The 288,358-nt window shown below is 40.8% G+C and overlaps 4 protein-coding genes across 13 annotated transcripts; 3 read left to right on the top strand and 1 right to left on the bottom strand.

Annotated features, from left to right (window-relative positions):
- The first annotated feature begins 76,347 nt into the window (after window positions 1–76,347).
- PRICKLE1 (prickle planar cell polarity protein 1) lies at window positions 76,348–141,645 on the top strand. Of its 6 annotated transcripts, none has more exons than XM_035544215.2 (11): window positions 76,355–76,573; window positions 100,163–100,312; window positions 100,471–100,586; window positions 102,722–102,850; window positions 131,835–132,014; window positions 134,238–134,351; window positions 135,169–135,306; window positions 135,802–136,005; window positions 136,559–136,745; window positions 136,888–137,751; window positions 139,377–141,645. In XM_035544215.2, the coding sequence occupies exons 5-11, from the start codon at window positions 131,883–131,885 to the stop codon at window positions 140,231–140,233; spliced, it is 2,496 nt and encodes an 831-aa protein (XP_035400108.1). In that variant the 5' UTR covers window positions 76,355–76,573; window positions 100,163–100,312; window positions 100,471–100,586; window positions 102,722–102,850; window positions 131,835–131,882; the 3' UTR covers window positions 140,234–141,645. The 6 variants fall into 6 exon arrangements, with proteins under 6 accessions (XP_035400109.1, XP_035400108.1, XP_035400112.1 ...); XM_035544219.2 differs by lacking the exon at window positions 100,471–100,586 and adding an exon at window positions 88,636–88,802; XM_035544218.2 differs by lacking the exon at window positions 100,471–100,586.
- A 957-nt stretch (window positions 141,646–142,602) lies between these two features.
- PPHLN1 (periphilin 1) lies at window positions 142,603–214,596 on the bottom strand. 4 transcript variants are annotated; one of them, XM_035544221.2, is made up of 11 exons: window positions 214,488–214,593; window positions 213,628–213,723; window positions 209,191–209,238; window positions 207,830–207,921; window positions 205,025–205,204; window positions 204,104–204,165; window positions 185,242–185,498; window positions 180,972–181,054; window positions 177,089–177,208; window positions 173,874–174,014; window positions 142,603–146,929 (listed from the first exon to the last, which is right to left on the bottom strand). In XM_035544221.2, coding segments are annotated over exons 3-11 (1,146 nt in total). In that variant the 5' UTR covers window positions 209,192–209,238; window positions 213,628–213,723; window positions 214,488–214,593; the 3' UTR covers window positions 142,603–146,719. The 4 variants fall into 4 exon arrangements, with proteins under 4 accessions (XP_035400114.1, XP_035400116.1, XP_035400115.1 ...); XM_035544223.2 differs by having other exon boundaries at window positions 185,284–185,498; XM_035544222.2 differs by lacking the exon at window positions 213,628–213,723 and having other exon boundaries at window positions 214,488–214,596.
- ZCRB1 (zinc finger CCHC-type and RNA binding motif containing 1) lies at window positions 214,583–225,172 on the top strand. 2 transcript variants are annotated; one of them, XM_035544226.1, is made up of 8 exons: window positions 214,583–214,715; window positions 218,809–218,896; window positions 219,064–219,092; window positions 221,713–221,824; window positions 221,905–222,012; window positions 222,866–222,975; window positions 223,079–223,154; window positions 224,503–225,172. In XM_035544226.1, the coding sequence occupies exons 2-8, from the start codon at window positions 218,813–218,815 to the stop codon at window positions 224,632–224,634; spliced, it is 651 nt and encodes a 216-aa protein (XP_035400119.1). In that variant the 5' UTR covers window positions 214,583–214,715; window positions 218,809–218,812; the 3' UTR covers window positions 224,635–225,172. The 2 variants fall into 2 exon arrangements, with proteins under 2 accessions (XP_035400119.1, XP_035400118.1); XM_035544225.2 differs by lacking the exon at window positions 214,583–214,715 and adding an exon at window positions 214,824–218,027.
- Window positions 225,173–257,922: 32,750 nt separating this feature from the next.
- On the top strand, window positions 257,923–286,070 carry YAF2 (YY1 associated factor 2). The gene is made up of 4 exons (XM_035543998.2): window positions 257,923–258,183; window positions 258,479–258,604; window positions 281,480–281,632; window positions 284,641–286,070. Exons 1-4 carry the CDS (start codon window positions 258,158–258,160, stop codon window positions 284,876–284,878), a joined length of 543 nt encoding a protein of 180 aa, XP_035399891.1. The 5' UTR covers window positions 257,923–258,157; the 3' UTR covers window positions 284,879–286,070.
- Window positions 286,071–288,358: the final 2,288 nt, after the last annotated feature.

Genomic DNA, 288,358 nt, shown 5'->3' with positions numbered 1-288,358 from the left:
ATTTTTCATCTGCAAACTAAGCTGAGCAACGCGATTCGGTGCTGCACATTGGTCTGCGTGTGGTCAGCAGTGGGAGGATGGGTTAATTTGGGTCATCAGCTAGTGAGATGTGCCTTGCTCATGCTGAAAACACAGCTCCGGGATGAAAAGTATGTTAGCATGTATGCCAGAAGAGAGAAGTCATTTATTGCCAATTATCCCCCGGTAGCACTGCTCTGCACATTGTACCAAGCTAAAGGTAAGACCTAGAATAAACAATTATGGGATTCTTCACAGAGATTTCACTGTGTCCAATTTCTGCAGATATCTGTGGCTATTCCTAAATTTCCATCCACATTCCAAACACATGCATTTGCAACACAGGAATATTTGTTTTTCACAACTGTGCTTTCATAGTACAGCAGGAGCCCTGGGCAGAGGAGCTATGAGGAACAGTATATGCCATAACCACAAAGGTACCTTTGATGAACTGGATCTCTTACGTTTGCACATTTATGATCAAAATTAGGGAAAGAAAAAAAAGGAAAGAAGGAAAGAAGGAAAGAAGGAAGGAAGGAAGGAAGGAAGGAAGGAAAGAGAAAGAGAAAGAAAAAGAAAGAAAGAAAGAAAGAAAGAAAGAAAGAAAGAAAGAAAGAAAGAAAAAGAAAGAAAGAAAGAAAAAGAAAGAAAGAAAAGGAAAGAAAGAAAAAAAAATAGTGTAACTAGAAAAATCTATACCTCCTGTGTAACATCGGTATCCATGGAGACACAGCACCAAAAGCTATTCTAGTGTTGTTTTACGACATCTTTGTTTGAAACAGCAGAGAAGAACAAGTACTAATACTGATTTAGGTGCTTTGAAATGCATGGATTAATGTATCACACCATCCACTGCACGTGGATGCATACAGCCACAAAGTCACCTTCCCCTCCTTTTCTGCGCTTGGGACTTTCTTCTGCGCTTATTTCTCATTTGTATTAGTATCAATAATTCTTAATATATCACCTTACAGTAATCAATGTTTAACATCAATCTCTTTCAGCATTTCAGCTATTGTTACACGCTGGAATGTGGACAACAGCATTTGGGTGGAATCTGGGTTTGCAGGAGCACAAAAACAGGTTTTTAGAGAGGGAGCAGGTAATGGAACACCAGGTAATTGTTTAAAAGATCACAGATTGCATATGTTTATTTGGGACAGAGCACTGCAACAAAGGATTTGCCTACCTAGCGTTGCCTTTCCATTTGTATTTCCTCTAATATCCTGATACCTTCAAGCTGTTAGTCATAAGAAGAGCTTTATTAAAGTTACTGAAGATATTAAAGGAAAAATAAAGAGTGACCTGGTAGAGATGGAGCTGGCAGAAGTTTGAGAAGCCTGCCTCTTGTTTTCCCTTTGAAATCTTGGCAGGCATGCAGAGTGCTCAAACCTGCTCCCACAGCCTGGTTGTCATTCCCCATCCCATGCTGGCTACCCTCATGATAAGCCAGGTATAGTCCGGAGATTTTTATGAGTTTCACAAAACGTGTTGCACAAGCTGGAGACAAAACATATACAGAATATATTAGCTCTTGTAGACAGTTCTGCAGACAGCAGCTCCCACAGACAACCACAAATGTTTACAGTAAATGCTATCGTCTGCTGATCAGGTATCCTGTTGAATCAAGACTGGAGGCCACGTCCCGAGGTGCCTCAGCTGTGCACAACTTTCTGCCTGGCACCAGCTTTGTGCCTGGCTTCTCCATAAACTGTTGATAAACAGCTGTTTTAATATTGGTATCTAATGTACTGGAAGTCTCCTGCTATCCCAGACAAAGCCATGTTTGAAAGCACCTTCACTTTTCTCAGAGACTGGGCATGCTTTTGATCCTTTATGTCAAATCACGCTCTAAAGAGGAATTGAAAATGTTCCTCCGATTCCATTGCTTTTGTAATTGGGCTTGATTGAGAAGGAATCTAAAAAGTGCATTTGCATTGTATCTATAAATCTAACTAGTTGGCATTTTCAGCCAGATTTGCCAGGGTGACAGCAATAGCTCCCCCTACCCTGACTGTCAGCGCTGAACTCAGTAGTCCTGCTTGTGTGGTCAGGTCGACCAAGTTCAGCACCCATTACAGAAACTGGTTGTCAGCTCCTTGTTTGTACAGCTGCTCAGGGTTTGTTCTCCAGCATTTTGGGGGTCGGGGGCCTTTTGCTGATGAGCTGTGAGTGTTAGCACCCTGTCTTCTTTGGGGGCGTGTATGGAAGGATGCTAGCTTCGCACTCCTGCAGATACACTTGCCCAATGGGCACTGCAGAGCTGCTTGCTGCACCACCGACATGGTTATAGGGATACCAGACAGTGAGAAGGGTCACCTCCAACTCGTGCACAAGACTAACTGGGAAACAGAGGTGCAGAAGAGCTTCTCCCAATGTTCAAATGATGTTTCTAGCAACACTGTCCCGTGTTCATTTGTACACTATATGGTCATACCTGTGTATACATGGAAGGGTACTTTAAAGCATACAGTTTAATAATATTCTTGGAATAAGTATCACTAAAACACATTAATTTATGGAAAACACAGTTTTCCATATGCTGCTGACTCCTCCACATTCTCACTTTTAAATTATGCATGTATATGGTTCTCACAGTCTTTTTTCTACTTTTAATTTGAGCTCTGCCCATGTTGATGTTGCTCCTGTTCTCTATTTCCCTTTCAGCACTCTCCTCTGGTATCCAGCTATAACACAAATCCTCATCTTCCCAAATGCTTTCAGACTACTTTGTGTTATGGGTAGCTTTTTGTGTTGTGCTGTTGTTGTTGTTGTTGATTTAGCTTTGATTTTTTATTTTTATTTTTTTTTTATTTATTTTTAACATGGTCATTAGGAAGCCTGAGGCCTCTCTTAGCTTCCTTGATAATAATTATGAAAAACCCTGAAGCTGGCTGAGATGGGCCCATTTCAGGCAGTAGAAAGAGAACTGCCTTTCCTCTTACTCGAAAACCTGGCATGTGTTGACCCTTTCTGCAGTTGTGTGCCAAAGCTAATGTCTCTTTAAAGAAGGAAAGGGAAGAGCTGATTCAGTGCAGCTTCTGAACAGAGTGGGCTGTATGTTCTCTGTGACTGTGGTGTTTGCATGCCCTTAGCAAGACACGCTAAATTCTCTCATGCAAGCACTCTCCCTGCAACACAAAAACTGTTTTCCTATGATACGCAGAACATTATTTTCAGTGTAATTCCTGAAATATATAGTCACCCATGCCTCAGAGTAAGAATAAGGAGTCTTTACATGACAAACCATTTGAGAAGAAAATTATTATAACTACGGTGACTAGGCTTTCTCCCACATGAAATACAAAATCAAGAATAAACAATCAAAAAACAATTGTTAAGGGAAAACCTCTTGGTATGGGTGAGCATCCAGATGAGATGACAGTCTTCTTTACCCATATTAGATAACACAATTCTATGCTAGCTGCAGCTGACTCACCAGCAGTATTCAGGACAGTGATTAAAAAAATACCTTGCAGTACTTTAGGATGATGATTTGCTAGGGACTGATATCATCATACTACATCATACTACCCCTAGGAATACTATGCTGGAGTATTGAGGTTTTCAGCTATATTTTCTGAGATCTTTTCTACCCATACAAAACTGTGTACACAAAGTAGAGTCTTGTATATTGGTCTGTGTGGAAACAGCTGTCAGATGCACGGAGTTGGAACACCTCACAGCCCAGTCCTTTGGGAACCCTGGGAGGCAGCAGGAAGTGAAGTAGACCAGGGAGCATCCCTGAAGCCCAGAAAAAGGCAGGTGGGAGGCAGCACAGCAGCATGGGGTCTCCTCTGTGCTGGTCACCAGACCTGGGGCCAACTGAAGATCTCCCAGCGAGAGAGGCCCCACACCTATGACGTGGGGATGTGATGGAAAAAGGGATGCATTACACACCACAACAGCCATGGTGAAGTGGTGTCAGCCATGACTGATTAGGAAAGGAACCGTGTCATTCCTTATCTTGAATAACTTCTCTTATCTCCTGTGTATTTTTTTAGCCCCAAAAGAAAACAGTGGAGGTTGGTAGATGGGCTGGAGCACAGTTGGCTATTCTGCTTCAAGCAGCTGCGACTTCTCTTGGTCTAATTTTAACTGAGTCACAGTATGTATTTGTAATTGAAACCAGTCATTTTACTTTTAGGAAATCCTATGCTGTCGGGACAAAACATCTGCTTTAATGACCCTCAAAATGGTCTTCAAGTCTACGTAAAACCACCTTTTCCTGTGCTTTTAGTTTTTTACTGTGTGCTCCCAGCAAAAAACACCATTTTCAAATCCACAATCTTGCTTAAAAATACCTCAGACGACACAGTATTTTAATTCATATGGCTATCCTTATTGCCAAATATTTTTCCCCAAATCCATGCCATGTCAGTAAAGGAATATGACTAATACATACAGGTTATCTCCAACATCTGTCACATGAAAAACGAATTGATGAACTCACCCATATTTTTGTGCTTTTCTAGTACACAAGCCAAGTTTCAGCTTTCAAACTAAGCAGAGATGTGCCAAATATCATGTAAGGCTGTTCAGTGCTATGTGTACAAAAAAATCTACACACCTTTTTCTCCCCTCCCTAGACTCTGTTCGTAAAGTTTAGTGATCAGCTTAGAAACTCAGTTCACTGAAACTCAAGTTTCTTACCTGAGGATACTGCCTGAGTTCTCAAAGTGGAGAAAAGGTTGCAGATGGCTATGCTGATGTTTTTAAAGCACCAGCGAGTGCTTTGGATGTTCTTGGAAGTAACATGACCCAAATCATCACCAGCTTTTGCCTACACAACAAAATTTCCAAAATCAATGCTTCATTTATTTTTTATAGCAAAATCTGCAAAATCTAAGAAGAAAACTAAAATATTCAATCTGAGACTTGCAAGTGTAGCTGGTTAGCATGTATCTTCTCCTGTCAATTTGCAACACAGGGTAAAAGATGGATGTTCACACACTCACCCCATGACAGCTTATGTCTTTAAAATTAGTCTTAACATTTTGGAATTATGACTTATATTTCAAATACTGAAATCATAAAGTGGGCTAGAAGAAGTCCTAGAAAAGTAGCAAAAGTATAAATGGACAAGCATTATATAATTAGATTTTCCCTTCAAAGTATTAACGTTAATTAAAGTCAATTAAAAATCATGATAAAGACATTTCACTGGCAAGGAAATTTTTATGGTGTTATATACTACATTTCTGGATTGAAGTGTTTTCAAAAGAAAGCTAACAGGATTTAAATTATGAACTTGTAGAGACAGCAAGGAGCTTAAAAAAAAGCAATGCATTGACTCATATTTTCTATTTGCACTTTTAATCACAGATTTCAGCAGACAGGCCCCTTGTAGTGACGGTGGTGTTACCCTGAGAAGGTCTTATTAGGAGTTAGAAAACCAGCAGTACTCAGTCAAAACAGTGCTGAAGTACCAAAATTGGGGGGAAAAAAAAGAAGAAAAAAAAAAAAAGTTTTACTTTGTTTGCCACAGAAAGGAAAGGTTAGAAAAGCCCCAAGGAAAATACATGTTTATTCATAAATCCAAATGATATGACCTGAAACAATTAGGTGGTAGTTTAAAAGAACTAACTTCAAGCCAAAGTGCTACAATGGTATTGCACTGCAGATTCATTAGTTGGCACTAAGCTTTGATTACTCGTGTTCAGGGACCAGCTTTAGTCAATTAAAAATGATGTATATCCCTTTGTTTGAATTACTGCTTGTTTTAGGGACAACCCATCCATCCGGAGAGTAACATCCATCTAGCTTTTGACAAGATTTCTTTTTTTTGGAAGTCCTATAATCTGATTGGCCTACATCAGGCGGGAAGGTTAAATAATTAAGTGTGTATTGATTAGTATAACCATGGCTACATTTGTTCACTCCGCTGTGCTATGGATGGGGGTGGGAAACCCCTCCTGTTATTTGCTTGGACATCTTTCACTCCCTGGGAGAGAGCTCTACCCTCCTCTACTACCTACTCATTGCTTGATAATTGAGATGGACAAGCAGCCACACACCACAATTGATTCTGAGTTTTTCAGCAGATGCTGGGAAGTTCAGATTAAAATGTCTATCCAAATGTTGCTGTTTTTCCACATGTTTATGTGAGGGGAAGAGAGGAGAGACTAGCAGGTCTGGATGTCATGGAACAGCCAGTGACACAAAAACAAATGGAGCATGAAATTAAGTTTTAGAACTTGTGCAGTGCTTTCTACCACAGTGATAGTCAGGTAATGTAATTCCCCAGGTTCAAAGTATCAAATGATTTCTATAACCCCACATACTTAATCTTGGAACTCAGTCAAGCAACCATTAAACTTGCCAAAAGAAGGTCCATGAGAATGTAGTTAGATTTGACAAAGCAGTCAGGAGTTTGAAGACATTTCAAACCTTGAAATATGGTGGTAATGTCTGGTCCCCAAGCAAAGGAGCTTCATTCTTTCCACAGAGAGAGGAAACCTACTCACTGATCAGGGAAAACATCTGTTTAACACCATTGCAGGAGGAGCCTAAACAGGGTTTTTTGGAAAAGGAAAGGGCACTCCTTTCAAAGATCACACAGTGATTTCGAAATTCTGTTTTGCATAGGTAAGAATGAATATGGAATGTTTTGCTGTCTCTCATTTTTAAAGAACTTCATCTGTGAACTTTTTAGCTCCCATTTTTATGCTCTCGTCATTTTCCAGTCAGTAAGGATGGTTGTATGTCCCAAGTACAAAGCTGCTATGGTTTAAGTAGTCTTCCTAGAGAAGGTTCAACAAAACTGGAAATTTTCTGCTTTATTCATTTTAAGGCCAGATAAAAAGCCTACAGGAAAAGGTTCTAGCTATGTGAGCCAGTCACTTAGAAATCTTCCAATGTACACACAACTTTCACTGTCTTGTTCTTTCTTTAAAAAATAAAATATATATATAAGAAAACCTTTTTACTACTAATAACCAGAACCCTTTAATGCAACTTTATTAAATACATTTTGAGAGAAATGTGACAAATGCAAAAGCAAGAAGATATAATAGATGTGATTCAGGATAGCGTGTGGGTTTCTTGAAATAGTCAGCTTGTCTGTATGGAAGTTGCAGGCTTTATTTGTTCATTTCATTTAGACCATCTTTTCCTCAAATAGCTGAAATATTACTCCACCAGATAATAAATCAGTGCATTTCTCTTGATTCTCTTGTCTGGTTGATCACATTCTTAGTCTGGCATTTATTCCTGCAACTATAATGATTAAATATGTTCATTGCCCAGAATCACGAAACTGAAATTTCATCCTCGCTTGTCATTACTGAAAAATGTGGCAATTAGAAGTAGATTTTAAAAATAGTGAGCTTTTCTCTTCCTTCAATTTGCAAAGCATATCCAGCCAGTTTGGGGTGATGTAAAGTGATGCACAAATAACTTCTGCACTGGGTTCTCTCATATGCTGTGTTTACTGTCACCAAGGGATTAGGTTCCAAAAAAACACCAGTGAAATTTGTAGCATTTCAACAGCACATAGCATGCATGTCAGTGAAATGAAATGCCAGTGCATCCAGCAGTGACATGCCCCAGCTGAAAATGCCTTCTGTGATATGCATTTTGCTTCACTGAAAGCCATACCAAATGTTATAAAATGCAGGAACTGTTTTGTCACATTAAGAAGATCCATTTCCATTCAGGAGTGCTTTTGACACAGGACGTTATGAAAAAGCTAAACAAAACACATTAAGTTTTTTACTGTATGCAAGTAGCTAATTGTCACTGCTTTTGTTTCTTTCCTGCCTTATTTCACATACTAAATATATTTGTGCTTCACTGGGTCTCTGAATAGCTGTAATCCAGACATTGACCTGAAGAACTAAAATTTGCCAAGGAAGGTAATGAAATCACAAAATTATCCTAACTGTTAAAGTCTGCATTTACTCATGACTTAGTTGAAACAGGGGTTCAATGACATCTGTCTAAAAAGCTCCTTGCTAATACTAATAATTTGAGGAAGCAAATGAACCTCCTGAATGGTGTAAAATGCACTCACAAAATTTGCTCCCTTGATCAGGTGGTATCCATTTCACCTGTCTGGGTGCATGTTCACGTTTGCATTTCTGGCAGATCTTTCCACCATGTAATCTGAAGGGCCTGTCCATAAACCACATACAGACCTTAGAGCCCCTGTTCCTCAGAGCAGGAACCATAACTTTCTGAGGATCTGCAGTGCAGTGTCTTTGAGCACAAGACTTCAATTCAAAGGATGAGGCTTCTGAAATTAAGGGAAAAAAATCAGAAAAAAAGTAGTTAAGGAATAAAAAAGAATTTGCAGTGGTGCAGGATTTAGGAGTTCGTTGGGAAGCATGAAGCTTTGCATGCCAGGAAGTGCCGGCCAGCTCTCCATGGCACAGTGCGGCGGGGCTTTGGAGCAAGGATAAGCCAAGAGACAGGAAGGGCGGTATCTCCCAGAGGTACTTTTAAATAAGATCCTCAGGGCTGCAGATTTGTTACGGGAAGAAGGAGGTTTGGGTTGTATCCCATCCAAGTCTGTTGGTGGTGTAATCCCTCACTGTCAGTACGCGGGCTCCAGCCATTCCTTCCTGGAGGAGGTGGTGTTCGTAGAACAAGGGCTGGGATTCAATCCTCAGGCTGTAAATCACACCTGCGGGCAGCTCCCCGCACCAGCAAACCCTGCGAGATAGCAGGGCCCGGCCAGCCGCTGCCCCGGCCCGCCTTCGCGGGGTGAGCTGGGCTCAGCCACGGCCTGGGTGTAGGCCAAGCTCCCAGCTTCGGCAGGGAGAGCTGTGCTGGCGGCGGGGAGATGGCACAGGTGTGGGGGAGAGAAGATCCTGGCTCCGAACAATCCTAAGCACATGTGCAGTCAACGCAGGCTTGCTCTTTTGTGGCTATTTTCCTTCACTTGCTCAAAGGGAATGCATACCGCCACAACGCTGCTTCAGACAGGAATTCCCTCATTTCGCCTTATCTCCAAATGACACCAAGAAGGGCGTCAGAAGGAGTCAGTCTGACTTTTTCTAACGTGAAACATCTTGTTTTGATGACCTGCTCACATTCTCTGTGGCTGTGTGCCACCAGAAAAGTGTCCCGACCGCCGGGCCCGGCAGGCTTTACGGGCATTTCCAAATGAAGCCCCTGACACCCTTGCTGAGCACTGTTATCCTACAGCCTCAGAGGAACTTTGAAACAGAAGGGGATTAAACACATTCTTCAAGGTCACATAGCAAGTGCGTGACAAAGCTGGGAAAAGAACATAAATCGCTGCAGCTCACCATCCTTTGTCTCCATTAACTTCCGGCTTTTGTTGTTATTGCTATTAATACACACCAGCGTTATTACAGCGCATACAATGAGGAGCAGAGACCCTTGCTCCAGGCATTGCAAAAATGCAGATGGAAGGCGTGCCTCTGTCCTGAAGAGATTGAAATCCAAAAATAAGCCTTCCAGTCCCTCACGCTGCTGGGATGATTCTGTTCAACCTTGAAATTTTCACTGGCTGGTCACTCAGCATTTTAAAAATGCAGCTGTCTGTGTGAGAGAATCTGCATAGCCCTCCCACGCATGTGCAGCAGGCTACCAGGAGGGCGAGTGGCCCTAAATTTCACCTTTCCCTTTTTTCCTTGTGCATCTTGGGTTGAAAAGCATTCAAAGCAGATAGGAGTTCTGCTCATTTCCTGCAAGTGGAGCTGAGAGGGAAAGCTAGTGACGGCACTGCGCGACCTATGAGAAGCGCACACGGAGCTGAGCAGAACTGTGCTCAAAATTAAAATCGATAGAAACCCCTGTACCAGCCAAGCCTGATTTAACACCAATATTGCAGCATCTGGTGCTGCCAGGTTCAGTCCTGTCTGCCTTTACAGACTGGTCACAGTTTGCTCTTTGATTATGAAACAGCTTCCAGACGTCAGACAAGAGTGCGGTGTGCTGACTCGCTGCCAGGTATGTCATGCACAGGACAATAATGTCCAGGAAGTGCAAGAACCTGGATTTATTTTTAAACTTATTTTTATTTAACACTTCTTAAGAGCAATAAGAGTAAGTTTCTGTTTTTTCAATTCCTCCTTTTCCTGAGTTACAAACTAGGTGACCAGGCAATAAGTAACTCCAGGCACTGAATTTACAGGGAAATTGTTACACTTTTCAGGTGGTTAAAGTCATTAACTCATACCTTATTACAGCAGCTGAGGCGTGCAATAATCAGCCCCAAAAGTACTGCTCTTTAGGTCTCAATGCTCAATTAATTTTCTGGAATCCACATCAAGAAACAAAGAAATGAAACCACAATAAGAAGAACTAGGGGAAGAGTTATTGTGTTTCCTTCATTCTTTAATTTCAGTCTTGGTTTATCAGAATTATAAATACTTCAACAGAAACCCATGCAGGTCAAGCTTTGTTGCCAGAGCAAATTGTTCTTTCTGCAATTTCCGTTGAACCAAACAGGGTTAATTGCAGAGGGCAGCCATGCTGGTCAGACCAAAAGTCCATCTTCCCCACTATGAATTTCCAAAAGAGCGCAGCAGTGGATGCCTGGGGAAGAATAAAAGCATGGGGCGTGCAGAAAGGATACACCTCAGACTCCAGATTTCAGCATTAGTGCAAATCAGAGATAGTGTCTTTCTATCTAATGACCCTTTTTTATTCCAGGTCTATCACGTTGTCATCTATAGCATTCTGTGACATGAAGATCTATGAATCAACCTTGGGTGATATGAAGAGGTGATATGGACTTGGCAACTGCCAGTTTTCTTTGATGTCATGATGTCCTCATGACTCTCTCATCCACTGTGTATTATTGCGGCATAGCATATAAAAACCTTTCACTAATCATCCAGACTCCCAAAATAAAGGGTTTTCCTTTTTAAAAGGTAACAAATGCTGCTTTCAGTGTAAGGTTATTATAAACACTAATTAGGAAAAAAAAAAAAAAAGAAAAAAAAACACAACAAAATATGCATACAACAAAGAACAAAATGCACACGTATATTTTGCACAGGCCTACAGAAGAGTTTTTATGTCTGAAACACTCAAAGTGTCTGCCCTACAGCAAGCCTTTACCGGCATGCTACACTTCAAAGCAGCGCAAGGGTGCAAGTTTCTGGCCAGGGCTCAACCTCCTTTACCAGAACAGTTATGTGGGAATGTTTTCAGTGCAAGCTCAGGAAACAAATATGCATCTCTGTATTCATGATCCAAGTCTAGTACTCCTGAATTTTTCTGCTGCTTACAAGGCCAGAGCACACCATTCTGATTCTCTACTCTGATCACATGGCTAACTGTCTTAAAGAAGTACTTCTGTCATCAAGCCCACATTTTCTGCTGGAGATAAGAAATACTCATGCTAATTGGGAACTTAAGAACACTCTCTTGGGTGCCAAAAATCCATAGCTGAAAGAGACATCTACAATGTTCTGCTTTGTTTTCAAAAGAAAAAAAAAATAACTTAGAAGGAAAATATAATAATGAAAGTCACAAAATTATTAAAACAAACGGAAAGCCAAGAAAATTGACTGCATCAAATATCATGGTACAGTGGGAAGTGAATAAGGCAGGAAACAGGACACAAGATAAAATCTATAGCAAAAAAAAAAAAAAAAGATTAAGAACAAAATAAAATTTAAGCATAACTTAAATAAATGAAATCCTAACAATGGCTTTAGTGCAAGAGGGCAGAAGTACTTAATAACTATTCCTGGCCTTGTGGTTGGGAAAAGACAGATTTATATATATGATAAAATATTTTGCATACCAATTATAACCATCCCTAAAGAGTATGCTAAGCAGCAGATTCTGAATAAAGATTTCATATCAACAAAATCAGATAATTCCCATGTATTAATTTTAAAGAGCCAGACAAGAATCTCCTCGATATATGTCATCATTTCTAGTAAATTTTGGAGCACCTAGTAATTCCAGAGGATTATGTGAATGTTATCTTTGTGACATTACATTAAAAGGGCAAGCATACATCCTGAGTAATCATGCTTACAGCAGCCTGGTATCAAAAGCAACGGAAGAGCTACTGTCGGTTCCTATTAGTAACAACTTTTAAAAGGTAATAAAAGAAATGCCAATCAACATTCATTTATGCAAAATGCATGTTGCCAAGCTAACTTGGTATCATTTTCACAAGATTACAGGTTTGGGTCATTCTTTACACATTCATACACTGATTAATATCAGAGCTGGATGCAGAGAGGGCACAAGGACAGACACCTTCCCTGATGGAAGGTGGTGGCACTGAGGGAGGACACCAGGAGCAGGGACCAGGCACAGCATACTGAGGGGTCAGCGGCTCCTCAGAAATGTAGATTCATGAGGATGTGGAGGTTTTATTCCTGTAGAAGCCATTTAGAGGTAATTATTTAATTAAAAAGTTGATGAAAGAGTATGAGGCAGGAGAAAGGCCCACCTAGCCCTGCACCAAGTCCTAGAGTAGCCAAGGCTGGACACACACTTAAACACAGCTTTGTGAAGAGTGTGTGTACACAGTATGTAGGCTGTACCTGCAAACATGGTACCAGTTGCTCTGAGGTTTCCTTATTGCTTCTTTTTTATGGATTTTTTTTATGTCCTTTGGGTGATGACCACATGATAACGTAGTTCAATCAGGGTTATGCTCTTTTACTAATTTAGTCCAATGCATATTGTTTTACAGCTGATCTTTGCACATAGTTAACAAATACTGCATCAACCTATAAACTCTGCTTCTGACCAGCTGTGAGAACATGCTACGGTTTGTGTATCCCACAGTGAACAGAGAGGAAGACTAATGAGATCCAGTCCAAGCAGTTTCTGAAAAATTAATTTAGCAGCTACATTCCCAAATATACGTATATTAGCACCTATTTCATGCACTGTCTAGTGTTTATGTTGCACAATTGAAAACTTACTTTTTATTTTCTGCCCACTACCAGATGACCAGTTCCAGCAAATTAATGGCTTAATATGTTCTAAAACATTCCCTTGCTTTATTTATTCAATCCTCTGTTCATTGTTAGCTTTCTAATAAAATGCAGTCTTTCAAGTCCGATTTTATAATAAATTTAATTTCTCTAAATATTAAAAGCCTTTAAGGCTTGCAGTGAAGTAGCCCATGGATATACCTTCACCATTTCTCTTTTGTCATAAAGATTCATAATCTTTATGAAATAATGGCATTACGAGGGAAGAAAAATTAAACTTCAGATGACCAGTGCTTGTTATAAACAGGTGTGATTCAGAGAATACTTGAATTTTCTAGAGGGCTCTTAGTGAAGCAGTCATTTCTCTGCCTTTAGTCCCTGTATGCTTTTACATCCCTGCTGTAGAGTAACCAGGATTTTTGCCTGTTTAAGAAGTGCTGAAGGAATGTAAGTGTTGAGTCACCAAAGAGCATTTGTCAGGAGCACAGGTTGGAGGCTGAGATGCAATGCAATGGAGCCTCGGCTGTTGATATCAATGGAGGAAGCATTACCTTAAGAAAATAAAAGTCAATGAATCTATCAGCTGCTCCTGACACTCAGTTCCTCCCTCTGTTTCCTGCTCGCTCCCACTCCAGTGACCTCCAAATCCCCTTGTTTCCTATCGTGCTGACTTCTTTTTCAGCATCCTCATCACTGTTATCTTTAAGCGTTCTGTTGTTGGCCCTCCTTCCTTTTCTGCATGTTGTTTCCAAGAGACCATTTCTCAGTAAGAACCTAATAACCATTATGTGGAGTAGGAGGCAGCAAAGGGTGAATGATTATAAAATATTAATAAAAAAAGATTCATTAAAAACATGCGCGTTGGACTGATTCCTGCAAATCCCCGAAGGTGAGAATATCTTTGCAACAACAGAATGAACTTTGTGGGAGCAGCGTTTTAGGAAGGACTGAAGAAAGCTGTGTTTAAAAATGCAGATGGCTGAATTCATTTCTTCAGTTCTTTTGGAAGCTAAACCAGCTAATGAAACAATTCAGATTTTTGGCAGCTTTTATAGAATCAGATCCTATTCCACACATATTTTGAATGAGTAAAAACTGAAGTGGTTAAAATACTTCATATTTTAAAAACATATTTCCAAATTTTGCCTTTTTAAAGGGTAACATTTAGAATGTAGAAATAATTTAGAAATGAAATATCCAGTGAAATGCCCAGTGAATCCAAAACAAAGCTTCAACTGCACGCTGCCCAGCTACCAAAAGAAAATATGTCCAATATATGCCTGGCACTAACTATAAACCTGACTTTTGTTGCTGAATTATGAAAGTATTCTGCAAATTTAATAAAGGACACAATTTGAAATAGTTTCCTCTACTGCCATAGCAACTGATACCTGAAACTAATACAAATGGAAGAGATCAGCAGAACTGTTTAGTCCATTTCTTGTGAGCAGATGCTCTCAGACCTTCCCCCTTTACGATGACTGGATTGGGGTGGGGTGTTGCCCATCTTTATGCTTCTTTCATAAAGCAGAAGTACATGGCACTGGATGGAGGAAACGTGCTTACAAAGCCCAGAACAGTGCAGCAGGAATGTGAAGTGATGGCTGCTTTGCAGTATTCTGGTATGATGTAGCAAGGTAAAAATAGTGTTTTATTTACCTAGATGACTTTGAAATCAGTTAACAGAGGAGCCTATTCCAAGTTTGTTACAAACTCCCCAACATAAAAATGTACATGTACAACCCACTTCCATCCCTCCTCAGTGCCTGTGCAAGGAAACCAGTCTGTCCCCAGAGCTGGGTTGCAAGTATCCAATCCTCCGGCATCCTCTGTCCCCCCCAGACCCTGGGGAACAGCTTCACAGCGCGCCCAGGTTACAAATGTGGGCTCCAGGGCAGAGCGCGGCCCAGACGTGTTGGGCTGACAGGGAGAGCTTCCTTTCAGCAGCCCCCCTGCTAGAGCATCCAGACAAGTGTTGTGGCTGGGAAGTATGAAAAGAAAAGCTGTCTCCTAGGCGTATGAAAAGGTGACTCAAACTCTGCTTGACCTTTCCTATAAATGGAAAGATAAAGCTGTCAGCTGCTGAAATTGCAGCTACAGCAATGTGGTTGGTATGTGTTTTTTCAGTCTCATAGTACTTGTAAGTATTCAACAGAACCGATGCACTTTTTTTCTTTCCTTTTTTTTTTTTTCTTTTTTTTTCCACTTCTGTTTTGGTTAAGGGACAAAACTCACCCTAGATTTTAGCAGATATCACCATGGGAAATAAGATGTGCCACCCTGGAACTGGCTGGCAACCCTGCTAACATGGGTTCTGGTCTCTGAAAAGGGCAAATAGCAAACAACTGATGGAGAAAAGTGCAAGAACATTTTCTGTCCCACCAATCTTTAAATCTCTATAGAAATCATCACCGTTAAATTCTTCGTGTCCCATTTCTATCAATGGCTAACAGTGTGGTGCAGCTGTGTCCACAAATTCATCCCCTCTCATGTGAAAACGTGTGGCCTCCTCTCAGCTTTAAACTTTTTGCCGTCTCATCAGGAAGTTCCCTAATTGCCTTGCCCGGTGCGGTCAGCATTTCGCAGGCAGCAGTCACATTCGCTGTTGTCTCCTCTCCGAGCTAAACATAGAGCAAGAAAGACGCTTTGCAGCGGGCAGGCAGTGCGGAGGCACAGCGCTGCTGCAGGGGCTGCAGCTCCGTACCTGCCCACGGTGCCACAGGTGGCCTCTCCCCTGCTGCAGCGTCTCTTCGAGAGGACATTTCTCCGTAATGTTTCCTTGAGACCCTTTTTCTTAAAAAGACCTAGGTCTTCATATATATACATCAGCCAGAAAACAGCCAAGCAGGCCAGCAGAAAGTCTGCTAAACAGCCATCTCCACGCTCGGTGTGCACTGGCTGCAGGACCACAGCGACTTTGGGTTAGCAGTGAATGCTCCAGCACCGGGTGTCAGCTCACAGCTGAGGAAGGCATCTGATAAACTAGGTTTTTCCAAAATAAAAAGAGTTGCTGAGACTTCACCAACCTGTCTAAATTCTGATACCTAATTTTACCCTGTCTGAATGCTGGACTGTGTGATGTCGTGCTGTAGGCATATGGATCACTACATAGCTGTAAGTGAAAATCAGGGTCATGGAAATTAAAGCTTAAAGACTTTTTACAAGTTTTGTTTTGTTTTGTTTTGTTTTGTTTTTTTTAAAATCTTGGAGTTTAACTAGAACTCCAAAACTTTACCTCTGTGATCAATGGCATTGGTAAATTGACTTAAATCAGGGGAAAAAAAAAAAAAAACCTTCTTCTTCTTCTTCTTCTTCTTCTTCTTCTGATTCTTCTTCTGATTCTTCTTCTGATTCTTCTTCTTCTTCTGATTCTGACTCTGATTCTGACTCTGACTCTGACTCTGTCAATTTTCTTCTTTAAAAATAAGATAATTTTTAAAAGCAAGGTAATTTTCAGGCCAGTGACAATAGTAAGGAAGTGAAGCGAGTTCAGCTGGCTGGCACTCAATGCCAGCCGTTTGCTATGGATGCTGACTGACACCTGACACAGACCGGCATTGAGTATCAAATGTAACAGGGTTTAAAGCATTTGTGGACAAACCCAGGATTTTGAAGTCTAACTGTGTGAATTTGAACAGACATAAAATCATCCTTGAGAGAAGAGACAGTCAGAGGAAGTATATTTATTCACTTTTGCTCAGTTGTTTATTTTAAACTATTGTAGTGTATACAGCATAGTGACTCTAGATTTATTTTAAATCAGGTTTTCATAGAAAGGAGGTGAATCTCCATAAAAGTGTTTGTACATCACTTGTTCATCTCAGAAAAATATTTTTGTAGGTGGCTTTATAGAGGACCAACTTAACAAAACCACCAGCTCCTACTTCGGGGAAATGACTGTCACTATCACCTAAGGCAGTGACTGTCAGTCCTGTGAGCCACTAGCAACAATAAGCAAGTTTCCAGAATTTTTCATACTTCGGTCCACAACTTTATGCCCAGCTTGCTTCATGGTGTGGGATCTGTATGCTACTCACAATCCCTGTAGAAGTCCTTGTAGATTTTTTCTCTCTTCACTATGGGAAAAGTCTGAGGGACCGCTATGATGAGAATGCACTTAATGTAACTCTTGGTCCTTGTGGCTGTAACGTAGTGGCTGGGAACAACGAAGAGGAGCAATCAGCATGTGACCAGCCAGCTCTCCACAGTTTATTGTCAAATACTCCACAGACCACAGCCTGGCAACACTTCAACCCCCACAAAACCCCAGATTGACTGCTTTCCCAACAAGCCTCATTCCAGAGCACAGCAAGGAGCTATGAGCAATTCTAACTTACTTTACCCAAAGATATGGAGCCAAGCACAGGCCTACCTGCACTGTGGTGACAGCAGGTACATATTTGCCAGGAATACCCACACTTGTCCTTAGCCTGTCCCATGTTCCTCACAGAGGCTCAGGACATCATCTGGGGCTAGTGCAAGGAAGTTGGCTGTGGCGTGAGACCGCAGCTCCATCAAGGCCTGTGCCTTTAGCTGGTAGCATGAGCATATGAAGTGTGGGCTGTAAAAGAGTTTCCCTTGGCTAAGGAGTCTAGAAAGCTATCTGCAGAGAGCAAAATGGAGGAAACGTTAAGCTCTCATCCAATCTCTCCTTAAATTTGGGAGTTTCTGTTCATTAGCTGAAGACCTTGACACTGGCACACTCTACCTTTGCATTCCTATATAGAAGTTGGGTGGAAAGATGTTTCCTCTGTTTCTTGTAACACCAAAATTCTTTGTGCTGGGGTGTTCTTCTGTTGTCTGCGCAAAGCACAGGACACAACCACATGTTCATGTACATGATAAACTACTTCCATCTGACAAAAGCTGCTTTCTTATGAAGGTATTGAAGCACAAGACCTTGTATCTACTGTTGTTGGTATCTTTGAGTCTGCACCAGGAGACTGGGGCACCCCAGAATGTACCAGAATCTGTTTCCCAGATCCACATGTTGACCAGCAGAAAGGGACATTTGTGCAGTAAATGAAAGCAGGAGATCCAAAAACCCAAACCTGGAGGACATAGGCAGATGGGGGCAATTCTGGGACAGTAATACTCTACGTTACCCTCTTTTTATACTCCTTCCAAACACAGACTTTCAGCAACTCTCAGAGACAGTTGAGAGGACTAGGTGGACCTTTGGAGGGACATGATATGTCCAGTCCTATATACCCAGGAGGATGAGCCAGTGGCCATCCCCCTCCTGCTCCTTCTCGCTGAATTTCCCAGCAGGTCACTCTTCAGCTCGCCATGCTGTCTTGGAGGGACCCCATCTTTGGGAAGGAGAGGTGAGCCTGGTCTCCTTCCAGCAAGGAGCCGGCACACAGACAGGGACTCTGCAAGAGAGGGTCTGTGAGGCACGCCACAAAGAAGCCATAGCACAGACCCTGCCTGCGGGAGCCGTGCAACTGATGTCAATAAGAGAAAGATCAGACGCTAGTGCCTAAAATTACTTGCTTTAAGTTAATGTTAAACATATTGCCAAAGCATCTTACACAATTTCAATTATGCACTGAAAGAATCTGCATTGTGGAGTTCAAATTTAATTATATTGTCATTTACTCCGAGGAATGCTTGTGGTTTGAACAGTGTTTACATTTATTATCTTTTGGTTTACATTTTTTCCCAGATTAATAGATCATAAGATACCACTGCATCAAGATTTAGCGTTTAGACAAAATACTATTTTAGCATTATGTGGCAACTCTTTAAAAAACAAACAATTGTCAACCTCGTCCTGCTGAAGTACCTCTTTGTTCCAAATTCACGTCCCTCAAAGCCCCGGAATGTCCTTGTGGCAAGGACTGCCAAGTCCTTAAGCGAGTGCTGGGGTCAGTTTCCCTGCTGGTGCAACACTAATGACTCCATGAAGATGTGCCAAAAGGGATCTTGGCCATCCGTATAACCCTCCCAGGATGTTCGATTATATGACACAAGACCATGCTGAGAACATGGAGCGCCCCTTGAATGATCCACCCCAGCAAAGTGGCTTCATCAGCTGGGTAACGCCCAGAAATAAAGAACCTGAATGATATGTTAACAGCAGGAACATGGTCCCAAGTGCAGAACTCTTTAGTGTAAGCAGTAATTTTGATCACAAACCAACCATGTAATGACAGACTAACCGCAGGACTAGTGCACGTCTCACGGCAGCACGATTGCGCTCAGGGTGCTGATCATGCCTTCCCCGACTACCCAAGGTGCTTGCACTTGCTGACACTCGTACATATGTGCACAGCCTGCTCAGAAGAAGGGACAGCTAGCGGGGATTACATCTCCAGACAGGAGAGTCCTGCACTATCAAAGCAAGATTTTATTTACACAATATTATCTAAACAGTATCAATAACATTATTATAGTATAGAAAAAGTAGTGAACTGAAGGCATAATGTAAAAAAAAAATGCATAGTCACAACACTACATCTTACAGATGTATAAATATCATGAAAAGGAGGAAGAGAATTAAGCCATTTCTTCTATTCTTTCCTACCTCCTTTTCTTTGGGAAATACATTTGTCTGTGTTTCATTTCAGATTACCATGTAGGTAGGATGAAATCTCCTCAGGATATGGTCAGCCTACACAAACTCTAGACATCTCTTCAAGCAAATGTGTATCATTCGATGCAGTTTCAAGCAGAGAAAACAAATGCTGTGGGATCAGGGAAGATGTGTTGTCATGACATAATACACATACTATACTGGAGTAAGTTATATTATATAAAACAATGAAGAGAAATATGCATATATATTCATAGATCTGTGTGGATCTGTTCTTACCCCTTCTCAAACAACAAAAAACATATGTGAAATTTACTCGAGCTTTAATATAAACTGTGCTTTTGTGAGGACTGCAGAATCAGGTCACATGAGAAGTACTAATAATGTGAGATTTTGTCTATATTCCTCGGGTGAGTTACATAGTAGAACAATGTACAAAGGGCTGTCACCTGTACTAATACTTTACTAAAATATACATGATTTGATCAAATCTATATGCTTAAATCATATTTACTTTTTTTAGTTAAGTCAGATGTGTCCCATATGAATGATGAATGTGTGTGGAGACTATTAAATTCCTCGTTACAAATGCAGACCTCTCTGCAGTCAGTGAATCATTTGCAAATAAATTCTGATTTCATTCTAATGCATTCTGTACACACAAGGATCAACCAAATATTTTGTGACAAACTTTCAGCTGATGGGTGCTGCTCAGCATTCCCTGAGCACAGCGAGTAACCCACTGTGCAGTCCTCGCCTTGATTGGATGGGAGAGAAGACTATGTCAACAAGAAAACAAGGCATAGTGATTAATTCACTTCCCATCTGAATTTTAAGGCATTCAAAATCATTCATACTAAAATTGATGAGACTTTGAAGATTTATTCACACAGAGAAATTCATCTCAACTCGTCCGTGTAGAGACTGACTTAGCGAATCATAGACCAGTGACCAGCTCAATTCTTTCGTGAATCTGTTCATTCATCATTTGTTCCAGATTTCTCATTTGTTTTCTGTTTTTGACCAGTTCTAAAATGAGTATTCATATGTGTTTTTACAGACATATATATATATATATATGTACATAGGACAACAATACATTTCTTCCTGGTAGTACTCTTATAGTTAACAGTTTATCTTTTTCTGTTTTCTGTGCTCCTAAGCTCCCCAAAAGACTGGAGTGTCTAAGTTACAGACTGGTGGTCTGGCCCTGGGTGAAGCTGTTGTCCACTGAAAGCACTCTTCAGGACTTGGTGAAAGAGGAAAATAGCCCAAGTCCTCCACCAGCAGCAGGAGGGCAGGAAACACCATGGTGGCCACCTCCTTGGAAATCTGGTAAGGGGTGGGAAGCTTCGGTGACCAGGGCAAAAATCTTTTCAGATGCTTTGCCCCCCTAAGCTTTCCACGTAGCTCATGTTAAATAAACCTGGAGGAGAATGAATCAGATCAAATTTTAGCCATCCAAAATTTAGGCACCAGTTAGTCTGGTCAGCCAGATGGTGCTTTGCATCCAGAATTGAGATGGCCCTTGCACAGTGCAAGTCACCCCAGCAGTCCCAGAAGGGAACAAATCACCATCTGGAAATGTTTAGCTCCATCTATGGGGAGATGGCACTGTGGGGACAAGTGAGGCAAACAGCTTCCTGAGAAACTGAAGTCTTGTGTAGTTAAGCATAAGTCAGATGTCTCACCCTTTTGTCTGAACTTGGGAAAATAAACAATAAAATAAGGAAGTCATAAGAGACTCATGTTGTTGTTACTATTATTATTATACTCTGCTAAACCTCATACAAATGCTGGCTAAGGCATTTCTGTATCTACAATAATAACATGAACTGACATTGCTGGCTGCAGCTTTCTTCCTTTCATTTTGAGGAGGCTGCACATGGAAAACAAGTCACCGGGAGGGAGGGAAGCGTGAAAAATGTGTCTCTGTCTGCAACTGGAACCTTTCCCTTATTAATTCTCAAAGGACTTAAGGCAGAATCTCATGGAGGTTTGAAATCTGACAAAGCTTAAGAAAAAAAGAAACAAGTCCTAAAACTTTTAAGGTAATAAATCATAGACCTCAGATTGCCCATTTCTTAGAATGTCAGTTAAGATGAAAGAGCCTGAGAAGGACTAAAATACTTTATCTTCTTTAATTATCCTTCTTCCAAGTCATCAGTCCTGTTTCTTTTTATTTTACCTACAGAAGACTTTTATTTTATTTTATTTTTTCTCAGTGTAACTTACAGTTAATTTGCAGGGGGTCAAACTTTTCCATGGCTTTTTACAAAGAATGTAGAATAATCTCTGTGATAGACTGTCATGAAATAAATCCTAATGTATCATACTGAAAAATTATCTTGATTTTATCTTCTATTAGACCGGAGAAATATGCATCAGATCACACATCTATTATTCATATCAGTCAGACACAGTATCGTTCTATTACATATGTCCCTGAAATTATAGAAAGAGACCATTAAAGTTGCAAAGTATAGCATACAGATGTTGGAAAGTCTCAAAATTAAGGATGTATTAAGTACAATGCTATTGGGGCTTCACTGTACATGTCCGTACCAAATTTAATGTTCCTATACTGTGCACAGAACTACCTAGGTGCAGCCAACAAAAATGCCAGATGTAGCAACATTTCCTTTGGTGCTTACATGATAAAGTCAAGACTGAAGTCCGCATTGTGCGTAGATGGTTTTGTCCACTTGGGATCTAAAATTCTGAGTTTGCTCCAGGTAGAAGGTACCTCAGCACAGGGATAGTAGCTACCTAAGCACAGTGAAGGAGGAGTTTTTGTCACCACAAGTCATGTTTGCAAAAGATCTGAATAGGTGAAGCACTTGACCAGGAGGAAATATGTTCTTAATTAACTTTGAAATGGCATTTGAACTGGAAGGGTGTCACATTCCAGGAGACTCTGTTGACCACCGAGAGGGTCAGCTGAGTGTGAAGGGACAAGGTCACACCCTCATCTTTGGGAAAGCCCTTTGCAGTGGAAGCATGGAAGCACTGTGCCACCAAACAGACAAGAAGTAAGAAATACCGCAGGGCCCAGGTGCTTTGGGCAGGCTGGCAGACTGGTATTAGGTGGTATTTAGGTGGTATTTAGCAAACTCTCCCCTCATCTATCTGGATCACGGTGTGAGAAAGTAGAGAGTGCACTCGTGGCCAGACAAGTCAGTCTGTCCAACCTGCTGCAAGGCCTCCAGCAGCAGGACAGGAGCCATCAGCAGAGGCCTGAGGAGGATTCTGAGAAGAAGAAGTCATACAATACTTGTCCCAGCTCATTCTGTAATTGCTGATGTCTTTGTGTCTGATAGCCCCTGATGGCTTTTCCATCTGCAGACTCTCCCTCTTGAGACATCTTGTACAAAACTGAGAGGGGACGCTGATGGGCACTCATGTCCCCCCACGGCGACCTGCAGGCCCAGGGCAACTGAAGGCCAGCAGCAGCAGACAAGCCTCCCATGGTGCTCCCAGCAGCCAGGTGCCCAGGCTCCACTCCAGCCTGCCAGCGGTGCCGAAAATAGCTAGACTCAGCCTGGCCTCAGGGGGTTAATGTTCCTTTTATTGCTGAGGCAATAGCATAAAACATCTGAGCAACAGTTCCAGAATGTAATCCAACACATTGTTTTGTTTGCATCTTTTTAAAATAAAATTACTAGGGTAAAAAGGCCTTCTATGAGTTATGTTGGCTTTCATGTGTACTGGAAAAAGACTTTTGAAGCCATTCAGAATAAGAGTCTGCTGTGGAAGATACTGAGTTCACACAGTGAATGTAGCACAATCTTATGACCTGAGAGAGGACATCTTCAGAGAAGGCAATCCTGAGCATTCATTTTTTGATTAAGTTCCTTCGACCTGTGCAAGGGCATGGGCATTATGGATACAGTAGGGATGCTCCTTCAGCCTGCTTTCACCATCTCTCCTCAGCAACCATCTCCACAGGCCGCTGGTGCCAGAATTGATCTCCTGCATCACACCTCGGGGACCTCAAAGCAGACAGCGTGGCTACTCCAGCGTAGGTTGGATTTTCAAAAGACTTCAGCGCCTACGAGCAGGTCCAGGCTTTTAAATCTGCACAGCATCGACCAGCTCCCATGAAAGCTGAGAGCATTTAACGTTTCATCACTTCATTTAGCTGCCTACGTGGGAACTGGTAGGCGCTGAACTCTTTCTAAATGCCTGCCCTGTGAAACTAGCCTCCAAGCGCTTTACATCACAGTTGATGGTGTCAGTGCCTCCTTCTACATTTTGAGTAAGTCAGATCCTGACATAATACACTATAATGACTCCCTGTGCAGCTCTTTAAGGCTTTTATGTAAAGACACACTTAGACATCTTAATAGCTCTGAGTTGCTACTTTTACTACTCATAGATACCTTACACATAAGGGTTTATATATCAAGTCATGTCGGTATAACTGCTAGGCATACATATTCGCTTAAGCCTTGGAATTTTTCTTGGAAAATGTTTCAAAGCTTTTCGCCCTCCCCATAGAATAAATTCCATATACTTGATGGGGTGCTTTCTCCAGTATGCAAAAAGACCATTGCTACAAGAGTTAACCAATTATCTGCCCAAAAAACAACTGCAAAGATATGCCTTTCTGTGTACCCACTAATCTAAGTGTTTCTCAGTCCAGTTAATTAAAACAAGTCTGGATTTTAGTTTCAGGTTTTTAAATTAATCATTCTTTGTTTTCAACTTTGGAGAAGATTCTTCATCTAACCATTGAATTCTTGGAGAAAAAAGAGTTTATGTTTGGAGCTCTCCTGTAACCAGAGAAGCAAGCCTTCAAATTACATGTGAATTTTAGAGTACACATCTTTTACAAACCCACTACGTGGCTACATTTAACAATATAAAAGTATATCAGAATGAATGAACATTTAAAATTAATCATGTAAAGGACAGGGGAGATCTCTGGATTAGTCACAACAGCTTACAGGTGGTCCAGGGTATGCTTGTAAAATTTTATGCTGAGCAACTTTAATATTTTGTAGAAAAAAAAAATCTTTTTCAGTCTACTTCATCTCTGCACTGCCATGCCTTCCTTTCTCCAGAATGCCCCTAGAAAAGCCAGCAAGGGCTCAGGCATGGAGGTGGGCTCAGCCCCTTGGAGCAGAAACCCAGGTCAGCCCCTGGGCTGCTGAGGGACCGGCCGTGTGGGTACGTGTTCATCAGCAGGTGATCGCCTCTTCCATTGGTGTTTGCCAGCCTGGCAAACCAGCCCAAGCCCTCTGCTTTCATGTGTTCCTGAAGCTGTTTGAGAAGGTCTGTGTATTAATGTCTTTGGCTTTATTTTTGGCAAAGCAGACTCTCTGAACTCAACTCAGGATGAATAGTTTTTCCCCCGTAGCCTCTAGCGATATGTAAATAGGTGGAATCACCTCATACTTTTGAAAAATAATTTAAAAGTTAGAATACTGTCAAACTAAATCCACTTTTTCAGATCTGACATTTATTGTTCTTCCTGTTTATAAAAAGTAGGTCATGGTGTATGTTCATTTCAAAGAAGAAACTTTAAGTACACCTTTCAAGCACAAATTAATGTTTTCCAGTTCTATCTTTCTGTTGTGTTCAAAAAAGTTATTTTAAATAACAAATTTATCATGGAAGTAATGAAAAAAATCTATTAAAAGAGAAAGGCTATCGTAATTTACTGACAAATGCTTGTAAATTATCAGTTCCATTAAGGTTATAAACAAAGCGATAAACCTAGTAGCATTACTCAAGGAATAACTTTATTGGTTACAATTATAATTATTACACAATTCCCAAGCAGTACTGTGTCTTTGTGAGAAATGTGGAGCTACTGAAGCGATATTAACTCAAAAACTTTCCAGCGAACGAAGAATGAATAAGTGGAAAATAGTGTTTTTTTATAGAATAATTTATAGTATACATTGTGTCCTTTAGCATATGCCCGACTGAAAGCTATTCAAACAAGAAAGTAATCCAAGAGCAAAAGCTGTTTGCTATTAGAATTAAATCTTCCAGTCTCTTCTTCAGCTGTGATGGCAAGAGAGAAAAAGCAGCAGCAGGTTTGGTGTCCTCGGGTGTCTGCAGGAGCTCCCAGATGTGTGGAGCTGTATGCGGACCCCAGCGCTCCCCTCCAGCCAGCACAGCGGCACCGGGGCCGTAGGAAACACAATTTCCTCCTGATCATTATTTTTCCAATAATGAGCCAGATCAGAGAAAAGCCCTTAGTGGAGAGCAATGACGGGAACAACTTTGTTTCCCGCACAAAGCTTGTTACAATTTCGGTTTTCCCCTGGGGCCTAAGGAAGCGAAGCCGTGCTGATCGCTACCAGCAGCAGCGCTTCTTGCACTTGTCGCCTTCAGGAAAATAGGAGCTTATTCCATGCTCAGCGAGCCCTCTCGGCTAGATGCAAACAGTCTGGTGCACGGCAGCGACAGAACAAAGCGTCCGTACAACTCTTTGTTTACTGTGCTCTGAGGCTAGATATGCATGAGCTGGAAGTCACCGCACGTAAAGCAAGGAGTGACTGAAACAACTGATCAGCCCCGGCACACCTGTTGGTGGCCCTGCTGGAGCCAGTGCTCACCCGGGTGCTGGTCCAAAGTCTGCAGGAGGGTGCAGGGAAAATTGGCCAAGAGACACAAGGAGAAACGCACTACTGCTGCTGCCCACATCATCTGGGATATGTGGATGGAAAGTTTGCCCATACAACTCTGCAATATTAGAGCCTTTCTTTCTTGTGTGTGCTCTTCTATCTCATTTTCCTAATCACAAGGGGGAAAAAAAATCAGGTCATTCTTAATGTTAAAATGCTCTTTCTTCATTGCTCGAACTAAGAAAAGGAATGAAAGAAGATAGATATTGAAAAAAAACTGTTGCTGATGTAACATCATAGAGGAAAACAGTCAGGTTTCCACTCTGGTTGTTCATTTTGAGAAAGCTCTCCTGCATTACCATTTTTCAGCTCATGCTGAACACGCACCAGGATGAACAGGTCATCCTCCAACCCACTGGCTGCAGAGAGTACCGCTGTGTATACGACCTCAGACAACCACGGATTAAAATAAGTGCAAACAAAGCTGGTGTTCTAGACCCCTATTGTGTGGATCTGGCAGCAGAAACAAAGCAATAAAACTGTTAATAAATATTTACCTACAATACCTACTCAGTCATGGCTAAACCAGACCAAAACCCAATATTTTTTGGAAAGGGGGAAGAAACAGACACTTAATTTCTGCATCTCAGCTTCTCATGAGCACAGCCCTTTTGTAAACCTGGCAGGCTCACAGACCTTAAAGTTACAACTGCGTTACAAGAGAAAAATGTTTCAATTCACCCTCAGAAATATCTAATTGTGTGTCTTCTTTTGTCTCGGTCCATGGTAAGTACAAAGAGCATTAACACAAACATGCAAAATGGCTGGGACGTTGTTGACGAGGTGAGAACCCAGACGGCTTTTTCCTCCTGCCTGGAAGGATTTTGGTCATGAAGGTAAATTCATGGGAACTGCTGGAATGTAGATTAGAACCTAATCCAGCTGTAATTGCAGATTAGAGCATTTTCATCAAACACAGGGTGAACTGGCTCAGCCTTTGCTTAAGATCAGCTGCATATATTTACTTGCGGCTTTGCCTCTCCTGAGCTATGGAGTCATCCCTAATAATCACTCCCCAGAGGACCCAAGCCCCACTGGTCGAGGGGCTGTACACACAATAAAAAGACTGTCTCAAGGAGTTTAGTGTATCTAATGTACAATCAGAGAATCAGCTGAATGCCAGCTGTATTTACTTAGCTGTTTTTTCTATCCCAAATGTACACAATATGTCTAATTTCTTTAAAAATCAGTTGCATATTAGCTGAAAATTAGCTTAATAAATACAATTGGTAAAATATATTTAAAATACATTCATTCACTGATTTCTTACACTAGTTATTTAAAATAATAGCATATGATTAAAAATTGTTTTGGCTAAACCAAAATATCAGTTGTCCCAACCATTAAAATGTCCTGGCTGTGCTCCTAGGTGATGACAGTACTATATTTAGTCACTGAGTACCACCAGCTGTCTTGCTAACAGAAGTCTGGCATTTTCCTTAATTGAGAGATGCAGTATGTGTGAAATGATACCACTCACACTCACTCATGATAATACTAGCATGACCTAGTTGAAAGCTTTTGATTTTTTTGCTTCTTTGTTCAGAAGAATAACAGTTGGTTCAGTACAATGTTAAAAACTGAAACCTATCCAAGGGGTTTATAAGGAATTCTCGGCAGATTATGATCTAGAAGCCTCATTTTTCTGAGTCCCCCTGGCAGGGAAGGGAAGGTGAGGGGGAAGAAGTGGAAAAAGTAGCCTTCAGCATTTGACAATTACCTTTTCAGGCATATCTTGAAAGTTTTGGTGATTCTTTATTAATTTTTTTTGCCTAAATCAGCACTGGGCCAGAGAGAGCCCAAGATATTATTCTGGTGCACATTACTATTTCCTGGAAGTTTTCTACTTTAAAAGCAATGATAGAACTAGATGTGGATGATTTTTGTTGCTAAATAGTTCATCTGCCCCAAAATTAATTTTGTCGTGTCCAAAACTACATTTGTGAATCATGGTTTGGATTCCTAGAGTATGCATTTCAGGGAGGAGCCAATAATCCTTTTCACCACTCTCACCCCAAGGCTGTATTGCCTTTTAGTATTTAGGACAAACATCAGGTCAGAAATAAAACTAAGTGCACCATTTTCCAACAACATCTCCTAGGTGCTGGTGTCTGGGTGAACATTGCTCATTTATTTTCTTTTGTTGATGTAGTTCACTCATGTTCGCAAATAAACATTCACTGAAGCAGCAGCTAAAACTCTGAAGTTCCCCTTGTCAAATGACCTAATCACCACCTTAGAAAAAATTATTTTATTCTTCTTCCAATAAATATTTAAATTTTGTTTCCTAAGCAGTCCAGCCGTAAAAGAAGATGCCATGAAACCCATGCATCAGCATACCCTTCAGCTTACTTAATGCTGGTGATATTTTGAGTGGGGCTGCCCAGGGTTAAACTTCCTGCTGTGGACAAGACAAAGAGGGAATCCAACCCAAAGTTTCCCACATACAACATGAATGTCCAGCGCTGGGATTTAGGGCACAGGAGGGAGGAACAACCTTAATACCAGCTTCTCATGATTACCTCATTCCTCTTGTGAATCTGGCCCTTGAGGTTCTTTTTACAGTGTCCTAAAGTGAAACTGAATGATTCAAGGTGAATTAAATGTTGCAAGTGGTCCAGAACTGCCTTTTTTTTTCACTGAAAACATTGAAAAGACTTGGTGGGGGAAGCAGTCGACCTCAACACAGTCAAAAAATGGAAGAATGGTCAATGAACAGGAAATATCCTTATTCAATCTGCCTGCTCCCAAACAGCCAGCTGGAGCTGACATGTGCAGCCAGCCATCCTTACTGACAGTGCAATGGCTCGTGAATGGACGAAATAAATATTTAATATCATTCACAAGCACTGTAGGCATGTGAGGAGGCTGAGCCTGAGCCCAGAAGTCAGAGTTGTGAATTCAGTTCCCAGCTGGGCCACATGATTTCTGTGCATTCCAGGTGAGTCGTTTATGCCCTGGATGTGCAGATGCAAATTCTTGCATGTCTCTCTGCTTCTGTGGACTGGTTATACCAGCTGGGGGTCTAGGCCCTGGCACCTCCTGCCCCTCAGTGTAACAGGGGGGCTAATACTTCCCTAGATCTTGAGTAGCAGTACTACTGATAGTCACTAATGTCTCATGGGTGCCTACTGTGATGGACTCATAAAGACCCCAAAATACGGAACAATTAAAACAAATAACAAGGAAACAAAATAAACAGCAATTTGTTGAATGCTACATGGCAATTTCTTGTATACTATATAACATTAGCATCACAGGCTTTTAAAATCTTTAAGTACAGGGTGTCGTCCTCTTCTCATGCACTTGATGTCTCCTCCCCAAGGGAAGCTCCTGGTGTGTGTGGCAGATCAATAGTTCATATATTCCTTGTTTTGTGAAGTTACATTTTTTAAAAATGAGGTTGTGACTTTTTGCTTTAAAGGTTATAAAGAAGACAGCTGAACCCAGACTACTTAGGAACATAATGTAGCTGGTCAGAATTTCTCACCATGTATTAACTATGAAATGTACTTGAAAATTGAGAATTTAATTAAAAAGTCAGTGTTCTTACCTGACATAGCTGAAGAGTCACTGAGCATCACAGGAATGCAAATGAATTCTGGACTGCATTAGTATTGGCTAACAAGCCACAGCAGATTATAATTTCTCACCCAAAGGCAAAGAGCTGAATAGGAAATGCAGTTTTTCCTAGTCCAAGAAAAGATCATCAGATCTGTTTTTCTACTTTTGTGGTTCCATACTTGTATCTGCCATGGGGAAGAATCCAGAAGGGATGAGCAGGCATTGCTTAACTACCTTGGTTTTCATAAAAGTATGAAGCAGAAGTGTTTTGTTTTCCACTGCATTTCACAGCTTTTGCATGTTAAATGCCTTCAGATTCTTGCAGAAAGCTAAATCTGGTGTGCAAGCTGCAGCAGGTAAACAAGGTATATCTTAATGAACTGCCAAGTAATAACAGGAGGAAACTTTTTAACGTAGCTTTACTTTCATTACTCATTCTAAACACCATGACTGCTCCCACAGCCTTTATGCCCTGAAAAAAAAAAAAAGTTTGTCCCTGTGATTCCTGACGCTAAAAGGCATGGAGACAAAAACCTGACCCTAATTTCGTGCAGCTGAGTCACAAGTCTTTACAGAAATAGTTGGCTAATTATTTTTAATCATTTGTTATTTTTGTAAGAGAAAAAAAGATGTTTAAGCGCTACACCTAATTAGAGAACATATTTGGTTTGGAGAATATACCCAGCAGGGTGGCACCATGGAGATAAATCCAGCTGGTGACTGGTCATGAGTGGTGTTCCCCAGGGGTTGGTGTTGGGGCCCATCCTTGTTCATATCTTTATTGATGACTTGGTTGAGGGAATTGAGTGCACCCTCAGTATGTTTGCAGATGACACCAAGTGTTGATCTGTCAGAGGGTAGGAAGGCTCTGCAGAAGGACCTGGACAGGATGGGATGATGGTCAGAGGCCAATGAGATGAGGTTCAACATGGCTAAGTGCTGGGCCCTGCTCTTTGGCCACAACAACCCCATGCAGCACTACAAGCTTGGGGAAGAGTGGCTGGAAAGCTGTGCAGAGGAAAATGATCTGGGGGTGTTGGTTGACACTCACCTGAACATGAGACGGCAGTGTGTCCAGGTGGCCAAGAAGGCCAACAGCATCCTGTCATGTATCAAGAATAGTGTAGCCAGCAGGACCAGGGAGGCGATCGTGCCCCTGTACTCTGCTCTGGTGAGGCCACACCTCGAGTACTGTGTTCAGCATTGGGCCCCTCACTACAAGAAGGACATCGAGGCCCTGGAGCGTGGTCCAGGGAAGGGCTACAAAGCTGGTGAAGGGCCTGGAACACAAGTCCTGTGAGGAGCAGCTGAGGGAACTGGGGTAGTTTAGTCTGGAGAAGAGGAGACTCAGGGGAGGCCTCATTGCTCTCTACAGCTACCTGAAAGGAAGCTGTGGGAAGCTGGGGGTTGGCCTCTTCTCGCAGGTAACCAGTGATAGGACTAGAGGGAATGGCCTCAGGTTGCACCAGGGGAGGTTCAGGTTGGAAATTAGGAGATGTTTCTTCTCAGAAAGAGCAGTCAGGCATTGGAACGGGTTGCCCAGGGAGGTGGTGGAGTCACCGTCCCTGGGGGTGTTCAAGGAAAGGTTGGACATGGTGCTTGGGGACAAGGTTTAGTGGGTGACATTGGTGTCTGGGCAGCTCTTGGACCAGATGATCTTGGAGGTCTTTTCCAACCTTAATGATTCTATGATTTAGTAAGAACATCATCTCTTCTGCCAGTGGCATGTCAGGCTCAGGGCTTCTGGTTCTACCTGCTGTTCAAACACTATCTGAGAAATAGGTGCTGCCCAGAAGATTTTAGGATCTCAAAATAAGATGTGACAAGTTGTAGCAAGCAAGCAAAGAGGGCTTGAAGTGGGTAAGCAGGGAAAATGAAGGCGATATGGCAGTGTGGTTTTGCTTAGTGTGAGTTGGGCACGTGGTCTTTTAAGAAGAGAAGTGAGAGACCCTTATGATATCAGCAAGCAATTTGTGGTCGTAAGAGGTCTTGAAAACTGACCTGGAGGAATCCTTCTATTTATTCAGGCAACCAAGAATAAGTAGGATGTTCTCCAGAAAATAATTTTCACACAGAAATTGCAAGACTCCAGATTTCTGCGTTCACAAAACATGAGATGAATGACTTGATAAAAATCTTACCGAGTTACTCACAAAACCCAGCATTTACAAAATAACGGGTCAGCTCCAAGTTTTTTAACTCAAAGACCTTGTCTGGAAAACAAGCATACAAAAATAGGAGATACTATATCCATTATCTTGCTTTGCAATAAACCAGCGTCTGCAAGTTCCATTTGAAATTGCTTTGTTTCTTAGGGTTTCTAGCAGGGTCACTTGCAATGTCACAATATCCCTTCATATGTTTCGACATAATCTTTCTTCTTTCTAAATCAGCCACAAATTTCTCCTCTAAGCTTTCATTTTAAGCATAGTAAAATCACTGGCCTAACAGTAAAGGAAAATATGAGGTAACTGATATAAGTTCTCTGAGGTTGCAAATCATGTGAAACAACAGCTTTGCTATATGTAACCTTCTCTCATTCATCTCAATGTGATATTAACAATGGCATATTAATTAGGAGCATAACGCTACTTCATAAATCAAAATTTTAATCTATTTCACAGGTCACTTCTGTAAAATCATCACCAGCTGATGACTGCAGCAGCAGATGTTATGAAGAGATGCAACAGGCAGCTTGCTGCTGTCACTGTGGATTTCAAGCATTCTTTGCTAAAGTATAAATTACTGATCAGAAGGAGAATATTCTCCAGTTTTTACACTGAAGGACTCAGCTGCCCTCTATTCCCAAGAATCACATCCTCTTACATATCTTTGTGTCTCTCAGCCTCCTGGTTCTCCCAGGATTGTTTTCTCATGGCATATGCAGTACAAAGCTGAATGATACCAGACTGGCCAGCTGACCAACAACTAATTTAGCACTGATTATATTGTTCCACGTGATGGCATATTTTTCACTCCCATACAGTTAGTGTTGGCTAGCCCTGGGTTATTTGCTGACTAATGATGATCTATTTCTTAATATGTAATGTAAATGGACGCATTGTATTGTGCAGCAGTGAATAAATCAAGCTGACCTATATACATCAGAGCATCTGTATTATGGTCTCAACGCAGGAGCCAGATATCTAGTACTACATACAAATGGACCAAAGACTTTGTGGTGTGAGTTCATAGGGTTTTTTGGTTTTTTTGTTTGTTTGTATTTTCCCCCTACATTAAGGTCTTAATACTACTTAAAACAATAAGCATCTGATAGAATTTACTAAAGGTCCTTGTGGAGTTGGTGGGCTATCGTGCATTGCTTAGACAGTATAAATCCCACAAGGGTATGTCTGCAGGATCTGAAGTTGCTTAAGTACCTTTAAAGACCTGGAAACCTCAACACTGCAAGGTACATCTCTGAAGATGTGTATTTCATGAGATGCTTGTCATCAAATTCAAAGGGCCACAAGCTGCAAAAGGTGGAATCTGATGGCAGCAAGCTTTTGTGGGCAGGGAAGGAAGTGATCAGAGGGCAGTAGGGTGAAATAGCACCTAACTAGCTGCTAGTGCCTTCCTAGATTCAGAAGCCCGTTGTGAAAAGCCTCTGAGTAGGAAAAAGGGCAGGAGCAGGAAGAATGGAAGCAAAGAATTACTCTGTTTGGCAGATTCTTCCATCATGTCAGAAATTGGACAGCTGACTGTAATGAACAATGCCAGAAATTGCTTTGAGCCTGTGACTTTTCCAAACACAGTGACTGTGCAAAGAGACCTGCCTGCCATGCTTCTGTGGGATGTGCACTTAACAGGGACTCGGGTGAAGGGGGCATAAATACATCTGAACGACCAAGGCTGGCATGTATATTAGGGAAACCAAGGTCTGCGTAGCTTAGAGGCTTTGCCATCATCAATCTGAAGTTGCTAACCCTTCTCTAAACAAAACCGTGTTGTAGCTTTTACAAATGGGTTTCTCTCCTTTCCCATGCTCTGCCATGAGTGGAAAAAAGGATGGGAGTTAGTTCCAAGCTAAGCATTTTTTCTGGCTTAGCTCTTTCTTGACTAAGATGAGCACAAATGAGTAAGGAGATAAATCACATCACACAGCTGATTCTCAATAACTGAAGCAGAGGGCACATAAATAAATAGGTAAATAAATAAATAAATCTGAAAATACAGCAGGATCCATTTATAAAAATGTAGGCCTAATTTGCACAAAGTTCCTTCCTTACTTTTATATATAAATTGCAGTGGAATGTCTTAAATATTTTCCATGGCTATTTATCTTACATTATTTTCATGGATCTAACCTCTTTTCCCCTCTCTGAGCCATTGTGGCTGGAAAGCCCAGCTGGGATACAGCTGTGTACTGTCCAGCTCTGGTGAGCTATAAACGTTTTCCTTAGTGCTAATGTTGTGACATTGCCCACTGCTTTGGTTTCTTGAATGCTGGTGGTTAAAAGGCAGATCTGAAATCCTGGAAAATGTTCTTCTGAGTCGAACATTGCTCTCCTGCCTTTGTATCAGCAGTTTCTAATTAAACAGCACCATACCAGAGGAGCTGAAGATCGTTAAAGGTGCACTCAGGGTGTCCAAGAGTAGTAACACAAAGCAGGTGTTGTTCCTTCAGTGCCTTTCCAAAATGGACTGGTCAGTCCCCTCATTGATTAGTAATTGCACTAAATGTCTTATAAAGTCTGACCCTAACACTGCTAATACCTTCGGTCAGCCAAATAAATTCTTTCAAACTTTCACAGTGGAAAAAACCTTCTATTTTATGATTTTATAACCCTGTCATTAGAAATCTTTGAAACAGCATTCCACCCCCAGGTTGCGTTCTGTGGTTATGAACTTCATTTGATCACTGCCCCATCTATTTGACATTAACTACTACAATTTACAACTCCTCTGGCTTTCTACCTATTATTGTCGTACCTCTGCAAGTGCAAAAAACTGCTGCCCAGGGGAAGTCTGAAAGAATGCAATGTCTTGTTAAAACCTGAAAGGGCAAGGGGGATGGGGGGAAGAACCTCCTAGAAGAGAAAACCAAAGGTTTGATAATGAATAATGCTTCAGTCTCTGCTGTGAACACGGGTGACCTGGCATGTAGACCACAGCAAAGTAGTGAATAATTCACTGAGAGAGTCATAGACCTCCTGGTAGACCACAGCATTGCTTTGTCTCACAAATATGTTCTCCCACAGAACAGGGCTCGACAGGATGTTTCAGTCTACAAATGTTTAAACAAAAGGCGGGTCTGACAGGGTATGCAAGGGGAGTACAGTACATTCAAGGGAGCCAGTCTGCATGACTATTTTTCCATTAGCAGTTGATTGATAATTCTGTAGGCATTGCGCATGAGGGCAATGGGGAGAAGAATGGCTTCGACGGAGCTGAGGCACACAGCTCATGTCTGATTGCTAACCCACACAAGACACCAGTCCCACCGTCAGACAGGGACATTTATGCAGCCTTAATTGCTGGAGCTGAAACCACAGGAGCGTGGACAGTTCGAGCAGCAGCTGGGATCCAGGCTGATTTCCTGACCTTTGTGCTCATACAGGGAAAAACCTCCAAAACAGCCATTGGGGCTGGAACATGGTCCCAGTTTCCATGTGAGTTGGTTTGTGGGTTTCTCAGCCTGACAGACAAACCTGAAGCCAGGCTGTTTCTGTTTCAGCTTGCGAAGGGAAGAAGACTCTCAAGTCACCGAACACTACTCGGGCCCTGCCTCCTGCCTCTGAGCCCAGCACTGTGAAACCAGGCCTGGGCCATGCTGGGGAGGGGAGAAGAGTGCAAAACCCCCTAGATCCCAGTTCTGATACAGGTTTCAGTTGTGTTTATGAAGAAAGCTACCAGACACTTTTTGTTAACTTGAATATCATACTGTTTATAGAAGCTTTTTGTCATTTCTCTGTTGCTTTTCCATCTTTGTAGCCAGAAATATTTTGACGCTAATCTCATGGCCTATCTGAAGTTTAAATTGTTTGGTCTGATAGGGTTTCTGAGTAAGTCACTTCTATATCCAGATCCTTTCATGTTACCTTACTCACACTAAAAAATATCTTCTGATTACATTGTGGCTGTTTCCAGCATATAAAATAGCTAACGTCTAGCCTGTGCCTTTCTTTTCTAATCCCAGATGAGCTTAACTATTCTATAAATTACACAAGAACCAAGCAATTATTCCTCAGTTCTTCCTCCTGACTATGCTCCCTGTTGCACAGCTTCGATAGATCTTTTTCTAGCATAGCAGCCAGTGGTTTGTCCTCTCACATGGTGAAGGATAAATCTGAAGTGCCAGCTCCTGTGACAGGAAGAGGATGCTGAGATATAAGAATCTAGTTTGGGCCCATGTCCATTAGGCATGGGGCAAAGGACATGAGTTCTGCCCAAGACTTGGCAACAGCTGTGTCTGGCTCAGGAGACCACCAGCCAGAAGTAAGGCTTCAGATTGTCACCATGCTTCAGAAGTAGGCAGAATACAACTCCAGTGCATGGGAAGGGGAGGCAGGAACCAAGCATGTCCCCTTCCCTGACAGCACTTTTTCCTCAGCACCATGGGTACTGGGTGATGCTCTCTATGACTCAGTTCCAGTCAGAATCACACTGTAGAAAAAAAAAAAGAAAAAAAAAAAAAGAGGCCTTGCTATTGTGCTTCTGTGTCAAAAAACATTTCAGCTTTTTCACTTGCAGGGCATTGATCAGTAAGAGTGGGACAATTTGTTCTGAAAATGGCCCTTCCAGTAAATACAGGTTCTGCACAGCCTGCACTGCCTGAAATACTCACAGTAACCTAGTTTTACAACTAACCAGAGCATTATTTTAACTGTTTTCCAAATGGGTAGTGTTCTTGATTTTCACTGCATACTGCAAATCTAGCTAATAATTTCATTTAAAAAACGAAGCCATTTTGATTTAAGTGACTGCACAAAGGTGGCTACTCCACCTTTTTTATGGTGCTTTTAACTCAGATCAGACTGGTTCTTCTCAGACAGTAAAAACATAAATACTTTTTAATATCTGATATTTTTATTCCATATTCTTGGAATGATTTAGCCATCTTTTTGGTGGTTTAAAAGGGATTTTAGAAGCTACATGCAATATTTACAATCTTCTACTGTAATCTTATTATTTTTCCAACCATCGACATCACACGGTCTCCTGCAAATTGGCTCGTGGAACACCACTTTCTCAGTATCTTTTCTATTATTTCCATCTCTTACATACCCTCAAGCTGAGAGGAAACTTTGAAGGCACACAGTTAAAGAATCTTTGTTTATTATTTGGAAGAGCTTCGATGTATTTCCTTTGGCCAGATTTTATTCCTTACAACTGGAGAGCTAAATGTTCCTGTTCTCTGTAAATAACCTTTCAAATACAATTTTCTAACCCATAGTGGATAGTAGCAGATAACACTGCTATTGATATCAAATGAACCCTCATATTTTCCCAATCATTGGGTGCCTGGCAACTTCTACAATATTTTTTTTTTTTTCCTGAGAACAGACTTTCTTATTGTTCAGCTTCCAAAAGCAAGACTCACAGGCTGGATCCCGCTGCTCGCTGTCTCCTGTTTTCTTTCCTTCTCAAGGGGTCTGGTTTGGCTCCCAGCTCCCACTGAAATCCAGGGGAACCAGGAGCACTCTCGGAAGTCACTCAGGGCCCTCACAGGGCTGAGTCTGTAATTTCCAAGGACTACTTCAACAACCTGTACAAAGTAGAGATGTGATCCCATTTTAAGTGGAGAAGCTCAGAGAGTCATTGCACAACACCTCCTGCAAATGTTAATAGGTGTCCTACCACCTTCAACAGAGCCTGTTACCAAAGCGGTAAAACTCCAGCGGGTACTGCACTGAGCAATTTTAGATCTGCTTCTTTATCAAGGTGTTGCCCCTGCTGTGCAGACACCACTCTATTACTGATGTGTTAATGGGACTTCATCTACCGACAGTGTGGATCAGGTTGTTCCCATGGTGCATACCGAGAGGTGCTCTCCTTCTCCAGCTACCCTTCAGAAACTAGACTGACAGAATCTAACCCCCTGCCCTGCAAAAATAGCACGTTGTTCTGAAAGTCAAAATGCAAATAATTCATGAACTTAGTAAACATCTCTACGGGAAGAGAAAAATGGTAGGCAGTATTCGAGTCTGCTATTTTTACCCATGTGCCTAGCTGATTACATGTCATTCTTCTCACACAGAACTAAATATCTTAAATGCAAATAGCCAGAGGTTGTTGTACAATTTTTGCCCTTTCCACAGCTGTTCATTACAGAGCTCAATAGCAGCTGACAGCAGGTGAATATGTGGATGATAGGCCATGGATATATTCTGTTAACTAGAATGAATAAACCATTAAATGATCTTATTCCTTGATATGCCTGAATGCAAGCTGCATCTACAAGCAAAGCAACATTAAATTCTGTATAGTAAATCCCTCTTGTATTTTGCAGCACATCATTCATGCAAATTTTATGCTATAATCTTTTGAGCAATTATACCCTCCATTTATTTTTAATGATATAGAGTATCCTTTTGCTTTTAGTTCTAGACAATTGAAACAAGAGTGTATGAACCTGGAATATGAGACTACTTATATATGCCTCATTTTGAAACTGTATTTGGTGTTTTATATAACTTGTTTGAGCTGGGTAGCAAAGAATAACAGTGTACCTTCCTTTTTTGAGAATCAATATCTTTGAAATTCTATAATACACTAATTTAAATGTATGCCTGTATGACAAGGCAATTGTAGGAACTGAAAACCATTTGAAGAGTACCATTTCAAAGCCAATGTATATTGCACCTATGAAACATGTGCGTGTACAAAATTTACATAAAAATTGCAAATTTTAAGCAAAAGGAATGAAAAGATTAAAGAAATCATAAAATTAATCATAAAACATTATCTCCAAAAAATAACCACGATATATCTGACTACCGTATGATATAGGAATCTGAAAACCTGATTCTTGGAGTTGCCCTTCTTGAATTTACAACATACTATTTTCTACAGAAAGCACTACTTCAGATGTAGTTCTGGTCTCTCTATTCGCTCAAAAAGAGATGCATTTCCCAGCAGTTCCACATGTAGTGCCTCCAACACTTTCCGTGTCACACTGTCACACAAGCGTGACCTTCTGCCAGTCCAAAAGGTTTTTAGAATCAGATATTCATTCAGGTTGGAAAAGACTGTAAGGTCATCTAGTCCAACCTTTAACCTAGTACTAGTACAGTGTTTGACCTGGTCCATGCGAATGTGGGTTTTTGGAAGACCAAGCAGATCAGGGCATCCCTCTGTATGCCCTGGAGGAATTAAGAGGGAGAAGTGTAGGACTAAGGTGGGTTGGCAACTCCACCTGAGGTCTGGTGTCTCTGCACAACCAGTGCTCTACCTCCAGACGTGGAAGTCAGTGTGAATATATTGCCCTCCAATTCAGTAAAGCTCAGAGACAACAAGTTTTACTAAAGTGGCCAGAGAGCATTGAAAAGGTAACTATCCCTGCCTTGAGGGGCTGTTATGGCTTATTGCTCACTTTCCCTTCTCACCTTGTTTGTGCAGCTGAGGACTCCAAAACCTGAGGAGAAGCCCTGCCTCCCTTGTGGAGACCAGCGCAGTGCTGCTCGCTTTGGGAGCTGCAGGAGAAGACATCCGTCTTGGATTAGTAACGCCTGCCTCTGTGGAACTTGCATGAACATTGTGGAAAAGAGGATGAACTGCAAAAGTGAGCAATTCCAGTAGCACTGAAGGCCAACTGAGCAGAGGGTATCTGACATAATTAGGAGATTTCAAACTCCTTCCTTTCGTGCAGGCAGAAGTCAGCGTGAGTATTTTTCCCTCTTATTCAGTAAGGCTCAGATACAGTAAGTTTTACTAAAATCTGGGCCTATGAATCACAAGCTCTAGTAAACCAGAGATATCTTATCCCACCGGCCCACATGAAAGCTAGACTCCAAATCTCCATAGCCCGCTGCTATTATATTTTGTGTGGAATTAGGTTGCATTGTACAGCTGGCCTAATACTGTTTCTTTGCAGCCAACTGTGGACCAAAAAGCATGAGAGAGAGATTTAGTTAATTTTAATCCTTTGTTTTCTGCCAGCTTCTGGAAAGATACTGTGTGCTCTATATTTGGAGTTTTCTTTCTTTAGAAAATTCTTCTGTTACCAGCTTCCAGGGAGCCCTTTTTTTCCAGTCATACTGCTGCAGTTTGGCTTAGGCCATGATTTTGATCTCATGTGCTTCAAAGGACAGCTGTGCCATTTCTTTTTAACGATTGAAAGCCATGAAAAAGTGCTCGATGGTTATCTGTGGAATTGTCACAGGTTTAAAGGAGTGTTTTTTGCTATTAGCAGAATTAAAGAAGTCTGTCAGCAGAAGCATTTAAAATACAGTGATAACAAGATCTGAACATAAAGAGCATAAAGGAAAAGTAACTTGTAGGTTACGAAAACATAAACTAGATATGATTTATATATTAAAACAGACTTTAGTAATGTACAGAGAAGTTGCATTATAATGAAAAACAGGCACAAAACCGTCGAGCTATATACAATAGTATAGATTTGTGCATGTAAGGGCTATCATAAAAAATGAACGTTGAACTAAACCCAGTTAAACAGACCAGAAAACAAAGAGCAGCCCTGTCAGCATACCAAGTTTCAGTAAGATTAATCTGCGTTGCAAGTGTTGTTCCCAATGTATCTCTCTGCACTCATTCATCATCTCCCTCCATGAAGCCAACACGAGCTTGCGGCCTTTTGCTGCCTAAGGCAAACTGGTGTAGTGTGCTTGTGTGTAAATATAGATTATTTGTCCAGCCCCCCAGCCACCAGTCCCCACACAATAAATAGCCAGCAGGACATTTTTCTGTCCCCTCACTGGGAATATCCAGCCCTTTTCCTACTCTTGCACTCACCACAACTAACTCCAGCTGTTAAAAACCTGATCTTTTCGAATCCCATGAAAACCAGTGGGAAAAACTGGGTACTTCCACAGAAAGGAAGTATCTTAGAGAATTATATTGTAAAACTATGGAAGGGTCTATGTCAGCTACAGAGGAAGCCTATATATCTATCTCAATCTAGACACCAATTTTTATAGGGTTAACAGTAAGTTCGGGAGTTTTGTGCTTAGAAAGACACATCCAAGCCATATTACAGTCTGCCACGAGTAACCTCTGCAGCTGGCCAGAAGCTGTCCATAGCCTGAGCCTTTGGACAGGCATCTGAAAAAGACCACAGGTTCCTCTGCAAGTTGTTCTCTCTCTGGCACATGCTGGCTTAACCTAACTTGCTCCTTCTTTTTCATATGGTAACTAATAATGACACTTTTCCAAGTCCTTATACACAGCACTAGTCTCAGATTCCAGTTCTGCCATTAATTCCATGAATATTTCCCATATCCGCAGCAGAGACGAGGGTAAAGGATAAAAGACGAGGGATTTCTCAGATTCCCACATAGTAGCTGTGTTGCCATCTTCTTTCTCCCTTCCAGATCTCCTCTGCTGGCATCCCCGATGTTATCGCTTGCACAGAGTGGGGCTAATACACATCTCACAGGAATTTCCTGGGTGTTAATTAATAAATGTTCATAAAATGTGTGGAAACCTTCAGGCTGAAAAATGTATAAAAGCCGTCCTATAAATATTGTTCTTATTTTCCATATCGAGATACTATGCCTCCAGAGGCTGCCATGATTTTAAAGTAGGTCAAAATTTGTCTCTTAATAAGTTGAATTGGGAGCTCTGAAAATTTCCTCCAGACAGAATTTTGTATGGCGTAAATTAAGAAACGCAAGGCTCGCACCCGGCTCTTTGTTGCGGCACCCACACTGGGACTCTATATGTCCTAATCTTCCCAGCAACAGCTGAAATTATAAGCCACATGTTATATATTTTAAGCACACATCTGATTCATGCCACCTAACCAGGCAGAACATGGGCTGTTAAAACTCTCTCCACAGACTGAGTGGTATGGCACCAACCCCTAAAAGAAATAAGTGGCATTATGCTTTTCATTTCCATTCTGTAGGAACAGACACGACTGAGACACAGGGTGTTTCCTGAGGTTAATGATAACCTGAGGTTAATGGTTTCTGGCTGAACTTTAGGCCCTCGGCTCCCCCTAACCTGTCATTAATCCCCAGGAAATGCCTGAAACCAAGCGTATTATTTAAATCTGGCAGCAATTAATTTATCTCTGGACCTTACAGATGCTCATATTAAATTAAAAAGAGGATGATTTATGGAGAGCGCCAATAACGTCCAGATCTAGGCAAAGATAGATGTTATCCTTAATATTTAAAATTCAGGTTTCCTTTTTCACTGAGGCATTGCTATCAGCTGGATTAAAGATTCTTATTTAATTATTCTGGCAAATAGGACCTTTTCCCTAATTATTCCTTTTAAAAACACTTTGTCTAGCTTGTATATCCTGCCTGCTGCATTCAGATTTTATCTTTTTTCCTCTTCAGGAATGTTTCGTGAACATCGTTCACTGTTGCATCTGAATCAGAAAATAAAGATATTTTTAGCAACTTAGCTTAAAAAGAAGCAATTAGAACAAGCAGTGGCATGTGTTAAGAAATAAGAATTATCCTCTAGCTCAGCCATAGTGTACAAGTCTCAGACAAAATAACAGCTGTGATTTTATTTTCACATATTAAGAAGATAGGCCAAAATCATAGAATGAAGTTGTCAGTTTCCAGAGAGCCAGAAGGTGAAGCTCTACATCATTTTCAATTCACAGTTTCTCTCTGGCTTGTAGGCAAAGGCTGCCAGCAGTGAACACACTGTCTGCTCAGACTTCTGAAGCCTTACCAGAGCTATTAGTAATGTGGTTTGGCAATAGGTGCCGCTAAATCAGAGGCATGGCCATCAATACAGTTGGCTCCATAATTGCAAACAACAGCCATAAATCCATTCAAACTAATCCATGTACCAACTGAAATAAAATCCTTAATCTCTCCTCCTTTCTGTTTTTCAGCTTTCACTTTCAAGTCTTATCACAGCACAGTGCCATTAGCTTTAGAGATAAAATGGAGTCTTCCAGACTACTTAAAATCTGAATTTATGCTGTAAAACAGCTTAAGAAAAATATTCTGTACCTTCCAAGTTAAAGGTGAACTGCAAAGAGATGAAAGTCAGACTTGTGGATTTTTTCCTCCTTTGCAGAAAATACCTCAGGTAATATTTTTCATGATAAATGGTTACTGAAAAATCACACTTTATGCTTTAATATTTCTGTAAACTGATTAAACCAATTCCCTACAGAAAATAATAATAATAATAATAATGCCTGCATTACAATATGAGCTCTACTGATATGCAGTATTACTCCACTTTTTTTTTTTTTTTTTTTTTTGAGACTAACAGGATCAATCTCACGTGTATATGTGGTCACACATCTGGCTTTCTGCAGCATTAACACTCCCTTTCCTGAAATCAATATCTCCTGTATATTTTTTCCTTAAGAGCCTTTTCTCACATTCTGGCTCTGCTGTCCCTCAGCAGTTTCTGGTAACTCACCTATGGAGAAGATGTTGGGGTAGATGAAGTGCCCATGCAGCTCTGGTAGGACACCTCCTCACGGAGGTGGGTCTCAGCCTCAGCACCTCCCTCTCTGAGTCTGTTTCTACCCTTGATAACACCAGTCTGTACATGATGGGAGCACAGAGTACTGCTGTGAAAATTTCCTCCGAGAACTGGAAGACAGACGTTAGCCTTCTCCACTGACATGTGGCTCCTGCGTGTTTGAAGAAAATGATCTCTCAAGATTCAGTGCAGAAAGTGTTTAGAAGTGCTCTTATAACTTTTATTTTATTTTATTTTATTTTTTTCTTCAAGAAGCTTAGTCTCATGGAGTAGAATTTCAGTAGCTCTTTTGGCTACAATGTCTTGTCTCCTTCATTGTGAAAATATTGCCATATGTGTTCCAGCTCCAGGTGTTGCCCTGTTTAATAACTATTTAAAAGATACAATTTTCATGATCATTTGTGTAAATGAGTTACAGCAAAATGACTATAAAGTGCTAGCCAGGGAAGGTAAGGGTAGTGTCTGCTACAGTTGTACCTTTCTCTTTCCTGCACAGTCATGTACAGTGCATATTTCTTCCAGGATGCAATCAAGCAGCTAATGAGCTTCATCGGCGCCCTGGAACCTTCTGTTCCAGCTGATATAAGCAGCTTTAATTTTTTCTCTCAGAGCAGTCAAAATGTTTTAACCTTGACTGAATAGCTGAAGTGCCCACAAATTTTAATGAGGTAAAGAAAACATATTTCTAGTATTCCTGTAATCACCTAGGGTGCAGCTTATATCCTACATCGTTTAGGAGGGGCCTTGCCATCCACTTCACTAATCCTGGGTGTGAAAGACATGGTATGTGGTGTCATGCATGTTCTGTAGAGAGACCTATATGGCAAGAGTCAAATTCAATGTTGTTTACATGCTGCTTGGTAAATGAATACTGTTTCAAGAAAAAGAAGCCAAATATGAAGCTACTTCTACATTTCTTATGGTTTCCTAATTTTATGCCTTCTGGTATACCTAAATCCTTTAAATACGAGCTACTGAATCAGCATTTTGTATGCTCATATGTGATTAAAGCTGCTCAGAGGACAAGGTTCCATTTTGCTGTAAATTTCGAGGTTTCAGAATTTGTTTTCACTATTCAGAGGAATGAAAATAACCCCTTCAAACATTTTTGCAAATGGAAATTGTTATGAAACGTCTGTTTCTGGACCAAAAACTTGATCTTTTCAGCTCAAGTTCTTTTTCCTCTGGCCATAAGTGACAAGGGAACCCCAGGCAAAAACTTTCTCAAGAAATGTTTGTCAAAACTGATATGTTGATACAACATTTTGGCTTTGATGAAGTGGCATATTTCATTTCACTGAAAATATTCTGACCAGCTCCAGATGTGATTGACTTATTCAAACTAAGAAAATGATACACTGTGAGAGTCTGAATACACCAATAAAATAATAGAGTAATGCAATATTCTTTCAAATTGACAGCATTGGATCTGAATTATTCTCTTTGCCTATGGGATAAATTCATAAAATATAAACAAATTCTTAGAGTAGAAAGGATGTTTATATCCATCCAATATAATCTCCTGCATAATATTGGCCATTTACTTTACAGTCCTGAAGCCATAGGAAAGCAAGTTCTGAATCTGACTTTCTCCTCTGCTGAACATTTAGTGTACTTAGAACTTGTCTGAGAAAATTTTGAGTAACATATTCTTAAAGTTTTGTAATAAAAGAGAGTCTAAAACTTCCCCAGATGGTCATTCCTGTACCAGCAGGATATTCTTATCATTAAAAATATTTTCTTACTACCTAACCTACTTTCTCTCAATGAAGCCTCAGCTAATTAGTTTATGTTAAATTTTAAAGATCAATTAATCATTGCCATCTTTTGTAGATGGTTGCAGATTCAATTCAAATATAATTAAACTTTTCAATGTCCCCACTTGATATTCCTTTTTCTTCACTAAATAAAACATTTCTTTAAATGTTACCCACCTATGTGTATTTTCTAAATTTGTATTTTTGAAGAGAAGAGCAATGAGCTGATTTTATGGAATGATTTCTGAAACATATTTGTATTTTCCGATTAAACAAAAAACTGTCCTTAGAAGGACATTAAATTTTCAGATAAAGATTTTAACTGACTCTAATTCCTGACCAGAGTGCCAAATTAATTGTTTCAATATTTATATAACCATATATTCCAGTATTTAGGTAGCATCTTCTACATCAGGTTCCAGCTATCACACCAACTTTACTAAGGGTTCTTGAGCTCTGTTTAATTACAGGAAGGTAGTCAAATCATCCCCCACTTCACCAGCTCTGATTGTCATAGTGATGTCTGGTGTTAAGTGGAGGTCTGACCGTGTATGTCATGCAAGCCTTGGCACCACCACCAAATGAAGAAAATGCAAGATGGCTAACTTCTCGTGAACTTCACGCTTATCAGGGATTGGAAATCCCTGCCTGAACTAGAGCTTTAAGTATCAGCTGTGGAATTTCCTGAGCTATCTGACAAAGTGCAGGTATCACATCAATAGCTCCTGCCAAACCAGAGCAGTGATCCAAATGTCATTTCCTTCTTAGTGTGCTGAGAAGATTGGTATGTTATCAGCCCAAACTAGAATTAAAGCACAGAGACCCATAGCAGAAGTGCGAGTGTCAAAGCAATGTGCTCAAGTTTCTCTGTGAACAGAAAAGAGAGAACAAATAATCTAGCTTATTTGTTGTGTTGTTTTCAAAACCAGAAAAGACCAAGAATTGTTGCATTGATTTTGTCTCAAATCTATACACAGAAAACGTGGCTGGGCTTTTGTCTAGATAACAAGTCTCTATTACAGTTAATCAAAGAAGATGACTTCCATAATTAATTTGGGATGTTTGACCAATTAATATAATTGCAGTATCTGCTTGATTTAGAATTGAAACAATTCGAGTGGAGTTCAAGCACCAGTAGGAAATATGCCCAATTCCTAGTCATTTCTGTTGGGAATAGCTTGTCCAAGCCCACATAGATCAGAAAATCTGATTCTTACTGTTTTCTCTTCAAGAACACTCCTGGGGCCAATGGAAACATATGAGGTTTCATATTAGGACATTAAATTGCCATGCTTTGTCCTTTGATTTAATTAAAATCTTCTTAGTTATGCAGACTTCTGTGCTGCAAGCTGAAATGTAAATGAATGAGAAGATGAATAGTTTAATATAATATCTGCAGTGGAAAAGACAATTTTATATGTTTTCTTGCCTGAGAAGCTAAAATTTGATAATCTATCTCTAACTCCACACAAACATCACTTCTCAGTATTTAGAATAACTGCATTTTATAAAGCTAGAAAATCTAATTTATAGTTTCTGTGCTACAAATATTCCCTAAAAAAAAACTTCTCTTTTTCTGCTCACCAAATGTTCAAAATGCTATGAAGTTTAAGGGACTGAACAACATCATACAGATCTTTTTGATGTTTTCATATATGGCCTAAATAAGCACAAAAGCCAACTGATATTTTTCATAATTCAATATCCTCCTTTTTTATTCCTTTGGTGAATAGGAAAACAGTTAGTCCCATGGCTATAATCTACTTTTTAATATACCACTAATGATTTATTATAGTTGTCTCTCAGGAAGAAGAATAAGATTATTTTGCATTCTTCCTCTGCTGACTTCAGCAATATAATCAGACATTTTATTTTCACTGATACCACTAAGTTCTAAAATCTAAGAAAAACACGTGTATTCCTTGATACCACTGGAAACTAACATTCAACACAGATGTTTGTATTCTGCACTTTTGCATTCTCCATATGTATTCTGTTTTGAAAATCTCTGCTTAGTGTAGATGGTAACCTACTCAATTACTCTCAGAGCATTTTGCTCTTCTAGACATAACATCTGCAATTCAATTAAATGTTTCATCTATTTTCTTCATATCATTCCAGGATATAAACCTTGATTCTGTTAATCCAGTGTTGATGCTTGTTTCATTCTAAAAAGGACATTTTGCAATTCTTTAAAACAATGTGAGGCTTGAGAAGTGAAAAGAAAACAGAACATTTTGACTGAGGAAATGCTACTATGGGATTGGATCAGTAATTGCTTCATAATCACAGCTTTTCCCTGGCAGACAATTAGGGAAGATCATATATACTGGATTTCTCTGAGGGCACTGAAATGCTTAGTTTCTGTTCCAGTTTTGAGTAAAAGAAAAATTAACAGTTCTACAGATTACATTTCTGTGAACAGTTTCATTTTTTCATCTACTTTTTGTATAATTTTGTAGTAATTTCTGCAAGAGTAAGTCGTAGCTTTCAAACAGAAGGTTTACAGAAAGATCTCACATTAATAGAGCAACAGAGTAGAGCAGCCCAACACTAAACAACCTGCAAAAATAGCCAGTACTTCCACAGATACACTAAGAAATGCCTGCTTATCCCACATAAGTGCTTTTGCAGGCTGTTCTGCATTGCACTGGTTTTACACGACCTTGTCATTATGGTATCTGAACACACCCAGACATGAATTGACAGCGCTAATATCTGTCTCATTTCCTTCATTCTCTGTCCTCCCTTTCTCATAAAGACAGCACCGCACACAGTGCAGGATATTTACACTTCCTGATGTGTTCGCTTGATATGTTCAGTGCCTGTATGAGTCCAGTTACTCTGGACTGTCAATCTGCTGTGTCCAGGGAGGTCCCTTTGCAGCAGGAGGTGGTACCCAAATGTTGGACTGAGAGGTGCTGGAGACGTAACACTGCAGCTCATGGTGCCTCTACCTGTACAGCTGCCCGGGCCTGGACCTCTTCTCCAAGCTAACCTTGAACACGAAGTGGCTTAGTTACAAGTTCTGCACTCCAATATTGCATGTGTCCTTTGTCTGAAATAAGTGCTCCCTTCCCAGGCTTGCCTTTTTCCTTCTGCTCACTTCCTTCACGTTTTTAGCTTGCTGGACCAATGCGCTTTGTGTTAAACATACAAAGGACAAGGTATTCAACCAAACAGCTCACAGAGGAGACAACTTGTGACAATAGCATCGAGTGTTTATACCAAGGGATTATTATTTTATAATAGGGACTAGAACAAATTATTTTTTGTGAAAGAAAGTCTGCTTTCTCAAAAGCATAAAGTTTATATAATAGTCAGAAACTGGCCAGTTCAGCAGATTTTATACATATAAATGGTATATGTAATATTTTATGTATAAATGTTCCAAGTTTACTCCAGTGTAAAGCTTTCCTTTAAAGAGTAATTCTCACCCCATAATTCACTTTTATGATTTTCTTAGGGCTTTAAGTGTAAAAGCTCAATCTGGTTTTGTTTTATTCTTTAAAAAAAAAAAAAAAGGCACAGAGCAAGTTAATTTTTACATCGAATCTGCCAAAGGCACACTGTCAGATCTGAAGCTAAACATGTCACTTTTGCAAACACACGCACGCACACATACACACACGTGCACATGCAGATACACAACAGCTTTTTAAAGCTTAATGACAATAGAAATAGTTTCATGCAAGTGGAAGAAGGGAGGCCCTGACTGGAGCCGATGACTGCAGCAGGCTGTGCTCATTCTTGGGCTCCTCTCCAACCCTCCCTCAGGCCCTCCTGTTTCACATCTAGTGTAAAGATGTTTCTCTCCCCCAGACAGTTTCTCACAAATCCAAAACTTGGGCTTTCTGCCAAGTGCTGGATCTTAAGCTGAGTCCTTTGCCTGACCATGACCCTTTCCTTGTCCCGTCCCTTCCCTGGCTCTCAGAGGGCTGTAGCAGGGCAGGTTCCTTATTTGCTCTTTCTCTTCTTCTCCTGCCCCATACACACAGAGAAGTGCATTCAGTCAAACCACATGCACACTTTCTCAGATGTTTAAATGTGAACCTGAAATAGAGGACTTGATGAGGTAGAACAAGGAAATTGTTTGGACTGGAATGTTATCAGATCACAACACAAATTTAAGCCTTTCCTTAGATCCAACAAAGCCCAGGACTGCACTGCTTCCTTAGAACAGTAAGAATGACTAACAGAGGTGCCCACTTCTTCCACCTTCCACTTTCTTTGACAGCTGCCCAACATTCAAACATACTGTGAAACCAATCCCTTCTTTCCCCTCAATATAAGATTTTAGACAGAAATTGCTTCCAGTCTTTTCCATGATCTAAACTATACCTGCTCCCAGAACTGCAAAACCAAAGCTGTACGTGGTTGGCATTACCAGAACTGACTCTGCTAGGATCTCAAGCCCCAGTGCATTTTCTTCTCATGGAGACTGTTCTGTATTTGGGAGCTGCAGGGATAGCTCTTGCATTTGACTTTATATTTTAAAGTACGTGCATGAAAGTTGCATGAAAGTGCTTAAATCTCCTGTTCACGCCCTCAGGGGCTCCAGCACAAATAATGGAAGCAGCCACTGCCTGCCACCACTTTCAGAGTCACTGCAGTCTTCTTGCTATGATAACTTCACAGTGGCTATATTTAATGAAGTAACACTTAAGGGTCAGCTAGAAGTGTGGGCCCAAGGTTCATGGCACGGCACAAATACAGAATAACTTATAGGATTCCTGCAGCTCTTGAGCAGCTTACAGTTTCTGGTGTGAATGTTCCTCAGTTATTCTACCATCTTTCTTTACAATCCTGTTTATAGAGGTTGATCTAGTTGTGTTAATGTCATTTTTCCTATAGAAAGAGAAGCATTTCAGTCAAATGTGATATGCCAAACTCACCAAGGGCAGTCATCCACACTGACTATCAGAAATGAGAAATAAGCATTGGTCTTATGGGATTATAGAGGATTCCTCAAATCACTTAGATCCATGATTATCCATGATGCTCATATGTTGGTTTATTTTTCAAGTGAAAAAAAAAAAACCTGTTTCTCTTGAGGCAAAAGCCAGGTGCAATTCTGGTGACAGTGTACTGCAAGAACTGCTTCTCACTGTAGAGGCTGGTTACCAGCAAGTCACATAGTACCTGCTTGCATGTAGGCATGCAACTGATATCATCAACATCATTTTGTAAAAACACCAGACTTCAATATTGCCTTCACATTTCAGACACTACACTGAAAAATCACAAGTTAAAATGTGTATTTACGCATACACACATGCACATACACATACATATGTCTTATAGTCATAGAGGTGCTATCTGGGGCCTATATGCACTCAACAGATCTGCTATGGAAAAACTAGCCTGAAAAGAGAGTGAGGGAGATGGCTTTATCTATACTGTTTAAGCACGGCTTGCTACCACCTTGCACTGTTCTTACTGTCCTGGAAAAGACATCATTCCTTGGCACATTTGAACTGCTCATTTGGTAATTGCTGCATATCTGCTATATGAGGCATGTGATCATATAAAGACAAACATATACAGGGCACAGCAAAGGAAGTGAGCTAAGGTTGCATCAGCATCTTAATTTTGGCATTTCCTTGCTTATGTGTGACTTCAATTTTGATTCTGTATGCTATCTTGTTATGAGAATTCCCACACTCCTTTTAAAGATATTTCACAGCTGCAGCTCACAGAAATTTTGATCTGAAGTGCTCCAAAGTGGGTGCACACCTTCCCTACAACTTAATTGCTTCTGGATCCCAACCATAATGACTGGATAGTTTAATGTGTCACCATAACAACACCAGAACATTTTTGTTTAAGTACTTTTTCTCTACTCTTTTGTTAAAAGAACCATTAGCTGAGTCATAGATTTCACGCTTTTTTTTTTTCCTGAAACAAGCTTAATAAGACCAAGTAAGCCATTTCTATTTTTTTGTCCCTGGTAGATGACAGACCACAGGCCAAACCTTACTTTGGTCCCAAGGGGTAAGTCTATTGAAGAAAATACTTTAATGGTGTTATTATTGTATGATCAGCAGAAATGTGTACTCTTGACAAAATTTTGTTAGCTTTTGATTTAGCTGACACTTTTTAAAATTTCATTTCCATTCCAGGCAAATCTTGAATCAACATAAATAAATACATCTAAGCAACAGATTTCCTATATCCATACTTTCAGGGGGATTTCTTATTCTAGTGAGTACACCCACATAGATTTTCAGATGAGCTCTAAAATCTTGGTTCTTTTACAATTACTTTACTGGATTCAAATATGGGAAAACGCTTGATAACAAAACATTTAACTAAAATAACTCATATTATCTGAAGTAACAGTTGGATGCATTTCATCTCTGAACCAAGCATTATGACAAGTAACATTCCTACCTTGAAAAGTAATAAAATCTCATTTAAATTCCTTGATAACCAAGACTTATTGATGTAAAAAAATGTAAAGTGAATCATAAACTTTCATCACAAATTCCCTATAGAACCTTCTTGGTATAACTTAGTTTTGGGGGCTGCAGACACACATGGAGACTGAGCTTCTACTTGCTTCCATAATCCAGATACTGAGCTACACAAATAACATTGAAACACAGTGAGGAAAAAATCTCAAAGATACCTGATGCAATATAATTCAGAAGGCTTTCTGAGCTTTGTCAGATTCAAACATCCAGATTAAAGGGGGCAGTTCTGTCATAGTCTGGGAATATCCATACATGTCACAAGGCTGGGATGCAAGACAAAATGGTGGCCAATATCAAACAGAAGCAGATGTATGTCATGCCCTTGTGCATCACACCACTTCTGGGTGGCTGCATAACATGCATAATTTTTAGTTTTTATATTAGTGATGTCCCTAGTAATATAAAATGCAGCATAAAATCCTGAATGGTGAAATCTTAAAGAATTGCTTATACCTTTCAAAGCTCATTTACGTTAGTTCAAATATCCGGTGTAGATGTCGCTCAGTGAACTTTTTAAAGATGTTCTTTGGCATACTGGGTATGGTTAAGATGTAGATCAGCTCAACACAAATCCTCCTTTGGTCTCTCTACAGCTGACCACAGCTGAACACCTGTAGGAAAGATTACGTACAGATGTCTTCAAAGATTCAAACAAAAAAAGAGCTTTAAGGAAAACAAGGTGCTGTGAATTCAGGAAACTATATTTGGATCACTACAGTCGCCAGAGCACTGCAAAAGTCAGACTAATTTGTCATCCAGGAAGCCACAAAAGCTAGCTCTGTCAAATAAATGTGAACCACCACCATCCCCTATCCTGTTTCCTGGCTGGAAATAGCATTTGATTAAGGAGCTGAGAAGATAAATTAATTAAAAAATAATAAAATAGTTTGCAAGACTGTAGTAGTGTTCTATCCCAAAACTGACTATGTAGATCTAAAAATGATTTACACAGATAGGGATCATTCACTGCCATCTTCCAAGAAAGACATGCACTTTTAAACAGCATACCACAACATGTATATTCACAAGCATTTTCTAAAACAGACCACTTTGTTCATAACTCTTGATTTTGCTAGAAGAACAATTGGATCTCTAGAATATATTGCATTGTTTTGAAGCTGGACCTAGACACACTTTCAATCCTAACGTTAACTTGTGCACACAATGCTCATACATAGTACAGTGCCAGTACCATCCCTTTTATTTCCACATTTTGGTGTGATCGCATACTGACATTCAGAAGAACACTCAAAAGTCATTGTTAACAATATTTCTGCAATATTTACTTATCTAGCAGCAATTTGATTAAAAATAATTCATCCCAAACACGGTCTTGTTAAAGTAGTTAAAAATATAGAACAAGCTCATCTGGCTGAGACAGAGATTAAATTACCAGGGATTTATTGAAGCATGCTCAACCCATGTTTAGAAATGTTGGTGAGCTTTCCATGGAACTAATAGATTCTTATCTTTTCTATAAGAACTACAAAGGATGAAACAATGTAGAGGAAAAGTGATCTAATTTCAAAGAAGGATGCTGCAAATACAATTCTTTGAAGATATAACTACAAATTCCCGCTCTGTATCTGACTCCCTGTTCATATAATAATTTCTCATATTACAGAGGGTGATATGAAGCTTTCCATGCTAAACAATGTGAATGACTTCAGCAGTACAACAACGGAGCCATCCAAACTCATAAAATAAACAAAATAAAACAGATAGAGTTGATGAACTCCCTTCTTCCTCAGGAAACCCTTTTGAGGATATCATGTAAAGGCTTTCCATTACCAACAAATTTACCAGATGTGACTGCAGGACCCACTTTTACTGGTTTAGGCTAGTAACCTAAACAGAGACAGGCTGAAATGCCTGCACGTGGTTGTCCATTCTGTATAAGTGTTAGCAAGCTCCTTGTGAGCTCTGCCCATCACAGCTCACACCCTTCAAACCACACCTTGATGAGAGACCTGACAAAAAAATGCTCAGAATTGGCAGTACAGGGGGAAAGACCCTGTTTTGAGGGGACAAAAACATTATGGATTGACCTGTGCAGTTTTTTTTGCCCTCAGAGTGCTGAGGGCCAGTAACCCAACACCCTCAGAGGCCACGGTTCAGTTTATTCACTAGACCAAATATAAGATCAGAATCCCAGACCAGATGTCTTCCACGGACATGAAATCAGAATCTTGGTTTTCACTGATGGTGGTGGAGGTGGTGGTGTTAGTATGTGGAGAAGAACAAGGCATAACAGGAAAGTTTTTCTTATTATGCCCTATTCCCATAACCTTCTTCATATTTTCTTTAAATCCCAAGCATGCGTTCCTCTTCCTGAAGAAAAATGTATGCTCAATTTAAGGCCTAAAACTGAAATACTGCTTACTGTAATGCTTTCTTGTATCTTATTAACTTATGAACTCTTGGTGGATTGCCCAGCACTCAGAGCAGCTTTTTTGTTATTTTCCAAGCTACATCAAAGTGTTTGTCTCAAGGGCTCGAGTTTTTTTTGTTGGTGGTGGTGGTGGTTTTTTTTGTTTTTTTTTTTTTTGTTTTGTTTGTTTTTTGCAATTTCAGTAAGTGAAACCCTCAAGAATAATCTTCTAATGCTAGTCATGTGTGCTATAACTGCATTTCTCTCCTTATACTAAGCTTAGGAGTTCCTCTATACATAACACAGAAGGAGAACAATACTCTAACACTAGACACTAGTGAACTTCAGGGCACTGCAGCAGGTATGACACGGACTTTTCCTTTCAACAGCCCCAATCATTCCCACATACAGTAGAACTACATGTGAGGGGCATGTATAAATTCAAAGTTTTCTCCCTAGCTGGCAGCATTCATACCTGAAGATGAATCACAAGAAATATGGATTTCCCAGTTGCACGTGCTCTTAATGGTGGCCAGCCTTCCTTCATCTCCTATAAAGCCAATTTGTATGGCCAGCCCTGTGCCCTCAAACTGCATGAAGCCACAGCTACAGAATAAGCATACTGCTGACGGGATTTGGCAGGCTTTTAGAGAAGCACGTCTTAGACTCCAGCCTCTGCTTCAACTTGTCTTGGACAATACGTAGGTGATTACCATCCATGCGTTTTTTGAACTATACAGGACGAACTTCACTGAGTAATGGTCACTGTTCCACAGAGTCTCATGAACTTCTCCTGACACCTCAAGAAGCAGCCACAACAACGCTCAGTCAGAGGTGCATGAGCACCAGAAAACCCTTCTGCCTGGGCGTGGAGGAAGCAGGACCACTGCTGCACACCTCAGAGCAACAACGTTGTCTCTGCTCGGATTCAGCAGCTGCTCACACCCAGAGCAGGCATTTATTTTGCCACCGTATTTTTCCTCAGACCTTTCTGATAACAGATTTTGATTCTTTCCACCATTTATTCTTGTTCTGGATGGAAGCAAAGTTTCTTTTTGGTAACATTTTCAGGTGCTTCGCATGGCTACTGGTACAGTGAAGAATTCAAGTAGTGGCACATAATGACACCAGCAATTCTGAATATTTATTGCCTCAGCAGGGGACTGCAAATCAAACATAGCAAATCAGCAGCTCTCCTTTCAGCAAACAAATGTCCTGCCTTCATTTCCCAAGGGGTCAGAGCTTCTCAGTCTCTGGCGTATGCTTCTTAGAGAAGAAAAGTGCTTACATCTGTCATCCCCAGAGGTCTGTTTGGCTACAAGCAGTCCTCAAAAGCAGCCTGGGGTGGACCTAAGTCTACAGTGCGATTGCTTTATGTTGTTGTATGAGAAAAAGGAACCACAGTGACCTTCTAATACAGCACTTAGATTAAGGGCAGATTTGTACCAGCAATAAGCAATGTGGACACACATCTGGAAACACCAGCAGGACTTGATCCCTGATGGAGTGTGGTGGTTTTACCGTGCTAGGCAGCTGAACACCACAACCACTCTCTCACTCCCCCTCCTTAGATGAGGAGGGGAAGAAGTAAAGGAAAGAACTCACGGGTTGAGATAAGGATGATTTAATTAAAGGGAAGAAAAAAAAAATTATTAAGGAAAGGTTATTATTAATTAAACAATTTAACTAAGGGGAAAGAAAGGAAAGGGGGAAAGGGAGGGGGAAAGAGAAAACTAAACAAAACAAGTAAAGGCTATGTGGAAGTGCAGAGGAAAGAAATTACTCTCTACTTCCCACAAATGAGCGATGCTTGACCACGTCCTTGAAGCAGGGCCTCAACGCACATAGCCGGTGTTCGGGAGGAGGACAGACGTTTTCACAACGAGAGCCCACCCCTCCCCTCTTCCTCCTTTTTCCACCTTTTATTGCTGAGTGTGACATCATATGGTATGGAATATCCCTTTGGTTGGTTTAGGTCAGCTGCCCTGGTGATGTTTCTTTTCTCACATCTTTGCCCGCCCCTAGGGGGGTTAGAGGGAGTCCTGATGCTGTGCCAGCGCTGCTCAGCAGCAGACACAACACCGGTGTGATACCATTGCTGTTTTAGCTACAAGTGCAGAGCACAGCACTGTATGGGCTGCTGCAGGGAAAGTTAACATCCCAGCCCGACCCAGTACACGGAGATCCCACAAAACAGATACAGATACAGATGTATGCTTGAGAGGACTTTGGAGGGAACAATTTTATTATTTGTTGCTTTTTTGTTGTTGTGTTGTTGTTGTTGATTTGTTTGTTTCCTGTGGAGTAAGGGAGTGAGGTGATTAACCAGGATGTGTGCAGTGTGGATAAAGAGAAGACAATATCCCTGTGGGACGGGGAGAGGCCCATCCAGAGCATGCAGACACTGTCCTGTGCCGCCCGGACTGGCACAGGCAAACCTAGAGGTGCATTCCCAAACGCTTCCCTCATGTACCAGGAGACGTGCTGATGGCAGGAGGAGGCAGTTACCTCTTTTAGGTTTCTCCCCTGGGCTCCAGAGGTGCCATAGCACAAAGTCAGTCCTCCCAGCACCGGCATTGTGCGGGTCAGGGTACTCTGAGTCTCAGGCTGAGCTCTGCAACTTACAGTAAGCTCTTTTTGTGAGTGTTGGGTGATTTTATACTATGGGCATTGTGTTGTACTTCCCCTTTAGTACTGTGGCTTCAAAGAAACACAGTCATTCACTCACTTGGGGCCAAAGGCAGCCTCAAGTGACCCCAAAGTCAGGGGCAGGTAGCAAAGACAAGACCTAGTCCTGAGGCACGTTAATGCTGAGTTCTGTTGGGAGTTTTGTCTGAAGAGGGACGAGAGGATTTGGCCACAAAGAGTTTGTGGAAGCACGGCTCTCTCAGACAAGGTAACCTGTTGAACTCTTCCCAATTAGTAATCAGGCTCCTTTCATTCTTCTGAATTACAAATAGCAGCAAGAGAGGGAGCAAGAAATCCACACCGACACTTTACATCAATTAATTCCAACCGAACCTCAGAGTTTGTGTATTACTAAACCTGCTGTATAATTACAGCAAAACCTCTTGCAGTGCTTCGTGAGATATTTTAACCAATCACTTTGTTTCTACATTGGTGCTTTTTTTCTTTCAGGATTTTATCTGCCATTAAATACTTCATTATTTTTTTCTAAATCTCATAGTTCTTTGGGACTGATTATATATCTTCCATCAATAATGTTGCAGTAACATCAGTAGTAATACAGGATGCACTGTGACCCCACCCTCAAAACAGACAAACGCTGTGTGTACCTTTGACTTCAGTATAATTACTTCTGTGAGCATCTGCTCAGCAGTGGAAAGTGTTCACGATCCAGCATGTGATGGTTTGTTGGTCTATAGCACCAGCACTTAAGATTTCAGAGAAGTTTTGAAAAGATAGCATCTTATTACTTATTCTGTCATTGATTACAATCCTGATAATCTTGCAAATAAGCACAGGTAAAGGAAAATATTTCTATTACCTCCATTTTACTGATGGGGAAAGGTGGGCAGAGGGGCTGGAGAACCAGTTGTAGGCCTTGTTTCATGGGGGTTTTAGGAGCACTCGGTACTGTGGCTCATGGGCAATAAGGCAGATTGTCAGGAGACTGCTGTCTGCAGCTCCTGGATTCATGCCTTCTGAGGCCAGGATAAAATCCAGACCTAAACGGTTCCTATCTATTATTTGTGTATTTATGGGGTGTCAGTCGCTGAAGCACGGAGAGGCCAGACTAGCCGGAGGCCGCAGACTCGGCCTCCAAACAGAGTTCAGAGCCCAGGAATTCCTCCCTTCCATTCCCATGCTCTGTCCCCTCCTCTGCCTTACATGAAAATATCAACTAAGTTTGTTCCACTGCTATCTGTAGGACATTTTCATTTGATGTAATAGATGCAAGTATACTGTCATTGCTGCCACTAAATGTTTACCCATTTTGTCCATATTTCTACAGGAATGTTATGACACAAAAGAGCAGTGCTGCAATCGTATAAACCAGGAGACTTATCTCAGGACTGCCACAATAAGCCAATTGCATTCCATTTGTTTGGTGTGGACAAGAAGAAACAGGAGGAACCATAGGGACAGAAATTATATATTAACATTCATCCACATCTCTGCTGTGCTCAGCAAAGTGTTTTTTCTTTTTCTTAACTCATTCTCATGCTCCTTTATGTCCTGGTCAAAACAGTAAAAAATGTAGCATGAGAAAGGAGTGAAATAGTGGAAGAGGGGAACAGCTGTCTTTATTTTGTATTCTTTTGTTGCCCTAAGTGATTATCTTTTTCTCATAATAAAATCTTGTTGTGACCATTGGAGGTGACCTTTCATACAAATCTTGCAAACTACAGGGACCTCAGAACCTCAAATCAAAATCTGCTGAGGAATCTAGAAAAGTTAATTCCCTTATTCTCTCTTGCCTAATCCATGGTTAGAAACAAAGAAACCAGGCTGCCCCTAATTGAATGTATCTGACTGCATCTTGGTTAGTTATCAATGTCCCCTTTTCAGTTATGAGAAAGAAATAGGTATCTTTGCAAATGAAGGGCAGATAAACCTTACTCTAATTTTTATTTCTCTCCACTACTTATGAAGGGGTTTTGATGGCTACCATGGTGAGCTATTCCAAAGTCCTATGAGACAAATCCCAATCTGAGTCACAACAGTTTAATCAGCTTTATCCTTATTGTTTCTGGATTGCAAACAATTTAACACAAGGCATGAAGCGTACAGCCCTTTATTTTATTTGCTTGAAATACATATCATAGCTTATCATTTCCCTCTTCTTGGCCCTAAGGGACCAACTCAGTGGGTATCACTCAGCCACAATTTCTCCTCAGTGAGTCAGAAACAAGGGCCAAAGACTTGCAGAGCTCACTGAGCTCCTCTGTCTTCGTGTCTTTTAACTTTTCTCTCTATTCTTTGCTCTCACCTAAACTCTCATCACCATCTACAGCTTTTAGCAGCTGGTAGCCATGATAAAACAGGTCAGCTGCTGAAATTCTTCAGATAACTTTTGACAGTCAATTTGGATCAGCAGTCTACAGCAATAGTGCATTTCTGAAAGCCACACTCAGTTTATACCCCTGTGCAAATGGCTAATGTTCAAATATGTCAAACAGCTCAGGATTAACTGTACTGGAAAGTATGAATTTAATTTCCTCTGTTTAAGAATTAGAAGAGAAGCCTGTTTTCAAACTTCACAGTCGCAGAATAGTAATTTAATTTTACTTTAGGGTTGTTTTCTGAGGGGTGGGGGGTTGGTACCATGTAAGGCATCAATTCGACAACATTCTTAAGCACGTACAATTTTAAGCAAGAAAGCAGCCCTAATAAAGTAAAGAAATGAATATTGCACTATACTTCTGTAGGCGAGACCTAAAAGTCTGAAAACATCACTTGTATTTTTTCCCCACAGAAAAAAAATAAAAATAAAATGTCAAAACACTTATTTCTTTAAAACCTATTCATTCAGTGACTAATGGCTTGACTTTGGACTGTGGTATTGTCCTGATAAACTTTCTTTCCAATGTACTGCTTAGTTTACAGCAGAACAGGAAGAAAGCAAGCAAGTGAGAAAGATTGACACAGGGTTGTGTTTGAGGCCAGATTACCCAGAGGCACAAAGTGGCAGGCAGCCTTCCCCGGGACCCTGCTCCAGTGACATAGTATGTCTTTTCATTAGAGGAAAGCTGCTTTCAAAGACATCATAGCAAGTCCTGAAGGACACTCTGACTTTCAAAATGGGACCACAGACAGAGAGTTACTGTTTAACACTGAAATACTATTTATTAGATAAACATTACATTTAAATAGCAAGAAAACACATGAAACCTTTGCAAAAGCTAATGTACTTTCTTTGCTGCAGCTTTGTCTTTCATGTTACTTTTCTCGAAGAAAGAGTTTCATATCGGAGCAAAGGTGCAGAAAGAGCCCGTACTATAAACTGCAATTCACTTGGTCAGTGCTGTTCTGTACTCTCTGTGCTGACGTCACTGACTATAAGGTTTACTCCTCAATAGTCTTTTTTTTTTTTTTTTTTTTTTTTTTTCCACAGCCAAAATATGTTCTAATTGCTTCCGGAAGAAAGTAAAAATTTCTGTGTCTGTGACATCAGCCTGCTTCCACAGCAACGTGTGTCATCTTACGTGCAAGATTTTGGGCTAAATCCTGCTCTTAATTATACTTAATTAATGCTTGCATACTTTTGCAGAAATTTAAGAGATGAGACATATCTATTGCGAGACTATTATGGATACAGCTTTGCTGCTGTACTAATCACACTTCACTGGTTTCGACCAAGTTGCTCCTGATTTATATTAGTTTACCGGAGATCAGGTTCAAGCATGAAAATTATCAGGAAGTAATAGACCTTTATTCAACATACAAATATTTTTCTTCATTAATCAGGAAAGTCCAAGGAAAAAGTAAAGAAGAGACTTTATATTTGCTGATATGTGGGAACATTTGCCCAAGTACTAAATCCCCCTTTAAAGAAAAATAACATGTGCTAAAGCTTTAAAAGGAGTCCAAACAGAGGATTAATTGAGGAGATTGATTTCAGGTCTCTCCACCCAAGTTTAATAGGCTTTTTCCCAACTGGGTTTTGGGGAGTTTGGTCTTTTAAACAACTTTTTCTTAACAGCAGTAAGGAAAAATCTGGGAATTGATTTATTGTGAGGATTTTCCATTGTACTCAATGGGCATTCTGTACAGCCTTTTTATGCATACTTTCTAGCTGGTATGAATCTGTTAGGTTTTATACTTTGCATCTACTAGTGTCATATATCTTACTTAGACAGTAAATACGAAAGAGCTGGAGCCTATGTTAAAAAAAGGTAATTTCATGTCGATATTTTACTGCAACATATAGCTCTTATTTTCGGGTTACTTGGGACCATAAACTTGCCCATACACTACTGTGCTTTAGGAGTGCTGTGTACCAGCCGAGTAGCACCGAGCCAGATCAAATCTGAGAACCGAAAATCTTCCATAATGTATGTAGCATTCAGCCACAGACCGAATCCTGCTTTGGTTTTGGGTCATAAAGGTGCAAGTCCCTCATCAATCAAGTTCTTTTTGAAGTGATCTGATTCCAGGACATTAACTCTTAAGAGCCCCAGGAGGCAAAACAGAGAGGAAATGACTCCTTTTAGCAGAGGACGGTCTCGTAGCTGCCGACACAGAGCTGTGTGCCATGCCGCGGGAGCAGGACCTACATCTACTCGTGGTCGCATCACAGGTGGGGACAAGCAGTTGGAGGCAGATATTTCTCCGCGGCCCTCCAGCCTGCTGCTATTTAAAGCCCTGGCACGGAGCAGCACGATCCTGCTTTCCTGCGGCTTTGTTCGCAGGTTTGGTCCTGCTCTGTGTACGCTGGTGTAACTCGGAGCTAAATAAGACGCGCCAGGCCAGGTCCTTGGCTGCGTTTGCGGACCACACACCTAGAAAGCTTAGCCTTGCTCACATCAGCTAGCAACAGCTAGAGCTGGTCAAAAACCAGAAGGGGAATGCTCCTTGTCTTAACAGCGTAATTTTTAATTGCGAAAATGTTCTACCAGGCTTATTTAAGCCACAGGAGATCAAAACAGCAGGCAAGGGACCAGTTCCCCAAAAGAGTAACCCAGACACACCCCTTCCTCTCTAGAAACAGATATGCCCATACTATGGCCAGAATTTGCTGACTCTGTGATGCAAAGCACATGATCTGGCCCTTACACTACATTTTCTGTCAAAGCTGTACCTAGAATTTATGAAACTGGTGATTTTTTTTCCCCCCTCTGTTCTGTTTTAGATCAGGCTGAGAATTCATCTGAGCATTCAGAGATTTTTAATATCTTCTTTTTTGGCTAAACAGATATAATGTTTTATTATTTTCCCACATTGCAGGCTTTCCAAAATGTACTGCCTTTATAAGTATAAATGTAATAGGAGGGAGAGAAAATGGGTAATTATATATCCTATCTCTTCTTATCAAAGCTGGATGTTGGAAAAGAGGGAGAAATTGAAGAAAAATGAGAATAAAATTTATTGCAGACACTATTTCTCATTTTAGTGGCTGAATGTGTTCCAACTAAGCTTCCTTTCCCAAACCTTGTGATTTCAAGGACTGTGTATGCTACATCTTGTATGCAAGGATTTATTTTTTTTAAATGTAAAAAATAATGTTTCCAGTCTAACTCAAATACCAGGGAAAAAAAAGTGTGTTCAATGATATCTCCAAGAACTACAGCTGCATTATGATTGTGCACAGAATTTAAAATGCCTGGTCTGTCTACAGAAAAGAGCTAGGGAAAAAAAAAAAAAGGCAAGAAAAAAAAAAGACTATTCCAAAAGGAACTTGAAGGAAAGCACAATCAGTGAATATTCTCATTTACTCACCAAAAAAGTGTGATCTTTTCTCCAGGACGCATATTGGGGATCTCAAAGGAGCATCTGCCTGTCACATTACACATTGGAGCTTTGAATCAATATTTGCCTACTCCTGTCAACCTCAAGCACTCAAAAGCAATGACTCCTACCCCAGGCCAGGATGTGATGAGCTCCCAAATCCTTAGGTGTTTTTTTTGTTTGTTTGTTTTTTCTGGCTTGTCCATTTTTCTTTAGATAATTTAGATCAGATTTTTATATCATATCTTCCCTTGCCAGGTACTCACATGTTATTTACAGTGCTGCCAGATACAAAATATTGAGAACATCAAGAAACACTTCGGGAAGTTCTTTGCAAGGCCTCTGCTCAGGAGCCCCACCTGTGGTCAGCTCACAGCAGCAATGTCTGGGCAATCCGTCTCCCTCCGTGCCATGTCACTTTATCCCCACATCTACACCGAAACTTTGCAACCACCTCAGCCCAGAGTCTGAAAGCTAACACAGGCTCTCCGGCCGTGGAATCAGCTCAGGCCCTGGCCTCACATCTGTTTCCTGACCCAGCATCATCCCTCTTCATTCTGCAGTGTCGGAGGCTCCACGCCTGGTGGGGTTGATCCGTGGAGGGATCAGAAAGAGGGATGGAGGCTCTGGCAGATGCCTTCTTCCACCCCCTCCGTGGTATGTGATGAAAACAGCACTGAGGGAGCAGCAAAGCCCAAAATCAGTCTGAACTGCTGTTTTTTTTCCTGCTTCCCTCTGCATCTTCCTTCCTGTGGGATTAATATGGGGTTCTCCCTCTCTATCATGACTGCAGAAAATGTCTCCAGCTCCTGCATGACAGGGAAGGAGTCCTCAGGGCCACCCCTTGAGCCCTGCTGGATTTCTGGTGGCTCTTACTACCTAGCAGCCTTAAGATGTGGTCACAGTATTTCTTCCCACCCCTCCTGAGCAGCTACTGCTAGGCTGGCTTATTTGAGTGCCCCAGCGGTCGGTATGTGGTGTCTAAAGCTACTTCCCAGCCACTTCTTTTATCTCTTCAACTAGAAATTCCCTAGCACTCCCTTCCACAAAGTATCTCCTTTATCACTGTTTCTCATTACTTTTCATGAACAAACTGCACAGATATCTGTTGCGCTCACAGCTCAATACTCAAGTGGTAAAACCAGCTAACAAGTCACATGAGAGGCAAGCTTGAAATTTGGCCTCAGTTTCTGGGACAGATTATTGAAGTTCTTAGAAGCTGTGGTTTTACTGATCAGTTGTAACTGGCTGCTGGAGTTACCCCAGCACCACTGAGAAAATGAGGTAATAAATGAAAATAAAGTATTTTTCACCCCTGCATATAGGCATAGCATGTGGATCGAATTCCTTGGATGAAAAGTGCACAGCATGACATGAATGTTGTGGGTTAGGACAAACCCAGAGGTGTGTCCGAAAGATCATGTACCTCAGAGAAACTCACTTTGAGGTGAAAGTGAGCTTTAGGTTTGAAGTTAACATGAGACAGTCACCTTTCACATCACGCAACACGCTCAGCTCCTCTACATCTGTTTAATGCTAACCTGCTGGCTCTCTGATGTTACAGCATTACGTAGGTAAGGAGGAGGAGTCACCTATTTATGAGTATACATTCTACATAGTCAGCATTATAAAGCACAGTGAATACTTCCACATGACTGTGTTTTTTAAAACTAATTCCAGCCTATTGGGTAAAGAATGAAGATGGCACAGGTGGGAAGGAGCGTTGTGGTATGACAAATTACTCAGATGCAAAGCATCTTTATTGTTTCTGAGACAATGAAGAGGTAATGTGCCTGAAATGGCCCACTGCAACAAAAACACTCAGGTAACACAATAACCTTATCTGTAATAACCTGTATTATGTCAGGAAAAACACTGCATTATTCCAGGGGGGTTTAAAGCTGCATGGCATACATTTACATTGCCTGAGCTATCAATACTGGAACAACAACAAAAAAAATCAAATATTTTCCCACTCAAAAGGTGATCAATTCCCATATGAGGAAATTAGATATTAAAGCTATTTTCACAGCTAAAGAAGAATTGATCACAGACTAAACATCAGTGATAGTTCAGATGTAAAAAATTATAACTGCATTTTTTTACATGAAAAAGTATTTTCAAGAGTCTAAGTCAACAACATTTGAAGTTTGTGCTTTAAAAATTTTCTAAAAACTAAGCTGCAAACATCAAGCTAAATGCATTGGGGAAAAGAAGTTTTAAAGTGGAAAAAAACAGAAGTGATAAGAAAACTTTTAAAGAAACATTTCTTGGATGCTCCCAAAGGCCCACAATCACGAAAGAAGATTGGTTGAAAAGCCAATATAGCTTAAAAGGGCATGAAAAGCAGCTATAGAAGCATAAATTACGCATGCAGGAAAGGGAAAGCTAATTGCAAGTAATATAAGTCAGAAACAAACAAACCAACAAACAAACAAACAAAAAAGTGAAAAGACACCAGGAGAAAACAAAGCCCAGAAGATTTACAACAGTACGACACTTTTCAGATGGTTGCAGCTGCATCTTCCTTCATCCTTCTTAATTCCACTCCCATTGTTACCAGCATATTTGGCACAGGCACAGACTACCTCTGACTATGTCCAGCCATGGCAACTCTGACTCAAAGAAGAAATTGAGAGGCTGAAGGAGTCAGAGAAGAGCCCCAAGATTAAGTCAATACGGAAGCACATGAAACTTATTTAGTTAAATAAAGAGAAAATTAAAGGTAGTTTGACTGTCCAACAACCATTCGCATCAGTAACCAACGGAGGACTCATCAGCCTAGATGGTAAACTATAAACTAGTCCAATGGCTAAAAGATTAAACTAAATCATTTTAGGTTAGAAATAAGACAGTTTTTATCATGATGAAACCCAGTGTTTCAAACAGCCAATGGAGTGAATCACCCTGTCCGTTCTGCAGCATGGGGTGACTTCCAGGTTCAACTGCTTTTTCTCAAAAGATAGGGTAAAGTTCAAGTGTTAACTGAATTCAAGGAAGTCTGCTGTCTATATGATCTCACACATAGACTGTCCAATCACAATGGTCTGCCCTATCCTTTGGTATCTGGGAAATTATGAAAAGTATTCAGGCAGTGGAGGTCCTTGTGACATTCAAAGCAAAGAATGAGGAAGTCCTACATGAAATTAGGATGCAGGAGAGCAATCTAGAGAAGGCTGCCTTAACTTACAGGTAGAGAAAATGGAGAGAGAGGTTGCTGTGAAATAAGAGTAACAGTTAAGTAGTTCACTACTGCTGATTAGAGCAACAATAGGAAAAAACGGGATATTGTGAGGAACTCAGCAAGCTCTGGTTATTGTTTTATCTTGGAGGTTAATCTTTATGTATTTTCTTCAGTCATGGCCCTAGGGATGGTATTAGCATCCTTACATCCTTCCTTATTGCTGTAGTTGTCAAAGAAATTGTACCTAAGTTATTTACATCTTTTCACCTCTGGAAGTCCTATTAAAGGACTTTTCTATGACTAGGACCTTGCATGAGAGGCATGAAGACCCACACACATCTCAGGCATTCAGGAGCAGAGCCCTAAAGAGCAGAGGTCTCCACCATGGTAGTATATAACCAGGCATCCAACAGCGGCTTTCCAACACCTAAAAGGGGCCTACAGGAAAGCTGGGGAAGGACTCTTTGTCAGGGGGTGTAGTGACAGGACAAGGGGTAATGGCTTTAAACTAAAAGAGGGTAGATTTAGATTAGACATAAGGAAGAAATTCTTCGCTCAGGGGGTGGTGAGGCACAGGAAGAGGTTTGCTAGAGAAGCTGTGGATGCCCCATCCCTGGAAGGGTTGAAGGCCAGGTTGGATGGGGCTTTGAACAACCTGGTCTGGTGGGAGGTGTCCCTGCCCATGGCAGAGGTGTCAGAGCTAGATGATCTTTAAGGTCCCAAGAATATTTCAGAATGGGATTGATTTTGTCAATTGTTTCAAGTTCTATCTCAACTGTTTCATCTCTTCCTCCTCGAATAGCACACCCTCTTCTGCTCACCTTCCACCACACCTATCTGCTGCATTGAAGAATGGTCACTTTGCATGCTGACATTAATCCACCTTCTCAAAGGTACCTGTGCACAAGGTCAGCCTTTTCCATTTGAGCAAAATTCAAGAGGTTCAAGAAAGCAAGGCCAGCAAATCTGTAGTAGCGAACAAAGAAGCACAGTTCCTACGCTACTGCTCTCCAGGCAAAATTCTGCCTTCACAGTAGCACAGACAGCTCTCATTGACCTCAGCAGGAGCCGTGGGGGAGTATCTGAGGGCAGTGTGTCCCTTTGATTTTTACGTTGGATCAAGGAGAGAGAAACTTGTTATTCCAGGATTGCCAGATCCAAACTGAAGCAGCAGACATACCCAATACTTTATATACATTTTAGACACACTCTCTTATATATTGCCTTGCGCCCTTTATATCTTTTTTTTTTTCCTGTGATAGTAGCACAGCAATAACTCTGTGCCCCCTAAGGCAATCTCACAGAGGACTAAACTAGCAAAGCCCAGCACAAATGAAGCAAGCTAAATCCCTATTTCCACTCCTCCAGAACTAGATGCATAGCCTTACATTTTGTAAGTAGTCCTCTCAGAATTAAAAAAAAAAAAAAAAAAGTGCACATTTCTCTTCCATTCCATTTCTGTGAACAGTAAATCAGAATTCAGAGAGCTCATAATTTTTGCTGTTCCCTCATGAGGGGTTGAAAAAAACAGTTATGGACACAGCACAGCTGTCCTAATTTTTGTGTGGAATGAGGTCTGTTAAACAAGCTCCTGGGTCCCTGCAGGTAGCTCCTGACAACGACACACACAACAGCAGAGGTAGGATGTGGGTGGTATGTCGGTGGGGGGGACCTAACAAAATGTCACGGAATGAGGTAAAAATGAGAGTCCACTCCTCTTCTAATCAGCTGTCAGGTATATGGCTGAGCAATTTAATGAATGACAACCTGAAAAATCATCTGGATTTAATCACTTAAGTTATCCCTATGGCTCTCAGCAGCTCACTGTTAATTTTTTTTAAGATATCCCACAGTGATTATCTATTATTTATTTAATAGCTTCTAGTTTAAAGTGCTTGGCTAAATGACAGACCTAGGATAAAATAATTTCACCGAGTAGAGTAAGAACAAGGGAATAAGGGAGATCAAAGCTCTTCATTGTGGCAGCCAAGGCTGTACCACCTCTCAGAAAGGAGTGAGATGCACAAGGTTGGGAAGAGCCAGCACACGGTACTGAGTGACTGTGCTGCCCAGGGACAGGGGCAGCCCTCAGCAAAGGGAAAGGCCTTGATCCTTGTGCTTCAGGATGCTCACACAGCACAAATTAAATAGGCATCAGTGAAATAAGAAAGAGTGCTGGGAACACAGATAACCCCAGGTCTCCAGTTGTGCTGTCTCATACCTGTATTTCCTTATTCCTTCTTGATCCTGCTCCCTTTTTCACCTTCCCTGGTCACAGGAATAGTTACTTTCCTGCCCAGCACCCTTGCTCTGTTTCTCCAGCATGTTTTTTTAGGTTGTTCCTCTGCAAGGTAGGAGATACAGATTTAAACCCTTAAGTTATGGATGGAAGAGAAACAAGGGAGCTACATCTTGGGGCAGTGTCCTTGTGATCAGACCAACATTCAAAAGATGGAAATCACCTTCTCTGGGTTCAGCAATGTGGGTCTGGGCCTAAACAAATGTATGTCCATCTGCATACATCCCCTTTATTTTCTAAGCAAAGGCTGCCTTTAAGGAAGTACCAACAGCAGACGTATTTTCCAAAGAGAGTGATCTCTTCACTGTTTGTAATGTCTGCAGTGTCTTTGACCAAGTCTTAACTTCAAAACTATATAGATTAGAAAAGAAGATGCTTTCACTTAACAAATCCACTTCCTCTTTCTTTCCCCCCTTTTTATCTGTTTCCATTTTTTGTGTGTGTTTTAGCTACATTTGATAAACCATGAGTTAAGGGTCACTGAGATATTGCAGTTGTTTGACATAGATTTGACAAGTACTGACTACTCCTGACAAATTTCCCATTGATTACATTTGAAGATACAATTTGGCCACTGGAAGAAAGAATAGGGACTATGTAAGACATCTTTGGGGGTGAGCAAATTCCTCAGATCAGTTCAGTGAGAAGAATTAAAAGGGCCCCAACTAACATAAGCAAAATATTGTTTTCTAAGTATGAAGGAAATGTGCAGAAAGATCTTACTAAGTTCTGTAACTGTTGCACACAATTTTGCGTGCATTGACTCAGGTTCTTTGATGAGATTAAATGTGCACAGAATAAATCACGTTGCATTATAGGGAATCTCAAAATAATCTGAGTCAGTCAGTCCTGAGAAAGTTCCTTTCCCAACAGTTTAAAATGACCAAATAATTCAGTGTGAATTTGCCAAATTCTGTTTCACTGACTCCAGCGTTTAGATTTTCTGGAGATTCTGTTAGATCAGGTTTAACTGTATAAAATGCATTTAAAGAAATGTAAGGCATATTTAGCTGACAAATCAGAAGACTTGACATATTTTCATGTCAACCTTGACAGATAGATAGGCAGTGCCTGAGAAAATGACACCTACAGAGGAACAAGGATGCCTTTTTACATCCAGTACCTCAGCCTACTTAATCGTTGACACTTCACAGAGGCAATTAATATACAACGAGCCTTTCAGGATGGAGAACGAAAAACTACGAAAATTTGGCAACACTCCCCTCTAAGTAGACCTAGAGAGAAACTTGGTTCTAAAGGGAGGTGTCAGGCCTGGAGTAAATTTTGTTGTGACACTCCAGGGAAGAGAATAAACCTGAAAAATGGATCAGTGCTTAATTACAAGCTGTTTGGGTTGCATCTTCAGTGAAAATACTTGATATCTGAATCTGGCAAATACTGGGGGAAAAAAAGAACAAGCACTCAAATTTTGCAAACATTTCTGATTTTCAGAAATGCGGCTCACTCATTATCCCTTTTCCTTCTGTTGGATTTCTGGCTCTTTACCATCTCTAAAAAACATCCTTTGATATATTTACTTGCATGTTTTATGTTTCCATGAACTCCCATGCTACCAAGTTTTACAACTCAAATGTTTTCTGAAAATGCATTTCAAAGTCATTTTATATTGCTAAAGGAAGCAGAATTTTAAATTTGTCTGCACACACACTAGCAGCATAGCTCTTTTACCCAAATTGGCAACACAACCAATGTAGGGCGGTCTGCTACATGGAATGGAATTACATGGAATTTGAATAATGAACATCAAATACTGAAAGCAAGATATGAATATAAAACATGGAAAACAAATGTACTGTATGCTTTAAATAATACAAATCTGACCTTTTTTTTTTTTTAACCTTGTTTTTGGACTGCTTTTTAAGATCTATTTTCAAAATTTACTTTCAACAAATGTTGAAGACCATTCACTTGTTGACACTTTACGTAAAGACCCAATAAAATATATTTTGTCTAGCAGAGAGGAGACAGAAAAGAAATACTTCTAACAACATTACTATATCTGTCTAACATTAGAGGCCTAGCTAAAATGTCATTTAAATCTGAATCTCTTTCCCCTTATGATTAAACAAAAGAAAAGTTATTTAGGAAAAAATGGTGATGGAATACATTTTCTCTTCATGTGCTTGTATATTATTTGCAAACTTTGCATTTAACAGTTCTGAACTGATTGCTACAATACATGTTGTTGAGTCAAAAAGACCTTTGAAACTATGAGGCAATTCATACCTAAATCATAGCCCTAATCATAACTGAATGCATGTTCCCAGTACATGAATTTCAAATCTATCTAAATATTTGCACTCTGCATATTACCACACTCATCCTATCAGCATCAAAACAATGTCATGTGAGGCTATTATTCGTAAGTAATAGATGCATTCAGTTACATAGCTTGAATAGTGATTACGGCTAGAGAAGTTTCCATTCCTGGGGTTGAAAAATCCCCTTACTTGATCAATCCTTTTGAAATATTTTGTTTATTTGAAAAAGAAACACAACTTGCTGCATTAATGACCTTCCAGTTTACTTCTTCAGATGGAAGAGCATTTCATTCCTTTCATTTTTTAGCATGATAGTCAAAAACCACCGAACATTTCAAGACAGCACTCACACAGTTTGGGGATCAGGGTTCACTTTTGCCTGAGTCCAAATGACTGACAAATTAATTCATTAAAAGTGGTTTTGATGGAGATTAATGCCTATATTTTTATTGATTGATAGGGATGCTTGTTCTAGGTATATTACATTACAGAAGACAAAAGATTTTCCATTGATTAAAATGTCTAGTGGGTCAGGTCCTTTATTCGTGGGAGCAATAAATCAATTAATAAAGTCAAAACTCCAAAAAATTTGCAAAACCAAATCCTTACTTTAGTAGAAATTTTTTCCGTGCTAATTTTGAATCTAGATTCTGGATTCTACACTTAGTATGAAATAACACAATTAAGCTGAAGATAAATCTAGCATGGGGATTAAATATTTAAATTGTTTTTAGGAATGTTTTTTACTCTTTGTAACACACTGATGGGTTCGTCACATAATAATGGAGACTAAAAACTATAATCATAACAGCATCCTTGCCTCAGACAGAAGTAATGCATGGGGAGAAATAGAAAATATTTCAGGCAGCAAATGTCATCTGTGTCCCCACACATGAATAAACTCTAGCAGATTACACTTTTGTACAATCACTACTCAGTGCCTCAATCAGGCTACTCACATTTTAATTTCAATTTGATTTAATTGCAAGAATTGTAATTTCAAAAGAAATTATCAGTACAGAATCCAATAGTATTTTATCTTAATTGCAGCTTATTCTTCATGTCATCTATTCTTCTCTGAAGATGATGAATAATTGATTACATGATTTGCCACAATTATTTGATGAATAATCAATGGGATTCAATCAATTTGTTTAGCGATTTTACTTTGCAATTTACATTTAAGTAAAAGATTAAGATCTCCTGCGCAGTTAAATAACGAACTATGTTTAAATAACGTTAAAAGTGTAACACAGTGAAACAAAAGCTGATCGAGTTAGGGTTTGGTTTACAACGGTGTCATTATAGAGAAGGAAAACGACAAATGGTGTGGAGTATTATACTTCTGACACTCTGGCTTTTCAAAGTGGAGATTTTAGGTAAATCAAATTTAATGACAACATCACAGGTATTTAACAATAAAAAAATACTTGTTGCCTTCTATCAAATCTTTTCTATGTAGTGCTTATAAATATGGGTTGGTCATATGAAATGGCTCATGACCAAATGTCTCAGTGCATGTGGGATCAGACATATGCTCTCATAACTGTTTCATCTCTCAAAGTGGAGACAACAGAAGGTTGTTCAATCTTGGTATCTCCTGTGCAAACGAAAATGCCTCCAGGCAATGAAATGGCCACATTCCTGGGGAAAATGCTGTGAAAAAAAATCCATGGTAGCCTCATGAGAGTACAGGTAGGAGTCTAATGCCTAGTACTGGGAAACATTCTCAAAGGCCACTGGATTTCTCAGCCTTCATCTGGAACTAGAGAAATGCAGGGAGTTTTGGCATTATCTCTTGAACACAGTTAGATTCATCTGAGACCCCTCCAAAGGCAGAGTACAATCATGCACAGTTGGACTAGGAACAGAAATGTTCGGATGCCTTCCAAGAGCTGCTCCAAACATCACAGCAGCTAGCAGGGCTGACTCCAGCTCCGGTGGGAAGGAGAACAAGGCACAACAGCGGATCTCAGAAACACAACAGGGATTACTTACATGTATTGCAAACGAAATGTTGTTCTTTTCATCTCAGTCAAATTGCCCATTTTATCCTAGTCCAGAGGAGATAACTAGGCTAGAAGAACTGATGGAAAAGTCTGTGATCAAAGGCAGAGCATGAAGCCTTCAAATAAGAATGACATTTTAATCTGGGCAGGGAGGACAGAGTTAAACAACTATGGAGGATGCCTGGCAATGAAACCCATAAGGGACTTCTTTTAGCAGGCCATGCAAGGATTCAATAGACTTTTAAACAGAGCTCATGAAGGACCATGTAGTTGAAAAAGTTTTGGAGCCAAGGGATAAGGCCAAAACAAACAAAAAAGGCAAAAAAACAGCAGAGAGCTCTTATACAGAAATGAAGGACTATTGTAAAAATGAGCCAAAAAAGGAGATGGTGTAGCCTGAAACAAGACATGAACTGGAAAAGCTGAGAACGCACCCCCTCTCCCAAATGCAGGCCTGCATTCCAGCTTTGTCCTGACTCCCCACCAGGATGAAATTCCCTCCTTCTGCCCACGCTATACCCAGGCTTATGGGAGAAAAGAAATCCAACCGGGATGCCAAGATGGAGTCCTAGCACTCCTCCGCCTATCCCTGACTTGAATGGCTGGGGACAAGGTTTCCAACTAGCCTGCAAAGACCACCCAGCACTTGGAGTGGGTTTGATGGAGATTGTTGGGACTCCTGAGGACACAGAGGAGGAAAGTGGTGTGCCTGATAAGGCAGTGGGGAAAGCAAACCTATCAAGCACTGACATTCTGAAAACTCGCTATTAGCACTGCTTTGTAAGACTGTTTTTAAGCCAAATCTATACAGCTGATAAAGAACATATTGCTAGGTATAAGCCAAAGAAAAGAGTTGGTTTGATAAGAATCAGCATTTGAAGGCTTATGCCTAATTGCTTCAGGCAGACTACATGACTTGATTCTAGCTAAACTGGCCCAGAAGCATCCAATGCAGAAACAGAACAGGGTGTTCTCATTAACATTAATAATTGATGTGCTTCTATATAGCTTTTTGGACAAAAGGGCTGCACAAATATTGTCTGTGCCTTGCAAGTCCCATGTCATGCAAGACAGTTATATTCTCTGCGTGGAAACAGGGAGACCGAGGCATTCCTACTGCTACTTTGAAGTAAAAATAGGAAAAATGGCCATTGTACCTATTGTGGGCTCCCTTCCTAAAGGCACATGAAGAAATAAAATGTATAAAATCCAATGTACAGCCTTGCAGAAAGTGAGCAGCAGTTAAAGCATTGTTCTTCTCCAAAAGTCCCCAAATGAACCTAGAAGCTGACCTATGCTCACACCACTGCAAAAAGTTAAAAAAAATTAAACAATCCAATCTGACCTCACAAAAAATAAAATAAAACAACTAAACTAAACTAAACTAAAATAAAATAAAATAAAACCTCACCCCTAATCTGATGCTAATTTTGTTCTACATATAGAGTACAACCATCGTGTAGGCACCTGTGGGGTGGCCTAATGCCAGTATAAAACCACTATGCTTCACTCAAACTCTCCATCTCGAGGGATGGGTATTTCCTATTCCCCTGTACTTTAACTGCTTTAGTAACTAGACAGAATAGTCTGGCCTGTGTCATCTGTAGTGGCTGAATCCAACCTCTCTAGATCACAGGATCACATAACAATTAGAGTTGGAGAGGACATCTGAAGGCCATCTCGTCCAGCTGTCTCTTGCAGGCCAGGAGAGCCTCAAAGCTACATCAGTGCTAGATGGTATTTCTGCTACCTAGCTAAAGAGATATTCTTGTTCACCCACCTGCAGCTGCAGTTGTAATTTTCTACATGTGATTTACACAAAAACAGTTTTGTGTGACTTCTCAGCTATCAAAGGTCAGCTAGTCCTTTCAGATCTGAAAGCATGGGATACCTTAAGGGTAATAAGAAATACTAAAAGTAGTCACTGGAAGAGGCAAGACTGGAAAAGGAGGTCTTATGGATCGCTCTAGGCATTTCCTTCTGAGGTACCTGTGTGAATCTATACAGACACTTTTCCCTCTTAAAAATCACACAACTTTTCACACTTCACTTTTTAAGAAAAGCTTCTGCAACATAGGCTAAAAATTGCATTTTTTCACATGAAATTCATGATAGCTAAAGTCAGCACGACTTTCTAGAGAAAAAATCCTAAAGTTGGAACATATTTTAAGATATATTTTTCATATGTTAGATAAGTATTGCCCAGAGTTTCATGCAAGTCAGAGTTTCTATGTCAAGGTAACAAAACTGGGACTCAAGCCGCTTTTAAATTTGCTTATTGTCAACTTAGATGTCTTTTCTTGCATAAATATTTATGAAATATTCAACAAGAATTTAAGACAGACGAATAGCTATTTTAACCCAGGGCCTCTTTTCTGTGCAAGCTTTCCTTATAACCTCTCTCAACGCCCTGCAGTAGACCCCCGTCTTCAAATTATCTGGACTTCAAGTCAAAGAAAAGTGTCTCCAAGCAAAAAATGCAAACAGTACAGAAGGTAAGAATGCAACAACTCCAGGGGGAGCTGAACAGCTCCCACAGAAAGTGCAAAAAGTTGTTTGAGAATATCATATCCCTTTCCTCAGTACTTGTACTTCTGGGTTGCATTTTTCCCCATTGTTGGTAGGGCTATGAGTGTATTTTCTCCCCTGTAAAAACACAATATCCTGTAGGTCCAAGAGAACTGTTTCATCACAGCTACAGTTGGTAGCTTGGACATGCTTTATTTCTGTCCCTATAGTGAGAAACAGAGCAGGCTGTAACACTATTAAAGCAGTTATGCTGGATTTGCATTGCAGACAAGGCTGTAGAGTGGGTAAATTACATTACTGTAGCAAACTTCCCAGCCTACCCATATGGTTAAGTAGAAACTAAGGGTTTATAGCTTAATTAGAGGCATTTGTGAGTGAGGATCAGATAAACAGATATACAACTTAAAAGAGTGCATTGGCCATAAATTCTTTCATTCCAGATTCAGATCTGGTAATATATGACTGTAAATACCTCTGACAAGGTTATTTAAAAGCCAAGCAATCTTATTTCCTATACGTTTAGAGCTTGAAGTGGGAAGAAGTAAATGACGGAAATCATGTAGTGCTGCAAGCACAGTCTAAACATATTTAGATCTTAGTGATAAGTGCTACAGAAATGCTCGAAGAGGTGGCATGGAAGAGCACGGGACAAAGGACAAGCAGAAGCAGAGCAGCAGGAGTGTGCAAGCAGCCCTTTTGTCATCATTGCCGTCCTTTTCTTCTTATTCCTTTCAGAATGTATAATTTTCACTTTTCTACTTCATCCCTCATGTTTTCTCTTAAATTATAGGAGACATCAGAATTCAGCCTGATGGAAAAAGTGATGGAGACCTCTGCTAATGAGGTGTCACCTGTCTGTCCAAGAGTCTTTGCTTTCTCTCTGACAACATCCACGCAGACGCAGTCTGGAGGTGCTTATTTTCAGACTTGGTTAAGATTTAAAAGGAGATGTTCGACTGTGTGCTGGTGATGCTGCATCCAGACGGCGAGGAAACAGAGCAGAGAGGCAGGGTGAGAACTGCAGCTGAACCTTCCAAGGCGCTAAGTGGGTCTGACACTCTCGCCTGCAATAAACTTGTAGCCTAGGGTCGTAGGCTAAGGCAGCTTCCTGTGAGGGTTGCGTTTTTGTTTCTTTGGCTACAGAAGGACGGCTTTGACCAGATTGAATTCTAGATAATACACTTACTCTCCCAGCACAGGAAAACCAAATGTGCTTCAAGACACGAAGGGAAAACTGTCATTTCCTAACCCCGAATAATTTCTTGTGCAGAGTCGAGAGAGGCGCTGCCGGCCAGCAGCACGCTTCTCAGCCTTGGAGCGAACTCCAACTGCGGTTGTTTCACCGAGCGGGGAGAACCTGTGATCCCCCAGCACCCCCTCAGCTCACATTATCTCACAGGGGCGTTTATCTAAAACCCCACAGACACCATCGTTGGACGTCCCCTCTGCTACCCATCCTTCACGAGCGCGTTTCTCCTACGGGGCTTAGGGACTGCGGGACCACTGCAGAGCCAGGAGCGGGCTGCGGGTGACCGAGGCAAGCTCCGGCGGCCTGGACGGAGACTGGGCAGGGCAGGAAGGGACGGGAAGGAGCCCGAGACCCCAGCCCCAACCCCGATCCCCGGCGCCGGGCCCCGAACCCGCGCCCCCGAGTCCGCGCCCCCGGACCCGCCCCTCTCCCCGCCCCCTCCCCGTTCGCCCCGCCCCCTGCCTTTTCCCGACGGCGATTGGCGGGCGCGGCGGGCGGCAGCCAATGGGCGCGGCGGAAGGCGGCCGCCGCCGTCCCGGGCGCGGAGCGGCGGAGCCCCATTAGGGCGGGGAGCGGCCGCGGGCAGCGGGCACTTGCGGCGGGGGCGGCCGGCGGCGGAGCGGATCGGCTCGGCTCGGCTCGGCTCGGCTCGGCTCGGCTCGGCTCCGCTCCGCTCCTCACGGCAGGGCACGGCACGGCACGGCACGGCACGGTCCCACCGCGCTGCCTTCCCCGCTGTCAATGCGGGCGCCCCGGCGCCGCGGGAGGTAAGCACCGGGCGGCACCGGCACCGGCACCGGCAGCGGGGGGCGGTGGTTGCGGGGCGCCGAGGGTCCCGCCGGGACCGGCCCGGGGCTGGCAGCGGTCCGGGCTGACCCCGCTCCCGGGAGCGGACACCCGCGGGTCCCGTCCCTCTGCAGAGACACTCGATGGCTTCTTATTTTATTTTATTTTTTCCTTTATTTTTTCCTTTTTTTTCCTTTTTTTATTTTCCTTTTTTTTCTTTTTCCTTTTTCTTTTTTTTTCCATTTTCCTTTTATTTTTTTCTTTTCCTTTTTATCTTTTCTCCTTTTTATATATTTTTTTCCTTTTCCTTTTTATTCTTTCTCCTTTTCCTTTTTTTTTTTTTTTTTTTCCTTTTCTTTTTTTCCTTCCTCATTTAAGGAAAATTAATCTTCCCCCCCACCCCCCCCCACCGGGGTGCTGTGAGCTCAGTGTCCCCCCATATAATTTGTCTCCCCTCCGCTGCGGTTCATGGGGTGCGTGGGGCACCCCATAGATTACCGCCGGTAACCTACGCCTTGAAGCCTGTAAGGGCGTCAGGGGGAAGCGGCCCCACAAGTTGGCTGGTTGCGGTGCTGGGCAGCCTCCGAGCGGTGTGCCTTGCATGGCAGGCTGCGGGCCACCGCCGGGACGGGCTGCTTTGGCCCCGTGAGCTCTGGCGGAGCACCGGGACGTGCTGGTGGAAGGCGTTTGGCCCCTTGAGCTGTGGTGGAGCAGCGCAGGGGATGGCGTTGCTCGGATCAGGGCAGGCTTGGAAAGGGAGCGGAGGAGGAAGGCAGGGATGCTGGCTGCGGTGACAGATTCTCTTCTTCTGAGCCCTGACACCAGGACAGCTTATGGGGCTGGTTAACCAAAGGACACGGAGCTACCCCTTCTGGATAACAAAAGGGGCCGCAAAGAGCGAGCCCAGATCAGTCGTATAAAAACCTTACCGTCGGCCGGGCAAGGTGTGCGTGCGGGGACCTTACAGGGTTAATAGCTGAGCTATTAAGATTGGAGTCAGATGTGGGTAAAAGCAACAGGAGAGTCTGTTTTTTTCCCTAATATCCTGTACTATGATAACTCTAAAGAAGGTAACTGTTTGGAGAGAAAAAAAAAAAAAAAGAAATCTGTTTCAATTTAAGATTTATTAAGCAAGAAGAGCCTTACGTAAACACCAGAATCCTTTTCTTGTTTAGAAGGGCAAGAAATGGCCAGAAAATGTCAGCCAAACTTGAAAGTGGAAGAGCACAAACTATGCGTGGATTTTCATGCGTGTGTGCAAGAATGTTCCTGATGGCACTTCCCACCAGCTTCTTCTGCATCTTACAGGGATGGGGGCATTAACAGGGACTTGTGGAAAATGCCTTCTGTGCTTTATTTTTCTAGCAAACCAGTTCTTTCAAACGCTTAAGGCGTTTTGGGGTTCATGAGCAGAAGACAGCAAGTGTCCTCCAAAGGAGGAGAAACGGGGAGCTGGGTTTTACTTACATACATAAGTTGGGAATGTAAATTTGTATACACGACGGAGATCTGAAGAATGACTTGGCACACTAATGACCTGGCTTTTCAGAACTTCAAGAGTTTGGTCTGTCTCCCCCTATGGTTATAATAAGAGATTAAATGCACTTGGCATATTTAATTAATTAGCATATGAAAATCAGATGGCTTTGACTTTGTCATTGTTTTCCTGTGAAACTTTTCTATGCTAATGAACGTCTACATTTTACAGAGGAATTTAAATGGATTTGGTTTGTATTATGCCTCTGCAGATTGCTTTGACCCCTTCTAATGCCCCAGCCTCTGTATCCCTGCCAAAAAGCCCTTTCCCTGTGTAACGTGGCTCTTGCATAATATATTGTCAGCGGCTGCTGCGCGCAGCTTCGAACGGAACGGACCGAGAGCTGCACTTCGGTGTAAGGGCTCTGCCTGCTTGGGTGCTAAGCCTCCTCATTCCAGAGGTAACGAGATGCGATGATGGAGTCCCTCTAAAACAAACAAGCTGGGGTTTGTTTCCTTTCTGCCACTACGCTGTCCTCCAGCAAGGAGATCCCTGCTGGAGCTGAGGGGGGGGGGTATAAAAGAACACGCTCGGAGGCATCGCTTCTTATTTTTTGTCACGACAGTGATCCCTAAGTAATCCTGGGAAACTTGTTCAGTGATCTTGTGTTGCGTTAAGAATACTTGATGATGAGATGGGTGCGTAACGACCAAGTGGCTTGTATCAGTATTAATTTCCTCCCTTGTATCGAGGATTAAGCTTCAGTTTGGCCAGTGCTGTTTTCTGTTTATGCTTTTTTAAACAGAGATAAACTCGAGGTTAGCTCTGTCCGCTGGTATATGCTCCCTGTGAGCCCTGCATGCTTAGGTCCTGCTCCTGGAAGTGTTTACAGAAATGAGTAGCTTTTACTTGTAAGCTTGAATTGTTTGGATTAAGAGCTGTATAATGGGAAGAACCAGCATGGAGGGATATAATGCAGCAATTCCTCATCTTCCCCCTCCCACCTTATTGCTGAAGAGTGATGGGAAGAAACGTGTTTTACAAGTCATAGCACACTGAAGTTGTGACATTTCTGGCAAAAATGCCAAGACAGACTATCACATCACTTCACAATTTGCCAAAATTACATGTTTTTTACAGAACCAGAAACCTTGGCTGCTGCTGCATCACTATCAAAAGGATATTTCCGGTTACTGAAGCAAATTTCTCAAGTGATCTGCCATAATTCTTCGTGTTTTGTTTGTTTATATTGTGAACTGAATATGTGGTCCTTTTTTTTGAGAAACTAAGCAAATGATCCCCATGTGAGCTGACAATTCTCAAGCATATCCTTGTGTGAGGGGATTTTTTTTAGTGCACGAAATGAGTGAAGTGCTCAGGCACAGGAGGCATGAGCCAATACAAACACTTCCAGGATTTCTAAAATATCTGCAAATGGCAGCTTCTTGCTAGTTCACCTTTTCTTGGAGCTCTGCCTGGAAGGCTAACTTCTTGAAAGTTCTTAAATACAGCCATAAGATTGGTGAGCTGCTCTTCAAGACCATTGTGAACCTCTTGGGCTCGGAGTGTTTTTCTAGCTAGTAAACCCGTGGTAGACAGTCTCCCAGGCAGGCCTTTCATTTCCAGTGGATTACGCATCAACAAAAGCTGGAAGTGTGTTATTTCAGTTGTTCTGTACTGAAGTCATGTACTCCTGTCTAAGATTCGTGTTAGAAACATTGATTTATAGCACCCAATAGCTTGTGCTGTTCTGCCTTGTGTGCTTCTCTCCGTTCTCCTCCTCTCTGTGCCGCCCCCTCCTTTGCTCTCCAGTTCTACCAAGTTGGCTGATAAAAGTATTATGGAGCGGGATTACAGATCTATACCTGTAACAGTTTTATTTGCTTGCCCTTTTTTTTAATCAGAGCACAGATGCCACAGCTTGCAATTACGGTCTTTGACTTCAACAATTCTTTTTTTTTTTTTTTTTGAAATGTTTCCAGTTGCACAATATTGGCTTCGTGGAGCAGCCACATGCCAAAAAGCATTTCCAACTGCCTTCCAAATATTGAAATGTGATTGCTTTGCTTTTTTTAAAATAAATTTTGTTTCCTGTGATGTTTTTATAATCACTTTTTTTAGCTTGTTGCCGTCTAATTTTGCATCCACTGGCCCCAGTCTTAATATTATATGACCTCCGAAGTAGGTTTCTCTGATGGCGATGTGCCAAATCCTAAGTCTAATCTTTGTGTTAATGTAGCATATATGAAAGCTCTGGCTTCCCACAGGATTTGATCACTGATTTGTATAAGTGCAACCAATGTGATTAAAAATCTGCGTGTCAATACCATGATGTTTATAATAAAACCTACAGAAGTTTTTGAAATGGGATGATGTTAGTCCTTAAAAAAAGGAAAAAATTGAAGTGACTCTGTCTGGGTTTCTGAAAGCGTTTGAGTGTTCTCAAAAGAAAGTAACAGACACAGCTATGAATATAGCAACGTAGGCTTCAGGGCTGCACCACCATGCTGGGTGGTACAACTCTCCATCCATCCTCTCGTGTTGCAAGAAAGCTGCGTCTTCTCTCACTAGTCTTTACGCCTGCATTTTTCGTTTCAGTCACTTGAATAGTGCAATTGAATTTCTAAAGGTATTCTAGACAGATATTGCTATACCCCTCCTCGAAGCACACATCTCTTCGGTATTGCTCCCGCGAGGAATATAAACCTCCTTCGACACAAGCACTGCAATTGTTCAGCTCTACCCATTTTACCCTCCCATGATCTCTTCATTAATGGAGTACCTGTGTGACGGGGATAGTGCTGGCTCAGCAAGAGCCTGCCTAGCTGCAGAGGCACTCTTGCTCAACCAGCTGAGCACGCTGGCTAGTCAGACACTGCCCTCACCCATGGCCCATTTCTCTTGCAACACGAATGCACAGTAACCATGGTACAAGTTTAAAGCCTCCTTGCACTTTCAAGTGTGGATCAACTCATCTAACCGCAGCAAAAGCTGAGTGGTTTCAAAGTATGTTAAAAATTAGTGCCTGATTAGCGAAGGTGTTTTCTAAAGATCTCTTTTTTGTAATCCAGTGCTGTAGTTAATAAATCAGAAGTTTGTGTTTGTGTGCTTGCTTTACGATGAAAGTATTTTGACTTTATTTTGGCCTTTTTCCAGAAGTGTCATATCTTTGCAGGTTCCGTATTTCTGTAGAAAAATACAAGCTGAGTTAACAATTCAAAATGTGAATATTTATATAATTTTTAAATGAATTTTATGAAAGTGTTGAAGAATTGTCTGAACCTAGTGCATTTGCATCTCTCTATGCAGACTGCCGAATGAATTATGCTAGGTCTAGAACCTCACTGGTGAATTGCAGATGTCTTTTTTACAGAGGTATACATATGGCTTGCCGAGAGCTTTGAACTGCTTCCTCAAGCTTTGCTCATCAGAAAGATCACATGGATAAATTCCTTGTGAGTTTTTCCTGTCTTGTTTGCAGAGCATGGTGGGTCTGTGTGATAAATATTGAGTTCCCATTCATCCCAGTACCGAAATGAATGTTTTGTGCATATGGAATATGGGAGTAAGATACACAGAGGATATGTTTATATGTAACAAAATTAGTAATTGAAAATGAATGCAAAGGAACTTATAAGCCTGAACAGCTTGGCAGGCCAATAGCCAACAAATGTCTTTGAGTACTGCCAAACACACAAAATGCAGCCCAGGCTCTCATCTGTATGGAGGTCCTGGAAGCGTGCTTTGCTTCCAGCCTCGTGAGGACGTTACCCAGAACCTAGCTTTGCTGTCTTCTCAGCAGTTTGGTGTTGGTCTGGAGTTCCACAGGTGTCCGTTGTGGCATACCTCTTGCAGAAGAGCAGTGTGAGCTGCCTGAAGCAAGCAGTCATGTTGTGGCATTGACCAGCCTTGGGAGGGTACAGGGAAGGGAGGTGAGTACCAGAGTGAGGATGGGGAGCTTACCTCCACCTGAGGAGAGCACCCCTCTATAAGTGTGAGTCTCAGTTACTGCCACTGTAGTTAAATGTGAGCTGCCAAAAAGCTGTTGAAGTGCCTGCCCTGGCACTCTGCAAGTTGGGCACAATCTAGTTTGCTACTTGTGAGCCCAATAAATACCAAGCCTCACCCCAACCCTCCAGTCAATCTGCTTGGACAATCTTTGTGGGGGGTTTCAGGTGGTATGAAGCTGTAGTTCAGTGGTCCAGCCTATCAGCCAGTTTCTTTCTCAATTTATGATTTTCCTGTTTACGTAGAACTGATTTTCTTGTGCAAGACCAGCTCTTCTCTCTGTAAGAGTAGCTGCTGATGTATTGAACTTGAGTGTTGTAGGTATGCGATGGAACTGAAGTGACCTCAGTGACATGCAGTCATCAGTTTCGTTGCTGCATGTTTATTGCTTTTCAGATTTCTTTGCAAAATCTCCTCTGACACTCAAAGTTCTATTGTCTAGTTCTGAATCTGCCACCTTCTAGGCTGTAATTTCAGTGGGTTTATTTTCAGTGTCTCCCTGTCTTTCTTCTCTGGCACTATCTGTTTATAAACCTTTCTGATATATTAGTTGCTAAGCATGTCTTAATGTCTTGGAGTTGAGTGTAAAGAGCTACTAATATGATGGAGACTCTTTGACTGTGGTATAGTAGCACAGAAGTATATTTGCTTGCCTTATTTTAGGAATTGAGGTGATACCAGGCTGCTGTTCCTGTAAGGGTGTGGTGTTTTTGTTCTTTTCTTTGTACAACTCAGTGTTCAACATTTAAGTACTAACTCCAAAACATTTCAAGTTGTATATTCAAAAGCATAGGTGTTTGTTCTTGGGTCTCTTTCCACCTTCCCACAGCCTCTGGAAGTAGACTAATGCTTTGAAAGAACATCTCTCATGGAAACTAGCAGGCAGATCTTGAATTATGCGATAGGTAGAAGCCCTCCTTCTTCGTCCAGTTCTGTGCATTTACCTTCTTCCTGCTTTCTGTGTCATACTCAGTCAGTCAGGACTTAATGCCAAACTGGGAAGACAATCCAGACTTGCTTTTCAAAAGGAGACTTCAGGCATATCTTTTTACTGAAGTGCAGGGGAAAACTTAAGTATATGAGCTGTGACACTGGTTGTGCACATGAATGAGGGTGGGGAAAGAGCATCTCCAAGCTGGTAGTTACAGTCATACTCTGGCAGTGTTGGGCTCTGAGCTATGAATGACTTTAATTTACTATTAAGATGGCACCCCGATACAGCAATGAATTCAGCCTGTATTCCCTATGTAAATGCCCAAGGTATGTCCTATGCAGCGTTGCCTAGCTGTGCTGGCATGGTTCAAGCAGGGACCTAGTGTTGGGTTGAAAAAATACGGTGTTTTGGAGAGTTTCTTGTTTCATTTTGTTTGAGTGGGCTTTCCAAACCAGTATAACAGTTGTCTCAGTACATGGAGTTCCTCTTTCATGACCTTAGCAAGGATCTTTCTAATTGTGAGCTGCTACCTAAAGAAATGATGATAAAGCAGTAGCTTCAGTTGTGCCATAGGCTCCCAGTAGGTCCAAACCATGAAGTTGTTCTGCCATCTCTAAATCATTTAGTACTTCGTCAGGCCTGACTTCTAGTGGTAAGTGGTGCTGGTTGCTCTTTCTTACTACTGTAGTACTGGCTATCTGAAAGACTCTGAAGGGTTTGGGGAAGATTTTATTATGAGTTTGGGTGTGAGTAATTTAGGCACCATTTTCTAGTACTAGAAATCGTTCAGATCCCCTTCCCAGTTTCGGAGAATGGAAAGTCTATTCTTCACAAAGAAAATGGCCCTGTCCTTACTCTGTAGAATATCAGTAGGAAAATATAAATCAAAAATGTCTGTTAGAAAGCAAATGTAATACTTATTTCTAACAATTTATTTAAAAGCCAGCATAATGACTGGGTTTCTGACTTCTTAATGTCAATCCCAGGTCTTTTAAAAAAAAAAAAAAAAAAAAAAAAAAAGAAAGGGGGAGAGGTGTGGATAAACTGCAAGCTCACCACCACCACTACCCCCAGCTAGAGCCTCTTTGCCTGCCTTCACTTTGTGTACTCTATTGGTTTCACAGTTCATATACTTGTGTTTTTTTAAAATCTCCCCCTGTACTCTGGTGGGAAACATGTCTGCAGTTTCCTTTTAAACACACAAGGCTTGATTCTCCTCTCACAATGGCATAAATTGTGAAGAACTCCACTGAAATCAACGAATGTAAAGACATGTAAAATGGGGTGAGAGAAGAGTCCAGGCTCTGGTTTCTATTTTTAAGTGAGTCTGGGTAACCTAAAATTGTTCAATGTGCCACTGTGACTTTATTTTATACGTATCAGTTGCTATACTTGTTTCTCTTCATACATAATGTTTCATTTTCATATATAATACATTACAGCTAGTAATCAAATCATGATGCATGTTTCTTTGATTTAATACCTCAGTATTGGTACATCAACTTTGGTAGTTAATAATCAATATGCATGGTAAAGTACTTACCTTCCTAGGGTCAGACCCTACAAAATGTCTGGAGTGTAGCCGTATTTCTGTGCATGTCCCAAAGGAAAGACAGGATTGACTATGTCCATACATCTTTAATTTTCTTTGTGGTTTTATATTCTCATCTGTGAGTCTTGTTCCTTGTTATCCAGGTTCAAGATACTCATTCTACATACACAAAACCTTTTCAGCTGTTTTTCCTGTGCTTGTGAAGTGTTTGGCTCCATTCTTATGTTTTGTGCATACTCAAGAATTTATTTTAACTCCAGGTTTTCTCTGAACAGCTAAGTACTTGGCAATAAACCTGGAATATCCACACACAATTTCTGCCATTGCTTAAGTTTGGGTGGTTGTTAACATTTGTTTATTTTTTGGCAATGGGTTATGGTCCTTAATTGCCATCATTCAGTTATTTGACTACTGAGATTATACAGCAGTGCTGTAAAAACTGTTCATGCTAGCTATGATCTGTACATGTGTGGGTATCTTTGAAAACAGTCGCTGCATTCATTAACCAGTGCAACAGACTCCAACCTTGCCACTGTTTAGTTTTTGAAATTAATGCAGTATTCTCTACCTAACTGAAACGCTGCTTTGACTGCCTCTTTTTATGGTTTAAAAAATAACATGAAATAGTTGACTCCTATAACGCATTCTAACTTGGAGGAGATCTATTGGCTCATTTGATTTTTTTATTTTTTTTCTGTGTGAGTAGCAAATTGCTGATGGCCACAAGGAAGTCTCTTTAAACTTGAAGAATGGGGTAGACTTAGTATATCACTTAAACTTTCTCCAACATGATGTGAGTGAAATCCCTGTGGTGTTTAGCCTCTTCTACTGTTCAGTTCTTAAGCTTTCATCTCCAGCTTTAATCTGCACCTCCCTGTCCCCCAAGGGTGTTAAGCCCCAATAGCTTGCTTTCCTATTGTATGTGTTATATTGGTGAAGTATCAAGTAGAGAAAATACTTAAGCTGATGCTTCTCACCTTTGTTCTGGTAGAGCAGTCCTTGTTGTGGACGTTACTCAGTTGTAGACTGACATTCTTCTGAATGCGGAGTTGTGCTGGATGTCTTCCCAGTGGCAGGTCTTGTTCATTTCTAATCTGATGGCTTTGAGACTTATTTTGGCCTGCCATTTTTAAAGCATTTTTAAGCTCTTCTGAGACTCATTATGTGGAGACTGGAGCGCATGGCTGGAAGAGATGCTAGTTTTGGTAGAATTTTCAAAGTATGAGATGCAAAAGTTGTCTTTGAGTACAAGAGAAACAAAAGGGTACTGAGACTAGGAAGTGAGAGACTGTGGGAAAATTAGTTTCTCTAATGCAAACTGGGTATATACAGCATGCTTGAAGGAAAAAATGGAATTTGCCAAGCAATCTAAAGCACCTTACCAGTTTTGTGGATGAAGCAGCTTCCACTGAAAAGGTTTAGGAGTAAAAAAGCATCCTTCCAGCTTTGAATTGGTGTCAACCACTGCAACCAATAAAAAGACAGTATCATATAATAAGGTTGACTAAAGTCTCTGAAAAGACTTCATCAATCTGCTGTGTAGGGAAATGGGTGACAGAAGACTTGACCTCAGGAAATGAAGATGTATTTAGAAAGATGCAGAGCTTGAACTTGTTTGGAGAAGTTGTTTCCACAAATACCAAGCTGATGGTACAGTGATTCTGCTAGACAGAAGTCTGCTTTGGAAACAGCTCTAAACCTAAAGTAAACTTTAGAAAGCAGTCTTTCTAGTAAGTAATTCTACAGCCATTTGCTTGCAATCTTGGTTTGTATGTAGGTATCATTTAATTATAATATATATATATATATATATATATATATATATATATATGACCACTGGATAGGTTACGTACCTATCCCAGGCATCTTTTAAAAAGTAAAAAAGGAAAAAAAAAAAAAGTGTGGGATCAGGAGCACATGGCACTTGAGTCAGATTGCTGTTCATTTAGAGGTCCATGTGATGGTATGCAAAGAAGGGAAGTGTTTATTAAAATACAAAAGTGTTAGGACAAAGACATTCATGGGGGAGAGGAAGAGGAGGGCAAATCAACATTTAAAAAAATTCCAACAGACTTTAATTCTTTTTTGAGTCTGTGGTCTGTTAAGGAAGGAAAAAACAAAAATTAAAAGCTGGTGTACTGTGTAAGGGTACATATAAAGATACATTTCTTGACATCCTTCCAAAATTAGTGTTTAAAGACTATTTTGTAACCACGTCTAACAACATTCTAGTAGCCTTGGTTTTCTCTCCTGTGAATCAGTTCTGGCCTTCACGTACAAATTAGTTTGTTTTGTGGTACTGCATGGAATAAAATAGATATCAGAAGGACATACTGCAAAATAATTATTTCCAACTTTGACTGATGTATGCACGCAGCCTGGTGCAGGTATGAATTTCTCCCTTTAAAAAGTCAGAAGACATGTGAGCCTGTGCATGCCCACCAAACAGCCTTCTATTTAATTAAAAAAGTGGTCTTTAGGGCTATAGGTTAAAATAACTTTTTGGAATTTCAGCCTGGGGAGCAGCTCCAGGGCTGAAGTGTTACTGTAGCTGTTAAGCCAGTGCTGGAAAGTGAATTGCTGGCCCAGGGGGCAGAGTATGCCTGCCTGAGGACGTGTAGGTGAGTCCCAGAAGTCACTGCCATACAGTCTGGCTGGGAGAAGATCACAAGAGAACAGTCACCTTGAAACTGCCTAAGTGTCAAATGCAGAAGGAATGATAGTCCTGGACACTTTTTGTTTTAATACTGAGATACGGGCCTTGAGTTTTAACTATTTGGCTGTGCAAAGGAAACCAGACTTCTCTCTCGGTGCCCGCCTGGGATCTCTTGAAGCAGGTTATTCCAGGGAAGAGATCAGAGGCAGGGTGTGCCAGCAGGTGGATGATCAGCCCAGTGGAGTTGGCAGACACCGTGCACAGGCTCCAAGGTGGCAGAAGACACGCTCCTCGCTGGTCGGTGGGCTGGTGAGGCATGGGAGCTCGTAGCCTGCAGTGGTAGGACTTTGGCCACTATCAGCCTCCTGTGGAGACCTCTTGGTGTTGGTGGAAATACTTTGCGTGCTTTTATCTCCTCATCTGGGAGAGGTGTGAGGAAGTTGTGACTTCAAATGTGGTGTGATGGGAAGGCTAACAAATGTGATAAGTTATTGCTCTTTCCCCGGCTCTCTGCAACACGGAGCCCCGCAGGAAGCAGGAGCAGGATGGCCGGTGGCCGTGCCGCTTCAGGAGAAGCGGGTGGCCTTGCCGTGCCATCGGCCGAGGCTTGGAGGCAGAAGTAAGCGGCTGTCGCTGCAGAACGACGCCGGCTCCAGCCGCAGCGCAGTGCTGGGCCGGTGGGGGGCCGGGAGGAGCGGCGGGGAGGCCGCTAGGTGGCACCCGTGGGATGGCGCCGGGCTCCGGCCGGGGCTGCTGAGGGGAGGCGAGGGCGCGGCGGGCTGAGCGGGCCCCGGGGAGCTGCCGTGGGGAGCCCCCAGCCCTGCCCTTTAGGAAGGGAGCGAGGCTGCCTGTGCTTCTCTCAGTATGCTTCGTGACACTCGAGAATTAAATAAAGTGTACTTCCTTTCCCTCAAATTATTATAATCCTACTTGAAATGAGGCAAATAGGTGGATTTGAAGGGCAGAGAGCAGCCTGCCAATGCAAGAACCAGGGGGCTCGTTATCTTTTCCATTCCTCTGCTGCTTTTGTCTCTGTCAATCTGCTGCTGTCCCAAAATTGTATTGAAATCCAAAAGAAAAGGAAACATGCCTGAGGATCCTCGCCCATATGCTCAAAAATCTGTTTGTATGAACAGAACACCTTGGGGAGTGATACCTCATCTACCTCATCTCACTTTCCTGTCTGAAGTAGGTGGAGCAGATTTTTTTTTTTGGGGGGGGGAGCGGGGGGCGTTATGTGAAGAGTTTGAGAGTGTGAAATGAAATGAGACTTCAGTCTCAGCCTGTTCAGGCCTGAGAGAGGGCGAGGTAAGGGAGACCTAAGGCAGAAGCCAGTGCAGTGGTGGTCTGTGTGATGGACTGTGGCCCTCCATAGTGGGAGCATGAGCCTTTCCTCACCAAGCTTTCTTTCCCTAGAAAACCCTCTGACAAGCCTGTTGTGGTAGCTGCTCCGTGAGGATGTAAGTGGTTTACTCCCCGTCTGAGTGAATGAATGGAGACAATAGCCTGATAACAGCAGTTCCACAAACATGGGAGACAATGGAAGAAAACCAAACACTTTGAAGTCTGTCTCCAGGCCCCTGGTAAGCTGCCCCAACTAGTTTAACCAGGCCTGGGAGATGGGGAGGGAGGAAGAAATGGGCTTTGCTGAATACCCCAAGGAGCACTTCCTTATCATCCTCATTCCTAGAGAGCCTTTGTGCTGAAGTGAGCCTGTCCTGCAGATACAGGACTAAGATAGGCCTACCTGAAATGCATCTGGTGGGGTTAAGCATTCATGTGTCCCTGTGTACATAGAGTTAATGATAGATCATAAAGAGGGGGCTGTTTGGGGTCAGTAACTATTGGTCATTCTTTCCAAGGAAAGACAGGCAGGTGCTAAGTTCAGGTCTGAGTAATCCTGTTTGGCATACAAACTGTGGCTGTCATCGTTCCCTCTACAGGCCTTGAGAAGAAAAGGGGCACCGTAGGAGGTAATGGCAATTTTAGGTGAACTGCTCTGTCCACTGAAAGCATCTGTTTCCACTAGTTATATAGAGGAGGGATGCAACTCAAGTGGCAAACAAGAGAAAAGGTAACAGTCTGTACAGCCTATAACCAGAGGTTCTGTGCATATGTAGAGGAATCAAAGCTGCTGAAAGCTGAACCCTGAGCTCTGTCTGTAGTGAGCCTCCTTCAACATGAATTCCTCTTCCAACTGCAGAAGTATTACATGTGGACAGGATACTCAGAAATATTCAGAAAGTCTCATACAGAAAAGAAATTGGGAGGAGATGCTGACAGAACTTGAGCATTTGGCCAACTTCGCCAAAATATTGCTTAAAAATAAAGCAGTGATTTTCTTGGAATGGTAGGCATATGGTTTAAGAGTTTTTAGCTAAATCCTTGTGAGTGTTATCCTGTTCGTGTGAAAAGTGTTACTGGCTTTATAGCCTTTATGGTAGGGATGTAAGACAGAAGCACTAATAATGAATCACCTGAGTGGCAGGCATTGAAGCCATTATCAAATAGACTAGAAGGCATTTTTTCTGTCCTCTGCAAATACTGGTTAGTGCTACACCAAACAAAGACCTGTCCCCCATATGTGTACCCTTCTTCCCACAAGAAAAAGAAAACATTCTTTCAGGGTTTTTTTGTTCCTTGAATTCAATCTTGGGAAAGGAAACCCTCAGTAGTAAATAATTAGGTTAGGAGCTAGCAGGACGGACTTAAATGAAAGTGCCTCCTTCAGCGATTCCTCTCCCATCTTAATTGTACAATGGACTTTCTCAGTGTTGCTTCCTGGTATTCATCCAACCCTGAGTACCTGTAAACAATTAACATTCTCCCACATGGCACACAAACCCTTGGTCAGTGTTTAACAGGGTATTTGTGTGTGACAGCAGATTAACCTCTCCTTGAGGAATCCTTCTGTCCTCATTCTGCCTCTCTTCTGTGTCCTTTCCTCTCAGTTGTTTGTTGCTCATGTATTTGGTTTATATGCAGACTCTAAATACACTCGTGCTATGTGATGCTGCTGTCTCCTCTGTCCTGAGAAGAAGCTCTAATTCCATCAAAATGCTGTTTTTTCAATTGTCTATCTGTTGTAGTCCCTATCTAATCTGTTTGCACCTACATAATCAGTTTGTTGTAGTAATAAGCTGCTGATAGGAATGTGCTGTTCCACTCTTACTGGAAAAAATGAACTGTTTCCTGGGCGTTCTGTAAAGTTTCTCTTAGTGCTGTTGTCTTCACATACTAGATTTGAGCAAAGTACTTTACTACTAGCCTCTGAACTGGGGCTCTGCTCTATGGTGCTTTGTTTATGGCACAAGAGTGCCTACCGTGACCTTGTGCCATGAGAAGAGCTGGAGATGCCATGTAATGTGGCATGACTAGTGCTAATATCTCCTTTCCCAAATTATAAGATTGTATTTCTGCCCAGCCCTTCTGCATTTAAGACAGGGTGCAATATTTGCCTCGCAGATGTCTGAATGCTCTAATGTTGCACTCTTATGCAGTGGCTTGGAGACATTACAACTGTGTGTTTTTTAAAGCAAGAAAGACCTGTGATGCTCTACAGTTCAAAGAGCTCACTAATGTGTCACATGTACAAATGAGCTCAGTCTGAAAAGTACTTGTTAACCAGTGGTAAAAGTAACTCAGTAAAAAAAAAAAAACACCACCCCAATCCACCTCCAATAAAAAAAGTAAAAATGGACAACTCTTGTGTGCTTCTGGAGGAAAAAAGTTGTCTCTAAAATGACAGTTTTCTCTCCTGATTGCTCAGTGCTGGTGCTAGTCGTCTCATGCAATCAACAGGCATCAAAATTGCTGTAGAGAAGTGCTCAGTGCTGCATTAATGCTTTTAGAAAGGAGAACAAGCCTGAAATTTTTGAATGTGTAGTTGTACCTGAGATGTTGGTCCCTTGAACTTCAGCAGCAGTTGGAGCACTTCAGGAGTCAGTGGTGCATACTGCCTGTAATCATCTTAGTCTTGAGCTCGTCTTGGCCTGCTCAAGAAGGTGACTCCAAGGATCAAAGTTGCACACATACTACACCATAAGAGAGTAGATAACAAATTACTGGGAATAATTTTACCCAGTAATGTAAATGACTGACAAATAGACTGAAACCTGCAGAACAAGGGAGGAATAGGAATGGCTCTTACTTTTGAAGCAACTTTTGTAAAAGAAAAAAAGTTAATGGAAGACTGCAGTGTCTTAACAAATATACTTTGCATCTAAAAGTACAGTTAATTTTATTTGAAACTTAGTACTAAGATTTATATATTCTAAGTTTTGTACCGACTGTTTTGTCTGTCTGGCCATTTCATATTAATGACAAAACTAGAAGCAGATTGGACAGATAAGGTGGAACCCTGAAGCTGCTTCCTGTACATGATCTTTAGTGTTTTCTAAATTCTTTTCTTATCACCTTCTAATCATGTCTGGCAGCATAACACATGCCTTCAGGGGATGATAGTCTGTGGTCATGCGGGATTTTTGTTTTTAAGTCTTCTAGCATAAATTTTAGGAAGCTTATATTGATCAGGTAACATATGAGTTATCTCTGAGTGGATATGCACACCCACGGGTATTATGTATGAGTAGTGCAGGAGCCCAAAAAAATGATGATAAAGGCAACAGTCTGCAGTTGCTATTCCGTAGATCAATGTTTATGCTGTGACTGGAGCAAGCTAAGGTTCAGCAGGATTAATAGCTCAAGGAGAGCCTAGTGAGGTAAATACAGTTATCATCTCAGTGTTGCTTCAATCTTAAATTAAAAAAAAAAAATCAAAACAGAAAAGTGTAATTCTGCTCCTCTTTGCATGCATAGAGACCAGTGAGGCTTGTTCAGCTCAAAAAGGCTCTTTGCAGAGGCAGCTCTGGCATCTCTGCACTCCGAGTTGGAAACATGCCCGTGCAACTCTGACAGCACCAGCTGAGATTTGGTTCCTGTTGCCTGTCAGTCCTGTGATAAGTTGGTTTGAGTGGATAATTTCAAGATGTGGATCTAGTGATATTAGAAAATAAGCGGTCGTTTCAGTTTTCTTTATAGAACTTGTGTATGAATGTCACTATTGCACCTGAAGTGGGGGGAAAAGACAAAATGTCTTTCCTGGAAGCTATATCGGGAGTGAAATTAATATGGCTGATCAGTGGGAAATGCCTTTTCATTCTGTAGCATTCTGTAGAATACTCTTCATATTATGTGTTGGTTCTTGTCTGTTAACTTCATCGGATGTCCTTTTCCACTTTCTGAAACACTTTTCTTCAAGTTTAATACCTCTGGCTGTTCAGTCATTTCAAAAGGTAGGCAGCTCTCTCCCTTCACAGAAGTGTGTAATAAATGTCGGAGATGTTTTCCAGTGCACTTTGTCTTATCCATAAAACAAGGACAGGGTTTTCTTGTTTGTTCTGGAAGCTCAAGTAAGTTCACTGGAGGGCTCGCACTACACAACGGACTACTGATCACTGCTTTCCAGCAGCACCTCTGTTTCATAAAACCAGCCTAAAGTATCCACTGCCCTGTTCTGTGGGATGTGTATCTCAGGTGCCATTGGTGTCTCTTTTTTTTTTTTTTTTTAATAGGATTGAACCCATTTGAAGGACCTAATTTGTGAGCTGCTTCTTTAAAGCCAACAAATGGTGCATCAGGGCAACCTCTGGACCGAAAACTTTAGAGAAGCATTTAGTACTTCTGGGGAGCTTTTCCTATAACGTGAAGTTCCAACAGCACTGAAAAAGCAGTCTTGTTTTTTGTTGCACTCTGAAGTTCCTAACTCCTCTAAGCTGATGCTTCATGAGGGAAACTCTTGGGCAAATTCACCTTGTATAAAAATAATCACTTAAGCTTCCAAAGACATTGCCAGTTATAGCCCAAAGTTATCACTTGAGACCAAGTATATATTTTTAATCAAACATCTGTACCCTGGGAAAGGCGAAACGTAATTTTTTAAGAATTTATTGTATTGTTTTTCTTTGTGTTTATAACATGTATAATGCTTAAGCTGCACCTGTTCATCTGACCTGCCTTCAGTTTGTTCAATAAAATGATGCAGTACTATTGCTACGGAATACCTTCAACATTTGGAACAAGGTGACTTCTGGCAACTATTGACTACTTTGATACTTTTTAGCTGTGCTTCCAAAAAAAATAAGAGGGTATCAAAGACTTTAAATATAAGTCTGAATGTGCTTTTTTTTCTCCCCTATAAGTTTTTTCCTTATCAGTGGGTCTGTCAGGAAGGCATGGAGAAAAATTAAACTTCCTACATAACTCATCCCGCTTGCATCTGAAGTACTGCTTATGTTTTTTTCCTGTTGGTTGTTACCTTGCTCCAGGCTTGGGCCTACTCTTCTCCTACTCAAGGACTTGAGCTCACTGCTGGTTATGGAAATGTTGATTGTGGAAAAAAGCTTCTCATGGGAACACAGTAGTTTAACGTTCAGCAGTAAAGATGCAGGAGGCAAAAATCAACTAATTGAGAATCTGGAGATAAAGAAGACAAAGTAATTACCTTATCTACTTCTCAAACTGTTCCTTCATTTACTTGGACAGAAACAGGCTTACAGTTACCCAGTATGAAAAGCGTAATGAGATCGCAACACACCTTTGAGCAAAGTGGGGGTTGTACACTTTAAAGAGTAACTTAGCAAGAGCATTGTACTCATCAGCAAAGCTGTTGTAACTCAGTGAAGTATGAGCAGTTCTTATATGTATGTATCTCATAGCTGTTTTATTTAAATAGGCGAGAAAAAAGAAGCAAATGCAATTGACCTTAGGCTTGAAATATTAAAAATCCCAGTTAATGGAGGGCAGCAAGCGTGCTGGATGTGAGGAGTTTGATCACAACTGTAAAACATCAGTCTTCACATCCATCAATCATCAGAAAACTGAGTTTTGGACCCTTATACTACCACCCACATTCACTTGTGTCAGGTCAAGCCCTGATAAAAAAAGCCGTGTGAGAGTTGGCATAGTTACTGTGTTCGCCCCAGGAGAAGGAAACAACTTCAGGAGGTCGTTTGGCCTAACCATCTCTCAAAGCAGCATTGACTGCATTGACTGAATTCAGATCATCCTGAATCAATGCAACATCAGGACTTCTGCAGCAGATCCATTAGCTTAACTGATCTCTTTACATGTAGTATTTTCATATATTAAAGATACCTGTACTAGTTCTTGTGTTCCAACTGAAACAATTGAGATAATAAAAAAAAAATCCACTTTTTCCTTCCCTCGTATGCTCAGTGAGCCTTTGAGGGTACCATACCGCATCATGGTTGGTGACACTGTGTGTATATACACACTCTATGGCTTCCTTAGTTCTTGGACTCGTGATTGCTGAAGTAGCTGGCTGCATGTCTGTAAAAGGCACGTCACTGACAATGTCTTCCAAGAGCTGTGAGGAGGTAATTTACAATATATTAGGTTATAAGTATGATTTCTTTTGGAAATAGGTTCTAAAATATTAATTTGGAAGCCATAGTCATGAAATATAGGCAGCAATTATCCACTGAATTTGGTTTTATGTAGCTGTCGCATGCTATAAGTGCTAAACAATTGAGCTTTGTCATGCTGAAGAGCGATCATGGGACAGCAGCCCCCTGTGATCTGCGTGGCCAGCGAAACAAATCAGATTTGTTCTCAAAATGTTTACAAGAACAGGAAAGCCTTCAGAAAGAACCACTTAGGAATGCGAGTCTACATTCATTCCAGAGGAAGATACAAATAAAAGGGTAGAAGATTGTCATCTCCTAAATCTCCATGGTAGGAAATCAGGTTTGGAAACTGGTCGTTCAGAATAAATACAAATCCAGCACTTGCAGCTGAGCTCGGACCTCCACGTTTGGTCTGGTTTACATGCAGGACGTCTGCATTGTGCTCCCTTGCAAGCTATTAAGTCGCATGCTCGTGTCTTTCAAAGTTTCTGAGTGTGAGTTCCTTCCTGGTGATTTGGGAGTAACGGGGAAGTTTGATAACTCATAGTTGTGCTTTAATGAAAAAGTAAAACTCTGAAATTGAGGATACCCAAAGATGTCCACAGGAGTTCGGTGGAAGTTGGTTTGGGTGGGGATTATGATGAATTGTTCTTAAAATCCCATGGCTATTCTGGGCATCCGAGGACAGTTTGAGAACTGTTTGAAGCATTGGGGCATAACAGGCCCGTTGTTGGCAAGGGCTGACGGGGTTGGTAGGTAACGTGGCTGTGCAGGGAAAGCACAGGCTTCCCAGGAATTCTGCTGCTCTGCACCAGTGTGCAAATCCAAGCTCTGGAGCAAACCTGTTCTTTTTTTTTGTGTGTCCAGCATGCGAGTCTACCACCATTCAGTCAGATTGCATTGTTGTAGGTAAATAATTAAAACTTCTTTTTTTTTTTATAAGTGTTAATCTCTGCTGAATTCTTGATTGAACGTTCGGATACTTGGGCTGGATGTAGGTCATATTATACGTTAAAACTCGCGTGCCCTTTGCAACTCCAGATAGCTAAATCCTACCTATAGTAAACGTATCTTTATCTCTCCCCTCTTCCTTACCCCAATGTGCAACGGCAAAAGAAGAGACAGATCGAGTGTGTCAGTCTGAATGTGAAAGAAGAATGACTTGGCATAGATACGATGATAACACTTTGAGAACAGGAGAGAGAAAAGTGCTCGTGTAGGGCCTGCTTCAGTTGGCTTAGAGCGCTATTTAGATAAGCCCGGCTGTGGTCTGTCTTTTCCCTCGCGGTGGCGTTACTGCTTGTCTGACCTCATGGTGAACCAGCTTAAGGAATCAAATCAACAGGAAATTTTGCTTTTTATTTTTTTTTTTTTTTGGCAGAGTTTGCCTTCTGCCTGTTTAAATTCTTGAATGGTTGCACTATGAGATCAATCGAGTGCCAGTGCTGGCATGAGGAGGCTGCACAGTCAGCACAGAAGAAGAAAGACAGAATCCCCACAGCATCCCAAACATAAATGGGTTTAAGCTGTCCTTACACTATATCTCAAAGGTCCATGGTTATCCAGTTTTTGTTTGTCTTGCTTTGTCTCTTGCTGGGGGTACACCCTACTTCTCTCTTCTTCTCTCTCTTGGCTCCCTTGGGACCCTTTCCTGATAATGAAATGGTCCTCAGAGATGCTGTAGTGTGTTGAAATAGCTGTGGAGGCTGCTACCTGTGGTTACAGCTCTTGGCATTGATTGTTAGGGGTTAGAGCCCTCTGCCTTCCTTGCCTCCGTGAGCTCTGCCATGACCACTGGCCTCTGCCAAAGCTGTTAGAGTACCTTCGTCCCTTCTCTGAAGTCCTGTGTGTATTTGTAGATCTCTGTGCCTGGAGATGTAGGAATACTTCCTCTGTCTTGAGAGAACCTGGAGGTACATAGTGGGGAAACTTTTCTGGAGCTTCAAGATGGTGGCCAGGTAAAGAGTACTGAGGTAGGGCAAGGGGAAGCATATCCCTGAGTCTTTTAGGTCTGGGATGAGAGAAGTAACTTACAAAGCTGAACAAACTTTTTTTTTTTTTCCTGTAGACAAAATCTGAGAACTTTTTTCCCTAGTGCCTTTTTTAAGGTACAGTAATCAGTACAGTATAATTACCTCTAATTTAAAAAAAAAAATGTATGTAGTTAATAGCATGTTCAATTCCATTTCCATCTAATCTTCTGAGCCTTTTTCTAGGGCACTGTAATTTGTTTTTTGAAAGTGCCAGGAAAAGACCAGCGCTTGAGTTCCTCTTCCAAAGGAAGAGGGTTTAGATTCACGCGTCTCAGTAGCGTCACGAACGATCTTGATTCACCTAAAGATCAAAGAGGACAAGAACAAGAGATTTAGGAATGCTTTGCAATAATCATCAACTTCTAAAAACTGCTAGAGCTTGTTAGATATTGAACGCTAAAGTTGGTCCATCTGCAGTGCGACTGTGCTGCATGCTTTTGAAAACATCTTCTGCATGTTCTGTCATTAGCTTGATCATTGGATCTGTATCATTCCCACAAATGCAAAATCAAGTCTGTGCTCACAAAAAGCTTCTTGTATACATCACACGTAAGCAGAAAAACAAGAAAGCTTAACAAACTTGACTGCATTCTTACTGTGTCCCCATTACCATGCTCTTAAGGGGGATTTCAGAGGTCCCAGATTCGGGGGCTCGTAGAGGAGTGCGGTGCCAAATTGCACATTGCTTACTCACTCGGCTTAACTGGCTTTCAGTGTTGACAAAGATAACACTTCCCTTCCTGAAGGAACTCACAGGGTGTTAAAACTAAGTAACTGTCATTTAGAGGACGATGCTCTGACATGAATTTATATTGTTATAGATATCTCTGTTAAATGTTTTGTTAGCAGTTCAGCTTTGTGCTCTAATGGCTAAGTTATCAAACAATTGCTACAGCAACTTCAACGTATTTTTAAATGCTGTGAGCACAAGTGCATTTTAAAAATATTAACATATTCTTTCAGAGGGCAAACTTCTTGATTGGAGTATGTTACCGTGAGTCAGAAAAACTGGTGATAACAAACTTCTTAACTTTTTTAATTAAACAGAAATTAAAGGTGAGTTGTGGCTATGAAGTACTTGCCAAAATTTGTTACTTTATTATATCCTGCTCCTGGGGGAGGGAGGTCCTTATTACAGCTGTGTAATCAGCGGGCCACACCATGCTTTAGCAAAGAAGCCAGTAATAGGTGTAGAAATGGGTTCATTTGAAGTGATACCCATAGTTAAGTGAAGATGGACTGGTGCAGAAAGTCTGTATTGCCAGCAATCTGTGCTGTTCCCACTGTGTTTTAATTTACATACGTATTCTCATGACTGTAAATCTCTTTTTTTTTAAAAAAGCACCAGATTTATTCATGCAATTAAGAATGCAAAACAAGCCACACATCTTCACATGGCCAGTTGAACTGTTACGTGATCTCTTCGGCTACTATGTTGTTTGCTGGTCAGAAAGCCTGGATGTTTAGAAAAGATGAGTACACAAACACAGAGCAGGAAAGGACTGGAACAGAAAGCCAGATTGTCCAGCTGCAGTCAAAAAAAAAAAAAAAAGGCAAATTTCAGACTCAAGTTGCTGAGGTTTCTGCAGTGCTTGGTTGGTAATGCATTATCTCGCTGTATTCTTGACTTCGAGCAGCTATTGTGCTGAAGTGTGGGTCCCGGCTGTCGAAGGGTTTCCCACTTTCTGCCTGCAGGAATGTCTGGAGCTTGGAGAGGCCAGATTGTCTGGCTCTTTTCTCTTTTTTTTTTTTTTTTTTTTTTTAACCAACCTTGTTTCCAATCTGGTCTGAATGCAATCAGCTATCTGTAGATAGCAAGCAGTGACTGGCTATGAATAATGTCTGTGTTACTTGCGAGTGACATCTGTGACTTGCCAGACAGCCTACGTGAAATGCTTCCAATCATCTAGATGGTGCTCGTGCACGCACGCAGGAGGGGACCGCAGCCCTAGTGCAGGGCCGGGGCTCTGCTTCACTTCAGCAACCCCAGTCATGTGCTGCTCTAGCCCAAGATCCACAAATTGGGGTGTACGTGCACCGCTCCGAGATGGTGCCCAGGCTGGTGTGGGGCCACCAGCTGCTCCTGCGGCTAATGGTTGTGCCTGCTCCTGCCATCATGTGAATGGTGAGACTCAGGAAAATGAAAAGACTTTGGAAATCCTTTGTTTGAGCAGTTTGCAGAATGTTTCCTTTGCTGTAGGAGCTTGTGTATCAAGGTCAGCTTATAAGGATAGGGAAAGCTGAGTTTTCACTTCAAGGCTCAAACCCACAAATCTTTTAAAAGCGGTAACGTGGACGGTAGATCACCCAGCAGATCTCTAACGTGGCTGAAGAGAGTGTATTTTAAGAGACTTGTAAGCCTCATCTGTCCCTAAGAATGGAGCTGAAGGACAGTTGCTCCGTAACAGGTGAAAATATCGGAGCTAGGGTCTCTTAGACCCTCTGATCCCTCTGCAGTAAGGGGATACCAAACAGTCTGATTTGAAGGGCTGCAGTTGCTTACTGCTCGCTCACAATCTGGAGAAGATAATGATGGCAGATTGCTCTCACTGCCACGACAAGTTCTTCATTCCACTTTATTTCGTGATGCCGCTAGGCTTCAGCCTAGTGATTCTGGCGTGTTTCCCTGCATGCCCCTATGTGCCTACACGTGTTTGTGCTGTTGATGTTTACAGGTTGGTCAGTGTTTGCAACCCTTCAGAAGAGATGGAAATGCTTCTTTTAGGGCTGAGGGAAACTAACAAAGTTCTTTAGTGGAACAAAATCCACTATTTTTTCTGTAACGTCTCACATCTGTTAACAGTTCTGAGTCTTGACTGAAGTGGAAATCTTTAGAGAGATGCTCAGTTCAAAGGAGAAATTTGTCTGCCATGCCTGAGTTTTTCTTCAGGGTTGGCAGAAACAGGAAAATGACTCTCACGCAGGTGGTAGGTATGCTGTGCAGAGGAGCTGTTTTAGAAGAGTTCTAACAGCTGCTTCTGTCTAAGACACAATTCTTACAGCTTTGAAGCCTGCTGATGTATAGTGTTGAAAGCTGTGTAAGGGTACTGTTATTTCTATGATGTCTGTAAGCAAATCCAGAATGCAAAATATTTAGAAGCTTAAATAGAGTTAAACTCATCATGCTAACTTAGTCTTACAGACTGAAAAGAAGAAAAAAAAATCCCCAGAACGTAGCTATTACTTGTGTGGGGTTCTTTGCCAAATGTTCTTGACAGTTCAAGGTAACTGAGTTTAATTATGTTTGCGTTAATTAGGATTTCTGCTTAAGGAAATCAGCCAGGATTGGGGTGGGGATGAGATGCTTCATGGTACTGACCACATTTGCATGCAGTTTGTCCCCTGGACCATGGGTGCTCTTCTGAGACTTCTGTTAAGGACAAATGGATAAAGCTTGACTGCAGTGTCATCAGGATGGGTTTAGGGTTTGGGGCATTTCACCTCAGAGTTGTTAATTTCATGTTTACACTTCCAAAAACTTAGGAACAAATAGGATGCATCGTTCTCCACCATCCATGCTGTTACTGATTGTTTTGAGAGGCTGCAGTATTCACGTATGAAGACTTGTCTTTGTAACTGATCCTTGGAGCTGCACAGAGATGACTTTCTTTGCAATGGATTAATAACATTAAGGTGAATATTTACATTGAATAAGTTCTGTTTACTCTCTAGCCAGGAGATGGCTCTGTCTAGCCATTCCCAAAGGACATCAGCATTTCTGAAGCTGGAGATAACTGGTATTCTCAGGAGAAGTCTGTCTTAAACTCTGGTGTTTATTTCATGATTTTCAGGATACCCATAGGGAAAAGCTTGAACAGGAAGGGATCTGAACATAATTGGAGTAAAAAAAATGTATGTATATGGACCTGCTTTCCTGCAACTGAAGATCTGTTTGTGGAAAGCCAAGGTAAAGGCTTTACAGTAACTGGAACTTGGCTACAAAAGCTGGGTGAGCACTCATGCAGTGGTCGTACTGCCTGAAACACAGCCCTTGAACTGAAGCACAAGTAGCAAAAAAACATCAAGCATAGTTTTCTTATTTCTTTGCAAGTGCTGTTAAACCTGGTGGCTACTTCCACTGATCTTAGAATAGAATAATAAAAGTAGCTGTTGAGTGACTTCATATCACTGGGCCACAGATATTGCAGTCCATGCCAGTCTCAAGAAGCCAGAGAAAGAAGAGGACTACTGATCCACTCCAGCCGTACGCAGTGGCCCAGCAGTAGGCTATTTAACCCAAAAGGTAGAAATAATCTGCAGATTGGACAGACTAAACTGAGGCAAGATAAATACTTGGGAAGACCCATCTTCAAAGAGCAGTTGTTGACCACTGTACGTTTAATGTGCTGCCAGAAATGAAGGGAGCACTTGGAGTCCGAGTCTTAGGTACTGCAGAAAGCCTGCCTGGCTTGGGTTTGGCTCTTCCGCTGCCCTAATGGGAATGTCAAGTGACATCTGACAGACACGCCTGCCTCAATGCTTAAATCAGCATTACTGTTATACCTGGATCTTGTTTTTGTGAGAAACATTGAAAGAGCTCAGACTCTGCATGGGGATGCTGAAGAGAAACAAAACAATTAAGTGTTTGTGCTTAGGAGTGTTATCAGCGCTGTGGGATGCACAGGGTGAGGAGCTGAGGTTTGAACAAAGGATGTAGCATTTAACCAATGACTAACTAGAATGAACTTACGCATTCCTTAATTACAAGTAATCCATATATTGGACTTTACAGAAGTTACATTATTGAAGTTGTGCAAGCTATTGCACGAAGGAAGCATGTTGGGCATATGTAGCGTTTCCACAGGTAAGGGACTCAGCTGAAAGAAACAGATACAACCTGGCCATGAATTGTAATTTTTAAGTGTTGATTTTCACAGTTCTTACCCTATGGCACTCCTGTTCTGTGCCATCTAGATGTGCACAAGTGAATCCCTGCTGACTGTTAGGTCAGGTGAAGTAACTACCCTGTACCTTGGCTACTGTCACAGGTCAAAAAAAAATTAGTGTTTTTGTGAAGGGCAGTAGGTTATGAGAAGGCTTTTTTTCCTTTTTAAATCAATTGAAAAACATATAATTGGCTAGTATAAAACTATCTTTCTGTTCGTGTTGTCTTCTCTGTTGCATTGCAAAAAACTTACTTGATTTAGGCCCCCAGTGATAGCTTTACTGAGGGTTTACCAAAAATGTGTCTTTTAAGTTGAAGACTTCTGTCTAGTTGTATTCTATACTGATAATAAACTCTGCTAAGACTTTGCACAGATGAATGTTAGTGAGAAAGGACGAAACTTGTATTTCCAGCCCCTAAGACTTCAAATGGAGCCTTCTTTGGGATTCTAAGGTTCCGGGCACAAAAAATGTCACACAATATAATGTAGTTGAAACTGTTGCTGTAAGATCGTCTTAAAATGGCTACTACTTCTTTTGTTGTTCTTAATATTTGGTGATTTTTTTTATCAGTGTTTTAATGCTGAGAGGATCAACTTGCAACTTCTGAAGGAAAACCTGTGCATTTAAGCTCAGGGAATTGGCAACTTTCTATTGAGAAGGGAAAAAGCAAAATATAAACATTTTAAAGTTCCAATAAATGTGGCAGTGTGATGGGCAGCATCTATTGGGATAGGACTCAATTTAGGATTTTAGGAAGTTTGAAAGTTGCTTTGTTTCCAGTTCCACTTTATTTCCTGCTTCCTGTATAGACGAGATGATTTGCATTTTTTTTAATACTATGATGTCTTTGTGATCTAGCGATAAGAAACTCAAATTATGCAACACTTCTAGAAAACTCTGATTAGTAAATATGAATAAATTTGCATTGTTATTGTCCCAGCTTCTTAAAAGCTGGACTTTTCTGCAAGGATCCAAAATGGTTAGCTTTGTTTTGGTTGGGAGACACAAGAATTTAGTGTTTTTCTCCAGGGACTTTGTGGAACTGAGTAGCTTTTGGGCACACAAGACTGATTTGTTTGGATGCTCCATATTTCTGAGGGTTAACACATTTATATGATAACACTCAAATATTTCTGACTTCTTTTAAAATCATAGTGTCTGAAGAGTCTTCTGGCAATGTTTTGCAATGTGACAAGCTATGAAGATCTAATCAGCAGAGGGAGCTGTGTGGAAGAACAACACTTTCATCCTTTCTGTGGTCCAAGTTCTATGAGGCAAGACAAGGTGATTTAAAAAGCTTTTGAGAACTGCCTGAGCTGCCATAAAATACTGCTGGCTGTTTACTTCAGACACTGTTGTAAACTGATTTAAATACTTTAGGGAAGTACATTCCTATACAAATAGGTATAACTGCATTTATTTATTTATTTACAAATATTCATGAGGCTGATTGTAGGAAAGTAATTCTGAGATGCAGATCCCAACTTGGACTGTAGATACATTGGGGAAAAAGCTGCAAAGGTGAATGAAAAGCACCCGTTATTTTAAAATCCTTTGAGTCCCTGTATGGTTGCTCAGTACAGGGCAAAACCATGTCTTAAATTTTCAAGAGCTGGTTCGTCAGATCTCATCTACAACAGTACAACACGTCCTCACAAAGAAAAATAATTGTACTTTATTTTTTCCCCACCCTCTTTAATCCTTGTACTTTTGTGAGCTGTAAAGTAGGACAGTTTAACATCCTTATTACTGAGCATCTTAGAGAAGGGTGGGACAGGCAGGTGGGAAAGGAACATCTACAATCATGAAAAGATAAGTTATTCTGAACTCCTGGCACATCTAAGCATTACAGGATCTAGAAAGTAGACTTAATAAGCTTTTTGTGAATCTCTTTGATTTATTTCTTCTGAGTCTTCTAACTCCGTGAGAATTTATAAGTGTGGCTTTTAGTGTAGCACTGCATTAGTAAGCTCTTCACTTGAGATGCACAGCAGCTGGTTGTTAAACATGTAATTTTGCCAAATTTAGAACAAGAGATTTAAGAAAGAAGCTTTTTCTTGTAACTTGTACATATATATATAATTAGTAGCTTAGTACCATTTTAAACTTTTCCATCTGCATGATTGTTCTTTTGCATTACATAAGTCTTTGAGAACAGGTTTAATTACCTAATTAAGCCTAGGGTTATTATTTCCTGTGGAACATTTTAATTACAAATAAAATCTGAAACGAAATATCTACTGTTGAAGGAGAAGGTTTGTCCTAAGATTTTACAGCCATTTATGCTGGTGTAACTTAGTAAATGTTTCCATATGAAACCCTGAGGAGCAGGAACTCTTATTTACATATATCCATCCACAGGAGCACTCCCTCTAAAGGTAGCCTGCAGAAGACGTTTTTGAAGTTGCTCTGAAGACATCTTTGCTTCCTATCTTGAAGAAGTAGGTCTAAAAATGGATGTATTTGAGTGCTATATGTTCTTTAAATAGTCGTTTCTAGCCTTAGGGACAAAAGGTATTGGATTGGTTACCTCGATCTTGATGGACTGGTGGCCAGGTTCTCCCTAGCATATGTTTTTCAAGGTTTATGGAACAAGAAGTAGAATTCCTTCAAAATTTGCACTATAGAAATGTTAAAATGTATTAATTAGTTCCTTCATGACTAACTAAAAGGAAATCTTCCTTCTAAGTGATTAGGTTTTTCTTCATGATGAGAAGGTGTTAGAGTAAATACATGCTGATGCTTTCTTCAAGTTTGGGATTTTCAGGAAAGAGGGTGATCTTTCAAATGAAAAGCTGGAAGCAGTTTGGCCGAACCACTTTCTTGGCTCTTTAGCATTTAGACTTTTCAAGAGAGCAGTGCCACTCTTAAGTGGAAAGATGCTCTCTTCTCTACCTCTCACACCTCAAGAAAATCCAATTCAAACACATTTTTTCCCAACTATTTTTGTCAATAACAAAAAAGCAAATAATGTTGTGTTTATGACACAGTTATGAATTAATGCTTGTGCCATCACCTGAGCTTTCTGTTAGACAAGATCTGAAACTTCAGAGAGATGATTTGAAACTAAGAGAAGCTTTTTCAGAGAAAGACACCATAAACATCAAGTCCACAGGCTGCTTTTGTGAAGTAGAGGAAGCTGCGTTCTTATTTTCACAGTAGAAGAAAGTGAAACAGATGGACCAAGTGGTTTGGCAGAAGCAGAAAGTTTTTATTGTTGGAGAGGATTAGAGTTCAGGAATTTCGGTTTAGTGGCTCGCACACACCCTTCTGACTATTTACTTATTAATTTTTTTAATAAGGATGTGGTTTGAGATGTAGGATTTCTTGAGGGATTTTTAGGGAGGGAAGGGAGGTAGTCTTGCTTGACAATTTAATTCATATGTGCTTAATGATATGCACTGGAAATGCAGCACAAACAAGGCTCCAAAGATGAGCTCCAGAAATCTCTCTTCTGCTGGGGAGAGGGATATCTGCAGCGTGTTTGCCTTGGTGAGGAGAAATGTGGTCATGGGTACGTGCTCGTACTCAGGCTTTCCAGTGATTGGAAGTGTTCTGGTGGAAACAAAACAGATCTTCGTGCCGCTCGCCAGGATGAGCACAAGTCTGCATGCTCAGTGAGCCTGTGTCGGAGCCGGGGACGAGCGAGTTTAACCTTTTTGATCTTTGTTTGTGAAGCTTTATGAAGAAGAAGCTCTGCGGATGGTTCTCAGTGCAAGTGGAAGACTATTTTCTTCTTTGACAGTCCATGTTGGCTCAGAGCTCTGAAGTGCAGCAAACCAAGAGCTGTACCACCTGGCTGCTAGGTTAGCATTGTAAGAAACGTGGGCCACTTGAAACAAGCCGTGGCTCTACACAAACATTTTGGGTCTAGCCATAAAAGTATGTATAGATATAAAACACCACAATTTAAGGCTTGTTGAGCTTGGCAGGGATTTCAGGTTAACTCCTTTCAGGTCAAAATCATCTTGCACCCACGCAAACAATTAAGAAGAAAATTATCTGAAGTCTATTTGCATGAATTACTCTGGAAACAAATTTTACTCAATACAGAATGAATTATTCCACCATAAAATAGATGGAGGCACTTCTTAGAATAAACTACTTTGCATCTTTTAGCTGTCAGCTTGCTCTTTTAAACTATTATTACTTACTTGTCTCAGCCTGCCTGCTGTTGTGTCCTGAAGTGCTCTGGGATCATCTTGCCTGGATATAGTCTTGCCTATCTGTGTGTATATATTATACTGTGTGTGTGTGTGTACTTATATATAACATACGTGTATGTTTAGTGTATAAGTATAGCAAGAGCGTGCAGCTGAGTGTCTTTGTAGCTTGGTCTCTGTCCCCTCTGCTTCCCAGTGGTGGTGCTTCAAGGCCTTTCCCTCCCTGCACTTCTGAGTCTTGTTCCAGCAATAGTCACCAGGGTGCTGAGCTGTCTCCATTTTGGATCTATTAAAATGAAAGCAGGATTGCATCTGGGCCAGTATTGTGGTAAAGCTGCAAGAAATGAGATGGCCGTGGGTAGAGAAGTCATAAGGCCTACATGTGTCACTTTGAAAATAACCGTGGTTGTGGGGCAGCTCCTCCTTTTGCCAGGCAGGCTGCCAGGGACAGCGTTGCCATCCCAGTGTGGCCGAGAGCTGAAGCCCCATGAGGGCTCAAGCAGAAGGAAGTCTGATGCAAAACCCTGTGGCGGTGCCAGGCATCCCTGACCCCGGGCAGAGGAGCGAGCTGGCAGCGCTGGGCTGCATGTAAAGCAGGCTATGTTCTCCGTGGAGCAGCCCATCCTCTCTAACCATGGCATACCACGTTTTTCTGGCTTGCTGCTCTGCCTTTTGGGCCAAGGTGACTCTGCCCAGGAGTGTCTCTGCCATAGGAGCAGCCTCTGGAAATGCTGATGGTGTTACTGAGCCTGCGCCAGGAGCAGCTGGTGTCTCGTGGCGCACAGGGCCGGGGTCCTCCATCTTGGTGACACTGGCACGGCAGGGCACGGTGAGCAGCAGCGGGAGGTTGGCACGGGGCTGTTCCTCTGCCTCCTGCCCTCTGCTCAAGTGGAAAACACTTCAAGGGAGCAGAACAAAGAAAAGGTGGTTGTATTGCTTCAAGATGAACTCTTTAACGTGAAGGAAGAGGGGAGGGAAGGGGAAACAATCTCCAGCAGCCCACAGTGTGCGGTCAGAGCTCTCTTCCCAGTGCTCGTCACTCCATTGTAGTACACTCCGTAAGTAGTTCCAGAGATTTACATGGCTTAATGGAGGTTGCCTTCTGTTGCCTTTCCCTTCCCTTCCCTTCTCTGTGCAGCAGCCTTGTTTTGGCCTAGGGCTACAGGCCTCCCTGAGAAGCTTTCCTCCCGATTCCTGAGTCCCAGCTCAATCTGCTGCGTTGGTGTTGGCTTTTTCCCAACGCTGATGGTGCTGACTGTGCTGCTTATTTATCCCATTGGACATCATTAAAATAAGACTTCAGAATCATTTTTTAGGCTGTTTGGCAGATCAGGGCTCATGGTCTCACCAATATGCAAAGGTTTAACTGCAAGCAGTAACCCTTTCTTGTTTACTCTGATTTTTGTGAAGGACTGAAGTCCTGTTGGAAACTTAAACAGCTTTGCTCTTCTAATATATTTTTTTTTTCTTTGAGCGTCTGTTTCCAGATCTGGACTAGCTCTTCTGTCCACCTGGATCCCCCCTCCTGCTGCTGGGTACGGCAGCTGCTCAGCAGGATGGGGCTGGGGGTGGGGAAGGAGGTTGCTTGTTAGATCCCATCCATCCTTTAGCTGGCAGGAAGATGGTGATTGATCCCATCAGCTTTGACTTGGAGCATTTCTACACCCCAGATGTCTGTTCCCAACATTCCCAAATTGGCTGCACTTCCTTGGAAGCAGAAGTTATGGGGGAATGCGATAGAGACATCCAAGTTCAGCAGCACAAGAGCTATGCAAATGCGACTGTATCGTTGCTGGCCCAAGCTGAATATCCAGCTGCACTGCATCATGTGGGTTTATGAGCCTGAGTCTCCACTAGCTCATGAATCTCTGCTCTTGGTCTGTTGCTTGGTGTAGGCACGCACATCTTTGCAGATGCGTGTGTTCGGGGGTCCAGGCTCAGACAGCTGACGCTTCCTATATTTTACCGTTTCCAGCACTGATTCTAGAGCTGTGACTGGCCAAGAGCCCAGCAGCCATATCACAAAGGGCTTGTTGCCCGACGCCTTCAGTGACTGAATTTTGAGTCACATCTAAGTCTTGGACCCTCCAAACTTTCGGATGGACTAACCTGGTCTTTCACTTTGAAGCATTTTCCCATGAAAAAAAGTGGTCAACTGTGAACCTCAAAATGCAAACGAAAACTTTTGTCTTCTTAGCTCCATGAAATAAACTCTCCAGCAAGGCTTTTCTAAGGGAGATGTTGCTCATCACTTTCAAAGCACATGAGAAAACCCAAATGGATGATGATGGGGTACCTTAAGATAATGACATTAATGAAGCGATCAACTCTTCTAGATCTTTCTAGATTTTAGAAAACCTAATCCATCAGTTTTGGATAAACCCTTACATACAGACTCTTGCTTTATTCTGTTCCCAGGACTATCCTGGCTTGCTTATATTACACTGTAAAGCTAGGTGTGTGATATTTTTAATAAATACTTATTCCTGTATCTTGGTCCACTAAAGATATGTTTCAGGATAAGTTGCACCCTGCAGAATCTAATTTCAATGTTTTGTTTCTGTTTCCTCAAGTGAAGTTACAAGACGAGAGGCTGTGCTGCAGGTCAGGCAGTGTTGTCAAGGAGAGCCATCTAGATACGAACTGATGAGATCTTAACTCAGCTTTTCGAGGTAGAGCTGTTTTGTCAGTCAGATTCCTGTTTGTGTGTGTGGTGGAGGAGTGGCACTGAATTAACCGTTCTCCACGAGTTAAAAATGACACATGCATCTTATCCTGATGTCCTACAGCTTATTACTGGAAAACTTGCCCAAACCAGTGGACAATAGCTTGATGACTAAACGCCCTGTAAACGACTTGTTTTAAGCAGACTTGTGCAATGTATGTGGCAATTCATGGCTCAGGAGTGCACATAGTACTTACTAAACCTGAAGTATTAATAATAGCACAATGCTAGCTTTTCTTCGCGTAAAGCCTGCTAAACGTTGTTAGATCTTTGAGAATCATGGATCATAGTTCTGTGTGTTGGCTTAGATTTTTTTCTAGAGCAAGGAATTAATATGTTGCATGTAATCGCTAGCAGAGGGGAACACGTGGATGGACCCTGGCAACTACAGGAGGAACAAGCCCATCTTTTGGCACACTTCTGGTGCCTCCCATGGCAGAGTGCCATGGTGGCTGGCTGGGGAAGTATAGCTGATGTGGCTTGGTATAAAAAGTATTTCTATTTTGAAGTGTGCATGCCTAAAACAGGTTTACAGATGCACAGAGACCTGTTCAGGTTACCTCTGACACTCAAGTGCTGGGAGGGCTAAAGAATGGTGGCGGTATTGCCAGTATTCACCTGGCAGTACTGGCTGTCCCCTGAGTATTGCTATTTCGCGTCCTCATTTCAGGAGTGAAATGAGTTGTTGATAAATGTATGATAAAATGCACCTTCCTTTTCAGGAGGAAAATGAAAAGAGTTGCTGAAAAATGTAAAAATCTGTACAAAGATTCCTTGCTAATGCCATTATGACAAACTTTATTCCACCTGCTGGAAGGAAACTGCTATGCCAGAAGAAGCAAATTTCTGTTAACGGCATTCATGTCCTCGAAGTAATACAGCTTTCTGATCTAGACAAAGCCTGAAGTACTTGAAATAAGGTGTACAACAAAAAGGACAACAAAGCAAACGAAGGGAAATGAAACCACTGACCCTGATTTCAGAACTAGCTTCACATACTCTGATGTTTCTTCTTTTCTTAGAAACTATATCAATTTCCTACTAATCTATTTTTATAAGTCCTGTTACTTCTACAGGACAAGGCAGGCAGGTGACCTGCCTCTATGAAACGCAGAGGAGAAATCCCTGGCCTATCCGAAGTGTGCTGTAAGTAAAGTATGGCCAGAAAAAAGAACGTAGTCTTAACTTTTAAGGTTTCCTTAATCCGCTGTTTTTATTACGGGTTGCCAGCATAAACATTTAAAACATCTCTCTGATTCCTCTGATCCTGTTGTCTTTATTCTTCTAAGATGGCTTCTCCTAGGGACTGGAAGGCAGGTACTCATGTTTGTAAATACAAGATGGTCTAAGAGATCAGAGAACTGTGTGTTTTACTGCACTCCTGTGACTAATTGAAAGATAATGCAGTAGAAAGGAGGTGGGAGGGAGAGGACAAAAGAGAACAAGAGAGAATACACGTGTGCAAGTCAGAGCCACAAGCCATTTTCTTTGCTGCCAGGGGCATGGAAGGAGCGGGTATAGAAATGTAAGCTGAGGCAGAATAAAGCCCTCAGACAAAACTGTTTATAACCTGCAAGTTAGATCAACCTCAGCCTGTCAGCAGCGGAGATCAAGGTTTTATTTTGCCCTGGTAAGTTTTATTGAAGCTACAACGTGCCTTTGGTCATGGGCACCCACTGGGGAATGCCTGCCCGTTTTGCTGCCTGCTGGCTCGGCCGAGGGAACTGCAGCCTGCTGCAAGGTGCAGCACCTTGGCACGAGCTGCTCCTCCAGCTTTGCTGCTGGGATGGAGGGAGGCATGTGGGGCTCCATTCCTGGGATCCTGCTGTTGTGTGGTACTGCATCCCAGTGAGTCATTATAATAGCTTTCATTTGCGTCCCATACCCTTCTCAGCTGTGCTTGCATAAACTGTACAAGGGAGGTCTAAGTGAAAGCTTCCTTTACCCTGGTGAAGATTTAATTTGAGCAGAGTGAGTAGAAAAAAAAAATTAACAAAATCAGAGCAATCCTTCAGTGAAGATTGATACTAACGCCTAGTTCAAATTAAGCTGCTTTCTAGAATTAAATCTTAATTTAATCAAGCTCTATATGCGTTTTCAGCAGACGCTTTAGAGTAGATGGCCTTGATTTGCTCTGGGTCACATGTTTACTCCTATGCGTAAACTGTCGCCTGCTGATCAGACAGGAAATGTTTGGGGCTGAAAAGCTTCCTGTGGTGTCCTCATTCATGTGAAAATGAAGCTTCTTGCTGTTGCAGTCCTCCCTGGCACGTCTTGCTAGGGGCGTCCCAAGGGTTAGGAGTGAACAGGTCAAGGGAACTGCACTGCAGACGGTCAAAAGAGATTGCAGAGCTCTTTCCAAAGGCTCTGCTCCATCCAAGCAGATGGTTGGCCTGAAAAAATAAGGCTGGGACTCTGGGATGTTTCTCCAAAGAAAAGTGGGGAGGGAACTAAATGAAAAAGGAATTTTAAAAGATGAATGACATGCAAAGTTCTTGCTCTCGGGCAGGGGAGTTTTACTTAAAACGTATGGTTTACATGCAAGAAAAGGTCATGGATCAAATGCTGGAAAAGGTGTGAGGCTAGTCATCCTAGATCTAGGTAAAGGTACTTGTATCCAGCCCTAACACAGACCGACGGGTGTTGGATGACCAAGTATGCTCCTTAATGTGTATGATACGCATCAGATGCTCCTGTGATTTCTGGGGGGTGACCAGCCGGTCAGTGCTGGCCATGCCCGGTCTCCTCAGCTTCATTCCATGTAGGAAGATAGCGACAAAACCCTGTATCTTGTAAATCACCAGAGGGATTTACAGAAGACCGGCTCTCCTGCCTACACAGCCTGTGTAAAATGAGTCCAGTCGGGTCGTTAGACAGGTAGCTAATCAACAGATCTGCTCATCTGAATGCTCAATCCTGCAAATTCTCCTTGGTGGTGTTGCTGTCCCTGTGTTTTCTCCTGCTGGAAGGAGGGTGGCAGGCTGTGGGATAAGAGCACGTTCCCCTGGCTGCAGCTCCCTGTTCCAGCAGGTTAAGTCAAACCCACCATGTAGTAACCTCATTTCTTGGTCACATATGGGCTGCTTCTTATGTTTAAAGCACTGCTGATGTGAGCCACTTGTATTACACCTCTTGCAGCTGTTGTGGCTGTCGCTGCTGCCCCTGTATTTTGAACCCTTTCTGAAAAGTGGCCGTGGTGGCAGCAGCAGTGCAAAGCACGCCTGGGTGCAGGCTGGGGTTTGAACACAGCAGAGGTGAGTGGGGAGATGCTGCAGGCCTGTCGTACCTCTTGCAAATGTGCTTTTCAGCCCTGATTTTATGTGCGTGACATTAATTACACAAGTAGGCGTTAGGTATTTTTGCCAGGTCCGGCCCAAGCTGGTAGAGAAGACCAGAGAGAGCCCACGGAATAAACTTTGCCACCATCTCTGCAGTATTCAGCAGCTGTGCCTAGGAAAATGCGGAGGCCTGGTTGGGGAGCAGAGGCACGCGATGGGCTCGCTGCGCTTCCCGTGGCTTTATGCCCTGCTTTTCACTTCCCTCGTGAAGAATCCAACCTCTGCATGAAAAAGTCTGGTTGGGTAGCGCTGGCGTACAACACTGGGCAAAATCAAAGCATTTACAACATCTGTATCTTTGAAGTGGCTGCTTAATAGTGCCGTTGTCATGCCAGTTGGAGGCAACTTCTCTTTGCAAGTGAAAGGCTCAGCGGAGCTGGCTGATAAGCGCTGGTGCCCTGCTGTGAAATTGACCCTTTGAACTGGGAAGAATCGCTCCAGATAAGCAAGTAATGGAATTTTTATCGGGTCTCGCTTTTTATTGCAGCGTGCTTGGAGTTGCCAGCCTTTCTATGCGGCAAAAGTGTTTTCCCTCTAGTTTTTGTAGGGGTGTGGATAACGCAATTGTTGCATTTTAAAGATGCTGCTTGCAGGCTTGGAAGAAACAGCCCTGTCATGCCTACAAGAACAGAAAGGAAGCAATGCCAATATAACTTAAATAACAAACGTCTGTTGATTTAAGAGCTAAACTCCTGAAAGACTGAGCATCCTAACTCCCAAGGAAACAGAGGAGTTACAAGGATATTGGTAGTATTGTTCAAGGACAGATAAAAAGATAACAGTGAAAAAAATAAAAAATAAAAAAGCGTAGAAATATTTTACAAACTTCTGTTTTCATTTCACTGTAGAAATAAAGGTTCCCTTTGAATTATTTATGAGTTAAAACTCAGATACATTTGTCTCGAGAAATATAATGTCTGTCTCAACACCACGACAGTGTTTGCAAGCAGAATGCTGTTAAGCGCTGGGCTGCATCTGTGCCAGGGAGAATCTGCTTTCGCTTAAAGCAGGGATCAGGCTCTTCAAGGCTCTCCCTTCTAAGCCGTAAAATCGAGCCATTAGACTTTTTGTCTCCGATCCCAGCACCAAAAGAGCAAAGGAGAGGACTTCAGACTTGACCTGGCGTTGAGGCTCATTGTGTGCCTGTCCCGAGCCATTGATGTTTCCAGTCCCACCAGCCCAGGAAACTGAAACGTGGGTCCTAGGGAAAGGCTGCTGCTGTCCGGGGGAGTGTTTGAGTCGGCTTCGTGTGCTCGGGACCAGGGTGTGTTGGATTCAGCACGCGCAAGCTGTTTGGCAAAACAGCCTCTCGCTGGCAGACTGCATGTAAAGATACAGATGGTTTGAGTTCTTAGGCTTGAAACAATAACAGAAGATATGGCTCTATTAAAAACATTGAGCCGAACAGATCCATCTCGTGGACATCCTTTCACAGAATAAAGGGAAACACGAAGGGAGGGTATTGTGAAGCGACGTGGGAAGCTGTGGGGGGGCAAGCATTGCTCTGAGTAAAAATTCATCAAGTTCAGGCTGACATTCCTCCGTGTCAGGTTTCCCTGTTGGTCTCCCTAAGATACTGGTGGTGGTGGCGGAAAACCTTTCCCTCAAGTAGTTTTATCCCACTTAATTGCTTTTTAAAATGTGTCCCCTATTCCTTGCTAACAATATAGCACAACAGTGCTATATTAATGAATATGTAATGTAAAGAAGGGGGGTAGGGGCTGACATATGGCAAATACATGCTTTACTTCTGGTAAGCACATGATTTTGAAGATAAACAAAGCTGTTTCCTTATCCTCAGCATGTACTTATTTTGTTTTACTGATAATGTGAAAAAATTAACACTGTTTAACATGATTGAAAACAGCAGTATTTTATGAGATTAATGTCTGCGTGAATGACACTGAAAGTCTTTTTGCCTCTTTGCATTTACCCTAAACTAGAGTTCATCTATAAGAGTAAAATGTGTTTAAAAAATAAAATAAAATCGTCCTGACTCCAAAAAGCATTTTCAGATCTCTCCAAGTTACTTTTCTTTTCGGTCCTGTAACGATTTTTTTTATTTGCTTCTCAAATCTGTATGGCTAAATACTGTTTTTATTAAAAATCACATTTGTTTCTATCACAAAGTTTCCAAGTGATGGAAGACTTTGTTTTAATATTTTATAACAGAGGTTTTGTATTGCTGTTTGTAATAATGACTTCCAGCATTCAGGTTGGAATAAATCATATTTCAAATTTTTGTTTTATCAAGAAAATTTTGTAAGCCTGAAAACTGAGGGGTATAGGCCTAAAAAATGACGAAAGGCAACAGTTATTCTGCTATTACACGTTTTATAGGAGCTTAATAAAGTTAGTAGAAAACTTCTCCAAATCCTGAGACTTCATCTGTCTTTGCTGCTTTTCATTTTGTGACACGGTCACTGGTTCCCTGACCCTGAAACCAAAAGTCAGGCTGGCCCGGTCCGTGTTGCCTGGCCCTTGCCCATAGCAGCACTGTGCAGTGCACCCCACCGCACACACGCCTTTAGTAGAGACTCTATTACTTTTTAGTGTGCCTGCCCATGAAACAGGGTAGGTGACTGTCGGCTACTGCTTGAGCTTGTGCCTTGGCCCTGTTTTATTTACTAGCGCAAGGTCAGCTGTGATGTCCTTCCTATCAAAGGACAGCTGAGATACTCTAAATCCCCTTGACTGTAGTGGCTGGCTGTATTTGGCACTGCCCCCAAAGGATGGAGCCACAGCAGTGAACCTCACCGAAGGCTCACGGCAGCTGTCTTGCAGGTCTTCCCAGCCCGTGCTCCAACGTGAGTGTTCTCCAGCACCCCATGGGGGCTCAGTGCTGATGGCTCTCAGCACTGTCCCGTAGCAAAGATGTTTGGTGTGACCCCCACACTGCAGCTGGCCAGCAGGGCCATCCATCCTGGCTGCTCCTGGGGCTTCCTTTCTTTCAATGGTCTGCAGCAGGACAGGAGGTCCTAGGACACCATTCTGCGCAAATAAATGTGCAGTTAGATCATTACCCGTACACAGTACAAGAGAAGTTCATCTAGGGTGTCAAAGAAGAGCAAGGATGAGGAGGTGCTGCGTGTTGCCCTTTCTGAGGCTGAACTGGGATCTGTGATCTGTCCAGAAAAAAAGTTGAGTGCCACTGTCTTATGATACTGTTGTGGAGGCAAGGTTATCTCAAACTCTTTGCCAGTCGTGTTTTAGCAGAGATGTCTTTGTAACCTAGGATCATGGGAGAACAAAAATAAGAGAACATGCAATTTGGGAACCTTTTGTGTGTTTTTTTTCTCCTTTATCTATTACAATAGACAGGTGATGTATTCTGTGTATGTTGCTTCTTAGCTATTTCCACGGAGAGAGCTGTAGCTGTAAAATCCTTGGCCCCTTGTTATTACACTATGATGTTCTCCGACAAGGTGACTGTATTTTGACCAGCACAGAAAAAGAAGTGGGCTGTTTTATGCTTTGTCATTGTTCTTCTGATTAACGATGTCACTCTAATTTCTTCTAACGCCCCTCATGTAGGGATTATAGCCGTGTACTTTGAAACAGCTGTACAACTATGACGGTAATTAGATCAATTCCAGTGACCAAACTTGGCCCGCTCTCCCCAGAGAGATTCTGATGTTTTGCTTACATTGGAGCAAGTGAAAACTAGGCAGAGGAAAACATGGTATTTAGGTAGAAAAGTGGATGTGTCTTCTGGGCAAGAGATGTAGACCGTGAAATCTTCAGTGACCAAGTTCCAGTCACTCAAAACAAAATCAGCTACTCTCTATTCGTGTTTGGTGGATGCTGATTTATGGGTGAGTGGAGGCAGCAGTGCTTTCGGCATTCTTGCATTGTTGTCCCTTATCCTGAAATATGCTTTCTTGCAAAACTTCCAGAATTTCCCCATACATTTGAACACTGTAATATTAATGTCTCCACTGTTGTCATGGAAAGCTTTTCCTTGCCTCCATTTAATAGTGTCAAAGTAGTGAAATGTTGTTTGTAATACCATGACATGCTGCTTTACAGTGTTGTCAAAGTAGTCTTCAAATAAGTAATCAATCTTTGCAAGACAGGGTAGTGTCAACCCATCTTTCAGATGAGGAAAGCTGACAAAGAACTTAATGGTTCTGCTGGAGATTTGTTAGGAGTCACAGAAAAGTGATACTAAACCTTGATCCATACCATATTCTAGGGTTTAAATTTGAATTGTTCATTCCATTTTCATAGCTGCTGCATCCTTTATTAAATCTTCTTTATAGATCTAATAATGCAGAAGCTTCATTCTGTCTCAGATCAGAACTGAAAAGACAATGTGCAAGTGTCTTGCTGGAAAAAATGTGAATTGATGTGATTATTTGATAGTGGGTACACATGCTACTATACGGCTCTGCTTCAGGTAGTCAGCGTTGTCCCCCAGAAATAATGCCCACTGTTCAAGCGGTTCAGTCCTTGATGAGACGGACCATGTGCTTAATTATTGCCCTGCTGTTCGGAGCAGAGATTGGCTTTCTAAATGATGGGATTCGCTTTGGATTCTCATTAAATATTGTATGCCGTAGTGTAACACACGATATGCCCTGCAGAGTGTCATGTGCTATGATGCTAATCAACATTCAATACCAGAAGAGGAGAGCAGCTGCTCTGCAGTCAGCATGTCTGAACAGTCCTGCACCCAGCAGGGTATCACTTAATTCACGCTAATGGATGAAGAACTGGCCTCATAACACTTATGTAAATGAGGCTAATGATCAGGGAAAAAATGCAAACTAGTTTTCATTTATTCATGGAGATAGGTATAATTATATGCCATAACTGGATCCAAAAGCTCACTCTCCATTTGTTGACAGTACAAGATGTGAATGGCTCGTTGCACCGTTTGTCTCTTGTGAAGTTATTAACTTCACACAGAAGTTGAAGCATGTATGTTCTTAAGTTCTCATTGAGAGAGTTACAAGGCTTAATGGAGAAAAGCTACAGATAATTGCATCCCCTGAACTTGCCTCAGTCGTTTTTGCTGTGTGGTAACAGATCTCTATTGAAATCCACTGCTGGGGAGGATCAGCATATTGATTCAGATCCTTGACCTTTTTGTGTTAGCTCCGCTGTCTTCTGAAGATCAAAGAGAAGTCAAGAGGAGGCAATCTGTCCATTGTAGTTGTGGCAGCTGAGTAACAAGATTGTAATTAGGTACAAAGGTCTTATTTTAGTAGCTAAACAGTAGAGTACTAGCCACCATCTTCCGTTTCTCCCAGGCTTCTTCCTCTTCCTTGTTAGTGAAATCTGTTGTTCCACTTGTGTGTGTGCTGTCCCAGTGGCACAGCTGGTGCCACTTGATCTTTCATGCCTTGAGGGATCAGTCAGCTATGGTGGCATAGTCTAATGGTATCAAGCAAGATTTGGATCTAGCTGCACTTTTAACAAGTCGTCATCTATTTGGGTGCTTCAGACAATGCCAAGTACACACTTCTGAACCTACACTACAAGCTAGTTTAGACTATGCAGGTGTTTTCCACACAGTGATGTGTAATGAAGTAAATCCGGCCTTAGTAGATCTCATTTAGAAGAGGAAGCTGAGTAGCACTTGAGGCTCTGTGGTCTTGGCATAGGCTCTTGGTATTTTCCGTGGTTTAATGTGGTGCGAGCTATAATACATAAAATTCTATGAGAGTTGTTTTCACTCCCACTGAGCATGCATCTCTCTGGACCTTTGCATGGTAAGTCATGCCAAATTTTAGAGGTTATCTGATCAGCATGCTAAGAATTATTTGGGGAAGGACGTTCTGATCTGACTGTATAATGGCACCAAGTTTGTTTAGAAAGCAGTTGTAGTGCTTTCAAGATCAAGATTTCAACAAGGTGAAGATTCTTCTTTCAGTAACTGAATTCTTGTTAACGGAATTGTAGCTAGTTTAACTAGATTGTATTTTTAAAAGCCATGTATCGTTTTCTTTTTCTTTTTTTTTCTTTTTTTTTTTCCTCTTAATTTCCCCATTCTGTTTAACAAATTCCTTTAAGGTCATATTTCCAGGAATGGAGCTTCTCCCATTCTGGAAGTATGTATGGGATATCTGCTGATGTCAATGCTGGTGCATATGTGATAGCTGCCACTTGTCCAAACCTTCCAAGTAATTCTTGCCCAAATCTCCACCCCTGCTCTTTGTTGAAAAAAAGTGTTTCTTGCTTTAAAACTTACCTGGTGTGAATTTCAGAATACCTTCAGAAGACTAGAGCTCTTGTTATGATGTTGGAAGAAAAGTCCAGGATGGCTGTCAATAGATTGCATTTACAAAAACAATATAATTATCACTGACTCATTACGTTTGCATATCAGGGAAAGAGAATTATGAAGGAGTACCACTGAAGAGAAAGTAGATGATGACTGAGGAGGGAGGGATATATGTGAGTGTAACACAAAAATCCAAAGATTACATCAAGTTGGAGAGCTGTGTATGTGGTTGTTGTGAAACATTTATTCTCATCATTCCTCTGCTTACTAATTGTCTGGGAGTTAAACTTGTCTCAGCAATAATTGTTGTAGACAACAAAGCAAGTCAGGAGAATGGGCAGGTTTAACGCTACTAAATCGTCTAAAACTAAAACTAATGTTAACCATACTGACATATGCTCAAGACTTTTTATAGCCTTGGTATGTGACGGTTGCTATTGCTTAGACCTGTAAAAGCATTATGTCTTGACAGATCACCTGTCAGATGTATCTGAAACCATACAAAGCAGCTATGACATTCAGAGGTTTTACTTAATAAAACCTTGTTTACCACAACATAGTCTTTTGCCATTAATTTATATTGCTATCTCAAATGCTTGCTTTCAAAGCCTGTTTAAAAGATACCGAAGCATTATGTAGTGGAAAGGTTGCATATTTTCTGCTGTCTGATCCTGAAAATGGTTGAACTTTTTCCTTATAAGCTGCTGAATTGGAGAAATTAATCTTGAACTATCTTTGAGGAAATGTCTTGACACTTGAGCACCTCTGATGTTGGAACTCACAGCAGGGGTGAAATGCTTCAGTTCATAGTGATTGAGTGACACTTGTTCACTTCTGGTACTCTTTTATAGCTGGGCATTACTACTTCATGGCTGCGTGTCCAAAGGAATCCACCTTCCTAAGTAAGCTGGTAAGAAAGAAAAGCTGGGACATATTGGCAAGTCCAGGTGGGTGTAGCTTAAAGCTAGGTGGCTGCCAGCAAACTATGAGGTGTCAGGTAATGTCAAACAGTTGCTGTTTCAGCAGCTGACAGTACCGTAAGGACTTAAGAATAAATGGGTGCTTGTACAAAGGTCACTCGCATCAAGAGCTCCAGTTAAGTGTTCCTAAAACAATCTTCACTTGTACTGTATACCTCCTACATAAGGATTTTCATTACTGTGAATAATCTAAAAACTTTGATTCTGAAAAATATGCTTTATGTAGTCTTAAGATTCTGTACATTTCTATGAATACGGTTAAGGAAATATGTATTGGAGGCTCCAGACTTGTCTATATTAATGTTGTGTTGGTGATGAGGTGAAGCTTGATATTTAAGGGACTTAAGATAATTTTCCCTGTTGTAGTTATGATTAAATACCTTTCAGTTTGTGTAGAAAGTCTAATGACTGCTAGCCAAAAAAAACATAATTAAGTTTTATTTGAGTATTGGTTTAGCTGAGATCCTCATTGTTATCCTACTGAAAACCAGGTGTAACTCGCATCTTGAACAGATGTTGCCTGTCCAGCTTGGCCTTGGACTTCAAGCACAGTCAACATAAAGAGAAGGAAAGGAGTACTTTTATGTCTCTACCACCTGATCTAGCTATGTGGTTAAGGGGATACTTGGGAATACAAACTTCTCTCTTTCTAATGTCTTTCAACTGTGTCTCTGCTAGGTCTGTTGGGTTTAGTTTTTTGTTTTGTGGTTTTTGTTTGTTTGTTTGTTTTAACTGATCTAGTACTTCTTGGCTAATCTTTCTCCTCGGTTCATACCTTTGTGTCCATAATCCCAACGGCACTTGGCAGGCAACCGAGAGAAATGCTGGTGAAGCTATCTTCCCTGGCTGCTCTTTGATGTGGGTTTGATGTATCAGTGTAGTTATAATAGCTAGCTACTGCCCAGGAGTGGGACCATCCCTCTGTGCTTACCTGCCATCCCCTCCCCTGTGCTGACAATTGCACACAACTCCTCCTACAGTAAACCAGTTCTGGGAGGTAGACCAGCAAAGAAAAACTAATCGTACTTAGGGAAAGGAAAAAAAAAAAAAAGAAAGGATGTAACCTCCCAAATCATCATTCCTCATTCTGTTAAGTGGAAAGCTCATTTGAGTTTCCCAGAAAACAGGCTGAATCATAATCCTCCTAGGAAAAGAGAAAGCGAGCATAAACCCTGCATGCTTACCCTATATCTTACTTGGCCGTGCAAAGTTAGATTAATGTTAGTTAGATGAAGTTTGTACTAAGGGGAAAGCCCCTTTAATGTTGATTTTACCTGGCCAGGCCTGTAAACCGGGGCTGCTTTGGTGCCCATCTTAGGGCAATGGGTTACATTCCAGTAGTTCCACTGGGAAACAAGACATGGGGATTTTTATTTTTTTTTTAGCAAGGTGCCAGCTTATGGAGATTTGTAACACATTCAAGAAAGACATGGGAGTAAGGAGGAAAACCTTCATGGCCATCAAGCGTTCTTACGCACGAAGAAAAAGAAATCTTACAAAAATCAAGAAAGCTACATTAACAGAAGTGGCATAGAGCATGAACTGGCTGGGCAGAAGATCAATGAACCTTTGCTGGGGCAGAAGCCTGCCCAGCTTTGAGACTGAACTCTGTTTGCTGAGCAAGAAGTGAGAGGATTGTTCCCAGCCTTACCCGGCTGTAATAATTGTTTACCAGTTGATCTTTCTGTGCAAAAAATAACTGAAACACTTATCTTCCTTTGGTGATGCCTTTTAGTAGACTTGAGTGGCCTTCGGTCTTGACAGCCCATATCTCTGGCAGTCTCTTTTTCTCTCTTGCAACTGCTATGCCAAAAGCGAATAAAGGTGTCACGCATCTCCTTATCCATCAGACATATTTTATGTTCTCCTTACATCACTGTGCCTTGAGGTCAGCCTGTGAGGTTCATTCAATAAAATAAACTAATAGTTAATCAATCATTGTTCTGTCCCGTGTGTTTATGGTGCACTGTGCTTTGTATGGGTTTCAGAAAACGGCAGCATAGCACTCTGCTGGCTGCCTGTCTCAGTGACTGCTAGATTTCCCTCCCTCCCCAGTTTTAAGCAACTGAAGGTTAGCACAAATCTTTGCAAACCTCACCTTCGCCTTTAAATTGGGTTTTGTTTTCCCTGGATATAGTGCTGCAGAAGTGGTAGTCAACTTCCATGTCAAACTTTGCCTTCACTTAGGAAAAAAACAGGTGATTGAGAGTAAGTCTGGCTTCAAGGTAGGCTGCTGAAAAGCACAGCCAGCGATGGGGTAGGCCATGTGCAGCTGGAGCACCTGTTCATCCACAAAACTGCTCGATGAGGGTCCAAAGTTCTTTTTTAAATACTGGTTTGTTTCTTTACATGGATGCCCTGCTCCTGGGGTGAGTTGCCCTTGAGTAGAAGAGCCCTGCGGAGCTTCCACCATTTCCTTTTTAAATCTAAATAAATTCCAAAACCAATTTAGGTGAATCGTGATGGGTTCTTTGGCGGCAAGGCCTGAGAACAGAACCTGACACAGATAAGAGTGACATCATTCAACAACCACATAGGCTTTGGCATAATAGATGGCTTAAAAATACCTCAATAAGCAAACAGCGCATTAACACTGGCTACGCAACGCCTTCCACGTTGCATAATGGTGTTTGTGCTGGTGTGTTATTAAAAAGCCAGGCAACCATTCCACCCTGCGTCAGCTCCGCTACAGGCAAAGCGTCGCAGGCACAAGTTGTTGCAACTCTCTCCGTCGTGCCTTGCGCAGCCTGGGAAGCGGGCAGTGATTAACCGAGGGCGTTGATGCGGCCGAGATAGCCCGGCTGGTACCGCAGGAGGGTGGCGCCTCTAGGCCCCATCGGCCTGCGGCTGCGGCACTGCTGTGGGCCAGGCCTGGAGAGCCACCGGGCCAGGCGCTTGCCCACACCGCGTGCGACTGCGAGCTGTGCAGAGTCAATGAGGATCGGGTCAGATTACTGTCTTCGGAGGAGCCTGTGGGGTTAAGAGTTTCCAGGGACCGCAACAGACCTGTTTGTTGGTTCAGGAGCAAGTCCTAGCCCGATCCAACAAGGAAGGGCATCTTAATGAACCTTGTAATTCTTTGCTGCTGAAGCAAGGTGGAATCGGGGCTTTAAAATGTATTCTGGTCCCCAACTCTAGGAGAAATAAGAAGGGAAATAAGCCAAGAGGCACGCTCCCACAGCCCATAGGCCAACATCAGCTGGCTGCTGGTCCCCACCAGGCTCAGCAGGTGGAGATGCACATGAGCGTGCTGGGCTTTCTGCCTGGTTTGGTGAGCACAAGTTGTTTGGCTCGTGATTTGTTGTGTGATGCTAATATTTCCATCAGGTATTTTCACTTTCTGGAGTTGTGCTGGGCTTTGTCCCTGTGTTGTCAATGACAAGGCAGGCAGGGGACAGGCTGCTAAGATCACAGTGAGGGCAGCAAAGAGTGGAAAGTAAGCACCGCAACTCAGCCACAAACCTATGTGGGGCAAAAATCACCTTTTCCTCATTTTTCCACTGGTTGCATTTCACATGCGAGCTTCATTTAAATCCCCATCCCTCCTCCTCTCTGTTGCACATCATCACTTGTCTACCTGTCTTTTACAGAGCTGGTTTTCTCTGTGTTTTTTAATTTCACTTAAAAATCAGCAAGGACTCAGATCCTAGAGACATCAGAACTCATGTGGTGCCACCTCCATGCCCTTTCTTTGTGGCATCAGAAAGAAAAACATGGGATGAAAGGAAGAGGGGGGCCTCAGCATAGCAGTAAGTGTGCTGGTCTGCCATTTGTAACTCGTCTCCTGAGAAGTGGGTGGTGAGGAGCAGCTCATGCTGCTCCCTCTCCCCCTCCTCCCTGTGGTTCCTCAGCCCCCTCCCAGTCCTGATGTGGTGGACGTCCCCAAGCCCACATTGGATCCACTGTGGAGGGCATGTGAGGCAGGCAGAAGGAAGCAGGGCTGGACGTGGAGAGCACATGGAGGTTGCACCTGTGGCTGTAGGCGAAGAGTGGCACAAAGAGGTGTGAACGTGCTCTGTAGGCCTATTACGGTCCTTCAAAGCTCTGGCTTTGCTTTAAAGGCGTCCCGTGCATCAGGTGACTATATATAGCGGTAAAATTGTGCAAACTGTTCCTACATATGAAGGTGTACCTCCACGCTCTTAACCTGGAGGAGGCCTAAGGCCAGGTTTGACAAGGTGCTTAAGTGTCTGGAGCTGCTGATGGATGTCTATGGGGCTTTCAGAACACATCAAGGTGAACATAGTTAAATTTCGTTTGTGTTTTTGACACGTAGAGTGGTCTTTAAGGGGTCGGACCTATGTTTTCCTTGTGCTAGCATTGGCTGCAGAACGGAAACAAACCATCATTTTTTCACTGGGCAGGGGTTTTTTTGCCTAGGGCAGCTTAGACTTCCACGGGACTGCATCCCTCACCCTGACCTCTTTGCTCCCTCAGGGTATAGACCTGGGGCCACCGAAGGTGCAAAGCATCTGAGTGCCCATAGAGCTCCCAGTGCTACAGCCTGAAGTCAGGGTCATACATGCTCTGGGCATCTTTCCTAAAAGTCCTTGAGGGTACATACGTACTGGAGCACACCAGGCCTGGGCTTTGATTTGTGAACAAACCTTTGGAGAGTAGTCGTAATTCCTGTTCTGTGGACTCTTCCCATGCTGTCAGAAATATGCAAAATCCTTCTTGGCTTGTTTTGTTTCAAAACATGAAACCTGGTTTATTTTGAATAGTTTTCTCATTGAGTTCTCTGAAATAATTATTACTGACAGATTTCTTTTTTTTTTTTTTTTTGTTCTAGCTTCCATTCACCTTACTGCATACTTTCACCTTTCATAGCTGACTCACTTTTTTTTTTTTTTTAATGGACAGATGAGGTGATGCTTAATTAGAAGTCTTGGAGTGAAGGTGGTGATCATTAAAGGGTGATGATGTAGTGGGTGAACTCCTCTGTTTATCCATAGAAATAATCAGGTTTGAGCGATGGGTGTTAATGCCACCGTCCTACCCGGAGAAACTGCCTCTAAAGCACAAGAGGTTAATTCATTCCCTGCTCCTTGGTCTCTCTTCTGTGACTGCCAACAAAGGTAGCAATTACTGGTGTTATCTCAAGGGATGTTCTGTGATGTGGATAATTGCGAACTGTGAAACCCCACTGATACTCTGAGCAAATTTCATACAGGCCAGAGAACATGCATGGCCTGGTCAGTAGTAAAAGAAAGTTGTTACCCAGACTAAATTTGTGCTAAGACCTTGGGGCAAAAGGTTCCATATCCATTACAGATCCCCTCAACTATCCGGTTGTTTGAAGAATTAGCTCTACCCAGACGGATCCAGGAATGTGGAACGTGCCTTAAAGGGCAGGGAGGTTTGTGATCATCTCTTTTTTTTTTTCTTTTTTCTTCTTTTATTTTTTTAGGTAACTTCTGTAGCATAGTTTATGCTTGGGATGAAAAGTATGTATGCTGCTGTATTTGTTGTGTAAAAGTAAAAAGTCATAGCAACGCATTTGTTCTGTGGAAAGAGCCTGAATCAAAAGAGATAGCCAAGAAATGACTTGCACAATTTGCAAATGCCCAGGGGGAGTTACGATAGTTGATTCTTTAGCCTAACATTCAAGGGTACAATTACGATCCAGTGCTTGAGCACTGAAATGCAGCAATGTGGGATTAGAAAAAAACAAAACAAAACAAAACCGCCCCAAACCAAGTTGAAAGTGATTGACTACTTGAAACAATTTAACAAAGGGCTGCAGTGGATTTAACAGGAGTTGTACTGGGTTTTTCTTTACTGGTACTTTTAAATCAAAATCAAACGTTTCATTCATGCAGACAGTAATTTTAGGAAAATCTCATGACCACATTGTACATGATTTCAGACTAGAAGATCACAATAGTTGATTTTGGCCTGATAATCTTTAAATGCATCGCCCAGAACAATTTAGTAGTTTCTGTGCTCGAGCCAGAAAAACCTGGGAAAAAGAGCAGCGCAGGCAGCTATCTGTGCATGCCCTCAAGCTCTTTGGTCTCAGTGTGTCAGCAAGACTGGGGACAGTCTGGTTGCCCAGAAAGTGGCTTCAGTAGGCTTTAGGTTTAGGAAACTCTGCAATCTTTTCTGTAGCCACTGAGCTGCACAAATCCCAGATGAGATTCTCCTTCTCGCAGCGTGCTGTGCAGCCAGAGTGAGTCCTTGCTCTAAGGAGGACTACTGAGCAAAGGTCAGGCACCCCTGAAAAAGGAGAAGACAATATATGCAAATTGTTGTTGGTTAATTCAGTCGTCTAGCAGGGAAGAGTAAACATTATTCCTGACACTTCCATTTTTGATTAATGATGAATGGAATTGGCAGATGTTCAGCTGGCCACCAGATGGGGGCTGTTCAGTCCAACAAACAGAGTAGAGACAGTCTGGGTTTTGTAAAGCCAGCACTGACAACAGTTCTGACAAAATCTCTAGTTCATCCAAGCAATGTGCCAACTTTGACCTTAAAACAACTTAGCCGTTTAAGAATCGAGGTGGTACAACCAGTGAGACTGCTTATGGCAGGGAAATGGGGTGTGGAGGGGCTGTAGGTGGTTTGTTTGGTAGAGTTTCAGCAGCTTTTGCCACTGCAGGAGCCACAGCCTGTGTCTTTGATTTGGTGGGGTTGGACCTGTGTGGGACCTCATTCACCTGTTCGCTTGTCAGCCCTGAGGAGGAAGTAACATTAGGAAGACGTCGAGGGCAGTGAAGAGCATTTGCCCAGTGCTGGGGCTGGTGAAGTCTGCCATAAAGATTTTGGAAGCCACCCCAGGCCTCTGGCTGTGGCAGTGGCAGTGGTGGTGACAGGGGATGGTGGGTGGTGTCCCCTCCGTAGGGACACGGGCCGGGGTGGCGGGGCTCTGGCAGCCACAACCTGCGTGCTCAGCCCCGCGTCCCTCGTGGGTGCACCAGGAGCAGGGCTGCTGCTTGGGGCCTTGTCTTGCCGCCATTTCAGCACCGAGGAGCCCTCTTTGGCTACACGTGGCGTTTGAAGGCCTGGTGGCTTATTAGGCTGGGATCAGTGACAGGGATCGGCTGTAGCCGGTGGGCTTTTGACGACATTAATTCTGCTCCGTCCCACCACAGCTCAGGGCCTGATGACCAGGCCATGGCCACACGTCTCCAGCTGCAGGGCATGGCGGGGGGCTGCTTTGGGCCAGGGACACCTCGCTAATAAACGACCTTTGCTAATGACTTCCCAAGGGAAACAAAGAGCAGTGGGGAAGGGGAAGGGGTTCGTGGGGCTCTCATCGTGGCTTAGTGTGGAGCCTGCTTCTCAGAAGCACACGTGGAGACCCCAGCCCCCAGCAGTCAGAAAATGTCACCAGAGCCTGAACAGCTTGGGTGTCACTGCCCCGGGACAAGGGCTGGGATGCCTCTTTCTCACTTGGGATGCCCTAAAAAGGCGGTGATAGAAAAAGCAGTGATAGCAAAGGCAGTGATAGATTGCCTTTTTTTTTTTTTTTTTTTTAAAGTACACAACGTCGCAGAACAATCGTTTTTCCCGTTCTTATCAGCCCCCAGCTCCCCCGGGCGCCTCACGGCGGTCCCGGGGCGGGGGGGCGGCGGGGCAGGGGCAGCCCCCGGGGCACACAATGCAGGGTGGGGTGGGAAATCTATTTCCAGCAGAAGCACGGACAAAAGCGGGCTCGTTAAAAAACACATGTTCGTCGCCTCCCCGCCGCAGAAACCTAGCTCTGCCCGGCACCGGGGGCAGGGGTGTCCCCTCCTCCCGCAGCAGCCGGGGCTGGGGGATGCCCCACGGGGGGCCAGGGGCCGGAGTAGGGTGAGGGGCTCGGGGGGGGGTGTTTTGGGGAGGAGGAGCCGCTCCGTGCCCGGCCCGCAGCCCCGGGGGAGGGGGCAGCGGGGCGGCGGCACAGGTATCTGCCGGCGGGCGGGCTGAGGAGGGGAAGGAGGAGCCCCCCCCGCCACCCCACCCCTCCTCTCCTCAGCGAGCTTGTGCCTGGCCGCTCCTCCGAGCCGCCCGGGGAGCCCCGCTGCAGCCCGAGGTGAGGAGCGGGGATGCTCTGGAGTGGGGGGCTGTGCTGGGGGGGCGGGGGCCGGGGGCGCTGCGGGTTTCGCCCCCGGGTCCCCCCGACGCTGCTCGGGGCTGGGGACCCGCTGAGGGGGGAGGCAGCCCTCCTCCGGGGGGCTCCGCCGCCTGCCCCCCCCCCCCCCCCCCTCCGTCCTGGCCGGAGGGGAGCGCCTGGGCTGAGGGGCGAGGGCGTGACAGGGCTATGCGCGGAATTTGGGTGTTACAGCCCCGGCCCCGTGGCTTCGCGAACACTTTTTCTTGAAGTGTTTTCTCTGGAAGCCCCCGGCTCAAAGGAGGGCTGTGAGCCCTAACAAAGGCGGGTGTTGTTCGGGAGCCAACAGGTGACGGGGTGAAACCTGAGCGCCTGTGGAAGTCTGGCTGCTGTTTAAAATAGAATTATAAAAAAAATAAAAAAATCAATGGGGGGCTGTGAAAGGCTGGGATTCTGTCTCGCTGGGGCCGCGCAGGACGTTTTAGGGAGAAGGGGGGGATTCCCTGTGTGTCCCCCCCCTGCCGTCGGGGGGCGTTGCACGGGGAGGGGGGGGCCCCAAAATAAGCAGGTGGCTGTCACCCGCCGAGCCTTGCCGCGGATGGGGCTGTGTGATATGTGTGATATGCATCTCGCATCTCCCATCCCCTCCGGCCCCGGTAACAAGCTTTCTAACAAAAAAAGTCGTTAACCAATTTGCCCCGCAGGACGCAGTGAGTCGGCAGGGGGTGGGCAAGGAGCTGCGGCCCCCCCCTCCCCAGCTGGCACAGCCGGACCCCTTCTGTCCGGTGTGGGGTCGTGGTGGAGAGTAACAGCGAGATGGAGACCCCTGGGCAAGGACAGCCTTGTCCCGGCAAGAGATGGGTCCCCTGGTATCTGAGGTATCTCCATGCAGCTTTCTGGGAGGTAGCATTTGAGCAGAACTGAGGCCCCGAGATGTTCTGCAGACTACAAAAGCAAAACAAAACTGGCCGTGTTATGCAGATGTCATGGCACGAGTAGAAAGACCACCTCTCTACCCTTCCCTTAGAAAGCATTTATTTTTTCAGCTGTTGTTTATGTTCATCTGAATCCTCCTTACGATGTAATCATTTTAAACGGCCTCGCTTTGAAGAAGGAGTGCAGTTGGGGGGCAGGGAGGAAGAACCCTGTAGGCTGGAAACGCAAAACCAAATTGCACTCAAGCAGGAGAGGAAGGAGGACTTCCAGAGGAGTAATTGCTAAAATAGTTGGGCAAATAGCTTGCTGTTAAGCCACGCCATTTTTAGAAACCTCGCTCTCAGCAACGCCACAATATTTGCAGCGCGGCCGTGTTGGTTTATGGTGTCGTGTCGGGCAGTTTATGGCTTGGTGTTAGCGCTATGGTGGCGTTTTTCTCTCAAAGTGAATGCTGGCCTTTGGGTTACCTCGGCTCGCTGGGATTTATGGACCTCGCTTTAAACGCTTCCTGTCACCTTGTGTGGGGAGGAGCACCCCCATTGCAAAGTTGCATCTCACAGTTTGAACTCAGGTATCTTTTTCCTTTATTCTCTACCAGCCGTACTGTCAACCTGCCCTGTGTTGCAGGGAAGATGAGCCTATGGGTCTGTGGTTCTCTTCTCGTACTGCCCAAAATGAACGGGTAAAAGGTGACCCAGGCAGATCAATCTTCATGGAAAAGCTGCACTGTCTCTCTCTTATCTACTTTTGGAATTAGGCAGCTGTCCTGCCTTTACGTACCTTTGGTATGCCTGCAATCCGAACAGCACCCAGCACTGCTTCTTGCCATATAGAACTAGCACATAGCCTTCGTGTTCAGAAATCCTCAGGAAAGTTAATGGGTCTACATCCATTCAGATTTTATTTTGAATTTTGTTTTTCCTTGTCAGCTGGAGAAATTAAGCCAGTGGAGTTGATCTTTGATCCCACAGAGAGAGGCTCTCGAACCTCATTATGGACGCGATGGTGAGCGTTCGCTGTGGTGCGAACAGGCTGGGGTACGCCCGAGGGCTGGCAAGGCTCAGTGTCTCTCTCTGGTGGAATTTAATTTCGGGTTTGCTCCCCACAGCATGGCTGAGGTCACCTTGCCTACTAAAACGTTGACAGAGATGTTTCGTCTGGTGACTCCTTTCATTCGTGGGTTTTCGTGCAGGAGTTGGTGCTTCAAAAGTGGCTGCTTGATCAGCAAGGTTCCCATGACACAAAGCCGTAGGAATTGGGAGCATCAGCTCAGACTTGTTAGTGGCACGTGATCGTACACTGGCCATCTAAGCACCTCAGCAGGGAAATTGCGAGGCAGTGCATCTGCTGCTAGGATCATCTCAGCAGGGCATGGACTTCTCAGCCATGCCCATCGTGATGATGGGTGGATTTTATTCTTCAGAACTACTTGGGTATAGACAATGTGGGACACTGATGCTGACCCTGGCATCGCCGTCCTTCTGCAACAGTCAGCACTGTCTCTTTTTTGGCTAGCAGGGATTTCTTAGCTGTATCGCCGTATTGCCCTGTCCCTCCGCACCCCAGTTTTATACAAAGAGTGAAAACGAGCATACTGATGGCGGACTTCATTCCCACCGGGATGTGGGCTGGGGAAGCAGTTGTGCATCGCTGACTGCCCTATTATTTGTTTGTGAAGGAAGGGGGTCTAGCATGCAGCAGGATGTCTGCCTGTATTTTAAATATACAGGATTGAGCTTTTAGAGGTTTGTTTTGTGATTCAACTCATACGTTGCTTTTTCAGTAGACGATCCAGGACTTCCTGTCACTTTTGTAATAGTGAGTAAGGCAACGCAAATCCTTTAATGTGACTGATCCACTCATACTGTCCCGTCACTGACAATGGATGTTCGTACCCAGGGCTTTGGCTTCAACTCGCTAACCAGCCACGAGTGATTGGCACCTCTTTGAAACGATTGCATTGAAAGGTCAGCTTCTGAGCAGTAGAAGAGCAAAATGAGGGAAAGGTGTCCTAGGGTGAAGTCAGAGGTGTCAGTGGGAGCGCGATCTACCTGTCTCTGGTGCTGTTAATATGCAAAATAACAAGCGTAGGGGTTTGGTTTTGCTCGCCATCCTTGGCAGGGATTGTAACGTGTGGTGATGCTAAGCTTAAAAAGTTGTTTTGTGAATCTTCAGTTGTTCACCTAGACTAAGATTTCAGAAACTTGCCTGACATCTGACAAGCTCTGTAAGAAGTAGCCTGTTCCTAAAGGGCGGGTCTGCTTGCCCCATAAAATACCAAGTAAATGTTGTGTTACAGTACAGCTACGCAGCGTAATCGTAGCGTGTTGGCATCCTAGCAGCACACCAAAAATAGCGCATACATCCTCAAACCAAAAGTTTTGGAGCGAAGTTAACAAGTTAATTTTTTTGAGCGCTGGCCCAGTGGAGCAGTTAAGTAATCCCACCTCGTTTTATTGGGTGTGGGAACGTACAGACATACCGAAAGCAGGGGCAGATAGAACGCTTAATACCGAACATCGTCATTTCTCCGAGCTTGTAACTTCACGTGCACGTGGCCACTTTCTACTGAGCAGGTTTGGGTCTGCGTGATGCACCGAATACCCAGCGTGGCGCTCTCAGGGGCCTCGTGTGAAGGAGGGGAAGCGCCCGGTGTGCAGGGAGCAGGATGCCTGGGTACCTGGTCTGGCGTTTTCCTTCCCCCTGCGGTCCAGCAGCAGCTTGTTCCCTCTGATACGGCGGAGATGACATGGGACCCGCCTGGAGCTTTTAGGTTGCTCTCCCCTTTAGACCCAACAGCAAGGTTATATGTGGAGGGGATGAGGGTTTTCTGCAGCTGCCCGGCAGCTTGGATCTTGTGTTGCATCTGAATTTAGGTGGACGGATGGAGAAAACTGCCTGAAAGGGGGAAGGTGCAGCGCACGCGTAGCATAGCATGAAGGCAAGCTTGCTTCCAAGCTCAGGTGTTCAGGCTGTCTGTCCTGGCAGAGCACATCCTCTCTGGTTTTGGCAGTCTATATTTCACTGAAACTCCTGATCCGAATTTCCTAAGAACTCTTGTTTGAATTAATGTAAGATATTTATCTTAATAAGCGTTTTACTGCAGAAAGCTGCGGATGTAGGTGAGAGCCTTCTTTGCCAGTTGTGACTCAAAATGATCCCACTGATATTAAGCTTTGTAGGCTTCATGAATCAACAGAAGCATCTCCCTGTAGGGTTTTAAATTAACAGAACAATCGCGATGCATTTTACAGAGCCTAATCTGGCATAATTGGATTTCAGATATTTAACTGGACCAACACCCTTCCGCTCTGATACAGCTAAAACGAGGATCTCAGAGGAATCTAGCAGACATTCATTGCTTTATGCCTACCTTGTTAAAAACAGGATGCTACTTGCACGGCTGTCTTTCCCCACGGATTTCTTTAGTTTTTGACAAGCAGTTTTCGTGTCTTCCGTGTTACTAGATTATTAGTGTCTTCAGATAAGGCTCGTCTCATGCATTTTATGAGCGTTTACTCCATAAGTCTTTCCTATTTATGTATACGTATGATCTGTAATGTCAGACGAGCAGAAATGTAAAAAGGCGAGCGTTAATACTGAAACGGGTATCGGCTGCCAGGTGTGGTGATGTGTGTCTAGTTTGCTTTTTCTTGGGTAGGTGTGCGGTGGTTTTTCTGCGTGTTTTTGAGAACTCATTGGAATACTTCTGAATTGCTTGTAGCAAGTTGTAATGATGCTCCGATAATTTGTGTTCTGGCCAGCACAAGGAATACTAAACTGTTGTAAGATCATTTACGCTGATAATTAGTTGTTGCCTGTTAAAGTTTATTAAAGCTCTGTTAATCTCTTCTTCCAGATCAATTGCTTGATGAGCTGCAGCTGAAATATTTAACACTTCACACTTATGCCCTTGGAGATGGAGCCCAAAGCTAACAACCTCGTTTTTGGGTGTCAGCGAAGCTCAACGTCTGATGATGACTCTGGCTGTGCCTTGGAAGAATATGCCTGGGTCCCCCCAGGCCTTAGACCAGAGCAGGTACTGGTTGTGGTTCTGCATTATTAAAATAAGCCCCATATAGACTGTCTAAGGGAGTGATAGCAAGCCTTATTGAATCCTTATAATTTAAAACTCAAATTCACCTAGAACCCTCCACCTCATTTTGTTTCCCATTCCAATGAGGCTGCCTCAAGGGAACTTAATATCCTCAGCATCGAGAAGTTTATATTCCTCGAGATTTTTCAATAAATATGTGCCACAGAGGTGTGTACTGTTGAGTCTAAAAGTAGCAGAGAAATTCGCTTTCTCTCTGAAGTAAGCTGTTAGGTTTAATTGAAGCTCGTGGCACGGTGCGATTTGTACAGGCGCAGTTAAGCAGTGACCATCTCTTTAAATAATTGGGCATTGGACATCTAGAACGGGAACGCTGCTGCAGCATACAGAATGAAGGTATTCTGTCGCTGTGACAATTACTAATGTGTTTAACGCTTGTTTAAGTGGCGGTGTGCCTGCCATTTGTTCATGCCAGCATCTCTCCTGTGCCTTCCCTGCAGCCAACGCTTGTGGGCTGGTTGGGCTGTTCCTCCCCGTCTGCCTTTTCTTCTTTATCCACTACATCACAATGCAGGGGAAATAAGTGAAATTGCTGATGAGAGAGCTGCTATAGGAGATCAAATCAAACCTCTAGACGTATTCGTTTACCTGATGTTATTGTAACTGTACTGAAGCTGTGCATTCACCATCACCCAGAACTCGGGTGTCCCTGTCGAAGGGGCAGAGAGACTTCCTAGCGCTTGCTGGAGGAGGCAGAGCTGCTCCTGGCCAGCTGGCAAGTTACTGCAGTCCGTAGTTATGGAGGTGCAAAAGATGCATCCTTTCTGCTGTGCAGAGATTTTTCGTAGTTGCGAATAAAGTCGTGTCAGCGGGAATGGCAAATAACGGGCTATTTTTAGGGAAATTCTTTTTATTGCTTGCTTAAGCATATATACGAATCCCGATGAATCAGACCTTCAGGCAACCAGCAAGCTAATGTTCTGTCAGAACAATTAAGTAAATTCCATAAAATATCCCCATAATCAAGCTAGCTCAAACTCATTAAAGATTTCTTTTTTTCAAAGAAGAATGACTTAATTTGAGAACAGGGCAATAAACTGAGAGAAGGGCATAAAGTGTCTTTCAGGCTTAACTTTGTACTGCGTGTCGTTATCTTTTCCTGCAGCTCCTTGAAACGCAGTCAGTACTAAGAGGACTTCTGATGTTTAAATTTTGGTTAAATGAAAGCCAAATAATGTTTCATACAACCTTTCCCATATAATTTTGATAGCTTCCTGACTGATTGCTGCCTCTTTTTCATCTGTCTTGCACAGTAATAAGCTGTTGACCTAAGCATTATTTAAATATGGATGGCAAGTAATATTTTTTGCCAATAGCCGGCTCTTATTTACAGCCCCAGGCCTCGTGACAAGCTGGAAACTGCATAGGAAAAACAATAAATCTGTAGCTGTTCCACAAAAATATTTTTTGCCACTGGGCTTTGTCATAGCGTTCATTACAGTTTTCCTGTCATAATTTTCTTCTGGGGGGGGGGGGGGGAAGAGGAGTGAAGATTGATAGGTGTGTACACCCAATATTGATGTCTTTATCAAAAACACGCAGCCCATGAAAATTTCATAGTTCATTTGCATCCGACTGAAATGTGCCTGGATCCAGCCTTCTCCCACGGGAAGGATGTTTCCACCTTCTTACCAAAGGCCACATGGAAGCAATGAAAGCTGATGCTTTGGGTGAACCTGATCAGCGGGGGGCTACAAAACAGCTTTTGTCTCAACAATGTGTAAAATGCACAGAGCAAATTAAATTTGTTTACACAGCGACTGTTTTCTGGAAAGCTTCGTGCCTTGTGTGGTAAATTGTAGAGGGAAACTTGGCATTTCAGCTGGGTTGTTGACCAGCCCTGAAGGGGGTGGGAATAATGAGAACATTAAATGTGCATAATTTATGATACCCCCTAATTGTCACTGCAAATTGCATTCCAGAAAAGCAATTCAGCAGCTTGGTGCTAGTTTTATCAGAGACGAGCCAGGTTTGCTGAGTTGGTTCATCTGGGCCTCGTATTTTCAGCACAAATCCTGTCACAGGTCTAACGTAGCATAGCCTCCTTCCTTTGTAAATGGGACTTGAGATAAAACAGTAGCCGAAGGTCGCGTGCGGTGCTCAGGTGATGTGTGTCTCCTGGTCTGACTTCACATTGCTCCCGTGCAGGTACAGCTGTATTTTGCCTGCTTGCCGGAGGAAAAGGTCCCTTACGTGAACAGCCCTGGAGAGAAGCACAGAATTAAACAGCTCCTCTATCAGCTGCCACCCCACGACAACGAGGTAACTGGGGAGCCTGGGGGTGCACGGTCGGGGTTTAGGTCTCTCTCACCTCCTCTGTGTGAATTACCTACCTGCATGTTTATTACAAGCCTAAAACGTGGCTTGTGCTGGCATCTGACCTGTGCGCCAGCCCGGCGCGTACACTGAACCCATTGTCTAGCTCTTCGTTTCGCTGCTGTGCACATAAGAGCTGTCTGGAAGGACACTGCCTTTTCTTGTCAGGAAGGTTGGTGTCACTGCAATAAACTTAACACAAGTTGGTTTTATAGTGTTTGCAGCCACCCAGCAATTACCAGGCACCTACAAATTCCTGGGATTTCATTGTAGCACACAAAAAGGATGCTTTGTGATAGTAAAAGGTTTGCATCTCAGATACGCAGTGTAATTTGGAGTAGAAGTGGAAATAACAAACAAACTCTTTGTAAGAAAAGGGGGCGGGGGTGTCAGTGCTTAAGATCTTGCGTACTGCAATATTTAGTTGCAGGCACTTTACCATAAATCTAAAGGACAGTGTTATGGACACACCTCAGTTAGGCTCCTTCCGTTATTTTAAGACAGCAGCAGGTTTTGGTTTGGCTTTTTAAAATGTTATTCTTTGTCTGAACAACGTTTTAGTTTGCAAAATCTCTCTCTATACGAGGCTTGTATTGTGCCATATTAACTAAATATTAAGGTTGTAGAGAAGACTAGCTAGAGAAGTTTAACGATGATTGCCAGCATGCCTGAAAAAATTCTTGCATGTTATGTGCTTGCTCATTGCGATGTTATTTTAAAAGCCCAGTATCTAAAGAAAGTTCTTCTGTGTTTTCACTGGAAGGTGAGATACTGCCAGTCTTTAAGCGAAGAAGAAAAGAAGGAGCTGCAGATGTTCAGTTCTCAGCGCAAAAAGGAGGCGCTTGGCCGAGGCACTATTAAACTCCTCTCGAGGGCAGTGATGCATGCAGTTTGTGAACAGGTAACGCTACTGGTGTCGCAAGCCAAGCAGCGGTCTCACTAATATCTATCTCAATATTAAATGTAGGCTTATTTCTGCCTATGCCTGAACATACATATATAAATAAATAAGATATAAATATATATAAATAGGATATTTGTGAAACTGCATATGAATAGAAAGAAGGTAGTGCTTGCTTAAGCAAAACAACCTTTAATACTAGCAATGAGCTGAATCTTTGACGTATTTGCTACTGTTGTTGACTCATACTAAAATAAAGACAAATGAAAAACAGGCATATGTTTCAAAACATTATTAATTATAAACTTGTATTCACAAAAGTTTTGTTGATGCACAGAATTGTCTAGTCCAAGATTGAAAATATATGTTTTTCCCTTCATGTCAAAATTTTGGAATAAAGCCTTCATGTTGGGTTTGGTGTTTTAATTTAGTTTAAATGCCAGAAGCTAGTTGTCTGTGATACGAAGTACGTCTGCTTTCTGTTTTTGTTCCTAGTGTGGTACAAAAGTAAATGGCGGTGAAGTTGCAGTTTTTGCCTCGAGAGCTGGCCCCGGTGTGTGCTGGCATCCATCGTGTTTTGTATGCTTCACGTGTAATGAGCTTCTCGTTGACCTTATCTACTTCTACCAAGATGGAAAAATTCACTGCGGCAGACACCACGCTGAACTTCTTAAGCCTCGATGTTCAGCCTGTGATGAGGTAAAATTTGCATTTTACAGTCAAACCACCACCCGTCATTGTTCAGCTAACAAACTGCATCGCTTGCTTGGGCAATTACTGAAGGCAGATGCATTCCTGCAAGCAGTAAGGACTGTGGTGCATAGATGTGTTTGAAAGCTGAGGGGTGTTCCATTTCTTGTCAGAGCGGCAATACGACAAGCAATGTGATCGAATTTAGAAAACATGTACCTGTTTGTATTTAGAATTGAAACTTGTAGATTGAATTAGAACAAGAATCTGTACAAATATTCCAAAGTATCATCATAACAGCAGCAGCTTTGTTAAGTTCTTACATTCTTTTTTTGTTGTTTTTTTTTCTTTAAGAAGTAATTTTTTCTTCTTTCTTTGCTGTTTAAGAAAAGATCAGAATGCCACAGTTGTTTTAGGCAATTGTTGTTTTATCTTTGTACTTAAAAGCCAGCTAAACAAAAAATTAACGTGTTCACTGCACAAATAGGATATTTTGTTTGTTCTTAGTCCCAAGGAGAGGTTTTGTCCACTTAACTAAGAGTTCACTTTTGTCTCTGAAAAGATCATTTTTGCTGATGAGTGCACAGAAGCTGAGGGTCGCCACTGGCACATGAAACACTTCTGCTGCCTCGAGTGCGAGACGATCCTGGGAGGCCAGAGGTACATCATGAAGGACGGGCGACCGTTCTGCTGTAACTGTTTTGAATCTCTTTACGCGGAATACTGTGAGACCTGCGGGGAGCACATTGGTAAGTGTGTCCTTTTTCAGTATTAAACTTACATATTAAGGGAAAGACAAATTATGGGGAAAAAAAAATCACACTCCAGAAGTGTGGATTCTGCCAGTAGCTTTTGAGAGAACCCAAAGCATTGCTTTTTCTCCCTTTCCAGGTGTTGACCATGCCCAGATGACCTACGATGGACAGCACTGGCATGCTACGGAGACTTGCTTTTCTTGTGCTCAGTGCAAGACCTCTTTGCTTGGCTGCCCTTTCCTTCCGAAGCAAGGGCAGATCTACTGCTCAAAAACCTGCAGCTTGGGTGAGGACGTTCACGCCTCCGACTCTTCGGATTCCGCGTTTCAGTCTGCTCGATCAAGAGACTCCAGGAGGAGCATTCGCATGGGCAAGAGCAGCCGCTCAGCTGATCAGTGCCGCCAGTCTCTCCTCCTGTCGCCAGCCCTCAATTACAAGTTTCCTGGTCTGTCAGGCAACGCCGATGATACTCTTTCCCGCAAGCTGGATGACTTAAGCCTTTCAAGGGAAGAGGCAGGCTTTGTTAACGAAGACTTCTGGAAAGGAAGAGTAGAGCAAGAAATGCCTGAGGACCCTGAAGAATGGGCTGAACACGAAGACTACATGACTCAGCTGCTTCTGAAGTTTGGTGATAAAAGCCTCTTCCAGCAACCTGCTGAGGTAGACATTAGATCAAGCGAACACTGGATTTCTGACAGCATTGTCAAGAGCAAGTTGGACTTGAAAAAAAATAACCCAAGCCTAGCAAGTAAGAAGTATCAATCAGACATGTACTGGGCCCAGTCCCAGGACGGCCTGGGTGACTCCGCGTATGGCAGCCATCCGGGCCCTGCCAGCAGCAGGAAGATCCAGGAGCTAGACATGGAGCATGGGGCGTCGGGATACAAACACGACCAAACACCGTGGTACGGAGGTTCGCTGGAATGTTTGTCTGATCTGAAACAGCAAGAACAAAGCGTTCGAGACTCGATGGATTCTTTGGCTTTGTCCAACATAACAGGTAACGGGGGGAAATTGCATGGCTTTGATGGAGAGGTCAACCAAAGCATGGATGCTGTAGTACTTTGAACTAAGACTGTTCATATTTGTGATTCTTTTAAAAAGCTTTCACAGCAGGAGGTGCATGATATGCTTGATGTACTTTTATCAAGCACATAATTCTTCCATGAGATAAACGTATGCTATTTAAATTTTCCATTCCTTTTGAATTCTTTGCTTGTAACAACAACAAAAAACACAACAAAAAAAAAGCACAACAAAACATAATGTTAAACAGAGTAAGAACAATCTTGAACTGTGCATTTGTTACATACAAACTACAACTTCAAGCAAATTCTGTACCTTAAGTACAAGAAGTTGCATTCTACACTAGGATCATATTAAAGATAATCCACAAAACACTGTAGATAGTTTCCTGATTTCCTTGTAAAAATATGTAGAAAATCTGAAAGGATGGCAGCCTTCTTAGCCTTAGGAAATGAGGTTTATGAGATTATCTTTCTCTGTTGACTAAAGAGAAACTGATAATCCACTTTTGTGAACCTCCTTGTCAAACGTGATTGAAATTAGCTGAAAGGATAAAAGTCAGAGATGCAAGTGCATCTGTGTTGTGTGTTAACCTCCCATTCCTATTCCCTACCCCACAAAAAAACAAAACAACAAAAAAGCAGAGAATTAGCTAAGAGAGACACATTTTAAAAGTTGTCCTATCTATCTTCTCCATTCCTTTCCTTCTAGCACGCATTATTCTAGCTCCTTCGATAGCTCAGAAGCGGCCATGTGCTGCATTGCCCACGCGGTAAAGCAGGAACTGATGAGGGGAGCTTGGTTCAGGGGGTATGAGGGGAGGAGGAACCAGAAGTACTGCACCTGGGAGGGTCATAGGGCAGATGAAACCCTTGTTCTGGGAATGAACGGCCATTTGACACAAACCTGAAGTAAACCAGGCCAGCTTACTGTTGACATTTTGAGAGGAAAGATCCTTCTTTGAGAGGAAGTGATCCTGGCTTTCCTGTAGCAACAGCTGGAATATTGAACTTAGCAATACCAGAAGCACAGAATATTTTAGCTTTAAAAATGGCAAGCATGGATCGTAATTTAAAGTAATTCTTTTCTTAGTGGCTTAGCTTTATGTATGTGTGTTTTAGCTGTTTAAATATTTTAAATTAATTAAACTTTTTGCATTCTAATGTTAGCTACTTCTTAAATGTTTGAAGTAAAAAACAAAGCTATTGTTGTTATGTGAAGCTAGTCCTTCTGGTAATGGTTCCAAAGAGCAGAAATGGAGTGGTTGAGGCTGGCAGGCCCTGAGGAGCCCACCTGCCCCAGCCCCTGCCCAAGCAGGGACACCCAGAGCAGGCTGCCCAGGGCCACGTCCAGGGGGCTTTGGGAGATCCCCAAGGAGGGGACCCCACAGCCTCTCTGTGCCAGTGCTCAGGCACCTCCCAGCACAGAAGTGCTGCCTGGTGCTCACGGGGAGCCTCCTGTGCTCCAGTTTGTGCCCACTGCCTAACACTTCAAGGTCTGCTTTCATGAAAACGAATGTTTTTAACGTTTCATTGCAGTACCTCTCTCTCTTCAATGCACCTCTAATTCTTTTTCCTCCTTTCTCAACTCCCACCCCAGGGGCTTCAATGGATGGCGAAGGCAAGCCACGGACATCTCTCTATTCTTTGCAAACTTTCCAAGAACTGGAGGTAGAGGACTGTGAGAAGATGAGCAACATGGGAACTCTGAATTCTTCCATGCTCCACCGGAGCACAGAGTCCTTGAAGAGTCTGAGCTCAGAGTTGTGCCAGGAAAAAGCGTTACCAGAGGAGAAGCCAGTGCATATGCCTGTACTGAGAAGATCTAAATCCCAGTCTAGACCACAGCAAGTGAAGTTTTCAGATGATGTTATTGATAATGGCAGTTACGAGAATGTTGAAATTCGACAACCTCCAATGAGTGAAAGGACTCGTAGGCGTGTTTACCATTTCGAAGAGCGTGGAAATCGGCCTTCTCACCATCGCAGAAGAAGTAGGAAATCTCGTTCAGATAACGCACTTAATTTGGCCACAGAAAGAAGATGCTCTCCAAAAGAGAGATTTCGTTATTACTCTCCTCAGGATCATGAAAAATTTATTCAAAACAAAAGCTCGCGTGAGTTTCGGGCATATATTCAAAACGCGGAGCTGTATAGCCAGTATGCCCATACGAGTTCTGATTATGCACTGCGGAATCAGGTGGTTGATAAATTTTTTGGATTATATGGTGACGAAGATGACTCCTGGTGTTCGACTTCATCCTCATCATCTGATTCTGAAGAGGAAGGGTATTTCCTGGGACAGCCAATTCCCCAGCCACGCTCGCTGAGATATCCATACTATACAGACGACCTTTCTAGTCCAACTACTGCGTTATCTAGTTCTCAGTTTGGACAAAGGACAACCAAATCAAAGAAGAAGAGGGGACACAAAGGGAAAAACTGCATCATTTCGTAATTTAACAGTTGGGAAGACCAGTCAACTCTCTATCTACAGTTGGAACCACATCTTTTTATATTAATAATTGTACTTAAGCAAGTTGCTGAGGTTCTTAACGCTTTGCCAGTGTAAATGATAACTGTACCAGAGTTTACATTGTAAAAGTAACATTCAGAAATGTCACTATGCCAAACGATGACCTGTTCAGATATTGCTAGGTTTACATACGTTTCAGCTGTCAAGGTACTGTTATTGCAGTTCTTGATACAGACTTTTTGTAGACATTTATTTTATGCTCTCTATTCACCTATGTTCAGTTATCTGAGAGAGGGGAGTCAGCGAAGATCAATAAATAAAACTGTCAGTCTTGTACTGTAACTATACCCACACAGGGTGATCCTCAACTCTTTCTTCTTCTCTCTAATGAAAAGGTGACTCTATGCTGTGTCCTTTCTTCACTGATAAAATTGATTCTCTTCCTTGAAGTTTCCCTACAAAAACTGGAAGTTTTTTTTTTTTTAAATTTGGGAAAATGCTGCTTTTCCAGAGTCCACTATTAAGGAGGCAAAAATCAGAATGTGGGAGCTGAAATGCTTGAGGCCTTGATATATCTTAAAGCAGCACTAAACGGTTTACACACTTAAATTTCACGTTTTTCCTTCTATTTTTTATTTTTTTGAAATAACTCCATCCTGTGTAAGTTGTTTTTTGTGCCTGTTTAAAGGAAGGTATTAATTCAGCTTTTGGAATTGGACCTGACTGCCAGTGAGTACAATGAGTAGCGATGGTTTTTATGTCATTTCCTCCACTCCACTGCATTGAAAGAGAAAGGTACAAATGCTGGAATCCTTTGCTCGGGCACGTAACCCCATTTAAGTCAATGAATCTACTTACATAACAAATACTTTCGTAAGGGCTTAAAGGATTAGGCTCCAGAATTGTGTCTTTTCAAATGTATTATCCAGGTTTTAAAATGTATTAGTTGCAATTCTAAATCAAAAAAAAATGATATTTATAACGTAGTATTTCATAGGCTTAAATGTATTCATAATTTAACAGTGCAAATACGAATGTACATATTGTACAGTTAAAATTTTAAAAGCTGAATATTTTTATATCCCTGAATTTGAAGAAGTTTGTTACAATATCAAACTAGATTTGTTAGGGGTTTAACAGCAGCATTACGGATGAAATATTGCTTGTATTTTAGTCAGGGGGGTTAAAAATATTGAAAGATGTTTAGTGCAGAACAGCTTAATTTTGTCTACTAGGTATTGAAAGCTCTGTATGCATGGTGGGGCTATGTAAATACTCTTTAAACTATGGCCCTCTTAATCTTGCAAGTGTTATTTATGGGTCAAGCAAAATGTAAACTATATAAATGTAAAAATCACACAAGCCTGGAATATATCAGTACAACAAATATGCAACTCCTGTGGATGTGGATTTCTTTCTTATTCTTCCCCACCTCTCCCCAAAACCGTTCCTCATGTTCACCTACAGCAAGACAGAGAGATGTGAGGTGGTTCTAGAAGGCAAGGGGGCCTAGCACATGATCGAGTTGCCTTGAACTCAGATGGCGAGAAGGAGGTATTTCAAATTAAAATAAGCTTCTATCAGTGTTTTAAGTGATTCTGCCCTTTAGGGCAGAATGTTTTTACTGGAATTAATGCGGACATCTGCCTCTTGAAATAGTAAATGCTAAAACCATAGGGTTCATCATCTGAACAACGGTAACTGATGAAGTAACAGGTACTTCTTACAAGTTAAAAAAAAAAAAAAAAAGCCTGACCAAATGAACTGTTTGTCATTTCTGAGGACATAACTTTTTGAAATAAGAAGTAGCCAGACCTAAGGGACGGAAGATAGATGGGTAGTGCTCACACCAAATAAAAGGAAGCTACTGCTAAGGCCAAGTCAAAATAGCAGTTACTGGCTGATATTTTCAGGGTAAAATAAGCAAAAGATCCTTTACTCCCAGAGGTGGTATTCACCATATAAGTCACTTTTCTAGTACAAACAAGTCTTGTGTACATGAAAGCTGATCAAAGCAATATCATGCGGCATGGGCCAATGGGCGGCGTGTGGGCTGCTTCCAGCTGGCAGGCTGCCCTGGTGGCTTAGGCAGTATTTGCTTTCCTAGCAGCTAAAGGCCTGTTGTGCTTAACAGTCCAACAGCCAGACTGCGAGGACTTAGAAGGCTTGAGAAGAGAAACTGCCTTGTTAATGCTTTGCCCAGGATACTCGAACAGCGACTGGGACTTTCCGTTCGTAACGACACTTCCAAGTACAGGGAGCCAGGACTCTGAAAGGACGTGCTCTGCTGCTACTGCTGGGGCCGTTCTGGAGCAAGTGCCTCATGCAGATACGTCCCCACCACTCCTCCTTCCGATCCCACACCATCTAAGGATGCAGCACATGCTCTCTCCCAAAGTGCAAAGGCTTATGGAGTGTTAGATGGTAAACATTTTTCCACAGATTGTTGAATAGTTGTTTAAAAAAAAACCAAAAAGTTAACGAGCAGCAATCACAGCCCTAGTACTCTTTATAAGCTATATTCAGAGCATCAGCTTGCACAGTACCTCCTCTAAACCTCCAAATAAGTGAGTTGAAAGATGACTCTTCCCCTTACCCTTAGTAAAACAAACAAGCAAACCAAGGATAACTTTGGACTAAAGGTTTCATTACTGGAGCAGGGGAAACGCTCCTCTCGCAAAGGCTCCTGGTACTTTAAAATGAGTGATGTAACTAATGACACTTCACCCCTTCCCACCACTCTTTTTTTTTTTTTATTATTATTATTTTTCATCTAGAAGCTTTGGAAGTGGATAGAGGCCTTTTCTTGGGCTCAGCTTTACTCAAAAAAAGATGTAGAGGCACATTTGTCTGTACAAGAGAGAGTACGTGTGTGGGGAGCGGGGTGAAATAAACCTTTGTTTGTATTATGCAGTGCTGCTCTTTTGCTAAACAAACAGCAGCGATTCTTTCCAGCCCAAGGCAAGAGCTGTGAACTCTTCTCCCTCGTGAGCAAACCTCGTCAGGGACGGGAAGGTTGCACAGCACGGTGCCCAGGGCAGCAGTGCTCCCCCGTGATTACCTTCCCCTGGGTGAGCAACTTCAGAGCTCGTTCAGCCCTCTCTGCTTTAAGGCACAAAGCTCTCCCTTGCCTCTCCTAGGCTGCAGGACCACAAGTAATTAGGAATATTAGAAACATTTAGAAAGCTGTGTTTTGCTGAGGAATGGAACATTGAGAGACATTCCTGGCAGGCAAAGAATAACAGGTGCTTGCACCCACGCTTAATGAAACGGGTTTGCTTTCTGTAATTCCATCCACTTGAAATATTACTCACTAAGTTGAAGATGGCTATACAACTTTTTAGGTTTTTCAGCTTAACATAAAAGATTTCTATTTCATTATTTTTAAACGCTTCTTTTAAACGTTTCTAATCCATTCTTCCAGCTTAATAAAAGAAAAGGGTATGGGCTATAGCGTCTGCTACTTGCACTAGACACCGGTACAGTTGCCAAAACTAAGTTCTGCTTTGTGTTACTAGAAGGGGTGCGATATTCCAAGTGGAGCTTACACCTTCATGATGGATGGTGAGAAATGCTAGGGCCATACATTACCCTCATCCCCACCAAAAGAGGAAATCCTGCACAAAAAGCACGGTCACAAGGAAGCAGTTCTTCTAATACGTGGGGGGCATTAACTCCTTTTCTATCTGTAGTGATGCATTGCTGATCTTCACCCTAACAGCTTAAGTTGTCACCCAAAGCTGCCAGCTCACCACTGAGATGGTGTTATCTGCTGAGGCTGGAGCAATGTCCACACTTCATTCCTTCCATTTTCCTCTGCCCCTTTTATTCTTTAAAGGGCATCTGCACACTGATGGCTGCTAGGAGCATGTTTTGTTTTCAGCAGCTCCTAATGTGACAAAGAAAAATTCCTCCAGCACAGCATCTGGTTCCTTCCACCAGTGGTTTTCCTGCCCCTTTCCAGCAGCCTCGCTGAGGCTGTACACAAGACCAAGGACAACTTTTACACTGCTATAAAATCAAACTCAAAGTATACGTTCCTACCGGAAGCAAGAGTAAAAGCCATGTATCTTGCTCAAGTTAAGTGGCGTAACCTTTTACTTACATCAACATAAAGCGTACATCACAAAAGGGTAGACATGAGCATTCAACATAATGACAAGTATTAAACGGGAAAAACAGTTACTCATCACTAACGAATGTGAATTAAACCTTTCATAGAAATAGCATTTATAAAAAAAAATCAAGAGTCTCCTTAGTTTATGAGTTAAATTTAATCCATTAAAAAAATAATATGCTAAGGACAACCTAAATAACTTACTGACCTATCAGCTAATCACAAAAACACAGGACTATTGGGGGCTTAGGTGTCACTTTATAGAAAAGCACTCAAAAAATCAGACACTTTTAGAAACCTGACTAAATTTCACTAGGAGAACAAAGGAAACTCCTAACACAATGTACAATAACAACAAACTTTTTAAATCAAAAATATATTGATCATGATTTCAGTATTTTTTTTCTTTAGTGTTTCCACCCCAAAGCAGAAACCGCGGTGTAACACCCTGAAGACTGACCTGTCCACAGGCAAGCAGCAAAGCCCTGACGGTTACATTCCTGTCTCAGAAACTGAATGTAAATTTGCCTGTGGTTTCACGACTGCTCCTGGCAAGCCAGGCTGTTGCCAAAAGGGGTGGGTCAGGTCTAGCTACTGTGCCACAACAAGTTGCCTTTCTTCCCCCTCTGCCACCTCCAATTAGCATCCAGTAGGCTTGGTGAGCCTTCTCCACTGGCTGCACAGCCCACACAACCCAGCTCCCAATGAGGTAAGCTGCAGGTCGTCCCCTTTGAGCAAGGTGAACTCTTCAGAAACCCAACAAAAGCCAATTGCAAAACCACACCCACCTGACATTAAAACTAATCAGGCATCTCAGGAATCTGATGTAATATATATATATTTAACGCACCGTATCAAGATTTGCATGTGTAAGATGCTGTGATATGTACAACACCTTGCACACGCAAAATCCTTGCCATTTTGTCTACTTTCTTGCAAAGCATTCCTCTGAAACCTTAGAAGCTACTTGATAAGGGTCTGAATTCGGTGACTTTTTCATTTAATACCATGCACTTCAGAAACAGTGAGCTTTAGTCGCTTGTCCTGTTACAGAGTTTCAAGTTTCTAAATACAAATGTATACAAAACACTGGTGTTTACCTCTTCGTGATTATGATTCAAGTTCTCCCTTTCCCCGAACATTCATAAAAAAACAGTATCTCATTAAATGAACACAAATCAACAGTCAGCATACCAACAATGAATCCTAAATTATGTTTCACCTCTAAAAAGTCATCACAGAGCACTTGCAGCCTCTTGACTCTAACTCAACAATTTTTCCCCAGCTACAAGTAACTATCAGGTCAAAAATGGCTGCAGACATTACCCAGGATCATTTGGGTTTGAAACGATGATCAATTTGGGGCCTATTTAGGGTTCAACTTCACATTATACCTAATCTGAAGCAACTTGGAGTTACTACATAAAGAGACAGTCCGTGCCCCACCTTGCCACCCCAAATTCCTGCCCCTTCTTGTTGATTACAGAGACTCATAATTGTTAAAACTGATGCACAAAAAAGTGGTGAGAAGGCATAAAGGAGAAAAGGGCAAAAGAGGAGACCTTGCCTTGCTCAGTGTCTGCCTGCAGTTACACTCTGTAAGGTATAGTCAGAAAAAAAAAAGAAAAAAGAAAACAGAAAACATTTAATTGCAAATACTAACAGAAAAATTGAATTAATTCTACATAATACTGCTTACTAGTAATGGCTCGTGATACGGAAAACACCAAAATATAAAAGGCATTTGCAGAACCTGCAAGTAGAACAAAAATACATCACTTCTTGCATCAAGCAGGCAGAGTTTCTCTGGCAGCCAAAGACCAGGAACAACCCCTGGTGCAATTTTACAGAATGAATTTGAAGTTCAAAATTAAACTATAATAAATAACTTAAATCATAGCTGTGAGCAATTTTGCAAGTCTTCCCTTCCTATTGTATATATGAAACCAGGACACATTTCTGCGTAAGTTGAGGAACGAAGAACTGCTTCATATTATTTTAATAAAAAATGTTGTTTTGTAGTTACACTTACAAACATCAAAACAGCAGTGTACATACGTGAGACTGAACAGTTTTTCCTCGGTAACTGTGTAAAGGTTTCAAAAATAGTTTGTCACTTTATGGCGTTTTTGAAAAGAACATCCTTTTCAAAGGAATTTACGTCAACAAGTACAGGTAGGAAGAATACAACTGTGGAGACCGCGCTGCACAAGGTACAGCCGTCTTAGATGGTAAGAAGAAGCACGGGCCTTGGGTTGAAATCTCCAGCTGGAACTCCTCTTTCCCCGCAAAAAGCAGATTTATGTATTACAGCCTACGAAACGCAGAGATCTAAAATTGTATTTCCGTCCTTAGTAGGGGCCATCTTTGAAAGATTCTGATAATTCCTGGTTGGCGGCATCATACTGGGCAATGAAATGTTTGAGTTCTTCAATGCATCGCTCACCTATCTCGTGCAGATTCTGCCGCAGAGCAAACTGAATGGACTTCTCTAACGATGGATCTTTATCGATTAACATCTTCACTACCATGCCAAAGGTTTCACAGTCTTGTCTGTAGACCTAGGAAGAACACATTTTAGAAAACAATTAAACATGAGACACTGTACGTTAGCAAACCAACAGCCTTCATTGAGTTAGGAGCTACCGCAGAGCCAAAACCAAACAAAGAATATTGGATTAACTGAGTTTCAGCTGTAAGAGATACCTGCCTTTTCCTCTCTTCTGACTGGCTTTAATACAAATACAACTAGTTCAGAACTATCTGAATACAAGAAATAACTCTTATTGGAAGAAATGCCAGAAAACGAGAGCAAGTTTCTCTTACAGCAGTATTTAATAAACAATGGCAGAATAAGGTGCAAATGCTAAAACAGATTCTGTAAAATGATATGTAAAATGAATTTAACTGTGGCATGCCTAGCAATCTCAAACTCTGTACAATAGTAACTTAGCTTGCAATCCTTCATAATTCTTTAAGTACAAGTCACGTTTAAACATTTTCACCAAATTACGTTTGTTTGTTGGATATCATTTTCTCACAGTCCTTGACAATCATAACTTTAAATAGTTTGACTGCACTGGTGATTCAACTGTTAAGGATAAAAGAAACCTTGGTAGGAGTCTTCCAATTTTTTTTTTTTTCCGAATTCCAGCTGGGGTTGGCTATTAATCTAAACACCACCAAAAAAGGAACATGTCAAAGCCTTCCAACTGCTGGAGGCAGTTTGTTTTCATACCATTTTGCTTTCTTTAACCAATTTCCTTTTAAAAGATACCATGGATTTCTGAATGAAGACAAGTCAGTTGTATATCTGTACATTTTTTGGAGGAAAAAACTAAGGTTTTAATATTTCTCAAAGTATGCCTATCTTTTAATATCGTTAGAACTTTTGTCAGATATGTGACCCTTTCTACCCACATTTATCTACATTGTGGACACAAATGATACAACTGTATATGCACATTTCCCTAAATTTATTTAAAAAAAGGAAAAAGAGAGAGGATAAAAAAACACCCAACCAAATCCCTCCAACCACCACACTATTTTTTTTTTTCAAATTGACTAGTCATTGGCAGCCCAGGCATATTCATGTCAGACAAGCAGGAAAAATACAGACATTCTTCACACAGATTCTATTTACTACTCTCAGAAACGCAATGATTTAACATAACACAATTAATAAAGATTGTTGTCAGATGTTTGATAGTATATTCTATGATTCAATAATAGTTCAAAACCAGACCCATTTTTCAAACACTGGTTAGCAAATAAAGGAAAACCTTTTAGGAGAAACTCATTTTAAGTGATATTGTGAAGTCAAAAAGACAAGTGCAATCCAAAACGAATTGGAGCAAAACGTCTTAAATGAGGGAACAGTGGGAAAAGGTTTTTTTTTTTAGAGACTGGGTCTGTTTCCTGCTTCGTATGCTTCGGTCTCTGTTAGCAAAACATCAGTAAGGAACAAAGCCTCTTGCAAAGATCATTTTCTACAGCAAGTGAAATATGGTGCTTGCTAAGAGAAACTCAAAACAGAGCAAATTTTAGTTTTTTTTTCTGACTCCTTTCAAGGAAAAAGCTCAGGGAGAATTGCTGTGCAATTAGCCATATGACAGACAGATGGTATTGCATTTTGGGTAACTCAGGCTTTTCAAGCACTTGTAGCAGGCTTGCTAACACCTTCACAGAATGATTTTTGAAAGCTTTTATTTTTTTTTGTCCCCAGTGCCATTATATTTTTGGGGAAATGGTTCAAAAAGGTGGTTTGGGTTGTTGTTTTTGTTTTTCTTATTGCACGTCTATTTGTCCTATTTTACCATCTTTCAATGTTCAGACCAAGGATGTGTGAATGGCCTTCCACAGGTAAACTGACCCGGTAACGGGCAGTCTTCACAGCACGCTGTGCAACACCAACACAAGTGGAAACCCAACAGTAAGAGAGGGCACAGGCGCGTTGCCCTCTTACACTGCAAGGCACCCCGAGGTACAGCTGAAGGAAGCGCTGTACTTTTAGCTGGTCTTCAAATGAATGGCAAACAGTGCTGTTTGATATTTCTCTCACCCTTCCCAAAGAAACAACCCAGATGAAATTCTCTGACCATGAGCACACAGATTTGCTCAGCCTGTGCACGTTTTCCTTCTACAGTTCCCCAGCAGAGGCCTGGAAGAAGAACCAAGAGGGCCACCATCATCGTCGTCATGTCTGGAGGCAGAGAAGTCGCTTTGCTGACACGCCGATGTGGAAAGCAAACACCTTCATACCGCAGATGAATGTCTTCAGCACTTTGTAACAAAAGCCTTTAAGAAATGGAATACCTAGCATGGGGGAAGAGGGCAGGAGGTGGAGCAGGAAGGCAATTCTAGCAACAGAAAACAAAGGAAACAGCTCAGCTCCTGTAACAACGCTTGAGTCATTTTCCCTCAACGAGCTTTCTACCCCAGTTGCTAATTCTGATCCTCCTGGTGCAATCTGCCTCCTCCTCAACTGTGCTAATAAACCTATTTATATAGCCGCAATGTAAATTGCATCACTGAAATGATCCCTTTTAAAATTACTTCCCTCCAATTAATGTGATTCAGTGATTCAATTCTAAAAACAGATGCATCAGCACCACGGAAGGAGCTGTGAAGCACAGTTGTGAAGTGGAAATAACTTCATAAACCAGTTTGTTTCTGAAGCCAGTGCATGAAAACCAACTCTCAGGGAGACATTACCATGCTTTGCAGAAGGGAGTTGAGACTATCCATTACAAGAATATCGACTCCAGAAGAATATTAATTACAGCTTAATGACACCATCAACTATTCCAAAAAACTGTGAAAGTACTCAGAGCTCTTGAAGAAGAAGGTGGTGGCCTTGCATATTAAAATCCATCTTCTCCATAGAAGATAAGAAGGCTATTTCTGGGAAATAAGCTGAGAAATGATGCTTGAGGAAGAAAGGAAACCGCAGAACAGACAAAAAAAAAAAAGCTTTCTGTTAGAGAAGAATACTGTAAGAACTTGTGACCCATAAGGTTTCAAAATACCTATATCTGTAGAATTCCAGCTGATGCTGATTTTGAGTTCAGAGCACAGGACATTCATCTGTAAGCATCTGGCACTGAAACCTGAAAGTGATTCCATGTGTGGGGAAAGAAGAAATAGCATTTGTATATTGAAAAACAAGAAAGGGAATGATACCAACGACATGATTATTCTGTCTGATATATATGTCAGGTAATCCTGAAAACAGCTAAAGGCATAGGGTGATCATTTACCCAGGCCATAGCCTGCTTTTCTTCTCTGACCTAAGCTACAGCACCAGCATAATGGAAAGAATGTGCATCACTCCAGCAAGCAGATTAGGGAGGAGTAGAAACAGCTGTTCTATTCCTAAATATATAGATGTACTTTATACATATATCATATACACACGCACAAATCATATATATATTAATCTTGATTTACCTACGAAGGAAAAGTATACAAACTGAATTCAAGTTCTCTGAAAAGTTTTCCAAAGTCAGCAAAACGGGGTACCCATGAGCTCTGAGGATCACAAATACGCTTACTTTGTATTACTCTCATGGTATTTTAACATCTTTTCATTCTTACACGATAATAGCCTAGAAGCTCCAGCTGAGATCAGCTCTTCACTGTGCTAGTCTCTGCGAAAGCACCTGGGCTTTGTCTAAACGCAAATCCAAAAAGGTGTGATGCACCTACAACGTTAGCAAACATTTCATATATTTGAGAAATCTAACCCCAAGGTTAATCAAGTTAATCAAAGGTAATCAAGGCGATGTTGCCAGGAAAAACAAGGAAGTTAAAATGGAGATATTCACAAACCTTATTTCAGGCTGTGGTGGTTTCTGCAGCTCGGCTCTACAGCCGGTGCAAAGAAAAGCTTTTTGATTTCTCAAGGTAATTCCACACAGCTAGAACTACGGCTTCTGCTCCAAGCAGCTGTCCTGCTTTCAGCTTAGATACAGTTATTAGTCTTCTTCCCAGCAGCTGGCATGGTGCTGTGTTTTAGGTTCGGGATGAGAATAACGCTGATAAGACACCGATGTGTTAGTTGCAGGGCTTACACAGAGCCAAGGCCTTTCCAGCTTCTCGTGCTGCCCTGCCACCGAGCAGGCTGGGGGTGCACAAGGAGCTGGGAGGGGACAGAACCAGCACAGATAACCAGGACTGGCCAAAGGGATGTTCCATACCATTACGGCATCGTGCTGAACAATAAATGAGGGAGTTGGCTGGTGGGGGCTGCCACTGCTCAGGGACAGGGTGGGCACTGGTCAGCAGGTGGTGAGCAATTGCATTGCGCATCACTTGCTTTGTATATTCTTTTACCATTATTGTTATGTTTCCCTTCCTCTTCTGCCCTATTAAACTGTCTTCATCTCAGCCCCTGAGCTTCACCTTTCTCCGATTCTCCCCCCCCATCCCATGGAGAGGGAGCGTGCAAACGGCTGTGTGGTGCCCAGCTGCCTGCTGGGGCAAACCACAACAGCAGCCCTTGAGGAAGAGGGAGACAAAAGCAGTTCCCTGACTGTTGGAAAGCCCTCGGGAAGGCTGGTGCCACCAGGCTACAAGTCAGCCTGCGTCTCCTGTGGCCCCAGTTGTTAGGAAGCACAGCTGAGAAGCAAAGGGGAGATGAAAATTGTCCCTGTGTCAGAAAGGATTCATCTGAGCCTTCTTCTCTCGTTTCTCAGAGACCCGGTCCAACAAACATGCTTTACATAAAAGGTGGACGTGGTTTTGAATGAATGACACTGGCACTTTTTTGGGGGGGGTGGGGAACATTTTTGGCTTTATGAATACATAAAAAACACTGTACTGAATGTGAACCAATGAGACACTTGGGGATGCAAGGCTCGAGCAGCTTCGTGCAAGACACGGACAAATTCACCTCAATACCAAAGAGGGTACTTCTGCTCTCGGACACGAGCACGACATCAGGCACAGCGATGACCACATCCACTGAGTGGCTGTGATGACTTAGCAAGCAAAACTGATGCCCGTGATTTAATCTACCACGTCCAGCTCCTTGCCCTTTTTCATCACACTCTTTCCTGCCTTCCTGAGCGTTCCTGTCGTTCCCTGCATTTACAGGTTCATCCACCTCCCTCCCCCCCTGCAGCGTTCCTTCCTCACAGCACCAGGACACAACCGTGGGCTCCCCGAGCAGCCCCTGCATACCCGCAGCCCACCAGCAGTGCTCGGGCTCACCGTCAGAGGTGGCTCTTCTCAGCTCCTCACCCAGAAGGCCAAAGACCCTCGAGGCTCAGTTCAGATGGGGAAAGAGTTAGGGCTGTGGCTCAGAAACCACCTTAAACAGCCTGCAACCCTTAGATACTAACTCGCCCTTGAGAGGATCCGACATGCCCAGCAATCAGAGCCCCGTATCTGTGAATCATCCGAGTCTTCATTTTATATATTATCTTTCAGAAGACAGAAGCTTTTCAGTTACTAAGGAGACATTTCCCACAAGTATCAAATGCCCCGTGCGAGGAGAGAGGCAACGGGCTCGCCGACGGCTATGTGATTTCCGACAAAGGCACCGCTCGGACTCGCAGAGCACAAGGCTGAGCGCCATACCACATCCCCTCCAGACAGCCCGTTAACGAAGGAGCAAACTGCTTGAAATCCCTCTCGCTTCGTGAAGCCCCAGGGCTCCTCTGCAGAGGTAACAGTTTTTGTTCCCCCGGCTAAACCACGATCGCTAGGTTGGTATAGCCCTCTGGTGGCGCGAGCCAGCTTCTTATTTCCTGGCCTCAGCAGCCCGACAAGAAGGCTGACAAAGCACCCCTCTGTTCGCACAGCCACGTCCACGGCAGGTTTCCCCAGCACGGGCAGACTGACTGCGAGCTGTGTGAAGGGATTTGTAACGTGCACCTAGCTCTAAGGTGACTGCGTACGCAATGAAATGTTAGGTTCTAACTGTGCTCGTACACGTACCAGCAAACCGGGAAGCTGGTATTCATCCAGTGACCTCAATGTTGCTGGTAACAACGCATTTTCCTCGCCACAGACATCTTCTGAAAGCAATTACCTCTTCCCCAAACCACTTCTCTTTAATTTACTCACTATCTTAGATTTTTCTCAAGCATGCAAATTAGCCTTTATTAAACTACCCGAAGTGTACTCTCCTCGAGTACAATAAGCTAATGCTCTGCTGAAGGAGCACAAAGACATTTTCACCCCTGCAGAGGCACTGTAATTGTACTGTCACGTTCATGAGCACAACACAAACTTATTGCTGCACGGTGCCAACAATGCTCACGACTGCCATCAAACCATTGCAGACAACTCTCGTGATCGAGATATTTAAAATTGGTTTTCAAGCAAGACGAACTGTTTTTCATCAGTACAAAAAGCTAAATTGAAGCACAACAACTTTAATACTTGGTTACAATATAGGCATACAACTTTTAATTATAACATATCAACAAGTCTATTCTATTCCTTTTTTACACACGCACTAACGATTTTGCCTTGAATCTACGTAATAATTTTTGTACCCTCTAATCAATGTGTTTTTAGGCCAATCAGTTATTCACTGAAATGCAAATTGGGGGAAACAAGTTATTTAATCCACTATAAAATAATGAACAATCTCATGTTAATTTGCTACTTACTGGAGATATGGAAAATATTCAAGTTATTTGCACTTTAATGCAGTTCTGCCTCCCTTCCCATTGAAAGTTTCAAACGCCTGGTTTAATAGATTTAATCTGCTTCCAGAAAGAAATGTTAAAACATTTTTTTGGCATTTAAATACCTGACTGGAAGGTCTGCCAGAAGCCCCTCACGTGGAAAAGATGCTGACACAGCCATCATTTTAAAAGTATGAATTCAGATCTGGACTCTGCTTTGCCCCCCCAGGACTGGGGCTGCCGAGAAGCTGGGGGCACGTGAGCCCTGCTCTGAGCCCCAGAGGAGGCAGTCGCTGCTCCCCAGCACCGACCAAGGTGTTTGGCTGATCAACGGTGTCCTGCTTCCAGGACCCAGCACCTCCTGATGTATTTTTTTTTTTTTTTAATCTGTTCCTCTGATTAATCTGGCAAAAGAAAATGCAGCCTGAAACAACACCACCGCAAGGCTTCCCACTCCACTTTACATTAGGATTTTCTTATGGAGAGAGATGAAAAGTCCCCTATAAAATTGTGTGCCAGGGGCGGGGAGTTGTTTCTGTGTCTGTAACAACCCTCTGCTGAGTTTACACACATTTTCAGGCTGAAATCCCTGAGCAGCTGCCTTGGGCCCTGAGACACAACTCTGGTCTCTTCCGTGCTGTGTAATTCACTGGGAAGAAAACATGCAGGCCAAGTTAGTTATCTCAATGAAACCATTATCCCCAATTTAAGCTCAAGCCATCATCTGGATTCTCCTTTGCTTCAAAGCACGCCCCTGGTGACACCTCTGCAGTGACAGCGAAGTCATGGGGCTTGCAAAGGGTGGAGCATGCTGTAGCTCAGGAGAAGCGTATTGCTGGCTTATCAAAGCCACGCAGCCTTGCCCAGCCACCATCCTTGTGCATGTAATTAAAAAAAAACAACAAACAAAAGTCTTAAGCACGTCAGCCTCATCCTCCTATGCCTTCTGTTGTGCAGGATTCTGCCTCTGAGCAGAAATGCTTCTAGGCACCACCTCTTAGAGGAGCACCATTGCTCCAAACTCTTTTCTTCCTCCTTTCACTGCCCAAACAAAAAATTACACGGCCTTGTGCATTTACTCAACGCTTGTAAAGGAATCCCCAGACAGAACGTGCAGCTTCTGGGTGACACCTGAGCAGAGCCAAAACCAACAAAACACAGAAAGCAATTAAAAAGATGAGTCCACACCAATCGTAGCCAGCGCTTACAGCTCCAGTTACACAACGAGGACAAATCTGTAGGCTGGGGCTATGTCGTTCTGCACAAGCATAGCAAAGGCTAATTGTGTTGATACCATTCAGAAACCTGCTCGTAAGAATTATGGGACTGTCTCAACTCTCCCTGAAGTCAAAGCGAAGGGGGAAAGCATATCATCACACACACAACAGTCAGCACACGGCAAGATAAACCTTAACCTGCTCCAACCTGTATTTCCTGGCCTTTACATTAATATCTGGGGAAGTTCAGCCGCAGACCTTTATTTATGAAAGCTTACATTCTCTAAACACTTCCCCATCACTCTAAAATTATTACAAACAAGTTTTCAATAAGGAGTAAGAGGTTTACTTAAAATATATTGCTAGGAAATCCATATATTTACTTTAATAATTTTTAATACTACAGTGTGGAGGACTTTAAGTGAACGCTTAAATGAGCAAGAATTGATATATAACAAAAATGTGCATAACGATACACTTCATTTAGTTTTACATTTTGGCAAAGCAAGTGCATTATTGCTTCTTCCAGAAACGTCTTGCTCAGCCGAGCAAAAGCAGCTCCCATGTGGGAGAGCAAGAACGATTATGTTACATGGTTTTACTGGAGATAATTCTTTACTAAACCAATCGGACCACATAATAACAGCATTCTAACACCAGCTACAGGCCCTCCGAGACTGGTTTGTGTGTGGCCTAGATTTCATAGGCTCCTTTACAACAGATGTGTTGGACGAGGGTAGTGTTACTTCATGTATTAAGCGGTGTGCTCTCGAGGTAAAACAGCAGTATATGAGGTTAAGTTTTGCCTCACATATTCTTCTCCCAGAAAGCGTGTGCCCACAGCCAGCAGATTATAAATCTGAATTCAAATAGTCCATAGCAACTACAATTCATCACTTTCTAACCTTTACTAGAAGTGCTGATAATCTCTTGTAGGTGTACCAATTATACCTCTTCAGCTCGCGTACTCGGATTTCCACTTTCATGTTTAAGAACGTCCAGCTACAAAAAATGTGCAGGTAAACCCAAAAATTCTCCCAAAAAGCAGTCATTTATATATCTATTAATTTCCTTTTTTTCCCCTCTAATGATCCCAAAGTCTAGAAATTACATTTTCATGGGACCATAAACTAAACAGAAATCCTAAAAACTCTTCTCTCTGAAGGACACTAAAAAATCCCATTACTTGAAATGCACGAGTTCAGGATTAAACAGGAAATAATCAGCTTTATGCCAAAGGAAGGACCTCACCCTGCAACTTTTTATTTATAAAATACAGAATTGATGGAAAGCTATTTCCTAAATTTGCTCCATGGTAAACTTATTGCTCGATCCAAAACAGGAAGGGCGAAGTTTATCTACAGAAGACTCTGTTTGTCTGTGTTAATTCTCTTGCTAAAAATGCTTTAATAGCTTTCAGTCATGTCCGCTGACCATAAAGGAAAGCTATAACTCATTTAAGGTTCATCAGAAGGGGCTGCATATTAATGGCACTAATTACAACAGAAACCACTCTCATCATAAAAACACACAACCTTTTTCATACAGAAGGTACAGTAGGTTTAAAATCCACATATACAGACTGTGTCACAGTCAAAACCAGCGATGGAGCATGAATTTTTAGTAAAAAGTGCCTTGAGGTGAACGAATTTTTCCTCAACAGAAGTTTTCATGCTTTCAACTTCATCAAATACCCTCAGCTACCAGTATTCTCAGATGCAACAGGCAGGATTAAAATGGCTTGTTTTTGGCAGTGGTCAAGAACATGGATCACCTATAATTTCTTCAATGGCACAATGTAAGTGAGCAGCTAGAAAAAGAAAATAATAAAAATGACTTTTTTTTAAATTAAGAACAACTAGCAGATCAGTTGTATGATTAACTGGCTACTGCCCCGTTACTGTAAGCTCAAAGCTAGTGGAACCATGAGTTTAAGAACCAGCCTTAAACGAGAAGGCTGTCTCACCATCACTGCCTGAGAGCAACCTTTTTATTTTATTTTTTAAATGGTTAAAAAATAAATCACTGAAGCAGGTTTAGTTATGCATGCCATAAGACCTTTTTTCTTTTAATTACATGCACAGCATAAAGAAAATACTACAGAAAATAAGTGAAGTACTGTATGTAATGGACAACTTCTTCAGAGAGGAAAAGCAACAGCTGCAAGAAGAAAAACAATTACTTAGATTACCAACATTTTATTACTTAGTTTATGTTAAACCTTAAGGTTTCTGAAAGTTTAGAATTACTTCACACGCTATATTAGCCTCACAAATCAGTTTTATTAGTGCCTCAATAATGGACCTACTTTTTTTTTTTTTTTTTAACATCCAAGTCATGGTCCTGTCTCTACCTCTAAGAAGTCACTCGTCATTTATTCAAGTGCTAATTTCAAATATAAAAATTAATAAAGGAAAAAGTAAATTAAGGCTGTGTTTTGGTTTTATTTATTTTTTCAAGACTCCCATAATTTTTCCCTAGTTTGTGGATGGTATCTTTTTCCATAGGCAGCTGTGACAGCTGAGGAGACTATTCCCCCTTTGCCACCTGTCACCATCCCCATGCCAGAAATCACCTCCTCACTGGTTTGTGAGCCAGCACTAAAGAAAGCTGCTCTTAAAATTAAGTTTTAGGCAAAATCAGCCTGATTAGGTCATACGTAGCACATCAGTTGGGCTGCAGGGAGGACTCACCTATTTTGGATGAGAGGGTGATGAGCAGCTATAGATGATGTCTAGAGAGGACATTTAGCCTTACGTTAGTAGGTTAAAAGCCTAGTGTCTTTGGGCTCATTTGGGACACCTTATAGAGCTGCTGCCTAACCTACACAAAGCACACAGGATCTGTGCTTAAACAAGTGTGCATCTTAGCATGCATCTTCAGTCAAAAACCAAGCATCTTAAGAGACAGAACATAAAGCTAGCATAGCCCATAATGGCTGGGAGGGGAGCAGGGGAGAGGAGATCAGAAAAGATATATGATGAAGCCTCATTTCTTACTGCAAACATCTTCCTTCCTTCTGTACTTTTTAGCATCCAACACTCAGACCACCCCTCCTGAATCTGTTCCCACAATTCTATTTCCAATTCAATTGGAAACAGAAATCCGATCCAAAAATTGGTACAAATAGAAAACATGTCTCGCTAAAGGGAAAGCCACAAGGAGCAGAAATTGTCTTTTATGGTTAGTAAATCATATCTTAGGGCAGTGATTACCAATTGTGGTCCAAGGGGACACAGAAGTTCAGCATTACTCAGTGGATACACCACTGGCTGTATCCTCGCGTACTTTGAATCAGTTATCGGGTAAGCTGGAGTTATACCTCATAAGAAAAACTGAACAATCACAGTTATCAGCTGTTTCAAAAAGCTTGGGAAACACTTGTTTTCATACCACAAGCTATTTTTCCATGCGAAAAATTAGCATATTCTGTATTTTAAAAGATCTTCTGAGACTAAGAACATTGGCTTCCCGTTTCCTCGTTACGTGCCTGTACCCATGTGACAGCCGAGCTATGCTGCAGCATTTCAGCACAAGAACTGCTACCTATCAAACTCATTAAAGGAATGCCTGCGTTGTTCAGCCCAGTGACACCAAACACTTTCCAGAAGTTGTCTAACGGGGCGACCTGACAGAGGGCAGAGCTGGAATGAACTTGGCAAGGTATGCGAACACACTTGTGACTTTTTGAAGTGTTCGCTAGTCTCCAGGTTCTGGCATCCACTGAAAGGCTTTGATTCTTTCAGAGTCTGGTTTCAGTCAGTCGTTATAAAAAGTATTGTGACCTGCAGAAGAAAACTGGGATCAAACACTTTGGGGGGGGGGGGGGGGGGGGAGGGGAGGGGGAGGGGGGAGGAAGGGAGAGTTTTGAGAGCTTGAGCTCTGTATTCTTCAGATATCTTAAAGCAGCTTCCTGTGATCCCTGACATCTATAAATTATGAAAACAGCGTGGCATAAATTCACTAAGTCAACAAGTATCAGAGATATTTCCAGTACTCAGGAGGTAGAACTTACAGAACTTATAGCAGAGTTCTAGAATCAGCCCTTTTCAAATTATTTCAAATTCCTTATTTACTTTTAGTGTAAAGCAAGAAGGCTAATTATACTACCAGTATTTGTTTGCTAGTAATGATGCTAAAGCATCATGTAAATTAACAATTGCATCAATAAAAAAATTAAACACTACCATCTCCTTCCATACCAGTTCATCAATCCAATACTGTTAATAATGATGTAATATTTAAACTTTTATATTTTTCTTTTCTGCAAAGCTGATTTTTGTCTACTTTTAGCAAAGCAATGAGAATTCTTGGCAACTGTAATGAAGCAATGTTTTACTGATGAACTTTTGCCAGCTGAATAATTCTTAGTCCATTGAAAAATGCTTGAACTTTTAACAGACTGAATCTGCACTTAGTCTTCCTTTCATGGATTTAAATCTCCTTCTTTCATGTTTTATAATCACTACATTTCTACAGATTTCTGATCCTTAAAAGCAGCATTTTGGGTGCAGGAATTTTAGATTACCACTGTACTGGTTAATAAGGAGGTAATACAAAAGATCTAAACTAGATAATGAAACTGGAAACCATAGTTTCGTACATGAAAGTGCTTATTGAATAAAATGTACTGTTACAATATAAATAAACTTTTTAATGCTGCATCCCTAAGCAGAATAATAGCTGTTGCAGATAAAGGCTGCTGATGCTAAATTGATACGGTGTGTTTTGGATAAGAACAGCATGGAAAGAGAGCGCTGAAGTCTCTTTTGATAAGCAGAACAGTTTACTGCCTAAGATAAAAATAGGTTTCTAAAGGTCAAACACTTTAATGCAATAGCCAAAAGAAACAGTACCATGCCATTTACCTTTTAACCTTACTCCATACAAGATTACCATGTGCTCTCAAAGATACAGAATAGACAGGGGTTATTCGTACAAACATATCCTGAAAAATAAGGCATTCCTCACTCTGTGCAGCTTTCCAGAACTTTTTTGTTAAAAACCAAAACAAAACAATTCATGCCAGTCAAATTCTAGCTGAACCACGCTGTCTGGAAACAGAATCAAATGAGGAAACAGATTTAATCATCCAGAACAGACCAAGTCAAATTCAATAAAAAACGCAATGAAAATGAATGACACTTTCTCATTTCATTTAGAAATTCCAGCGGGCCTTTTGTTTTTTAAAATCACATAAGGGTATAAACATTGCAAACTTTCTATTTCCAAGCCCTGACATTTTGTTATTTCAAGGATTAGTATCCACAAAGAATTGATTTACATGCTAAACAAAGGATTATTTCATTTATTGACTTAAAGAGCACCATGAATGCTGTAGGATGATAATGGTAACTTTCATTTTTTTTTTTTTTTTTTTTTAAAAAAAAGTTGCCTTTCTTAGGACAAGCCAATAGTTTACATTCTTAATGAAAAAAATATGACCATCACTTTCCATTCATTGGCTTGCAATGCACTGAAACCACATGAGAAAAACATTGCTTGGTTTTAATATGATTCATTGACTCACTTCATCTTACCTCAGTTCAGCATTCCTCTCTTTCACTTGCTCACCTCTTATCTTTGTTCTCTTCAGTTCTATGTTGCTCAGCAAACATTGCTATGGACAAGGCCAAGTCACTCTTCCTGCTCCAAAGACTTTGCAGATGGCCAATACGTATATAACAGGGTACAACTCTTGCTTCTCACTACCCTTACTTCTGCTACCACATTTTAGCCAAGTATTCCCTGCTCCCTCCCTGCTCTCATATAATGTAGTTCCTTAAAAAATTCAGAAACTCACTGAAAAATGTTTCACATCAAGCGAATCATTTGAGCGTCCTTGCACTACCTTGCGACATAAAGGCAAATATTTAAGAACGTACATTTCACGCATTTCTATCAAACATGAAAACATAAAAGGTAACACCTTGGTAAGTAAATGGGAACATTATTTAAAGAACAGAAACAAACACTGAACCCAGCATACCTTACATACCTATGCACACCTTCTTTCAAAGCCTTCATTTGAAATAACAGAGTAGCTTCAAGAAATACAGTAAAAACTATGTCTAACTTACAAGTTAGACATACACGCTGAGCAACTCATACTGAAATGAACTGCAAATAAACCAGTGAAAGCGTGTACCCTTATATGCATAGAACCTCACCTGACATTGAGTATTCAGACTTAGCTAACTTGTTACGTCCTTGCCTCTTTTAATACCTCAGCCAATCCACAACATAAATAAGCTCATTACTTTATCCCAAACAAACCTATGCGTATCTTAATATAATTCTTCAGCAACATGCTAATTTATTTTTCAAGACTACTTGGTCATACTGTATGGAAGGCTTGGTCAAAGAGCGGTCTAGAGATAAACTGAAGCCTGAGATAGAGAAATAAGACATGAGCCTTGTTACTCCAAAGACACTAGACTTTCAAAAATGTCCACTATCAGTTTAACAAAAGGGTTACAAGTGATCAAACCCTGCTTTTCCTAAAGTAGAAAGGGTCACTTTTATGATGAATGCCTTGACTCAAAAAAGAGCGAATAAAATGGTCTATACAACGGATAAGGGAAGAGGATGGTGCTGCAAACCACACTACGTTCCTGAAAGCCCCCACCATACACTGCAGATCTAAAACAAGTGAGGAGTTACCTTACATTTTCACTGCACCATCAAAAGCAAGTACATGCAAAAATTATGTTTCTCCCATCAATAAAAAATGTATTTGGATCAATATAGATATACAAAGAGGGAATAATATCTGCAGTAGATGACCCAGTTCTAATCAGAATCATTCCTCTACCTGCTTATCATGACACCAGTAACACCTACACAGACCAAAAGCCTTGAGTCTCAACTCACTATGATGGGAACATGCTTTTCCTGGCAGCAAAAAGTCCAGCCTGCCTAAAATAGAAAGGAATACTCTTAAAACTGAGTTTCTCTAGCTCGTAAAAGACAATATCATTACTTTAAGTGGAAGGTTTTTTTGACCACCACCCCATTCCCCCTGGCTGACAAATGATGTGGAAAACTCACATACCAAGAACACATGCTATATTTGGTTTAACTAATTTTAAAAGTCTGTCTTATCAAATCGTATACAAATTTGCAATTTTAGATTAATCACATCTGGATTAGGTATGTTAATGACTCGGTACTACATCCATTTTACTGTATATTCACTAGCGTACAGATGATAATTGTCACATTTGGAATGCAGATGCAATTCTCAATCCAAAAGGAGCCTGCAAGAATAACAAGACCAATCATTTTGTTGTATGTATTATGAAACATTTCACTGTGTTATTAAAAGCACACATCACTTATAAATGGGTTCAAGAAACCAACAGCCTGAACCAAACCAAGGGTGAGTCAGAGATCTTTCCACAGCTAGGGAGTTCAACATTTAGGTATCCTGTTGCTAGAAACTCAGAGGAAAAAGGCATCGACTGACTTCAGTGAGGCAGGAAACAGAATCTTAGAGTTTATCTTTGCTCCTGATTTTAGAGAAAACATTGCTGCTAGAAAACATCCTACAATAGCAAACTAAGAAAATGGGAAACCGTACAGTGAACTGCAGTTATGCCTAATCATAAATTTAAGTAAAAACTAAGAAAAATATTTAAAAATTAATCAGGACATTTTTGAGTTATAGCTAGATGTGCACTCAGGCAAACAGGTTAATAATTTCATTTGAAACATTTTTACATGAAGAAATTATCCGTGTTGTTTTGATTTTTAATTGATGAGAAATAGGGTAAGCCAAAGCAAACAGGAGCACAACCAGCAATGATGTGTTTATCTAATTCTTCAGCGAGCAGTTTCAGGTGTTCAGAGCTGGAACGCTGCACATCCTGCCTCCTGACTGTAGCTTCCCGTGGATGTCCCGAGGGTACAGAGAGGGGAAGACACCAAGCTGGTAGCACCTGACTGCTCCCCACTTGTTTCTGGCGCTAGAAATAGCAACAGGTTTTCTTGCATGATGCAGCGTCTCCACCCTCTAGCCAGTGAGAAACTCCACTGAATTTGCCCATGGGCTTCAGAGCTTCTCCTGGGGAATTAATTCCCATCTCCACCCATGTCCCAGTCATTCCCCATCATCTTCTTTTCCCCCACCCTCTTGGCTGCAGTTCCTGATCTCGGCACAAATCTTTTTTTCAACTGCATGTCCAGTCCCACCCTTGCTCGTTGCTTTCCATACCCTCAGTTGCCAACTCTAAAACCCTCCTGTCACCGCAAATCCTTTAATCTCTTCCAGACTGCCTCCTCCCTCCAGTTCACAGGTCACATCATCCCTCAGCTAGACGTAGTTCAAGTCCGCCAATTCCTCAGAAACTCCTGCATCTTTTCGCTCATGCCTTCTGGATCCTCTCCTGCACCCAGTCTTCCTTCCATCTTCCCTTTAGCACTTCATTAAAAAAAAAAAAAGAAATTTTGACAAGGAAGTTTCCTACCTTGACATTCACACACCATCCTATGCTGGTTTCTGTAATCTGTGTGAAAAAAAAAATGTACTTTTGATTGAGGGGGGAGCACCACTCATTGCCAAGAGCTGGCAAAGGTATAGCCTCCATCCCTCTGCTGGGTGAGACTGCCCCACCAGTAGTCTACTTACAGGCTTCATGGAGGCTGCAACCAGCTCACAGGTCTCCCACAAAATGAACAAAGAGCCAGTATCTTAAACCCTAACAGGGTCCTTGTTGCAACCACCCTACTCTACTCATTTGTAGTGTTCAAAAGGGCATTTGGTTTTACTTCGCTTTCATAGAATATCCCGAGTTGGAAGGACCCAGAAGGATCATCGAGTCCAACTCCTGGCCCCACACAGGTCTACCCAAAAATTCAGACCATGTGACTAAGAGCACAGTCCAAATGCTTCTTACTTTGAGCTGTGCCTCTGTGGGGTTGTTGTGCCTCTGTGGGGATGTTTCTCTGTAACCGAGTACTTCCAGTTCATCATCGATAAAGAAATGAAGATCAAAAGATTTCTGAACGTTTAATTTTCCTAAAAGTGCAAATATTTTAATGAACTATAAGAGGTTAGCATTTGAATTGAAAGGGAGCATTTTGTCCACAAAACTGACCTGTCTTCCTACGAAAAACACTGAACATTGTGACTGCTCTTCCCTTTGAGATCTACTCAAGAGCCTTAGGGTCCCAGGCAGCTGGGTACCAGCATAGCTCACGACCAGGTCAGTGCTCCAGCAAACTACCTGGAAGAAGCTGTTACAAGAGGGTCGAGTAAGGCACCCGTCCTCCCAATGAGTAAGTTACCTGAAACGTGCAGAACCAAGGCTATTCAAGTTCAAAGACAGTGAGGTGTCCTACAGAAGACAGTTCTGGTCATGGCAGCTTAGACAGAAATTAAACAAATACTTTGAAAAGTTTTATCTTCCCTATTATTCCCCATTGAAAATCAAACAAAAAAACCAACTGCAACACTTGCACAAGAGGATGTTCTCATGTCTCATGAAATGCAATCATACTACGGTCTTTCTCCACTGGAACTCAAAGTTTCTTCTACTGCCTATTTTCATAAAGCTTGTAACAACTAATCATCTTGGGTTATGCCTAAATTGAACCTAGTTGAAACTTGAGAGTAGATTCAAAAGATACACGGCACAGATACAATGTGGTTGCATAAGCCAGTTTTCCCAGGAAGCCAATTTTGTTTTTTTAAAAAAGCAATAAAATGGGCAAATTTCCAGTTGTAGGTGCTCACTGAAAAGCCTGTGTCAGCACAGCCTAATCTATTCCAATTTTGTGTTTAAAATGCTTATGCAGAATTTTTCTCTTTAGGTAGCATGTGACTAAAAAAGTTAATATGTGAATTATCTACCACTCTGAGGTGGTGAACTGCTTGTGGGGAGTCATTGAGGCCAAGTAAGCATGCACAGCAATGAAAGTGTTGTAACAAAACAAAGTACTTAAGCTGGTTGGGGGGCAGGAAAGGGGGAAAGATTGCTAACAAGTCAATTAAACCATCTATTAAGGGTTATTAGTGCCAGTCAGAGCAATACACAAAGTTCAATAGTTCAGAAAATTAATGTATAAACAGCCTTAAAGAAGCATGAGAAGCCAGAGATCCATGAGCATGACCTATTTCATCTAGTCAGTCTTCAACTTCTGTGATCTTTACAAAACAGGTTGACTTTGTTAGCCTTTCACAGTCAAAGTACAAAAGGTAAAATGGGCACACTGCAAAACCTTTGTCCCATGTTCCAGGGGGAATGTTGTCCCTCACTTATCTGCCGCATTTTGTGAAGCGTGCCACCAGACGTTGTGTCCGTAGTAGTCTATGACCAGACAGTTACAGAGGACTGAAAGTCACAACGTCAGTGCAAATAAGAGTCAAACAAAACAAGAAAATGATACTTGTGGGCTGGTGATAAATGATGATCTGCATTAGTCATTAACACCCCAAGATAAAAATCTAATGTTTTTATAATCTTAACTTACAGAAATAGTACATGCATAAGGTACTTGTGCAACAAAAGATTTTTTTCCATACCATTTAGGAAAGTAAGAGCTAATTCCAAAGACTTTTGGAATTAACTTTCTAAAATAAAGAACGTGAAAAAAGAACTGTAAGATTGCCTTATATTTTAAAGGTCAGAGTGTACAAATACTTTCTAGGCCAAGCTTTTAAGATATATATATATATATATATATATATATATATATATATAAACACTATATGCACTCAAAATAATTTGAGCAAAAAACAGATCTCCGTAAATTTCAGCTTTTAAAAAATCATTTGTTTGCTTCCAAAATGCCATCCAATCACTACTATTCACAGGGAAGAATCAGCTATTAAAAAAGTGTAGCCTATCCATCTTCAAATCATCTTGAGTTTAGCCTGCTCCGTGAGGCAACTGCCAGCAGAAAGGACATCAGGATAGGGACTGAGATTCAAAATACAAGAAGAAATAGGAATTTTAAAACTATGTGACAGTCTATCACCAAAATGTCTTTGGATGCAGACGATCCTGTGTTTACAGGGGAATGTCAGTGCTTTATACAAATCAGATTACAAGTGGATCAGAGGATTTAAACTCCGTGCACCGGCAAAGCTGTCATCTACCAAACAAGCTGCTGCTAAATTACAATCAGTCCCACAGTCTGTGAAAGAGACATTCAACAACAAAGCTGTAGGTTTACACTTCAGTGGATTTTCCCTACCTCCAGGTTGTCTGTGCAATGCTCTTCCGTGGCTGGCTGTTCCAGCCTCCTGAGGCCTGGAAGCTCTTATCTATACAGCAGAGATGGAAACCGGCTTCTGTGCTAAACATCAAGGCCCTCCTGTCACCTACCTCTCCGTGGCATTTGCCACTTACCAGGAGGTTTTGTGTTTGCTTAGTTACCCCCTTCCTATCATCACACATGGTTTTATGAAATTCTCTTTCCCTTTGTGACACTGTTCTCCATGTGCCCTACAAACATCCCATTTTATCTCTAAGTCTTTCAGAAGATAAACACTCAGACTGTACCAGGAATACAGATGGAGCTAACATGAAATCAGTGTTATGGTGGCAGGGAAAATAGATACTAGAGAGCAGTTCTTTGAGCCAGGGCAATTCCTGAGGCAATTTAAATGTCTGGACCTAACTGTTAGGCATATTGAGCTGACCCTATGCTCGTTTAGTTTTAATCCATGAAGCAATCCATTTCTCAGGCAGCAATGCTGAAACATTCCTCAGAAATTCAGAAGACGTCTTGTTCAAAAGACTTTTTTTTTTTTTATAAGAGAGAAAAATACTAAGTTCATATCTTAAGCCTCAGTGCCCTGATCCAACTAAGAGAGCATTTTGTCTTTCACCTTTAAAACAGTTCAAAAATAAATCTGCGCTGCTATAAGCACTTCTCAAGTCCACCAACACCCTTTTGTTAAAGCAAAAATATGCTGGTTGGAGACAAAGTTGGAGGGCATGAGGCTTCTCTCTTTATCCTTTAAATGAAATTCAAGTTATTAAAAACAGGAAAGAAGGAGGAAAAAAAAAGAAGAGAAAAAGCAACCCTCCCCCCCCAAACCATTAACCCTCACCCCCACAGAAACTACTGCTTGTGTTAGGGCTTGGCCTATTCACCATTTCTGGTTTTGTCCTTTAGCTTTCTCAGGAGGTTTTCCTGTGTCATTCCTGCTTATCCTTCCAAGCACCTTAACTTGTGACATTCTTTTCAGTAGGCAATTTCTCACAATTAGCTCCTAATTACATATACCAAGGCCCATACATTTTTTAGATGGTTTATCCTCTTCCAAGTGTCTTTTCCAATCCTGTTTAAACTTATCTCTTGAAAGCAATACTTCTTAGTCTCTTCAGTATTAGCTTCCAAGTCTTCTTTCACCCTCTTAGGTTGTAGTTTCTCACAACAGAACAAGACATTTTAAATCAATCATTGCTAGCAGCTGATTGAAAAAATACTATTTAATGGATGACTCCTTAGATTTTCACTTTATTCGATAACGAGTGGCCCTCACCTTTCAAATTTGAACAGCTGGACACAGAGTGAAACAGATACAATTCTCATTCATGTTTTTGTTGGTTTTAACTAAGTTGAGCAATTTTATCAAGTAATTAACTGCTACCATTCTCTCATTTAAGTCTTCCAGAGATCCACCAGCAAACATCTGTAAGCAATCCCCCTTAAGACTGTAAGCAAACAGTCCCTGTTGAGATCGTGGAATCTGCAGTACTGCTCGATCACATAAACGAAGCATCACTGTGTCAAAAATTGTATCGCTGACTCTACAGGTGGTTAGTACTGGGAACTCCAACTTCACAACAGTGTGCTTAGCACAGGACAAAAAAATGCTGCATTAAAAAGGCAAGACAAAACAAACTGACACAAAATCTTCCCTAGATAAATAATGATAGAAAGGTGAATTCCATCATCTAATGTATTTGAGTCACTAAGAATGAGAATACCTTACTGTTACATGTGTACAACATTTCTGGTGTTGAATTCTCTTCCAAGTATTGCCCTAGGACTGCTTACTTTAAACAAGACTCACTTTTTATCAGCTTTGCAATGAAAAAAACTGCTGGCAAAAAGCTGAAATGTGGTAATATGTTTCCTTATTAAACTATACACCTTCAGGTGCAGAAGTAAAACAAGTGAGTTGCTCTGGCTTTGCATATGCAGCAGTAATTATGAGCACTGCGGTGCGTACCAAATAACTCATTAATGTCCATGGAAAGGGAAGAGAACACGACTAAACAACTGGAAGGAGGAAGACTGCAACTTCTAAGGTATGGTATCTCAAACACAAGGAAATGAAAGTAGCTGAAGCTTTCACACCCCTTTTACAAGTATCCTGCTTTAAATCAGTGTGTTTGTAAGGAGAATCAATGGTACAATGAAGATATTGACCAAAAGCTTTTATGTTCTCCATCGGGCAGTCCCAATAAACACGAAAATGCAGATTTCTAACAAACAGCTCAGACTGAGAAAATTGAAACATTGCAGTACAAAAACCACTTAAGACAAGCATGAATAGTAAGGATGCAAATACACATAACTTAATTGATTTGAGTTCACAATGCTAAAACTTCAGAAGCTCTAACAAATATTGAAAGACTGTAGAAAAATTAGCAAGTCATAATTAATATGGAGGAAAAAATACCTAAGAATGTGCAAAAAGTACTAAAATTATTTGTCCTGTATATAAGGACAGTGGTACTCATATAAGGAAATCAGTAAATCACAAAAAGATGAAGTAAGACCATAGGCAGACGATATCATTAAAAGGAATCCTCATCAATTTTTCTGAGATGCCTAAGGCAGGATACCAGAACCTGAGACAAAAATTTTCCTGATTAGGAAAACAAAAAAATACTCTTAACTACCTGTTACATTTAATAAAATAAAATAAAGAACATAAGCTTAGAAGAGGCATGACACATAGTATGCTACCAGACAAATTAGACTGATGAGGAGTTCTTCATTAAGCTCCTGCTACTGTGTACTAAATACTCAAGGTTTGAAGGACAATAGAAAAACTAGGAGGGAACGCAAGATCTACAGCTTCCCCATCTTTTACTCTCATCTGGTTTATTACTCTTGTCTGGTCTCCTCCCATCAGAAACAAAGCACGTCTGACCTCATCCATAATCTGAGCTAATCCTTTAATGTGTTCTCTAGCTACTCCAGTTCCTCTTAGCTCCACTTAACTTGCCCACCTCTTAACTCATATTTTAATTAGGAGATTTTTTCTAACACAGATCATTTTGCCTGAAACGAGCAACAGCACAAGCAGACCAACAAGCTAACCTGAGGAAACTATAACCCGTTTCTCTGGCTCAGCTGAAGACAAAAGAAAAGGTACACCCAAGGTCAGCTTTGACAGCCTCTGCCTTCATTATTCCCTGGATTCCCGTTACTCCAATTTATTCATTTATTTCACTACAACTGCTAAAACTTAAAAGTTTAACCTAACACACCTAGAACTTGTAAAACTTTTCTGATATACTTACCATAGTTTCTCATTAGCTTATTCCTGGCCAAGATCTGGAAGCTACGTCAAATTTACATCCTCTTTCACCTTTACACTGTTGATAACATCAGCCATACATTCCACGAACCCTCTTCCTCAGCCTCTCATACCTCTCTGAACTTGTTATCCTTCCCAGGGACAGTTTTCTTCTCCAGTTTCTGAAAGAGGTTTACAGTTCTTCAAACCTAGCTCTACCTTATTCATTCTCCCGCTCCACGTGGTCTCAGGAGTTCACACTGCCACGCCAACAGCATAAGCTGAAGATTTTTTTTTTTCCCTTTTCCTATCAAACAGCATAGCATTTAAAGTAAAAATTGGAAGTCCTGGATAAGAGTGTACTCAGCATCCTGGGAACTGGAAAATACATTTTGTATGTAATGCCCGACATCTTCAGTTGCTTTTTTTGGTTTGTTTTTACAGCCCCATTTCTCCCAAAGAAGAAAGTAGTACACACAAGAGAAGTAACCACCTCTTGTTCCAGGTGCTATACAAACACAGGCAAAGTCTGAGCATCCTACCCTACAAGAACTAACTTGGAAACAGCTATTCAGTGTACACATTTACAGACCGGACTTTACACCAGAAAGCAGACAAAAAGAGCACACTGTTAGGTACAGTCAGGTACTGCAACCCCAACTCATCTTCCCTGTTCTGAAACCAGCAATGGGATCAGGATGGGCTGGAAGGTGGGGAGCAAGGCACGCGGCAGATTTTCACACATTGCAGACATTTTATCATGACAGAAACGTCTGTGTATTTTCTTTTTCTGGCGCAATATTAAAACCCAACCACACAGTGATTCTTCCTTCTTTACATGCACTATATATATATATGAGGTTTCAAATGTAAGCTTTAGAAAACCTGTGATTTTCAGCATCTTCCAACAAGAAGGCTGTCCATAAGGGTAACAGGCCATTAATTCTATTGAGGGTTGTTAATAAGCAATATTAATTTAGAAAGTCAAGTAAACAAGCAATTAATCTACATGCTTGAACATTTTAAAATATTGTTTGAAAGGGTCCAGTCAGTCAGGTCTAATAGTAAGCAGTAATTCCATTAAAAAAAAAAAAGCATTCACAAATGCATTAACTCCTGCTTCCTTCATAGATGCCAGAGCTCTGCGGTAACAGAAGTTTTGAAGTCTGACTGTCAAATCTTATTCAGAAACATAGGAGGTTTGATTTTTTGCCAAAACCAAGGAAGGTACTTGGCTCATTTGGTAAAATTTGTCTTCAGAAAATAATAGATTTTCAGAGGTAACCCATGTCACTTGAACTTGCATATGCAACATTTAAGAAACTGGACACATAATAATGGACTAGTTAATATAATGCTGCAGACTTGATGTCTAGACAAGATAAGACATTTCAAGAATCCCTGCTACTCCTGCTTATAAGGAACAACAAAGAGATAGCCTTTTGTGTAACACTGACAGTGAATCGCTCCAATTGGGAACTTAACACCAAGGACGTATTTGTCATCACTTCCGAAAAAAACCCACACTTCAGCACATTACGTGCTAAAAGCATAAGCTGATCCTTAACTATATAAAAACAGAAACTAAACAAGTCAAATATGCATTAGCGTATATTGGATACTACGAGATTCAAAAATATTAAAAGTGCACGGAATTGTTACATCAGCAACCTCTGAACATTCATTGACCTTGACCTGCCAATGCAAAATCCTCTGCTATGCTATTTTCAGATACCCGGAGCAGTCTCTTAAACATCTACCTAATGGTCGCCTACCCAACCATGCTGTGACAACACACACCACTGCATTTCAAAACTATGATTATGGGGGAAAGAGGAAAAGACACGTTCAAAGGCATTAAGTGCTTAGCTCCCCCCAAAACAGAGCAAAATACCTCACTATTTTTGTTTTTAAAAACTCTCCGAAGTTTCTGCTTGTTTGCAAATGTAACATTAAAAGCCACATCCTGGATCTAGACCCTACATCACTGAACATATTAAAACAGGAGACACGCTAACACTTCAGAGTTTTCATTCTGTGCAAAGAGGCACAAAGACAAAAAAATTACACAAAAAAGGAAAATACAGGTCTACTGAACAAAAAGTATTTCTGCTGTGAGTTGAATCTTCAACACAAATCAGAAGCAAATTACATAAGAGCTTTCTTGTAAATATTTTCTATATTTCATTATCAAGTCAGTCTTCCTTTTCCTGAAGTGTATGAGAACCTACAGTTCGCTTTCAAGATTAAGTGTTACATCTTTATAAACAACATGGCATGACAAGCAATAGTATTAAAATTGAGTGTTAAGGACTGATTTTACTGTGCAAAATCCAGAAACATACTTTTGGTTAAACAGTAGAAGAAATACAGCATAAATTACATTAAGAAGTTCATCAAAGTACCTTCACAGAGTCACAGTTAACAGTAATTCAGTAAACGGTTCACCACTGGTGTGAAAATTTAGCTCCCACTCCACTCCTTGCTCCCTCTCACCTTCGCTGTCAGTATTGGAGAACTCACTCCACACAGAATTAAAACAAGTTTACTTTTAGATCCTGACAATTCAAAGCCAATGCAACAGGGTACAACATTTCTACAGAGAGACTGCTTCCAGATACAGCTAGAAAACTTGCTGTGTTTCACAATCATGAAAAACATTACGGCTATCATACTAGTAAGTTTTCTGGATGGCGTTTAAATTGCTGAACCAGCAATCACTTAAATTTATTGGAAAAACACATAGATCGCTTTACAGTGCTAAGTTTAAATGATTAAATAAATATCTTCTCTAGCTTTAACCTAATTTACAGTACCTGATTTTATATAAAAAAAATATTCTTCAGTTGAATTAAATGTACTGAAGATGCTCCCGGTATCATTGTAAAACCTTATTTTAATTCTGTGGAAGTTGGCAGCTTCAATATTCAAATCAACAACAGGAGAAACTGGTTCTGTGAAATCAAAAACTTTTAAAGTTATTCCTCAGGCTTTTCTGAGCGAAACTCCTAAAAGTGTTGTTTTATAAAATGTAATCTAGATTCCTGTAGAGATAAGTGTCAACACTACCAAACATAATAATTTTAGATCGCATTAAAAACAACAATCGTCTTTACGCCCAAATTTTCATCACTCTTGACTATAAGCCTATCTATGGGACCTAGGGGCACATCCTCATGGGAAATAAACCAATCGCAGTTTCACCAGCATCAGCTAGATATTCACAATTGTTCTTTTCAGATAAATCTAGTCTTAGTCTTTTTTTCTTCTCTGCTTGTCATTTTTAAACAGTCATAAGTTTATGTATTTGGTGGTAGCTGATTTACGCCGTGTACGCACCAGTGATCGACACACAAGGACAGAAACTGCAGCATGACCCTAGTCAAAGTTATAGCATGCTCTATCCCAGCCAGACCCAGCACAGACGAAGCCATTTTCACCAGGAAAACCCTTAGGCAAAATCAGCATTAAAAAAAAAAAAAAAAAAAAAGAGTAGAAATTTGGTTTTCATGTATCAAGAGAAAGGAACAGTGTTACAGTATAGGAAATGGGCTCCCAGGCAACAGAATAAAAGCCACTAGAGCTAAGATAGAAGAGACCTAGAAGAAATTTTAGCATCTTTTCTCAGGCAGACCAGAGAGCTACTTTCTTGAAGATACTATGAGATGCTCAAGAGGGGGATAAGTGATTTGTACTTTCTTTCCACCTATCACAGGCACACACTGAAAACATTGCACAGATCTCGATGCTTGACAAAAATCATCTCTCCTGACCAACCTATAAATTTTAAACCCACTTTCCAGAGATGGGCAGAGTTGTATTGAAAGAGTAGGAAAAATCTCCAAAATTCTACATTAAAAGTAACAAAACTATGGAAACAAAACAGTTCATTTCTTTATGACAAACGAAATACAGTAAGTTACTGGAGTTGATTTCCTTACTGTGGAGTGATATGGCAGTAAAGACTAGTAGATGAATAGCCTTCTATTGAACCTCCTCAAAATCTCAATGTTACAAGAAGAGCAACAAAAATCTTGTTTTGCATTGAATCTAACCCCAAATACTCTACAAAAAAAGAGAAAAAAACAATTTTCGAACATAATATCCCCCCCCATCCAGATATAAAACACTGCAGTCGAAGAAAAATGTAAAGATTCTTAATCTTTGAATAAAGACAGTGGCACTGGATGATTTAAACAAAACCCAACAACAACAGGCAGCTTCTAGCGTTCAATCCCCAAACTGTATATATTCTAGTTATAGAAATTATAGCATAAAAGTCATTTTTGATAATTTGATCTCATGTAAAGCCACATTTTTAATTACATTTGAAATTATCTGTTTATATTTGATTTTGGAACAGTTATTCAAAGCAGCAATGATCCTTGGCTTGCGGAATAACAGGTGCTACATTTAAGTTACAGGAAACTACCACTAATTTCCATGGGCAGATGAATTTCATACTTCTTCAGTAATGTATCTGAATGCATCTCTGTAGATGGAGATGTTATGATCCCATTGCCTCAACAAATTAGATTACGTTATTATTATGCTCCAAGGAGGATACAAAGAAAGAAATCAAGATATTTACAGCAGATCAAACCATTGCACAAGCACAAGCACTGTGTTAGTAACACAACATAAAACCAAAGGGACTTACCTGTTCAATCTCCTTGGTCTTAGTTGCAATTGCTTTGGAGCGGCAAAGAAGCTGGCCATCCTCATATAATTCCGTATTATCCGTTATATTTGTTTCTGTTTCCTCTGTTTGTTCGACATACAATGGAGCTGAAGATCCAGCCTTGAAAGAAAGATAATATTCACAGTTCTGAGAGAAAAAGACACAAACTCATAATATGACAGCAAAAGTAAAAACCCAAATACATTCAGTTAAATATGACTTTGATTATCAAGATCATTAGTGAAGTATTATTGCTACAACCTAAAATCCATATTTCTGTAACTGTTAAACACGTAGAAAACATGACATTATAGAAAATCTGTGACTCAGTCTTAATTGTGTAAGGACAACAATGTCAGATAACCTTTACCTGCCTCTCCTCTGAGAAGAAACTTGTCTATTTAGTATTTATCACAACCAACCAGCAAGAAATCCACAATTAAAGTGGGATTAGCTTTCTGGGAATGGATAAAGGTAACAAAACCAAAGTTAAATAGTCAATGACAAAATCAGAAAGAACTCTTGCAGCATTCAGGGCTCTGGGTTAAATATTAAGGAAAAGAGATACCTATTACATAGCAATAGAAAACACGTGCTTAGAGGATTTCTAATAATATCAGAAATCTTACTGAAGTATCGGATTTCATAGGCTTCCCTCTAATATGGAAATTGAGGCAGTATTCCTGCCCCAAAGAATACAGACTCACACCTCAAGGAGTCTATATAGAAAACATAAAAAGAGAAGAAATTACTACAGCATATTTAAATGCAATATTACACAACAGATTTGTACAATAGTAGAGTAGGGATTTTATTTTTTTTTGTAGTAAGATTTGAGAATTGAAGTAGATGCATAAAAATTTCATCTGTTCAAAACTAAAGAAGGGGAGAAACTTAAGTAATGTGTAAGAGAAAAGCATTTGGAAAAAAAAAAGAGTTGAAGTGGTCCTGTGAGAGTCTGCTCAAAACTCAGAAGCAATATAAACCATGAAGAGCACATCCTGCATCTCTTCACTGCACTAAATCATGAAATGCCTAAGTAGAGGCTGATAAAAAGTTCAGTGCAACACAAGGTTCAACCATCACACACTATGCAAGATAAACAAACTGGAAAAAAAATGTTGCAATTCATACATGACAGCCATACATGACAATCAAGGTGAGAAATAGCCTTTCTTCTAGGGCTCTGTATGAAATGTCTCACCTCCTTCATTAGCATTCCTGTGGCACACTTTTAGTCAATAAATCATCTCAGACTCCTCCATAATCAACAACAACTGTTTCATTTTGAATCCTTCTCCCACTGCAGAGAGGAAACAACTCTTCTCCATACGGCTCACTCTGTTCTCTCCTCCATTGCATTACCTTCCCTTCATCAAGAACGAGTGATATTTCTCTTCAGCACTGCTTTCCTGAATCTCTCTCCAAATAGAACTGCCCATTCATATGTTCTCCTCTACAAGGCGTCCCTGCTTGGATCAGTTTGCTCCTTCTTTTTCCTCACGTCACCACCTTTTTAAAATTTCTTTTTCCTGGAGTGGCTCTTTTACCTAACTGTATCTTCCTGTTAATATCAAGAAGTTGCTGATAGCTATTACATCAATGGACCTGATTAGAGAATTCTGATAAATGTAGAACCAGTCTGTTTATTTCTCAGATCTAGATCTTCGGTTCCGTAAGTGTGAAATACAGGGAGGAAGTTCAGTGCTTCCCAAGACACTTCTATTTTCCCTCAAATCATTTACAAACAAATATAAAATACAAACCCATTAACTATAAAGTTTAAGACACATGACTTTGTAAAGTAGGTACTATTTTGTTTTTGTAAGACTGTTTCTGAAGTTGAAAAGCAGGCCTGCTGAAATGACGGCAGGATTAAAACAGACTATATTACAAAAAGAAACAACGCTACATGACTTTGATTTGTTTTAAGCAACAAAAGGCAGATGTCTGCATCAAAAGATGTTAGTTAAAAGACACCATGCTTACTAGGTTCTTTCTGCCTTCTCTTTGCAGAAATTACTGTCTACTAATCTTGCCAGCCTTGGCTTTGAAAGTCCTGCCAGTCATATAGTCTTCCTGTGACTAAAAGCCAAGAGACAGAGTAATGTTTGTCAATCTGTTCAGGACAGAAAGGCAAGAAAGTCTCCAAAAATGGTTAAGGTATAAAAGGTGATAAGGGCTCTCCCAGAAACCCAGTCCTTTCGCATACGGTGCTGGGCTGAATGCTCACATGATCTGAGAGCCCTAGGACTCCCATCAGCAATCCCTACTAACCTGCTTTCTCCCACAGTCAGGGATTCAGGTTATCAAGTAGGTCCCATATTTGCCCTAACGCAAGATCCACAGATGAATTGTCCAAGAGCAAGAGGTTTGTCAGTTCCTTCTTGCTACAATTAACTTCAGTGGTAAATACTGAACTACTTAGCTTTCTCAATAGGTTATTAACGAACACTCGCAGAGCCTGAAAGCCTGCTCTGTTAGCAGAGCAGTGAAAAATGATCACTGAAAAGGGCTATAATCATACTTCAACATACGGGCAGAAGACAAGGAGGGGCAAGAACAGATGGGTCTAAACTGACGATTAATTAGTGCTGAGTATTAATGAAACAAAGGTTTGGGGAAAATAAATACACCAATCTATCAACCACGTGCAGTAGCAAGGATAAAGACCTAATTTTTAAGATGAAGGAGGATTGCTTCCAAAAAGCAATACCTGACATGACATGACAGACTGCCATGGCATGGACCTGAATTCAATAAACCAGAGTTTCTCTTCTGGTCTGATGTTTTACGTGAACGCTCATATTTTGACTCAGTAAGCCCTTGCTGGTTTCAGGGAGCTCAGTAGGCAAGCCAACTTACACCAGTGCAACAGTTCCTTGGAGAACCCATGGGAGAGCTAGAGCCTGATTTTGTCAATTGTTGCTCAATATGAATTCAAATCATAGTAACAAAACACACTGTTTTTGTGGGTTGGTGTTGTGGTTTTTTTTTTTTTTTTTTAAAGCTACAAATATACCATCATCAACACAAGGCTTTAGTTTCCCTCTCTCTCCCTTACACCAAAATTTCACAGTACAGGCAGACAATTCTAAGCGTAAATTATGTGTCTTTCAGGAAAGTGCTGAAAAACTAGAAGCTACTGTTGTAACACTTATAACAAAATACATTGATTAATGCTCCTGTCTTACATCATACTCTGTTCTTTCAGGTAAACTGCTTTCATCCACCTTCTCTGCCTTTTCAGCTGCCCACTTGCTTGCGGCTTCTGCGAGTTCCTTTTCTGATAGCCTGTTGCTCTTATCCAAGGCCTGTAGAAAAACATTACAGTGAAGGTTTGAACATGAAATATATTTTCACATGGAAAGACATCTTCAAAATTAAAATAAACAGTTTTTTACAACATCTTGAAATGGGAAATAAGGAAGCCGAAGATTCCATTTGCTGACTTGTTTAAAAACAAAAAAAAAAGTTCAGGAAAATGTTAAAAAAGCATCATATTTTCAGAATCAGGGTTTTTGTTTTGTTGTTCAAACCTCATATAACAGAAAAATTTGAGACCAGCTGAGTTTAAAGACAAATGGATCTAATGGATACTATGGAGTAATCAGAAACAAATGTGGATTGACCTTATAATTCAATGCAATTTTCAGTCGTAAAAGGTATTGTGGTTTAACCCATTTGGCAGCTCAGCACCACACAGGCATTTGTTCACCCTCCCCACCCAGTGGGATGTGGGAGAGAACTGGAAAAAAAGGTAAAAGCTTGTGGGTTGAGATAAAGACGGTTTATTAGGACAGAAAAGAAAGAAAAATTATAATAATAGCAATAATAATGATAATAGCAATAATAACTGCCACTCTAAGTTAGATATCAAAAAAGATAAAAAAGGCAACTGCCTGAAAAAAGATGCCATAATGTCTACCCAATGGTTGTTCCACCTTAGCATGTAGATGGACAAAAAAAGCAAACAAGAAAGAAACAAAGAAAAAGTTTATCATTAGTTCATTGCAAATTACATAAGCGTCCAGAGGAAGCAAATACTAGCAAATGCTATAGGATTCTGTGTCATAAAGACACAACCTGTAACTGAATTCAGAAGAGAAGTGAAATACAAAATTACAAAATTATAATCAGCAAAGTCAGGAGGTGACAGAGATAAAGAGGAGTTCGATATGCAAACAAGGTACTAAGAGGGTTCCTAAGAGGAAGGGGTAATATAACTCCCAGCTCACCTTTCCAAACTACATGATTATTCTTAGACTAATTTCACTATCAACAACTGCTGCCGCCGCAATGTTCTTATTCCCCAAAGTATGCCTAACTTTTGCCCATAATCTGACTTCTTCCTAGCTGCCAGAAAGTCTTGTATTGTGGTTTCATTACAAACCTCTCCATTTCCTCAAATATAGTTCTGCAAAAAGAAATAATCAATATCTTTGTCACCAATTGTTATCTTTGCAAAAAATGAAGATAAAATCTCACATGCCTTACAATGTTTCTACAAGCTGAAAATAGAAACTAGCCACTCTAGTATCTGGAAGACAGCGGAAAAAAAAAAGTTTAATCTCACTAAATTATGTGGGTCACATGTGAATAACATGTATTAAAAATACTGAGTGTATTTTATGTAACAAAGTAGTAGCATTTCCACAGGTACACACTATTAAAGGTAAGAGAAAATTAAAAGAACATGAGCACACTTCTCAAAGGAAAACATTTGAAGCTATTTAGGTTGTAAACTAGCAAGAAATGCACAGTCCTGTGGAAAAAAACTTTTTTTTTTTAAATCAAAAAAAGGGTGTCTTTTCATTTTTTATTATGCATAATGCAAGAACAGCAAAAACCTGTCAGTTTTCTGCTATCTTCTCTGGGAAGCTTTCCTTGTCTCACATCTGTCTTTGGCTTTAATTATGTTGGATACAGCCTCCAAGGTTTGTAGTCCAGAAAGATATTAAAGAAAAACACAAAAGATGTCATGCAGTAGTCAATTAAACAGGTGGTTAAGATCTGATAACACCAGCGTGTATTAATTCACAGGCATGAATATGTAAAAAAAAATTAATTATAAGATAGATAAAAAAAACCTTTTCAGATTTGCATACAGTTAAAGCGAAAAGAGATATTGCTGTGGAAGCATATACCTTTACAAGTATTTCAAAGTTAAATTATTACTTAGAGCAGTGAAAATTATCTCCTTTAATCTAGAAAATGAAGCATACAATTCATTTCTCCATTCTAGATTGTAAGACCCTCGCCCTAGAGATGTTTATCATGTTTTCCCCCAACTTTTTTGGTTGATATTTCTACGCAAGTGGAGCACTTACACACAGCTTAACTGGTTAGTGTAATCCGGCCATCATCCCAAGATGCTCCTCGGACAGAAAACAGTACATTACAGGCAGATGTGGGGACTTACAAGGGACAAGTGATAAAACGTCACTGAAGTAATTCCATTTTTGCAGCTTATGTATACCCAATAAATACTTGTGTTGTCTGGGGAAGATTTCAATCAAACAAAGTTGCATTTTGTGTGGTCTACATCAAGTGGATATATGCAAACCTCTGGTACCAAAAAAAAATAAATATATATATACATATATCAATACAGCATAGATCAGAGCTGACTGGAGAGGAAAGCTACACAAAGAGTACTTTATAGCTCAAGCTCACACTGCATATTAATACCATAGCAAGAGACTTTGCGGTATCTCTTTGTTCTCACAGATTTGTATTAAAGATTTGGTATTAAGCTGTGGGATGTTAAGTCTGTAAGCAAAATAGGTGAACTAATTATAAAGTTTATTTTCTAATCCAGATCACTGCAACTTGTGCCTAACAGCTTTTATCTTACTTTACTTATTTACATCACTGAAAATAAAATACTTGCCTCCCCCCTTAAGGACATTGGCAATTAACTAGTGCCTAGCACAGCACTTCCAAAAGAGCTGCATAAGGAATAAGTACTTAGAATGACATAGCACAACCAAAACCTGATTTTTTTTTTTTACCCAGTTAATTATTTCTTTAAGTCTCACCTTCTCACAACAGAAATACCATTCTCCCCCTGCCCACCCCCCCCCCCTTTTTTTTTTTTTTAAACATTCCACTGTTTTTTTATTAAAAAGACCCCCAAGAACCAGGCTAGTACATCACGCTACTTAGGGTGAATGCTACTTTTTAACAGGACCTTATTCACTCAGAACAATATATAGCATTGTTTCTTTATTTTTCATTACAGTATTTCGCAAAAACACAGGGAAAATACTCCTGTGGAAGCTCTCATTTTAACCTCAAATACAATTTTCAGGCAAGCGGTCTGTGATGTGAAAATGTTTTTACTGCCACAGGACAGCCAGAACAAAACTGATTGTTGCTGATTGTTCATTAGCGTTTATTAGTCTGTCTGTTTATCTAATTAGCAAGATTATGTAGTTGGTGCTCAGCCGACAAGATTTTTTTGATGGGAAATTAAACAGCATCATTTAGAATCTTAAAAGACATTTACCAAACCGTTTTGCAATGTGGCTCTCCTCCCAAGGAAATGCTATCATTCTTGCCACATCCCTACGCAGCCCTGCTTCCAAGCCAACTCTTCTGTTCACATTACCTTCCCAATCTGTCAGACAACTTCACCTGTTTCCAAATCCAGTCACACCTTAAGAATCACTAAAGGATGGAGTTCAGTGCACGTACATGCATGTCCTATTGATCTTTTGCTCCTAAAATCTGCTTCCCCATTTTTATCCTCGCCATTCCTTTCCTAGCATACTCCAGGCTTCAGAAAATAGTGATTTTAAATCTATCTAAAATGTCCTTTCTCCTAAAATAAGACAGTGACTACAGAATAAAAAGGGTTGTTGGTGTCATCATTAGACACACAGCATTAGCAGCACCCTCCTGCTAGATAAAGTAAAACCATCCTCTCTGCTGGACTGTAGGGCAATACAAGATGCTCCTTACCTTAACAGCTGCATACAGTATCTCCTCCCAAGTGAGCGGAAAAAAATAAATTAATTCCAACAATGAGCAACCTGAAAGCATGGTGAGAAGTACTCAAAAACCAAAATTCACCTTTGATGATGGTACTGCTGTGGAACCCGAAGGTGATGCATCTCTTGACGTTTTCAATGTCTGAACTGAAGTCCTCTCTTTACCTATAATAAAAGAACAAATTAAGAACTGCAAAATTACATGAGATACATATGCTGCAAATGTATTGGTTCTCGTAATTTATTGGCAGAAAAACTTCAGTGAAATTTGCTCAACTCAGACATGAAATCTATACCCTGCGCTATCCGATAAAGTCTGGTAACACTTTCTTCTCTTTACAAAGAGAGAAGAGAGAGTTGTTATACTTGGCAGATCTAGGAAAACCTTATTACGCAATATTTAACTGAGGAGCATGTCAATATGATTTGGCAAGATGATGTCATTTTACTTTTTATGTTCCTGTAATAAGCTTAATTCTAGCAGATGAGACGAAGATTTCCTATCTTTTTATTATGTTAGCCACCAATCAATCACTCCAGGAAACCAGGCAGTGTAGGAACTGGTTTAGCAGCCACAGCGCATTGGAAAGCTCTGCAGTGGGAAATCCTGTGTTATATGAACCACAGGCTAAATTCTCTTTGTATTATTAGAGGTTTTCTTGTAAGTAAACCAGCAAAATGCCACTTCAGATCTACTACGATAATCACAGTCTGTCTACAGCCTTGCCACAGGTTGTACACTGCCCACAGCAGTACAACTGGTTGCAGTGCAGACTACTGGTTTTCAGCCTGTGGTCTACGGATCGCATCTAAAAGGATCTGCAAGAGGTGAACAGGTAAAACAAGTCTGTTGTCAGCAGGCGTAAACTTACTAAACTATTCATATTCACTGGAAATTGCATGACTGTTCACAAATGGAAAATACAGACCTATCTTGGCTTCAATTAAATTTGTACCAGTTTAATTAAGAAAGGGATGAATTAAAAACAAGTCTATCAAGCATTCATGAAAATTTGGATATAAATTATTTGAGCAGACTTATTTAGCAGAACCAATATGGCTTTAAATTAATGAATTCAAGCAATAAAAAGCAATAAAAACATTACATCTCACTCCTAACAGCTAAGTTATTTTCTTTTTTACTCAATGCTATAAATTATGACCGCATAGTGTTGTGTATTTTGAAATACTGCTACCTACCAAAAAATATAAGGAAAAGTCTATGCAGAATGCATACGTTTCACAATAGGAAATCATAGAATTAGAACCAATGAATGGTTTGGGTTGGAAGGGACCTTAAAGACCACCTAGTCACAACCCCCTGCCATGGGCAGGGACACCTCCCACCAGACCAGGTTGCCCAAAGCCCCATCCAGCCTGGCCAACCTGTCTGGATATATTTTCCATATTTTTCACATATTCCCTATGGTGAAAAGTATGCATTTTGCATAGACTTTATGTTTAAGAAAGATTTAAAAAGCTGGTCTTCAACTCTTTCCTCACATTTTCATGTCATCTGTGTAAAGTAGGCTGGTAGCACAAAGCAAAGATCAAACAACTGCTCATCTCTGCACATTGTTAGAGGCAAGTGAGTTACCACCATGATGCTGAAGGCCTACTGATCCATGCAAAAAATCTTCACAGCTACTGACAGGTCTTTCAGAAACATTACTGAAAATAGCTGGGGAAATTACTTGGACAAAAGTAAGTTTTCCAAAATGCACTTTAGCATGATTTTCAAATCAGGGACTAAATAGAAAACATTTAAAAACATAGAAAGCGGCTGTATTTAAGAATTTCTAGTGGCCATGAAACCAAAGATGAACTATGAATTACCTTTAACCATGAAAGATCTTTAATAATGAAAAGAACACCAAAAGGAAAGCTGTGCAAAATTAAAAGCTGCTATAAATACAATGCATCTGACAAAAAAAAAAAGATGGAAATAATCACATCTTTAATCTGTCACACTCCCCAAAGCATAGAACGTCACCCTGACATCACCAAATAACACTCAAGTTTTGCTCCTGTGATACCTGCTTTTCAGCCTCATGAGCAGCCACATCCTTTCTAAAAAAAATGCACAAACTATTTCATCTCTGCCTTCTACATACCTCCTTCATCACACTGGATTCTTTAGAGATTACCTAACTTGAGTAGATTATATGTTTGTGCTTGAATAGACGGAATTAGTTGAAAGAGGTGGCAGTAAATTAGTCAAAATTAAGAAGAGAAAGAAACTGCTGTTTAATTTTGAGGCCCTTTATTCTGAACATACGACTATTCTGAACTCAGAAGCCCCAACTGAACTACTGAATAGGATACTTTCTAAGTACTGCTATTTGCATTCCTACATCTCCTTGGCACAGCACTCTAGAGACCCCTTACTGGACTGGCCTGACCAAACAATGCCACCCTACTTCCTACATGCTCACCCAACGTATCTAGATTGAAAGGGCTCTTCCCATGAGCCCCTTCTGTCCCTCTACTCCAAAAGCTTCTGTATTTCTGTTTTGTTTGTTGAAAGCTTTTTTTTTTTTTTTAATTTCTGAATGGCTCGAGAGCATGAAATATTCCTCCTGCAATGGAAGTCATCAGGCCAAACTGATTCAGACAGCATGGCTTTAAATAGTATTACAATATTTAAAGTATTAAAAGTTCAGCATGAAATCGTATACAATTCACTTATTGAAGAATCCATTTTTCTAAAATGGACAGACTAAAATGTACTGCTGACATATAAGACATAGGTCCCGTTTTATTTTCCTTTTAAATATGTAATAGATGAGCTTACCTAAGACAAATCATATTCAAACAGTATTCTGGAAGTTTTTAATAAAACATTTATAACTTGCAAGTAGATTGTTTTAATTCAGTCATCTGCAGGAACAGATGAAACAGTACTATTTTCTGGGGAACAAGCTATTATAGAGAAATAGTCAGTGTACGAGCCATCTGGTCTCTTCATATCGATTAAAAATGGAGAAAGGTGTTTAACCATGGAATTGAAAGTAAAACCCCAAAGCCACAGACATAAATATAACCATCTGTCTTGACTGGCATCTTTTCTGTTTTCTGAAGATGTCTGCTTCCACCTCGCCACTTCCACTACTGTTCGAGTAATTCCGCCAATGCACTACAAAGGTGATAGAAGTCAGCTCGGAATTGTAGGAAATGCCATAAACATTTATATGTTTTTCCAAACTTTTTTTTTTTTTAAATGTAACTCCTTGTAATTCTGATCTGTACATCGACAACACTCTTGCAAATACAATTGAGTATTATATTCTTCTCTTCCTCTCCTACATTTACAGGAATTTATATTCACTGAGTATTATTACTAAACGTTAAAATAATTGCAATGATCAGTTAGAAAGCTAATTTGTATTCTACCACTAAGTGAAATAATTCCTCAGTATTTAAACAATGTGAACTGAATTCCACAAGTACCTTTTTGGAAAGAGGAGCTACATAATGGTCTAGTATGCCACGTATCAACTAAAAAAGAAAAACTAATTAATTAAAAAAAACTACTGTCAAAATGAACAGTAGGTTTGTATAGCTCACTAGAACAACATTTGCAGAAAGGAAAATCAAATCTGATTAATTTACATAAATTGTAGAAACAGCAGTAGCTAAGATTATAACATACTAAAAAAAGGAATTTTGCTTCTTTTTGCAAATTAAATATTTCAGGTTTTCACTTTTAAAACAGATGATTCATTAGATTTCTTTAAAGATTAACAGCTGAGCTTTTTACAAACCAGGACATATTCCTTTTGTTCTTGACTGTACACTTCTTTGAGGAAAGCAAGATTTGAGAGAACCTGACAACGAAATTAAATTGCTAAAAAAATAAAAAAATACAATAATCCACCAGCATCAAAGCCCTAACAACACAGTTCTAAAAACATTTTCAGAAAATAAAACAAGTAGCAGCATGCACCTTAACTTCTTCAAATTTTTAATCCCCCTTTTCCCCTGGTTGCAGGAATAAAAGCCTTCATCTTCTACAGCTGACAGCTGAGTTTCTTCTAAGGGAATCCAGAGAAGCATTTAAGAAGTAAAAGAAGCATTTGATGCTAAAATGAAAATAACAAACTATACTGGGAAAAACTGCACAGCTGAGAGTTCTGCAGTCAGTCTAGAGGTGCTGTTGAAATAACACCTACAATCCCACACACGAAATACATAGAGGAACAGACAGTATAATGAAGCAGCTGAAGAGCAGATGTAATTGGTACAAGATGTCTAGTTTTCTCATCGTAAAAGAGCATACGTAAAGAGAAAGGTCGTATAATGAGTTGAAGTTTCACCTCACTAACCAGTTCTCATCATTAATCCAGCATTACCTTGCTGAGAAGAAATATTTCTTTTATGTAAAGATGACATACTTCTGCTATGCTGGGACTGGTGAAAAGGATAGGCTTTGCTTCTTTCAGGAGAGTAGCTCCTGCTGCTGACACTAGAGCCAGATCTGCTGTGTGGAGAATCCCTTCGGCTCACTGGCGATTCCCTGAAGAAAGGAGAGTCCCTCTTATGAGGGGATCGCTCTCTCATATAATGAGAAGGATAGAAGCTTTTTCTTCTGAAGCTGTCTCTGATGTCCCTTTGAAGACAACAGAAAAATAAAAGTTACTTGGTTATCCTTCCATTGTTTGTACAACAGTGCTGGATAATACAACAGCAACCTTTTATGTCTGATAAATACAAACAGACTAGCTGTCATCTGAAGAACAACTCTGAAACAGTGCTATGTAATGAATAAAAAACAAATAGAAAAGTGGAAAAAAAGAATGCATCTTTTCTGTCAAATTTCATTCAACTACATCATAGCTAGAAGCTAACCCCACTTCTGTTACTTGATAATGCAGCTAAAATATAAGAGGACAAGGCATTCAAGAAATTGAGATTCTCACATTTTATTTTCTTCAGATTCACTCCACACTCTACCTTACCTCGAAACAAAGTCTTACTATCACAATAGACAAAATGCATACACAAATATTGCTCACACTATTTGGCCGTTTTTCCATTCTATTTTTCTCTTACCTTTACTTTCATGGGACTATCTCCCTCATTTGACTTTACACACCTTGCTACAGGAAATATCAAGGGATTTCAGTTTATTTCCAGCAAGTACAAAGAAAACTGCAGAATATCTCACCTCATGCTTATGTACCCACCCAAGGTCAAGCCCTGGATGAAAAAAAAATGTATTTAATTATAACTATTTATAAGTCTGTCTTTTGCAATATGCAATATTTACTTCAAACACTTCTGTAAAATGCCACAGACATGCTCAATATTACATGAAATCCATCTGATTTGAAAGTATAATACAGTAAACACTAAAAGGTCCTACTAAATTCATGTATTTTAACTCCAGACCATAACCAAAACATACTGGTTACCTGCAAATTATGTTGATAAACATATGTAAAGATCCAAAAAAACTACCAAATTGAACTTTGACTACAGAATCTCCAACGTGCAAGCAAACATGTACTGAACCTAGACCTGTGGCATTTCCCTCAGTCAGAAGACAGCTTGTGAAGAGAAGCAAGTACTTCTCAGCTCCTCTGGCAATCAAAGCATTGGTAAGTCAAAAATAAGGACTTCAAAGCATGTAGAGTGAGCCAGAATGTACCTTTTTCACGGCTTTTCTCTCCTATTTCTCATCATAGTCCAATATTAAAAATAAGGGAATGCCTCACAAAGACTAGCACAGATCTGGTGGCCTCGTTTAGCACAATGTAGCTATAGCTAATTTTATGTTGATGGAGAAAAGGAGAAAAGCCCTCTAGTGTACAATTCCTGTAGCATGTTACAGACACATACTCTTGTGGTGGCTAACAAAGGACTTCAGTGTGCCAACGGTGTTTTGGACTACTGACACTATGCAGGTAGCACCACAGTAACACAAGCACTCAAGGCCACTCACACTGACGTGTTTTATACAGTACTGATTTACTTTTGGCATGGAAAGCACATCTACACGAGTGGTTCTTCTTCAGAGCACAAAAATCCCACAAGCAATACTGAGGTTATTTTACAATAGAAAAATCATGGGGGCAGACAGAGAGGGAAAAAGATGTGTTCACATAGACGGTAAAACTGCAGACAATCCTTCAGCTTATTTTTCAAATTCCAGGTGGAATATAGTATCAGGAAGATAAAAATCATCTATATTTTGAAAGTTTTCATATTAAACGGAAGCATGAACAGATAAATAGCTGTCAGCCACTCTGGTTTTCAGTCAAACACTAGTGAGGCAAAGCCAGTTTTTACAGTTCAATAATTATTTCACTGTTAACAGGCTATAGGCCTTTCTTAGCTATCTTATCTTAGCATACTTTACAGGCCTACATAGCGAAATTGCACAAGACAACGTCACAAAGTTTTGTATCTAAACGATTTTAATTTCCTTTCTGAACATTTCTTCTTCTGTTTCTTGTGACACTTCCATCTTCCCAAGCAGGCCACCACAAGAGACAATTAAGAATTGTTAAATAGTACTCAATATAGCAGTCTCTACACAGTAGCCATTGCACAGATATTTGCACTAACGAATGAATCACGGAAGCATAATCCTCCTGCTTTCTTCAAAGGCCCTAAGAGCAACAGGAGCAACTTTGAACGCTACTGTTCAGGAAATGTGTGGAATAACCAGAGACTTTCCCGAAGGAAATAACTGAAATGATCAGGGGCTGAAATAACATGCTTAATGAATAAACACTCTAAACCTTTTGTCTTAAACTTAGGAAAAAGAAACCTGAAGTCAGATGAGTTCAGTCCTATGAGATGTAGGTGAAAATAGGAAAGTCATGCATCGCGTATATTAAATATATGAAGGGTTCAAGTAGAAATAAACATAAACTGGAGGAAGAAGGGAAAAAAAGACAGCTCAGACTTCCATAATGGTAAAAAGACTAGCTCAGCACTTAACTAGTTTGTCTCAGCAAGTCTCCATAAATATTTGATCAAGATGCTCTTTAATGAATAATAAAAAAATACTTATCAGGAACGGTTTCGGTACAGCACACTTTCTATGCAGCTCCCTCCTAATGCTCTCTCTTGGATGTGAAAAAACTGTGCTTCACTGACTGTAGCATCATTCTCATTGATGTTAAACACAGACTTTAAGAAATCATCTCAGCTTTTAGAGACGCAGCGCAGGACAAAGAGGCATTAGTCTTAACCAACAGTAATACAGAGTTAGGAACACAACATTACAAAATATTACAGTGACCAGCAGTCAACAGAAAGCAACTACAAATGTTTTTCTAAACGTGTAATTGCACAACACAAGAAAAGATCTATTAGGCAAATTCTGAGATTTTACACGTTATTTGTTGCATTACTCTCTGTAACACACAGAGTGCCTTTGACTTTATTTATTTATTCTTAAAGCTCCAGCTTTCTGGCAGACTGGTACACTGCTTTTATGCCCAAAGCACGTTTTTATGAGCAAGTTATTAAGCCCTAGTATATAGAGCAGTTTATTATGGAAAATTTTACAGAGCCCTAGCTATCTAACACATATAACACTAATATGCACATAAGAGTTTACAAAATATCATTGGAACACTTTTAAAGAGGAAAACATTTTAAAACCTCATTCTGCAGCAATATTATGCACAGAAAAGGAGAAATTTTATTTATCTGTTTTCATTTCATCACCCTAGCTAATTCTTCACTGGACCCAATCTCATACCCAAACACTCAAGCTATTAACTATATAAAGGCTGTTTCGGACAGCACAGCAACAACACAGCATTTCTGATGTTTTCCATTAATGTAACAAACCACACTGAACAGAACAAAACAAGCATTGTTTTACCTTTTTTTTTTCCCTTAAATACTTAAACTAACATACACCTGCAATTTGGTAATGAAGGCCCCAATTCAGCAAAGCAGTTAAGCACGTGCTTCAGATTCCAACACATACTCAAAAGGTTTATTGAGCAGGGACAATATTTAATAGAGATTCAAAATTTTTGCTCAGCTCTAACTTTAAAATAGAATGACTCCCTCTAATAACAAATAGAGATTAATCCCCTTTAAATAGGCTCCCTCTTATCTCCATACTTTGTGTTTACATCTCACACCTAGCCCTGGAAAGCACGAGTTAGTTCTCCCAGCAGTACTGCAGTAAGAACTATCAGCTTTTTTAACCTCCATGAAACTTGACCACGAAATTCTCACTAAAGCTGGTAATCTTGGATGAGCTCCTGAACTTTCGTAAGTAAACAGCCGTATATACACCATCCACCAAGGACAGCTGAGGGAAGACCATAGGTCTGCGAGTTATTTCAGTTAACCATCAGATCCAGTTCCCTGGAGGGGAAAAAACAAAACAAAAAGAAATATAGAACAGGCAAAAGTATGTCTTTTTTTTGTGTACTAGGAGACCAAGGGAACACAGCACATGGGAGCTTTTCAGTTGCCAAAGCATAGGAGAGATGATCCTAAGCTACCACTACCGCACTGAGCTCTTCTGGGCTCATTCTCCCCAACCACTAAGCCCAGCAAACCATTCAGCGTTGGGGGAAACTGAGGGGCTACAGGAAACCCTCAGTGTGGTAAAGATTAAGTTAGGAGAAGCAAAGACTAACACAAACTGCTGTGCCAGTATTGTAATGTGAGAGAACAGAAAGGCAAAATTCAGCCACCTACTAGATATGAAATGCCTGGAGTGGAGGTGTAATTATGTGAAAGCACACCACATAAGTGCAAATTAAGGAAAAAGCTGCACAATCACAAAAGAAAATATATGAGGAGAGATTAATAATCAATAAGAAAAAGAATGACAACATACATGGATCTGTGAAATAATCTGAGTTTTTTTCTCATTGAATTCATGCTGCTAGGCAACTGTGTACAAGAACTCATGCTTACTGTTCTCTTTCAAATCTATGGGTTCTTTCAGTAACTCACAGGTGAATGTGGTCTACCACCTAGAAAAAAACATCAACTGACAAGTTTACATGACCCATCCCATCTGAGAAAGATTACTGTTACTGCCAAAAGGGTTAAATATTCCATTTATAGGCTTAGGGTCAATTATTAACCTTGCTTTGAAATAACTCACAGAATTTTGTAAATTGAGGAATGTATACACATTTCTTAAGACACTGGACTTACGTGCAAAAAGATGGAGCACTTCTACGAATACAGGCTGGGGAAGTTGGGGTTGTTCAGCCTGGAGAAGAGAAGGCTCCAGGGAGACCTTAGAGCAGCCTTCCAGTGCCTAAAGGGGGCCTGCAGGAAAGCTGGGGAGGGACTCTTTGTCAGGGAGTGGAGCGATAAGACAAGGCATAATGGCTTTAAACTAACAGAGGGTAGGTTTAGATTAGGTATTCACAATACATTTTTTACTGTGAGGGTGGTGAGGCCCTGGAACAGGTTGCCCAGAGCAGCTGTGGATGCCCCATCCCTGGAGGTGCTCAAGGCCAGGCTGGATGGGGCTTTGGGCAGCCTGGTCTGGAGGGAGGTGTCCCTGCCCATGGCAGGGGGGTGGAGCTGGGTGGTCTTCGAAGTCCCTTCCAACTTAAACCCTTCTATGATTCTACAAGCTACCACAGACAAAACTTGAACTCTGCTTAACTTACACCTTTTCTGTCTCAAAATACGCTGTGGGGGAAAGGGAGAGAGGGAAAATAAAAAAATACCAACGAAGAACCTTCCTGCCTTCTTTGCCAGGACAATGCAGGGCTTAGCAGAACTACCAACGTGATTCAGCTGACATGGAAAACATTTATCAAAGTATACTACATCCCCGACCTCTAAATTTCTCAAAATTTGCTGCATGTTAAACACCCAAAAAGGAAACATGAAGGGTCAAGAACACTTCTAGCATTTTGAAAGTAAATCTAGGTGGTTGAAGATTCTGGCTACCATCTTCTCTTCTGGAACCCATTCCCTTCCTTTCCAAAGTTTGCAGTATACATTTATGGAAAAAAACAGCAATTTACTTTAGCTCTGCTTCATAGCCTTTCTATAATCCTTTGTTTTTGTCTAAAGATCTTTATGCTGATTTACCATAACTAAAACCAATAAATTACAGTATTATAGATACAAATAATCACATCTGACTCCATCAACCTTCATTTGAACATCTGAAATGATGACAAATTTCTTATGACAACTGGTTTTGAACATTATAGCTGAGCAATAACTACAGTCCTTGAAAATGGCAGTTGCTTTAAATGAAATTAACATAATTTGGTCTAGTCAATATAATCTCATTAACAGCTTTTCACATGAAGGTAGAAGGCAATAGCTATTGCAGGACAGTGATAAATCTTGTGAAGAGGATAGCTAGACATACAACATGTATACCAAAAAAATTAAAAATACAGTACTATAGAAGTCACTGTATGTAAATACCAAAACTCCACACTAATGGCACTTGTCCACCTTATTCGATATGAAATCTATTGAACTCATCTTCCTCCTCCACACCCCCAGATATCATGGCAGATGAGGGGAAAAAAAAATATAAAAATTAAGACAACTCGAATATTACAGTACCATTAGGTAGAAGTGTCTACGTCCATTGATCAAATAGCCAAGCTATGCAGTTCAGCTGAAGCTGGAAATCAGATTACTCCTCTCTTTATCCTCAGAAAAGAGCATCCTCTTTTCTACTGTCATCAAGGATGTAATTTATTAAATTCGCTGGAAGATAAACTCAAACAACAGAAGTACATTTAGACTTAGACTTTTTCTATTATCTGACAAACTACTGTCAAGCATACCGATTATGACAAAGGAACAAGTAGGAGTTAGAGTCCGTATAAACATAGATTTAATTTCCACAGAATTAACAGCAAACAGATTTATACAACTATATGAAGAATGAAGACAAAACTATAATGTAAATTAGACAAATTAAGATCAAATCAGACAAAATAGCGACATTCAAATGCATGCAATCTTGGCTTCTCTTCTTTTCAAAAATGACAGCTTAATAAATCCTATAATTTCTCTACAATAGAAAATGAATCATAGATCTAAAGTTCCAGAGCTCATATTTGCTTAAAGTGGTGCACCAACCTTCAATTTCTAATAACAGCTACAGCAATTTCTTCAGCACAAAATATAGCTGATAAAATATTTATTAACAGACATTACTGTAGGGCCAGATCTCATACTCTTGACTTTATGAGCAGCATATCATCCCAGAACAGTCACGCGGTTCAGACAACAATCTGAATGAATAAACTTCTCAGTATAATAGCAACTGAATCAATTCCTAATCAGATTTAATTCAAAATTGACACCACTCAAATCTTGTATCTCAATATATAAGCTTTAAATTGGAAGAGAGAGGAAGCAAGATATGTTATCTTCACACACTCTACCCAGATACCGTAACAGACCAGAGAAACTGGTTATCATTATCACTTCCAGAGGAAGTTCTAATGGGACAGACCTTTCTAAATCAGCACTCAGACATCTCACTGTCATTTTACCACAGGCACCAAGACCAGAACATGGGAAAGAACTTTAAAGAGTTTCTCTGTGGTCCCAAAGAGCACAGGGCTGACGGGGTGGGAGACCAAAAAAATTCTCAAGTAGTACAGAAAGCAAACACAATGGAATCGAGAACAAGTATCTAAGGATTGTAACATTGTATGAAACACAAGTAAGCAGCTCCGTGGAAGTTTTAAAATAAGTTTATTGTTTGTTTAAAGATCTTCTAAATCAGTGTGAGAAATTACATGAGACTTTGGAGAAAAGTAAATGCTGTTTATAGTCACGCAACTTTATATTGCCAAGTTCCCAATCAAAACAAATTGCGGGTGGGTGGTGGGGTTTTTTGGTTGGTTGGTTTGGGGAGTGTATTTTTTGTCTTTTTTTTTTTCTTCTTAAGAGAACAAACATCTGAGCATTATATTCTTCTAAAAAGAGCAGCATATAAGAGAAATGCCAACACACTTCGCAGTTGGTGTTTGCCATGTTACAAGCAATGCAATGCAGGCAAACATTTGTCTAACAATATACACACTAAGCACCACAAATAAAGGAAATATTTTTGCACTATATTTTTACGGGCAGAAGTCAGTTGTGTTCAGCATGGTATTATTCTCCTTCCCAAATACTATCTTTAAAATTCTTAAATACAAGAACCCAGAAACCATGAAATACCTGCTAAAGGAGCCCTTAGGACTTCTCATCGGTGTGATGCAGAATGCCATTACTTCACTGAAATTTAGGAGAAAGCAACAAATAGTGCTTTAAAAAAAAAAAAAAGCAACAAATAGTACCAGTATATACTGATTTGACCAACCCTTGCGGTCAATTTTTTAAGCACTGTTGACAAAAAGCTGCAAAAGGAAAGAGCAAGTTGCGGAACAGGTTTGTAAGCAGCAATTCCTTATGTCAGTAACACTGATACACAATATCCTTATCATATTTAGTGGTTTGTTTTTTTTCGTCTTTCCAAATTCTTTAATGAGATCTATAAATCAGAAAAAAACAATTTTTCTCTACATCAGAAAAATGGTCCCCAAATTTCTGTGTTTTTAGTCTTAAATTAAAGTAAGATTTGAAGCAGATAGGTTGATTTGGTTTGATTTGCTTATGCCCCTACAGTTTTGCAATAGCAGTATGGACTTCTGCACAGCAAATTTAAATAAAAGTTTGCAAACTGTCTTTACTTTCAGGTTTCCAAAGATAAAAGCTATTATTATATGTATATGAAGAAAAATCATATTGTTCATTATTTTCTGATCTCATTCGTTCCTGTCAAGTATGTAGCAAGTTTGTTCAAAATCAGAAAAGTCCCAACTTAAGGCAGACATTTCCTCTTGTAGATTTATCCAGCTGCCTAGCCTTTTTTTGCCCCCAATTTGCTTTTTTCTTTCACCTTGGTTGCAGTTTACAATCACTATAACATACATGCCCATCTCTCTTTCTCTCTCTCTTTTTTTTTAAAGCCATTTCCCACATACTACAAACAGCACTTAAACATTTAACAGAGACAAACCATGCTACTTGGCTAATCTCCGTATTAAAAATCCTTTTGGAACTACCGTATGGCTTCAGTCACTTCGGTGATCTAGTAACAGCTAACTTCAGAGTGCATACAAGTCACACTGATTCCAATTGATGCCGCTACAAACCTGATCTTCCTTGAATATGAATCCACATTCTCAGTGGCTGCCTAGCCTGGCACTGATATTTTTTCGCAGGCAATCAAACTGGCAGCGAATTGGTTTTGCTGGGTCAGGACGCAGTGCCAGCTCACTGAAGGGTGAAACACGTGAAACAGAAGCAGAAGGAGGGAAGAGCTAGAACAACACGAACCTATATAGGTTTAAACTACTGTGGAAAAAGATTTTTGCTGTAGGAAGGATTAGTATCTTTACTGCATTCATGACATCTATTTATGATAAATAAGAGGTTCCTCGGCAGAACTTCAGAGTAGCTAAAGTTAGAAGCACTAAGACTAGGTGTTATATATAAATTTATTTTCCTAAAAATATGTACACATGTTTAAGCAACACTGAAAACACGGTATTATGACTAAATAATTAACGTAGCTTCGAAGATAAAATTTTAAACAGAAAACTGTTAAACAGAGCCATTTTAGTAAGGGATAAAAATAACAGCAGCCGAAGAAAGTTTTTGAAGAAAATAATTCATTATCACCCCAACTTCAATCTCCTCTGTTAACGTAACCCTCTGCCTTACTTAGATAATCCCTGTACAAAATTCTTCTAAAAATGCACGTACTACAACAAAAATTGTAGAACACATACTGAGTTTCTACCTCATCACACCTGAATTGATCTGAAGGATGAGTTAATGCATTCAAATATCCTTCTCTTCCAAATCAACTTCCAAACTGCATAAACCTGTTCTCAAACAATTTCAGGGAAATAGCCTGGCATACTGGAATAGATAAAGAAGGACGTCAGTTAACACAATGCAACCGCTTCGGTCAAATTTCAGAAGAGAAAGACACTCAGACAGCTGGCTGACACAACACTGTTGAGTGTCACGGCATTAATATTCACTTGCACTTAGACAAAAGCATTCGTTACCAACTCAAAACTAATATTACAAAGCTTCGTATACAAGGGAAAGAACCTTATATGGTTATGCAAATATATATCAGGAATAGACATCAAGACTAACATTAAGAATAACTTGTTAGCATACAAAAATATCAACACATTTTAGAAATAATACCAGTGGCATGAGATCATGGAGTTGCTTTATTAACGAGCTTTTCCTCGTTCGTAGATTGTAACAGACTGTCAACAGCAGGTGGAAACGTTCTATCAAGAACTTTCTCTTTGCAGCAAAATCCTTAACAAAAGGATGCCTCTACTGTTAATAGCACCAAATTTGTTTGTATTTACTCTCCTCTACCGAAATTTACAACACATTTCATTGCTTATTTTTAAGGGGGGGGAAAAAGGGCAGCTTGTATTCATGTAAAGAAACAGCACCTAGGCAAAGTTCCTTCTGGTATTCCCACCCTCTCTCAATGGGAATTAAATTCCCCTGAACATTTAGGATGTACCAAATGTAATAAACAAGTCCTTGGAACCTATCAGATGAAGCATTTATCTTCAGAGAAATTATGTACAACTCCTCTGTGACAATATTTCCCCCATCCTGAGAAAGACACGACTACATGCATAAAGCCAATTTGTTGGCTGGTTGTCAAAATGACTTCGATAGATGCCCAACCTAATAGTAGCTGCCTGGACTCGAAGGGAGACTCCCACCTCTTTCCCTCCCCACTGTTTCTCAGTTCCTGGCTGTTTTTCAACATATTTGTTAGGAACCCCTTCCAGAATAATCAAGTCCTATCCTTGGGAGTTTGCCTCGTTATTTCCCAACAGGGCTTTAACTTGCTAGCTTCATACCATCTCCCACCTGATTATAACGATAGCTTTAAAACCAGAGCAGACGGGCTTGGTTTTAAAAAGCCTTCTTTGAAGTGAGGTGCTACCCAAGATCTTACAGCGTACAGGTACATAAGCTCATCTTTGGGCACGTTGCCCTGTCATACATCATAAACAGAGGGTCTCCTGACAGTTCATTAGCAGTATGTAAACATCACTGATTTAAAAAAAATAAAAATTCTTTTTTCAGAAAGGTGACTAGTTTGAGGTAACAAATCACTGCTGTTTCAAAATGTAACTGAATTTGAACACGTTACTGATTTTTTCCTTATCATAACATAGTTACTAATAGCTACAGTAAACAGCTATAGGCACTGTTACAAACGTAAGTGATGACACCAATTTCATATGCTAATGTAGGGCCTTACAAAAACCACAGTGGGGAACAGTTGTCCACACAAGAAGCCATAGTTCCTTAAAATACAGCATTTCATTAGATCAAAAGCAAGCTGTATAAACACGATAGCACTTGAGAACCACCACGATGAGAACCTGTAACTTCATTGTTACCAATTTTGGAGTGTTTAATGGCTGTCAATTAAATAATTACAAGTCAATTTACTACCTAGGTGTTCTTCATTCAGCAATAATTTAGAGTGGGTTTTTAAACACATCAAAACTTTCCTTGACAAGATTATGACTACCTGTCTTTAGTCCAAAGAATACTTTGTCAGCCCTCAGAGTCACAACATAGAGACCATATTTAAAAGTAACTGAAACATTTCAAGGGACCATCATCAAAGTATATGAAATACCATACGTGCAGAATCATGGAGTATCTGAGTTGGAAGGGACCCACAAGGATCAGAGTCCAACTCCTGGGTCCCCAAACAACCACCCAAAAAAAATCAGACTACATGTCTGAGAGCATTGTCCAAATACTTCTGAAATCACCCACTTGTAATAATGCTTTTTGAAAAAAAGCTCACACGGTTTTCTCTTATGGCTCTCAGCAGAAATTAAATCAAAGACTTAGAGCTGTTCTAAATTTCATATAAAGGGTAAGACCTACCACAAGAGGTTGTATAATCACAAGCCTGGCAAAAAAAAAAAAAATCAGCTGGTGGGAAACTCTGCTAATTTAACAATTCCCACACACGACCAACTTTGAAGTGTTTTGATCAGAAAAAACGAAGCTCCCATGACCTCACTCCAAACCTAAGTACAGCAGCCAGACCTCTCTATTACCGACACCAGTCAAAGGACTCTCCCAACAGCCAGGAGGAAAATCACAGCTCAAACTCCTACAGGAGCTTGCAGGGTCATGGTTGAGGAGTTGACCTCAGGAGCTCATCAGGAGAAATGATTAAAAGAAAAAGAAACTAAATGATCATTACAGCACATATGACACGAAAGTTTGACACCCCACCACCATCACCACTGCCTCAACGTGAGCTGGAAATTGCACAGGCAATTAAGTCAGAGTTCTTCAGGTCCCCTGAAGAGGAACACGATTATCAACAGGTAATTTTTGAAAGAGAACGTCTCTTTCACAACTGGAATGAAAAACTCTTCAATCAAATAGGAGAAAACAGGTCTTTAACAAAAATTGCAGTCAACAATTGTGCAAATAAAAATATTTAAAAATGAAAAGCAACCAATCGACAACTTCTAATAGCTGATAGCAAAGTCAACATTCACCTTATAGAACAGCCCCAGAATTAGCTGAAACACACAAAAACATCCAGTTAAAATACCAGGAGTTTTTACCTCTTCCCCATACTTTTACATTGTAGGATTGGGGCAGAAAAATTCTACAACTGAAACCTTGTCCAACAAACAGGTTTGTCTGAATTGAAACCTTCCTCCCTTCAATTGCACTGGCCTACAATAGTGCACAGTTCTAAACAGTTCTTAACTAAATGCAGTGTTTTGAAACTGCCCTATTCTGGCTAAGTGATAGCTGCATAAGAAGAAACAAGTTCTTAAAATCCATCCAAAATAAACACCTGTGGTCCAAAGAAACCTAAAGGATTCATAATGCATTCAGAGGTATATAATTTTGGCCAAGTAACCAAAAATAAATAAAATTATCAAACATAAGTCTCAGTTTGCAAAGAAATCAGTTGTCCCCATCACAAAAGAGCTAAAAAGATGGTGAAGCAGAAAACATCCCAAACATCTTAACTACTGAACTGTTAAGACTGCTGTGTAAGATATGTAGTGTAATGCGATGTCATTAAATATGAGCTGTAAACTGGAACCTACTTTTAACTTATCTATTACCTATTATCTTGCTCCAAAAAAATCAATTCCTCCCTCAAAAAATCCTAAGCTAAGGTAAAATACTTCAGCTAGCAGCCTAACACAATGGGTCTTCTGAAGTAGATTTTGACAAACAAGTCCTTGCCTGGAGTTGCAGACAGGTATAACCAACCTGCCACAATGACCTATTGTAAGGAAACTGAAACTTCGTATATGAATAAGCGCAAGTTACTCCGGTAGGTTGTGAATGCCTGAGAGCTTGAATGTTCTGGCAGGAATTTTTTACTTTTTTTTTTTTTTAAAGCATGTGCTAATGAATATGATTAGAACTCGACTTATCAATCTCCGTCAAAGCAAGACCATTTTCTTTGGGTGGCTGCCATATTTATTTCCCTCCACACGTGTTTTTTAATAAAGAATGAGGTCCTTGTATGGCGTCCCTTAAGACTTGTCAAACATTGCAGCAGAACAACAGACTTATGTACATTTTTAGCACCATCTCATAAATCCCTTTGGTTAAGTTCTCTCCTATAAGCAGGACAAAGATCGGTTCACTTCACAAGAAAGTCTAAATCCAAAGCCTGAAGACCTCCCACAATACAATATGCTGCTTTAAATGAGTACAAAGTATTTAAACAGTTTCACTGTTCCATTTCGTTCACTAAAGAATACTTACAGGGGACAAAGCAACAAGCTACCCCCTGTAATAGAAAGCTGATAATGTAAAGGTAAGTGCCTTGTTCTACATCTGGAAAAACACCTCTCGCAGAATCCTCAATATTAAATCCTGCTTTATTAAGAGAATGCTAGTGACCTTTAGCTTCTATCTGGAGATTCTCTTGTCAAAGGTTTTGGTTTAAAATGACCACTCTTGCCCAAGGACTTTTTTTTTTTTTTTTTTTTAAATGTACAAGCTTTAGGTCACTCCTCTGGAGCATCCTATCATCGCATACTGCACCTGCAAGGAGAGAGTCACCAAACGGAACAGCAGTTCAGGCAGAGAGCAGAAAAACACGACTGCTGTACTTCTATCTCCCACTTCGCTACCAATTTTCTCCATGAACTTCAGTAAACACAATCTCACTGTGAAGGTTTGTGTCTATAAATTGGGCTATATAATACTTTACTACTCCGCAGAGATAACTGGAAGCTTAACGTTCGAAAAAAAAAAAAAGAGGAAAGGTAAAGTGACACTGATTTAAAAGATTTCTAAAACACAATACAGAACTGACTGGTGAATCCCAGTTGTTCAGAGATCGCTAATTGTTTAAAATTAATTTTCAACCCTTTGCCACACAGCTTTATTTCATTTCTAGCATCAAAATTACTTTGTTGTTGTTGTTGTTTAGTATTTCTACTAATTACAAAGTATTTCTTGTACGATCCACAGATCAGAAGATCTGTTTTATGTACACAAATGCATTAGTATTAAGGACTGGACTAGGATTACTTCTTGATTTCACACAGTAGATGGAAAAGGAAAACATGAAAAAAAAGATGGAGTTCAAGTTGCAAGTTGCCTTCATTAACACAGGAAAACATGTTCATAACAACAGCTAGAGAGGAGATGCTCAGTTTTCTGTGTGAGTCGCTTCTGTATTACATGAAACACCATTACTACTGACGCAGAATACTGTCTACAAATACAGCAATCCTTATTTTCAGAAAATCTGGAACTCAGATAATTTTAAGTCTTAAATTTAATGTTTGTATAGCTCAGATTTACAAGTGCGTTATTTTGCCGTTTCTCTTTGAAGATGAGTCTTGCCCATCTTAAGTTGCCAAGTTTTGCATATTTGAAGTCTATGAACTCAGCGAGGCTGGAAAAAAGAATGAAGTAATACTCTGAACGCTCTAAAGGATTAAAATTTGGTGTGATTAAACAGCAGCTAACATCTTCTAAAGCATTTCAGACAGAACAGTTCATCTCATTTTATAATAATGTACATATATGTGAAATCCATTGTTACGAGGGCTGTACAGAAGAACTGGAACCCTAGAGTTCTTCAATGCATACTTCTGCAAAGATCTGACATGCATGGAAATAACTCCTTTGAGTGCTCTGAATAAATGAGTTTGATATATCATGAAAGACAAGTAATAACACAGCCCCAGAAGAGTGATCAACATCAGTAAAAGATAACTGTATGAACAAGTCACGTGTTATTTGATCTCTACTCCTCTCCTAGTTTCACAATTCTCATAGCATCAGCGATCAAGACATTACGACTGCCATCACATACACAGGTAATTCTCTGCTCGGCACACTAAGACACTCTGCTTTGATGTACAATTCTTCGTACATGCCAGCTAGGCTTGCACCAAGAGGCACACAACTTCAAACCAAATTGTGACTGTAAGGTTACAAATCTTACATCAGTTCCTGCGGTTCAGAAATCCAGTAAGAATCCCTTTCTGATCAGCCCAGGAGAAAGAGGGCTAGAAACTCATTCGGAAGCCTCCGCCCAGCAGATCCTCCAAATTATTTTTACATATAAAAAAGGTATAACCGTAAAGAAGTCACATCAGCATGAGAACTATTCATGGAGCATGGTAGAAAACAGAGCCAACAGCTCTACAGAACTGAACGGTCCAGAAAAGGGCAAAAGCACCAGTAATGCTCTGCTCAGTGACGGATTACGGGCAAACAACAGCTGCTTAGAAACCAGAGCATAACTGGGTAAGAAAGAAAAAGGCAAGAAGAAAAATACAGCTAAGCCAAGCTGAAGACCCTTAGCAATCCTCGTCACTCATGGAGAATTGCTGCTGGTCAGCTGACATACTATGGCTTACACGTTATGATTGTAACGTAAGCAAGCACATCCTCTTTATTTACTTATTTATTTAAGGAAAAGGCAAGAAGCTTGAGGAAAGAATAAAAGAAATTTTTTAAAACTGTTTCTTTAGTATAGGAAGCTTCCACACACACCCCCAAACACTGCACCATTTAAAGGTTTTTGATTTCCCAAACAAGCAGCCTCTTCTACTTTGGGAGAATATCAAGTAATGCTTTTCATCAAAGGAAGAGGAGAGGGGGAACAAAAACAAAGAGGGAGAGAGACCAGAAACTACTTTTTGACAGTTAAACTGCTAAAAAAAAATCAAAGCAGGAAAGTGCAAATGATTAATGCTTAAAGAGGAAATGCTAAACGTAATACTGACAGTTTCTTACAGCACACTTTTAGCTGCTGAATGAGTTTTTAAAAATACTCAAGAAAACTCCAATTGATTGTTTATGTCAATAAAAGACCTATTCTTTTTTAGAATTCATAGTAACAGTACTGACTACAAAAACCCATTAACTTCACAAGTCTCCTGAGTGTCTTTAGTTTTACAAACCTCACTTTGTACTATGGCCTACCCACATTCCATGCAATTTTTTTAAATTTTATTTTTAAGTATTTCAGGTTAAAGTAATCTTACATCTCCTTTTACTACCTCAAAAGAGAAAAAAAAGAAAAAAAAAGCACCATTTATACATATTCCACAGAAACTTACACAAAGTATCTTTATCACATCCAAGCATTTCCCCATGCAATAATTTCTGAATCTTGGGTTTTATAGTGCGAATGTCTTTGAAACACAAATTAGCTTTTTCACTGAATGAGATGAAACATACCAAGTACTGTACTTTGATTTACTCTGTTGAGATCCACTACAGTTCAGTATGTGCAATATGAGAAAAAACCTCACTATTACCAAGCACATAACGCTGGAAGTGTTGAGCAGTCTGATCACAGAATTTGACATTTAAGGGTATTTACTATTCCCGTGCTCTTCTGTACAAGCAGACTGCTGACATAAAGCGTATTTATGTAATAAATCAGTAAGGCTTCACTCAACTGAAAATACATAAGCTCAACTGAACCAAATACGTCTGTGAAGTTCTTCCGTAGCACAGCTGTGTGACAGTCAGACACTCTGAAACCTCTAAGAAAGAATAAGATGGGACTACCACTAACACGTTACTGAAGCCTGCAAAATGAGCTGACATTTTATCCTTGCATTTTAAATGGCAGGAATCAGGAAGCATTTAAGACAATCTTTTTGACCACTGGGTGCCACTCTTGTTCTATGTAAAAATAAGCTGCCTGGCATTAACTCACTTTTGTGTCCGCCCCTCCCCTTTTTTTTGGGGGGTCTTTTTCTTGTTTGTTGTGTTCTAAAGTAAGAGGGAAAGATATAAGAATTTTTTACACAGGTTTCCAAAGAACACTTACTACCTTTCAAAACCCTCTACAATTGCTTCTAGCCCTAAGAACACAGTTTTGAGAGAAGTCCTGTGCACACAGACCCTTATAGCATACAAAGGTGTTACAGTATACGAAGCTTTAACAGCAACTTTTCTAACTGACCAGGTGTCTATAGCTAACGTTTACCTTTTTTTTTTTTTCTTTAATGGTACAAACATAGCTTTATGCAGACAGCAGAAGGAAGAGTTATTCTACGTAGAATGAGGTATTTCCAACTAACACGATGATGTAGGATGCAGAAATGTGGGCCTGCTACAAGAGCAGACACCTTAAGAAGTGGAAACACGGGACATGGCATTCAGAAAGACAGTCATGGGATGATAAGAGATGGGAGCCTGGCACTGGAGACTCCTGGGCTGCAAAGTACTCACAATCCCATATCAAACTGCATTGCAGACACATGCATGTTAACCGCCCTACTGTTTAATACTATTCCTTACATTTCATAGACGGGAACCTGAGGTACAGACTAAAAATTGGTCACAGAAATTAACTGTATTAAATGTATTAATTGTATTAATACCTGCTCATCAGTCCAGCTAAGAAAACAGGAAGGTCAGAACAAGGATATGGTGAACTGCATTTACCCACTATCCACCTCAGCAAGATTTTAAATGGTTCGGGTATCTTTCCGTTTGGCCTCAAAGTACTGCAGTCACTGAAGCAAACATTAGACAGACCAAAGAATTCTCTAAGTCATCTCTAAGTCATACAAAGAGTGTGACTGACTAGGTAGATGCACTAAATTACTTGCAGTCCCAAGCAAGTAATTTTTAACATCTCAAAGATATTATCATTACACGTCCTATCCTTACTAAACAAATATTAAAATAGACTTCTGTGTCATTTATTTTATTTGTATCTCAAAACAATATAACCAGAAAACACTTTTCCACTATCATCTGTCACTTCTGCAGACATCCTTTCCCATATCCCTATCATTCCCACTGCTCTACTCTACAAACTGTTTTGATAACAAAGAAAAATGTTCTACATAGTCACAGTAAGTGTTATGACAGTTTTGATGTCATTATCTGAGCAAAAATAAACAGTAAGGTTAATTAAGAAAAATTCTAAAGAATAAACTGTCAATTAAATTACAGATTGACAAATTTACACAACAGGAACTCTTCTCTGTTTCTGCATTTAAGCATAAGTACACGAACATCTCCTAGATTCAAAGAGAGACTGATCTGAATATATCTACAGGTTGGAACAGGCTTTTGTGAGACTATCTCCATAAGACAAAGATTATTAAAACGCAACACTTACTTAACCTTTTTCCTGCAGGTAGTGATATTTATATATACCTATGCACATGTACATTAAATTTGTAACATAAACAGGTTGTATTTTATTTAACAGACTGGGGTAGCAAAGATGTGAAAGTAGCTTTTTAACTGTTTTTTACTAGGGAAATAATGGGAAACCCGAATAGATCGGCGGGTTTCTAACAGATGCAACAACAGCATATTGATATTCAGAGCAGGCATTTAGGTACATTCCAATAGCTCAGATAGAATGACAGCATGTGCACATCACTAACATGCTGTTTCAACCAAATATGCTACGACAGTTTAGGGAAGGAGAACCTGAACAATACCCTTGCAGTTAAGCAACATTCACAACATTCAATATCTAAAAAAAAAAAAAAAAAAAAAAAAAAACCTTCCCAGCACAGTTTTAAAATTCAAAACTTAGCTGAACAAGCCTTGATCATTTTGATCGTTCTGTTTCAAACAGAAATTACTCTGAGTAGGGGATTGGAACAGACAGCCTCCAAACCTTCCTACGCATGGCATTGCTGTAAAGTTTTTATAAAATACCTGTATTCAGGCTGCCGACTTATAGAATGATCATCCCTTGGCCATCTGTATCCTGATTCATCCTGCAAAACGTACAGAAACAGTTGTTTGAAGCGTATCTCAGCAACAGCTGTCAAATACAATGTTTCCAAATGGTACTTATTTTTACTGCAGAACCAAAGCACTTAATGAGCTAAGAGAGTATCGTTCACGGAAAGATTTCCTCTCAGTTTATCCACTCGGCCCCACTCCTATTTTCTTCCTCTATCATTGATAAAAAGAGCAACTTTGAGATGCCATACAAAACAAAAATTTGTTGTATTTTGTATGGTACAAAAATGTCCAAACCATATAAATGGGCTCTGCTTTTAAAATATAAATTTCCTCAATGAAATATAAATTCTCATCACTAGCTTGGAATTACAGAATTTCAAACAGCTGGGTTGGTGGACTCACAGTAATGACCTTTCAAAGCGATCACAAAGTTTGTGTTTGAGTAGCTATTGAAAAAAAAAAAATCAGCATCATGGCAGAATTTAAATAAGTTCACAACTTTGTAAATCAGAATGCTAGGTAGAAAACATTCAGCAAGTCATGTGCGAGCACTTGTTATACACAAGATTTTGCTATCGTTCTTCTAGTCATCCAGGTAACTTCGCACCACATTACACAGGACTTCTGGCTACTCCTGTTTTCCCAGTTCAGACTCTGAGCTCCCCATAGACCTGGACAAAGGATCGTTTTCAAGCCCATACAGTAGCTAGGAAACACAAAAAGCAGCAAACACTTATTACAGTATCATCACTGAAGTCTTAGAGGCACAGTAACTGCATAAAAGTATGAAGTAGCAAAACCAGCAATGTTCTGTCCGAAAAAAAATAATTGTTCAGCATTCAAACCTTTATAAGGTGACAAACATCATAGCCACAGGAGAAGAATCACCTTATGCACGCCTCGGTGTGGTGGGCCACTTCTTCGTTCATGGGCAAAACTGCGACCCTCTTCGTAGTCCCTGTACTCAACATGGCTGTAATCGTCATACCGACTGTAACTCCCTTCTCCAGGTCTGTCAAGCAGTGGTGGTTTCTTGGGCACGATGTTTACTACTCGATGGTAATCATCCTAAACCACAAAACAAAGTCATATTGTTTTTAACATCTGGAAATCTATAGTGAATACACAAGAGTAAAAACAATATGTTATTTCTAAACAGTGGACTGTGATAATCTCAAAGCTGAAATAAGCACGGGGGAACACCATAAAAAGTCACGACAGACTGATGGTGGAATAACTTGTATTTAAGTGGACACTATTCCGATGCAATCTTTAGGCATTGCAAGTTTAATTACAACAAAACAAGAGGAGAAAATATAATATGGGAGAAAAAAAAAAGCTCTTAGGTTGAGATAAGGACAGGGAGATTGCTCACCGATTACTGACATTGACTTATGCTGGGTCTGTTTTGCCCATAAGGGAGATTAATGTAATTCATTGCCTATTCATAACAGGCTAGAGCAGTGAGAACTGAAAGCAAACTAAAAACACCTTCCTCCACATCCACCATCTTCTACTTCCTCCCCATTGCCAAGCAGCGCAGGGGAATGGGGGCTGTGGTCAGTCCCTGAAGCTTCGTCTCCACCGCTCCTTCACGGTCACTCTCTGCCCCTGCTCCACGTGGGGTCCTTCCCACGGGATGCCGTCCTTCCCGAAATGAGCCTGCGGGGGCTGCCCACAGGCAGCAGCTCTTCAAGAACTGCGCCCACATGGCTCCGTACCACGGGGTCCATCCCCCAGGAGCAAACTGCTCCAGCACGGGTCCCCCACGGGCGGCAGCTCCCCCCAGACCCCCTGCTCCTGCGTGGGCTCCTCTCCATGGGCTGCAGCTCCGGCCCGGGGCCTGCTCCTGCGGGGGCTCTCCATGGGCCGCAGCCTCCTCCAGGCCACATCCACCTGCTCCACCGGGGGCTCCTCCACGGGGGGGCTGCAGCGTGGAGATCTGCTCCATGTGGGACCCATGGGCTGCAGGGGGACAGCCTGCTCCACCAGGGGCCTCTCCACAGGCCGCAGGGGAACTTGCGCTGCGTGCCTGGAGCACCTCCTGCCCTCCTGCTGCACTGACCTGGGGCTCTGCAGGGCTGCTTCTCTCACGTTTTCTCACTCCTTGCTCTCCCTGCTGCTGTTGTATAGCAGTTTGGTTTTTTCTTCCCTTTCCTAAATCTGCTCTCCCAGAGGCCCAACCAGTGCCACTCACTGGCTTGGCTCTGGCCAGCAGCAGGTCCCTTTTGGAGCCGGCTCTGATCTGACACGGGGCAGCTCCTGGTACCTCCTCTTAAAGACCAACCCTGCAGCCCACGTGCTAACAAAACCTTGCCATCTAAGACCAATACAGAAGACTACATCACACGTTTTAACTTTTAAAATAAAATTCCATAATGTATACACCATGCTTTTTCCCCGGACAACCTGAAAGATTAATGGAATTCAGAAATATCACCACCAAAATGGATAAATTAAATTAGCAATGTGTTAGTTAAGCCAAACATTGATTTTAAAGAAAAAAAACTGTGAAAATATATTCTGTCTTTCCTCATATTCAATTACTGATAAATTTAGTGGAGAAGCATCTGACTAAATACCCTCTAGCAACTTATCTGATTTCTAGTTTGCTGAAAATGCAGAAACTTTGTTGTTGCCTGTGAAGAGCATTAGAAATATCAGAGAAGCCAAGCACTAATACACTGATCAATGGAGAAAACAGCAAAGCTAGTTACCAGTGGTGGCTTGCTTCCTAAAAAACAAGCTAAAAATATGGCAGAGGGAACCCAGAAATTATGCTAAGTTAGCTACATTATTATACCAAGTTATAAGGTAATTAAAAGTCAGAAAAACAGGCATAGATGAAATTTTATTTTGCAAAACTTATACTGCACAGCATGTAGACAGAAATATTAAAAAGTATTCTTAAAAGTTCTATTTAAACCATAATAGCTCAAAATGACAAAACTGCGAACTGTTCTGTCTCTTCTTTAGACTTCAGACATAGGGGAAAAAAAAAGTAACTTCACCTGATTCTTTGGCACAGATATTTTCTAAAAGCATTCTGAAGTTATTCTACAGAAGAGCAAGCATAACCTTTGCATTTGTTTTTACAGGCATAACATATAGTCTCCAGGCCTACAAAATAAGATTTCCATCTACACCTTTTGGCAATCATTTTCCTGACATGACTCCACAAAACAATTTCTTTAGCAAGTATGTATTTTCAACGTTTCCTATAAACATTTGCTTTTATACCATAGTAATAAAAAGATGCATCGGTGACAAGAAGAACACTGCAAGTAGTCATTTAATGACCCTTAGTCACTTCAAAGATGTATTAATATACAAAAAAGTTTCTGGAGAAAAACAAAATACAGTATGGCCTCTGCTTTTCCACGAGTTATTAAAAATCCTATGTTTAATTACACAAAGAATTACACTGGTAAAAAAAACACTTTATCAAAATATGAGTTCTCTAAACCACTTTCAATAGATCTGAAAATACGACAAGATTTAAACTGGTAGGCCTCCTACGATCTCTTTACAGATGTATTTGCTAGACTGTTGACTTGAATGAATGAGAAAAGAACTGAACTTGGAGGTCACAGAGGAAGATGTGAAGGTTTACCAGGAATTAACTGCCTAAATGCTGCCCTTACGTTACAGGTCACTGTACAGTATAATACTTAAGAAACATAGTATACTCACGTCAGGATGAATCCTTGGAGGAAGACGTTCTCTTGGAATTCTTTCATAGTCGTATCGTCCTTCAGACCACATTTCATCTCTTCGATATGCCACTAAAGACAATAAAAATCCAACTAGTCAAAACCAGACTTGTTATGAATAGATGAAAGGATAGTAAGCATAGAAATGACAGGTTCTCTGGCTTCTCCCGAGGTAATAAATTACGTACAAGCTCTGTACGCACCTTTTTTTTTGTTAACTGAGGTCCTTTTAAAAGTAAATCTATCTATTTATAATTAATAAGTAATTAATTTAAGGCAACTAGAAATCAAGATTCTGGTGGCAATATTGTTCAAAACCTCTGCAGTACCAACAGCCAACATAAACCGCCTCTAAGAGTCAATGGATATAACTTCAAATAGTCAGATATTGTAGTAAATAAAACCAAGATCTGTAACAAACTTTTGTTTTAGTTTATATGGAGTTCTGCTACGCACTCTTCACAAAATAACTCAGCATGGGCAAGAACTGGAAATTAGTGACGTACATGCAGCATAAATCCCGGACTTAAGGGTCCTATAAACAACCCTATTGAGATTTACACATAGTGCAAATATCAACTGTAGAAGTAAATTCATACACACATACCTTATAGCGATTCTGATATTTCTGTGCTAAAAAAAGACTTGTTTTTTTAAAATGAGTTCAACTCCTCTTTATTAAACTGCAGAGCTCCTACTTTCCTATATAATTTTGATCAAATTATTTCATCATCTTGACCTTCTGGAAACAGCATAAAACATGACACATCATTCAGCTAGCACAAAGCTCTGTTTTGAATACATGAATGATATGCATTCTTCACAAGCAAATTTTTCCTTTTTTAAGCCAGCAGAACACACAAACTCCTCTTTCCAGAAAATGGTGACTTCCAAAGTCAAAATTAGTAACTAAAATCACGTGGAAATAAACCATCACCATAAGAGACTCTGCTGTGTTAGACAACACAAACTCAAGGAGCTGAAACCTTTCTGATAATTGTAAAGGTTAAAAAAAAAGTGTATATATATAGCTGAAAATAGTTAAGAAATTGCTAGAATTGCATTTCTCAATGTTTCCTTTCACAAGGGGTTCTAGCTATTAAAATAATCCATACGAAAAAGAAATAGCAGGACATATTCAAAAGGAGAAATATAAAACGTTATCTACCTTCACAAAAGAAAAATACTCAACTGGAAACGGTCTTATGAGGCTATATAAAAAAATAAGGATTCTTCCAGATGCCAAGAATCAATGAGATAAAGGGCTTATTAACCGTAATCAGAGGTAAGCACTGCCAACTATAAATTTTTGTGAAAAACAACAAATACTTGCATACTCACTTTTCTGTTAGTTTCAGCAACTATGCCTCAGAAGACCCATTCAATCACCTAGAAATAGAAAAGAAACTGAAATTAGCAAAAAAAAACAACATTCAAGCAAGCTCATATGTACATTTCTTGTAAGTAAACCAGACATTTAAAATAGAAATCCTTCAACTGCCCATCCCCCATAATCTGTCTGAATTAGTCCAGGGTATTCACTGTACTCAATTAAGTAACAACATGAACATGAGAATTTAGAATACCAACAAAATTTCTGTGACAAATTACTATATGTACAACACTTTCTGAAAAAGTTTCTGAGTTTTATTTCCCTATTACGATCTTTTACTCACTACCTCAAGTATCAGTTTCTCTTCCATTTATTAGCAGAAGTTACTGGAAATTATCAAAACTGCTTTCTTAGAAACACTCAGGAAAATATCTAATATATCCACTTAACTTACTTTCATTTAATTGTCTTTCAATATTAATATGATTAATATTAATTTTATGTTCATTTTGTGTTCACATTTATATTAATATATTAATAATGAGAAAAAAATAAGACTCCACTGCATGTGACCAGAGGTTAATGAAAAGTTTGCTTTAACACATGCTTTGTCTTTAACACTTGCTTCGCAAATCATTAAGAAGCTCTTTCCTGAACTGTGGTAAGCCTTTCCCTTCAGAGCCTTCGATCCTTCCCAATAGCATTGATTGATACAAACTGATCACAGCATCTTCTTAAAACGCCCCATTTTATAACAGACTTGATGTTAAGTGTGTCCCATAACCGAGACACAAGAGTAGTCTGACGCAGGCACAGAGTATAAAAAGCCGACTGAACCAACAGAGCTGGGCTGGTACTGGTTTTGGTAAGGGTAAGACCTGGAGGGTATGTTGTCCCGGGCCCCTCAGATGGGCTACATGCAACAACTGCTAATTCTGAAAGACCTGCTCACAACAGTTGTATTTGTTGGTCAGGTGCACCCCTCAGAAGCACATTTCCTGGTGGTTTTACAGTAACTGCATCTCTTCTCTCTTCATTCTCTTCTTCAGTGACTTTACCTAAATGCTTAAACGCATGCCAGGGGCTGGGCAGGCATCAACATTTCTCAGGCAGACTGCGTCCCCTCTTCCTTGCATCCCCTAGACCGTGCCCCGTCTGTCCTTACCCTACTCCTCACTGCCTGCACAGCTCTCTTTTCTTCCTTGCCAAGAGTTACAAGGACAGTAACCGAATACATCTGTACTTCAAACACACTGGAAGGGACTGAATTAGCAGAGGCAAGACAAAAACCATCACTACGCCAGAAGAGCTGCGTGCACCGGTTCTCTCAATGCCTCACCACTGGTACTTTATGCCTGGATGCTCCGTGCTGCCAGCCCTCCATGTCCGAGGTGCCACCCACATGTAAGTGGATGCTATTCCTTGGTGGAGACCCTCACTTGGTTTTCAGACCAGGGGGGACATTGGCAACGGGATGAAGACAGTGCCTGGTGGCTTTTAAGCGATGTTGTTTGTTTTGTGGGTTGTTTTTTGTTCATTTGTTTGTTTTGATTGGTTTTGTGTTGTTTTCTTTTTTCTGCTTGCATTTTGGCAAATACAGCAATGTCCGTGTCCTGCCGCCTGGAACAGTTACTGAAATTGTTAACTGAACACAGCGTTCAAAAAGCAACGCGTCAGAAAAATGCCATTAAAGCAGGATGCAAGCTTTCACACCACGCTGCTCTGCCAGTTAAGCCACCTCCAACATCCCACTACATAACACTGGCAGCAGGCACCATCATTCACAGACATGCTCATTGCTTCATGGCTGATAAACACACGACCACGTCCATCACTGCTGTGGGACCATACTGCAACTGGCAAGCATTATCACTACCATTTTGACCAAAAAAAAGGAAAAAAGGTAGAATATGCTATCACAAAAGCCAACAAACTGAAGGAAAAATATATATATACACAATTATATCAGACAAGAAATTAACAGAAAGGCAAGAAAGGATGGAGAAGGGAAGAGGGAAGGAAAATCTCAGACGTGAGATTTTGCAGTTTGAGGAATAAAATGGAAAAGAAAAATCAGACAGAATCAATTATAAAGCACACTGTCCAGAATGCTGGTAATGACAAAAGGCAGAAAAACAATTTTATAGAGAAGACTAAAACCACAGTTTTTAAGCTGAGACCAATGAAATAAAGTGAGGATGCTTTTGAAAATACCAGAAGAAAAAAAAGTGCTAAAAAAAATGCTTGAAGACAGAAAAGCACATTTTCTATCACCTTGAACCCATTTCATCTGGTTCTACAGAAAAAACTTCTATTTCTTAAATGATGTGACCTAATCAGAACACAGCTTTAATAACAACCACGAAGTGTCAAAACTTTAAGGATCAATATAAAAATATTTCATTAACAAGGATTCAAGAAATCAAAGCTTAAGATCTATCTGCTCTCTCAGTACAAAGTTGCTCCAAAACAAAGATTAAAAAAATACGTAACCATTTTTGTTACACCTAACCCCATTGTCACTGATGCTATTTTTTATTACCACGTACACCAAAAGTGGTTGGTATTTCTTTGACATCATGAGGCATAATACCCTGCTATATTAATTTAATCAGCCTCTTCCTTATTTTTGGTCAAAGGTGGCTGTTTTCCCTAAAGCAAATTCCTTATTTTCTCAAATGAGGATACTTTAGCGTACACAGAAGCCATTCTATTAATGCAGCACAAGCTGCTCTGCTGTGGCCAGCTGCCAAAATTGGCTTTGCTCCGATTATCACAGCACTACGTCTTCCTCTACGCTAGTATAACGGATGTAATACAAAAAGGTTTTCTTCATTATGCAGATTACACGGCTCACTTAAACATCAGATTTTTGCACAACTGGGTTTTCTTTGTTAACCTTTTTTTTTCTGAGGAACATAAACATGTTAAAAATACTAACATACTGAAGAACACTTCAGTATTCTGCAATATTTTGTACATAATTCTTGTCTGTTTACACTTGAGACATCAATTTTCATCACTGCTAGAAATATCTACTTCATCACCGTCTGTAATTTTCCAGTGTGTGCTATCAACCTTCTACAGAATCTACATTTTTGTTCCAAAAACGTGCAGCTTTCTTACCCAGATGGCTACATTTTGCCATACGTGAACAAGAGTCCAGGGGCAGACAACTGCGCTCTTTCTGATGCTACTGGGACACACCTGGCTTTGTACTATTATCGTGACAAACCACAACAACTGGTAAACGTAGGCCAGTTTTGTCCCTCCTACGCCTTGCAAAGCTCTCAGAAAACATCTTAGATGATCTTGTAGGAGTAAGACCTAGAAAGGGCCCTCAGGGAATTGTAAATTTAACAGACTTATCATGGCCCATTTCACAACAGCCAGCCATTGCTGCCTTGAGGACAGGAACAAAGAGACACAATGAAGCTTTTTGTTCCAACCCTTAAAGGCCATATTTGATAGTGCTGCAAACCTATTTGGCATCTCCTAACTAGACAGGAACAAGGCTTGGGAAAACTGAGTTTGGGATAAAAGAAGCCTTCTCGTCCTTTCCCCATATTTGGGGCAGGCTCAAAACACTGATTAGATCTCTACCCGCAACATGAAACATCAGAAGTGCAAGAGCAGAGGGAAAAAATCAGCATGACAATAAATAAAATACTGGGAGGGGGGCGCTGAGAAAAAGCAGGATTACAAAGAGAATCCACCTCTACCTAAAAACAAGTATTAGGCCAAAAGATTTTCAAAAGCAGTTAGAAGCATGACTGCAATAAGTCTAGGCATGTTCCACCTAGATAAGACACTAACTAACTTGAAATAAGAGGTTTTCTTCCAATCTTTCCTAACGAGTTTACAACAGTTTTGACATAAAATAAGGGTTTAAAAGAAAATATTTTTTAAAAAAATCAATTTAAGAAGGCACTGACTGCAAAAGTCAAATCACCTGCAAACTCAAAAGGAAAGAAAAAACAACAGAAGTTGAATAAAATTACCAGCAACACGGACCTTCCAATGAGCATTTAAAACCTCTATGGTTCAGTTTTCTAACTATATCACTCTAATATATCTAATATATCAACAGGAGTGAGAAAAATTGAGATAATGCTTTGGGAGTTTATATTAACATAAAGACTGATGTATTAGCGGTTATGTTTATGTGAACAGCCGCAGTTACCAACATCTCGTCCTTCATCAGTGTCAATGCCATCAAAAAATATGCTACCAAGCTGCAATGGGACCGCTATGCTGCCGACACAAACAACTGTACAGATCACCACCTCTGCGGTGCCTTTCCATCTTGTGGCACGAACAATTTGATAACAAAATATGCCAGCTCACCGCATTGTTGCTGTAGCAGGTCAAGACTTGGATGCTTTCAACATTTATGTATGAAAGTATTAACAGATGCTGAATATTTCAGCTAGGCAAATCAATACCTCAAACTCTACTCATCACTTGCAGAGGCGGTGTGCGCTTCCACATCTTTTTATGTCTTTCCTGCACAGCTTTTGCTCTCTTGAAGTCCTGAACACCTTGAATTAAGAAAAAATATGTATTATAGGACTATCCATCAGAAGTCTAACCTAGGGAAAAGTAGGTTCACTTAAGGAGCATGAGAGCAGTGAAAAACTGTTGTAATACAACAAGAAGTGTTGTAACACTCGTAAGAGTTTAAATATATTAGGGGATGCTCCCCTGTTAAGCTAAGTGTAACGACTTGTTTTAGAGCTGCTAAGTGACGCATTTAGGTCCTATTTAGCTCTCCACAAACATAAATAACGAAAAGACGGATCCATGCTACGATTCTAAGGCAGGTATGCCGCACCCCCACAGCCATGAGGCGCCTCCCCAAAAGCACTCAGGGGTTCGCGCACCCTCCAGACGTTCATTAACAGTTGGTGTGGATTAAATACCTCTCGTAATTACACCGAGCTAGCGTCCTTCCCGGCAGCAGGGAAAGAACTGAAACCCCAAACCTGTCGCACGTGGGCTTTGTAAACCTTATATATGTGTGTGTATGTGTGTTTAAGATATCTTAAAGATATCTTACGATATCTTAAAGATATCTTAAACACATCCTAAATATACGTACGCATATATATTTAGGTCCTAAACACATATATATTTACACATATATTTAGGATCGTGGTCCCGGTTCCGCCTCTCCCCCCAGAGGACACGGCGAGACGCCCCCCGAGGCCGGGCAGCGCCGGACCCCGGGAGGCTCCGCGGGCGCTCCCCGCACCCCCGGCCGCGCCCTACCCGGCCCGGCCCGGCCGTGCCCGGCCCCGCTCACCCTCCGCCGCCTCCGGAGCCCCCCGCAGGCCCCCGCCGCCTTCCCACTCTCCGTAGGCGCCCCCGGAAGCGGCCGCCTCGCCTCCCGCAGGCGGCGCTCGGCGCCCCGCGTCAGCGGAAGGGCCGCGCCGGGCCAGGCCGTGCTGTACCGTGCTGGGCTGCCGTAAGATGGCCGCCCGCGAGGGCTGAACGCCGCCCCGCCGGGGAGCCGCCGCCATCACCGCCAGGGGTGAGGGGGGCAAGGAGGGGACGGGCCCCCTCCTGGGGACGCGGCCGAGGTGTTTGGGGGGGTACTGTCGGCGTAATTTATCTGCTTGTGACCCTGTGGAGTGTTTGCCTTGTAGTGTTTAAGTGGCTGCGTAGAGATGGGTTCCGCTCTGATAGTTCGCGACGCGTCTCTTGTGTGGTAAACGAGTGCAGCGAGTGATTAATAGCCTTGTATGGGAGCAGAGAGAAAATTAATTCGGTTTCATGCAATCAAAGGTTGTTTTGGGCCGGAAGGGACCTCAAAGCCCACCCAGTTCCACCCCCCTGCCATGGGCAGGGACACCTCCCACCAGATCAGGCTGCCCAAAGCCCCATCCAGCCTGGCCTTGAGCACCTCCAGGGATGGGGCATCCACAGCTGCTCTGGGCATATGACCAACAGGGGACTTCTCTTCCCTCCTTTACCACGAGCATGTAATTATAAGCTTTAGCCAAGTTACTACCGGAACTAATGCTTTGTTGATTTGGTTCTAAATTCTGTTGGTGCTATTAAATTATTAATAAAACATGCCATTTTAAGCATCAAGATAAAAGAACTTAAGTTGATTGGCCTGAATAATCACGTCTAGAGTGATTTATCCGCAAATCATTTATAAATCTTTAATTCATTAAACCACAAATCTGACCTTACTGATGTGTATTTAAAACAAACAAGTAAAAAGTTTGTTCATAAGTTGCAATGTTGATGTTAAGTCATGAAAATATCAGTGCATTCAGACTCCATCCACTTGATGCTTCAGAGGCGTCTGAACTGTTTTGGTGGTGTCCTTGTATGTTCTGGGACAGAGCAGAAAAACCGGTTACTGGAATTAATCATTGTCTTTTCTTCTGGTGTTCTCAACGTGAGTGATGGACACTGCATGAGGTATATTGGAATCAAGCAAAGCATACTTGAGTACCCGACGTATTTTGCAGGAGACCCAATCATTACTGACAGATGGCTCTTGTCAGGGAATGGCTTCTTTGAGTTGTTGGCAAAGACAAAAAACACTGAATTCCGCAAGTCATAGTCATGACAGACAACCTCATCCTGAAAGTTAATATGTGAAAATAATAAATGAAGAAAGCATTAATATTGCAGAGAGGCTGTTAGATTAATGGGGGTTCTGCTAGACCCCATGGAGTTAATGTGCTGGCTTCCAGCTGATGCTTTAAAGTTAAGTAACCAAGTAATACCTTGAAGATCGGGGAAGCCACATAAAAGCATTCACTAGAAAACAGAAATGTTTCGATTTGTTGAGGGGCTCTAGAGGGTTATAGAAGTCAGGTTGTACGTGGCTCAGGGAGTCCCCTGCGTCAAGTAGAAAGCTCAGATGCTCATTTTGGTTTTTATATTTATTTATTTATTTCTTATGTTAGCCTGTGAAGTGAAATCCTGGTGAGTAGAGAGACTGGTGATCAAGGAGAAAGAATGTGATGAAAATGTTACACTTGTGTCAGACTGTTTTATGAAATTAGAAATTTCCTGAAGTAAAAGGACTCAGCCTTGGAATGGAGGATTTTCTCATCTAGAGAGTTAAAGCTGGAATTGGCTGGTTTTTACACCCTCCTTTCCCCATAAGCTGGTGAAACTGGTGTGGCAAGGTTGGCATCTGTTAAAGGAAAGGAAAAAAAAAACACAAAAAACTATTGTTTGTATCCCAGTAATCGCTTCATGGTGGTTTGTTTTAAAAAATAAAGAAGGCAATGTTTTGTGAAGGTTTATGGGAGTGGAAAGAATTGTGGTTGTAGTTGGATCTACAATTGCATTTAGACCATTGTATTCACACAGATAGCCAGAAATCTGCATTTTTAACATGCTCAAGCTTTTTGAGAGATTGGTTTTGGGAAAATCATTACAAAGTATCGCAGTGACCCCTTAGTGTTTATACCAGGACGTCCTTTCCGAGGAAGCATTCTCTCCTGGAGTGGTAAATTTGAAACTTTGCCGACTCGAACATGAGAACAGCAGTCACCTTACAGGTACTCTCCATCCTGTTTTATTAAAACCGTGCCTGTCCGACAAGGTAGATGTTAAAAGTCAGATGACTGAAACACCGGCACAGGGGTCCTAAAGGATATGGGTTGCTACAATTATTTGAGCAGTCAGAACCGCAGCACTATTTCAGTTAAATTTGTCCAGGGGACTGTTTTCTGCTGTTTTCTCTGCTGTTGCAAAATAATGGTGTTATACCATGATGCAGCACTGGGGTAGCCCTTACCATGTCCTTTGTATTGTGCCGGACATCTGGATTCCTGCGCTTCGAGCCACTTCTTTGTACGGCGGCTCGCCGAGTCGGTTTGGTTAGGCTTGTCAAGGATACTAATGCCAAGCAGCAAGGAATCTGGGATAATGAATCAAGTCTGCATAACACCAGATGCAATGCGTGGCCTTTGTTGCAAATTTATTCTGTTTTCATTTGTTTAACCTTTATGTTGCCATTTCTACTCGTGCCAAAAAACACAGTCTCTGAACGTGGAAAAACTCAAAATTCGATCACTTAGAAACCGCCGCTTAAACGAGTTGGGATACGTTAAACTTGTCAGAAAAGAGAAGCAAAATACTTGAATAATCAGTGTCTGCTGGGAGTATTAGGCCTTTAGATGACTGAATCATGAAATGCTAAAAAAAAATAACCACCGATGGATTAGAGTCTGACATTAATTTCTTTGTTGACAATTGACCCTTGCATCTGATCAAACTCCCTACCTGGAAAGTCCTCTAAGGCACTGTGTCTGTTCTGTGATGGAAGTTGACTTCTTTTGTTTCTTTCATCCCTTTGTCAGCTTTTGCATTTTAAAATGAATTGGTCTTGCTGAAGAAATGGCTTGAGCCTCAGTGAAGGAGGCAGCTAGGAATCGGTGAGGGGTACCAAGAAGCAGGAATAAGGCTGCAGGAAACTGGCTAAGCAAGTATTAAGCATAGAATCATTAAGGTTGGAAAAGACCTCCAAGATCATCTGGTCAACCATCCCCCTACCATCAATGTCACCCACTAAACTATGTCCCTAAGCACCATGTCCAACCTTTCCTTAAAGATCCCCAGGGATGGTGGGCTGCATAGGGAACATTTTTGCTGTACTCTTTGGTGTATTCTCTCATAAGGGCTGTATTTTATTCTGATCTTGTGTGTGATGTATTTTATTCTGATCTGTCTCAAATTTACCCATTTTTGGACCAAGCCTTGGCTACAGAATGAATCAGAAGGAAGAAGTTCTTTGCACAGACTTTAGTGCCACTTCAATTTTTTGGGAAAAGTCCAAACATGAGGAAAAACACAGCCTGTTCTCTTTCAAGTTAGTTCAGTTATTCCTTACCTCATATTAGATTATGTGTATGCAGTTATAAGATGGGATGTTTAAAATGTTTTTGAGTGGGTTCATTGATTCTAGACATAGTCTTGGCTCCTAAGTCCCAAGAACTTAAAAGAGGATAGGAAGGAAATTGGCACTGAGATTTCCCTGGTTCCTGCCAGTGTGGAACTGCTCGGCCAGGAGCAGGGGAGATGCCGTCCGTAACCAGCTCTGGAAATCTCTAGTTCTAGAGCACTGTGGAAGCATGAGTAATAGATACAAGAGGAAATACTTGCTGCTTTAACAGCTGAGATACACTTTTTAAAGCCATGGCAGTGTCTTTTTTTTTTTCCTTCCCTAACCAAAAGTGGTTTATTCTATGTTGAATGTAGCTGAGCTGAAACTAGTATGAAGAATCAAATCATGTAGGTACTTGAACAAAGGTTATAAATATCACATATTAGCCAGAATATTCAGTAAATGGAGATGGGGGCTTACTTCAAGTACACAAACCCATCAGTTTTTTTTCATGGCTTACTGATTGACTAGGACAGAGAAAAAATATGCTTTGAATCCAGGGGAGAGGGAAGAACACAAGGGCAAACACTGATTTTATGTAAAATGATAAAAAGGAAATGAAAGCTATGCTTTATTGCATCTTTGTCATGACCATCTGGGCTGTGTTTAAAAGAACAATTTGGGGGAGAAAAAAATCTCACAACTGCTTTTTAATTTCTGATGTTTTGGATGCAGTTTAACTCTTTTCTCTTTCTCCCTTCATCAGAAAAATGAGTGGTGGGTTGGCACCAAGCAAAAGCACTGTGTATGTCTCCAATTTACCCTTTGCTCTGACCAACAATGATCTATACAGGGTAAGTTTTTAAGAGCCGTACTGTTCAGACTAAACCGATTGACAACAATTTTGAGTGCAAATACAATATTGATATATGTCTCTTAGAAAAGTTTGTCTTGATAAATTTGTTACTAATGGCATGGAATTGTCTATTGTTAAATCTTTCTATTTTGTTCTGTTTTTCAGATTTTTTCTAAGTATGGGAAAGTTGTCAAGTAAGTGATCTGATATGGCCTGCTATTTTTGTAGCTTTCATCTTAAATATTTAATGTCTTTGATTCACTGGCATGTCTTGTGCTTTTTGTAATTTAAGTATTAAATGTGTAACTATTGAAGGCCTGTTCATTTTTAATAAAGTATAAATTTAACAGCTGGGAGTTCTTGCAGTTGCACACATGCAATATTTGTCTTGCAGACAAGTGCTGTTTTGTTAACTGCTTCTCGAGAGCAAGTAGAATGCTACTGTGTACCAGAAATCTTTTCTCTCAAGTAGTTGAAACAATATTCTTCTAGTCAATGTTGTTTGCTTTCCCTCACCTCAGCCACAGGTGAATAATTGTAAGAGTAGGAGCTTCTAAATACATGAATGAGATGTCACAGCTCTCACATCCAGTTCCCACTATTGCAACATACAGTTCCTGTGTTTGTGGTTCCAGAGGGATTTGTTACTGTGACTGTTTAGTGCTACGTTTAAGATCAGATATAAAGCTGGATAATAACAACTCTTAATATGTGGGATATTCTTGAAAGATTCTTGTGAATACCTTGTCTATGTGTTGAAATGATAGAAATAGATGTCATGGTAAGGAACATGCTCTTTTTTTGTTTGTTTGTTTTTAGCTGCTCAGAATAACAAAACTCTAGACTTCAGGTTTTTCAACCAGTAAATATCTGCTGTAACTTCTGGTGGCCACTGTAACAATTTCTGATATGTAGAGCTAAGTTCAAAGTTTTTGAAGTCTCCCTAGTGTGTTTCAGGTGACAAAATAGCAGGAAATGCCAGTCAGACCACAACTTTAGGAAAACATGCATGAGAGGAAAAACCCTTGTGTAGGGCTCTGACAGACGCAGTGACCAGTAAAAGAGGGCAGCTGCACTCTTTGTTTCCAGGCCGGGAGTATCTGACCTGTTTTAGTTCATCTCTGAACTACTAATTTAGAAAAATCCCAAGCCAAAGGTTGTAGTAACATTCATGCTTAATAGCTGCTGATGGACCTGTTCTCCATAAATTTGTCGCTTTTGACTTCCTGGCTATCCTTTGGTAAGGAGTTCCACAATCTAAATGTACCTGTGCTGTGTGTGTGTAGGCAGTAGGGGTCTTCCACCTTGGCTTTTGAACTTGTTTGGATAGGAAGATGGGAATTGCATGAAGTATTGACGGTATGATACTTTGCTTATTTTAAAGGTGTTGTGGCTGCATACTTTCTCTTTTCCGTTATCAATAGTTTCTAGTGTTTTATTTGCTTGTTTTGGCTACCATACACAACAGAAATGGTGTTTTCAGATGCCTGTGCTGAAGAAATCCTGTGCTGCATGCTTTGTGAAAGTAAATGATTTAGAACTTGCTATTCTATCTGCATAGTTGCTGTTTTCCTTAACCTGTACCTTATTTCACAAAAAACTCACTTATTGATACCTAATTTTTTCTGACATTTTGTCTAGTTACTGCCAGAAATTAAACCGAGTGCAGACTCACAGAATACCATGTGTATATGATACTACCACGACTACTTTTGTATTTAGCAAAATTTGTTACATAATTCTTTGCAAGCTCACCTGACTCTAAACAGTGCAGATACTATGGGAGACTACTGGTGTTTCCATTTCAGTGTGAAACCTGATCCTTGTTAGCCTCAGTTTTCTATCTCTAACTAGTTATTAATTCCTAAGAAAAATCTTTTCAAATATTAGCTTGATTTCTGGAGATTCTTCTGCCCTCTAATTAAAGTCAGTTTAAACAACCTTTAATGGGTTTTTCTTGAAGTGTGACTTGACTCAGCAAAATCATGCTGACTTTTCTTCTTCCTTACTACATTTCTCATCCCAGTCTATCCTATTATGACTTTAACTCATTTGTTAAGGTTTTATGCAAACTCATTCTTCCTACAGTGGCAGATAATAGGGAGGAGTCTATTCTTTTAGTTTTTAACGTGTACTTGTGTTTTTACATACATGCAGACTGCCATCCTGTTTCCCACTGATGTTTTCTAGGACAGAATACAATTGACATAAGATTGAAAGAACTGAGGTTGGGTGGGTTCTTTACCTCTAGTCATTCTGTGGATTTTACTGGGTAAAAATCTTTCTTAAATTTCTAGATGTGCTACTACATGCATCCGTAACCTGCTTGGACTCCAGTTGGAGATACTTGTAGAACAATACAGCGAAATACCTTAGCTGGTTAGTCCTACAGAGAAGTAGAACTCTGTTTGGATGCAGTTCAGTACACTGCTTTTTCAGCAATTACAGCAGTGGTCAAGATTGGTCCCAGATTTTTAAGTTCACCTCCAGTGAGTATAGTTCCCTCCAGTTACGTTGTCTACAAATGGAGTGTGTTCTCCTTTCTTCAAGTCGTTCAAGGAATAAGCATGATACTGGACTGGAATGATGTGGAAAGACTCCACATGCTTTTTTTAGATAATCTCCACTGTACCTCCAAGCACATGCCCTGGTTAGCTCTTCCTTTGAATTTCTTTTTAATGAGCCTTTCTATAGTTAATTATACTTTATTTTCTTTTTGCTATATAGCAAGCTAAGATCCCACTGAGATCTTTCTGGAAAAAAATGTCTCTACAACAATTTAAGCATACCAATAATGTGGTTATATGTTTTCAGAGTTACTATTATGAAAGACAAAGACACCAGGAAGAGCAAAGGAGTTGCCTTTATTTTGTTTTTGGATAAAGAATCTGCACAAAACTGTTCTCGGGCACTTAATAACAAACAAGTAAGTTATGGAAAGTTGTTACGGCAGGAAGGTTGGGTTTACAATTCCTAAGTATTTACCTTTTTTTCTATTTTCTGTAGCTGTTTGGAAGAGTAATAAAAGCAAGTATTGCCATTGATAATGGAAGAGCAGCAGAATTCATTCGCAGGCGCAACTACTTTGATAAGTCTAAGTGTTATGAATGTGGGGTGAGTAAAACCGAAAGAAAAGCAACATACTCTATCTTTTGACTTTCAGCTTATTTGTTCTGTTTCACCATTGCTAATCCTACCCATGGTGTTAAAATACTTTTTGCTGTTGATGTTATCAACTTGCAGAGCAGTTGTACCATTTTCAAGAATGATGGTACCCTTTTTGCCTTTTATTTGGGATTTTTGGGGTGGAGGAAAATGTGCTTATAATACCTGCTTAACATGCTGATGAGCAGACAGAGCTGAGTAGTAGTATAACACCATTTGAGTAGGAAAACCTCTTAATCATTGCTTTGGAATACCTGCTTTTGCTCTACCTTTGGAAATAATAAGTGTTGGATACAACTCTTTTTACGCAGAACAAGTGTTCTTTGAGTTTCAGGCAACTCCTCGTTTCTTCTGAACACAATAATGTAGGCATTTGAGATTTGGATTTTATTTAACATCAAAGGCAAACTTGATTTATATTCATAACATTTTTGAGAGCAAAAATGTTGACTCAGTCATATTTCTTAAGCTGCTAATGCTGAGGTTTATATCTTGTCTTGAACATAAACCATGCTGTAGTGTATTCCGATGTTGCAGCAGCCAAAAAAAAATCTCTGCCTTGCTCATAGCTTGTTCGGTATTTGCAGTTAAACATGCATATCACCACCGATCTCTTTGTTTCCATGGCAAGCTAATAAAGAAGAGTTTGTCTTCTGTGTGCTTATTCAGCATTCCATTTATCTTGTTAATTGTTTCCATTTTTTTCCCCGTGAACTGTCTTCCATTAACTTCCCTCATGAAATGTTTCAATGTGTAGGGGTTGGTAATGATTTTTGTTAACTAATATTTCTTTTTCTACAAGGAAGCAGGACACTTAAGTTATGCTTGTCCTAAAAATATGCTGGGAGAGCGGGAGCCACCAAAGAAAAAAGAAAAGAAGAAGAGAAAGAAAGCAGTTGAACCAGAAGAAATGTATGTACATTTATTTCCATATTAGTACTTCACTTAAGCAGCTTTTTCATACCAAACACTTAAAATAAAGATCTATGTATTTTTGTTTCTCTGCACAATGAAGTGAGGAGGAAGAAGAAAGTGAAGAGGAAGGAGAAGACCCTGCTCTAGACAGCCTCAGCCAGGCCATCGCTGTCCAGGTACAAAATTGAAGTATTGCATATTTATTTCTAAATGGAACTTCTCTCAAGCTTCTTCTCAAAAACAATCATATAGTCTCTAAGATACACTTTTACATCTGTCTGTTCTGTAGCACTTAGGGCACTCTTGCCTGACAGTAGCTGGTGACTATAGTTGAGTTCTTCATATTGCAGGCATGTTCAGTCCTTTTTTTGTTTTAATGTTTCACTATTGCTGTGTTTTTGAATTGCACTTCTTTCTTTCTTTCAAGCTTCTTTGCTGCTTAGTTCCCTGTCATCTCTGCTGTGATGTTCCATTAGGTTTTTGATCCACAAATCCCTCTTTATTCTGATAACTGAGCATCTGGAAAAACAGTTATGCATAAATGAACAGGTACATACTCTGCTCTCACTCACTAGAATATCCTTGAACAACACCTATTTCTGGAGCGCTTCCTTTGCCTAATACAGCCTATTGCTGTCTCTAATGGAACTTTCCTCTCAAAACATATTTCTTCCAGTTTTTGTTATGTAGATAGGTAGTCTGACAGCTATATTACTGTCTCCTTCAACACTTCATTACAGGCTTTCACTTCACTACACATAGCAAGCCTGAACTGATGTTCAAATTTCATGGCTCCCCAGTCCCCAGCTGTTCCTTGCATACCCCCACTGCCTAAAAAGTCCTCAGAGTTTTTGAGATAACTTTATCCTGAATATGACTTTGTGAATATGACTTAGCTTTTGTTTCAGACGTCAGGTATGCAAATATGCACAATTATTCCACCCACCCACATCCCAAAGAAACTCCACAATTACAAATAAAACCTCTAAGCTTAAAGAAAGCAGGAAATATTCCAATTTTTCTTACAATCTAAAGATTTAAAGTGGGATAGCATGTTTCCTAGTAAAAATAGGAAGCATCTATTTCAACCTTTAGTTGAATAACCATATCTCTGAAGACATTCATTCCATGAATGAGTGACTGCAAAACGCAACAGATGGAAGACTTCTTAGTGGAACAAAGCTGACTCAAAAATGTCAACTTCAAATTCATTGCATCCTTCGCTTGAAATCTCAACTGCTCCATAGTTCTGTAAGTTTACTGTGTGTGTACAGTTCATCTCGTTGGAAAACAGAGGGTACTCCGTGTGGTCTGCATTGGTGCAGAAGACTTTTACTGTCAGCATGTGAGAGCTACTTTCAGAAATGTTTTTTAGTGCATTCATCACACAGTTTATCTGGAAATGGAGTTAAACCCTCTGAATTCTTTAACTCATGAAATAATTCAAAGCCTGTTAGTAATTACGATGCATTACAAATAAAAATACTATTTTTTTAATACTAAGTAATACTTCTTCCATTGTAGCAAGCCAAAATTGAGGAAGAACAACAAAGATGGACACAGACTGCAGGGGAATCTTCCATTTCAGATGACTCAAAACGTCCACGGATTAAGAAAAGTGCTTATTTCAGTGATGAGGAAGAACTTAGTGACTAAAATAATATTGTTTTATATGCATATATATAATATATACAGTGTACATTTTGTAAAGTGCAACAAAGTTATCTGTAATACATGTTTTTCTTGGTGTTGAAGACACAGAAAATCATGTTGCAGTTCTACCCTCCCAGCTGAACCTCTCATTTTTTGATCTCTCTCTCTCTCTTTCTCTCCCTTCCCCTAACCCCCTTTCTGCCCTCAAGGCAGCTTTTTACAAAAATGATGTGTTTCTATGCTTAAATCCAGAAAAATATCAGGGAGAATGCTTCCTGCAGGTAGTATCTAGACCTGAAATGGGAGTAAAATCTTACATTAGAGGAGTTCTTAAGAGTTTTCCTAAGAGGACTTCCTCTTAGATCACTGTTAGCACCTCTGATGCTTTATTAGTCCATTTATTGTCTGTTTGGAAGCAGTGCTTTAGTAGTGTATGAATAGTCTTGCACTAGCTCTCTGCCTAGGGTTGAATTTCAGCCTTAACTGTTGTACTAGTCTTTTAATTCTTCATGCAGTAATATAATAAATTACTGTTACGTAAGTTTGGTCTGTGAAATCATTTTGGAGTAAACAATATCTCTGTTTTCCAAAATTAAGATGTTCTTCTGTTTTATGTACAGTTTTAGTAATTTGCTGTACATTTCTTTATATTAAATATAGGCTATAAAATAATAGACTTTGTCTATATAGACTTAGATACATAATAATAATAGACTTAGATACAAATTCAAAGTGATATGGTGGTGATATGGTGATTAGGTCACTCAAAATCTTCATGCTTTTTTTTTTTAAAGAATAATAGTTCTGTTGCTCTTGAATTAAAAACAAGAATGGCCATATGTTTTAAAAATGGGTGTGTCTATATGCTTTGATATTCTCTAATCTGATATTTAAAGTCTCCCGCAGTGATAGGGGCTTATGCTGAGCTGTTTGTTCCTCCTGACAGCAGTTTGCGTGCCTAACATGGTAGTTTTAAATACACTTGTTTCAAGCATGGATCTCACTCCTATCTAATATTCTTAAGCATCTGAATCTGCTGCAAAACCCGAAGGGCACAAAGTTCTCTCTGTGCCTGAAAAGCAACCTTAATGTATACTTGGAACTGTCACAGTCTCTAAGTGAAGTGTGTTGGCACCCATGTCTCACCTAAAGCTGTTCAAATCTTTTAAATAGGGTGTCCATGTGTAAATCTCTGTAGGATTCTAGTCATCTTCCTGTGACTACCTCTAAAAAGCCACATAGATGCATCAGGATCAGTCCAGAGCCCTGCACGAGCGATCACTCCCAAAAATACAGACACATGGTGATGGCAATAACCTTTTTATATTCGCCACTTTGTGTAGTCAAACTTTCATTTTTAGGAGACACAATATAAAACACATTCACACTTTCACACTTGGAAGAAGAGACCATCTGGCCTCTGTTTCTATTTTCAGCTCTTCTTGTTGCTCATCAGGACTTGGTTTTCTTCCAAATATAGAAAATGTAAATCCAAATATACCATTACATATTTTTAGTTAATGCCAATTTACATTCAGATATAGAGCTGACTATTTTAGTATGTGCAAACAAACAAGCCACACGTGCGTACACCCTTTAAGCAAATATAAAGCAGCTACATTCAGAAGGTCATTCTAGGGTCTTCTGCTGCTACTTTCAGAGAAGTTCAGAAATGAGAATAAGGTAATCAAATGAAATTTTTCTGCACAAGCTGTACAGTCCACAGAGGTGGGAGACATACAGGGCTTTATACGTAGGAAGGTCTTAGACTTGGCAGTCCAGGGAATGCTTTTAAGACTTACTTTGTGACTTTCTGCTGAAAGCACGAAATATTCAGGATGGTTAAATTCTGTAAAGCTTCCTTTACAGAATTTTAGAAAGATCTCTGGATGCCAAGTACTGAAGTGGTGCTAAAGTGCCAGGTGCAACTTTGCGTTAACAAATGCAAATAGCCGCACATTGTGTCTAATAATGAAAATTATAATAGTTAAGATTGTGGAGTTCTAAGCTCTACTAAGAAAAAAAATCTTGCTGCTAGCTTGCCGCTTTTTAAATGGTAGTCTACAGCCAAACTGTAGGCAAATAAACAGGTGAAATCTTAATCTGGGGAAAAAAGAAAGTAGGAAACGGAGAGCAAAACAAGCCAAAAAACGTACTATGCTAATACTAAAAATCAGGGTGTGTGTACTTCTCCAATACTATATTCAATGCTGTTTTTCAAAAAACAGAAAACCAGAGCATGGCAAAGGACCAGGCTGACATTGTCCGTAACTTTGATTTGGGGATGTTTGATGGCTTGTAAGAGTTATGCATTCAATGAAGTGATCAGGCAGCGAGTTCCAACAAACTTATTTCATTACGCTCTGCAATCTAGTAATGGATTTCATTGCTGTGGGACTTTTTCAGGGTCATAAGCTTAAAAGGATTAGACTTATATGCAGAAGGTGATAGTTATTCAAATATGTTAGCTTAACTGCATTCTCCACTCAGAAATATCCTAAATGACTGACTACCTGTCACTATAAAATATCGAGAGAGATTAACAGCCTAGGAGCGCTTTATTCTTACGTACTTTTCTGTTGTTTCCTATTTGCTACTGGTCTCTTGTCAGAAAGAATAAAACAAAACTGACCCTTGTTCTGACCTAACACAGTACTTTTTCAGGAGTTCCAGTAGCTGAAGCACATTAATATATCTTTCTACTCTGCAGCTTTGGCCTCACTACTTTACCCATAGGATTCGCTTTTGTCAGCATGAAGCAGTAGCTCAGTCCAGGCTATTGTAACTGACCCGGTGTCGTTCCTCCATGCTCTTTTGTTCCAGGCATAAAGTCACTTGAAGAGTCAGGTGCAATCGGAAAAGTAAGATAAAAATGAGCCTGCTTCTGTGCAGAACTGGTATCTAGAATTCCTTACCTTAAATCATCTTTCTTAAACAGTTTTCTTAACTCCATTTGAACCTTTATTGATTAGCAGTACTTACAGTTTTGGGCTTGGAGTTGGAGTGTAGAAGAAAGCTTCTAGTGCCTAAAACAGGACCTAGAGGGACTATGGAGGAGTGGGATTTTTTTCTTTGGTCTCCCAAATTATTTTAAGTTTTATACTTTTTTGACAAGATGATGAAGCATGTCTACGTGAGAAATTCAGAATGCTAATATTCGATAACCATTAAGTTAGATAGCATGAGTACCAGTTCTGCTTGCTTAAGTCCAAAAATTGTTTTCTGGAGCAACACCTGATGCAGCTGCCTCATTCTGGAAAAAGGCCAACATTTGTCGTCTTAGTCCCTTTTTGAGCTTTGAACACCACAGCACTTGCTCCTGTTCATACCGAAGCCCTCATACCCTGAGCAGTGTGGCTTCAGGTTTCCAGCTGAGCCTGATCAGAGTTGAGAAGCTAGGCAGAGCATTAACTAGGCTCCTAACTTAGGTCAGGCCAATAGAATACAAATAGTTTTCAAAACCTGAGCGATAGAGTGGTTCTTTGGTCATAGTTTGGTATCTTAAAGCAGCATCTCAGGAAGCAGAAAACAGTTGCATGGCTCTGGGCCAGACAGATGAGGCTATGTAGGCATATTATTAAGTGAAGAATAAAAACTGCCTCTAAGCGCACCTTCCTGTCACTGTTAGAGAAAACAGGGTTTTGTGGGTGAGTTGGTTTTTTTCTTTTCCTTTTTTAAGTACTTTGAGGACATAGCTTAGGCTAGTGAGCTGAGTGCTGGTTTTAGAGTACATGTAATATGGCTATAATTATAAAGAGAATGACAAAAAGTGGCAGACTTTTTTTTTAATAATGTCAAAAACTCTGGTCTTTCTGCAAACACCCACTTATTGCATTTTATCTTTCATATTTTTGAAACAGCTTGAAAATTGTTGAAATAATGCTTTCTGGGTCATGGGACCTCTTCTTGTCTATCGAATGGGCTAACAGCCTAGTGTCTCAAAAGCCACTGGAAGATGACTTTTATCTGTCCTTGGTGAAGAAGGGGCTATGGAAGGGGGATAAGGATGATTAGCTTAACTGATTATAAATGGCACTGCTCAGTTTGTGCGTATGCAGCACTTGTTAAACCATTGCAGCTATGAGGCACTGGAGTAATGTAGTCCATGTTCAGCAGGCTCCCACTATGTGCTTGGCATATTCAGGTTACTACTCTCAGCAGAGCAATAGATGGGACTGTAAATATAAAGAACTATGTCTAGCTAAATAGGTGATGTCTGGAACAAGTTGTAAACAGTTTATCTTTGGCTTCTGGGTCACCGTGTTCTCTAGGATAGCCTTTTGTTAATCTGCAGGGATGACTTACTGTAGCACGGGGAAGGTGAGCTGTGCATGCTCTTTTGGCTTTAGTCTTCTCATGCACAAAATATTGAACTGCTTAGAAAAGCTAGATGTAAAGCTTACGTGCTATTTAAAAACAGGTTTTATTAAGTGCTTCTATGAAAAATTAGAAGTACTGGTATAGAGACTTCTTAGATTCCAGTTTCTATTTGGCATTTGCAGTGTCAATATGATAATATTGAAATCCCAGTTCCACCATTGCTCTTCTATAAAAATATTGCAGATACACTCTTCCAGATGTGTTATCTTAAAATAATTTGTATTAGAAAGCAGATTGCCTTTTTATTTTGCGTAGATTGCAAAACTGTTTTTAGGTGTTTTTCTTAAAATGTTCTTCACTAAAGCTTCGTTTATCTTGCAGATCATAACAGGGTGAGAATTTTTTTATTTATTTTTTTTTTGTAGCTGTTGAAGCCAATATTAAAAAATTCTACATTGTTCCTCCTTTAGAGAAAAAGGTGTAAACTGAAGGGTTTAGTTGCTGTCAGGGTAGATGACCTTGTTTCTTGTATCTACCTTGGTGCCTACAAAAAGCAGCCTAGAAGGGATAAGCTGAGGAGATTCTGTATGTAGAAGAAAGGAGTATTTCTGAAGCTGAAGTGTTGCGCAGGTTTGTGAAATAACATTTTTTCAGTGCCAGGGTAACCTTGACCCTGCTGTGCATTCAGACAGATGAGATGTGTGCTTATATATGTATTTAACAAATGCAATAGGTAATCCAGCAAATAGAGAGTTACAGAAATTATGGTAGTAAAATGTGATAAAAATGTGTGCGAAACACCTAACCAACCCAATGAGGCAACGTAGGTCACATTGGCTTGAAGAAGTACCACAGCTACTATTACGAGGACTTTCCTGTCTGATTAAAAGGATTCTCCAGACAATCAGATGCAACTCTGAGATGACGAGTCCATCAAAGGCAACAGCCACAAGCCTCTTTTTAAGAGGAGCCGATCCATGAAAATTCAATTTTATCAATATGCAGCTAAAGAACATTAGAAGACATCTAAATTTAGATACTGCATCAAGCTTGGTGCAGTACAGCACAGCTGTCACTTGGCTGCCAAAGTGAAGATGCATTATTGTAGCTGTGGGTGTGATGGCTGAGGGCATATACACATTCTGCCCAGTGAACAGGGGAAGGAAGGACCCAAAATACAACCAAAATGGATCTGAAGGACTGTGTGGGTATGCTGTGAATTTCCAGAGAACTGAATGTTGGTTATAGAGTGAATGGACTAGAACCGAGTGTATTATTTTGTGCTTAATTGAGGAATTAGTGTGTTACATCTGAAAATTGTGAACCTTTCTGGAGGTACAAATCTGTAGTGATGTGCAAATGCTCAGGGAAGGGAGAGGAACTAAAGGATGATGCAGTTCTACAAAGGACCACACTTGGGATGCCCTTGATGTGTGAATTTGATTAGATGGCAAAGAGCCATCTGCCCACGAAGCCTGGAGCCATGAGGGTGCATAAAAAATGAAATGACTTAGTAGCATATGGCAGTTCGGAAAGATGAGAACATGCAGTACGTGGATGCGATGGCTTTGAGTTCATGAACCATGTATCTGGAATGAGTGATTATAGTCCTTGAAATTATGTTCTTTCGAAGAAAGTTTTTGGAAGTACAACAGCTCGATTTATTTTCATCTGCTGCAGCATAGCGTTTCTGAGAAGTGTTTTTACTGTGGGAGGCTTTCACAGGAAAAGCTTAAATGAGGAAACTCAGTTAATTAAAATCTGGAGCACGGTTCTGCAGCAAGGGTGGGTTCTCTGCGAGTCCCATGCCTGCAGCATCCCAGCGAGTGCAGGGCCCCAGGGCATTATTCATGTTCATCTTTAATTTAGCTGAAGGTGCTGGAGAATGTCCAGAATCCTGTCCATGTGCTGCACAATTTAGGTCAAGCCCACTACAGAGTGCGTGAGTTCAGGACAAAGTAGCCCTGGCAAAACTTTTTAACCTTTTTTTCACCCTTCTGTTCATTGTGCTAGCTTGGCATTTTTAACTCCATTGCACCCACATTGGATGCTCGCTAAATTTTTAAAAAGTGCAAGCTACAATATGTTATTGCTACTCCTTCCAACATAATGCTGGCAAATATGGTGTGGTGGTTTGGCTTGGGATTTTGTATGAGTACAACCATTACTTAAACCTTTGACAGCAGACTGGTCGGGAAGGCACTGAGCTCCCCTGTGTGAGTGCAGTAGGAGCACTGCACGCAGATGACTGCTCCTCCAAGGAAGGGGCAATCAGTAATTATTAAGCAACAACAGTGATTCTGGGGGCTGGGGGGCAGGCAGGGCAGAGAAATGAATAGGCCAAACATCCATCTCCAATGAGTGTCAATCAATTATGCCAAATATTTTCAGCTGCCTTTCTGCAGATTCCACTCTCAGCAGTACTTTAGATCAGGATTTATGATGGTTAAATGTATGTGGCAGTCAAGGTGTAAATACTAGGTGTAAATATTAACTGCAGAGATTTGATTTCAGTTGCGTGGCTGTTCCAGAAGTACAACAAAAGCACCACATGGATTATATTAATGCAAATGGGACTGGCTACATTTTCGCACTTTCTTCATGCTTTAACTGGCTTTTGCTGGGAAGCAATGACACCTGTCTGTTAGTAGCAATGTTTTTTACATAGATGTTACATTTAAAAAGATTCTGACAAAAAAGACTTAAATGCAGACAAGACAGTGGCTTTTTGGAAACAAAGAGGGTATGGGAGGAAAGGATAGAGAACTTCAGAAGATTAAAAAAAAAAAAGATTTGGCAGATGAGATTGGGAATATTGGTAGAAGAGAAATCAGCTTCAGAATAAGGGATAAAAGGGAGCAAAACAAGGTCAACCAAAACCCAACAGCCACAGTCGTCTTTAACATTAGTTCCCCTCTCCATTTAAAGAAGGCTTGTATAGGAAGTGAGTGATTTTATGTATCGCAGGGAAGGTTTGCTTTTCACATTCAACTCTGAACTCAGTTATATGATTTTCTCAGGTGCTGAACTTCACAGTAACATGGAAAAGGTGGATGCAAGGCTCAGGGTGTTTTTTTTTTTTTTTAATAAAGCCAATTTTTTTTTTCTTTAATAAAGCCAAGAATGACTTCCCAGTCCATCCTTCACTTCACCAATTATTTTACCAATTATTGTTCTAAGAGCTCTTCGGCCAATTAACATCTTCCAGACCTAATGATGCTCTCAAAAACCAATATCTCTTAAACTTATATCCTTGCACTCCTGCCAGTCCTTCCCCCATGGGATTTTTACTTCTCGGGACTTTCTCTGTTTTTTCCACCTGTCTGAATGACAGATTCTTATCTCTATTCGCTTGACCGTGGATATGATTTCTGCTGAGGGCTTCTTCTTCATTCATCACTTCCTGTTTGTTCTTCTGTCTGTGATGGAGGTTTCCTCCTTAGGTTTCCAACTCTCTCAAATGAACAAATTTCTGTTCTGGTTTGTTGATGTTGTTTGTTTGTTTTATATTTTTTTTCTTTTATTTTAAATATGCTGACATCCAGTCTTCAGGCTGGCTTCAGGATGTCTCATTGTAACTACACTCTACCCGCAAGATGCTTTTTTTTTTTTTTTAAAAAGAAATTGCTTTCCAGCTATGCCATTTATTTACTTATTCTGTCCAATTGATTTTCCACTTTTCTTTTCATTAACTTCATTTAATATCTAAATAAGTGCCTAGGTTTACAACTAAAGGAGATTTTATTCATTCGGGTTCTTTTCCCTTCAGTCAGCTGCTAAAAACGTGAGAGGTTCAATTATCTTCTGTCACATTTAGCCCATCTATTTTTAAATTTTTAATTAACCAGAAAAATATAAAATGTTCAAAAAAAAAATGGACACAAGTCTGGCAGCTGAGGTGAGCAACTAATAATAAAAGTTCATCCTATGTTTTGTTATAAAATTTCTTGTATTAATAATGAATAAGGAACAAGAAATCCATTCTAAAATTTGCTGCCTGGAAATCTTCCTCTGCCGTCTCTGTTTCTCTCTCTTCTTGCAATATAATTGTTTCAGTTCCTTGTCATAATATGAACAAGTTAAATTGAATTCACTAAGATGATTAAAATATATATGGTCATCATTAACTGAATTATAGCAAAAAACAAGCAATGAATCACACAGGCTAATGTTTGCTGCCATGTTTGATGACAGATGTATCGTACTTAGGCTTCTGCTGGTGAGAGAGGCCAACAAACTACATTTCAAATGTCCAGATGTATTCCTTTGCGAGAATACTCAAGTACCAGTTTTATCCTTGCCTCCAGTCCGAGTGATGAATGTTGTTCATTGATTTTTTAAAAAGATGCATTTCATGCCATAGTGTTATGATAGGCAGTATTTTTTGATGTTTCTCTCTTAAAAGGTTTATTAGCTATCCCATTATTTTCTTCTTTCTTTCTTTCTTCTGTCCCCCTCCTTTTCAAGGGTATAAGAGTTCACCATGGAAATCAGCTGATGTTTGGCAGAAAATTCTCATTTTAGAATCAGAGCTTTATTTCTAAAATAGAAAACAACACGGTGGGGAATTTCAGTATCATTTAATATATTTTACTTTGTTTAGAAATAAACATTAACTGATTGTCCCTTTTAACAAGAATAAGAAAACCAGCAGATGGTTATTCCATATTTTGATTCATATTTCTGGAGTTCCTTACTCAGGCTGTTCCCAAGTGTTCATATTTCTTACTAGTACCACTGCATCTGAATACTGATTTCAGGAAACTGCATTTCAACTCAAAGAAAAGAATCACAGGAGGGAACCGAGAGACTCAGAGGAGCCTCAGTAGACTGCTATCATTTACTTGGCAGGAATGGTTTGTCAAGAAACAGGCAAGTCATATGAAGCAAACCAGCCACCTTGCTGAGGAGAAATCCCACACGACTGATCATTCATTCTTACCAGTTTCCCAGCCTATTTTTCTCATCCAGAGACTGTGGGTCAGATTTCGCTTAGTAAAAGTACTGCTGATCCTATTAATTTTCAAATAGTGTCACAACAGAATGGAAGCAGTAGGAGATGAGAACTCACAGCTCATGGAAAGTAGTCAAAAGCAAAAAAAAAAAACAGTTCCTTAAAGAAGCTGTGATAAAGGCATTATCACAAACTACCACAAAGAGGGGTAAAATAAAGAGTGAAATAAGAGCCCGACTTAACCAAACCATGAATTTGTCAACAGTGTTAAAACAGAAAAAGAAAAAAGGAACCTAGGTCAGCTTGCAAAGTGTGGTTAGCACAGAGGGACAGAGGCAAAATCAAAAGGTCAGCCAATCAAATGAGAAATAGTAATGAGTTTTGTGTGAGTGACAAGGAAGCAGGAGTATATTCATGGGAAGTTTAAAACCAGGGAGTTGCTCGGTCCATGCGGCAGAGATGTCTGACTCCTGGTGGAATCCATCTCCACTAGTAAAGTCAACTGCAGCACGAGCAACAGAGTATGGAAGCTGCATCTGGGAAAGAAGGGGTTAGGGAATACTTAGGTAGAAGTTAGGTAGATGTTTTTAACACGGCTGGGCCTCCCAGAGTACACAGAGACCCGAGGCAATTTTAGCAGTTGTCTTTGAGAATTTGTGTTTGCAAACTTACACTCAAATTCTGTTTTAAAAAGTAATGGAACTGGGAAATTTTAGACCTGTGGTTAAAAACAATCCTGGAATAAAGTTATTGAGTAAGGAGATAAAAAGTAAAAAAATCAATATAGACTGTAATGAGTCTGATGTCTTTCTATACAAGGGTATGGATTTTACAAGTGAAAGAGAGCTGCTAGATATTGTTTGACTTCATTAAGATGTGTGATATTGTGACATACTGACAGCATGGTCTAAACGCTACTGCTATAATCTGAGTAAAATTTATTTTGGCAAACCAGTCTCAGGAGCTCACAGACAAACTGATGAGACGTATGGAGCAGGGTTCTGCAGAGGTCTGTCATAAATGCAGTACTGTTCAGTGCTCTCTTTAAAACCGTGGATGGCAGAATGGGGAATCTGCTTGTAAAACTTATGAATAGTGAGCATCACGTAGGACACCAGCTGTCTTGGCTTTTCATCTGATACTGCTGAATATTGAATGGACATAAGAATAGCTCTTCCTTCCCTGGCTGTGCCTGATCTAATCAGTTACCTCTGATGACCTCTGCAAGTACCTTCTGCTCAGCCCTTGCTTCTCCCCGTGGTTCTTCCAGCCTGGCAGAGATTTCTGCCCTCCTCTTGTCACTGTGACTGCATGAGCCGAAGTGACCTGTGCCCAGGGCTTGTGTGTCTTTGTCCTGCAGGGACATCAGCGAGATGATCAGTAACTAAGCAGCATCTCCAAAGCAGAATATTTTAATAAAGGCTTTTCAGATAAAAAATGTGACTAACCCTCTAAATCTGGTTTTACATGCCTGACTATTTTTTCTTGGCTGATCTACGTTTACATACCTGACTATACTTTCGTGGCTGAGCTACAGTTTTAGTAGATTATGTATTTCTTTCCCAGAGAATGATGGGTCTGGTAATGTTTGGTCCAATAACTCTTTAATGTTTCAGGAAGAGACCCTTTAAAGCTGGCTGGTTTTTTTGTTTGTTTGTTTTTGTTGCTGTTTTGTTTTGTTTTATTTTTGTGTGTGTAATTTTTTTTTGTTTGGGATTATTATTATTAATGAGGTTACTTAATAATAATAATAATAATTATTATTATTATTATTATTATTATTATTAATAGTAATAATTATTTTAATGATAATTATAATAACAATAATCATTATTTGATCTCTAGAGTCCCTGTCTGGCAAAACAAGACTCTCTTGTCCTTGGAGGCATGTTATAAGATCTTTAAAGCTAATAATCATCCTCTGTCTTTCAAGGTTATGTTGAAGCCTGGGGCCATAGACTTCTTCCTGCTGGTATTTCCCACAGCTCCCAACAAGCTCCATTACGCCTTTAACTGTGGTGCTCCTCTATGTATCAATAACCTTCCATCACTAACAAGGTCAAATACTGAATTTATAAAATACTTCAGTCTTCTTAGTTCGAGGGCAATCCTACGTTAATCTGGGTTTATACTCCATTCCAGCAACAGGCTGGTGCTCTGGTGAAGTGATGGGGGAGGCATCCCTTGCCAACGTAGTGAATGCCAAAGCTGAAATACAAATTCCTAGGGCTCGGCTGAGTCCAACCCCTTCAGCCTGATGGCATGGAGTTTAGCAGCATGTGGGAAGAAAAATGAGAAATGGACTCTTGAGCACAAATGAGTGACAAAATTGGAAAAAAGGCTCCTTAAATGTGTTCTTACACTTTAAGATTTCTTGTTAATTGGAAGAAAAACTAGGCTATGGGACCATCATTTAATGAGGAGGTTACGGCAAGCAATTTCCATTAGACACCAAGAGAGAGTAAACCTGGGTGAGGTGTTGGTCGTGTTCATTACATTTCTTATCTAATTGTGTGATACTATCAAGCCCTACTCACTGGAAAACCAGCCACTCTCATTATGTATGGAATCGTGGTGCTAAATAACAATGTGGTTAGATTAGAAGAGCCAACGTTTTAACAATTTTGCAGCCTTCCCCTTATGTTTGCAGGGCAGTAAGATGAAAATTTCCAGGTCCTACTCTGATAGATCACAGCTTATAATTATAGTCACGTTGCATGGGAACGTGGGCACACTGCTGGCTAGATTAGAGAAAGAGACAGACAAGATCGAAATCTCCCTGTTATTTTTTTTCCTCTCTTGAGTGTGCTAACGTGCCTATTTTAAGAATTTTGATGAGAATGTTGTCATACTTTTTCTCATCTCCTCACTTTTATAGCTCTGAAGGTTTTAGTTGTTTTGCTTTGATTCACTTTTAATAAATTTCTCTTTTGTTTGACCCTTATCTATTTCCACCGCATTCGTTTGACTGCACGATACTCCTTTTCTTCCCTCACCAGCCTGAGCTCTCCACCCCCTCCAGTGCTGTCTCCACCTCCCTCCCTGGAGGCAGCCCCTGTCATTATCACCTCTCCTTCACTCCTCTATTCCCTGACACGAGCGAGAAGCTCGATGACACACAGTTTCCTGCTTAAGAGGAGGCTGTTCATCACCAGCATGCATTTATTTAATAACCCCCTCTCACAATGGCTTGCAGTTTATCGTGGAAATTATGGGGACAAAAATCAAGCAGTGTTTCAAGGAGTGGTGAAGTAGAGCTGGGGGTTGACCTGCCATCTCTGGGTCTTGCTCATCAGGGGTGGCAGCACCATGGACTAAAGGGCTGTGGGTCACAGTCTGACAAAGCACTAAACCAGACTTTTGAACCCCTTGCACCAGATCAAAATATTGCAGAAACATAATGCAAAACACTGATCCAGTATAAAGTCACTCCAGAAGGTTAACTCCTCCAAACGGGGTTATGTTTTTGCTGACTGGCCTATGTATTTTCTTTCCACTTGGGTTTTATTAGACCTCTCACATCTGTCCATGCATCTTTTTTTTTGGTCAGTTCTTTGCCTGCTTATAGCTGCTTTGCCCAAGAGCAAAGGTGACTCCTCAAAATGTAGACATTTGGCCCTGTCGCTCCACTTCCTCCAGTTACTGCCACTGGGTCCCTGCAGCCTTCACCTTGGGTCTTGCGTTACACCAGAGGTCTCCACTGCCGTGGTAGCCAGCAGCAGCACTGCCACCCATACAGACCCCATCGAAGGCCATAGAAATGTCATTTGTGTTCAGTCCTATTAGCTGTGATCCTAAGCAGGTCCCAGAAGACATCTGCTAAGGCTCTGGTGAGGAAAGGCTGGGCAGCAGTCCCTGACTGCCAAAATGGCCACAGATAAGGAATACAGCACCATTGCCTCGTGCTTGCTTAAGGAGAGGAATCAGAAGGACTTGGGTTAGTGGAGCATCTCACCGAGGCTTTGAAGAGAGCCTATAAAAAGACAAAAATATTAAGATATTGTGCAGTGCTGGGGGATGCCTTGATTGTACCAGAGTGAGCTTGGCTGCAGCCAGAGTGGGAGTGGGGATGTAGCTCCTGAGTACAGCAGGGGCCTGCTGGTACAGCCCCAAGTCTCCCTTCCCCTCCTCTAGTGAAGGGCATCCATCTGCCATGGTGCTTTGCTTCCTTTTCATGGCAAGTGGTATTTCTGGGGCACGCTGCCAGGTACCAGGGGTTTCTGGAAGGGCTGTCCAGTCTTCTCAGCTCCTGCACCCTGACCTTTCCCCAGCAGAGATGCTCACTTCTGGGAGCTCCCTGGTCCATCCCACCTCAGAAGCTTTGATCATGACCATGTCCCATCCCCATCCCTTTGGTGGCTGAAAGACTACTTCTAAGCACTTTGTTTTTGCTTGTTTCTTCTCTCAAAACCTTTCCCACTGAACAGTTTCTAAAGTGATGGCAGACACGTTCACACATCTCACACACGCCTGGAGCTGTTTATTACCATCGAAAAATGTTTTGGCAGAGGATGGACACAGAACCAACCTTGCTGCCCATCCTTTGTCAGTTTTCAATGATCACATATATTTAACTCAAGTGATACTGGAACTAAGGTGACTGTTTTCTGGTGAACACTAAGCCTGCTGAGGCACCTTTGTGACCATGATGTGTTCTTGTTAATAACTTCTTTAATTATGTGTTTAATTCCACCTGAAACATAGTTTAGGTACCTTATGTCTGATTATTTACACAAAAGTAAGAACTGCACAGCTGACTTTTTAAGAAGCTACCCCAGCATCCCCAGGTCCTTTTAATGTCTCAGTAGAAAACATTTTATTTTCCAAACATTGACCTCAGCTTAGAATCAGCCAGGCCTTTTCAAGATACTAAGCAAATGTATTTAGACAATGCAGACACAATAGTTGCCCACAGGAAGATTGACTGAAATGCTGTCTCCCAAGTCATGTTGTGCTTATCCCTAACCTCCGAGGAGAGAGAGAGATGAAGAGAGATGTAGTTTCATCCACGTATCCTACTCCATACCTCTTATTACTCGTGACAACAGAAACTGCAAGGGGAAAAACGCTGAATGTGCACTTCTAAGAGACAGATGCCCCGGAGCAAGAGAAACACAAAGCAGCTCCCACAGGAGAAGAATAGGATTAACAATCTTGATTGTTTTATAATGACCTCTGGTATGTTTTTCCTGTTATGAGGCAAAAAAAGAGCTGTTTGCTACACATAAAAAAAAAAAAAAAGTAGAATCTATCTGTGCTAAAAGATAAAGAGTGGAGTATAAATAGGTCGGAAATTGGGAGGATGAGTAGGGAAAGAGTTCTGCATGGATTTACCTAGGCATGCTTTAACAATACACTAAGGAAAAAAGAAAAAAAAAAAAAAAAAAAAAAGCTGAGTTTGAAGCGATTTTTAAATATCTATCATTTCTGAAGCATATGTATTGATTTAAATATTAAAGAAAACAGATTCCAGCTCCAAAGAGGGGCAAGCCAATGAAAGACAGACTAAAAATACTAAGCTAAAAAGGACAGAAGAAGTTGGAAGTAGCATAAGTTATCTTATAATGTATTTTCCCCAGTATAGAGATTGTGGTCAACATGTTCTTCTCCAAGAGTTGTTCATGCTGCACGTAATCTGTCAGAGCTGTGGGCTGCCACCAGAGATGGCAGCCTTCCTCCCTTCATGTCCCCACTCCCACGTCTGTTCCTGTTCTCCTTGCATCGCATAGAGGGATTATGCAACTTCAGGGTGAATCAGCTCCACTAATCCAACAGAAAATGAGTGTGTTTTTGGTGGGAGTTTTCTCTGGGCTGACCCAAGAGAACTGACCTGGAGGTAGATGTGGAGGAAGGGGGAGGAAACTGGTGAGCGTGTGGGCAGTGACCCATTTGCTTCTGCCAGCAACATTGCTGTCTGGCTGTCTTAGTTTCAAAACTGGAAAAGCACACAAGGAACGCTGTACTCCATCAATATGCTGCTGGACCAACAGCAAAAATCTGGGGGAGGAGGAAGTGACAATAAAATGTAACAAGAGACATGGAGTTCTGAGGGCTTGTAATGCTAAAGCATATGGGTATTTGGAGCATGGGAAACCACTGTCTCGGATCTCTTTGGAGAGCAGGAGGAGCAGGACTCATGCATCTTCTGTAACCTGGTGACCAAGGAGAGTTTTTACTGAGAAAATTAAAATCTTACTTAGCTTCGACCAAGAAATATTAATTGTTTTCTCCTTTGCTGCTGTTCTCATATTTGCTGTTGATCACAATCTAGCAGATGATGTGCTGTGAAAGGTGGAGGCAGCATAAAATGCCTTGCTGAATAATTGATCACCAGCCCTCCAGGCTATGTCCATGGATGAATGCATATGCCAGTTAGGATGACTGTGTCCCCAGTTAATGCTCTTAATTGACAAACACTTGATCTGAATTAAAATTGTATGTTTAAAGACATCTTATTTATGTCAGAAGGGTTTTCATATTTTACAATTTTTCTTTTCTTGTGCATTTTTTCTGATTAAATGCAGGCACCCTTAGGCCCTTTTATTCTATGACATTGAGAAATGGATGGTTTTTTTAAAAAACAGTGATGTAAATCGTGATCACACTAAATCAATGGGAAAGCTCCCGCTCACCTTCCTGCTGTACTTTTTCATCCAGTTGTGTTGCCACCAACGTGTTAGAGCTCCCACATTTTCTTAATAGGAATTAGGGTACCAAATAAAAGCCAGTGTATCAGTGCCATGCATCTCATCCACAAAGGCAACATGAAGCGGTAAAGGGTAGGAGGGATACTGAACTCCGCTGGGAGCAAAGAGCAGAGATTTCCCACCTTTAAGCCCACTCTACAGATTTCTTAGCCCTTCACAAGAATCACAGGAATGTAATACATTTTACCTGAAAATTGCTCTAATACCTAAACACCCCAAAATTTTAATGTCTGATGTTATGCACATATTGTCTTCTGGAATTTACTTCAGACTCTAGAAGAAAAAATGAATCTGGAGAAAATAAAAGAGATGAAAGAAAGTCAGCATTTGTAGTGCCAAATGGTATCACTCTATATGAGCTCTTCTCTCTGCATCCTGCCTCATCCCAGATTCTTCGTTGTTGCTGCTCCTGAAATGCGCTGGGTCTGGCTCTCAGAGGCCCTAGGCCATTCTCTTGCCTTCTGCCTTTGGGAGGATTAATAGTTATTTGGAGCCAGCTGCCTGGATTTTCTCCCCATGTGACCGTTCACACAGTCTCATCCAAACTCAGTCATATTTGTTTTACATTTGCTATGATAAGCAGATTTATTATTTCCTATATGAATTGTTAAACATGACCTTGTAAGTCCAAAGTTAACATGAATTGTAAAAGGAGATAAAATCAAAACTCATCATCAATCATTTTATTTTTCAGTCATTTCAAAAGCATTTTTTACTCTTCTTTCAGGTCAGAACCTGGTGCAAAGTATATACAGGTGTGTCTACACACATCACACCTACTGCATGCAATCCTCTACATTACAGGAATATTAATTGGGATATAACGTCCAAGGTGAAGGTTTTGAATGCTAGAAAGTGGCAAGTTTAAGATCCCCTCATTGCTCTTTTTCATCTGTATTCTGTGCAGAGCAAGAGAGAGATCCCATGGAGGAGCAATGCGTGCTGATACTGCATAATGCGCTTTGCATAGGGGACCAAGTCAAGGTCGTACCACTGGCATTGCCTAACTTTTGGGTAGATGACTTTGCTACCATGTACTACGCTTCTTATGTAGCTTCATTTCTTTCTTACACAAACTTCAAGTTTATTTTAAGGTAGGAAACAACCATTTCATGTGTATCCCAGGCTATGGACAGGTACTTTTTCCAGAGCCAGCTGTGCTCGGGTGCAGAATTATCCTCCCCACAGGTTCCTGGTCACCACCCCTATCCCAGGAAAACTTCCCATGTCCCAGCACCCACCAGCTGACCCGCTGGCTGGTCAGAGAGATACCCCTCCAGGTTAAACAGGGCAAGCACTCCTGCCATGCCTGAGGAACCCAAACAATAGAAGAACAGTGGTCATTTTTTATTTATTTATTTATTTTTATTTTTCTCTTCTAAAGCTATGTAGGTGCTCTTGTGACAAAGGAAAGGCATTTTGCTTGGAAAATATCACAGACTCCAAGTAACTGTGCAACTTCTCAACTAAAAGATAACGATTTTTCAAGGCAAGGATGGATAAAGCCCTGAGCCACCCAGTCTGGCTTCAAAGCTGGCTCTGCCTTGAGCAGGAGGCTGGGCTAGAGACCTCCTGAGGTCCCTTCCAACTTGAATTATCCTGTGATCCTGTGATTTTTTTAAAGTCAAAAATAGCTGGGTATAGGTTTGCTGTCACTAGCGCTATAAAGCAGATGCAAACCATTAGCACCTTGGAGAACTGGAGAATGGTCGGGAGGGTTCCCACTAGGGCTGAGGCAGTCAGGTGCCTGGCGGCCGTGGAGGGATGCCCTCTGCTCTGTCACGCTTTCTGCTTTCTCGTCACTGCTCACCTGTCCCCACAGTGTGTCAGGTCCACTGGCTGAGCTGTGGAAAGCCGGGTTAGAGAGCCCACCTGGCTCACTGCTGGGGCAGACAGCACCAAAGGCAATAACATGGGAAAAGGCCAGGGCTGGCCCCAGGAGAGCAGTGCCTTAGCTTCTCATGTCAGCCAGCTGTGGGACCAGTACTGCTTTATGATCTTAGGCTAATGCAGATGTGTCGAGTCACCGTCTGTGTCAGTTCTCCCCCTATCACCTCTAATGATTTAATATAGGGTCTGATCCTTCAGCACTGCAATCCCCTGATGCAGACTGGTCTCTGTGCCTCCATCTTGCAACGTGCAGGGCAAGCGTTCAGCCTGTACGTGGCAGGGATCGAGTCCTGTAACTGCGAGATACTGTGTACATGTCTGCTATTAACTATACGATAAGCTACAAACAGCTCTTCTGCTGCCCGGCATGCTGCATGTCTGGAAGCTTCTCCATCTCCTGATTGTGGGTCAGATTTGTGTCCTTTCTGATTATGTTAAGATAATTTTCTGGAGTGATTTTTAGTGCCTTATTGCTAGGGCTACGTTATTATATTTTTTTCCCTCAAACAAACGTAACAGAAAAGAATGATTATTTAAAATTTATTATTTCTCCTGGCATAGAAGAAGAGCAAGCTGGAGAATATTTTGTACTTCATCAGTTAAACATTTACAATAGTAAAATGAAGTGGTGGTTTTCCTTTTGGCTTTCAGCAGCACATGCAGAACTGTGCAATGATTAGCTTCACAAGAAATCAGTGTGAAAGAACAACAGTATTTTTAAGAAGCTGTCAGTGGCTTATCTCACAGCTGGCACCTATTAATACAGTGAGTAATTTCTGCAAACCTAGATAGGCTCCAAAATTAACACTATCCATTAAGAAAGACCATGGAGTCCTATAATTGTGTCAGAATACTTTGGCTGGCAATAAACAAATCATTTTAATGTTGTTTTCACATCCATTAATGGAGGTTTCTAACCAGAAAAGCTGTAAATTTATCTATTTACAGTACAACTTAATCCATACATACTTTAACATCATCAAGAAAAATAACATTTTTCCTTTTATTTACACGTCAGTATTTTTTGTGGGAACTCACCCATCTGACACTATTTTCTGTTACTATTCCATGCTAATATGTGCTTCCACCCAACTTCTCAGACTGTTCAGAAGTGACACAATTACTTCAGACTCAGCAGTGCAGCAATAAATGACAAATTGTCCTCTATCTTGTTTTTGCACACCCACAGAAATCTTCTTCCCTGCAGTTGTTCTCAGAAGACTTGAGATTCCATCTGCTTGTTTTATTTTCCAGGCGGAAAGGAAAAAAACAAAACAAAACTACACACACACAAACAATATAAAACGGAAAAGTCTGTATCCATTTAAACCTCTTCAAAATCCAGAGGGAATGCTTTGGTTTAAGCAGAGTCACTGAAGATTTACAATGACAGACAGACAAGAACTCAAAATCTTGGCCAAAGGCTGAGTTAGGATCACATTCAAGCAGCCTGGAAGCTGGGCTAAGCAAAAAAGAGCTTGGGCCCACTGTTTATTCCAGTGCAAACACATAATACTAACTTGAAATTAAGTCTGTCAATCCATTCAGGCAGTAAATTTGACTCTGTTAACTACCAAGAAAAGGTTCTTCAGCTGGGACACTGGGGGAGTATTGAATACTACGCCCCAGTGCTCAGTTGCTAGTTAGCTGGGAAGGCAGGCTGGAGAAAAGGAGAATATTGCCAGGATTCTGAGGATTTAGTTGTTATAAGGGCAACCTGCAAATAATAATAATAATAATAACAAAAAAAAGCCATAAGGACCTCTCTAACTTAGGTCATTTGCTGAAAGCACCAAAAGATGACAACAACTGCAAGTTACTTGACACATAACAGCTAGCAACGTTGACTTTTTCTGAAAACATAATTTAATCTTTCTAAGGGGACTTCAATATAAAAGCTACCAGATGTTACTGGTATTCTGGAGTAACATATCTGGGCATCCCAGCTGAAGACCACTTTTTTCCCTAGTGCAGCAATAAGCAATCACCCCAATGCAGACGAAAAGTGCGGTGTATGACTGGCTTTTCTGACTGCTCTGGCTTGGTTTGATTTCAAACAAAAAGAAAGTGAATGAGCACTCATATTTGAATGTTCAAACTACTTTACATGCAATAGAAAAAATAACCAACAGCTAATACATAGTTTGCTACCCTACATATAACATTTGGTTGCTTCTTAAAAAAAAAAAAAAAGGTTTTAAAAAGTATATCTAATAAAGTAACTTCATATCTGATAGCTTTTCCAACATATATGTATATACATATATGTTTGTGCTGACTTACTTTGTATATGACAATGTGTGTCTGACATTTGTTGACTTTTGGAAGGCTCCTGGAATCAGAATATGACCCCTCTTCCTCGCCAATTAAAAATGAAATAAAACGGCAGACAACAAAAGGAAAATTTCACCCACATCATCTTCTGGAGCTGAGTGTCTCTTTCTTTTAACTCCCTGGCTTTCCCGCTGTCCAGGTACAGCTGCAGCACACTCGTATTATCACTGATGTTCCTGCTGTTCATCTTTATGCGGGTAACATTGGCTTTACAACACTTCCCACCTTTGATAGCACTGGAACCAGACATTTCGGGGTTGCTTGTGAACTCAGAGGTTTTGTGTAGCAGCACCATTCACCAGCACATCTAAGACATTGTGATCGGCCTGGCCAGAAATCATTGTTCCAAGCTCTTCGCTGAGGACTTCAAACCGAAGTGGCAGCACGCTGTGAGAGATCATCCTGCCTGGGCCTGCTCTGCCAATCCTTTCTACACCTTCTGAACATCGGGAAAAGCTTATATAATCGGTGTTATCTTCACCAGAGGTGATTTTAGTCACATTTCCAGACCTTGAATGTGCTGCGAGGAACACAGAGTACTGGTGCGTTTCTAGTGCGTGTCTTCTTACGGAGATCTGAGTGAACGCTTCAATACTTAACACTTCTCTGCTTCACACACATTAAAGGTTCAAGACCCATTCTTATGGACTGTGTTGCATCACCTATGCTTTGGGTACAGCACTTTTTGAGACAACTTACAGGTACAACGTTTAAAATAATTTTTGCAAGAAACGTAAAACAAATTTTAAAATTCAGTTACTTTAGAAATGTGCCATTTGCCAGTCTTTTATCTCACTTCTCTGTGCAGTAATGCAAAAATGTAGGACTGTTCAGATTTGCTGTAGGGTTCAAGCTCCTGAAATCCCACGTATAGGCTGCAGCTGGAGGACATACGTTGACAGTATGTTATTAACAACTGGCATAGTAATTTCTGTAAGCAATAAGCAGATGCGCATCTATATCTGGATGTACAACATCAGAGATAACAAAGCCAAGTGCCACCCTTCCTCACTCCCTGATTTGCATGGTACAGCTTAATTGGGCAAAATCAGTCGGGGACACTGGCCTCATCTGGTAATAGTTCTCTCTGGCAGCACACACAATTATCACCCGGTCCCCAGTGTCACTCTTCTAAAGGACCCCTGTGCCTGGCTGCCAGTCAATTAATGATCAGGTTTGTCATGTCTCTTTGGCCAGTGATACTTCCCCCAGTAATGCAAAGCAGCTGTAGGCCCGGCCTAGCTTATGGCTATGTTGTGTTTGCTTTCCATTGCTGTGTAGCAGCATAAAACAGCAAGCGTATGCTGATAAATATGTCTTAAACCACCAATACTATTTCAATTGAGCCAAGATTCTTCATATGTATCTTTAGTTTATGACAGATATTGTGCCACCATTCATGTATCTTCTTACTGGGTTTCATCTCTGGTTTTCTTGTTAAATGTTTGTATGTAAAAACCTTTTAAATAAACTCTCTGACAAACATCAACATTAAATTGGAGTTTATGTTCCTGATCACTGATTTCACTGAAAGTACCCCCAGAGCAGATATGAAGTGCACCCAGTAATGGCTACCAGCCCTGAAGTCTAGATTCCCATTTTCACCAATTTTATCATATCTGCAACTGGTGAACTGAACGTCACATCTTGAATGGACAATACCCAAGGGACTAAGAGTAAATAAGTATTCTCACACTGAAGTCTGCTAGCTATTTTACTATTGCAGGTTGATAACTCAAATGTCAGGTTGCTTTGAATTATAAATGGGATAGTCTGTTTTATTTCTATACTGTCTTATACTTTGATCTATGGATTACAACACTTCTTAAGAGATACAAATCTACTGCACATATAGGCACAGAGAGAGAAACTCTTAGAAGGTGTTAGTCTTTTCCATTAGTGTTGATGAAAGTGGGCAGTTTGCTTTCCATTACAAAGTGTTTAGTTTACAGAACCTTGTATTCAGACTACCAATTAGTCATGCATATCAAGGTAATCTGATGATTGAAGACTTCTGCGTGTCGATCCCTTGTCCCAGTCAAACCAACTAAAAACTCCCAGTGGTTGGTCCATTACCAGCATGATACACTGAACTTTAAACTATGTCATATTGCTCTTTGAAGCCATATCTTCCTTTGATTGCTACAGTGTGTAAAATGAAAACTGGGAGGATGACACTGTGGTACCCGACTAATTCTATAGCTTCAAAGATTACAGATTAAGTAGATTTGCTTTGGAAGATTAGCCTATCAATAATGCCAGTATTAATGAAAATAATACCCTTCTACTTTCTTCCAGAACTAGTCTGCCTGCCTTTTTCCTCATATCTAAGAAAAAGTTTTCAAACATCAAGAATTCCATATTCCAAATTCCATTTAAATAATTTATTATCGATGCTGTTTCAAATGCTTGCTTTTGTAGCATTCCACATTTTCCCTGCTTTGTAAGGATCTTACGATGCCCTTTATTCTTTAAGACTAATTCAAAGAGCTCTATATCCTTGAGCGTTCTGGTCTGTCAGAATGATACCTTATCCTGGCAAATCTCCAGCTGGTATTTCATTTATTTTTAAACAATAGAAACTATTACGATTTTGAACTCCCTTCTCTTAATTCTCATCACAAAACCCCAAGCCCACAGCTTAACTCAAACACGACCTTCCCACAACACTGTTTGAAGTCAAGGGATAGTTGGCTTTTGGACATGCCATCAAATTAGAAACTGTGATCTAAAAGCTACAACTTGAATAAACCTCAGTTTGGCAGACCAGGGAGATTATGATTCATGCTTTAATTTTATCTGTCAGGTGCTATTGCAAAGCTATTCTGGCTAGCATCCCAGGCAAATTCTTAAGAAGATAGAACACAGCTCTTCGAACGTGTACACTTTTTAGACTTCTAAGCACTACAACCTCTCTTGTATTTGACCTCCTGAGGTTACTAACAGAACCCAAGTCGATCAATCACTTCCTGCCACTGTCTTGTGAGGTACTTTTTTGTTATGTCTACTATATATTTTGTTATCTTCTTTTAGTTACACAGGGACAGATTCTCATCTGGAATTAATTGTACAGTTCAAACAGTTTGCATAAAGCTGTGCTACCTAACCCAAGCAGAGCATCTAGCTCATTTCACTGCACGTTAATGACACACATGGCTAAAGAGTTTCTGCTACATTTCTTCCTTCTTAACTGTGAAATAGCCTTTTTTTCAACAAATAAATCCAATTACAGAATTTTTTTTTCTTTCAAAGAATTGAACTACAGATAGAACTACTGAATTTATTGGAAATCTTCTTACGTGTGCAGCTAACGAATATTCTGTTGTTACTATGTAAGCCAGGAACTCACATTATTAATTACTTTATCTGCTTAAGTACTTCCCCAAGGATAAGGGGAATTGTAAGAAGCCTTTACTGTATGTTCTACTAGTATAATAAAAAAGATATTTAATACTTCATTCTTAGCAGTATTTATCAATGTTTATATGAAAATGGTAGTAGTTAAATAGACTTACTGAGGACAAATTTGGACATTAAAGTTGACTAGAACGCTACAGAATTTGCAATTAATTAAAACCAGAAGCTTCTAGATAGTCTTTTCATAAATCCACTCCTCGGGAAAATGTAATTCTTCTCCACACCATGTAATTTAATAGAATAAGTATAAGGATTTTATTCTTCTGGGAGAGGTATGTTAAGGCACTACATGTCCTTATGTATTTTGCTAGTGGTTACTAACAAACTGAGGCAGAGATCTGTGGGTACGTTTCAAGGCATAAATCAGAAGCTGTCACGCAAAGCTGACTTAAAGCTTGTGCTTACACTGCCTTGATCCCAGTGTTTCTTTGAAGATTTCTTTGTAATGCCATAACAGAGCATTCTGAGGGTTACTCAGATGCATGTAATGGCTACAGATGATGGTAGCTCCAATTCAGAATGAAGTAGCAAAATTTATCATTTTTTTCAAGCTCCCTTTTGTGTAACTCCATTTCTTTTTCCTTTTCTGCAGCCAGAGGGTAGCAGTTTAGCTCAAGAGCTTTTGCATCAGCGGTGTGCCTCTGCTGTGCCAGCCGTACAGCCTCCCCAGTCATTTGCAGACTCAACAACACGAAGGAGACCGTGCAGTGCAGCTGCTTCATAAAGAAGCCTGACCTCAGTGTTCAGCTTCCAGTGATGGTGATCTGTGAAGATCATCTTGATAACTGCATTTTTTTTTTTTAGGTTTAATCCATTTTAAAAATAGCAGTGCTGCAGGATTAGATGGTCTTTTATTTCAACAATTATTCTCGAATCCCGAACAACTTGGAGTCTTCTCCTTCTGCACTCATCTAACGAGAGGAATCAACACGGATCCGTGCTGACTGACAGGTTCCTCGGGGAGATTTCTTCTTCTCCCAGCCCCAGACCACCTGTCAGTGCAATGGGTTCACTGCAGACAGCACTCTCAACCTGCAGGCGAAGCCTGAGGGTACGCTTCATGTTAATTAAAGAACTTCATTACTGCTTCCCTCGCTCGTTTATATATTTATTTATTTTGAAAAAGAACCACCGTAAAGAGCTTCTACCCAATACTGGGTCTCTACATGGTCCAGCCCTGCTCTTGGCAGCAGCACAAGTCCAGCAAAAACAATGGAGAGAGAAAGACGAAGGAAGGGGTGGTAAGATGCAGTGCGTGGATATTTAGAGATGCTGGCCTTGTGGTGACATCCTTTAGGATAGTGACAAGGAATTGTCTTTTCCTCAGGGGAGATGTTTCCTCACCTGACCTTGACTCTGAACCCACATTGTGATGTGTTCTATCAATCGCATCTAATCCCTGTGCTGGTTTTGTTCCTTTCTGTTGTTCAGATGCTATATTTTATGCTCATTTAATTAAAAGGAGAAAAAAAAAAAAAAGGAAAAATGGAAAGTGTAACACTGGGGCTGGAGGCAGAGGATACTGACATGGATTATGTTATGAAAGATACAATTTTTTTTTTTGCCAAACTGAGACAAAGCCAGTGATTCCAAGCCAAAAAATAAAATTAAAAAAAAAGTGAGATCTCTTACCAGCATTCCTCCATGGTGCATCTATATTAAACCCATCTTTCTCTTCCTTACCTAGAACCGTGTGGGATTTGGGAAAAGGGGACTCGAGAGAGTTCTCACGGAGATCTCTTACATATTATAATGAAAACGTAATGGACTGATTTTGAGTATCTTTTAAGATAAATTTGCAGTTCTTTTGAATATTTATATATACACTCATGTCTCTGTCTCTGTGTGTGTATATACATCTATGAGCAGTGAAATGTGCTTTTTACTATACACAGAGAAGGCATTCTGCTTAAGAAGTCATCATCTTTGTGTGTTTTTCTTTCTGACAGAAGGTTGGTTTGTTCATTCGCTACATTCCACTACCTCTAAAAAAAGCAGTACATTCGCAGTATCCTTTTTCTTCCTCCTGATGCCTCTGTGCTACACATTCACCCTTTCCTCTTACTTTGTCACATGTAATGCCTGTAAGTCAAATTCCGATCTCAAAGTAAATCGGCAGGAATTTCTAAAAGAGATTTACAGGGAGGAGAAGTGAATGGCACCTTTGATCCAAAGGTGGCTTATGGCACTTCTGAGCGCAGCCGTTGCAGAAGGCGTTTGTGTGCTGACTGTCATTGCACTGGAGGACTGAGCTGGAGCTGGAACTCGCTTAGGGGCTTTAGTTCCAGTATTTCCTTCTTGCTCTGACAGCTTTTAAAAAATGCTGCGTAGGTTCAGGAAGCTCTGTGACTTTCAGCTATATCCCCTAATCAGACTCAGAATGCTTTAAATATTGCTGTAAAGTGTGAAGTCTCCTCTGGGCTGCTGTTCTTCCTTTGGCACTATTTATACTGGAAGGCTGCCACCTGCACGACACAAAAATAGGAAACTCAACCTCTGGGCAGATTTCAACACTTTAAAAAAAATCTACTAAAAGAGAGTGCATCCGTGAAGGTGAAAAGCAAGCCAGAGAAGAGTGAAACAGACGACAGAAAGGGAAATTGGAGGATGGAGCAGGCAGAATGAGCGGTACAAGACCAGCAAGAAAGATAAATCTTGGATGAAGGAGGAAAAGAAAATAGCAAGTGAAATGAAGGAATGCATAAAGAGGGAAAGGAAAAGGGAAAAAAATAGGAAGATGACAAATAGCAGAGAGGGAAAAAGGGAGCAAAGTAAAGGGATACAGGTAGATGATGAAATCGAGGAGCAGAGCTGAGCAGTTAGGACTGAGAGCGAGTTATTTTTTTCTCTCCCATAGCCCCAAGGGATCTTGGCTTGCTAATCGAGGTATGTATTCACCCCTGTAACAAGCCTGATCTTATGCTGATGTCAGCAAGAACTGTCAGCTGAAGATAGAGGTTGTTTTTGTTTAAAGAAGCCTCCGCAATGCATACCCATTCCTCCTCTGCAGACTGGCTTGGCCTGAATGACTCCCCCTTAGCAGAGGACATAGTGGACACTACCTCAGTGCATCCTGGTGGGAGCCACCAGGGAAGGATTTAGCCCCAAGCTTAAATCATTGATAATGGTAGCTTTAGTCCAGTCCCTTTAATCCCAGAGGTCCAAATTCACAAATTTCTCACCAGGGCTAGTGAGCCTTGTCTCCCTCTGCTCCCCTTACAGAGAGTTCACAGCAAGACCGCACTTTGACAGGGACAATGGGGAATGGTTTTAAACTAGAAGAGGGGAGATTTACATTAGATGTTAGGAGGAAATTCTTCACTCAGGGGGTGATGAGGCACTGGAACAGGTTGCCAAGAGCAGTTGTGGATGCCCCATCTGTGCAGGTGCTCAAGACCAGGTTGGATGAGGACCTGGGCAACCTGATCTGGTGGGTGGCATCCCCACCCATGGCAGGGGGGTTGGAACTGGATGATCTTCAAGGTCCCTTCCAACCCAAGCTGTTCTGTGATGCTATGATTTGAACCATTTGCCCTGGAGAAGCTAATCATTAGCTTTTTGTTAGAAGGGAAGCTTCCACTGGCTTCTCAAGTCTCCATGTAGGTTGCGTGAACACCTTTCCAGTGTCTGAAGCCACAGCCTGGAAAACTTTCAGCCTAACATTCACAGGTAGATTTTAGCCCACCTCTCCTATGACAGGTACAATAGAAGATTTAAATATCGTTATTATTTATTAGCAGTCATTAGTGACCTATCTGAAATGAATTATCATCTTCAGTCTAAAAGACTGTTCATTGCACCACTATGCCAGAAATCTCAGCAAAAGGACCAGAAGCATTTAATGAGTGTTACGAATGTTCTTTTATTCCTAGAGGTGATCCTTTACTCCTTGGATTACCTCTGGGAAAGGCTGAATGGAAAAAACAGGGAAACTTCTACTGTGACTCCTGCCTGTGATGAGGTAGAGGGATGACAGACACTATGAAGCCGAACATTTGTCATCTTTTAAATTCACTACAAAATCTGCAAAGATAAAAGCTGGGACCAAACCAGTAGTGTAAATGAGAAGTAGGCAGTAACTGAAATAACTGCTGGATAATTACCATGTACCCAAAACTAAGTGGTTTGATAGTTTCATTCCAGCCCATAGAGGACAGATATAAAAAATTACCTCTATGGTGAAATTCTTATTGATCTTCTAATGATCACCTACACAGACAACTATATGCTGCCAAGGTATAGCCTTAAAGTGTTTTGTGTACAGCGCTCTTTGGAGCCAAATTCTCACAATCATGTTATACAGTTCAGTTCTGGCCCTAGAAAAACTCCTGGACTTACCACTGTGTTACTCCAGGTCCATGACAGAGTATCCCTGCTTTCAGGGCCATTCTAGTTGTGTGAAAACTGAAGAACGTGGGGGTGAACCAAGCCTCATGACTGCAACACTTCTTAAAAGTGATAGCATGTCTGTAGTTCAGGCTTGCACATACAACTAAGTGCAGAATTCTATAAGACTTGTTTTAGGCTCCCTGGTGTTGTGAGGTAATCCAGATGTGGCCCTGGCTCTTTCTAAAGAAGAATTTCACTCTGTTGCCTCCACATATGAATAAGAGAAGTGCTCGGAGCCACTGATATTCTTCTGACAGCCTGGATTGACCCAAAGGCTGAGCACACACACTCCAGGTTAACAAGGAGGGGCAGTTCTCACTGCCACCAATCGTTACCATCTCTGTTACAGGCTTTGAGAGAACGCTGCAGTTACAAGAGCTACTTACCTTCCACGTTTCAAAAGCTCTGAAATACTTGTCTTGCAGTGCAGGAGCACATAGAAGCCCAGACAGGATTCAGATCTCATTATACTAAGCAGGTTAAAAAAACTCACCAGGCAAAGTCCCATGAATGAATCGTGTTGATGTTATTATATCAGTACAACCCGAGCAAAACAGAGAGAGTGCTCTGGAACAAAGTGGCATTTGCTCCAGTGCAATGTTATACTTAGGTAATTTTCCTCAGTATAAATAGTGATTAAAAGGTGGCTTATCCATAATATAATAATAATAATCTTTATGGAGAGGTTTTCTTTTTTTAAAAATTATTTTTATTTTTAAACTCAAGGAGTGATGAAGTGATTATATAATTGATCAAGATACTGGAAAAGCAGCAACTGGCATAGGTGTAATGTGGTCTGCACTGGTTAAGTATTGACTAAATGGCAAGTCTTCATACAGATATATACAGCAATAGCCTGTTGTTAAATAACCCCACATGTGAACATTTTGCTTAGGAGCAACAGCAATTCTTTCTGCAGCAAGAATTTTCACACAAAAAAAGATACTTTGAAATAGCTGCTATTCCCTTTCACAGACTCTTTATATGAATAAACTTTAAACCGAGAAGTCACGCATGCCAGGACATGTATACTATAAAATATTGAAAATATTAGATTTTTAACTTCCCCAAAGCAATCAGCATAATATCATATTCAATATCATAATCACACCATAAGAGTTTCCCTAATACAGTGCTATAAGTAAGTCAGTTTTAAGAGACCTATCCCTAGCTAGAGAGCAAGAGAGCCTTATGTACAAAGATGTCAAATATATTGCACATGCCTTCTGTCTTAAAGATGAGTTTATTTAGGTGAGCTGAATTAAGATAGAGTGGAAATGACTATTCTGGAACAACCCTATTTATAGACAATACCAATCTTAAAACTAAGGGAATTTAAGATTCACTCATACTCTTTCTTTCCCTGGAACATTTCTGAAGACTGGTAGTACTGACTCCATCAGTTCTATCATCCAAACCACCTATCGGTGCAGTAATGTGCTGCATAAATACATAACAGAAGACAGATAAGTTCTCTGGGTTCAAACAGCTATGACTGAATGACGTACTGTCTGGTTAAGGAATTCTCAGCTTTGTCAGTTTGTAGCAAAGTCCTTCTAACATTAATGTCTCTGTGATATACTCTCTTGGTTAAGCATTTGACTATTATATACACCATGTGGTTTTCTCCATTATTGCTGGAACAGGTATTCCTGAAAATGGAATCATTGGTTCAAATAGGCTCTCTCAGAAATGAAATGTGATTCCATAAGTGGACAAAGTCGGTATTTTGAGAGAAGAAAGAAATACAGTTCTCTGAGTTCTCAGTACTCAGAGGTACTCCCACCCAGACTTGCTGGTAATGTACATTTTTGTCCATCCTAGGGCAAAATTCTGTTACTAAGTTCAGGATTTGCTTGGAGTTGTTTAGTCTGACTTTCTTGTGAACTGAAGAACACTACATGCAGCAACTACCCCTCCCCCTTAGTCCTATGACAAACCACCACCATTTCAGTTGTAGAAATGATTTGGGACAGCTTGGAGCTTTCACTGGTGTTTTCTCATGCCCCTATTTGTAGAGAGAAGAAGTTATGAGAAAAATGGTCTTTCTTTCCTCTTAAGTACTTTCCAAGAATAAGACTCATCCTTGCACAGAGAGGGCACCATGACCCAACCACTTGAACTTTTGAATGCCCCAACCTGAATCACCTTGGAGCTCTGAAAACAGGCATTAGTTGGGAGTTCAGTGGGAAAGAGGCCAAATGCTGCTGGGAAAACATCACGATCTTTAAGCACAGTGGTTTGGGTGATGTCCATACAGCAGAAGGTCTGGAACACGACAACTGGAAAGATTACTCGGCTGTTAGGAATAACATTTGTGGCTGGCAGTTGTGATTCTCCCTGCTGGCTACGAACGCTTCTCTCCAAGAATAGCTCCTGTGGGATTACAACACATCCCAGTGTTTTGTAACCATCAGTGGCAGTTCTGTATTGTTTCTCATAATCGGTATGGAAACAGTATGCTGTGACAGAGGAAAGGTCAAGAGAAAGAGCTTGTTTCAAAATCACTGCTTTCCGAAAGTGGGGAAATATTTTTTTTTTAATTTTTTTTTTGTATGGTGAGGAGAATGCACTGTGTAAAAGGACACAAGGAGACAGGTTTCTCTACTGCTTCCTGTCAAGAGATATCTATTTGGGGAGAGATTCAACCAGGAATGAGTTCTCTCATGTACTTGTATAATTTTATAGGGTAGATGTCCCACTCTGGACTATTCATGCAAAGCTCTCTTTATAGTCAACAGAGAAAAATGGACCCCATAGGCATGGAAATCCTGTCTTAGCATCAGATGAATCACCTGGAGAAGCTTGTTTCTCCCTGCAGGGGTTTGGGTCTGGGTGTCTAGTTCATGTAGACATCTGAATTGGGTTTATGTGGCAAGGTTTTGGTATCGGGGGTTGCAGGGGTGGCCTCTGTGAGCAGAGCCCAGCAGCTGCCCCATGTCAGATCAGAGCCAGCTCCAGCTGGCTCCAAAAGGGACCCAGCGCTGGCCAGAGCTGAGCCAGTGAGTGACGCTGGTTGGGCCTCTGGGAGATCGGATTGAAGAAAGAGGAGAGAGAAAATGTGAGAGAAGCAGCCCTGCAGAGCCCCAGGTCAGTGCAGCAGGAGGGCAGGAGGTGCTCCAGGCACGCAGCAGCAGTTCCCCTGCGGCCTGTGGAGAGGCCCCTGGTGGAGCAGGCTGTCCCCCTGCAGCCCATGGGTCCCACATGGAGCAGATCTCCACGCTGCAGCCCGTGGAGGAGCCCCCGGTGGAGCAGGTGGATGTGGCCTGGAGGAGGCTGCGGCCCATGGAGAGCCCCCGCAGGAGCAGGCCCCGGGCCGGAGCTGCAGCCCGTGGAGAGGAGCCCCCGCAGGAGCAGGGGGTCTGGGGGGAGCTGCCGCCCGTGGGGGACCCATGCTGGAGCAGTTTGCTCCTGGGGGATGGACCCCGTGGTACGGAGCCATGTGGGCGCAGTTCTTGAAGAGCTGCTGCCTGTGGGCAGCCCCCGCAGGCTCATTTCGGGAAGGACGGCATCCCGTGGGAGGGACCCCACGTGGAGCAGGGGCAGAGAGTGACCGTGAAGGAGCGGCGGAGATGAAGTGTTAGGGTCTGACCACAGCCCCTGTTCCTTGTCCTCCTGTCCCGTTCCCTTGCACTGCTCAGGAGGGAAGGAGGTAGAAGATGGTGGATGGGGGGAGGTGTTCTCAGTTTGCTTTGTTTCTCACTGTTGTTTGTGATAGGCAATAAATTATATTAACCTCCCTATGTTGAGTCTACTTTGCCCATGACAATAATTGTTGAGTGATCACCCTGTCCTTATCTCAACCCTTGAGCCCTTTTCCTCTTATTTTCTCCCCCTTTCCCTTTGAGGAGGGGGTGTGAGAGAGCAGTTGCGGTGGAGTTCAGCTGCCCAGCTGGGTAAATCCACCACAAGGTCTAACTACATACAAATTAATCCAAGCCAGCTGTCTGTGCCAGGCTTGGACCATCCCCAGATGTGCAACCCACACATTTTATTTGTAATTTATGCTAGCCTCTGTGAGTAGCATAAAAATAGAAGAAATTGCAATAGAGGAAGAAAGGGAAAAGCAAGGCAGCTAAAGAAAGAAAAGATCAGAAAGTGGGGAAAATGACAATACTAGTAACAGCATGCAAATGCAGAAGTAAATTAGGATAAATGACCAAATTCAAGTGTGAAATACTACACAGACTTCAAACTGCTGGTGTACAGGATTACTAGAAAGGCGCAGAAAACAGTGAATCCTGCAAAAGTATTAGTAGTTTTACATAAATGTAAATGCTCCAAGTAATAGATCTTTCCTTGCTTCTGTAAGATGTCAAACACTTTACCTACATTTTTCTTTTCTTCATCATATCCCAGTATTTCTAGCTGAAATTCTTTAACAAGTTGGCATTCAGGAATGGAAAGTTTATCCATTGTTCACTTGCTAAATTTTCAGGAACGTCAACATCTCCAGTTATGCTCATCCACGCACTTGGGTGAAGCTCCCCTTGGGCATATTTTGTTCTCCAAATCCCATCGTCTCTTGACAAAGGCAATGCAGCAAAGACGGTTTTGACCAGCACGATGCTGACCAACACCATCTTATTGTCTGCTTGCACTCTGCCATCTACCTGTACCTAGCCGCTGGCTGTTGTTACATACTCAGGACATGTGCTCTTTGTTCCTTTTGCACAGCATCTTGCAAAATGGCATCCTAGTCTGTGACTGGGGCTCCTGTGCACGGAGATAACACAGGTAACAACTGGTTTGTGTCATGCTGACATGGTGAAACGAGAACCAAGTTGGTGTATGGTTTTACGCGCAAAAGCGGAGCGGTGCACGTGGATGATGGGTGGCCGCGCTCCCCTTGTACACCAGCACCCATCTGACGGCTGCTTCGCACCGAGGCTTCTCAGCAGCACCCCGCGAAGCGCTCGGTTTCCGCAAAGGACGGCCTGCACCGTCTGGGAAGGCGCACAGGGCAACCCAGGCGTTTCCGCCGACACCCAGCAGCCTCCTTCCAGGGCACAGCCGGGCAGGCCCGCACCCACCGCCCGACCTCCCCACGGAGCCCTTCGGCAGGGCTCAGGCTCGGCCTCGGGGGCCGGCTCCCGGCGGGACAATGGCCGCGGGTCCCCGCGCCGCCGCGCTCCTCCCTCCCTTCCCCTTCCCCTTCCCCTTCTCCTTCCCCCTCCGCCGCCCGCAGCGGCTCCGCGGCCCGGCCCCGCCGCCCGCCCCGCAGCGCCCCGAGCCTCCACCGCTGCCGTTGGCGGCGGCGAAGCGGCGGCGGAGCGGGGCCCGCCGGGCTCCGCGGCCTGCGGGCGGCCGCTGGTTGGCGGCGGGGGGACACGTGAGGGAGGAGGGGGCAGCGCGGCGGCGGCAGGAGTTTCCCCGACAGCTGGGGGTTGCGGCGGCGGCTCCTCCTCCCCGGGTCCCCGTTAGAGGCTGCGAGCCCCCCGCCCGTGCTGCTCCTTGTTGACAAATACACAAAGGGCCGCGCCGGGGCCGGGCTGGGCACGCGTCTGGAGCCGGCATGGGAGACAAGAAGAGCCCGACCAGGTAGGGGTAGGGGCAGGGGCAGGGGCAGGGGTAGGGGTAGGGGCAGGGGTAGGGGTAGGGGCAGCGGCAGCGGCACTGCCTTCCTCCGCCTCCTCCTCCTCCTCTTCCTCCTCCTCCTCCTCCTCCTCCTCCTCGCCGGGGCCCGGCGGCGATGGCGCCCGGGGAGGGCTGGGGGGGAGAAGGGGGGCGGCGGCGTGAGGGCGGCGAGCCCGGTGTCCCCCCCGGTGCCCCCCCCGCCCGCCTGCCCCCCCCCCCCCGCCGTGCCCCCCCCTGCCCGCCCGTGTCCCCCCCGCAGGCCGAAGCGGCAGCCGAAACCCTCCTCGGACGAGGGCTACTGGGACTGCAGCGTCTGCACCTTCCGCAACAGCGCCGAGGCCTTCAAGTGCATGATGTGCGACGTGAGGAAGGGCACCTCCACACGGTGAGTGCCGGGGGAAGGCCCCGCCGGGGGCAGCGGGGCCGTGGAGGGCTGCAGGGGGCTGTAATCGAGGGGGGGGGACACCGGGAGAGGGGCCCCCGGCTGGCCCCGCAGCCCCCCCGCTACCTGCCTGCCTCTGCGGGGACCGGAGGGCGAGCCCCGGGCGAGGCTGACCCCGCAGAGGCCGTGCCCTGGCCGGAGAAGAGCAGCCCTCCGCGCAGCCTGGCCACGAAGATGCTCGCCCTCAGCTTTGCCTTGCAGGCTCCTTTTTCCGTGAGTTTAACTTCTCCCCACCAATACCCCCCCCCCTCCTCTTTTTATTTTATTGTTTGAACTCGCTCTCCGTCGCAGAGCCGTGCTGCCCCGGAGCATCCGTAGGGGCAGGCGATAGCTGTCCTCCTGTCCTCCGATCCGGGAGGAATTAGCTGGCTTGCGCCATATGGAAGTGGCACCCCGCGAGGCAGTGACGTCCCAGGAGGACCTTTTCTCTGGGAACCCGTCAGAAAGCTTGCGGTGAATTACCTGGTTCCTGCATCTCTCTGATGTGTTGTTCCGTATTACGGCCTAAACATGCACGCCTGGGGAATGGAGGCTTTCATAAAACCAACAGGACTGCACTTGTAGCCGTAGTGCGCTAACCAGAGAGAATATTATTAAAGAATCCTTTGTTACCATTATCGTACCTATTAGCTAACCCCATCAGCAAGGGAAGTTTAAGTGGCAATAAAAGTTGCAATCCTATCATAAGCAGCAATTACATTCCAGATATCATTCAAAGCAATACTGAATGTGACTTGCTGCAAACGTTACGTGTTTGAAATGTTACGTGTTGGAAATCCTAAGTGCAAGACTGGGTCAGATTACTTGACAGAAAAGATTCATCTTTATTTGTGAAGTTGATTTCCTGGACTTCTGCAAACTCGAATGAATATTGGAAGTACTTCCCGTAACTTCAGGTTTTAATATAGCTATTTTTAAATAAAGAAATCGGTGAGGTGAACGTGCTGAGAGAAATTGCATCTGTCACGTATAGTGTGGCTTCCTGTGACAAGAATGGTGTTGTGCTCGTGTCACGGATAAATGTGTTCAGATTGGTAATATTCAGCAAAATAATATTGCTGAGAGAATGAATGTAAACTCTTTGAAACAGCACAAATGAGCGTTACAGCCTTCCTTAACCTCTAGGCAGCTTGATAGGTGAAGTCAATTTAAAATGATGTTTTGTTGCACTGGAAACTCAGTTGGATAAAAGCACTGAAACTAAACAAAAAAAAGTGTGTAAAAAATAATACAGGTTTCTCAGGACTGCTTAGCACTGAGTGAGTTTGTTTGTCTTCCTCCTTTGAATATTTCACAGTTTTTGACTGTTTTAAGAGCCTTTTTTAAAATTTTTTTCTGGTTACCGCTTGCTCCCCCATAGTATTCTGGTCTGTAGAGTTTGAGTTGAGAAACAAAAATCAATGTATCTCCTTAAACTCTGAAACAATGTATAGCTGACTAGGTTTATGGATTTCTTTCCTGTACAGTTTAAATGGGTCGCACTTACACGTGCATGTGAAGCCCAGGGTTTATACATGGCGTGAGATAAATACGGGTTGAGCTTTCAGACCAGGCAATTTTAGGCCACGACTCTGAAATTAGATTTGAGCTAGTAAGTAGACCTTTGTGTCTATGGAGAGAGTCATTAGGGTGCCAAAGAGACACAAAAGGCCATTTGGGTGGATTTTTTTTTTTTTTAAAGGAGCTGAAGTACACCAAAGCAGGGCCTTGTTAAAACATTTGCTCATGCCACCTATGCAACAAAATGTTTTTCACAGTGTTGTTCAGAATAAAAGTACTGTGGAGTTTGGGTGATGCTGTGAATGCTTTTTTTTTTTTTTTTTTTTTTTTCAGTCTTCCATTTTGAATCTTAATAGCTGTACATATTAAGCTGATGCTTTAGCACAATTCGTAGTGTGCTGAGTTCTTAGTTTGGTAGGGGTTTTTTTGTTTGTTTTGTTTTTTAGTTAATGAGACTTATGTGTACAAGACATTGTAAATCAGTGGTTTTTAGTTCAGAGAAATCTGTTTCTTTGTGATAGACGGTTTAAGGTCTACTCATGAGTGTTAAAACTCACTAAATATAAACAGATTTGTAGATGGAAAAACAGGCAATCATAGTGAAGTGTAATGTTTTTGAAGGCCACTGGAAATTAGGTTGATTGAAACAGTTGTATTTTGTATATTAATCATGCACAAATAACTTTACAGAAACATTTTTAGGTAAGGTTTGAATGTGTTTTCACTCTTGAATAATTTCTTGTCTCCAAAAGCATTACTTTTTATGCTAAGGGCTAGATATGGATTACAATCTTTAAAACTGGTGGTATTTTTAAGATTAGTGGAATTAATTTTTACGACTTCTGGATCATATTTTAATATACTCTTAGACTGAGCGTTTGAAGCAGATTTTGTCATGGACTTGACGTAGCTTTTTCTTTGGTAGTGTCACCTTGAATGCTTAAATCTGGGTATGCTTGGATAGGGGACATCTGAGAGAAATCCTGGATGCTGCGGGAGGTGGTGTAACTGGCTCCCAAGGTGGCACCCTTTTCTTTGGGTTAGGACCAAACCAGTGCCCCAGCGTGGTGCCAGTTAGATGTGCTATGAGTCAGACGTAAAACCGAGATCCTGTCTGCTAGTTGGAAATCCCTGTAGAACTGTTGCCAGACTTTAATTCGGTAACGTCACCAAGGATCTAAATTCTCCCCGTAGACATGGCTTTCTTATTTGCTTTCTAACCTAAAATTGTTCTGTATTGTTGCTTGGGTGCTGATAAATTACTATGTTCCTCTTGATAGGAGACTGTGCTGAATATAGTAATTTTCTATATGTGACCTTTAAAACATTTTGAAGTCTTTCTAGATGAAAGATGTTGTACAAATGTAAGGAACCTAGGGCTGTAATAATCATTCCTTACTTGGACAAATCTCCTGCTGAAGTTCATTAGATGTATGAGTAAGGAAAGCTGAATAGAACCTTAACGTCCTGTGTTATAGAGGGCTCTGGTAATGAACTCTATATTTAGGTTGCCTAATAGTTTCCATTATAAAGAATTTGTATGATCTCTTTGAGAAGCCCTATTGTTTGCAAAAGCCATTGAAGTTTGGCAAGAGAAAGAGTCCTTAGGCTAAATAAGTGTTTTGATTGCTTTGCCCCATGAAATTGTTTAAGTTTTCCCAAGATGTAAACATTTGAAAATCATCATTTCCCCTCTGTCACTTGTGTTGTACAGAAAAGTAATTGCTAGAACACCGAGAAAGTCCAGACCCCTGTAAAAGCAACAGTGGCAATGATATTATGTTGAAAACCTGGAAATGAATTCTTTGGCTCCTGAAGAGGTTACAATGTGATTGCCAAATTTGGTCCAACCCTTGCAGTTACCGCTTTCCCAAGAGAAAGTTGCCTCAGCAACTTTACCATTCTGTTTGTTTCTTAACTTCTGGCTCTTCACGGCACTCTCTGAGTCAGAAGTATACCAGTACTGGTGGAACTTCACGAATTGGGCTGGATCCTTGGACCGACCTTACTGCAGCGTTTGCTCCCGGTCGGTCTGTTCTTCAGTAAGGTTTTTAGTTTTTTTTCTTGCCAGCTAATATGGTTAGGCATTGTAGTTTGGGCACGTTGCAAGGCTGAAGGTTCAGAGTTCCAGTCGTGCTGGGAAGAAGCACGGAAGAGGACTGGCATTCTCTCTAAGGGGATGTATCTTACTGCTCTCTCCTGTCTTCTCTATCACATCTCTGCACCGTCTTCCTCATCTCATCTTAATGCTCTTGTTACTCAGTGACAGCATCCGGATCTAAAATTACCTGTCACTTTGCTTTTCTTAATTTGGTTCTTATGCATGTGTACTGTGGTTTGGTCTCTGCTTGCGTGATCCTATTCCCTTTTTCTACGCTATGACAAGCTGCTTGTCCATGCAGTGGAAAGGACAGGCATCCAGGGGAGTATAATGAGGGAAGAACTGCAAATCTGGCTTTTTAAGCTTTGCAGTACTTGCTGTGAAGAAAAAGAGGGGAGTAGGATACACGATCAGTTTTAGGGCTTGATAGGATTTTGTGATTTTTCAATTCAGAATAAAAGGCGGACTTCCAGGGTATTTTTTCACTGATATACTCCCTATGCTACTAATAGGAGAAGGTTCGTTGTACAAACTGCTTAATGCTTCTTATTCTTTCATTTCATTTTGTTTTTAGAACTATTTTTTTGCTTTCTTTGAATTCAATAAAAACTTAACTATGAATCTGTGAGGCTATGTGTACACTGTTCAAACCCCATGTATTTTTCTTTTGGCAGGGAGAATAAGGAGACAGAACAGGTACAAGTGACTTCTCTGAAGTTATTATTTTTTATTTTTTTTAGGTATTCCTCTCTGACACATACCTTGGTCCAGCTGCTGTGTGCAATATCACATACATAAAGTAGCCCCTGAAATTTGTAGGCCAGAGTGAGGAGGTCATCTCAGGTCAAGGCGAATTTCTGTGGAGTTGGGATGCCTACGTTTAACCTCTTGTACCGCTGAAATAGAGACATGTATAACCAGCTGAACAGGGCATGGCTTCCGCGTCCTGGGCTCTATTGATCTCCATTACTGAATCGTTTTCTCTCAGCCTAAGATACGAAAAGGCAACTTTAAATCATACTAGACAAGAGAGTTAATCTGAGATAAAAGCAACCAGGACGCCATCTTTGTGTGTTTTCTTGAGATTTGGGGTGTGCTCCTTGCTTGTGCCTTGGAGTGTGGCCGTTCGATGCGTGCGAGTATTTTACGTGTCTGACAGTCTCCTAAATATGAGATACAGGTCTCTACTTGAAGCTGTCATGAGTTTGTTTTGTGCTTTGAGAAGCATAAATAAAGTGCTTAATTTTTTAACTTGGATATCAAGGTCATTTTTCTTCAGAAAATATGTGCAATTTGTTTAGTCATGTACCATCTGGATGTTTATAAGCACAAATCAGTTACATTTAACCAAATCTGGTATTTGTATTTCTGTCGAAATGCTGTGCTGCTGAGGACAGAGTTGGTGCTTATCTGGTATATCTGGTTTAACATGTCTGTTTTACAACAGCTTGCTGAGGACTCTCTTCTGCCTTCCAGTACGCAGCTTCTGGGTGTACACGCATGCGCGTGTCAGGGGAAGGTTGTGAAGGAGAAAAAGAGGAAGAACCGCCTGTCATGCTGATTTTACAAATACATGGCTAAATGGAGCTTAAACTGAAGAGCTGTCCATTACTTGGGTAGTTTGGAGTAGGAAATATTTGCAGGAATGAAGAGAGTGGAAAAGTCATATATAATCCGTACTTTGCCAAGCTCCGTATTACAAGTTTTGTGTTTTAGTTTGAATATGAAATTTTAAGGAAGAGCATGAATAAATAGTTTGCGTTTATTTTGTAGGTAGCCATCAGATAATCTAGTCATTCCGGACTTCAGTGCTTAAGTTTAAAAGGGGTTTTTACAAGTAACCTTTGGAATTATTGAACAACTTATTTAGAAATTATTTTCCCTGAAAAGTGCAGTGAAATTTCAGCATTTTGCACATTAATGGTGTTTTGTTTCTCCGTATGAAACAATGAAGTAATTTTTATTGATTGCGGTGGCTCTTTTTGATGCAGTTGATAGGCATGGCTTGTTGGAGGATTACAGAACGTAATGGGCAGCCAGTCAAAATGAGCAGCCACAGTTTTGAAAGACTACATAAGCTTCTTTTTTAATACCAATTCTATTGTTAATCTTTGTAGTTATGAACCTGAGAGATACTTTAATCAATTACTCTAAACAGCTCATGAAAAATGTGTTTTTGTTTTTAATCATGAGTTTGGTATTTTTAGGTCTCTCTTCTTCCTTTTCCTTTTTCCTATAACTCTTAGTTGGTGTCTGATATACCTTGGCTTTTATTTTTTTTTTCACTTTTCTATTTTTAATACATTCTCCTCAGAATGAAACAAACAGGATTTCACTTGATATTAGGCTAAGACCCAGTAGGGCCTGTTTTATGTAACTTTGACAGTTGATTTAAACCTAGGTTAGTTGTTTCTTTTTGTATCGTATTGAATATAATAGTTGTATCAACAGTCACCTTTGGTCAGAAATTTAGGTAACTGTCATTGCGACTTGGCCTTCTATGTTTATATGCCTTACGTAATTAAAGAAAGAAACATGTAGTAGAAGAAAACCTATGCTTTTATATAAACTTTCTCTCTTGCCCTCCTATGATAGCTAATGATGTCAGAACTGTTGAACAGGAAGAAAAATGTCTTAGATGTATCCAGGGTCTCGAACCTCACAATGGAGTTAGCAGATGTGCCCTCTGGAAAACCATCGTTGTTAATGGGCACTGCAGGGTCACAGTTAAGAATGGCTTGCTCAGCTGAATTGTACCAAGGCCAAGAATAATAGATTAGCATTTGTCTTCCACACGTACTGAAGTAATACAAGCTTTGAATAGGTTTGGGTTCATTTTAGGGATGGTTCTAAGAAGGCTAGCAAGTCTCTCAGTGATCATTTCGATTCTTCTATGTTGCTCTAGGAATGCCGGATGGATAAGGTCTTGCTGTGAGCTAGACCTTCTCCCTGTATTGAAAGAGGATCAGTAAACTTGGGCAATGTCTAACATTATCTTTGTCCTAACAAGTCTCCAGTGAAGGAGACTAACCTACAGCTTGTTTCTAGTACTTCTTATCCTTGATGTTTTTCCAGATACCTAACCTCTCTGCTCAGTAAGATAAGTTGATTTGTACTCCCCCTAGTCCCAATCAATTTTCCAATGTATTTGTAGTTCTTTGGTTATTTGGGTTATGGTCTCCATGTTCACTCACTCATTCTTGCTAAGTCTTTCTCAGAAAAACAAGATTGCAGCAACCCTTTTAGATAAGCAATGTTTTCTTTTCAGTTTATATCATGATTCTTTATTCTTGACTCTTCAGTTTGCAAGCCTGTTTCTTACTATGGAAGCTTAGATTGAGGACATACCTTCAGCTGAGTAATTCCTAGTGCAATGCTTAGTTGGATTATTCCTTTCCACGTTCCTGGTAATGATGGTGTCTGATGTTGGTACTTCCCTGAACGAGGATTTTCCTTTTGTTCAGCAGTATCATGGTGTTGGCTTCTCTGTGCCGTGTGATCTACTAGATCCATTACAGTCTCCTGTCCTTTCATGTCACATTGTTACTCAGGGAGTTTTGTTTTTTATGCAGTTTGGGGCTTTATGCTGTCTTTCCTGTGATTTCATTATTGTGATTTTTTGAGTTGTCTTAACTCAGGATGATCTTGGCAGTTAGTTCTTAGCACCTTTCAGCTTGGTGCTGTTCGCTTGTTCTGTTCCTTATTCCAAATCATGATTAAGTATATTAAATAGTTTAGCTGCAGAACGTCACTATAAATGCTATCCTGCACCTTCAGTCGGTGGTTGAGAGCTATTAAAAACAAACAAATCTGATTTTGAACTTCATTCTGGACAACTTCATCCCCCTCATAATCTGGCTTGAGTGAAAGAATGTATTTTTGATGGTGCTGCAAGTCAAGGCTCGGGTATGTGTATTGCTTTTCTCCTAGTCACTAGGACAATTAGTCCCTTAGAAAATCTTGAGTGTTTCAAGCCAATTGGCTTTATCCTTTATATCCTCCTAGTTGTTAAATAATTTTCTTCTAGTATCGTTATGAAATTTGAGTTAGGCTGAGTCATTTGTTATTTCCTGCATTTTTGTTTGCCAATCTTGTGACTTCTCTTTTCCTTTTTTGGTTCAATTTGTTTCCAAGAGTGCATTTCATTATATGCCGTTGACTGCCACTTAGAGCATTCAGTAGTCCGGTCTGTTTCTCATTTGAATTTGTACTCCTAACCCCTCGTTTAATTTGGTTATATGAAATTAAACTTTCATGTGGAGACTGAAGCAAAGAAGCCTTTATGCCTTCTGGTATTTGCTTGCTTGCTTTGTTTGATAATGGATCTACGTCTTCCTTTCTATTTCCATGATGAAGTACTTTTCTTTTGGGCATGAGTGGTATGTGCTTCGATATGTTTAGCTTTTTTAACTAGTTTTTTGTTAGTGGAAATGTCATCTTTGTTTTCAGGGCCATCAGTGGTATTCTTGCTTACTGTGTCTTTTCTAGAGAAATTAATCAGCTGTCACGGCCTGAAATGTAGTGGCATTTGAATAAAAACCTACAATAAGACTAAAGACTAAACCCCTTAAAAGAAAAGTCTTGCTGGTAAGAAGGAAGGTCTCGTATCACTTAGAGTGATCAGAAGTTGCATTTTCTGCCCCATGACTTTTTGTAACAGTTTATCCTTTACTGTTATGACTGCCCACTGTGCCTAGTCCTGTTTAATAAAGCTCGATTCAAGTATCTGTACCTCATCTTGAAAGTCAGGTTAGGACAGTATGCTCTGCAGAAATTTTTCACGTGGTGTCAAATGATGTGTTCTCTTCTTGGCTGGCACAGCTGGCTACAAAATCCTTAAAACGTAGGCTAGTGGGACCAAATATTAAGTGTTCATTTTGTCTGCTTTCATACAGTAGCTTACCCTGCTTTAAGTAGGACAGAGAGATCCTGAGGATTGTCTGTTCTCTCTGAAGTGCGTTCCACTGGTATGTGGTACGTTGATGTAGAGCAGGCTTCAACTTGGAGAGTTGAGCTGCAGAATGTTGTCGGTAGGATTTTGTCTGCCAAACTTCCCATCAGAAGTCAAGTTGAAGACTACAAGACGTGACCTTGAGGTCTGCTACAAGTTTTTTCTTGTTTTCTTAGGAGCTAAGGGGTAAAAAAGAAAAAACAGAATAATTGAAAGTTTTCCTGTTCTAACTTACTGAAAGTCCAGAACTCATCTTTAAGCTTTTCCATAATGCTTGAATATGCTGGATCTGAGCCGCACAGTTCAAATGACAGTGCTCGATGGGAGAAAAAAAGTATATCAGTGAGGGCTTTAAAGTTTATTTTAAAAGTAGAGTTCCTGACTCTAAAAGCTGGGAAAAGGCTGGTTTGACACATTCAGAGAAAGGACAGGTGTTTTGTACAAATATCATTGAATTCTGTGATTGGTGTCATGAGCTAGAAGTTCTGTAATTCGATGAGAAGGGAAAAGGAAAAGGTGAAGTCTGATGATGATGGCATCTTTTTCTATTACTGTGCATCTTTCCTGAAGAACCTTATGGAGACTTGGTTTTAGGGGGAGCGTGTAGTCTCTTCCCCTCCTTAATACGGGCATCTTCGTGGGGGTGGCTCTGTCTAGAAGTGGAGGAAGCATCTAGTATGCTACAACCTTCTGGGGAGACCAAGCACAGACACTCTGCAGAACAGGTAGGATGGGTCCCAAACAAGCTCCTTCCTGTCTGGTCACAAAATTAGTTGTGCCAAGTGTTGACCCTGTTTTGTGCAACAGTAACCGTGCTTCTGCACCATGAACCTCATGTTTTGCATGCATTTTTTTGCCTAGGTGCAAGAAGCATCACAGTTTCTACAGGAAGGGGACAGAGAAGCAGCCTGGAGGATCCAGTCCTTTGTGGGATTGGAAGTTGGGAGAGGTCACTTCCCCATAAATCCCAAGGATCTAGGGGTCTAAGAAGACTGTGCCCACTGCCTTCTGTGCAGACTCCCAAATATCGCCTCCTCAGGGGATGTTGTTAAGGAAATTGAGCTTCCTGACCCCTGCTCATATATAGCACGTTGTCAACTGGGAAGCACAGATTGGTTGGTGCCCATATGTTTCTCAAACAGGATATTTTCAGTATAGATATCGCTTGTGCTGAGCATCAGTGAGCCACAGTTTGTGGCATATGGAGAAGAATTTCTAATAACAGCATGCGAGAGGTTGAAGCTTTAAAACTGGTTGTTGGAAAATAACATTTGATGGCTGCTTTAAAAAGTATCCGTGAAGATGAATTTGGGCCTTCTAAAGGTCCCGATACAAATATTTCTTCTTAGGGCAGACAGTTGTGCAGTGTACCCGTAGTCTTCGGGAGGCTTGCTGGCCTCATCTGTTAAATGTCATCTGGAAAATAGGGCATTCCCTTTAAGGGAATGATTAAATAGGGACGCTGCCTCAAGGGGTAGTTTTCTGCACATTTATACAGTGACTGATAAAACCATATGGGTCTTGTAAGTCTATTCTAATTGAATCAGCTTTTATTGAAAGACAGAATTGCTAGAAATGCACCGAATGGATGAATTCCAAGTAAATGATTCACAGTGTAAAACAGCTAGGACTTTAAAAGCCCTGGAAATCGGAGCTGGCTGAAAGTTGGGATTCAAATATATATAGTATGTGTAGAAATGGCATTGTTGCTCTGCAATATGCAGATGGATGTACGTTATGTGCTCCCATACAGACCGCTAGCTCCATTGTTTGCACTGTCATAATTATTCAGTTGTCTTTCTTTGCAGAGGGAGCTTAACGTACTGTTAATACTCCAGAATATGTCAGAAGTGATGGTAATGAGAAAAAATAACTTGGGGTAACAGAGTAAATTATCGATCTTGAAGATGCATTTAATCGTGAGCTGCTTCGGTGTGGAAATAAAGACTAGTTTCTCACAAGATGGCTTTGTGTGGTGATTAGCATGAGCATATTCATGTGACACGGCAAGCTAAACGTAGTTTAATCTGGTAGTTTTTATTCTATGAATAGCTTAATAGAGAACTGATGACTGAGAGAGGGTGAGCTGATCTGTGTCAGAATCCACAGAGTGCTTCTCGTGCTAGTGATGTAATTTAATTTCTAGCAACTATTGTATTTGCATTACAAGAAACAGTAATGGGAAATATTTTTTTGCTTTTCATAATGTGATTTTAACTGCTGAAAATGTAGAGTGGCATCATTACATGCACTGCTAGCTTCTGCGTAGACCACAGGTTGCAATATCTAATTGGCTATAGTGTTCACAGGGCTACTTAGTATGCACAGTGTTCCTGAATCTTTTTATTTTGCTTTGAGTACTATCACTGATGTGCTTATGCAGAAAGGAGTCTTTTTTTTTCTTTTTTTTTTTTTTTTCTTCCTCCCCTTGCTCTATATTCTTTTTGTTATTAGGAGGTAAGTTGTCATCTGGTTGCACTTGATCACAAAACCTCCAATGGTAATGTGACAAAAAATTGTTCTGTTTTTTTTTAGTGAAGTTGAAAAAGCAGTTTTCTTAGTTCTGGAATATTTTATACTCTGTTTTGGGAGTACCTAGAAGCTCTTGTAGCACAAGGTGCTGTACGAAGAGCTTGCAGAGTGGACGTGACGGTTGATTAAAAGATAAGTGTGATTTTAAAAGTAAGTTTTGCTTGTTTATCCAACCTAGAAAAATTAAAATGTTAGTTGAAAAATTGCTTGGTGGTAGAAAATAGTCTCAAAATTTTGTAGCTACTAATTTGCAAGTATGTGAAAGAATGTATTATAAGTTGGCCTGTGTTGTGTGTGTGGAAGTGTGTAACAGTTCTCTAATTATTTGAGAATTAGTGTTTTGCATTTGACAAAAACAAGTGAATAGTCCTGTGCTATTGAAGTTTGGAAAATATTTCAAGACATTTTGCTTTAAATGCTTATTGTCAAGCTAGTCCTTGAAAAATTCATCATCTTCTTGAGGCAAGAAAATCAGTAAAACCGTAAAGATAGGGACACTTTTTTCTTCTGTTCTGCCAGATTGCCTGTATTTATTCCTTAATGATAGGGGTTTGTGCCTAAGCTAGAAGAAATGGCTTAAACTTTTGCCTTCTCACTTGGAGCTTATTTAGATTCTACCATTCAATATGTGTGAAATACAGTTTAATGACTGTTGATTGTCTGCGTTATTACACGAGGACAATTATTGTAATGACTCTGCAGAACTGTATGTATGTTTCAGTTCTGTTGATTTCTTTCTATATTATAAGGAACCAAAGTAACAAGAAACATGCTAAATTTAATTTAGGCCCATTCATTCCACGTAAAGCTGTCAAAGCCGTTACAACATCTGTATAAATACGGGCCTCGGTCTTCCGACATTTTGCATGGATTCCTAGTCTTTAAAAAAAAAATCTCTTTGCAGTTACAGTCTTTGCAGGCTGAAGTTGGCTCAAAACAGGGAAGATTGGAGTAGCTGTGGATGTTTTTAAACTTTAAGTGAAGTTGCTCACATTTGCTGCTGTTAAAGGCAAGCGTATTAAAGTGGGAGGCAAAAGAGTGGAAGGAGTATAGACGCAAAAATCGCTAGCCATATTTTAACGTGTTTTGCGGAAACTCTTCGGCAAGAGAGAGAAAACATGCCTGAGGAAGTGGGAAAGTTAATTACCTGATACGTGTGAAGTAACTGGTTCTCATTGTATGAGGGTGGGAGGAGGCGTATGATTGAATTACAAAGGATTCACTAACTGGTGGGAGGAAAGGTTAGTTATTTCTTAGGAGCTTCTACTTCAAGGTACTGTATTACTTGCTAAAGAATTCTGAAATATCTCTATTTCCTTTTGGAGCCATTCAGACCTTCAGGCGCCTGACTCCAGATCATCAGTCCCTCGTGGAAAAGTCACATTCCAGAGCTGCTGGTTGTAACCTGTCCTGTGATCTTCAGAGTAAAAAGCTTTCTAAGCTCTATTACAAAGTTACAGATAGAAGGTTGCATAATTGATGTCTTTTCAAAGACAGGCAGGAAGTGCATCATACTACAATATTTAACCATAGCAATACCCTGTAAAAATTGCTTAAATAGAGGCCTTAAGAAATGCTCAAAATGTTCGTACCTACGTGAAGAAGTTCTCCTAATAATATCCTTATTTTTGTCTAGTTGTTTAGTGTAAAATAACTCTACAGGCGTCTTCCAGCTGACTCCCTGTGTGCATCTGCTTGCTTCAGAGATTAGGAATAACTTTTTATTTTTACATTAATTACTCTAATTACTATGTTCAGGCGTATTTGAGAATGTGGACCTTAGTTGTTAGAGAAATGAGGACATGCAGAGAAGGAGGTTTGAGTAGGGACTAGCAAGAATATGATGATTAAGTAGGAAGTGTGCAAAGATAAGCTTTTCTTGAGATTTCAGTAATGACTGTGAACTAGAAAGATGGAGATTAGAGTATTACTGTGGATATCAGATTTCTATTAGCTTCTCGAGACATTAATATTTAGGATAGATGTGAGTGGAAAACTATCTTCAAATAAATGATAAGATATTTAAAGCCTATACATTTGTATTGGGAAATGATTCAGCCTAGTAATGAAAGAACAGAGTAAGGGCTGAATAATTTGACTTTGTTCTCAACAAGATTTTAATGCACTTAAATGAATTCTACTTAGACTTTTGAAAGGCATGTATGATGCAAACATCAGCAAAACAAGACTTCTCTTAGGCTCTGGTTAAAGCTAACCTTGTTGCTTCCACTAGTTTTGTTTAGCTCACAGCAGCATATTGCTAATTGAGTTACTGAAAATGCAATGAACGCTATAACGTTAATGGTTGCTTTCTTGTTCAAGGAGATTAATTATTTAAGAAAAAATGAACAAGTACTTTAACAGGAGCTTTACAGGAGTTTGTCTCTTATTTTTGGTGACTGTACAGAGAAGTGCTGAGCGGGCAGTCTGTAGCCTCCTTAGGTGCACGGCTGAGAAGAACACTTACGGTTCTCGGTGAGCTGATCCCACAGCTCTTGCACTGTCTTGCACATGCATTCTGAAAACACTTATGGAAGTGTTCTAAGCTATCTGTTTCAATTGTTGTATTTTAATGTATTTTTGGTTTAGAATTTTAGTTTTAGCTGGTATATTACCAGCTAAACCTTTGTGAAGTTGTTCATGCAAATGATATTTAGGAACAGATTTTTATGAAACTATTTGATTAGGTATCTAATGGTAAGATTTGATGTCCTATAATGGTTTAGAGGCTGAAGAGACTGGCATAAGCATCACTAGGCTGGCTTTTTTTTGTTTTGTTTTGCCGGAAGGTGAGGAAAATACAATAGAGGATAAAGATACAAAGTGATACAGAATATTGACTGCAACAACAATGTGCAGTTCTCAGTACAAATATCTGAAATGTGTTCCAGATCCAGTACCAGAAAAGGTATGTAATGTGCTTTTTAGCATATGAAATCATGCTAAACTATATGAAATGTTGAGTAAAAGAGTGTAAGAGTATATTGACTTGTGCGAAGTAAAATATGTTTGCTGTTAGCAAATGGGTTGTACACTTAAAAAATGATCATTGGAAATGCCTCCACTTTATTTCCTTCATAAAGGCTGAAGCTATAGGAAGGAGGTGACCGAACTTAGCCCAAAGACCTGTTCTTTATCAGGGATTATTCCTATTTTCAGTAGCAATGCAGTACAAAATACAGACGAATAAAGATTTTTCAGTCTACATCCCGTCACAAGAGTTAAATTTGCTTTTAAAATCTAGGAGAACTGAAGGTTAGAAAACCTCAGGTGTGTTAACGGGGCACTTCTGAAAGCCTGACCAGCTGAGGGAACAGCAAAGCCTGGTGGAGGGGGAGTATTAGTAGCATGATTGAAATTCAAATTACATTTGAAAAAATGTTGAGTATCTGAACTCAGTCAGCTTCAGAAGCACACAGAAGTCTCACAGTAGCAGATGGAAGGGAGATTCTCAAGTCTTCAGGGTGCTGGAGATACAATTTTTCCAATAAATTTTTTCATAATGATGTAATTCTGCAGAAACATCCAGGTGAACAACATACACACAACTCTTGTGGACTTGATAGGAAGTGAGGAATTTTAAATTCAGTGCAGAGTAAGCTTAGAAGAGTTTGGCAGTGGCTTCAAAAAGCTTGCACTTCAAAAAGGAAACAGACCCCTGAAAAGGGGAGGGAGGACAACAAGATACGATTAAAGTAGGAATTAGTTGTGTTGTGGCAACTGTTTTTATAACATGGTACTGTAGGTGTTATGCTATTCTCAGGTATCAAGCAATTTTATCACTGCCCTGTTGACATATGTTTGATGTGCCTGAACCTTCTAGCATGGTTGGATACCTTAAAAATCATATGTTTAATGTACTGGGGATAGTACAGAAGAGTGTATCATTTGGGGGAAAAACAAGAATTTATGTCTGAATCCAAGGGACTATGGTAGATTGAAAAATGTAGGAAAAATGATTGATCTCGAAATTATTGTTTAATTACTGAAGTAGAAGGTCAACCTGTGTTGAAGGTGCTAGTTTTGAATTGCAGAAGGGGTGGAATGCTTCTTTTGCATTTGGCGGTCATTTTGAGACGTGCCTTAGAGTTTTAATGCTGTTTGAATTGTTAGCATAATATAGCGTGGCCCTATGCATCGCCTTGTTGCTGGAACCATCGGCAGGAGGTTTTCCTCCCTGAGGCTACTGAGCGTTTGCACTGGCTTGGGAACGCGTGTGGCTGGTTACTGCACATCAGCTCATCCACCAGACTTCGTTAGTATGTCGGAATCCTTCATTTCTTCGTGCCTCTGCTAATAAATAGCTGTAGGAGTAGTAGTTAGCTCTGCCGTGATGGAATATCATCAGGAATGATATACTGAAGACTGCGACTCTGATTGCAGCGAATGCCCCCTGAGATGGATGGGCCGTGAGGGTAGGAAGCTCACCTTAAAGGATGAGGTAGATTCATGGGACACGTTTTATACGGAATTCAGTGGACAGCAGATCTGTCAGAGGAGGAAACCAGCAGTGTAGTTGTAGGCAAAGGAAAGAAAAGCTGTGACTAAAGTAAGGATGAATGCATGAACAGAAATTTCTAGGTATCCAAATACAAATCCACTGAATTTAGGCGTGACTTAAAGGAGAAATTGCATAAGCTTATATACGCAGGGTAACCTGGAAGGGAAAAATCAAAGGGGTATTAATCAGAAAATGGAGGCCTTGCCATAATGGTAGTGTTATAGCCATATTTCTTTGCAATTGTTTGTAGCGTGTAATTTGGGGAAGGTTGTTGTTTAAACGGTCTTCCTTCACAAGCAGTAAACAAAGAAGATGGGATATGGGAAAGCTTGCAGTGGTTAGAGGAGCTAATTGACTTCCCCTTACGCCTAGTGATTAATTTTAGGTATTTTTTTCTTAGAAACTGACAGAGCTTGTCTCCTCATGCTTTGACTGAAGACACTTTATGGGGAACCCCTGACTTTGCTTTCAGAGTTCCTACTACCCTTATCGGAACCGTGACAAGTTTTCTAGGCTTAATCCATAGTGCAGCAGCATACCTGTGTTTATAATGCAGATTTTGGAACAAACTCCAAGATCGTCCCAAGCAGATATAAAGAAAGTTGTGTGTGTGTAGTGTTTGTAAAGGCCAAAGACCTTTACTGTACTGACCCTGTTCTGTTACCAATGAGCTTCGCGAGAGTTTGACCAAAGCTGACTTGTTGAAGTGGATTAGTTACTGCTTGTAAGGCCTTTTGGCAATAGTCATTTTGATAATTAATTCTTAAAAACCCTGGAGAGTGAAATTCAGGGCACTGACTGACTAGATTACTGGTTTCCAATCCAATTCTGCCATGCCTTGCTGGTGGGACAGAACAGATTTCAGACCTGTGAAGGAAGATGATGTTCAAAAATATGCCGGGCTCGTTACTTGAGTCCTGTGCAGCGCGGGCCTTAAGGGTAGTCTGTGAACAAGGAGCAGATGATCTGGAAATTGTCTTTAACTTGTGAGCCTTTATCCAGTCCTCCTGAATCACCCGAAAGGGAATATTTTGAAGAATAATGTGGATTTGTAATTCTTGAGGACAGGATTCTGTGACCAAGGGCAAGGCAAAATCAGTAAGGACTCTGTTCCAGATATTTCTAGCCTCTCTTTCTTGAGGGATGAGTCTGCTGTCTTGAACAAAAGGTCAGTGTCTCCCTGCAGGGAAGAGAAGTTTAGATAAATGGTACTGCTTAGGGACCAGGGGTACCTTTAAATAAAACCTCTTTAAGTCTTTGAAATCTCTCTCTCTCTTTTTTTCTTTTTTTCTTTTTAAGAAGTAAAGCTCTTTTACAGTGGAGGAAAGCAAAAAATTCACGCACAAAGTTAAAATTATGGAAAGTGAGGAATACCATGTAGAGATTCCACATTTAAAACAGGTGAGAGTTTTGAAGAAACATCACAGGCTTTGTTTTGCTCAGGAGCCAAACACATTCTAGGAATAAACATATGTTTGGAGATAAGGTATAAACCTGACAACTCAAACCAATGAATAAACGATTCCTGGTGTATAGTCACCTGTTCTGTATGACAGTAGAAATATATCTCCTGTCCACGAACCAAATACAGTACAATACTGCAGTATTGGTGGTTGGTAGGGCAGTTACAACATAACATCCTTCTGTAGGAACACTTCACAGGCAACTTTTTCCTGCTACCTAGGATGGGGCAAGATGCGTATGGCTTTATAGGAAACCAGGGAGTACGATGAATTTGAAAACAAAATTGTATCAGCTCATTGACAGGGCAGGTAAATAAAACTGTTGTAGAATATTGCTGTAGTTATTGGAGGAAAATGTGGCAAGTAAACTGGCCAGGGCTCAATAGCAGGCTTAAATGTCTGGCTTAACATGTGGTATCCTAAAAGCCTTTAGATATGTTGCACAGGTGGAGCTTGCTTTACAAAACAGATAATTTTCCATGTGGGGCAGGATAAGCCTCCAGCAAGGGCTTTTCGTCTGAATTGAAGCCAGGAGGTAGATGGATTTGAAAAGAGGAAAGGGAAGGAACGGGTCAAATTAGAATGGATTGAGGTCATCTGTTGAACACCATCTTTCGGCTTGATTGAGAGCTGAGGTTGGCGGCATTTCCTCGGTTTGGAGCCATTTTGTTAAGATTGGAAAGTAGTAATGCCTTTGTAGTAGTAAAAGATACAAAGCACAGGACATTTAGCTTCAGGAAAGAGCGTGCCTTTGAATAGTGTGTCCTATATGATAGATTCTTCAGGATATACGGACTCTGTAAACTGAGTATTATATATGACAGTACGCTTTTCCCACAGCAAGTTGAAGAGGTATCTGTGATCAGCACTGAGAATTAATGATACCATCTAGCTTCTCCAGGTGGAAGAGCCTAAGTTCTGAGCTCTGTGATACTGGCAGGATAGAGTACTGGTTCTGCGTGGGCCAGTTCAAGTCCAGCGTGGCTCTCACTGAATCAAAGCGAAGGTGTTGGCTGCTCTAAGGCAGGGCTGTTGATGTCTCCACACTCTGCTGCATGGCCATTCGGTTTGGTGGGCTTGGTTAGTTCAGGATATGGGGCACCAAATGGGTGAGTCCTCACTGAACCCTGCACGCAGGGGAGCATCCTGCTGACATGGGTCTCCAATGAGTCCCACACAGCCCTAGGTAGATTTGGGGCTGGTTCCTGGAAAACCTGTCACGGTCTGTCCACACCGTGCTCTTTGTTTCCAGACTGTAGCAGATGGGCCCTAGAGCTACTGTACTGTCGGAATTTGAGCTCGTACACATAGCAGTGCAGCAGTGTTTTACGGACTCCCCATGGCTGTTGAACAGCACTGTGCAAATGTAGCTGTGGCCCATCTGAAATAAATTCATCCAGACCCCAAGATGCTTCAGCATTAAGCCAGTGCTGTTGGCCCACTGCATGCGTGGTGCACAGCCCAGGTGACAGAGTTTGCTGTACTTGTGCTGCCTGTGTTGGTTATTATATTGTACTTCGCTATTTTTCAGCTTGCTTTCAAGTCTGACCTGCTTTCTTGTAATGAGACCAAGTTACCTGCTATTTCAAATGGGTCAAAATTTTATTTATGTAGATTATTGATGACTGCCAGGTGTGGGATATTATGAAGATGTCCCAAATGACTTATGAGCAGCAAGGTATTGTGTTGAGCTCTGGGAAATGGAAATGGCTTGGGGCATAAGTTCCAGATATCATTTGTGTCTAGTGCACTGCTTATATTCTTGAATTGGAAAATATGTTTGTTTATTTTAAGAATACCAACGAAAAGAACAAGACTGTCCTTCCCAGTATTAAATATCTGCTGCCTTTGGGAGCATCAGTGTTAAATGCATTTCTGCACACAAATCGTAAATAGACAGTCCTCTGCAGCCTCTGCAAATACGTCTTCTAAAACAGCAGCAAGAGCAAATCCTGTAAAATTAAATGGAGTCACATCCTGCAACAAGAATAGAGTTAAAATAATGACATCCTTGTCAGTTAGAATTAAGGGAATTGTTGGGAAGAAAAAAAATGTGTATTTGAATGTTTGCGTTTCTATCTACTGGGGTTTTAAAAACCTATATATATACATATATATTTTTTAAAGGAGATTATAAAGTGTGTATTTGTATGCAGCACCTTCAAAGTAACATTGGAATGGGATAATAAAACCATGATAGATGCGATTAGAACAGAAGCATCTGTAGAAGTGTGGTAGCTTGTGATGGTAACTTAGATAGTTGGCACTGGCTGAAAAGGAAAACTAAGGGTTGGAGGAAGAGATGCAGAGTATTTGAAGCTGTGATGTTTAGCAGCTTCTTGGAAGCTCAGTAAATCAGTTTTTGTTGCAGTGTTCAGCGCATAAACCTTAAAGTTCTTTCCCTGTTGGAAAGAAATGATAGCATTTTGTATGCTTCTTTTGTATGGTGTTCCTGTTAAAACAACTGAAGTGAAATCACTAAATAAAAAATGCAAAGTTTCGAGCGGCCGACCATGTATGTGAACAGGCGATATATATTGTATTTATGAACATTTCTGCCTGTAGCTCTGGCTTGTTCAGTTGTAAAGCCACTCCTAGTGGGAGGCAACAACCATTGTAATCGTAATGCAGAAGTTTACAGAGCTGCTTTACCTGTTAGCTCAGGTGCTCTTGCATATGCTCAAAAAGCAAACTACCATAAGTATATTGATAGTTTAGTAGTCACCGTTAATGTTATCTGTATTTACTCTGTAGCAGCCTTTTACAAGGACTCTTTAACAGTTTTTGAAATCCGGTAGTTTAAATAGACATATTTTGGCAAATTATCAAAATCAATTTCCTGTTACAGGAATAGTTTTTCTTATGTTTATCTTTCTGCAAGAAACCCTTTCTCTGTGTAAGTTCCCTCATGTTTGAATGACATGATCCAGCTACCACTAAATTACAAACAATTTCATCGGTTTAAAACTTCATGAGTGAAGTTGTCTTCTGAAGCCTGCGTGCCTTGCCAACTGCTGGCTTGCAGTTCAGTAGCCCCTTGTTGAGTCCCTGAGGGGAAAAAAAGGAACATGTGAATGACTAAATCATTGCTGAGATGCAAATTTTTATTTTATTTTATTTTATTTAATGTTTTAAACAAAAATGTTGAACACCTTATTTAAGAAATCTGGAAGTAACGAAGTAGTTAACAAATTATAGAACACAGACATAACTGATACACAACTTCAGAGATAACTGACATCAAATTAAATGTACATTTGACAGATGAGGAACTTTAACATTCTTAGGGCAAAGTAATACCCTCAATATGGATGTGCTTCTGCGAGAGAGAGATGCAAAGAGTTGGGCCAAAACTATGTCTCAAGTAAACAGAGGGAAGATGGATGTTTAATCAGGATGAGTATAATAACTCAGTGGAATTCGTTGTCACAGCAGAACCACGTAGAACCTTTTGATTTATTTTTAGTGCATCTTTCCAAACATTATTCTCTTATTCTCCAGGCTTTTTTTTTTTTTTTTTGTGGTCTTTTTGTCTTAACCAACTTCTGTTCCTTGTGGCAAAGATCCTTTTTTTTTTTTTTTTTTTTTCCTTTTTTCCCCTATTTCGTTTTATGGTATTAGACACTAGATAAACAATGTTATAAACCTGGGATTTAGTTCTAAGCTTAATTTCCCAGCTGTGCTCTAACAGAAATATTCTAGTTTGTCCTCTGGAATTGAAATTGTTGCAAAGTGAGAATTTGTAAAATAGCTGTTTAAGATTTTTTCTTCTTCCTCCTTACTAAGTTTCCATGATTATGGTACTGTCCACAACCCAGCGCAATAATTAATTCTGTGTGTAGAAATTCACTGCTGCCTTACTTCATAAGTAATACATCAGATTATTCTGTCAGGTCACTGTGTAGCAATGGTGGGATTGTCACCTGGCTGTCACTAGAAACATTAACTCACATAACCCTGTCTCCTGGAGCAGTCTTCCATTCGAGATAGGTGATGAGTTTTGTTTGTATATCAGAAATATTTTCTACCGAAAATGGTAAGTTTGTGCATCAATTACACCTTGGTTTCTTCCTGTCTTGTTATGAACCGCTATGACAAGCGCTTGAAACAGTTCTGGGGCAAGTTTTCTAAACAACGTTCTGTGTATTCTGTTCATGTAAACAATTTTTATAGTCCATTGAGTCATTTCAGTGATTTTGCACTCAATATTTTGTGTGTTTTCCGAGGTACTACTTGCCGTGCTCACCCGAAAAGCATGTGCTCATACATTTGCTAGGTGATATAAACCGGGTAGTTTTCACTAATCCGCTGTTGATCTTTTCCTCTCTGTGAGTTAGCGTGGGCTCAGTTCATGAGTGGGTATTTGGTAGCTTAGTCTTTACCCCGAAGTTCTTATGTGTTTACATTTTTCTTAGGTTTTATTTTAGCTTTGATTCATTAACAACTTGCTGTGAAGACTCATGAAATCTCAAATGTCTTGTATCAACTGCCTTTCCTGCACTTTGTGCACTCTTGTAACTTGGCTTTCTCTCTAACTCGAACTACTGCAATCATTACTGAAAATATAACTTGCTAATGGCAGCTCCCTTGATTTTTTTGCTTTTGCTATTTCACTCAGTACTTCACCTAAGCAAGAAGTGCCAGTAAGGTGATCTTGTGGGTTGGGGTCAATACATGTGCATAACAGCTGATAGCTTCTGTAGATTTAGTAACTGCTTTGTATTTTTAGAGTATGACAGTGTATATAATTAGTGCTTTTTCTATTTAAAAACAAACAAACAAAGCCACAACATAACTAACAAAATCCAAGAGCTTTGCAGGGTAAACATTTACTTTGGAGTAGAAATTTGCATCTTTAAAATCTTTATAGAATTACAGAACCTTTATTTTTGTGTGTCATGACTGGAAATTTCTTAATTACAAAACCTCAAAATAAAGAAATACGTTAGTGTTGGACAGAGTAAAAGTGTTTCATTTCACGTTAGAGTTCTCCTATTCTATTAGAAAATACAGTAAAAATGAGAGAATTTCAAAATTACTTGCAGCATTATTATGCTTTCAGGAGCATCATACTGCTGCTCCTTTTCTCCCTTGGTTTTTGGTTTGCATCAAAATTTGGAAAAGAAACCTGTGCTGTGCATTGTGATGGAATGTGGTTGGAAGCTTTTGTTGCCAGCTTTCAGGGTATATATGTTCTGACAGCTACATCTTACTGCTGTTAACTGAAGTATATATACTTTCTTTTGTGAAGAACTCGATAAAAACAATATACAACTTAACAAGATTTGTCATTGCCTTTGGTGAATTTGTTTGAGCTGAAACACTCAAGTTTTACTCTGTAATGCCAACAGTAGCTTTAGCTCTCATACCTGAAAGGTCATCTTGTTCGCAGTATGCTCGAAACAGACCCCTTCATCACTCAAGGGGTCTGGGAGAGGATAATAAAATATTCCCTCTGAAAGCTTCACGCTTTGGAGTCTCTGTCTGGATATAACAGTAAGGAGAAGAGGGCACACTGCAAAGTCTTGTCTCTAAATACTGTAAAATGATCATCTCCTTTATCGACAATGCAAATAAGTGAATCAAAAGGCTATAATGGGTTTAATTTTGATGTGCTATGTAAATGAAGTATTAGCAGCTACATAAGTTTTAGCAGTATTTCTTTTTATAGTGAATATTAATGTTAATAACTGCAGTGTAGAAAGCTTGAGACAGTTGTTGTAAATTCCAAGCATTATGTTTATATACATTTATATATCTGTGCACACAGGAAACCTCGACCAGTCTCTCAGCTGGTTGCACAACAGGTTCCTCAGCAATTCATGCCCCCTGCGCAATCAAAGAAAGAGAAGAAAGACAAAGTAGAAAAGGAAAAAAGTGAAAAGGAAACAACTAGCAAAAAGAACAGTCATAAGAAAACCAGGTAAAAAATTAAGAAACTTTTTGCAGTATTGGTAAAACATAATTAAAAAAGAAAATACAAAGATGATCTGTGATTTTACTGCTTTGTAAGTGCTGTGGCAAACTCTTTTGAACAATAAGGCTAAATATTTACATTGAAGTTTCATTGTTTTAGGATGCCTATTAAATGCAAAGAAAACTTGCAGTTTGTAATTTTAACCAGAAGATGGAAACCAGTTGAATATAGAGAGAAAGAGTTGGGTATTAAGGGTTTCAGGTGTCTTTTTCACACCATACAAAACTAGGTATGCAAAACATGATCCTAGGATCTGGAAAAAAGAGGGGACCAGAATGACTAGATTTCATGCAGAAAAAATAAGGGGGAAGGGAGGGAGGGATAGAAAGAACCAGTACCGGATTGCAGAAAAGTGGGAAGGGAACATAGTTATTGCTTCCTTGCAGAATTGGAAGAAATTTTGAAAGAATTGTAGGGGTTGGAAGGGACCTCAAGAGATCATCAGGTCCAACCCCCCTGCCAAAGCAGGTTCCCTAGAGCGGGCTGCCCAGGTAGGCGTCCAGACGGGCCTTGAGTATCTCCAGAGAAGGAGACTCCACAACCTCCCTGGGCAGCCTGTTCCAGTGCTCCATCACCCTCACCGTGAAGTTCTTTTTGCATGTTGGTGCGGAGCTTCCTGTGCTCCATCTTGTGGCCATTGCCCCTTGTCCTGTCCCCAGAGACCACTGAAAAGAGGTTGGCCAAATCCCACTGTCTCCCACGCTTAAAGACTCAAAGAAAGACTCAGCTGGGTATAAATTAATGTGACAGAGTAAGGTGCTTATGCTACCTAGTGATAAAAATCCCTGTGCTACGTCTGGGATGCTGAAGATGGACTCTTGGAACAGAGAACATGAAACATTACAGTACAGACAAGCAGTTGTAAAAATCATTGCTTTTCCTGTAAGAGCAGGAGAAAGGTGCAAAGTGGAAAACAAAAGCAGTAAATTTAGCCCCCAAATCATCACAGCCTAAGCATAATGTTACTGCAGCAAGAATGTGGTGCCAGAAAGCTTGGCAGTATACAAGACATGTAGTCTAATCAAAAGTGGGAGGAACTATTGATTTTTATTTTTTATTTTTTGGAAGCATTCCAAAGTAGTCCAGCCAAGAAAGATCCTTTGGGATTAGTTATGCAGAGAAGTAGCAGATGCTTCTCTTGTGCCTGAAATAGGATCATCAGGATGAGAAGCAGGGAGAGATTGCGAGTCGAGAGAGAACAGTCTTTAGGATAGTTATGGTTAGGATTAAGGAGACTTAAGACGTTCCAACAGGAAGAATGCATTTCTTTTATTTTTTTTTTCTTTTCCCAATACTTAAATTTATTAGCTTACCACACACAGCTGAAGTATTTTGGTTGTGAAGTATCTGAAGTTAAAATAGTGATTTTTAATGAAGGTAATTAAATATTATAAATTGAAATACAGGTGCTTGAATTGTAATAGTACATTAGAAACACAAAAGGAAGGTAGGGAAAAAGAGAGAACATTTAAAAAAAATAACTAAAATAAAAGTCTTGGAATGAAATATCAGTATTGAGATTCGCATTAAGAATGGCTACTGGAAATAATATTTGAACACTTCACACAGTTCTGTTTTTCACAATTAATTCACTAGATAGGATAACAAATTAAGAATGCTTGATTAGTTTAAGCATATTTCTTCAATATCCTTTTGGGAAAGTGATATCCCTTTCTCTTTGCTTGAAAACTTGCTGGAAACTATCGTAAAATCTGAATACACACTAAATATGATTAATAAGCTTCAGGCATGTCACATATGCAGGTTGGTAATGCTGAATTTTTTCGCACTGTTCCCATGTTAGAGAGCAGCAGATTTTTCAGTTCTTTTAGATTCTTCCGTCACACTACTTCAGCCTCAGGGGAACAAGATGTCAAATCCTCTGTCTAGTGGAGGAAAGGCACGAGGTGTTTCAGTTGAAGTGACTGGGAACCAATTCTACTTCAAACAAAGTTAGATGATAGGGTAAAGGTTAGGACTTTGCTGTTAGCACACCTGCTAACGTGATGTCATTAATTTATTTTATTGCAGCTTGAGCTGGTAAAAGCTGTGGCGTCAGTTAAATGCATATAGCTCTGCTGTTCATAACTGATGATATAAATTCAGCTGCCTCGTGACAGTTTCCCAGGGTTGTCAAAGGAAAATAGTAAATTGAAAGTACTTCATGCTCATCACTAGCAAAAATATGATGGCAGAACATAAGTCAAACTGTTCTTTTATGGTTCTTGATGTTGTGAAAAATCAAACAGTTGAAAGAATAGATGAAGAGACTTAACCTATCAGTGCTGTGTGATTACTGAGCTCTGTGCATATTTTAAATCACAGCATGTGCCAGGGATATCAGAATTATTCTGTGAACACAAAGGCCAGTTCAAATAATATACTGGCAGTCTCAGTGAGATCTTTAAATGAAATATACCTGCTGCACGTTAACACTTTTGGAATGCAGAATTTTGTAGCTGAAACTGTTGTTGAATGCAAAAGGCACAGATAAGGTTTTCGTACACTGACATCTTCATTACTGAACACCATTCTCTACCTAGAATCGTTGCTTAAGGCTGCTGCAGGGATGCATCCTTCTCTAGATAAGATTTATAACTTTTTATAGCCAAAATAGTGAAACATGTAATTAAGAAAAAAAAACAAAACACAAAACTCCGCGTGTAACACATTTGTGTTATTGTGCAGTTATAAACAATTACCTTATGAATATTTTATAATCTTAGCAGAAGGTGGCAAAGGTAATGTGTTATTTTCACCTATTCTAAAGTAAAACCAGGAAATGCTCTAGCATAAACACTTGTGGTGCTTTGTCATCTTGTGTATTACCTGTCCCACAAAGCAGTATTATGCTGATGTTACATGCATATTCTCCAAAGCTCTGAAAAAGTGTGAGATAGACAAGATAATGAGATGGTATGTGTTTTTTTAATATTGTTATTTGCTTTATTTAGGCCACGATTGAAAAATGTGGATCGAAGTAGTGCTCAGCATTTGGAAGTTACCGTTGGAGATTTGACGGTCATAATTACAGACTTTAAGGAGAAAACTAAGTCACCACCTGCTTCTAGCACTGCTTCTGCAGATCAACACAGTCAGAGTGGTTCTAGCTCTGACAACACAGAGAGGGGAATGTCCAGGTCATCTTCACCCAGAGGAGAAGCTTCATCGCTGAATGGAGAATCTCATTAAAGTTTATTTCCTCCAGTTTCTTTAGTCTCTTCTCTTTAAAACATGCAAATACATAACTTCTGCCACCTGTTACCACATTTTCATGACAGATTATCCATGCACAATTGGTATGTTTACTGGAACATAATTTATGCAGTTTAAAAAGAAGAAAAAAAAGTGCAGTGGTAGAAACCATTTAAATGCAATCTAAAAATGCTTACAAAGCATTTTCAGACCAACTTTTTAATCTTCTTGTGTAAAGGTGCCATGAAAATGTGGTTTGAATGTTCATATGCAGTGTTATTGGTAAGTCCATTTTTACTTTTAGTTTAGTGAATTCTAACAACTCTTGGGAGTCTCTACTATTGGCATGTACTGAATTTAAATTTTTATAACATAGTTCAAGCTGCCTAAATATGTATTATTTGAGAATTGTGAAACATAGTTATATGTATGCAAGTCAAAGATCAACTTAATCAACTATTGCTGCAACAGAATTTTCATAATAATTATCTTCTTAAAAAACACCTGCTGGTACTTGGTGTGGTTAAATAGGAAAAATGTTATTAAATAGAACATTTGTATGGATTTTTGCCAATGTTTGACACATTTTACTAGATTACTGTTAATGAATTATGTTGATGGTTTTACCAATATTTTTTCACACTTAAAACACTTATTGTAATGTTTACAAGCAAAATAGAAAACACATTCTAAACATCAATTGGTTAACTTTACAATTCAGGTGAAGTACTACATTGTCATTGTACACTGGTTTTCTATGTTGTGTAACAAATATTGAACCTCAGATAACTAAGCATTTGGCAAAAACTAACATTTGGAAGTATGAAAGTTTGGAAAAGCTTTAAAAATAACTCAAGTGCAGTTCTCATTTCTGCTTAGTGCTGTTTCCTTGCCCCAAATTTACTTAGTGTCATACAGTCAGTTACCATTTCATTACAGAAATATCAGATGTTGCACAAGAATAAGGAATTAATACTTTTTATTTTTTTTTATTTTGAATCAACTTCTTTTGATTTGGCCTATTAGAGAATATTATGTCATAAATCATACAAAAAAGCCTCAGTATCCTACTTTATGGCATAAACTGTCAACATTTACGCACTTAGCAATATACTGATGCAGAGCAGAACTATCTACAATCCCATCTGGTATTATGTAAAATTACCAATAAAATATTTTTGTGAATACAGATTTTTGCATTTTTGTTTACAGCCAATAAGTGTTTTGATACACACGCATCCAATCCATCTATAGATTTAAATTATAGATTCAGGTTCAGTACAGAAGTCCATTTAGCTCCTTCTAGTGAGGTAGTCCACTTACACTCCTGTGATTCTTTTCTTTTTCTTTCAAAATATATATTTTTAAGCCCATGTAAAAATTGGATGGACCTTCTTGAATCCAGCCCTAAATTATTACCAACATGTGGTACATCTTTGTAACAGCTAAAGCAATGGATTTTTGTAGCCCCTGACAGTTGTGGTGTTTGGTGGTTTCTTGTAGTAATGTATTTTTCTGTTTTTAATGCAGTACTTCTACAGGCACAACAGTACTGTTCTATTTTGTAAGATGCTAGTTGTGAAATACAGTTAGTTGCATAAAATGAAAGTCTGATGTGATATCTGAGAACATACATACCTCATTCCTTGGTGTTGCTGTTTAAACTTTTTAGACATCGAATGTTAATTATAGGCTATTTCAGATGGATAACTACTGACCTGTTTATTATGTATTCTGCTTTATCTTACTAAATAGGATGTCTGTTCATTGCAATTACTTGGCCAAATCTTAGTATCTGTAAAAACAATGCATTTTAAGGTTCTTAAATGTTTTGGGGGCTGGGCTGGTGTTCTGAATAACATACACTAGTTTTTAGAAGAAAAGTACATGCTTCTCAACTTTATTTTTTTATGTTTTATTTTTAGGTGGGACTATTTGCAGAATATACTGATGTAATGGATTACAAGAGAGCTGAAACTGTTTAAAGTAAGCAGTTTAATGATAGAATCTCATTGCAAGATGTTTCATGAAATGTGTTTCTAATTTAAAATGTAATGAATGCTAACACATTTCAGTATTCCTTGCAGACAAATAATAATCTATTACCAGTAGTTCACTAAATGGGAAACTTATTTTCATTTAACTTTATGCGAATAAACCACCCAGCACTGCCAACAAGAGGTCTCTTTGTATCTTCAGAAATAAGTAGCCATTTGGTTTGGAAGGAAAGGAGGATGGAGGGGATTTTACTATGATTCAGCTGTCTCTAGAGAATTATCTCAAAAATATGGTACAAGTATAGTTATTGTCAAAAAGAATGCAAAAAAAAAAGTCTTATGGAAACCACTGTTCTTTATGGAATAAGATGTAGAAAAGCAATTCCTAACCACAGATATAATAGATGCAATGCAAGACAGCTAGGATCTAAAATTTGAGCTGTGGTGGTTCTTACTGAAATACTACATAGCCAGTGTTTACATTGCAGTGATGCCTATTTTGGCATTAAACAAAGTGAAGATAATTTTTGTCTGTTTGTGATTAAAGGGATGTGACAATAGTTACAGCAGAGTGGACAAATTCTAAGCAGAATATGGCAATTTGACTCTGTTCATAATGTTCTAATTTAAATGAACTTCACTTTCATAATTTCTAAATAATTTCAACGTGTAGTAGTAATCCTAAGTCCTTTTTCTAACTGTAAATATATTTAAAAGCATCTTTACTCCATTTATAAAAAGTGAAAATTTAATGTTGTAATGTGTTTTTATTAGCTATTTTAATCTGTGACTGTTCTCTCCATAAGAATTGTTATTTGTCAAATTCTATATATGCACCAGTCTAGAATAGCCATACATTTTGGGTTGCTCATGAAATGGTGACCCAACAAAGGCAAGCGTGATAGTGTTCCATGTAAATTAGTTCCCTTATGTGCTGATCATCTAGCTTCAGAAAGGAAAAGGGGAAGGAAATGGGGAAAATGACCTATAATTAATTCACTGATAAAATGTGTGACAATTCAGTCTTTTATCTTCCTAACTTTACCACTAACTGTAGGTGGTATATAGAAAAGATGCACAGTTGTAGACTGTGATCTTTTGATTTCTTCTGCAATTAAGTTTGCATATTGGAAATAAGCAAAAGTTGTTCTACTTAGTAGCAAGTTAAAGTATGCCATATAAAATCTTGATTCTAACAGCAGTGATAGTAAAAACAAACAAACAAACAAAACCTCTAAAACTTAAATTTCTTGATCTTAGAAGTCTCAAAATTAGGGATATGACTTAAGGTTTTAAACTAATACATATTTCTCTAGATAGCTGATGTTTTGTGGCAGATTGTAAAATCGCAGAAAATGTTTGGGCTTTGTAATTTGAGCACTTTAATTTTTTAAGATTATGGATAGCACATTTTTAGGTAGCCATGTAGGACAGAATGCTTATAATTTATTTCCAGCAGTTCTTTAGAGTGGTCGTGCAA

Source organism: Cygnus atratus, chromosome 1, assembly GCF_013377495.2.
Source record: "Cygnus atratus isolate AKBS03 ecotype Queensland, Australia chromosome 1, CAtr_DNAZoo_HiC_assembly, whole genome shotgun sequence".
NCBI classification, from domain to species: domain Eukaryota; kingdom Metazoa; phylum Chordata; class Aves; order Anseriformes; family Anatidae; genus Cygnus; species Cygnus atratus.
The sequence above is the reverse complement of the archived record's forward strand: the minus strand, read 5'-3'. Positions and strand labels throughout refer to the sequence as shown.

What these genes read in the sequence shown, in the direction of transcription:
- PPHLN1 (XM_035544222.2), bottom strand. An exon ending in CTCCAAGGATTCATCCTGAC is followed by an intron (nt 205,205 to 207,829) that starts GTGAGTATACTA and finishes TTTGTGGTTTAG; the next exon opens with GATGATTACCATCGAGTAGT. An exon ending in AAATATTTCTTCTCAGCAAG is followed by an intron (nt 181,055 to 185,241) that starts GTAATGCTGGAT and finishes CTTTTATTATAG; the next exon opens with GTAAAGAGAGGACTTCAGTT.
- YAF2 (XM_035543998.2), top strand. Translation starts at nt 258,158, where the DNA reads ATGGGAGACAAGAAGAGCCCGACCAG. An exon ending in GACAAGAAGAGCCCGACCAG is followed by an intron (nt 258,184 to 258,478) that starts GTAGGGGTAGGG and finishes TCCCCCCCGCAG; the next exon opens with GCCGAAGCGGCAGCCGAAAC. An exon ending in AACAGTCATAAGAAAACCAG is followed by an intron (nt 281,633 to 284,640) that starts GTAAAAAATTAA and finishes TGCTTTATTTAG; the next exon opens with GCCACGATTGAAAAATGTGG.
- ZCRB1 (XM_035544225.2), top strand. Translation starts at nt 217,927, where the DNA reads ATGAATCAGAAGGAAGAAGTTCTTTGCACAGACTTTAGTGCCACTTCA. An exon ending in CCAACAATGATCTATACAGG is followed by an intron (nt 218,897 to 219,063) that starts GTAAGTTTTTAA and finishes TCTGTTTTTCAG; the next exon opens with ATTTTTTCTAAGTATGGGAA. An exon ending in GCAGTTGAACCAGAAGAAAT is followed by an intron (nt 222,976 to 223,078) that starts GTATGTACATTT and finishes TGCACAATGAAG; the next exon opens with TGAGGAGGAAGAAGAAAGTG.
- PRICKLE1 (XM_035544216.2), top strand. Translation starts at nt 131,883, where the DNA reads ATGCCCTTGGAGATGGAGCCCAAAGCTAACAACCTCGTTTTTGGGTGT. An exon ending in CAGGCCTTAGACCAGAGCAG is followed by an intron (nt 132,015 to 134,237) that starts GTACTGGTTGTG and finishes GCTCCCGTGCAG; the next exon opens with GTACAGCTGTATTTTGCCTG. An exon ending in GACCTGCGGGGAGCACATTG is followed by an intron (nt 136,746 to 136,887) that starts GTAAGTGTGTCC and finishes CTCCCTTTCCAG; the next exon opens with GTGTTGACCATGCCCAGATG.